General features: G+C 41.8%; 1 protein-coding gene and 1 long non-coding RNA gene across 7 annotated transcripts; both read left to right on the top strand.

Moving 5' to 3' along the window:
• The first annotated feature begins 10,685 nt into the window (after positions 1–10,685).
• LOC148041196 (binding protein) lies at positions 10,686–203,064 on the top strand. 5 transcript variants are annotated; one of them, XM_087677825.1, is made up of 42 exons: positions 10,686–10,858; positions 11,146–11,608; positions 69,925–69,988; positions 72,735–72,960; positions 74,351–74,512; positions 75,078–75,392; positions 75,769–75,976; positions 83,698–83,757; positions 97,491–97,599; positions 97,701–97,969; positions 98,167–98,437; positions 99,646–100,098; positions 100,254–100,415; positions 100,590–100,739; positions 104,079–104,234; positions 104,375–104,416; positions 104,590–104,937; positions 105,034–105,219; positions 105,456–105,616; positions 106,173–106,491; positions 125,258–125,705; positions 125,928–126,276; positions 126,449–126,637; positions 127,743–128,004; positions 128,096–128,314; positions 128,466–128,678; positions 128,761–128,937; positions 131,272–131,384; positions 131,474–131,911; positions 132,008–132,203; positions 134,337–134,558; positions 134,649–135,179; positions 135,280–135,639; positions 135,720–136,172; positions 136,265–136,311; positions 136,395–136,488; positions 175,279–175,485; positions 175,653–175,778; positions 198,791–199,183; positions 199,723–199,954; positions 200,059–200,765; positions 202,574–203,064. In XM_087677825.1, the coding sequence occupies exons 2-41, from the start codon at positions 11,475–11,477 to the stop codon at positions 200,760–200,762; spliced, it is 9,768 nt and encodes a 3,255-aa protein (XP_087533951.1). In that variant the 5' UTR covers positions 10,686–10,858; positions 11,146–11,474; the 3' UTR covers positions 200,763–200,765; positions 202,574–203,064. The 5 variants fall into 5 exon arrangements, with proteins under 5 accessions (XP_087533951.1, XP_087533976.1, XP_087533960.1 ...); XM_087677850.1 differs by having other exon boundaries at positions 134,649–135,146; XM_087677834.1 differs by having other exon boundaries at positions 125,931–126,276.
• Positions 203,065–219,932: 16,868 nt separating this feature from the next.
• LOC148041197 (uncharacterized) lies at positions 219,933–225,293 on the top strand. Of its 2 annotated transcripts, none has more exons than XR_015690875.1 (2): positions 219,933–220,192; positions 224,612–225,293. It is a non-coding gene; the product is annotated as an uncharacterized LOC148041197 (long non-coding RNA). The 2 variants fall into 2 exon arrangements; XR_015690874.1 differs by lacking the exon at positions 224,612–225,293 and adding an exon at positions 223,653–224,593.
• Positions 225,294–288,358: the final 63,065 nt, after the last annotated feature.

A 288,358-nucleotide genomic window follows, 5' to 3' on the forward strand; every position in this document is an offset into this window, starting at 1 on the left:
CCATATATGATCACAAGAGGACGAGCCAACTGTAATATGCTAAGAGGATTTGGTACATCATTAGCCAAAGAGAGTTGGCCCGTGTTTGACATAATTGGAGGATGCTAACATGTTCGGTATTCACATGAGGTGGAATAGCTTAATGGGGGTGAGAGCATTAATAGAGATAAAATGTCGATTGGTGACTCGTATAAGGGGTGAGCAGCATTGACATGACTGGAATACATGCACCAAAGACATGGAACAACTCCTTTGAGGCTTGTAGGATGGAGAATCTGCATGCAATGACCTCTAACTATCTCTCCATAGCTGCACATGATGATGCATGAGGCCTTTACCACCAAAAAGCCACAATAATGGATTCCAGGCATGGGGCAATAGGGAGCAAGTTCTAGATATGGCAATGGGATGGTGATGGGCTTTACTATTGTGTGTCAAAAAGGTGATGGGATGTTTTGAAAGCTGTGATGACCATTTACATGTTGATCATGTAGTATCCAACATGCATGCATATCAAATCATCTCGATGGCAACTAAAATGATAATCCAAAACTGTGCAAGCCAAAGCTTAACAATGTAGCATCAACAACAAACATGCTGGTCCTATATTTGAGGAAAATCAAGGTGGCAACTTTGTCACAAATTCAAACCGTAGGAATGGTTGAGTTCTTGTATAATAGGAACAAGGTTTACCTATCATATCATCGACATGGAAGAGGCTAAAGGAAGATGGCAATACAATATTTTTCGAAAAGCCTTAAGGCTTTTATTAAAAGCACCTTTAAAAAATAATAATGTGTTTGATAAGATCACAAAAAGAAAAGCCCGATAGATATGTTTATAATGCATGAGAAACCTATATATAGGAGAGAGAACAAAGAGTCAGGGGACCTTCTCAGGATTTGTATTCTTGCCTCTTATGTGAGAAGAGAGGAGGGTCACATCCAAAAATTTTGGAGCAAGAACTATACATTTCAAACATCTTTAGGCTAGATGCCAATTGTTCAATGTATCACTTCAAATTGAAGTTGGAGGTACAAAGATTTTAAGAGGTTGTGTTTTTTTCACACTCAAGTCTTTTTGCTTTGTTGTTTGAAGATGCTCTACATTGTGTGTGTTTTTGGTGTGATTGAAGCTACAAGAGGTATAGTTGTTGTATATTTTGGATTGTGTGTGTTTTTGGTGTGATCGAAGCTACAAGAGGTATAGTTGTTGTATATTTTGGATTGGTTTTAGTGTTTTTGGTTATCAATTTTCAAATTTTATTGTTTAGTGTAGTATTTAGACAAAGTTAATCAAATAACCGGCACTCCTTGTCATATTGTTTCCAAGTTGTGTGAGATGCTTGTCTCTGACCATCGCTCACGAAACATCTTTTTTGGTGCCCCTATTGAGGAGTGCCAAAAATTGACATTGCTTGTGGTTTGTGAATTGTTTTGCTTGAGACTGTGTTTTCAATGGTGGCCAATTCTTTTTTGGAATCTCATGGTACAAAAGGAGAGAATCCTCAGTGATTCCTCAAAAGATTGTGCTTGGATGCATCATCCAACAAATAACTTACTCAACCTTGAAACTCCAATTTTTAAAATTTCAATTGTTGGATGAATGTCAAAATTGGTTTGAGGATTATGAAAAAGGTCTCAAATTGAGAAATTCTCCTATTCCTATGGAATATGAAGCTATTAGATAGGTGTTTCTTGACCCATTTGAAGAAACCAAAACTTCCTAGGACCTTTGGCGGAAAATAGAAACTTGTCAGAAAAAAAAAGACCAAACCATAGAAACTTTTACCCTAGAATATACTCAACTTTGGGATCATCTAGCATTATATGCTAGCTTGGGGCATCTAGGGGTACTCTTAAACTTATACACCCACTTGCATGGCAATGCATGTTTTCCACTGGGCAAAGGAAAAAAATTCCATGTATGATTTTTCTACAGTGAATCAAACTCAAATTGAATGGCCCTCTCCTAAGAATGACTATCACTTCTATGCATGGCTTCCTCACAAGTAAGAGACTCATCGAATTTTGTCACCATAACATAGTCCATGGAGGGTGCAAACTAACTAAGTTGATGTCTATCTCTGGTAGATTGTCTCAAAATAGATTCTGGGGCTTGTCTGTCCTATCCAACATCATGATCATGGGCCATTGATCATCAACTCTAGGCTATCTAGTGGGCTATACAATAATATGAGGGAGTGGCTCTAACTCCCTCATCCCACAGTGTCGAGTCGTGTTGGGCATGCATTGATAGCTCCACCCTCATCCATGACATGGTCCCTTGTTGTGCCTCCGACTTGCCTTGTAAATACTTTCTTGCTAAAGAATATGAGCTTTTGCCCTCAAGATGGGTCATTTTGTAAACTCGTGCATTTCTTTGAGTTCTCCTATGTGTGTCATTTTGTGTTGAGTTTGTGCCATATTGTGTTGAGTTGGTGATGTCACGATGCAGTGTGGTGGGTCTAGTGCTCGTTGGGAGCTTGGATGGGGTCGCGGGAGTGCCTCGCATGGGATTCCAAGGGCCACGCCATCACACTTGGTATCAGAGCCACCCTCACGAGTGGCATGCACAAACCCTTGTGTTGCCGAGCCTAGGCTGAGATGTATTGAGAAAGCTTCAAGGATGACTGTTTCTACTTTGAGAGTTGATGCAGTAAAGAATTTGTACAAAAAAGAAAGAAGCATTTTGGATGACTTTTTCACTTTGGAATACGATGTGCGAGGTTTGAAGGATATGATAGAGTGTGTGTGGAAATGGGGCAAGTGCCCCACCCCGAATGAAAATTGAGTGTGAGAAAAAGGTGAAGTTGATTGAAGGAAAATAATATGAGTTCAAGATGAAGTTAAGAGGAAATGAATAAGGAGATTGAAGAATGGGTTAGTGAGACATTGAGTATGGGCAAGTGGGATGCCCTTGACGTGGAAAGTGAGTTGATGAGAAAAATAGCTTTGGATTTTGATGTGTTTGTTTTTGCTACTAGTGGAATGTCGAGGGTGAAGAAAGAAGTGGATGTTGTGAAGAGAAAGGTGTCTAGCATTGATGTGAGAGGAAATGAGACGGAGAAGAGGAGAAGTGACTCTGAAGTGAAGGTGTTGCCGAGACGGCCTATGCCTAGTGTGAATGGACCATAGAGTCAGCTTGTGCCAAGCAAAGTGATGATGCCACACAAATAGCATGTGCCAACCAAGTGGAGAGAGCCAAGTTTGAGCTCTAGTTTTGATGATGAGCCTAGTGATGAAGAGTCAAGTGATGATGAGAATGATGAAGAGGGGTCAAGTGAAGAGGAGTGTAGTGATGAAGAGTACCAAGGCCAAGAGTGCCTCCATGCTAATATGGCTAAGAAGAACTCATGCACCTAGGGTGAGTCCAAACAAACCGGGCCATGTGCTTCCAAGAATGTAAGTGGCCGAGTGCCAAGTGAAAAACTAAGTTCGGTGAGAGTGTGACAAAATGATGCTATGCATGATGTGGCTAAGATGTCAAGTACAAATCGAGTTCATGTTGAGGCTAAGAGAGCTAAAATGAAGCTGAATATAGATATTGTGTTGAAGTCAAAGAAAAACCTTGTGCTTAAGGTGGCATGTGGGCCAAAATGTATGTTTGATGGGGTTGTCATAGAAGATGTGGATGAGGTGAGTGAGGCCAAGTCCCATTTTATTTATTTGAGTGCATCATTGTGGGGTTATATGCCCCATGTGTTGGAGAGGATAGAAGTAGAGTGTGCTCGAGTGGAAGCAGGGAAAAGCTCGTTCGACCCAACGAGCCTAAATGAATTGGGAGCGTGTGTTCTGCCTTGTGCTGATGAGGCCAATGGACCAAATGCTGAAGTGGAGAGGAATGAAGTAATGAAGCGAGTTGGAGTGGAAGTGGAGAAGAGCTTGTTCGACCCATGAGCCTAAATGAACTGGGACCACTTGAAGATTCTTGTGCTAAAAAGGACAATGAGCTAGATGCTGAGTTGGAAAAGAATGAAGAGTTGTCGTGTGTTGATGTAGATGTGTTGGAGTGCTCATCCGGCCTAGAGAGCTTAAATGAACTGGGACCATTCATGCCTTGTGTTGATACTATGCTCGATGAGAATGAAGTAAGCTGAGACGTGTGCATGGATGACTCCTTGCGCCGAGAGGATAAAGGAATGGCCAAGTATTCAGATGTTGAGTATTGGTCAATAGAAGCAGACGAAGATGAGTATGTGTCAATAGAAAAAGCAAATGTGTGTGTTGAAGACTCCTTGAGTAGTCGAGAGTATAAAAGGATGGTCGTGTGTGTTAAAGAGATGTGTAGAGATGTGTGTGTGGAGGACTCCTTGTGCCGAGAGGATAAAAGAATAGGCAACCTTATTGTTGAAGACTCATGTAGCTGTGAGTATAAACGAACGACGAAGTGTGTTGATGAAGAGCGTGATGGAGAGGAAGATATAGATGAGAAGATGGGAGCTAGTGAGGGCTGCCCGAAGAGAATGAAAATTTGCTTTGACTTGGACCATAGAGTTTGAACTGGACACTAAGGGCCTAAAAGTTCAAGTGGGAGTGGCATGTACAAATACATCTAAAGCCTGCCTTCTTTTCTTGCGCATGACAAGGATAGATCTGGGCAACAAAGGCCTGAAGGTAATTGTTGCAAGGAAATGGCCCTTACAAGCACAACAATTTGATGCATCCCATCAAGTCATCATGTGTTGTCCAGGTGCTCCAACCCGCCAATCCTCTCATCCTATCTTTCCACAGTTGTGCAACTCAAAGAGGTGAGGGTACTTGATGCGCAAGACATGGATCTCACATAGCGAGCCAAACAGCATGCATCTTCCAGGCATGTCATGCGGTTCGCTCCTGCCTCACGTGCTCCTCGTGCAACTCAGTCTAGGAGAAGATTCCCCTATATCTCTTCAAAGTTAAGTGGTGCAAAGCAAGGGAGGATTCTTGATGCGAGTGAAATGGATCTTGCCAGAATGGCCGAGCAACATGTTGCAATCCAGCAGGTTGAGTGGTCGCAACCTCAAAGAGCTTCAAGTCAGATCTGTGCGTCGAAGGGCACTAAGAGAAAAGCTAAGAAGGGTGTGCCAACAAAGATCCAAGCCGCAAAGGGCAAGAAGAGAAAGAGGCATGCTTCAAAGAATATTCAGGCAACTAAGGCCCAATTCTTTTCAAGGGGAGGTGCATCACATGCAAAGTGCACCTCTTACACTACACAGCATGCAACTACCCCATAGTGGTTGCATGTTGTTTTCTTCATCGGCAGGCAAATTGAGAGATGTGGCCAAGGTGGGCCTTCTCTTGCAAGGTGTGATTGCCTGGACCCTTGCATTTTAGGCTTGGCATTCAAAGTGAAAGCTTGGTGCCAGGTCCTTGTCTGCAAGGAGTTCAACGCACTCAAACTGTCTTGCCCTAAGTTGGATCATGGGTGCACAACGTGCTCTAACCAGATTACCCTCTACTATGTGCTCCTAAATATGGTCATTAGGTGGATGATTGAGCTGCGACAATAAAATCAAAGTCAGTTCTAGCTTGGTTAGAGTCCAGTCTCCATTCCATGTTTGTAAATTGAGTCAGTGGATGGGATGCAATTATAGTTTTGAAAAGTCCATGTTCCACATTTGTATAGAGTCAGTGGGCATGGCGCCTAGCGGGTAGACACTAATCGTCTTGATAGCGAGGCATGCTAAGACCCCCGACACTAAGTATGAATCTGAGTCAAAGCTGATTTTTGAGATGGTACTGAGTTGTGTCTCCCTACTCGATGTGGACATTGAGTTTTTTCAAGGGGAGGTGTGTATGAGGGAGTACCTCTAGCTCCCTCATCCCATGATGTCAAGTCGTGTTGGACATGCATTGATAGCTCCACCCTCACCCGTGACATGGTCCCTTGCCGTGCCTTTGGCTTGCCTTGTAAATACTTTATTGCTATGAATATGAGCTTTTGCTCTCAAGATGGCCCATTCCGCAAACTTGTGTGCTTTCTTTGAGTTCTCTTGTACATGCTGTGTCTTATTGAGTTCATGTTGTGTCGTGTTAAAAACATGTGCCCAAGGTGGTGATGCCATAAAGATACATGTGGTATGTTAGCCATAGCCAAAACATGGGCAAGAAATCCATATACAAATAAAGGATAAAGATTTCCAACCTTGGCATCTCGAGCAAAAACAAGATTCCCACGGGTAATCTTCCATGTAGAATCACCAAAAGATACATAATAGCTTGCATCATTTAGATGTCCATAGCAAATAGAAGGATTTGAATCAAAGTTGATACATGATGTACATTAAGCATAATAAAAGAGCTACATGAAGGAAATTACAGCCATAGATCCCCAATGCCAAGTCATTTCTCAGTCTCACAAAACCTATCATGCTACGATAGGATTGAAACCAATCCCTATGTGGGGTAACATAAAAGGAAGCTCCCAAATCAAGCACCTAATATTGAGAATATGTAAACAAAGCATTGATAAACTAAAAAAGCATCAAGAGAGAAATTTGCTAATATGTACTCATCATCTAACTCAGGTTGCACTACATTTATCTCTTCAATCTTTACATTGGACTTACTAGGAATAATATTGTGATCATTAAACTTTTCCTACACTTTACGCTTGCCTTTCTCATTGCCCTTATGGCCCATCTTATGGCATTGCAACTAAATATGACCTTGCTTCCCACAATAATAACATATTGGAGAGGCCGTATGACCACGAGACTGCTCGCAAGATTAAGACCTCTACGAGTCTCTACCATAGTAGTCATTATCACTCTTACCATCATGTCTGCCCCTAATAGTCAATATATGAGAAGTACGGGCTACATCTACATTCTTTCTATTTAACTTCTGTATGATTAAAGAACCCTCAAGATCTTGGAGTTTCAAGCCATCCTTGGACATATTAGCACACATGGCAGTACTGAATGTCCCATGACTCAAGAGGTGTCACAAGCAAGAACAAGGGAGGTAGATTATTGTTGAACTCAATGCCCTGCAAAAGTCAGCAAATTGAACATCAAATGAAATGTATTCAAATGCATGGAGACGCTAGTCCCTTCCTTCATGGAAAGGTCCATAAGTTATTTCAACAAATACATTTGTGGTGTAGGACTTTGCTTGTCATAAAGATTGCATTTCTTTTCCCATAATTATCAAGCATTGTCCTTAGCTATCGCAACATTAAAATAAAATTGTTTAGACAATGATAGTATAAGGGTGGACTTGCATAGCTCATCCAACTCATCCCAATCATCCTAAGCCATGTGTTTAGGCTTTACACCCTTGATTTTCAATGCCCTAACCTACTTATTTTGGACCAATACTTGCCATACTTGTGTTTTGCAATAAGTGAATTTAGTGCCATCAAGCTTTTCAATATTGAAAATAGCACTATTGAGGCACTATTGTTTGAAGAACTAGCCATATGACAATATATCATTGCAAAATCCAAGAGAATGGGGTGCTATAAATGTTTGCTAATCAACCCCAAAACTCAACCAAACCAAGGGCAAAACAGGAGTGAATACCAAAGTAGAGAGATATCCACCAACTATAAGCAATAGATTGCTAAAGTACAATGTCTGCTCTCTAAGACAACGTTGAAAACTGTAATTACAACACTATTGTAATAAATACACTTGTATGACCAAGACCACTGTGGGTAAATAGTCAAAAAATACTAAGCTCCTATTGCCAAGAAAATTCGGGTAACAATTGGAATATGTAGAAGCAACTAGCAGTGAATAGGCATACAACCAATACTAAAAATTGTCATAAACTCAAGGGAGTCACTAACCAATACATACCATAGGCATAGACATCTCGTATGTAACAGATCTTAAGATCAAGTGTAGAGATCGATCACACACACACAACTAATTGAACAGAGTGTAATAAAGCTCAATATATAACCAAAAAGAATGTATACATTGTTGAATCCTACTAACTAAGGTAAGTGTTGGTGTTCAAAGCATGTAAATAAAATCAATCCACTAGTAGGTGTAATTGCATCCAAGAATATCCAAGAGAGCATGTATGTAAAGTAAGAGTCCCACTATCTTAGTAAACCAAGCTCAATTTGCATAAAAGGTCTAAAGCTCTAATGCAAAATATCTAAGTGAATGCAAATATCTCAAAAAGCACATCCATTGAAGTGTATCTAGAATGTGAAAGAGAAATGCAAGCCTCAATTCATCAAGTACATAACATCTAGGTGCCCATAGACATTAGCGGATACATCTAGGAGTATGAAACCCAAGTAAGCCTTCAAACGCATAATGTTAATGGCGTTGAAGCAACTGAATCATAATGTCATTGAAAGAATAAAGAACAAAGTGACAGTGATGGGCACCCGCCACCTATAGTGTATAGGTGTGTGGAGTAAATATAGGGCAGCATATGCACAAGCACCTTTACCCCCAACAAATAGTGCTCTTTGAGACTTTCTAAACTCCATATTTTACCTTGAGGGTCAGTTTTTATATGAATTAGGGTTTATCTAAGGATTATAAAGCCTAATAATAAGTTAAAGGAAAATGGAGTGCTTAAGGGGAAGGACCACAAGTGTAGCAGATGACACTTTTCTCAAAAGATCTTGTGGATGAAGGAAAAATGCAAGTAGAAAATGATCAACAAGTCAAAGCACACCCTAAATGTATTTTTCTTTGAGAATGTTTCTAGTCTTCTAGTCAAGTTCTTAGGTGAGTCCAAGTCAATGAGCCACAATAAGCTTATTGGGAGGTTTGCCTTAAAAGCTAGAATTAGTGCTTGTTCGTTAAGAAGCAAGAGAGTGGACTTGGAGACTTGGAAGCAAGAATGGGGAGTAAGTAGCCACTTGCAGGACTAAGTGCACCTTAGCAAGGTAGTTGATGCCAAAAGTTTCATTTGAATGTTTGACATAAGCTTGCACATATACCCCCTTGGAAGATGTAGGAAATGCTTGAACACAACCTTGAGGTATTTTACATTGAGGGTGCATTTTGGGTACTAAGGTGAGCTTTGGGCAAGGCTTTGGAAGGGAAGGTGAGGTTTTGATTCACGAGGAGCAACATAATTTTAAGGAATCAAGCCTTTACAAGGGTATATTTGAAGCTAATGTGAGTTCTTTGGAGAGATTTGAGCAAGGAGCCAAGGCTTTATGCCTAGATCAAGTGAAATAGCCTTGTTACCAGCTTACAAGAGTATTTGCTCTTAGAACAAGTTGGGATACCTTGATGACATGCATCCATAAATTCTCTTGACGATAAAAGTTACCCTCAACCTAAAAGGACTAGAGGGAAAATTTTGGTGCCTAAGTTGATTTCTAAGGTAGCAAACCAAGGTACTAATGAGCAGCCAAGGTACTAGAGGGTAACTTTCGATGCCTAAATGGGTTTCTAAGTAGCAAATCAAGGTACTAATGAGCAACATAAGCCAAGCATAAACCTACTTTGGAAAGTTAGACGGGTTGCTTGGTAGATGTTGAGGCCCAAAGATTCCCATGATTTTTCAACCTACTGTTGAGATGAAATACCTAGAGGGTGTTTTTGAGGCAAAAATGAGCCTTTTGCAAAATGTGAGTAGGCAACTTTAAGCACGCTAGTTAATCTTCCTATAAGTAGTCCTTTGGAGCTATGATCCAATGCTATGAGGTTTGATTTGCTTGGGAAGTGTGCTGAACCTGGAATGTATTGAAACACTCTCTCTAAGCAAAATACCCTGAGGGTATGCTTTAGTTGAAGATGAGTTATTTGGCTTGGAAATTAAGAATAAAATCCCTAGCAAGGAGAGCCTATGCCCATGAACCTACTTATGAGATGATGCATTTGTACAAGGGCTTAAAAACTCATAGTTTTTGCTTTCAAACTCAAAGAGTGGTCTCAAGGCCTCATGTAAAAGGCAAAAGCTTGAACTAAACTTGATCTATTGTAAATAACAATCCACATGAGACTCAACTAGGAAGCCACTTCTAAGATGCTTATGTAAGATTTAAGCTTAGATGTTGATGCATCATTGGCAAACATAGCTTCCAAATTAATCTTGCCCCTCTTTTGACTTGATTGTACCTACTATTCGTATTTGACTATTAAGCTCAACAATCTACAAATCCAACTCTTCTAAGTCAGATGCCTGCAAATTCTTAATTGCTTGTTTAGCTAGTAAAACATCACACTCCAAAGTACTTAAATCATTATATATCTTCTCCTTCTCAAAATCTGCAAAACCAAAGCATCATCTAACACACCAACCATGTCTCTTGAACTTGTAGCCAATGGAATGTCCCCCTTTTTGGACAAAAAATGATACAGTGATATCACTTTGTTCCACATGTTCACGCAAGGCAATATCAACAGGTTGAAGCAATGCCAACAGCTAATCACAATCATGATCAAAACAAATTTGTTAGCGGTTACAATTATCATGGTGCTAGTGGTCATGATCATCATGGGTAATCACAATTAGAGTCATCAATTGCCTGCTGCAAACGTTCCAGCTAAATTATAGTTTCAGCGAAAGCAAAGCAAAAAAAGCATAAAATTTAAACCTTAAAAAAAAACAAAGAAGAAAGGATTAAGCACAAAGTGATGATAAGCTGCAGAAGTAAAACTTAACTTTGCGAAAATACTATTGCACTGGAATATCAATTCTCCACTAAATTAAGGGACTGCGGTAGCTAAATATTATTGTGAACCTACTCATGGTAATAAACATGAGACGTATCTCTCTTACATTTACGGTGTGAAAATTGTCTGAGTAAAGGTAAAGCGCCTTCTTGCGACTGGCATCGCTTCTTCTTCTCCATTTTCTTTCTCTCTCTTCATCTTCTTCATCTTCCAGCAGCTCCTCCACGCTTCCGCGCGACCTAACTGTTGTCCGAGTTCAGCGATCGTGCTGCTGCAGTAGGTTTTCATCATTTTTCCTATTGTTTTGTTCTCTTTCTTCCAATGTTTTTGATAAACGCACAATGAAGAGCGAAGGTTTCCTTTTGATCTTGCACCATTCAGTACATTGATGTTATCCAGCATTCTGATTCAAAGGAAGGAAGAAACATTTTTCATTCAATGTGTGATATTGATCAGTGTACTGATTCAAAGGAAGAAAGGAAAGACTGGAACAGTTCTCATTGAATGTGCGATATTGCGATCAGTATGTTGGATATAAGATCATCCTTGTTCTTGCTTTACAGCGGTTCTATATCGCATAATGTTAGTGGAGCTGAAATTCGTTTAGTTCAAGGACGCCATCGCAAGCACAACAATTTGTCCCACGCGTTATATTTTTTCATACAAGCCATCCCAAATTGCAGTTCTGGCAGTTCAGTAGTTGCGTCCTTCCTTTCAGAACCTTATTTACAAGCACACAGCTAGTCTTGCTTTGCACTACGATGCTACGTGCCCTTTTAGTGATCAGAGAACGAGCAGCCCTCACATTCTGGCTTTGGATTACCATCCTCAATGAATCATCAATGATTGATTCGATTCCTATTGCTGCAAATTGTCACCCTGTATAAAAACCATGAATCTTGTTAGAGGAGTTGCAGGACTTCTTCGGAGAAGTTCAGTTAGTCAGGAAGGAGATGCTCCACAGAGACAGAACAGGGGGTCTTCATCAACAGCACCTGCAACTTCTTGGCCAGAAATTCAGTTCAGGTACACTTCTGATAATTTTTTCTTGTGAAATACCAGCATTGATTGTAAAATTCACATGATACTTGATAGAAAACTTATTTCTTTATGTTTTTAAGATGAAGGGGACTGTTTCAAGTCATAACGATTAGCAAGCACTCGCTTTTGGAATTACACAAATTCACAAATGATCACAACAAAGATTGCACCATGTTCAGTAGCAATCTTCTTCAAGAAACAGTAACTTAACTTCAGAGAAAAGAAGCCACCAGATGAGTGTGTTATCTTGATGGTGATTGTTTTTGTTTTTCCAATGTTACTAAGAACACTCTAAAAACTTAATGAGATGCAAGCTCACAAATCTCAACTCAAGCATGCAAAGGACAACATTCTATTGAAACTTTGTTAGAGATCAAGGAAGAGGGGGGTGAAAATGAATGTGAAAACAAACTTCAGTTATAAAACCAATGCCAATGATGACATTCTGTTGAAACTTTGTTAGAGATCAAGGAACACAGGTTGAAAATGAATGTGAGAACAAGCTCCACTTATAAAACCAAAATTTCCTTCAGATTATTGGAACATTTTTTGTTGACAACGAGGATATAATTGACTAGATCAGGTTACTCTTTAGCTCTAAGCTTCTAAGGGTCCATGTCTATACTTTGCTAGTGAAGCCAAAGCCACACTCAGTTTAATATTGAATTGGGTGCCCTTGTATATCAAATTGGTCATTGGACAATCAACAGACCAAGTATGGGCTGCCTATCGCACACATGTATGTGATCACCTCCTAGATTTGGCCATGACGGTGGACATGGGCATTAGCATTCCACAATCTCCTTGGCTAATCCAAAGCCCCTTGCTGGTCCAACAATGAACAAACAAATTGGGCCAAATGCCCCTTGAATTTCGTCTAGGACTTACTCTAAATTGGACCCCACCAAATGCTGCCCCAAATTTAGGATGGCTAGGCATCTGAAATCCTTGACAATCAACAAATATTAGGTGCTGATTTTAGTGAACAATGCCTTCTTTTGATGGCATGGGTCCCGAGGTGTTTGCTAAACCCTAATTTCTATAGAAATTTAGAGTTTACAGCTGAGATCCTTTTGTTGTCCACCAAATATGGCTGAATTCTTTTGAGAATGACTGGAAAATGCTGAGATTCTTGAGAATGGGTTGGAGATGGTGAAAGAAAGCCAAGATGAGAGAGAAATCTGATTTTGTTCTCGAGAAAACCCTAAAATCTACTTGCTGCCTACTCTAGATGCAGTCACCTATTGCCAAGCACCTCCAAAACGCCGTCACCTGATCATCAATGTTGTTACCAGCTTCTCGAAGGTGTCTCCCTATTATCCCATGCTTACTAAGGTCCCTAGATAGTTGTCTTCTACAGCAAATTGCTATTCTCTAATAAAAAAATGGACTAGCAGCTCCCTCTCTCTTCCAAGCTGTAAACTAAGTGAATTGCTCAGGCCCAGCCCCCTAAAAACGTTTTCTTAGTTCGCATGGGCATTTTTGCCAAGTAGCAGCCTTCTAAATCCATTTTTCAATATTATCCAACCATTTAATTACTTTTTAGAATTAAATAATTTTGAAAATTAATTTCAACCCTTTTGACTTGCCCAAAATTAAATGTGCCATTCATAGTTAAATTGGCTAGGCCATTTGCAACCTGGAGTAGTCCCCAATCTCTTTTGACCCTTAGATTGACATTAATTAATTAATTAATGCTAGTCCCTAGTACTACTACTAACACGTATTGGTTGAACAATTGTTCTAGGATCAAAACTAACACCAGCTTGTTAGCAGTCTAGTTAGCTCATGTGTGAGTTTGGGCTATACTTGACATTATTGGATATTTTAGCCATTTTATGGTGGTCATATTAGTGATTATTTAGGCATTTATTATTGGCCGACTAACTGTCATATTTGGCATAATTTAGGCCTATTTATTCAGTGGTTCCTTCTTCTTCTCTCATTTAGTTATCATCATTCTTCAGGTGGTCTTTCTTTTGGAGAGAGGAGCCAGTGCTAGTGCCATGTAGCCAGTGACTCACTATTGTACGCATCATTCTCGTGTTTGGTATATGGATTCCATTTCCCGAGTACATCTCTGAGTTCTCTTCCTTTGCAGTGTTGTTTTGTTCTTTTGTCTTGTGTTAAGCAGTTTATTTTAGCACTTGTCTGTGCTTCCATTGCTACACCACTTCTGACATGGTATCAGATTGTAGGATCTCGGTTCTTGTTGTGATTTTTTTGCAGATTATAGGTTTTTCTTCCCCTTGTTGATCAGGCCTGAGTTTTTCAAACTAGCAACTTGTGTTTTCAGCTTGTGCTTGGATTTCAGCTGGCAATTGTCAGTTTGCTGCATTCAATGCTCCACAATCTGCGTTTTTGGTTTTTTTCCCCTTAATTGTTGCTGGGTAATTGCTTGTACAAGCCGTTTTTGCTGTTTTTGGCAATTTTTGACTAGTTTTTCTTCATTTTGCAGCAGTTGGCCCTTGTTTTTGATTAATTTTTTGGTTACATTGCATGTGAACTCTCATTTTGTGAATTCTTTGTTGTTGGTTTGGCTGTATTTCCTCTCCGTATACCCTCTATCCTCTATCTTCTCTTCTTCTCCTCTCCAGATGGCCCCTCCATGCACTTCAATCTTCTACCAATGATAAGTTACATGGGCGTGACTATCTTACATGGTATATTGTGATGAAAGCTTGGTTTGTGCAGAAGCGGATTTGGTATATTTTATGTGGAGCTTTTCCTCGGCTTTAGTGTCCTTTTCCTCTTCCTGAAGATTTTGATGAGGACAACCGTTAGAAAGCGGTGCTAACTGTGAAGGGAACTGCTAGGGTTTGCACTGAGGATACACAGTGTACAACCACGACAGAAACACGAAGAGACAGACACAGACACAGAGGGCAAAACTCAAACCCTAAACACAAAACTTAAAAACTCAAACCCTAAACGCAAAACTCAAAACTCAAACACAAACAGAAGAAGGGAGAGAGAGCACAACTTTGAAGTGAATGAATGCTGTAAATGAATGTAAGAGTGTACAGTGTGCTCAAGGGCAGAGCAATGTTGGAGTGTGACGTCCACCGAAGACGGATCCCAAGTCTGTGGCCACCAGTCGGAGTGTAGGAGTGCTGAATAGTGAATGGCAGCAGGCTGGCCACTAAAATGCAGCAGTTTGGAGGTTGAAAACTGGTAAACACAGCAGTGTACCACCACCCAATGGATAGGTTGAAGATAATGTGGCTGCAGTCGATGATGGCTGGACAGCATATGGAGGTGGGTTGCAGATTGAAAACTGGGCGCCAACAGCAGCAGAGAGTGTGTGGACTGGTGTAACCTGCAAAACAAGGATAATGGCTGAATGGCGGCAGCCTGCCTATTTATTGATGTGAAAGGGCGCCCAAAAAATTAGGGTATTCACTAAACTCTCTCGAACCGCTTCCTCTTTTAGGGTTGTACTCTAAAAGAGCATTTTTAGTGTGTTTTGGGGTTGTTTAAGAGGCTAATTAGCAAGTAATATATGTTTTAGCTCAACACCCCCTCTCAGGCCCAAAACTGAGCTGAAAGGTTAGGCCAGCCATTGCGATGTTTATGTACCCTAAGGCATCCCACCCCAAAGCAGCCAAGGCATCGGACAGAGTGCACGTCGGTTGCCCAGTGGTCTACCAAGACTATATAGGCGATGATTATCGTACCAAGGGAATCCAAGTAGTCACCCTAGAGAGGACAGGGCATCGGACAAAGAGTGCATGTCGGCTGCCCAATGGCCTATGAAACCAGCCTTCCTTCTCGGATAGGGTGATTTAACCTGATTAAGCACTTAATTACAGCAATAAATAAATGCACATAAAATGAAATACGCACTTTACCATAACATTCTTGGACAGTAGACTCCCTGTTGGCCCCAAAATTGGCGCCCCTTGCGGTATTTCTTTAGCTTTTATTCAATTGGAATGAGTACAACTTGAGATTCTTCAATCTTCTCCTCCTAACTAGTTGCTCTTGCCGTCATAAATGACCAGCAAGCCTTTTGGGTCATTATGCCCCTTGATTCACCTAGGACTTTTTCTCCAATTTGACCCTTGGCTGGCCAAATGCTGCCCCAAATCAATTTGGGATGGGCTGGCTCCTGAAATCCCTTGATAATCTTCAATTATCAGTTGTCGATTTCAGTCTCTTGAGCCTTCAATCTCTGGCACGGATCCCAAGGTGATTGCTAAACCCTAATTTCTGCTGTAAATTAGGGTTTACTGCAGAAATTACAGATCAGCCCACCAAAAATGGCTGAAATCTTCTCCAAATGGTTGAGAATTGCTGAGAATGGCTGAGCATAGGCTGAAGGAGATGAGAGAATGCTGTAGAGAGAAAATTCTGAGATTTGTCGCGAAGAATTGATCAAAATCAGCTGTTGCCCTGCTGTACCAGCCCCAAACGGATGCACCAATAAGAATAGGAGCATGAGAGACTATGATCTTCGGGAAAGGGTGGATCAGTAGCCATTGTTAGCTTCCCAAGGTCAAGAATATGCAATCTCCATCACCAAAATGGTCTCCAATGGTTGGGAAATGGCCCCAAAAGCTGGCAGCCACAGTCCAACACCTCTTCCCAACAGCTCCAAAATGAAAAAACGAGATTTCCCTCTCCCTTCAGCCCTATTTAGCCTTTCCCCCACTTGCATGGGAAAGCTTTGCCAAATGGCAGCTTTCTTAATCCATTTTCAACAATTTCTAGTCTTTTAATTAATTTTCAGAATTAATTAATTCTGAAAATTAATTCAGCCCTTAATCCATGATCAGAAAATTGACCTTGCCCATCCAAAAATTAATTGGCTAGGCCATTTGCAACCCAAAGTGGTCCCATGCATTAGTTTACCCTTGGATAAGCATTAATCCATTAATTAATGCCTAGTCCCTAGTGTCACCATTGACATTTAATGGCCAATTAATGGTCCTAGGGGCAAACTAAGACCAAAATCCACCTAGAATCTAACAAGTGTAACTTGTTACAACTTTTGCCTTTGACACCCATATTTTTCACAGGGTCTTTTGGCCTTCAATTGTGAAAATGTAGCTTGCACCTCACATGTGCATCTTTTAATTGCACATTTGATTAATCCTTTAATCAAATGTCAATTAAACATAAGCAAAGTATCAAATTTTCACGTCCTTGTGACAGCCTACCAAGCCCTACAAAGGCGGATGGAACTACATGGAATGTTTTTTTTTTTTTTGAATAAGTGAAGTAAATTGGATGGGATGCTGCCGATTGAGTAAAAGTGACCTAGAAGATGGGAGTAGGGAGGGTACACCCAACACATCACAAAACAGTACAAGCTAATCCATCCACTCAGGGTATCGATGACGAGGAAAAATAGGTGATGAGGCATTTATGTGATGAAGAAGGAGGGTGGTGTGGTAACAACAGCCGCCGGTTGAAATAGCTTAGGATCGGCGCAAGTGCTGCTCTGCACAATGAGATGTAAAGTATGCTACATGTTGAAGAATGCTCATGCAGCAGGTGTCACTTGGACAGTGTCCCTTGTGGAAAAATTGTTTACTTGTCCAAGCGCCCTAGTATAAGGATGATGTAATCATGCAATGCAAAGGGTAAGGTACAACAGGAGGAAGAAGCCAATGTCGAAGACAAAGTGCTCAAGCTTGTAGAATACCAAGAAGGGTAGGAACCCCCTCTCAACCTGGATGTAGATGCCGAAGAAGGAAGAGGAGCCTGATGTCGGCCTTCATATGGTGCCGAGAACCATAAGGAATGAAAGAAGATGAAATGGATGAAGCACCCCGCTAGAAGAGCAAGGTAGAAGTCACCGCCATGATAGCATCGAGAGAGATGCTGCACGGTCCGCCTCGGGAGGGGAAACTGCCATGTTGGAAGAAGAGCAAGCATACCTAGGATGATGAAACCATGAAAGGAACAATGCACATTTCCACGTCTCTAGCCCAAGGAGGACCAAAGCAATCTGCAAGGTAGCCCTACATTGAAAGACAAAACCTTGCAAAAGAGATGAGAATTTGCAAACACAGAGGTTAGTGGTGAGATGCTCCAAAGCAAAACAGAACAGAAAGAAAATCTAATGCAAAATAAATGCAATGAATGTGCATGTAGCAATCTGCAAGTTAGCTCTACACTGAAAGACAAAACCTTGCAAAAAAGATGAGAATCTGCAAACACAGAGGTTAGTGGTGAGATGCTCCAAAGCAAAACAGAACAGAAAGAAAATCTAACGCAAAATAAATGTAATGAATGTGTATGTGTGTGAGAAAATGCAGCGGAAGACAAAAAAATGGAAAAACTAAGGATAATGAATCCTATGGGCCCGACTTTAAGAGTGCAAAAAATGAATGCTAGACTGACCTAGGGTATCCGAAGGGACCTAGAGGCATGCGAGTCGAAGAAGGTGGCTACCATCATGTATGTCCAGTTGCAGGGCTTTGCCAAGGGAACGCTTGATGAGGTGGAGAGGAAGGCGAGATGGATGCATGAAGTGCAACGGGATTGGAACTGGTAGGCCAATCAGCCAATCCCTCAGGGGTAGTGAAAGAGAGGGGCTGTTGAGGCTGTACTCGAGCCACATGTCCAACAGGAACAACAACGGGTGTTGAAGGAGTAGATGAAGCAAGAGCGGAGGACGTAGCCCCACTAGACTGTGCAGCTGCAACGGTTTGCGGAGGCTTTTTAGGTGCAAGACCTTGGGTCTTGGAGCGACACTCCTTGTCCACATGGCCTGCTCTCTGGCAATGTGTGCAAAAACGGTTTTTCTTAGGGAGTTGTTGCCAGATAGGTCTAGGCTCTTTGGTTCCATTTGAGGAAGAGGAGTCACCCTTTGATTGGCGTGCCTTCGCATCTAGCGAGTTCTTGCCACTAGTGGTTGTCCCTCTGGAAGAAGAGGCAACCAACCCCCTCTGCTCTGAATAAGGCTGTGATGAGGATTTTTTATGGACTTGATCATACAGCCTCACGTAACGCAAGAACTGGCACTCAAACTCGTAGAAGGTTGGCAATCTAGGTTGGGAGATGATGTGTTGAATGAAATTGAAGTACTTGTTGGGCAACTTATTCAAGAAGAATGTAACCTGATCGTCATGTGACTTTGGAGAGCCAGTAGTGGCGAACTCGGCAAGTAACTGCCTATATTCAGCCAGCTTGACTTTCAGATCATCCCCTTCCTTAATTGAGAACTCTTGAAGCTCAAAGTCGAGATTGATGCGTCGTGTACGTTCACGAGCTGCATAGCGGTCGAGAAGGTAACTCCAACGCTTTGACGCGAGCGGGAAGTGCTGCAACTGAGAGTGAAACTCAGGAAGCAATCCCTGCATTAGCTCAACATTGGCTGTGGCATTGCGGGCTCTCCATTGACGGATGTAATTAGGGTGAGCTAGTCGAGGGTCCGTCATAGGCTCTAGACCAATGACGAGGTCCCAAAGACCCTGAAACTCAAGCACTTGTTGCATGAAATTAGACCAAGTGGTGAAATTTGACCCGTTAAAACGTGTCTTATTCGTGAAGGCATTCTTGGCCGTTGCAACAAGAGTGGTAGTGCTCGGAGATGGATAGTGTGAAAAAGTGTAGTGTGCGTAGGATGGGGGAGTGGAGTACACTTGGGAATGGGTCCCAGAGTGCCCACCATGCATGCGTATAGTGTGCAAGGTGGATCCATAGGTAGGGATGGGTTGACTAGGAATGGGCATGGTAGCCATATGAGAAACCCAAGGAGGTGGGATGGGAACATGGTGAGCAGAAGATGGGAATCCCTATGTAGGTGTAACCCAAGGAGAGTGTGAAGATACACCATAAGCTGAGGATAGAAACCCGTGCGTATGAGTGGTCATGGGAGATGTGAAGTTGGGGATAGTGAGGGGGATGCCCGTCACAGTCGTCCCAGGAGTTATGGGTGTGCTCATGTGTTGAAAGGTGAGAGGCATTGTGCTAAAGGGTAGCATTCCCCTAACGAAGTACCATGGTGCAAAGAGAGAGAGAATGGAGTGGAGAAGGAAAAGGTGCTAGGAGCGGAGATGGAAGATCCAACCACTAGGGTGTGTGATGCACATATGGAGTATAATCCAAGGTTTTGGAAAGACGATGAGAGGTGTGATATAGAAGAGGGTGGGATGGGAGGGAAGTGAGAAGTGTGTGTGATATGCTCAAATGAAACAAAAGCTGTAGATGTACATGAATTTCGTCTGCTTCGTGAGCCCCCTCTATTGAAGTTCACATACGCAAAGCCATCCGGATCCTGTACCTCAAAAGAAGAAACAAGCGAGGGTTTTGATTCATGCAAAACAAAAGAATTGTACAAACCTGACATTGGAGATGGCTGAGATGATGATGGATCGCTAGATGTTTTGAATGCCGTATGTCCTCCATGATCGGAGAGGTGGCCAGCCTCACCAACCGGTCCGGATGTGGTGGCAAAACTGGTAGGAGGGGTGTAAACTGTTAGCAGAGTATTTGTCAGCTCATGTGTGAGTCTGAGCTTGATCTGGGCTGGGCATTTTTATTAGGTATTTTAGGTATTTTTCTGGTGTGGCATTTTATGCCAGTGGAGCATTTTATGCACCAGTCGGCCAGCTTTAATGCTGTCCGACCAGCATTATTGCTCCCCACTTTTTCAGCCTATTTATACTCAGTGGCTCCTCCTCAGTCAGTCACTTCATCTTCACCATCTGCAGACTCTGTGGAGAGAGGAGCCAGTGCCAGTGCCCACGCAGCCAGTGACTCACTGTTGTATGCGACTGTCTTGTGTTCAGATATATGGATTCCATTTGCCGTGCATACATCTGAGTTCTCATCTATATCGTGTTCTTTCTTTTCTCTTTTTGTCTTGTGTTTCAGCAGTTTATTTCAGCACATGTTTATGCTTCCACCGCTGCTCCACTTCTAACATGGTATCAGTTTTCAGGATTTGTGTTTCTGCTGTGTTTTATTGCTGATTTCAGGATTGTTTTGTACCCCTGTTGATCAGACGACTACTGTCGCAGCCAGGCGACTTGTTTTGGGGCTGTTTTCAGCCTGCGTTTTTTGCAGTTTTGCCATCGCCTGCTGCCTCCGCACCCTTTGCTGCCTACGCACCCTTTGCTGCCTGCGTTTTTCATCTGCAGCTGCTGGCGACAGTTTTCTACCTGTTTTCTCCAGTTTACAGCCTGCGTTTTGCTGATTCAGCATCTCTCGTGGCTGAGTGGCTGTTCTTTCAGGCCGTTTTTGCTGTTTTTGGCAGTTTTTGACTGATTTTTTGACTTTCTGCAGCAGATTTTGTCTTCTATTGATCAGATTTTGGGTTATCTTGCATGTGAACTCTCATTTTCTGTAGTCTGTGCTTGTGTTTTGGCTGTGTTTCCTCTCTCAATTCCATCTCTTCTCTACTTCTCTTCTTATCCTCTCCATATGGCTCCTCCGTGCACTTCCACTGATGATAAGTTACATGGACCTGATTATCTCACATGGAGTGCTGTCATGAAAGCTTGGTTTGTGCAGAAGCGACTATGGTACATCGTCTGTGGAGCTATTGCTCGACCTCTCCATTCTTTTCCTCTTCCTGAAGACTTTGATGAGGACAACCATGAGGAAGCGGTGCTCACATGGGACTCGGACGATGCCCGTGCTTACTCGGCGTTGCTTCGGTGTATTTCTAAAGTGGTCTTACCAGCGGTTACCTCCTGTAGGACATCTCCTGAAGTATGGCAGAAGTTGCAGCAGATGTATGAGGCACCTTCCACCATGCGGGTCGTCACACTTTATGGCCAGCTCCAGCAGATGAAGTTTGAGCCGAAAGATACTATTCAGTCTTTTCTTCTTCGTGCTACGCAAGTACAGGACCAGCTTCGGCACATGCAATCTGCTCTTCCCGAGGTGCATCTTGTCGGGACGGTCCTCTACAAGCTCCCCTCGGAGTTTGATGGAGTGGCCAATGCTTTGCGGGCGCAGACATCATCGACTCCTGTCAGCTTTACACATATGACCTCGATGCTTCTTGAGCATGAGGCATCCTTGAGATTACAGGGGCGGCTTCCGGTTCATTATGGAGGCGAGGCTTATGTAGCTTCAGAGAGGGGTAACGGGAAGAAGAAGTCGACGGCCCAGTGTTACCACTGTGGCAAGAAGGGACATTTGCGGAAGGACTGCAAGAAGTTAGCGGCTTCCAGGAAGAAGGAGCAGAAGATGAAGCGGGATGTTGACTCTACTGATGAGTCCTCTCCTTCATCCGACTCCGACTCCGATCCTCCGACCAAGGTGAAGTCCAAGGCGCGGAAGGGATCCTCTTCTTCGGATCGCGGGAAGGGCTTGGTGGCCCCTTCCTCGGCTGCTTTCTAGTGGTGGTGATGAGGTCATCCCTCACGACTCTCTTGTGCCAGAGAGGGAGTGTGAGCGCGTGTTCAGATGGGGCAGCCGCGCCTCATCTATATTTTTATACAGGTGCACAGGTTCCAGAGAGGGACGTCCCTGACGCATCGACTTCAGTCTGGCGGAATCAAATCCTGGAGCTGGGATTGACATCCAGGTTCATGCCGAGCTGGTCATCTGACAGAGAGCGGGAGGCTTTCGTCTGGAGCTCACATGAGGGGACACTTTGGCGGTCTGGCCAAAGGCGGGGACTCCATGGTCACATATGTTCAGGGGCATTTTTGACAGGATGATCTTGTATGCTCCTGCGAGACATTGGTGATGGACACAGAGACATGCTATGATCTTCTCTATTTTCAGGTGTTTGGTACGATCGACATCGACATCAGGTTCTCTCCGAGGCACCTTGGTGGTGGCTTGATCACCCACTGCTTACCCATCCATGGTTCTACTTGGTGGTTCTATGTTGTATAGTTTCTGATCCCTTTTCATTGTACTATTCTATTGTATCAGATCACTCATGATCTGAGAGAGGGTGTTAGCAGAGTATTTGTCAGCTCATGTGTGAGTCTGAGCTTGATCTGGGCTGGGCATTTTTATTAGGTATTTTAGGTATTTTTCTGGTGTGGCATTTTATGCCAGTGGAGCATTTTATGCACCAGTCGGCCAGCTTTAATGCTGTCCGACCAGCATTATTGCTTCCCACTTTTTCAGCCTATTTATACTCAGTGGCTCCTCCTCAGTCAGTCACTTCATCTTCACCATCTGCAGACTCTGTGGAGAGAGGAGCCAGTGCCAGTGCCCACGCAGCCAGTGACTCACTGTTGTATGCGACTGTCTTGTGTTCAGATATATGGATTCCATTTGCCGTGCATACATCTGAGTTCTCATCTATATCGTGTTCTTTCTTTTCTCTTTTTGTCTTGTGTTTCAGCAGTTTATTTCAGCACATGTTTATGCTTCCACCGCTGCTCCACTTCTGACATAAACATCACTATACTTGTTGTGAAAGTACTCCTCAAAGTCCTCCTTTGTCATGTTAGTGAAATCTGGTGAAGGTGGAGTGTTGTCCTTCTCACCAAGTCCATAATGCCGTCTCAGGGCGTCCAATGATGGAGAAGCCTGATAAGACATCATAGGAACTGGAGAAGAAGGTGTCTGGGACATTGTGATTCGGTTAGAGTCGTATTGTGTGCATGGCACAAAGACTAGCTCTCCACAATATCCGCAGGATACTCTTTACAAGAGCATTGGCTCTGATACCATGTGAAGGAAACTGCTAGGGTTTGCATGGAGGACACACAGAGTGTACAACCACGATAGAAACACAAAGAGACAGACACAGACACAGAGGGCAAAACTCAAATCCTAAATGCAAAACTCAAAAACTCAAACCCTAAACGCAAAACTCAAAACTCAAACACAGAAACTCAAACACAAATAGAAGGGAGAGAGAGAACACAACTCTGAAGTGAATGAATGCTGTAAATGAATGTAAGAGTGTACAGTGTGCTCAAGGGCAAAGCAATACCGGAGTGTGACGTCCACTGAAGACGGATCCCAAGTCTGTGACCACCAGTTGGAGTGTAGGAGTGCTGAATAGTGAATGGTAGTAGGCTGATCACCAAAACACAGCAGTTTGGAGGCTGGAAACTGGTAAACGCAGCAATGTACCACTGATCGGAGGCTGGAAATTGTGCACAGGCTGCTGTAAATAGCAGGCTTGAACAGTGTTTGAGAGTGCCTGCAATGCTGAAAATGCAGGCTGGCTGACCTTGGAGATGATGGATAGCAGGCTGAACAGCAGTCTGGAGCAGTTGCCAGCAGCTGAGAGCTGTCACCTATAGCAATGGACAGTTTGAAGATAATGTGGCTGCAGTCGATGATGGCTGAACAGCAGATGGAGGCGTGCTGCAAACTAGAAATTGGGCGCCAATAGCAGCAGAGGGTGTGTGGATTGGTGTAACCTGCAAAACAAGGATAATGGCTGAATGGGGGTAGCCTGTCTATTTATAGATGTGGAAGGGCGCCCCAAAAAGTAGGGTTTCCACTAAACTCTCTCGAACCGCTCCCCGTTTTAGGGTTTTACTCTAAAAGAGCATTTTTAGTGTGTTTTGGTGCTGTTTACGAGGCTAATCAGCAAGTAATGCATATTTTAGCTCAACACTTACATGGGATTGTGACAATGTTTATGCGTATTTGGCACTGCTTTGGTGTATTTCTAAAGAAGTTCTAACGGCGGTTACCTCTTGTAGGACATCACTAGAAATATGGTTGACGCTTCAGCTATTGTACGAGGTAGTTTTCTCCATGTGTTTTGTGACCCTTTATGGACAGCTTCGGTAGATGAAGTTTGAGTCCAAGTACACCATTCAGCCATTTTTACTCCGTGTTACATAGGTATAGGATCAGCTTTGACACATGTAGTCTGCCCTTCCAAAGGCACATCTAGTGGGCACGGTACTCTACAAGCTCCCCCTAGGGCCTAGAGTTTAATGGAGTGGCGAATGCTTAGCGGACGCAAACATTCTCTACACATGTGAGCTTTATACATATGTCCTCGATGCTACTTGAGCATGGGACATCTTTGCAATTACAGGGGAGGCTCTCATCTCATTATGGAGGTTCCAGTGAGGCCTTTACAGCTTGAGAGAGGGGTGACAGGAAGAAGAAGTTGAAGGCCTAGTGTTATCACTGTGGTCAGAAGGGTCACTTTAGAAGAATTGCAAGGTGTTAGCAGCCTCATAGAAAAAGCAGGAGCGGGATGTGGACTCCTCTGACGTGTTCTTTTCCTTACTCCGACTTTGATCCCCCAGCGGAGGAGAAGTCTACGACGTGGAAGGGATCCACTTCTTTAGAGTGTGAGAAGGGCTTGATTGCCCCTTTCTTAGTTGCTTTCTAGTCTAGGTGATGCGGTCATCCCTCACAACTTTCCAGTGCCAGAGAGGGAGCGTGAGAGGGTGGTGAGATGGGGTAGTCGCGCCTCATTTATACATATATACAGGTGTGCAGGTTCCAAAGAGGGATGTTCTTGACGCATCGATTGAAGTTTGACAGATTCAAATCTTGGAGGTGGGATTAATATCTAGGTTCATGATGAGCTATTTCTTTCACAGCAAGCGGGATTAGCTCCTAGTCTTGAGCTCACATGAGGGGACACTTAGGTGGTCTTGGCCAAAGGCAGGGAATTCATGGTCATATATATTCCGAGGCATTTTTGACATGATGGTCTTGTATGCTATTGCGAGACATTGTTGACAGACACTGAGATATGTTATGGCTCTTCTCTATTTTCAGGAGTTGATATGATCGACATTGACCTTAGTTTCTCTTCGAGGCACCTTGGTGGGGGACTTGATCACCCACTACTTGGGTATCCATGGTTCTACTGTGGTGGTTCTTTGTTGTATATGATTATCATTGTATCATTGTATTGTATTAGATCACCCATGATCTGAGAGAGGGTGTTAGCGGTCTAGTCGCTTGTGTGAGTTTGGGCTATGCTTGACATTACTGGGTATTTTAGGCATTTTATGGTGATCATATTAGTGATTATTTAGGCATTTATTGCTGGCCAACCAGTTGCCATATTTGGTATATTTTGGGCCTATTTATTCAATGGCTCTTCCTCTCTCATTTAGTCATAATCATTCTTTAGGTGGTCTTCCTTTTGGAGAGAGGAGCCGCTGCCAATGATCATGTAGCTAGTGACTCACTGTTGTACGTGTTATTCTCGTGTTTGGTATATGGATTCCATTTCTTGAGCACATCTCTGAGTTCTCTTCCTTTGTAGTATTCTTTTGTTCTTTTGTTCTTTTGTCCTGTGTTTAGCAATTTATTTCAGCACTTGTCTATGCTTCCATTGCTTTACCACTTTTGATATAGCTGACCACTAAAACCTAGTTGGCATAATTTATCACAACTTTTGCCTTTGACACCCATTCCATCCTCAGGGTCCTTGGCTTGTTACCCTGAAATAACTGCCATGTACATCACGTGCTAAACAACCTTGCTCATTTGATCATTAACTTAGTCAAATGTTATCAGTAGCAACATTAAAGCATCTTAAAATTTCACGTCCTTGTGACATACTTTCCCTTGAAATCCTTGCAATCGTCCTCGATTGCACTACATTGTGCCAAAGGAAAAGCATACTGCTTTGGAATTTCCTCAAGGCATCACAGTCACAACATTGACCATTGTTGTCTAACCATGCCACATGCTCCAAACTTGCCGAAAATTTCCAACTAAAGTATATTCTCAGCATAAACCATGGTTGAAAGTGTTAATGCCATTCACTAAATGTTGCTATCCATGGAACCAAATATAAACCATTGAAAATTGAGCATAAACTGATCGTAAACAAATCACTTGTTGATTTGAGAAGTGATCACAAACTGCTGCAAATGTGTAGAGCTGCCGTGGTAACAACCATACTCATCTGCATACATCTCACAGTGACTAGTGCACTAAGTAGTGATCCATGGCAGACATATTGCTAGCATAGTACCTTGGATACATACTGAATACATCTGAGGTTCACTGCATCCGAGAGTTGTCCACAACTAAAGGAGTAGAAGTGCCACCTCCTCCTTGAGCATCTAGCAATGCTTTGGACCCTTGCTTTGTTGAACCTGATTGAGCCCAAACTGAAGTCGGTTCTAACTGAAAGGCATCTAGGTAAAGCTGTAACAACTGAGGATGGTTTACCACATAGTGTGGGGGAGTTTCGGAAACGAGGGAAACAAAAACAAGAAAAATTGGATTTTTGGAGTTTTGACCAAATTTTGAAAATGGAAAAATAGTCTTTTAGATTGTACACTAAAATAAATAAGATATTATGTGGATATGTAAATATATCAATGCCTACAATACCATGTACCCAAATTTCATGCAAAACTTTGAGTCTTCATGTCATATGATTGAAATCATGATCCATTACACATGTCATGGCTCATGAGTGAAGAGTTAAGATGCAATGGTTAAAACTTAAGACAACTCAACACAATTAAGACTCAGTTTTCAAAACTTAAGACAATAAAAAGAATTATAGTTAATGACTCATGAATCATCTATCATTGAAGACTAATATCAAGAACAGTGGAACCAAGGTGGATTATAAGTAAAATTAACATACAATGATACATGTAACTATATTATGTGAATAATTTGACCAAACTTCAAAGTTTAGTGAGCACTGAGCACTGGTTACTAGTAACTATTGAGTAGTAAGTATCAACATCAATGAACAATTGGCAATTGTAGTTTGCAATGCTAAACTACTTGAGTATCATGAGTCATGACTCATTCGGACTTCGAGGAGCTATACACTATCTCCTCATTTGACTTTGAGAACCTTGATCGAGAAGATGATGAAGTAGCCTTAGCCTTAGACTCAGACTCAGGCTTTGACTTTTCTTGTGATGCATGACTATGTGTGGCCCTTGCTCTAGTGGCTATAGCCCTCCTCTGTGCATGAGTCTCATGCACTGGTGTCAATAGCTCCTCATAGAGCATGGAGTGGATATTCCACTCCTATGGTATCTCTGAAATGTCATGCATCTTCTCTATATGAGTCTTGTCGGCATTCACTTGTAAAGGTGAACGAGACAAAGATTTTATGCTCAATGTTTATATATATCGCAATTTACAATTCAACTTCAAAGCGGTGATAAGTATCAAGGTTAAAAAGTTAATTATACATAATATTATTCATTACCAATTTACCTGTGAAGGCTCGGGGGATAGAGCAGTCCTCTCAAGAAGCTAGAGATTGCAATGGCAAGACACTAAATGCTTTGATTGGGCAGTCGTGAGCTTGTTTCTCTTTTTGATGTGGAAGAGGACCCATGTGCTCGAGTTTCTCTCTGCAAGCTCTGAACTATAATCTTACGAGAGGACATAAATGACAATGCATTTCTATTCAAATTTAAGAGATTGAAGTTAGGTTATTGCTAATAGGCAAGTTGCAAAATCAACATTTAAGTAGGTAATAGATTATAGAACTTGTTACCCAGGTTGCATAATGCATTAGATTATCAAGATTCAAAACATAAAAGCCACCAGTCACATACCAAAATAGAAGCACAATTGCCACATTTCTTCCACCAAGAGACATGTAGAAGCTCTCTCTCTCGAAGCTTAGCTGTGGGTTGGCCGAAATGAAGAGAATGATTGTGGAATGCTAGCAAATCATCCTCTACTCTCCTCATCATATCTAGATCATCGCTTGTGAGGCGCCTCATGTACTCCATGAAGCCCCCCTCCAACTCTTTGCTAGTGTATTGCTTCTCATTGCACCATAGGGAATGCAAGATATGCGTGATAGCATGGATTGGTTTATGGAACCAATTTCATCTTGCATTCCACGTTGCACAAATCTCATCAACCCTTGAGAGCGAAGGATGATGAATCATAGGTAAAATAAGTTAGAAACTTAGAAGTTGGAACAATCATCAATGAGTCGTTATACTAAATAATTATATATGTAAAAGTTAAACAATAAATGTTAGAGTGCAATGAATGTGGAAGCGTATGGACAAGATTGAAAGACAATGAACATGAGAGAAAGGGAGAGAGAAAAGAGACAGAAGAAAGCAGAAATCTACAGTTAATGAATGCTGAAATGAAGAGGGGAGACATATAAGGGCTATAGATATATCTCCTCGAGTCGAATCTCTCCCACTAGCACTTGGAAACAAGTGTGTGGGTCAAGCTGCCAAGTGGACTAAATAGGAGAAAAGAATGTAATAAAATAATGTAGTCGGGCAGCAAAAAATTGGCTAACTTGATAAAAAATTGGCAACTATAATATAAATGAATAAAATAATCAGCAATCAGTTCGCCAACTGCCATGCGGCACCATCGCCTGCCTGACAAATTGCCCGCACATTGTGTCTGCTGAAAATGCTCACTGAGTGACATGAATAATGAAATAATGCCCTCCGAGAGAATCGACTGCACCAATAGTAACCTGAGAAATGCTAGTCTGGGGGATGAATAATCTCTAACAGTAACTTGTTTTTGGGCAAAAAGCTGTTGCGACGCAAGGCCTCGCTAATTTTATCCATATATTTGTATAAAAGGCCCAAAGTACTCCCCTCCATGTCAGTGATGCGCAAAAGAGTGTAAATAGGAGTGAGACTTTTCATCAATATCTCTGTCTCAACCCATCAACTCTCATTTAAAATATTGCGTTTTAAAGCAAGAGCTTTTGGAGACTCTCTCTCACTCCATGTGAGCCACTCTTTGCATGCAATGGTTTATATCAAATTTGGACAAACTTGTATCAACCTCTCCAATACAATAAACATATAAGCAAATCTAGTGGTAGAGAGCTTTAATAGCTCAAGTGTTCTAATGGCTCGAAATATGCTTGTGACAGATGGCTTCTTCTTCACAAATCTTACCATGCTTGTTGCCGTTTTGAAAGTGTCATCCACCCAAGATATTTGCCCAATATCTTCAATAAGCAAGTCAAGGCAATGGGATGCACACGGAGTTCATACTATGCTACGGAACTCCTCCTCAAGCATATGTCCCATAGAAATATAGTTGCTTCCATTATCTGTCATCACTTGCATCACATATTTTGGACTTCTATGTCCATGATGACTTGTTGCATGTGCTCCCAAATGAAAGATCCTGTGATGATAATGCTTGAGACAGAGGCATCGAAAGCCTTAATGAACATGGTGCCTTTGTGTGAAGACACCATAACATTGTATACATTTCTTTAGTGCATATTCGATCGTTCATCGCATAATATTATGCATCCGTATTTCACTCATGTCTCCTTTAAGAGCTCCAATTAAGCCTCTATGGATGCTCTTTCCTTTCTAAGCTCTCGTACATTCATTAGCTTAATGTGGTGTTGGATGAGAGGATTCATCTTCTTGTAGCTCAACACCCATAGGCTTTTGGCGCCAAGATGGAGACTCACCATTACTTCTGCTGACACATTTGCGCGAGGCTTGATGTCTTTGTTGGGAATACACGCCAAGTGGTCTTTCACGCGTGTTACATTCCCCGGTTTCTCCAATCCACAATAGTTGCACTACCACCTCTTAAATCCATAAGAGCCCTCGTATCCCTTGTTGGAGTGACGCGCCTCTAAAATGGATTTGACACCATGATTAGGTATTGGGAATTTGGAAAGAGGTCAAGTAATTACCAATAAGAACTTAGAAGAAGATTGGAAGAAGAAAAAGAAGCTTGGCTTTGAAAAAGAATACATGTATTCTCCATCAAAGAAAAATTGCATGTGTAAATGTGGGCTGATTTGATTCGACTTTGTACAAAATATGGTGTGTTATATATGTATGTGTTACAAAAGGGGAAGTCCTTGGAAGAAGTCCCACAAAAAACCCCACCAAAAAACTACCCTCCCAAAAGACATCCACTCCAAAAAAAGAAAAAGTCCCCTAAAAGGGGACGTGGTAGGGGATGGCCGAGATGGGGGGATGGCTATTGGAGACAGAATAGGGGCGCCCCTCGTTCCATTTTGGCGTCCCATTTTGGCACATTTGTTCGAGATGGTATTCCCATGTTTTGGGGCCTCGGGATAGCCGTTCCCTATAACTATATCCGAAGGTGTAGAAGATGACTTCTTCTTCTTGCTGTTGTTGTCCTTCTTTAGAGTATTTAAAACTTGGGTAAACTGAGGATCCTTTGCCAATTCAGCAAAGAGATTGGTTGCTTTCCTCATTCGATTCTTGAACTGGTAATCAAATTCCTCTTCACTTTGCTGGTTATCAGCCTCATTATGCCTTGAAGACCTTGGATCTTGCCCAACAGCAACATTTTCAGCTTGCTCTCCATGATTTGAGCCTTGTCCAAGATTAGGCATTGCATTTCCTTCTTCCCCATACGAGTGTCCATATAGAGAGTCATCATCACTCCTTGATTCCATCTCACTGTATGAAGACATTGCTATAATTTCTCAACTAAGAGTAAAAATCAGTACTTTCACAAAGCTTTGGCTTGCAATTAGGCGCCTCAGGCCCACCAAATCAAGGGATTGAGTGGTATCTTGCCAATGGAACCATGAAACTAGCCTTCCCTCTTGGAAATGGTGGTAATTCCTTGATCAAGCACTAAATTACAACAATCAACAAATAAACATAAATTAAAATGCATAATTTACCTTATTAATCTTGGACAATAGACACCATGTTGGCCCCAAAACTGGCACCCCTTTCGGTATTTCTTTAACTTCAATTGCCAATGGATGTATAACAAGCTGAGATTCCATGATCTCCTTGGCTAATCCAAAGCCTCTTGTTGGTCCAACAATCAGCAAACAAATTGGACCAAATGCCCCTTGAATTTCACCTAGGACTTGCTTTGAATTGGACCCCAATTGGCCAAATGCCACCCAAATTTACAATGGATGGCTAGGCAGTTGAAATCCTTGACAATTCACAAATTTCGGGTGTTGATTTCAGTGTACAATGCCTTCTTTTGATGGCATGGGTCCTGAGGTGGTTGGTAAACCCTGATTTCTACAAAAATTTAGAGTTTACAGCTGAAATCCCGTTGCTATCCAACAAATATGGCTTAGTTCTTTTGAGAATGGCTGAAAAATACTGAGATATCTTGAGAATGGGTTGGAGAAGTGAGAGTGTTGAGAAACCACTTCTTCAATTTACACACTTCATTTAGGGTTTTGCAATGATATCCCAAAAAAGTATAGATGTCCACATTTTGGCCACTTTTTCAATGGGCACCCACACAATGGTGCGCCACCCTAGACAACTTATGCCTATGAATAGACAGTCACTTCAGTCATTCTACACTCCAACTACCCCACTACTCTCCAGTCATTCTTCACCACCTTCTTCGGTCACCACTACCACTTCCCTTCTCTCACCAGTCCCTTCCACTGCCCTCACATCCCTTTAGGACATTGTGGTTCGTGGCTTGTGATTGCCTTTACCCTCCCTCTTTTGCTTTAGGCGTTGTGTTTAAGCATCATGCCTTGCGTTTGGAGCATCTTTCACCTGGTGTCACCATCATCTACTTTGGCATTAGCACCCTTCTTCTTCAAGCTCCACCTTCACTTGCGTTTTTCAATTGGGAGGTCTTCTTCTTGCTTAGAGTCATAATCTCCAGCTTGGCGTCAGCATCCTTACCTCTGGCGACACCCTACATCATCGAGCGTCAGTGATTTCATCAGTCATCTATCACAGGGGCTGCTAGGACCTGCGTCCTCCCATCCTCCATCATGTGGCATCATCATTATCCACCTGGTGTCAACATCTAGGCTGCTCTCCTTGCGTTTGAGAGCTCCAACACTCTGAGATTTGCATTTTGTTGCCCTAGTCACTCCCCAGTATCAGAGGACTGCAGTTTACTTCCTTTAAATAATCCTGAAAATTAATTTCAGCCTTTTTGATCTTGCCCAAAATTAAATGTTCCCATCCATAGTTAATTGGCTAGGCCATTTGCAACGTGGAGTGGTCGCCAATCTTTGTTGACCCTTATTGGCCAAACAGCTATCCTAGGAAAAGCCAAGAGATTGCTTAATATAGATTTTCTTTTTCAAATTTCCATTAAGGAAAGAAGATTTTACATCAAGTTGATAAACCGACCATCTCCTATGGCTGCCTAAGATAAGAATGGTCCTAATGGTAGCCGTCCAAGCTATAGGTGCAAAGGTGTCATGGAAATCCACCCTTGGTTGTTGTGTGAAGCCCTTCGCCAATGAGCCTCGCCTTGTGCTTATCTAGAGTGCCATCACTATGGTACTTGGTCTTAAAGACCCATTTGACTCCAATCACCTTCCTATGAGCTGGTCAATGCACAAGATTCCAAGTGCCATGCTACTCAATCGCATTCAACTCTTGCTCCATAGCCTTCTTCCAATGCTGTGACTGTAAAGTCTCCTTCACACAGGTGGACTCTCTATCTTGCATTGCGTGAGACATTAAATAGTAGTTAGTACAAATAAGCTCAGTGGAGTGTGCTTGGTTCTTGTGAGATCATTGCGGGACGTCTTGCAGTTGCCACTCCTCAGGGACTCCCACAATCCTTGCATCGTGAAATGTATTACGTTCTCAACTAGGAGGAGGCCGATATTGCCCTCACCGCTTTGCCTTTGCCATGTTGGGAATAAAGGCCTCGTGTTTTAAATGTGCTCGGGTGTGAATACACCCTTAGCACTTGTACTTACACATATATATCTATCTAAAAACCTAAAGGTACTCTCTCGTCATTGTACCTAAAAATGTGCATTCTCTCTACTCTGCTCTCTCTCTCTCTCTCTCTCTCTCTCTCTCTCTTTGTCTCTCAGCGTGCAACGAACACGTCTCTCGATCTTCGTGCCTCTCCCATTACTACAAATTGGTATCAGAGCTGGCAAGAGATAGCTCAGGTGTTGTAGGAGTTCGAGGTGGACTCGACAAGCAAGAGTTGTCACAGTTGAGCAATCGGTTGAGGTAGGTAGGATCATGGTAGGTCCAATAGGCGACAACAGGTCCAGTGTGGACTAGTGGGCGTGACAGGCAGCAGCGGGGCTCAATGACGGGACCAGCGGGCAGCACAAGCGACGTCTGCAAGTGACGTCTGCAGGGAGTAGCAACCAGGCGCTAGCGTGTTGGGCAGCAGTTGCGACGAAGAGCTCATGGCAGGTTGGCGCAGGCGATGTCCAGTCAGCGACGTGCACGGGGTCAACGGACCCCGTCACACCTTTTTTTTCAAAATCTTTTTTTTAAAAGAAAAAAAAATTCAACTTCCACACCCCTTTCTTGACCAGGGTTTCGTGCACCAGGCACAAAAGGACAGATTTGTGCAACTATGGTCAAGAAAATTTGGGGCTTTTTCCAAATTTGGGGAATGTGATGCAGGACAAACAAATTTGTCTCAGAAATTGCAGGAATTTGTGACATTTTGTCCCCGACATTTGGGGCTTTTGATGTACATGCAGAAATTGGGCTGAAATTTACCCAATTTTTCAACATTGATGCACATTGGACCTCGTGCAATTTGGGGCTTGTGCAGTTTGGGCAAAATTTGTGCAACATTTTGTCATTTTATGTACATGCAGGTTGAATTCCATGCAATTTGGACATCAACACTTGGTAACATTTGGGGGTTTTGCTGAAATTGCTCTATTTTGGCAAAATTGACCTGTTCTATGCATGACAGAGAAAATGCAGATGTGTGGTTGATGCTTTGAGCACAAAAATTTTGTGGCTTTTGATCATTTGTGTCAAATTTTATGCCTGTGGGTACATGTACAACAGAAATTGCATCTAAAATTTGGGATTTCTCATGTAATGTGATGCATATGCCCTTGGAAAAACTGTAATTAGTTGGATAATGCTGTAGCACATGGTTTGGTGTTTCTGAAAATTTAATTACAGATCTGAAATCTGTGCTTCTACGTGGTTATTTATTGCTGGTTGGTACTTGTTTGTACCTTGGTCACTTGGGTGACAATTTTAGGCTTGCATTTGCTGGTTTTTTGGTCACATTTGGGCTGAAAATCATGGCTGGCAGCAATGACAGCAGTAATCTAATGCACATAAAGAAGCTTAAAGGAGCACATAACTTTGCAGTTTGGCAAAACAATGCTACAATATCTTGTTGCAAAAGAAGCAGGCAAAGCCGATTAAAACCAAAGGGGCAAAGCCCACAAACATTGAACAGGAAGATTGGGATGAATTAAATGAGCTTGCACGCTCAACTATCGAGCTATTGATTTCTGATGCCTTGCTGTTTAACATTTAAGGTTTGGATTTTGCATATGCTATATGGACTCGACTGGAAGATTTGTATGCACAGAAGAGTGTTGCATGCAAAGTGTATTGGCTGAAAAAGCTTATGGATTTGCATATGAAAGAGGGTACAGCAATGTCTACTCACTTTAGTGAGTTTAACTCCATTTTCTACCAGTTGGTTGCCTTGAACTTCATGATTGATGAGGAATTTAAGGCTACTTTCTTGTTTTGCACTCTACCAGAGAGTTGGGATACATTCAGAACAGCTATGAGCAATTCTAAAGCGATCCTTTTGTATATTGATGTAGAGAGTGTTCTACTCATGGAAGAAATGATTCGGTAGAACAATGCATCCAGTAAGTCTTCCAATGCTTTGCATACTAGGAGCACATCATAGCAGAAAGGCAAATATGATAGCAAGGGACGCAGTAAATCACGTGGCAAAGATGTTGAATGCCATCATTGTGGCAAGAAGGGTCACTTTAAATGTGATTGCTACAAATGGAAGAAAGAGAAAGGAAAAGGCAAGAAGATAGATGATAGCAAGGAAGATAAGAAGGACAGTCAACCTAAGAAGAGCAGGGTGAAAATTGAAGAGGTGAATGTAGTCACTCATGACAGTGATAGTGGGAGTGACGTACTCTTTGTCTCTTCACACTTTGGTGCACATGCTTTACTTGCAGATATAGATGATGACATGCATACCTGGATTTTCAATTCAGGTGCTTCCTTTCATATCACCCCTCATTGTAAGTGGTTCTCTGTCTATATAGGGGGTCGACATGATGTTGTCTATCTTGGGGACAACTATGCATGTGACATTGCAGGTATTGTCAGTGTGCAATTGGAGTTTCAGCATGGCTTTGTCTTCACACTTCAGTATGTACGGGCATGTATCTTAGCTCAAGAAGAGCTTGATTATCATAGGGCAGTTAGATGATGTGGTTTTCATACCACCTTTGGTGAGATGGAAAATGGAAGATCTGTAATAAGGGATCTAGGATTATTGCCAGAGGTTGCAAGAGTGATACTTTGTATCCACTTCATGTATCTAGTGTGCGTGACCATGTTGTTGCCGTGACCGAGCAACCAAGCGTTTCTTTGTGGCATGGCCGGTTGGGACACATGAGTCAAACAGGAATGAAAGTTCTTTCTCGATTGGGTTACTTGCCTTGTCTTCGTTATGCTGATTTTGAGCATTGTGATCATTGTGTTTATGGTAAACATGCACAGACGTCTCATAAAAAGTCTCTTTGAAATCTTCTCCTCTAGAGTTAGTATATTCAGATGTATGTCAGATGCCAGGATTATCTTTAGCGGGAAAGAAATATTTTGTTACCTTTGTCGACAATGCTACATGAAAGGTATGGGTTTATCCTATTTGTAGCAAGGATGAAGTGCTTGACAAGTTCAAAAAATTCTTGGCATTGGTTGAAAATCAGATTGATAAGACACTTAAGTGTTTTCGCTTTGACAATGGTGGGGAATATGTGTCCAAGACCTTTTAGGCATTTTGCGACAGCAAAGTGATAAAGAGGGAGCTCATTGCCCCTCATAATCTGCTCCATAATGGAGTTGCACAGCGTATGAATCGGACCATATAGAATAAGGTCCGTATGATGCTGTCTCATGCTGCATTACCATGGTGATCTGCATGAAGACATATATATGTAGCAACGTGAAGGGTTTGTGGAAAAGGGGAAAGAGAAGATGGTATGTAAACTCAAAAGGAGTTTGTATGGGCTGAAACAAGCATAAAGAGAATGGTATCACAAGTTTGATACATTCATGCAATATCTTGGTTTTGTATGTTGATGACATGCTAATTGCCGGCAGGGATACTCATGCCTTGGATTCACTGAAGCGCAAAGTTTTCATGGGAGCTTTGACATGAAGAATCTTGGTGATGCAAATCACATTCTTGGCATGCGAATACTTAGAGATAGGTCAACAAGCTTACTCTATCTATCTTAGCAGGAGTATATCTCTAAGGTTTTGCAACGTTTCAATATGGAGGGGGGGAAAACAATTAGGGTTCCATTGCCTCCATATATGAAACTTAGTGCAGATGACAATTGAGATCTGATGATGAGAAGGTTGAAATGGCCAAGATACCATATGCTTCAGTTGTTGGCAGTTTGATGTATGCTATGGTTGCTACATGTCCTGACATTGCCTTTGCAGTGGGAGTAGTTAGTAGATACATGGCAACTCTTGGCAAGAAGCATTGGGATGCAGTGAAAGATATTGAGCCACCACTCTTCCAGCAGAGCGGTTTGCTCATTGCCGACAGATGATGGGAGTTGGATAGATATATGCTTTTCAGCTTTGTACATACTAGACTTAGTTGATTCTTTTCTTCTCTTAATGCACATTGCCTTTAGGTGGGAGGTTGTTGGGAATAAAGGCCTCGTGCCTTTAAATGTGCTCGGGTGTGAATACACCCTTAGCACTTGTACTTACACATATATATCTATTTAAAAACCTAAAGGTACTCTCTCATCATTGTACCTAAAAATGTGCGCACTCTCTACTCTGCTCTCTCTCACTCTCTCTCTCTGCGCGCGCAACGAACACCTGCTGTCTTGATCTTCGTGCCTCTCCTGTCACTACATGCCAAAGTCTTTGAAATATCCATTAAGGTTGGCTCAAGGAGTGAACTTGGTGGTGAAGCAATTTCCTCCTCCATTGATGATGGAGCCGCAATAGGCCTTGGATCATGTGTCCAATGTGACCTGGATCTCCAAGTAGAGGATGCTCAACACCCCCTTTGCAACTGGAAACTCCACAAATTGAATATCTCAACTCGTGTATACCTTTCATGAAATGGAATCATAAAGTCTATATCCCTGGGATTGTGAGCTATAACCCATGAAGACTTGTCTTTTGAAAGCTGGCTCAAACTTGTTCCTTAGTTTCTTCAGGATGTGAACATAAGCATCACACCAGAATATCTTGAAATAAGGTACATCCGGCTTTTGACCAAAGTAAGCCTCAAAAGGTGTCATACCTACCATGGCTGATGTAGAGGATGGATTAAGGATGTGGACAGTGGTGGCCACTACTCGAACCATAGACACTAAGGTTTTTGTTGATGCTCCATCATAGTTCATGCCATCTCGATCACATTGCAATTCTTCTAGTCCAACATGCCATTCTCCTAAGGTGTGATTGTGTTGGCAAACTCCTAGTGTATGCCACGATTTGCACAAAACTTGGCTAGCTCTTTGGAGATAAACTTTCCTTCCTTATTGAAACGCAAGGACTTGGGTTTCTTGCTAGATCCGTTCTCCTCGAAGATCAACCAATTCTTAAAGTGCGAGAATGCTTCAAACTTCAGCTTCAAGAAATATGTCCAAGTCATCTTGCTAAAGTTATCAACAATTAGCATAAACTTTAAAGTGTAAACTCCCCTTGAGGGACTTTGTTCTCATCGGTCCACATAAGTCCATGAAAACAAGCTCCAAGGGCTCCTTAGCCCTCCATGAAGCCTTGTTGGGAATTGCATCTCTATGCTACTTGCCATGAATGTAAGACACACATGGTGGGTGGCTCACCCCAATCTCTAGCAATCCACGCACAAGCTGACCACAAGCAGCCTTCCGAAGGTACTCCTATTTGAGTGGCCAAACCGAGCACGCCATAGCTTAGTTTGAGTCTGAAGAGAGAAGAGTAGTAAAGGCTGATGAAGTCTGTATGTGGTAGACTCCATTCTCCTCATGTCCATCCTCATTGGTCAACATAAGTCCGTCAAAACAAGATCCAAGGGCTACTTAGCCCTCCATGAAGCCTTGTTGGAAATCACATCTCTATGGTACTTGCCATGAATACAAGACACATGGGGGGTGGCTCACCCCAATCTCTGGCAATGCACACAAGGTAGCCAAGAGCAGCCTTTTGAAGGTACTTGTAGTTGAGGTGGCCAAATTGATCATGCCATAGCTCAGTTTGAGTCTATGAAGAGAGAAGAAGAGAAGTAAAGGCTGATGAAGTTCGCACCTGGTAGACTCCATTCTCCTCGTGTCCTGTACAAAGAACTTGTCGAGAGGGTGGATCGAGATTCTAAGAGATGGACCACTCTACCTAGATATCACACACACACACACACACACACACACACATAGTCTTCAGTTTTTAGATTCGTTTTCATTTTAGTAGATCTCAATCTCATATTAAGAGGGGTAAGTCTCTTGTGTCTCGCAATAATGGCCTTGATCTGATTATGGTATGGGCCGCTTAGATGTTGGCGAGGTGGTGGGGGCCATTGTGATTTGCAAAGTGCAATGGCCTAGTCTAATGTGACTCTGCGGCATGATGTAGATATCATCTGAATAGATGGGGTTGGATCTGCTAAGCTATTGGTACTTGTGGAATTTGATTTGTGAAAGAAGTTTGTCACTAGCCTCTACCTAGGTCCTTCTGGGTGGGGTGGTCTCCTATCTTGTAACAATGCTGTGCAGCACCTCTGGAGCTGTAGGAGCAAAAGCCCTAACCATATCTGGTCCTTGTACTCCATGACACGCCGAAGAGGTCCAAAGCCATCACGGAAAAGATAGTGGTATCTCCCTCGTATATCATAGTAGACTGTGTATCTATTGTCATGAGGACTTGTATCTTTGAAACCTCTCTTAACATGTGGATTGATTTTTAATCACATGGTTAAGTAAATGTTGCACATGTGAGGTGTAACTGAGGCTAGAATAAATTTACGAGCCTAGGACTGGAGGAAATCATGAGACGTCAAAGGCAAAAGTTGTGGTCAAAATTGCACACTATGCTTGGGCATGTAAAGACCCATCATTGGGAAGGGGAGAAATGGTAGAAAGCAATTAAAAAAAAGACGAAAAATCTATTGAATTGTAGTGCAGTGTTGACCTGCTGCATGTCGTGTGCCGCCAATTCAGTTGCAGCCCGTCACCGCTTATGCTGGCCTGTCGCCCGCTACACCCCCAACCATCGATTGATCCGTCTGATGTGCCACCTGATTGTTCAGTCCTCTAGCGTCGCCTAGACTTGTGTGTCGATTGCTTGCATCAGGCAGTTGTCTACCAGACCTGTGTTGTCTGTCAATGGCGTGATCGATCATGTTGACCTGCTCCGCTAGCTATCCGCTTGATAGTCGCCTGTCTCTCTCGCCTCATTTCGACCAGTCGTTGCCTATCCAGCTCATGCTCTGATACTAGTTTGTTGTCGAGAGTGTGCGAGGATTGAGACAACTACAACAGTTTCTCGGCGAAAGTAGAGAGAGAGAGAGTGAGTGTAGAGTAGAGAGTGAGGAAGAGAGCACGACACTCAATGTGTGGATACAATGACGAAGTGTACCACTTTAGGTTTTTGATAATATATATAAAGTACAAGTGTAAGCATGTGTGCACACCCGAACACCGTAAAATGCATGGTGACCGTTCGATGACCCTTTATTCCCAACAACAAGAGGAGACTATGAAGTAGGTGAATGACCTTTTGGAGAAGGGTCTGATAAGACCTAGTTTCTCACCTTTTTGCTCTCCAATCCTCTTAGTATAGAAGAAAGATGGTGCTAGAGATCATCATCCCCTGGACTAGCATTTCTCAGGTTACCATTGGTGTAGTTAGTTCTCTTGGAGGTGCTCTTGGAGGGCATTATTTCATTATTCCTGTCAATTAGTGGGCATTTTCAGCAAACATGGTGTACCGACAGTTTGTCAGGTAGGCAATGATGCCATGTGGCAGCTAGAGGACGGATCATTGATTATTTTATTCCTTTGTGCAGTATTTGACTGGTTTTGATCAGGTCGGCCACTTTCTTGCTGGCTGACTACATTATTTTATTGCATTCTTTTCTCCTATTTAGGCTCAGTTGGCAGCTTGCCCCACTCACTTGTTTTCCATGTGCTGGTGGGAGAGATCCGGCTCGAGAAGATACATCTACAGCCCTCATACATCTACCCTCTTTATTTCAGCATTCATTGACTATAGATTTCTATGTTTTTCTGTCTCTTTTCTTTTTCCCTTTCTCTCATGTTCATTTTCTTTCAGTCTTGTCCATACACTTCCACATTTGCTGCACTCTAACATGGTATCAAAGCAATGTAGAAGGGCAGATTGATCGTGGGCAGCGAAGTTGCTGTTTCTTGCAAGTCCTTGTTGTTTGTGAAGGAGGAAAGGTTGTGTTTTTAGCCTTTTGTTGCAAATTTTGAGTTTTCATTGCCTCAGGCAAGTGAAACTCTTTGAGGACGAGTAGAGGAAGCCGTAGCAAGCACCGACACATTGCGCGGAGTTAAAAGGGAGCTGCCCTTGTTTTTGTGCAGGTCATTCTATTTACAATGTCGTTGGAAATTGACGCGGAGTTTAAGGCGATTATGGAGTGTAAGATCCCCATGTTGCCAACTTTGCCTTTAGATCAAAAGCTTGATGGTATTACCGCATTTGGCGTGTAATAATGCTTGCAATCTTGGAGTCTTATGATTTGGTGGAGCTTGTGATCAAGGCTATCCAAGGTTTCTTTAGATGCGAACACTGAGTTGATGAAGGTACAAGTGCATTGGGACAAATTGAATGCCCGTATTTGTTCTTTCCTCCTCCTCTCCTATGCTCGAGTTGTCATTGCTCATATCAAGCACTTGATTGTGGCTTGAGACATATGGCTAGAGCTTGGTTAGTTGTACAGTTGGATGATCTTGAAGAAGCGGGTATCCCTGGATGTTTAGGTGAGGACTTTGAGTCGTAACAAGTCTTTTTCTATGTGGGAGTATGCTAATAAGCTTCGGCAATTGTAGATGCAGATCCAAAATGCAGGGAAGGTGATTACCTCTGAGGACATGGTGATAACTTTTCTTTCTCAATTACTGCTCGATTTAGCGCATTTTATTCCGCTTTGATTGCTTTAGGGCATATAGAGACTCTTTGTTGGGAAGAGTTGGTTCCTATGGTTTTGGACCAGGAGAAGCAATTGAAAGGACATAATGCTACCAAAATGGAGGCATTGATAGGTCATGTGAGAGTGCGCAGCGAAAGAAGAACACGAACACAGAGGAGAGGAGAGAGGAAGCAGAGAATGAAGGAAGAAAATCTGCACTGACTGAGATGAATGCTGAATACACTGGAATGGACAGAACAGTCCCTGCACGCAGCCCGGAGCGTCAGTGAGGGAACCAGGACAGACTGGAAGCAGAGGCAGCACCAATGCCGTAGACGGAGACGGAGGGAGGAGTGCTGAACCTGCAGAGCATGAATGAGATGAATGCTGGACTGACTGGGGGGGCAGCTATAAATAGCCCCCAGCCAGCAAACTGGCCGACCAGCTAAACTGGCCGACCTGGCCAGATCTGGCCGACTATGGCCAGATCTGGTCCGACTGGCCAGTTCTGGTCCGACTGACCAGAACTGGTCCGACTGCCCAAAATAATGGGCAGTCACCCCAAAAACAGCCCAGATCTGGGCTGTAAAATGTCTAGGGCTGCATACAGACTAAGGCAGCCTGAAAACACACTGACAGAGCTCCTCTGTCTCCTGTCAGACTCTGACAGGAGCTCACAACCAGGAGATGACAGACCGAGACTAAATAAGAGCAGGCTAACACCCCCTCTCAACTCCTGGGAGAGTCTGAAGACCCAAGAACCGCATGTGATGAAGCAAAGAAGCCTGAGGCAAAGGCTTCGTAAAGAGATCAGCTGCATTGGCCGCCGTAGGACAATAGACCACCACCAGCTCCGAATCCACGATCCGCTCTCGAACATAGTGATACTGAACCTCAATGTGCTTCGTACGAGTATGAAACACCGGGTTCTTGGCCGGAGCAAGAGCACTCTGGTTATCCACGCGCAGCTCCGTAGGTCCGATCTGGGAAAAGCCAATCTCCGCGAGTAAGCGACGGAGCCAAACTGCCTCCATAGCGGTCGAACATAGGGCCCGATACTCAGCCTCTGTAGAAGAAAGTGCCACAGTAGGCTGCTTCTTGCTGCTCCAAGAGACAGCACCAGATCCAAGGGTGAAAGCATAACCTGTAGTGGATCGTCGCGAATCCACATCACCTGCCCAATCAGAATCACTCCATCCAGAAAGGGTAATCCCATCTCCATACATGATCCCAAAGGATCGAGTCCCCTGCAAATAGCGAAGAACCCGAAAGGCTGCCTGCCAGTGATCCTGGGTAGGAGTCTGCATAAAGGAAGACAATAAAGCCACCACAAAGGAGATATCCGGCCGAGTGTGAAGCAGCCAGATAAGAGAACCGACAAGGCACCTGTAACGGGTGGGATCGGTAAGAGGAACTCCAGCTGTCAAAAGCTTGGACTCAGGGTCCATAGGGCATGAGATAGGCCGACACTTAGCCATATCAAACTCCGAAAGAAGCTCGGTGATGTACCTGTGCTGCGAGATAAAAATGCCCTGTGCCATCTGATAGATCTCCAGACCTAGAAAGAAGTGAAGGATCCCTAGATCCGTCATGTCAAACTCCTGCTGTAGAATGGACCGAGAATGCTCCACCTGCTGAGTGTCGCTCCCTGTAATAATAAGATCATCCACATACAAGATGAGAAACACCGAAAGAGAATCCACAACCCGTAAGTAGAGGTTGGGATCATAAGCGGAGCGCGCAAAGCCACTCTGTAGAAAGAAGCGGTCAATCCGCTGGTACCAAGCACGAGGAGCCTGCTTTAGGCCATAAAGAGCCTTCCGCAGCCTGTAGACATGATCCTCCTTCCCCTGCACAAGAAAACCAGGAGGCTGTGAAACATAAATCTCCTCCTCAAGAACGCCATTCAGAAAAGCAGACTTGACGTCCATCTGATAGACAGGCCAACGGTGGTGAGCAGCAAGAGCCAAAAGCACTCGGATGGTGGACAACCTAGCTGTAGGAGCAAAAGTCTCAAAGTAATCCAACCCTGCACGCTGGGCAAAACCCTTGGCAACAAGCCTAGCTTTATGCTTGTCCAAGGAGCCATCTGCAAGATATTTGGTCTTAAAGACCCATTTCACACCAATCACCTTCCGTTTCGCGGGACGTGGAACAAGCTCCCACGTATGGTTTCGCTCGATGGAGTCGAGCTCGGCCTGCATAGCCTGTCTCCAAATATCCTGTGTAAGAGCCTCCTCCACAGTGGAAGGCTCGGAATCCTGAAGAATCTGTGACATAAGAGCATAGTTCACACATAGTGAACTGTCCCGCTGGGCCTGTAAACGGGCTGATCGACGAGGACCTGTAGAAGAAGCAGGAAAGTGAGTAACACCTGAATCCTGCATGAGCCGGCGATACCATAAAGGAATCTTGAGAGACTCCTTCTGTGAGGGAGACCGGGGGGTCTCCGGAACCTGTAAAGCACCCAAATCGGAGAGGGACTCCCCCTCACAAAGTGAAGGTAAATCCTCCGCATCTGAAGAAGGCTGTATATCCCGTGAAGATCCCGAAGAGGCGGTAGAAGAGCTCGTAGAAGACGAAGGCACATCCACCAAAGGGGAAAGGGAAGCCGAAGGAGGAGGAGGAGGAATAGGGGGGGTGCTAAGGGTGATCCTGGAAGGAAGGAAAGGGAGAGAAGGTGGGGGGGGGGGTCCGTCGATGATGAAGAAACATCGGAAATAGAACCATCAATAGGATCCTCAGAGGCCGAAGCCTCATCAAAGATCACATCCCTGCTCACCTCAACCTGCCGCGTCGTCGGGTCGTAGAGCCGATATCCCTTCGTGGTCGTACTATAACCAACGAAGATAAGCTTTCTCGACTTAGAGTCGAACTTCGTCTTCCTCTTCTTCTTGTCCACATGGACAAAAGCATCGCACCCAAAGATGCGAAAATGGGACACGGAAGGCTTCTTTCCAAAGAAAGCCTCATATGGAGTCATGTCCTGTAACACCGAAGTCGGAGAGCGGTTGCGTATATGCACCGCTGTAGCCACCGCCTCACCCCAAAGGAAATGAGGAAGACTCCTATGCTCCAACATAGATCGGGCCATCTCAATCATGGTCCGATTCGCACGCTCCACCACACTATTCTCTGATGGTGTGTTCGGATGGGAATACTCCACCCGAATACCATGATCCCTGCAAAACTGAGAGAAAAGGTGAGAAGTGAACTCTCCACCGTGATCAGCTCAAACACCACGGACTTTGGAAGTTGTTTGGGTCTCCACAAGCACCTGCCACTCACAGAAACGGGAGTACGCCTCGCTCTTGTACTCCAAGAAATAAGGCCAAACATAACGACTAAAGTCGTCCACAATCAGCATCAAATACTTGGCCTTCCCAAGGGAGGCCGTGCCCATAGGTCCGCAAAGGTCGGTATGTACCAACTCAAGCGGTGAAGTAGCCCTCCTAGAAGCAACCTGCGGGTGAGGCTGCCTGTGCTGCTTGCCCCTCAAGCAGCTAAGGCACAAAGTGTGAAGAGGAGGGAAATCAGGAAGTCCCTCCACCATCTTCCTCCTAGAAGCCCGGCGAAGAGAATCAAGGTTCAAATGACCATACCGAGCATGCCAGAGCAGCCCAAGCTCATGGGAAGTCCGCGCAGCCAAGGCTGTGAGCGTATAAAGCCCACCCTCCTGTGTACTTGTCCAAAGGGCATCACCTGTAGAAGCATCCTCCACTGTGACTGCATCCTGAGTAAAAATGACTCGGGTACCTAACTGAGTAAGACCATGCACAGATAATAGGTTAAAACCCAAATCAGGCACATAGAGCACTTTGGCGGAGGAAGACCGCCTGTCAGAAAACATAGGTAAAGTCCCCACTCCATGAACAGGAACTGTAGAATTGTCACCAATGGTGACTGTACCCCCTCTGGAACGAAGATCCTGAAGCCAATCCTGACGGAAGGTCATATGTGAAGATGCTCCACTGTCGACGAGCCAAGGCTTCCCCTGTGTGGTAGAAGCTAGGGCAGTGTCTTCCTCAACAAAGAGATGCACAAACGCAGATTCTGTTGTGGCTGGGGCCGCCTTCGAGTCCTTCTCCTTAGGCTTCAAATAGGGATACTTCTGCCAACACTTCTCCTCGGGATGAGTGCCCTTCCCACAATGGGGACACTTGGGCTTCTTCTCCTTCGCATCCTTCTTATCTTCCTCCTTCTTGTCCTTGGACTTCTCCTTCTTTTGTTTCTTCTTCTTGCCACCACCTGTGGCAGCCGTAAATGCCTTGGTGGAGCCACTGGCTCCCACCTCTTTGAGTCGCTCGTCATGCTCCAAGACAAGCGGGGAAAGCTCCTCCCATAGGAGAGTCGCACGGGTTCTCGTAGTGATGAGGCTGGTGTAGAAGACATCATATCGGGGTGATGGCAGCTGAGTCAACAGAATCATCGCCATATCCTCAGACGATATCAGACGACCAAGAGAGGCTAGCTCGCCTCGCATATCCTCCATCTTCGTGATGTGCTCCTTCATGGAAGAAGAATCATCAAGACTGAGCATCCGCAACTTCTTCTCCAGGGAAATCTTGTGGCCAAATGTCTTGTGTTGATACAAAGACGCAAGCTTTGTCCATACTTCTGCCGCGGTCTTTAACCTGTGAACATGTACAAGAACTGAATCATGGAGACTCATAAAAAGAAAGGAACGGGCTCGCGAGTTGAGCCTATCCCATAAGGCTGCACGGTTCATAGAGGTGCCATCGGACGAATCCACGGGGGGTCGGTCGATGGGCGAAGAAACAAGATCCCATAGATCAAAGGTATCAAGAATGCAAGCCACCTTGCATGACCATAGGGAATAGTTGGAACCATCCAACTTGTCTTCCTTCGGAAAGGAAGGGAGAATCGGCACCTGTATAGAGGGGATCAGGGAAGGCATCCGCACAGTTGATGCAGTCTTCACTGAAGAAACCTTCGCAGTAGATGGAACCCTCTGAGATGCATGGACTGAAGAAGGACGAGTGCGAGGAGGGTCCTCCCGATGACGAACTTCACGATAGTCCCGCCTCCGCTCAGAGGAATGATGAGAAAGAATCTCATCCTCTGAGTCTTCAAAGCCTGAGAACTGGTAAGACATCTTCCAATCTGCAAAATACCAAGAAAGGTGTGCCGCTGACGAAATAGGACCAACAGTGTGGTCACCAACCACCAAGATGCAGGCAGAGAGTGCCTACAACCACCTAGATCTGCAAAACGCAAATAGATCTGATGCAGAACACCAGAATCGAGACCACCAGCACCGGAAACTTGCCCAGACAGAGGTCGCCTGCAGGATAAGAGCAGCCGGGGTAGGAGCGACCTGCAAAACAGCAAAACGCAAGCTGGAGGAGGGTCGCCCTGCAGCAGAAGAGGTCGCCTGGCAGCAAACGCAGGGTTGCTGCATCACTGGATGACGTGGCAGCCCCTGTGTACAGCAAACGCAGGCTGTACAGCCTTCTGATGCAGTCGCCTGGCTGGAATAGACCTGTTGGCAGCCGTCTGAGGGAATCGCCTGGCTGTTGTGGAACTGTGGGCAGCAGCAGTAAGGTATTTCTCGCGTCCTCCGTGCTCTCAATCAGGCGATGATACCATGTGAGAGTGCGCAGCGAAATAAGAACACGAACACAGAGGAGAGGAGAGAGGAAGCAGAGAATGAAGGAAGAAAATCGGCACTGACTGAGATGAATGCTGAATACACTGGAATGGACAGAACAGTCCCTGCACGCAGCCCGGAGCGTCAGTGAGGGAACCAGGACAGACTAGAAGCAAAGGCAGCACCAATGCCGTAGACGGAGACGGAGGGAGGAGTGCTGAACCTGCAGAGCATGAATGAGATGAATGCTGGACTGACTGGGGGGGCAGCTATAAATAGCCCCCAGCCAGCAAACTGGCCGACCAGCTAAACTGGCCGACCTGGCCAGATCTGGCCGACTATGGCCAGATCTGGTCCGACTGGCCAGTTCTGGTCCGACTGACCAGAACTGGTCCGACTGCCCAAAATAATGGGCAGTCACCCCAAAAACAGCCCAGATCTGGGCTGTAAAATGTCTAGGGCTGCATACAGACTAAGGCAGCCTGAAAACACACTGACAGAGCTCCTCTGTCTCTTGTCAGACTCTGACAGGAGCTCACAACCAGGAGATGACAGACTGAGACTAAATAAGAGCAGGCTAACAGGTCAGCCCTCTTAGAAGAAGGGGAAGGACCAAAAGAAGAAGGAGGGCAAATCGAAGAAGGGCAAAGAGAAGGATTGTAGTTATCACATCTATGGCAAGATAGGTCATTGGAAGAAGGATTGCCGCGACAAGGAGAAGAAGGAGAAGTCTTCAAAGGATTTAGGAGCAGTGATTGCTCTCTCATCAGCTGTCTTCCTCCACTTGGAGGTGATTGAGGCATTTATCACTAGGGCTTTTGATACTGCATTGACGGTTCCACACCCTCGTGAGTGGATTGTTGATAGCGGTGCCTATCGGCACATGACTCCTGCAACAGGTATTGCACATTTGCAGTCTTCGCATGGATACATTCTTATCTCCAATAGCTCTTTTGTCCCTATTCACGGGAGGGGTAATATGTAGTTTATTCCAGATGGGTAGGGCGGTGCTCAGACTTTAGGGGTGCTGTATGTGCTAGGCTTGAATTACCATTTGCTTTTGGTACACAAGATTTGTACCCTTAGTCTCTTGGTTAAGTTTGACGAGGATTCCTTTTGGATTCTTGATCGTGGATCGAGATAGGTGCTTGCTTACGGTTATGAGGAGAATGGAGCCTACAAGTTTTTATCTCCTTCTGCCTTAACCTCTCTTCTTCTTACCTCTTAGACATAGTCCGAGCTTTGGCATGCTCGGTTTGGCACACCTAAATTATGATTATCTTCGGAAGGCTTCTAGGGGAGAGCTTGTTCAAGGTATGTCGGACATTGTGGTGAGCCAGTAGCCGTAAGTGTCTTGCATTTGTGGAAAACAACATTATGATACCATTTCTAGCAAGGCTTCAAGGTGGTCTTTAGCACCCTTGGAGCTTGTATCTACAGATTTGTGTGGACCTATGAGGACGGAGTCCCTTAAGGGGAGCTTGTATTTCATTTTGATTGTGGATGATTTTAGGAGGATGACATGGGTGTATTTTTTGTAGTTGAAGTTAGAGGCGTTCTCCCACTTCAAGGATTGGTTGCTCTTTGAGGAGAATGGATTAGGTCGGAAACTAAAGACCTTAGGATCGGAGAAGGGTGGAGAATTTATTTCTAATGAGCTTGCTAGGTTTTGTGCAGATTATGATATCCACAAGGAGTTTGCAAACACCAACACTTAAGAGAATGGCATATTGGAGCCGAAGGATCACGGTGTGATTGAGATGGCTCGCACCACGATGGAGCGTAGATAGACCTCTTAGTGTCTTTGGGCCGAGGTTGTTGCCATAGTAGTCCTGATCCTTAATCGATCCCCCACTTCAGCTGTTGTTGGTATGACACCCTATGAGGCATATTTTGGATCTAAGCTTGATGTTTCTTATTTCAGGGTTTTTGGGTGTGACACCTATGTTCACATTTCGAAGACATAGCGTGTGATAAATTAAAGCAGCTTCTCGAAGACAGGTGTTTATGGGCCGCAACTCGCAATCCTTGGGTTACTGTTTGTATGATTTCGTTAAGCAAAATGTCTATATGAGTTGAGATGTTCAGTTCGTGGAAGTTTGGGCCTTAGAGGGCGGTGAGGAGTACCCTGTGCTTGGAGATCCAGGAGATAGTTGGGCGCCAACGATTGTACCTTTGGAGCCCGTGCCTCATGGAGATGCTTCATCTTCGGATGAGGATATTACTTTCCCACTGGCTTCCTCGGTTGAGCCACTACTCGTGGATGCTCTAGAGACTTCAACAGATAGTGCATGTTGAGGAGAAATCTGGTCTCCTTCTCGTTGGGCAAGAGACACTCTCCGTGATTTAGGGATTGAGGGAGTCCTTGAGAAGTGGCAGCCCGCAGGATGGTCCATGGCGGTCTCGGTGGAACCATGCACATGCTATCGAGCTTGTTTGTACTAACTATTGTTTAATGACCCGTGCCATAGAGGATAGGAAGCCCACCTCCATGCCTTGGCCCGTTCATATGAAGGCAATTGGTGTAAAATGGGTATTCAAGACCAAATATCATAGTGATGGTACTTTAGATAAGCACAAGGCGCGGCTCGTTGCAAAGGGCTTCACATAGCGGCCATGGGTGGATTTTCATGGCACCTTTGCACCTATAGCTTGCATGGCTACCATTAGAGCCATTCTTGCCTTAGCCAACTGTAGGTGATGGCCGGTTTATGAGCTTGATGTGAAGTCTGCCTTCCTAAATAGTCATTTGAAGGAGGAGATCTATGTTGAGCAGCCTCCTGGCTTATCCTCATCAGATGGATAGGTATATAGGTTGAAGAAGGCCCTTTACGACCTCAAATAGGCTCCACGTGCTTGGAATGAGAAGATAGCCTTGTTCCTCCAAGGAAAGTTGGGGTATTGACGTTCCTCTTCTGATCCCTAGTTATATGTCCACCTCACATGGCGAGCACATTTTTGTGCTTTATGTGGATGATTTTATTTTGATAGGTGACCATGCCTTGAAGATCAACGACTAAGCCGACACTACACGAGGTGTTCGAGATGATGGATATGGGTCTTCTTTATTTCTTTTAAGGCCATGAGATTTACTAAATTCGGAGGGGGGTTTTCATCTTCCAATAGCGGTATGTGCAGGAGCTTTTGGCTACATTTGAGATGGAGGGATGTAAGGCCATTTCTACTGCTATGGATCCAAACTGGAAGGCTATAGCTTGCTGCAAATTCTTTGGCAGCAGATGCTACCCACTACAGATAGTTGATTGGGTCCTTGATTTGGCTTCTTAACACTCCAGTTGATTTGTGCTTTCTTGTAGGTTTGTTGACTGGATTCATGAGTGAATGCGAGATGGTACATTGGCAGGCTGCTATGAAGATTTTGGTGTTCTTGAGGGGAACCCCCAATCTTGGTATTCATTATCCAACAAGTACTCGAGATTCCCCTTTGGTTGTTACACACTGGACGGATTTAGATTGGGTTGGGGATATTGACCACCGGAGGTCAACAACATGATATTGTTTTATTGTGGATGTAGGTGTTATCTCGTGGAGTAGCAAGAAGTAGCCTAGTGTTGCCATTTCTTCCACAAAGACGGAGTATAGAGTGGCGTCTTTTGCCACATGTGAGACAGTATGGCTTTAGAGGTTACTCTGGGAGCTTGGCTGTTTCTCAGCCAAGTCCTACGACACTTCATTGCGACAATGAGAGTTGCATTGCTTTGGCACGGAACCTAGTGTTTCATGCTAGGTCGAAGTGCATTGAGATTTAGTACCATTTCATTTGGGAGAAGATCTTGGATGAGACCATTGATGTGGTTTACTGCAAGACGGAGCATAATCTTTTAGATTTGTTTACGAAGGCGCTTCCTCAGCTTCTTCTACAACAACACTCCAGATCCTTGAGCCTTATGTTGCGTCCAGGATCTGAGAGGGGGCGTTAGAGATTATTCATCCCTTGGACTAGCATTTCCTAGGTTACCATTGGTCCAATTAATTCTCGCCTCTTGATGGAATGACACATGTATTTACTATTGGTTGTTCTCAGTTTACAGCAAATAGTTCATGTTGGTTTAAGCCTATGGAAGCTATGTGCAAGGTTGAACGCATATCTGTGAAACGGGCTACTAAGGAACTGAGAGCATTGGGACTATTAGTTGAAAATGAAGGCATTTCAGGCATCTTTTATTGGCTGAATATTAATGACACTATGACTGAAATTTCAGCAACTATACGTGTAGAAAATGAGGCTGAAAACAGAGTGTTGTCAGTATGTTCTTTGGACATGTATGATGTTATAGCATTGTTTGCTTAACAGGAAGGATTACAATGGGCTGAAGCACTTGTGGAGACAAAGTATAAGATAGTTGACAAAAAGGTGAAACCAATTGCTTTGCCGCTTCCACTAGAAAATGAGGGTCTGTATGAAAAAGTGTCAAGGCAGCCAAGCTTACGGGATCCTAAAGATATAGGTCATCAGTTTGCATCTAAAACATTACTGGAATTGAAAGTTGGTGCAGAAGGGTTTCTTTTGCATGCTGAAAGAGATTGTTTTATGCAGATGTTGGCTAGGCATGGAAAAGCATTTGCATTTCAGCCAACTGAAAATGGAGGGCATTATTTCATTATTCTTGTCCGTCAATGGGTTATTTCTGATTAGGTTGGTCATTTTTTTGTTGGCCGATTGCAGTATTTTATTGCTTTCTTTTTTCCTATGTAGGCTGAGTTGGCAGCTTGTCCCACTCATTTGTTTTCCAGGTGCTGGTGGGAGAGATCCAGCTCGAGGAGATACGTCTACAACCCTTGTATATCTGCCCTCTTCATTTTTGCGCGAGATTTAGGGTCTTGAATATTTCGTAGCGGAAATATCACACAAGGAATAGATGGAAAAAAAAAAACACACTCTTAGGGATTCCCACTTGGGAAATGGCCCATGTCCATAATCCATTAGACACTTTTCAACCTTCAAAACCTCCTTTCCTCTTATTTCAACCCCCATTTTCCTCACAATCGTTTAGGGTCCTCAAGGGCAGGACATCCCAAGAAATTGGTAGAGACCTAAACCTCTCACTGGTTGGGTCCTCCAGTGTGGGATAGACATAGGGAATCTTGGTTCACCTGGCATAGACCCATCTCCCAATCACACATCAACCTACTTACACCCCGCTCATCACACACAACTTTTCCTTGCAAGTATTTTGAAGGGCAAGGGAAGCCACCAACAACCACTCCTTCCTTCATTAGCACATGACCTCTTGCCTTCCCTTTGACCATTCCATGCAAGTCTCAAGTGCCTTTCACCAGTGCCAAGGGAATTTTGCGTTCGTTTGTCTCTTTTCTTTCTCCCTTTCTCATGCTCATTTTCTTTCAGTCTTGTCCATATACTTCCGCATTCTCTGCACTTTGACAGACGGGTCTTGGCGCATGTATGTGGAGTATGGGACCTTAATAATATTACTATTCGGAACAAGTTTCCCATACCAAGAATTGATGGTATCTTGGATAGGTTGGATGGATCTGAAATATTTAGCCGGATTGACTTGAAGAGTGGCTACTATCAAATATGTTTTTCCTTTGAAGATATACATAAAACAATATAGGAAAACCTTTGGTTTATATGAGTCTCTTATGTTGCCACTTGATCTTACCAATGCTTTTGCAACCTTTAATAGAATGATGGAAATAATCTTTAGAGCACACATAAAGTTTATAGGTACTTTCTTTGATGATATTTTAGTTTATCCAAAAGATGAAGAAGAGCATAAACAACACTTGAAAATAGTATTTCAAGAACTCCGAAAAGACAAACTCTATATAAATATCCGAATAAACCAGTGTTTATGAAGTTATAAGTTTCTTGGGGTTATTCTCTTACCACAGGGGATTCATCAAATGGTTTGTGGTGGTTGTTGGACCATTGTATGATTTGACCCAGAAAGTGGTGGCATTTCGGTGGACCAAATTGAAAAAGGAAGCTCTTGAAGCTCTGAAATTTTATATTAGCAAAGGGTCTATTTTGATTTTATCAAATTTTTTAGAATCTTTCTTTGTGGAATGTGATGCTTCAGGAGATTGCATTAATGCAGTCTTAAACTAGGAAGGGCATGTACTTGCTAATGCAAGTAGATATGCAAAAGGAAATGCTACTACATCTGGAAAGGAGTTTATGGCCATCACATTGGTGTAGTCTTAGACTAGGAAGGGCAACCAATTGCTTATACAAATAGAAGGTTACAAAATGCAAAAAAAGAATGCTACTACCTATTCAAAGGAGTTAATTGCCATCATTCAAGCTAGGGGATTCATCAAATGGTTTGTGGTGGTTGTTGGACCATTGCATGATTTGACCAAGAAAGCGATGGCATTTCGGTGGACCAAATCAGAAAAAGAAGCTCTTAAAGCTTTGAAATTTTATGTTAGCAAAAGGTCTGTTTTGATTTTATCAAATTTGTCAAAACGTTTCTTTGTGGGATGTGATGCCTTAGGAGATTGCATTAATGCAATCTTAAACCAAGAAGGGCATGTAGTTGCTAATGCAAGTAGAAATGCAAAAAGAAATGCTACTACGTATGGATAGGAGTTGATGGCCATCATATTGGTGTAGTCTTAGACTAGGCAGGGCATGCAGTTACTTATGCAAAAAAAGAACGCTATTTACCTATGAAAAGGAGGTGATCGCCATCATTCAAGCTTCAAAAGATTGGAGGACTATCTATTAGGTGGAGAATCTCTCATCAAGGTAACTCAACAAGATCCCATGTATGATTAATCCAATTCTTCTTGCATGGTCTATATTAGATGTACATCTTGTTGGGCTTCTTCAAAGCAAGTAGGCTCATCATCATCTAACAATGAGCTCATATAAGCATGTTCGTCACAAGAATCATGTACTTTTGGAAAATCAGCCAAATGAGCCCCCCTTGCATGATGTGCTGCATGTCTAGCAGCCCTTTTAGTGTGTTGAGGTAAGGGAGTATCCATTTTACTATCTTGGAGAGAGTTTGTAATAGCCATCTTGGGATTGTTTTTGCTGTATTTACAGCAGCCCTTTCTTGTTGTACTGTATGTTCCATTGCTGGAGGCAAAGGAGGCCTTCAAATACATCATCCAAGTTATAGGTAGTTGGCGTTTCAAACTGATCATGCGAAAAGGCTGTATTTTCAGAAAAGATCACATCCCTGCTTATATACACTTTCTTTGTGCATGGATCATATAAATGATAGCCTTTGCTTTCCTAACTATAGCCAATAAAAATGCATTTTATGGCCTTGTCATAGAGCTTGTTATGAAGCTCCTTCGGTACATGCCCATAGGCTATACATCCAAATACTTGAAAGTAATCAACCTTCGATTTCTTGCCATGCCAAGCCTCAAACAATATGATAGTCTTTAGTGCCTTTGTAGTTGCACAATTCAAAACATGATTTGCACATTGAAGACCCTCTAATCAGAACTTGTGTGGAAGCCCTTTGCTCTTAAGCATGCATTTGGTCATCTCCACGAGTGTGCGATTTTTTCTTTCAGCCACTCCATTTTGTTGAGGTGTCATCCTTATAGTGGCTTGATGCGTAATGCCATGCTCAAGCAAAAATATCTCAAATGCACTCCTCCCTGTATCCGTTGTGAGATGGAAGGATCGAGGTGCAGCTGGGATTCAGTAGACAGTGTGAGAGTGAGAGACAGAGTGAAGCACGACACCGAAGAGAATTGACTGAAAGAGTGTAACCAGAAAGTACAAAGTACAACCCTTAAACCTTAGGGTTGTAGGGGGTGTTCACACCCGACACACACTAAGTGCCCATAAGTGTGTAACATAAGCACATAAGTACATACGACAATAAGACCATAAGTCTGGGGGGAAAAACCTCTCCTACCGAGAGTAAAAAGTGCCCCAGTGTCCTACTGATCACCGACACTCCCATATGAGCGTAGGCGTAAGTGAGGCGTGAGTCAAATACCCAACAAACCCCCCTGGAGTGAAGAGTAATCAAGAGTACAAGGATCATCCGCTACCAAAGGATATCAAATTTAAAGCATCGCGAAATGCTTCAAATTTGTCACGAGGAAGAGCTTTGGTGAAGATGTCTGCCACATTACTGGTGGTAGGACAATAGACAAGGCTGATATCACCTGCATGTAGCCTCTCTCTGACAAAGTGATAATGGATCTCAATGTGTTTTGTGCGGGCATGAAACACTGGGTTCCGTGCCACTGCAATGGCACTCTGACTGTCAGTGAACAAAGGAGTAGGCTCCGTAACAGATACATCCAGATCAGCTAGCAAGCATCTAAGCCATACGCATTCAACTGTGGTAGTGAAAGCTGCCTTGTATTCAGCTTCACATGACGATGTGGCAATAGTGGATTGTTTCTTGCTAAGCCAAGAAATGCAAGAAGAGCCAAGAAAGAAACAATTGCCACTAGTGGAGTGACGTGTATCGTAATCACCAGCCCAATCAGAATCGCTGTAAGCATGTAACTGCAGTGGTCCCCCCTTGGCATAAAGCAACCCAAGAGATCGAGTACCCTGCAAGTAGCGAAAAACACGCTTGATAGCTTGCCAATGTGACATACGTGGCTGATGCATATACCTGCTCAAAGCTGAAACTGCAAACTGTATGTCCGGCCTAGTGTTGCAGAGATAGATAAGATATCCAACTGCAGGAGCATATGTATGTATATCAAACAAATCACTATCATCATGTAATGATAGTTTCAGTCCAGGTTCCATGGGAGTACAAACTGGCTTGCAATCCTGTAAGCCAAACTTCTCAAGAAGCTGCCCAATATACCTTGACTGTGATAGCCCAATACCTCGAGCATTATGTATGAACTGGATGCCCAAGTAGTAATGCAAAACTCCCAAGTCAGACATGTCAAAAGTTTGCTGCAAATTTTGTTTGAATGCTGAAATCTGATCAGCATGTGTTCCAATGAGCAAAAGGTCATCAACATAAAGACATATAATCAGCATAGATCCCCCTTCTTTACATACGTAAAGGGTAGACCTAGATGAGCTGTTTAGAAACCCCTGACCAAGCAAGAAAGCATCTATTTTTGCATACCAAGCTCTAGGAGCTTGTTTCAAACCATATAGTGCCTTTTTGAGCTTGCATACCAAATGTTCTGAGCCTTCAACTGCAAAACCAATGGGCTGCTGTACATAAACTTCCTCCTGAAGTTCCCCATGTAAAAATGCAGTCTTGATATCTAGCTGATGCACTGTCCAACCATAATGTGCAGCCAAAGCAATCATAGACCTGATGGTCGTCATACGGGAAGTAGGAGCAAATGTCTCCTCATAATCAATGCCCTTTTTCTGTGCGTAGCCTTTAGCTACAAGCCGTGCCTTGTATTTATCAATGGATCCATCTGCTTTCCTTTTCAGTTTGTAGACCCATTTCGTTCCAATGGCTTTCTTCCCAAATGGCAAGGACACCAAATCCCAAGTTTGATTCTTAGTAATAGAATCTAATTCAGCTTGCATAGCTGCCATCCAATGCACACTGTGTTGTGCATCCTCATAACATTCAGGCTCTTCATTATCAAAAGTACTTGCTGCCATAATAAACTCCATGGTATGTGCTGAATCATGCAAACGAGTTTGCCTTCTAGTACCACTAGCCATGAGTGCATCCAAAGGACTATCTTGCATAGTCTGCAAATACCATCTAGGTAGCTGTCTAGCATCCTGACTGTGTGCAAGCTCTTGCTGAATTTCAGTTTCAGCATTATGCTGAATATTCCGATCAGCCAATGGCTGAATTTCTGCACTTTCCATAGGAGCAGCTGGCTGAACATTAGGTTCATTTTCTAAAGCTCCAGCTGAATCACCAAAAGTAATGGGCAGCAGCCCTTCAAAAACATCACGGGCAGCCTGATATGTGTCCAAACCAGCCAAGGATAATTCTGATTTTTCATCAAAAACAACATCCCTGCTGACAAAAACCTTCTTAGTAACGGGATCATAGAGTCTGTAGCCTTTGCTCTCATTGCTATATCCCATAAAAATGCACTTAACAGCCTTGTTGTCCAATTTTCTTCTAAGTACCTGTGGAATATGGGCATAGGCAAGACACCCAAAGGTACGAAAGTGACCAACAGAAGGTTTGCGGCTGTTCCAAGCCTCAAATGGTGTGATGGTCTTCAAGGCTTTGGTAGGGCATCTGTTCAAAATATGGCAAGCACACATGACTGCTTCCATCCAAAAACTATGAGGCAAGCTCTTTGCCTTCGGCATACATCTGGCCATCTCCATGAGTGACCGATTTTTCCTCTCTGCTACCCCATTCTGCTGTGGAGTATAAGCTGTAGTATACTGATGTACTATGCCCTTCTGCTGCAAAAAGGAATTCAGTATAGAGGACATGTATTCCCCCCCTCGATCCGAACGGAGAGTCTTAATCTTGCATCCAGATTGATTTTCAACAAGTGCACTGAAAGCCAAAAATGCATCATACACTTTTGACTTCTTTTTCAAACAGTAGACCCAGCAAAAACGTGTAAAGTCATCTATGAATGTCACAAAATAATAACAACCGCCCAATGACATTGATAACATAGGCCCACAAACATCTGAATGCACCAACTGCAATTTGGTTGTTGCTCTGAAAGCAACATCACGGGGAAATGAGAAACGATGCATTTTTCCCAAAATGCATCCCTTGCATAAGTGCTCAGGAGGTCTCTCCAAGAGAGGTAAGCCATCCAGCATCTGAGTACGCTGCAAAAGCATCAAGCTGCCAAAGTTTACATGCCCTAAACGAGCATGCCATAACTCTGCCTGTATCATAGCAGGAGTAAGAGTGGATGTCAAGTATGCCGACTGATCTACTGAAAGAGCATCCAACTCATATAAACCATGACACAAAGATCCTGTCAAGACCAAAGTCATGCGTTCTTTATCTCTAACCATGCAACGGTCATCATCAAATGTGACCTGCAAACCACAACGTGCCAAAGAAGAAATAGAAAGCAAATTCTTCTTGATTCCAGGCACAAACAAAGCATCCTGCAGGCGGAGAATAGAGCCATCAATGGCTATGAGCTGAATCTCCCCAATACCACGAACATGGTATGATGCATTATTGGCACACTGTACCGATTTCCCAACGAGAGGTGCACTAACTGAAGCAAACAAATCTCTGCGAGATGTAATATGTCTAGAAGCACCACTGTCAAAGAACCAAGTGTCAGCATCCTCTGTAGAGCTAAGTGCTCTATCGGCCCAAGAGATGTCATAACTGCAAGTGTAAAAACAATAGTCCCTGTCCACAACAAAGGACGCGGACTCACTAGCAGTGGAAGGAGTAGTAGAAACAGACATTCCTGACTCCTTCTTCTTCTCTTTGGCAATACGCTTCCTGCACTCAATGATATAGTGACCGGGCTTCTTACAATAATGACATTTTCCTTTTTTTGCTTGCGTCCCCCCTTGTGTCTGATTCTGGGATGTGCCAGAAGTGCCAGAACTCTGCGGAGCATTTTACCTTGCTGTTTTTGCCTTTTTGTCTTGCCACAAAAGCCTGCTCAGAGACTATAGCATCCACACCACTATTTTCAGTGTTTGCTCCTCCTCTAGAAGCAAACTAACCAGGTGAATAAAAGTGAGTGGGTGCTCAGCAATCCTCATGGTGAGGTTCAATGCAGTATGAAAAGACAAGTACGAAGGAGGTAAAGAATTCAAGGTGGTGGATATCAACTGTGCATCCAAAAAATACTCATCTACATTCATGAGCTGCTCTTTTAAGTCCTGAATCTTATTTAAGTGATCCTGCATAGAATCACCCTCATGCATCTTCAAAGTTTTCAACTCTTTCTTCAAGAAAGAGATTCGAGTCTCATTCTTTCCTGCAAACATATGCTCCAAAGTCAACCATGCATCTCGTGAAGAAGATGCCGAACGGATGTGAGGTATGATGGACTGCTGAACTGCCAGAGCAATCAGCGACAAGGCCTATGCATCACGTGTATCCCAAGCTTTTTGAGTTGCAGTTCTTGAAGGAAGTGGCTGAGGTGGAGCGGGTTGAGGTCCCCGTTGTCCACGTGCGCCATGGGGAGGAGGAGTAACGGGAGCTACAACTCCCGGTCGAGTTTCCTCTCCACTGACATAATCCCATAAATTCTTGGCCACTAATACATTCTTCATCATGAATGACCATAGCGAATAATTGTTTCCGTCCAATCTGTCTTCCTTGGATACATACGTAAAGACATCACCTCCTTGATTTGCCATTATGACAAATTTCCAAAGACAAATGAGCAATGTCGCTTCTGCAATTAATGTGCAAGGGCGTACTCTGTCAAAATTTGTCTTTTTATGCACGCTTCCCAAGGTGCAAACAGTGCTCAGCAACACTGTTATATCAAAATCCCCAAAATTTTTGCCAAAATTTCTGTCAAAACAGTCTTTTTGTGATTGTACCAGCAGTTCATACGCAACTGTCCTCAAAATACACAAAAGGCCCAAAATTTCTGATGATCCAGTCCAGAAATTTGCATCAAATTTGTCGCATGTATTCGTGCTGTGTCTGCCGCGTATGAACCTCCTCTTCCACTCTTCCAGAGCTTTGTTCTGGGCTAAAATTAAAATTTTTTGTTTAAAATGTACCTGACGTGGACTGGCAGACGAACAGGACGACAGGCGGCTTAGGCAGCGCCGTGGTTGAAGTGGACTGCGCTGACGAACAAAACGATAGGCGAACAGGACGATAGGCGGCGTCGTGGCTGACGTGGACTGCGCTGACGAACAGGACGACAGGCGGCTTAGGCGGCGCTGCACACGCAGACGCGAGTAGGAGACGGGCTGACGTCCCTGGTGAGCGCGCTACAGGTGAGACGCAGGTTCATCACTCGTAGGTAGGGATAGGTGGCGCAGGTACAGGCACAAGCAGTGCTGCTGACGGGTGTGCTACAAGGGAGGCACAGGCAGAAAGGCAACGCTCCCAGGCGAGCTGGCTGACTGGTCGTTTGTAATGCTGACTGGTCGACTAGGCAGAGCTGGCGGGGGCTGCAGACAGCAGATTGAAGACTGCTTTGATACCAAATGTGAGATGGAAGGATCGAGGTGCAGCTGGGATTCAGTAGATAGTGTGAGAGTGAGAGACAGAGTGAAGCACGACACCCAAGAGAATTGACTGAAAGAGTGTAACCAGAAAGTACAAAGTACAACGCTTAAACCTTAGGGTTGTAGGGGGTGTTCACACCCGACACACACTAAGTGCCCATAAGTGTGTAACATAAGCACATAAGTACATACGACAATAAGACCATAAGTTTGGGGGAAAAAACCTCTCCTACCGAGAGTAGAAAGTGCCCCAGTGTCCTATTGATCACCGACACTCCCATATGAGCGTAGGCATAAGTGAGGCGTGAGTCAAATACCCAACATCCGTGTGTAGAATCTGCATCTTTAGAGTTGTTTCTGCTTCCAATTCTGCCACTAAGTGTTTGAAGTGCATAAATACATCTGATTTTGCCTTCAAACCATAGATCCCAAGTGTACCTAGAGTAGTCATTGACAAATGTAGCAAAATACAAATGACCACCAAGTGCTCTAGTCCTTGTAGGACCACACACATCAGAGTGTATGAGCTGCAATTTCTGGACAGCATGCATTGCACTATCCTTCTTGAATTCAAATTTGTGCATTTTCCCAAGTATGCAACCCTCATAAGTATGGGGAGGTGGAGTATCCAAAGTAGGCAAAGGATTTACCATTCGACACCTTTGGAGAGTCATGATAGTGCTAAAGCTTATGTGACCATAGTGAGTGTGCCAAAGCGCCACATTTTGCATTTGTGGACGTAAGAGTGCTAATTACTAGAGCGTCACGAGAAGTCCTCTCATAAGCGTCCAACAAAAATAGGCCCTTATACAAGGTACCTGGCAATGGAAGAGCATAGTTCATCTCTTTGTGTCTGACAATATACTTGTCATCCTCAAAGATGAGCTGAGATGAGTACTTATTAAAAGTTGAAATGGACAATAAATTCTTTGTGATACCAGGCACAAACAAAACATCAAGAAGCATGAAATCTGAACCATCTGCAATTGTGATCAACCTTAAACCAATGCCACATACTTCACAACTATTGTTATTAGCACACACAACATGCTTCCTTGTAGGGGCTGAATACAAGGATGTGAACAAACACTTCTGGAAGTGATGTGTCTGGATGCCCTAGTGATGTGAACAAACACTTATGGAAGTGATGTGTTTGGATGCCCTAGTGTCAAAATACCAAGTATGCTGTATTTGAGCAGCATTAAATGCACTATCAGCCATGGATGTGTCATAACTATATGCCAAGAAAGCATAGTCCTCTACAAAGCTGACTATAGGATCGCCATCCAAAGACTGAGTGGCAGATATCTCCTGAATAGCTAGATTGGAGTCCTTTTTCTTCTCCTTGGCCAACCTTTTCTTGCATTTATCAATGTAATGCCTTGAATTCTTGTAGTATTGGCAATTCCCAATTTTCTTGGTCTTCTCAGACTCTTGGGCAGCCTTGTTTGATTATTGTCTTGAATCAGCCTTTTCCTGATCTTTAACAAACTGCTTCGCTTTGGCCTTGCCCTTATCAATGTAATGCCTTGAAATTTTGTAGTAGTGGCAATTCCCCATTTTCTTGGTCTTCTCAAACTCTTGGGCAGCCTTGTTTGGTTACTGTCGTGAATCAGCCTTATGATTTTTAACAAACGGCTTCTCTTTATTCTTGCCCTTATATTTAGAGAGCACGGTAACATGCCTTGACTTCATAGCAACATTCCGTTCAATTTGTTCCTCTCGTAACAAGAGGCTTTCCAACTCCACAAAAGTAAGAGGCTGCTGCCCCCACCCGATGATAAATTCAGCAAGGTGTGGAAACCAAGATAAGACTCATGGAGTGAGTTCAGAGAGATATTCACTATTTTTGCATCCAAAACAACCTCATCAAATTTCAACTACTCACAAATATCCTACAAGTTTGTGAGGTGATCAGCCATATTGTCACCCTTATCCATATGTGCATTAACCGATTCTCTCTGTAGGTAGAAGATTTTGGCTTCATTATGAGTTGCAAACATGCGCTTCAAAATATCCCATATTGCTTTAGAGGTCTTGCATGACCGTATGTGAGATATGATGGCTCTCTTAATTGACAAGCCAATTAGTGACAAAGTCAGTGCATCTTTTCAGTCCCATCTTTTTGATTTGCTGTAGGGGGAGTAGTGGCAAAAATAGGAGCAACAGTAGGAGTAGTGGGCTGTCCTCTAGCACCATGCTGAGGTGTCTAAGGAGTAAGCTCACCTAGTCTCGGTAAATCACTTGTAACATAATCCTAACGATTCTTTACAACAAGAAGATTGTACACCATAAAACTCTATAGAGGATAGTTGGTGCCATCTAGCTTGTCCTCCCAAGTGAGGACTCCCAAAATGTTGCTTTGATCTAAGGTTTCATGATTTGACATTGTTGCAATTCATGCACAAACTGAGCAGTCAAACACTTCCAAAACTAAAGTGTGAAATGTACACGATTGAGTACCAAAATCTCAAAACAAGACACTAGAAATGTCAAAATTGTCTCTTGTTTTGAAAAACATGCCCAAACTGCATAAAAAGCACCTAAACTGCAATTCACAGCAATTTAGTGCTCTACAACTGCATAGGTCTCGATACGAGTGCTCACCATTAAATGCAGCAACTTAATGCTAAAAATCCCCAAATTTCAATGCAATTTTTTGATTTACTGAAAATTTTGTTGTCCATTGCAAACACGGTATGGAATGATGAATACCAAACCTCAAACTCCAATGTCTTAGGGACCGGGGTAGAGATATTGAGTTGGAGAGCGTGACGTACTTTTGATGGATCCCGAAACACAGCAGGCGGCCTCTATAAGTGTTTGGCCTTAGCAAGTAGAGCTCAAGTGTGGCTGGATTAGTGATAGATGGGCTGAATTAGGGTAGAATTAGCAAAGTGTAGATGTGGTGATGATGTGGCAGCACTAATGGTATTAGAAACAGCAAAATGCTGAGCTGGCAGCTGGCATCAACATCAAATGCAGGCTATTCTGTAGTAAATGCAGGCTGCACAGGGGCAAATAGTAGTGAACACAGGCCTCTAGAGCCAATTGATGAACAACAATGGTGGGCAGCTTGAGCTGAGATCTCCTTTGTGAATAGGGTGTTGGCATCAATATGCAATTCGCAAAAAGGGGATTGGGCTGAACGGGGAGGGCAGCTTGTCTATTTATATATACTTTGGGGCCTCCCAAGTTAGGGTTTGCATGTGGGACACACATACTCTCTAGAACGGTATTTCTTTTTAATAAAGGTTTTAATTTGTTAATCAATTTGAGTTTTGGGGCTGTTTAAATAAAGCTAATGTAAAATGTGATGCAATTGTGCAAGTTGGACATTGCCCTCATTGGGGAATTGCTCACTTGCCCAAGTGTCCTTTTACAATCATGGTTATCTTGATGATGTGGATGATGAACATAATAATATATAATGTCTGAATCAAATTATAACCAAAATCCTATCACCAGCAAGAGTAGAAAGCTGCCTCCTCTCAAAATGGAAGGGAAAGCTAAAGTATCGCCTCCTCTTAGCATCGGATGGTGGAAGGAGAAGTAAACACCTCCTCTCTCCCCAAGATGTCGATGTCGATGGGGGGAGGAGCACTTAAAGAAGAAGAGTGAGATGCATGTCTAGTTGAAAACTTGTGAAATGAATGGCCTCCATCGTGACCTTAGGGAAGGCTTCAACTCGCCCTCGGGAGAAGACGCGGCTCCTTGCTTGAATGGAGTGGGAAGCTCCACCAAAGAAGTGTGACCAATGGAAGGACTGCCAAATGATCCAAGTCTTTGCTCCGATCAAAGTGGTAGGTCCTGTAGAAGGTAATGTCAACTTGCAAAAGAGAAGAAAAAACAACATAAGTCTATAAAACATGTATATCTCAAATTCAATGAATGTGCAAGTGGATGATGTGTGTCAAATGTGAAGGGATTTCCACTACCAAAAGGTAGACACACTAAAGATGTAGAAAAATAAGAATAGGAATGTGCAATGGGAGAGAGAAGACAAATTAGAGCGTCCTTGCAAGGATCAATAAATGTGTAGGTGGGAAGTGTCGTGAGACATCAGTTAGTTTCATTGATATTTAAATTGGAGAAAGGCTGGACAATCTGTTGGGTCAGAGGGTCTTGAGAGAAAGAGGGCTCAAGTACATTTGGTGTGCACTCGATGGATAGGGCAACTTAGAAAGAGAAGTGGACTCATCAAGACTATCCTCAAGGGAGATGAGGAGAGCCTGAGGACTAAAGTCCAAAACAATAGGATGGGAAGACATTTCTGACAACTCCTTAGGGGAAGAGGAAGTAGAAGGTCTAGTTGCCATTTGAGTAGCGGGTCTGCCCTACTGTCTTGGTTGTGGAGGTGGGGCTGAAGGGTCCTCACTTGATGCGCTTGAGACATGAGTTTTGGGTGGACTGCCCTTGGCCTTTGATCAATACTCATCGTCAAAGTGGTTAGCCTTTTGACAGTGTTCGTAATACTTGTTTTTCTTTGGTACATTCTACGACTTGAATTTGAGAGAAGACTGGGAAGCTTCTTGTGACTCACTAGCTTGATTCGGTTTTGGATTTTGATTTGAAATTTGAATTTTATTTTCCTTCCCTTGCTACCCCTTTTGAGAAGATGTAACAAAAGCCCCCTCTAAAGAGAATGGACTATGAAGTAGATTGAACAGCCAAACATAACGTAGTAGTTGGCATTCAAATTCATAGAAGGTGGGCATGGTAGATTGTGAGACCACATTCTACACAAAATGGAACTATTTCTTTGGCAGCTTATTCAGAAACAATGTGACCTGGTCATCAGAGGACTTAGGAGCCCCCACAAAGGAGAACTCGGCAAGAAGACGCCAATATTCATTCAACTTGATCGTAAGGTCATCTTGGTCAGAAATTTTGAGGTTTTGAAGGTCACAATCAAGTGTGATATGGCGTGTTCGATCTTGAACCACAAAGTGGTCTATGAGATGAGTCCAATGCTCAGAGGCAAGGTCAAAATGTTGGAGTTGTGATTGGAATTCAAGGAGAAGACTTTGTATCAACTCGACTATGACTATGGCACTTTAGCTCTTTCAAGAGTGAACAACCTCATATGGAAACCAACGGGGGGTTTTGGTTGGGGTTCTTGTCCTTAGACAAGTTCCCACATTTTTTGTGAATCCAAGACGTGCCTCATCAAGTTAGAGCAAGTAGTAAAGTTTGACCCATTAAAATGAGTCTTATCCGTAAATGTATACTTAGTTGATGGGGATGAATGGATCGTCGGAGGAGGTGGATGAGAGGGAAAAGGATAGGGATGGGAATAGGGTTGGTAAGCAGAAATAGGCTGAGAGTGACCCACAGTTGCCTGTGAGGGCAAGAGGACTTTGAAGGCTTGCCCAATTTTCGGCTGAGGTATTGAAACATAACTGGAAGGTTCACTAGGCATAGCTAAGCTAGCAAAGTGTGGTACCAAATGATTGACACTTGGGACAGCTGGGGAGGCTAGCGTGTATCCCACACGTGTGTGTGATGGAAATCGAGCCTTACCCATTAGTGCATGAGCACCACTTGGAAATGTAGGTGTAGAGGTTCTAAAGGCTATGCCTGTATGTGAAGAACCTCCCAGTGTGGTGTGAGGTGCAACATGAGGTGTTTGATAGGGGAAGGTGAATGGTGTAAATGGAAATGGTGATGCAACGGAAGAAGAGGGTGGGATGGGTGGGTTTTGAAATTGTGATTTGACAGATTAAGATGCATTTTGTTTCGATGATGGAAAATGAAAAGATGAAGATGTACCATGCAATGAAGAAGAAGGAACACCAAATTTAGTTTGATTTTGAAAAGAAAACTAAAAAGAAGGAAGGGTGAAAGAATAGGTACTTGAATTTTTCTTATAATCACCTTGGCGTGTGTTAACATATAGGAATTTTTTCTCAAGGACAAGTCTAGTGTACATTGCACCAGAGTGGATGAAATAGAATGGAAATAGGGTATATGCTTCAGATCTCCTTCTCCAAGAGGGGGGCCCATTCTTGATAGAGGTCACTTATGCACGATATCTGAAGAGAGGAAATCATGTATACCTTTATTAAGTAGCTGTTGTCAAAGGGCAATCCTTTTATTGAGCTCCTCAATCTTCATTTGTATGTAAGCCATGATTACTTGATACACCTCGTGAGTGAGCTGTTATGGCTTAGTCTCTTCCATGTAGCTAGAGGTATCTCTACCCATGTTGAAATCTACAGGGGCAAGCTACTCAATCCACTCCCACTCTGTTCTCAGCACAAATGGTTCTGGAGATTGAATCGGGGTGTTGATGCGTTCGAAGTCATCTTTCCTCTGTGATTCCTGTTTTTGAAGAAGAGCTCTCCGATTTAGGGCCTAGGTTTCTTCAATGAGTACCTAGCTTTGATCTGATGTAAAGAAATACTTGTGATAACAAAAAATAAACACAATGGTGCAACAAACACAAAGATTGATACAGAAACATAGTTAAGGTTAGGGTAACTCAGAGACAATGAACACAACCAATAATGAAATGAAGGAAACTGAGTAGAATACGATGCTTAATGCAACAAACACACTATGCCGTGATGAATATTTGAACCTTGAACTCCAGTGTTTGAAGGACCAAGGTAGAGATAATGAGCTGGAGAATGTGTCATACTCTTGACGGATCCCAAAACGCAGCAAGTAGCCTCCGAAGGTGTTTGGCAGCAGCAACCGCAACTCAAGTGTGGCTGGATCAGTGACAAACGGGCCAAATCAGCAAAATGCAGATGTGGTGATGATGTAGCAGCACTAACGGTGTCAAAAATAGCAAAACACTGAGCTAGCAAGTGATGTCACCATTGAATGCAGGCTGCTTTGCAGTAAATGCATGCTGGACAGGGGAAAACAACAGTAAATGCATCCTTTTAGGGCTGGAGGTAGTAGGTAGTAGCTGATACAGCAGTAGACATCAGTCGCCCCGGTGTACAACAGTGAGAGAATTGCTGGAAAGAGAGGCATGGTGAGAGAAGGCTGAACAGTAGGCACCATTTGATGGACAGCAATGGTGGGCAGCTTTGGTTGAGATCTCCTCTATGAATGGGTTGTGGACAGCAAAGCTCTAGCACTTGCAATATGCAAAAATAAGATTGGTTTGAATGGAGGGTAGCCTATTTGTTTATAGAAAGTTTGGGGCCTCCCGAATTAGGGTGTGCATGTGGGACACAAAAACTGATTTTAATTAAAGATCGTAATATGTTAATTAATATGAGTTTTGGTGCTGTTTAAATAAAGCTAATGCATTTTTAGCTAAACATATCTGTGGTTGGTATGACACCTTTTCGGTCATCTGCTTCTGCATTCCCTACACTTTGACAACGAACAAGCAAATTGGTTGACTAGCTGTTAGTTAATGCAAAAATGCTGGCCAATGTGTCAATAGGTAAATGTTGGCCGATTAGCCGGTCAAATTGCTCACCAACTTGCCATGTGTTAGAAATGAAACACACTCAGCCCTGGAGGTTTGAACATGGCTACAAAGTGGCTAACAAAGCTGGAAACTAAAATGCAAACACTCTGAAGGGTGTGAGAGCTCCTCTATCTTTGTTAGACTCTAATGAAGCTTACAACTAGGAGATAACCTTGAATATAATAAATGTTAATAGGTAGATGGCCCACTAGGTGTTGGCTTTCGTGCGAATTGTGTGGCCATTTGAGTGAAGGGGATTGATACGTGTGGGACCCTTGTGTGTGAGTTCTACAGGGTGCTTGATTTGGGAGTGGAACTCCCATCACCAATGTGTCACTGCCACTCAGATGAGGAATAGGAATAGAACTTATGTGGTAATGGGTATATGCCTAAACGAATAGAACACCTCAGTGTGGTGCGATTAGGGAAGATTGGATGAGTGAATGAGTCAATGGAAGCTGGAACGATTAGTGAAAAGTGTCGGATGGGTGGGTTTTAAGTGTGTGAAGGTGATGTAGCTGAAGGAAAATCATCAAAATAACCATTTGTTTGAGAAGACATACTTGCCCTTCTATCTTTAGAACTACCTCTTCTTATATTCACATACTAGCAGAACATAAAACAGAACATACCTTTCACCAATTTTGATGGAAGAACTGTTGGATAAGCCATTGTGTCCATGTTGGATGTTCCCTTTCAGGTAGGAATTCTAGATCTTCACTAGCATGTAGCTCGGACTGTTGTGCACCTTGCTCTAGGTTGTAGATTGGGTCATTAGGAGTATTACAATATCAAATTTGAGGCAGAGGATTACATAGAGTGTGCTGGCCAAAATGCAGTTCAACAAGCAGCAGGTGATGGTGAAGATTGTGCTATCAGCTGTCCAGCCATGATAGCAGCAAAACACAGGTTGTAGGTGTGAAAATGTAGGATGCTGCAGTCCCGAGCAGATGATGATGTGGCAGGACAGCAAGGTGGCAGGCTGTGAGAGAGCAAGTGATGGTCCTTCAGTATAGGGTGGCAGCTCCAACAGATAGTGACATTTTCTAATGGCACCAAACAGGCTAGATGGCACCTCCAACAGCAGGGTGGCAGCTTTTGGTAGCAGGCGATAGCTCCCAGAGAGGGCCTAGCTTGTTGGAGAGAGTTAGATGGCTAATGGATGATGATTGAGGAAAAATGAAGGTAATGATGAGGGATGGAAATGGATGCCCATTTTTTGGGCATTTGTCATGGTGTCCCAAATAAATACATTTTTTCTTAGATAATTCTTTTTGGGCCTTTTTTGTTGGAGTTAAGTTAGCCCAAAATAAATGATAATTTTGTGCTAATTGAGGGCTTTAATTTACTTGCTCAACATACCACCTTTCCAGACAGACTCCAAAATTTTCAACTTTTTAATTTCAAAAATGCAGATTTCTTTTGGTATTGTTCTTGCCTTGTTCTGTTACAACTTTTAGATAGACTCAGATGTGCTGCAACTTGCTCTGATTGCTCCAAAACTCTCAAGCTTGCATAAAGGGCTACTTGTTGAGAATCTTCTTAAAGAATATTTGCTGGATTTAATTAGGACAGGACAAATGATATAAACTTCTAGACTAAATGGATGACAATAACTGGATGGCCCTTGTTTGCATTTTTTAAAATCATGCTCATAATGTTGGCCACATAGTCATAAGTCACATATGCCATTAGTCTTACTGTTTTAGAAGTGGCCTTAGTCACATTACTCATGTTAGTCATGAAGCATGTAAGCCTACTAAGTCATTGATTTGATAATTCACATTGGTTTGAAATGATTTGATTGACTTGTAAAAACTTGGAAGATTTATGGATCAAATGAAATTGCGAAGGAGGGGTGATCTAGAAACAAAATGTGTTTTGCAAAAATCTGCTGATTATTCTAGCACATGCACCTATGCACCTCTTCCTATTCTTTGTCATGCTATGTGTGTGCATCTAGGCAGGTCTAAACTTTGCTGTGGCTCATTGCACCTATATTTGTTCACATTTGGCTTGGACACAACCGTGTTGTTTGGCTTCCTGCTGCCGATCATAGTGTCATTGCCCTCAGTCCTCAGCTCAAGGCTTTAACCTAAAGTGCTCTTTCTTTCTTATTTTGAACTATTCTTAATCAGATATCCACCATCAAACAAATTTTCTTCTTGTTCTTTGGGAAAACAATGCATTTTTCCACGATAGGTTTTTAATGTTCTAGTGAAAATGAAGTATGCAATTGTTTAATAAAGGTTACACTGGAGTTAATGAAAGTACTTGTGTTTGCATTAACCACACAGTGATGATGGGGATGAGAAAGTGCTGCATGCGTTATGGGAGGGCTACAAAGCATCTTCATCCAAGGTATAAGCTTATGATGATTGATCAAATACTTTTTAATTAGTGAATTGTAAGTCCTATCAAATATTTTGTGGCAGTGACTCTAAGTCATGCCAATGTCTACAAAGTTAATATTGTTGTACTTACTCATGTCAATGTTTACAAGACCCATTGAGTTTATTGTTGTGCTTTCTCAAAGGAAAACTCAAAACTTTCGACTCTCTTTTCTTTTGAGTCATGTCTAGCCATATGGAAGTGATCTGTCCCTGTACTTTAGCTTTCCAAGTTCATATTGGCATGTGTAATGTCAATTTTCTTTCAAATTACATGTTGGCATGTGTAATGTCAATTTTCATTTTTGTTTGATGTGGTGCTGCTTTTATGGTCTTATAGGAATGAATGTACCATCACTCATGACAATCAATGGTTGTACATTCATTATATTTGCATTATCACTTGTTGCTTTTACCTCCAGTGAGTCGTGAGTTTTGTCTTTGTGCTTGAGGGAGAGAGTTCGAGAGTTCTTTTTTCTATATTCTGTTGCTTTCTGAGCCTAGCTTTTTGGTTGGTATACAAGTGCCATTATATGTTCCCAATGCTACGGGCATAGTTTGGGAATGCTAAAAACCTAGTCTCTCGATTGCATGGAGCCCTTGGCAACCAAACACCAAACTCGAGATAGAGATCATATGCACCGCCTGACCAGGCAAGCCAAAAATCTATGACGAGATCTCCTCAGGTGTGGTACAAAAGAAAAAGGAGCCATTGTAATGATTGCATCTCGAGAGGGCAACAACAAGTGGGAGACCATCCACCAACATAAACACTTCACTTTGTGTTTAGAAAGGGTTATATTAAGCCAACACATCATCACTGTAGATTTCCGTCAAGCTCCCCTTGTGGAGACCCCACAGAAAATCACCCTGATCCTTTAACCATGAATTTTCCTTGGTAAGCAAATGATAAATATTTGTAGATGCTCCCTCTAAGATCAGCTTATTGTTAATTTTCCAATCATACCAGGGGCTTTTCAAGTCCAAGGTGGGAAAGGGTTGCCAAGCAAACAAAAAGTCCTAAATCACTATGCATAAGTCATGATACCTTCTAGACCCATGAAAAATCCTTCGCACTAAGCAAAATGACCCCAAAGTACTGCTTGCAGGCTCCAGCATATCAGCAATACAGACTGGGCTGATTCTGGCCATTCTATTCAACTTGGGGTGAGCTTCCAAAATTGATTCTACAAGCAGCCAAAATTTCAGCCACGAGGGGATCATCGAATGGTCTTTGTGAGTACCAAGTTCTAGGAGTGGGCAAGATGAGACAACATCACTTGTGATTTAGCAGTATGGGCTGATAAGTGTTCTCAAAGTTGCCAAAGTATTTCTGATGTCCTATAAAGGAAATAAACAGGATCTTGCAATACCTGGAATGGTGCTCGGTGAGAATCAGAGCACGTATGTATATAAAAGTACGTGTGAAAATGAAGTCGTCAAGTTTATCAGGTCTGTAAACTCCATCCAGTATGCATCTGGGTTCTTTGTTTCCATCTCATGTGATTAGGCTTTTAGTGTCTTGTGCCAAACAAATATCATATATTATACAGACCTCGGTTCAAACCATAATGAAGATTGGAAGGCTTCCACCATGCAATAATTGGTTACTTTTGCCAAACAACAGCTGGTGCTAAAGTTCATGCAATCCAATCTAAGGAATTGAGAAGAAAACTCAATCCGATCTAAGGGATTGCATTCATTAGTGTCTGGGTTGACTAAAAGTGTCCTGCCACAACATAATTAGCCACAATTGACAAAAATGACCAAATCAACCACAAACAGACATTAAGTATTAGATATCTAAGATATCCCTAACTGACTCAGGGATAGGGCTCTCAACTAGGAGAGGATGTACTGTGAAGGATACCCTTATGCACAGGATTATAGAGGATTAGCATGCACTTTTGTTGAGGAGACTTTGACATGGGAAAAGTGATAACTACTAGCACACTATCAATCATGACGTGGTCTTATTTACAAGGAGACCAATGTTTAATGTCTTAAGATTGGAGGATCAGTTCTATCGCTTATGGAAGGCCCTTTATGGCCTGAAGTAGGCACCTAGACCCTAGTTGATCACTTCTTTTTGTGGCATGGCTTCTAAAGGTTGGAATGTGACCCCAACCTCTACTTTAGATACTACTGTGTTGGACTTCTGGCTCTTGCCTTCTGAACTGGACTTTGCCTGCACTTGTGTCCTTGGCTGGGGCTTCTTAGACTGCTCTGACATAAATGTTTTGTACATGATGTGCTAACGATACACTATACAAACAATGCAGAACAGTCATATGATTTAGTGCAATTTGCAAATAGTGGGTATATTATAATGAGATGCTGCTTTAGACATAAATGGGAAGAGAGCCCATGAAAAGTCCAAATGACATACATATATGTGGACAAAATAAAGGTGTCGTAGTATTTATAATAACTACTAAATCTATTTCAAGGGTGAATACCAAATGTATTTCGAGAGTTGAATGCCTTTTTAGTGTAACAAGTTGCACAAAAGGGGGCATGTTGTTTTAAGTTTATTTCTGTTACCCTAGTATTGTGATGATTTTTCAAATACAATGTTTAGATATTTTACTCATGTCCATTTAATTGTGTGAGTAATCCACATTGTGTGTTGTTCTGTTGGATAAAATGTTTATCTTTCAAGTTGTAAACCATGTCCTTATTTCAGCAGTGCAGACTAATAAAGTTACTTCTTGCAGGCAGAGAGAGAAAAATCTTTGGAAGTGTTTCTTGCATATTTCTCACGCGTTTATCAGAGTTGGGCACCTGTAGATTCTGATAATGGAGAGGTGCGAAAGGGACCTGGTTCAGGGCAACCTAGCTCTGAAAGTGGTGGAGTTGTGGGCTGTAGACAGGGCCATCCAACACGTATAACTGTGGATTTGAGCCAAGAGCTGCAGAATCTGACCAGAGCTCTTACAGAACGTATGTTTAGTATATCTTGCATTGCATCCATGGCAAATGCCTACAGTCATGTTTCTGATTCAAGACTTGTTGCCTATTTCGCGGCGCTTATGTAAAGATGAATATCTGTTTGTTTGATTAAACATAAGAAGAAGGTTGCTAACCAAGGTAACTTCATATTCCAAGATGAATGTACAGCAAAGTAATGACTGCCATTTAAAAAGGGTACCTTCTTCTACACGTTGAATTCTCATAAAGCACCCCCAACTTTATAAACAAAAATCGCTAAATAGACTAAATTGTGTCTTCCCAATGAATACGATGTTTCTATTGCAGTTTTGGTTAATCTTGGGAGTTTAGACCTCATGTGGTGCCTTCGTATCCTTAATCTGCTGTTGTTTCTTTGGATGATTGAGGTGGTAGTGCTTGCATATGCAGTTGAAGAAAGCAAGTTTCTGGTTTTAGTCTAATGAGGATAATTTATCATAAATCAGATGCGCTTAAGTCTTTTCTTGAGGTTGATGCAGGATGACGTAAGTTTTCCAGGCATTAATACTGGTGTATACCATAGACAAACTATTCGGATGCTGTAAACCTGCTCTTTTCTGCAGCATACACTGCATTTCAGCCTCACTTTACATTTGTCTAACACTGCCCTCCCCAGCCTTGCCCTACAGGGGTGACTTGATCTGCCATCAAAACTGCAGTGTTTTGTTGCTATCAGCCTGCAACAGCCTGTTGTTTTTGGCTGCCAAAGCTGTGTTTTGACCAGGTGCAAATACCTTCAGTTTCACCTCCACAATTCAAGGGTTCTTGCTGGTGACTTTGACCAGTTTCCTGCTGTCCGGAAGACCTGTGTTTTCACGCCTGATAAAGTTGTAGCAGTTGTGTTTCAGATCCGGATGACCACTATTTAACAGTCTTAAGTATTCTGTGTAGGCAGTAAAAGCTTAGATCCTGTTTTATGTTTTAAAGGGTGTTTAAATAGATGAGTAATTAAAGAAAGTATCTATTTGTAGACATGATGGAAGTGGGAGGGGTCTGTATTTGAAACTCTCAGGGTGAATTATCTTTTGGCTGAAGGGTAGCTTGTAATTTCCCACCAATTTGATTATGGACTGGTTGAGCCTTTTTTGTGCTATATAAAAATGTACCCGTGAACTCAATCGAATGGAATGATATACTATGATTCATGGATTGTATGTTATTTTAAGGCTTAGAAACTCCTTGTTTCCACATTATTACAATGAATCATGCTAGGCTTTAACAGCAAAGCATTTGTACATGTCTGTGAATTTGGAAGCCCTGGTTACTGCTTTTACATTTGTCATTAATTGCAGGGAAGATTAGAATGCACACTATATGTTTAATGCTCTATTTCTCATTTGTGGATCCTTACAATTGGTAGCAGTTCCTTTGGCATCAGATGTTAACGAGGCATGCGTGAAGCCCCATGTACTTGAAGGAGGCTCACGTCTTCTCCATGTTTTGGAAATTCTGACCCGCTCAAGCCATAACCGTCATATATTCCGGGTATCTGGAGGCTTGCATTCCCTAATGGCTCTCATGAAAGGTATGGCCGTGGTTGCAGTCATTTTATTCAGTTAGCCATAATGTAGTCTAATATCAATTTACATTTCTCTTTCTGTCATGTTTTGCAAATGGGAGGCCTGGAAAGATTATTCTGTGCGACTCTTAGTAGGTTTGATGTTCTTATGCCACATTTCACATGTAAATCCAACTATTCTATTAGTATACCGTATGTTTTGTGGGTTTTTGAACAAGCCATATATGTCCTTCCTCTTCATTTGATGGAACACCAAATGAACTGATAAAAATGCCTATACTGTAGGTTCTGTCTGCTCCATCTGTCGTATGCTCTGTGCATGTAGTAGGTCTGGTTTAAATGGGCTAGTTATGTAACCGTTTTTTGCAAACAGATTGAATTCATTAAGGGTTTATTGGCAAACTGCTTCGATCTTCCTTTCCTAGATACTGAAACTCAGGCTTTCCACCTTAAAAAATATTTTGTGAAGTCATCCATGATAATTCTTTGAATGGCTATGCCATTTCCTGGTTCCTGTACGAGTATGGATGGAATGAACTTCAAGAAGTAAAAAGTGACCCTTTTTCTGCAGCTGCTGTTGTACAGTACAAATATGTAGCCAGTGCCCTTACAACAAAAGTTGTTCCCACTTCACCTGTTGGAATCATGTCAAGTCTTTTTCAAAATCTTTTTCACGACATCATCACAATTGTTTCCCATTTCATCAATGTGGATGCTGTATATATTGTGGAGCATGGCATAGCCCAATCAAATGCATCAGGGCTGACCGGTGTTGGAAACATTTCTGAGCAGTCAGTTGGCTCCAGGAGGGTCTCGCTTGACAGGCTGGGATCTGATAGCAATTCTGTACCCTTGATGGAGACAGGGGGCTTAAACTGGTTTGTAGGTGAGTTATCAGAGTCTTCTTTCCCATCCACATTCTGACAGAAGAAAGTTTGTTGTGCCCCCCATATGATATTTGTGTGATGTGTTTTGGTAGCCTTTTGGCTTCACTTATGATGCTGTGATTTTCTTTTGCTGGCCAGATGGCCTGATGTAAATATTCTCATTCTCATTTAATTTAAGAAGCTTCTTGAAAAAAAAGGAAAAAAGTTAAAGGATTTCATTACAGGGGGTGCTACCTATTTCCCTCTGTGTCAGAGGTAGATGTTTTTGATGTACTAATCCATGTGTTAATATAATCATCATATCTGGCTTGGATAAAGAAAATCGTGATTCTAATGTTCTTTTGTATGCATGCAAATAATGGACGAAAATGACAGAGCTGTTGAGAATTGTGAGAAAATTGCGGAAGTCAAGTGTGCTACAAGATTCTATTTTGGAGCAGTTAATTCTCAAGACATTGAAGGCTGCGTTGTTGACAAACCCGCGTGCTCAAAATCATTTTAGGAGCATTGGAGGGATTGATGCTGTGCTGGATGGTCTAGGAGGGCCTTCAAAGGTGGAAATTGAAATTCAGCCAGAAGAATGGTAAATGTCTGAAAGCTTGAGTTCAACCTTGCTTTTTGTAAGGTATTTTGACTAGTTTTGCACAACATAGGTTTTCTGATGCTTTATTGGTGGAATGGAATTTGAATTCTGAGGTGTTTAAATTCCGTTACTGGTCTGGTATTTTAGGTCTGCATGAGGAGTGTTTAGATGATTGGATTCCAACTAGATGCTCTCTTCCCATGGATTTGAAAATGTGAAGTTTCTCACCTTCTAAAACATCCAGCCACTGCTTTGTCATGTTGACCTGTGGCCGAAAGTTTTGAGTTCTACAATTTTATGTGAAAATGATGCCTGTGCAGTGCGTACTGTGAATTGGTGGATATGCATGATCCATTGTGTAGCTAAAAGTAAGGTCAAAGTTATCCTTATTGGTGCTCTTGTGCTTGTTTTTCTAATTGAACAACCACCTTTGGAGTAAAAAGAAAACTCTGAAATGGCACTGTCATCACTGATATCCCTCCCAGATACATTTTCCCTCAAGAATTTGAACATGGTTTGATCTTTAACCCTAATACTGTGCTTCTTTATCTTTGACAGAGCCACATAGTGAAATGGCAATCACCCGCAATGTACATCTTCTTTCTTATGTTTATAGGTGTGCGAGGCAATTGCCAGTGTTTCACAATGCCTGTGAAGTGCATCTCTCTTTTGCTTACACAGCATGGCCTGTGATACCCAATGTAAATGTGGGAAATATGCTTTGAGCCACAATTTCTAATGTATGCCTTTTAGCTTTGCATATACACGAATATCTAGCGATAAATTCTTATTATGTTTTTTCCGAATAGGTTGTTAAGAAGTTGTCAGGGAGTGATCTTGTTGAACTTGAAGTTTTGTGAACTTAAGTTACCGAAATGAGAGAGTTGTTAAAAGATACTTCATCTCTCAGAGGCTTGTAGTTTTCTTTGTCAACTGTTTTAAGACAAAGACTTGAGCTGGGTGTTTCAGACAAAACCGATAAAGGTGTGTTGCATGACCTTGAGCTGGGTGAGGCAGGTTGTGATCTTAGTATTTGCAATGTTTCTGATTTCCAAGTGTGCAAAAGAGTTTGTTTCATCTCGATGGGACCTAGTGTATCCAAGGGCTATTAAGTTGTTTTGTTGTTTTTGTATAACCTCCCACCCACTCGGCAGAGTTGGCAAATCCAAAAGAGTGTATTAATGGAACACATGCTAGACAGGAAAACACCAAGGCAAAAGTCTAAAGGTGCTCTGAGATAGACTTGTGTACTGAAGTACTGAAGGTCCAGACTAACAATACAAAGTTTTGCAACTGAGTATGGGGGGTTTGAGTGATAAGTGGCTGATTGGCCCAACCATAGTGTTTGTCTTGGAGGAAATCATAAGTAATGCTTAGCTAATATAAAGTAACTGCTTGATAAAAAGCAAGCAATGCTTGAAAGGATACATAGTCTTGGGAACATAGGAAATTCATGCCAAATCATTGAAATGCCACCCTTTGTGAGAGTGTGCAACAAGTGAGAACAGGAACACAAACAGAGAAGGAAGAGAGCGACTGAAATGAATGCAGAGAAGAGAAGGAATAGACTGCACTGATCTAAAAATGAAAGCTGAATACACAATGGACTGATCAGTTCCTGCACAAAGGCCAAGGCATCAGTGAGGGCATTGGATCAGGCTGATGATGGAGAGATGACAGGCTGAATGGAGAGAGTGGTTGGCTGCACCAAAAAGAATGATGAGCAACTGAGGGGGGGGGGGGGGGGAGGGGACTGCTATTTATCGCGGCAGCTCCTAAATCTGGCAGACAATAGCAGCCCCCCATAAATCCAGCGGACCTGATGCAAGTGGTTGTATTTAAGGCAGCTGACTTTGTAAATCGGGTTGCCAATACCAAATATAGCTGCTAGGTGTGAACGCAGGCCAGGATGATTGAAACTGAAATGCAGTGGAACTAGTTTCTTGATTGATAGCGTGAACGCACTAAAACAAACCAGAACTGAAATGCACTGAAATACAATGGCTGGAAACTGCAATGCATGGGCTGTTAGAGCTCTTATGTCTCTGTGAGAGTTTGACGAAGCTCACAACCAAGAGATGACCAGCATGAAATACACAAGAATGCTAACACTCCCTCTCAAATCTTGGGGAGTGTTTGAGGACCCAACAATCTTCATGTGATGCAGCATAGAAGCCTGAGATGAAGCCTTTCTGAAAAGATCCATTGCATCGTCCGCCATAGGACAATAGACCACTACTAGCTCGAACTCCATGATCCGTTCTTCAACATATGGTATTGACCTTGATGTGTTTTGCATAGGCATGAAACATGGGGTTCTTTGTGAGAGCAATAGCACTCAGTTTATCCATGTGTAGCATTGTAGGTTCTGTTTGTGGAAAGCCAATCTCTGCCAACATGTGATGGAGCCATACCATGTTCTATGTTGTAGAGCAAAGGGCATGATACTCAGCCTTTGTTGAAGATAAGGCCATGGCAGGCTGCTTTTGGCTGCTCCAGAAGATAGCTCCTGATCCAAGGGAGAAAGCAAAACTTGTAGTGGAGCATTGAGTGTCGACATCTCTAGCCTAATCAGAGTCATTCCATCTTGTAAAAGTGGCTCCCTCTCATACCTGATCATGTAGGATTGAGTCCCCTGTAAATAGCACAAAACACGTAATGCGGCTCTTCAGTGAGCCTTCAATGGAGTCTTTATGAAAGAAGATAAGAGTGCATGCCACCACATAAGAAATATTTGGTCTTGTATGAAGGAGCCAAGTAAGGGAGTTGTGTAGGCACTTGTAATGGGTAGCATTTGATAGGGGACTACTCAACAAATACTTTTCACTCGCATAAGATGATAAAGGCCTTGGATTTGTACTCTAAGAACTAGGGCCACATGTACTTGCCAAAATCATCAACAACAAGCTTCAGCTATTTGGCCTTCCCTAAGAAGGCTGTCCTCAGAGATCACACAAATTGGTATGCACCAACTAAAATGGTGTAGTCTAGTAGCCACTTTTGGAAAAGGCTGATGATACTATTTGCCCTTCAAATACCTAAGGCACAAAGTAGTGATGGAAGGGAAATTCGGAAGACCCAAAACAAGTCCCTTGCATGATGCGTGTCGAATGGAATCAAAGTTCAGGTGCCCATAGCAAGTGGGCCAAAGGAGCCCAAGAGCCGAAGAAGATGAGCGGCAAGGGTTGTGAGCTTGTAGAGCCCATCCTCTTGAGCACCTATCAGAACATAGGTCTAGTGGTTGCATCTTTAACAGTAACAACCTTTTAGGTGAAGATCACACGTGTCCTCAGGTGTGCCAAACTGCCACGGGGATGTGAAATTTTTTGATACTTTGCTTAGCATTTGATTAAGTTGTTAATCAAATGTGTGAATGGGTCTGCAAGTTAGTTACATCACAATGATGGGCCAAGGACCTTGAGAAGTTGGGGGGTGTCAAAGGCAAAAGTTGTAATAAGTTATCCTTGATAGGTACTAGGTGATACTTGGTGTCAAACTCTCTTCATAAATCTGAAATTTCCAACAAGTGGTGTTAGAGGATGTATCTATTGTGATTCTGGGTAGAGAAGGGCTGTGAAAAGAAGAAGAAGAAGAAGAAGAAGAAGAAGAAGAAGAAGAACAACAGTTTGTCATAAACAAATGAAGTCGAAGAATCAATTCAGTCTTGACTGTTGCCCATGATAGTAGTGATGCAAAAGAAGATGATTGGTCAGGATCTTCAAGGGCGCAGTAACCAGTTAATTTAGCAATCATCTTGACCAAAACTGAAAAAGACAGATTATTTTGTTGGACATTTTTTATGAGGAAAGGTTACATTCAAACACCATCAAAAGACCCTGTTGAAGGACACAACAAGAGCACCTTTAGATTCATAGAGACACAGGATACTTACAGACTTCCTGATTGCAACTAACACCTTAGATGGCTATCCCTTCAGACACTAGGCAGATTGTCTTGACAAGGAGTTGCCCTGCTGTGAGCCACACCTTGTGCCAAAGCAAGACATTTTTGACCCTCAGGGTGAGCCCACTGCTCTCATTATCTACAAATCCATGCCATTATTGCCTAGACACTTGCCAGAAGGTGAGGCTAGGTGATCCCTCCAAGAGATGTGGATAGTTAAAAGTGACAATATTACAGAATGTATAAAAAAAAAAAGTCAAGAAGACAGTCAGAAAACAGAATGTATAAAATAAAGTCAGAAAAAGTCAAACACTAGATGGTATGATCGATTGGGTAGGCTACGCATTACCCATGCATCAGAGGCAAGTGCAAATTACATATTGCAGACATGCAAGTCATTTGCTTTGAATACAATGACTGTGTAACCGTGGATTCATAGAACCTGTGAAACAAAAGTGTGAAATCAGAGGAGATGGGATGCTTAAAGGAAATGACAATCATAATGCTACCACGAACAGGAGTTGGGGTGATGTTGTGGCATCAAGCACATAGTGGGGGTTGAGTTTTGTAGATTGCATGGCGAGGTAATGCATTCTTTTGAGGAAAATTTAACATCATGATGACATTAGTCCACCATCACAAATGAAGTCTGGGCATTGCCATAAGAAGATTTGTCTTTTCCGATGGCTTGGAGCTCATAAGAGTTTGGCAGTTGGTACATGGTTCTGTTATGGCAATGCCATGGTGGCTCTGCAAGAGGCAGAGAGTTAGAGGAGACCTAGGGGCACTGTGTATGGGATTGACACAAGGCTTAGGAGGTCTGGACAAGAGCCCTCAAAGATGGTCTTTTATGGCACAACTGAGACTATGACAATGACTTGGGGAGCAGTAGCTTGGCCCTTGGGCTATAGACAGAGGCCTAGCGTGTGCATATGAGGATTTTCAAGGGATACATTATTTTCTCTTCATTGGCCAGCATTTGAGCAGGATCGCTCCTCTAGACAGGTCATAGGCACAATGAACTTGGGAGCATCAAATGTGTGGAAAGGTTTGTGGTTTGCAGATTGCTTATGTCAGTGACTGGATGCATTTGATGTGCCATGTTAATATCATGGCAGCATTAGTTGGTGGCAGTTGGGCTCGATTCTTTCCCAGATAGCAACGTAAGGTCAAAGGCACTGATTGCATGGTGGTAGGTGAACCCCAAATGCTAACTTAGGCAGGCATTGCCTCACAGGATTGCATGGCTATAGGTGCAACTAATGAAGGCTCAAAAGTCATGGTGTGATGTAGCTGATACGGATAGAAGGCATGAATTCATCTTTTCTGCTCGTCATATTAGCTCAAAATGTGAGGTTTGGTTTCATTTCAAACGAAAAAGTTCTTTGATATTCCTTCTATCCCTTGCCTACTTTGGAGGTCAAATTTCATCCTGCTTACAAGTCAAGTTTGACTTCTGGTTTGCTTCTCAGACCAAGTCCGGTCTAGATTTAATGCAATCAATGATCAGCATGATCAGTTTGTTCAGCAAATTTATCAGCCTTAGTTGACTTATATGATTTTTCATCCAACTGGACTTCTCAGATTTATATTACTGATCGAACTTATGTTCACAAGTTTTATAGGTGATTTTGAGTTTTTACTGTTTATCTGGCTGGAAATCCAAAATACCAAATTATTTTGTAGGACACTTTGTATGAGAGAATATTGTGCTTAAAAACCATATGAAGACCTTATTGAAGGACAGGAGAGTAGCACCTTTAGATTCATAGTGACATACACCACATGGCTATCCCTTCAGACTCTAAGCAGATTATCTTGACAAGGAGTCGCCCTGTAGGGAGGCATAACCCTGTGCCGAGCAAGACATCCTTGATCCCCTGGGTGAGCCGACTGCTCTCATTACCTACAACTCCGAGCCACTATTTCCTGCCATAGGAGACAATTTCCAAGACAGTTCAGTTGGAGCAAGTTGATCCAACTGTGACCCATTGCACATGTGACATGTGATTACTTTACAGAGGGACATCATTCATGATGAGCACATGCAAGACATTCAAACACAAGGGAAAAACCTCTGAAAGTGCCGAAAGAGAGACTGAAGGGAAAAGGAAATGACATCGGATCTCCTGAAATAATGAAGACGTTATGAGATTTGGGGGAGCCAATATCAGAAACATTGGGACTATAAGTACATGATAGATGGTTGAATGGTCTGACCATAAATGCTAATAAGCTACTATAAACTAATTTGTGGACATCAATAAATCAAATTATGCCTGGAAAAATACAGTATAATCGTGAAAAACAGGAAGGTTGCCATACCATTGACATGTTACACTAGGTCCAAGCAGTTGAGTTAATGTTCATAATTGTCTGCTATTTGTGGGAAATAGAATTGAGATGTGAAAGAAAAACGTTTGCAAAACAACATTATAAAGGATGTGCAGGAGCCAATTGCCCATCAGGAAGTGCACAAAAATGGGTTCTATGCACCAATTATTGTGCTATATTCCACCCTCTATGTGACATGAACTAAGGGATCAAGAATGGAGGGCAACTCCATTTGCGCATTGGGTGTTCAATTATCACTGTTGAGGTCGTCCTCTTGCTATAGGAAACGATAGGTTTCAGTTCTCCTCATGTAACCTCACAGAAGGCAGCAGGAGATGGAAGGCAGTTCCATTGTGCATTGTGTATTTGAGTATTGGTATCATGGTCCTTCTCTTGCTGCAGGAAACTATAAATTTCATATCCATCTACAATGAAAGGCTTTTCTTTATCATAACAATTGTAAATGTGAGTGAACATTGCATGTGCATTGTTGTGCTTAATTTCATAGATTAAACCAACTGTCAGCCTGGAAGTACTGAGGAAAACCAAGCATTCAAGTGCCTTGAGTTTTTAGTTTAGCTAGGGACCCCTGATGAAACTTTTGTAAGAAGATAGCAGCAAGTTTCCAATTTCCTTCTATTTGCATGCCTTGGTTGTTGTGGTCATCAAAAGTTTTGGTAACAAAGGTCACTATTTTTTGGAAACTGCTAGCAAGAAAGGTGCTTGTCAAATCTTTCACTCTCATGTTGCATGCTAGTGGTTGTGTAACACATGTTAGAACTGGCTCCTCATTTTATTCTTGTCCTATGTGACAGAAGTCACACTTTGTTAGAAAGATTTATTTTACAGTATCATTCTTCCAGCTATGTTTGGTTGGACACAAAAGCTTTCTTCTGGACTATATGTAGTCTTGACATTAAGAAGTCTATTTGACATTGCTATAACATCTTGTGTCAGCTACAATATCCAAATACGCACTTTCTTTACCCTTGTAATGTCATGCTATATCTTACCGTTTGTATGAAGCTAGGTTGTGTGCATGCATGGTGAACGTTCTTGCATCAGCATCACAATTGTCTTCATTGTAGAACGTGTTTTGTACTTCCAAGGACAGGATTGCAATGAATTTAGTCCGTAAAGTACAGAACACTGTGCCAAATGCTTTGTGCTTGCAAGAACATGATGACTGCAATGGCCTTGTGTGAGGAAGCAAGTCAATGTCCACAGGTTCTCATCTTGTTGCTTTTAATAAATCATGGGACCAAAGGGGTGTGCAGGCACTGTTGGTGTTGGACATAGAGCAAACAATATGCGTAATGATGTACATTCTGATGAACATTGTGATGATAACCTCTGTCATGTCTTGCATGGCTTGCTTCTCTACGTTTGACAAGCAATCTATTTAAGCTGCATTCATAACAATGTGGAAATATATTGCGACTTCAACTTTGTTACTTATGCTCTGTCTTTTCTTTAATGCTCAGGTACACTTGTGGAGAATTTGAGATGCAAGTTCTTTCTCTTCAGGTTTTGAGAGAAGCCGTGTATCCTGTTGATGTTGTAACCTTTAAGGGCAGACTTCAGGGATTCACATCTAATTGTGCTATTTTTCATGACATCCATTTGTTTTCTGATTTGGTTATCATATTCAGACAATTTTGATTTTAAACGGAGTCCTCCCCCCATGTTAGTCTTAAGGGAATGCCTTTGCTAGATTCTTTGTTTGAGATATAATTAAATGATCAACCTTGCAGAAAATTTCAAATTGATTTTTGAACCCCTCCAAGGAACAATTTTGTAGCTAAGGAATGTGGGGAAGAGAATGGTACTGAAGTTAATTTCAAAAACTATTGCAGAATACCATGTACATCAAGTGGGAACATTCTAGGCATATAATAATGGGGAGATTACAATGCACATTGGCTGGAACAGCTAGCTTATTCAGTTGAAGAAAAGTTGTACATTAACCAGGTTAAAGTAACTTCTGTGGGTACAGCAAATATTTTTTCAACTGCAGAGGCTGCAATCAACGAAGGAAAATACAAAGGTTGCTTTTAGTCCAAGATAAAGTGTATATGCTTTTAGGCCAAGATAAAGTGTATACACTGTGCATTGCTTAACATAAAAAGCATCCTGAGAAATTGGAATGATAGAATGTAATACAGACTCCAGAGGGCCATCTTCTTGATGCTTAGATGCATTGAGCCTTGTTGTTCAGGACGAGCATCTATGCCCTTGTGCATCTTGGCATTTCCTTGTATATTTTTGTTTTTCTTTGTTTTGTTGTTCTTGGGGGGTGGGGGAAGCTTTTGCAACATACGAAATGCTTATTATATTAACATAAAAAGCATCATGAGAAATTGGAATGATAGAATGTAATACAGACTCCAGAGGGCCATCTTGTTGATGCTTAGATGCATTGAGCCTTTGTCGTTCAGGATGAGCATCTATGCCCTTGTGCATCTTGGCATTTCCTTGTATATTTTTGTTTTTCCTTGTTTTGTTGTTCTTCGGAGGCGGGGGAAGCTTTTTTAACATACGAAATGCTTATTATATTACTCAATAAATGAACCAATACAAATTCTTCCAACAATATGGCGGGAGTGGAGGGTTTTACCTGTTGGTCATCTTAACAATACAAGGTCTCTCAAGGCAGTCTAAGGGAGTTGGGGGAGAGAAGCCAGAGTCCTGCAAGGGTATCATCCCTGAGCATGAAGAACAGGCTGCAATTCCTCTAGGCATACATAAGGAGCTGGCAGGGGTCTGAGATCCTGATGGTGCTGAGTCAGCTTGTGGCTGAGACATGCTTTTGATGGTGCTCTCTGCAAAAAGGTCCATCGGCAATGAGCCTTTTGGATATGCCATGGTGTGAGGCTCCTGATAATCTCCTAAATGTTTGATTGACAAAGTAGTGGGGACTAGACCTTTTCTGCTCGGGGATGTATCTAAGCCCAACCATTGTGCAGAAATCGTGCTAGAGGATGAGATGCTGTCATGAATTGTGCAAGAAGAGTGCTATAGGATGAAGATGCTGTCATAAATCTTGGCTTCATAGAAAGAAATTATGGAGGGTTGATATCAATGTCCTTGGGATACAAATCTTTTGGAACGCTTTTGATGTGTGTAACAGCATTGAGAAAAAATACATTCTTAATCATGAAAACTTGGTATGTATTATGATCTCGTGTGGCTAGGGGAAGTCCTTGGGATGGAGAAAGTTGATGCCTTTGTTGATGATGAGGTATTCAATGAAAAGTGTGCGACTGTTTGTTACTTGATGAGGATCCATCAAAAAAGGCATCATGTGACTTTGAAGAAGAGGGTGGGCTTTGGTGAGATCCTCTTTTGTTCTAGAGAGAGAGAGAGAGAGAGAGAGAGAGAGTGTGTGTGTGAGAGAGAGAGAGAGAGATTTACGAAAAAAAAAAAGAGAGAGAGAGAGAGAGATGAAGAAATGATGATGGTGCCCTGCCGCGACTGTCCTGCACCAACCTGAACCATTGCGCGCAGTCTGCATAAGGTCCGCAGGTCCCTGTCTCTGAGCATCCGAGTGAGAGAGAGAGTGAGAGAGAGGTGACCAGTCATCCTGGTCTGAGAATCGACCTGTGACCTGCGTTTGTGAGAAAGGGCGGAACCAGGAGACCTGTGTTCTCTCCTCTGCCCAACCTTTCGCCTGCATCCCCTGCTGCTAAGTTGTCCTTTGTCTGGTGCTGGATACCTGTGTCTGTGGCACAGGGAGCTTCGCCTGTGACCCTGCGACTGTTGGCTGGCTGAAAGGTCCGCAGTCTGCTGATCGTGGTTCCCCTTTCGACCTGCACAGATTGGGTTTGTGACTTCCTGCTCTACTCCCGGGTAAGACAAAGAGTGAGTGAGAGAGATTGTGTGAAGGCTTGAACAAACAGTGTGCAGGGTATAGACTTGTGCAGAGGACTTGAAGTACATCGGCTTGTAGAGGGTGACAACTTCAATTCTGATCTGTGACAGACAGTCAGGGTTGGAATAAAGTGTGTAATAAGCATAAAGCTCAGATATGGCAAATTTGCAGATGTCTAATGGTATCGATATGGCCTTTCTAGACCAGCATATTGGGAATGGTGATGATAAAGATTTGGCAGAATCAGATGGTGATTCGTCAGCTGAAGATTCTGGGCAGTTAATGGATGGGGACGAGATGGGTAAACGTCGCAAGATGTCAGTTGATGAACTGGCTTTGTGTGCCTCAGCAAAATGTTCATGCTTCATGTTCTCAGACTGATGAGTCTCTTCAGTTTATGTGGGCCGCTGCCAATATTCTTGTCGGAATATGCTCATGCCAATGAGGGTAAAGTGAGTTCTTTACTGGAAGGGGAACATGTGGTCGCTGTTATGGGAACAACAGATTGCTGCCTTTCATGAGAGGGCAGCCATCTTTTACTTTACAGGAAGGACTCCTTTGATCACTAGAATTCGTGCTTGGTTGCAGTCTATGCTTGTCAGTGTGGAGGTGTGTCAGGATGATGCTTCAGGGCAAGTGCAGGCCCCTCTAGTGGAAGAGATTTATGATGGACCAAGGGGTTTTTTTGAGGTCCTTTTTCGCTCTGAGGAAGTGGGTGCTCATATTATGCAACACATCCCTTTGTTCATGGATGGTCAGTTAATACACATGGTTCCATGGAGGCCTATGGCAGAGTTTTAGGAGGTACTTAGGCAGGCATACCCAATTTGGGTCGAGGTGGTTGATTTTCCGGCACATCTTTGGAGACTTCTACCTTTGGTTTTGAGATCTCTTGGTGAGGTGTTGGTGGAGGCTCGGTTGGCCTCGCGTAATAGGAACAGGGCATGTATGCTTTGGGATATAGGGAAACCTGGCCCGGCTAAAGTTCGTTTTGAGGTTTTGGGTTGCAAACTCTTGTCTATGAGCTGAAATGGGGCACATTTGCTGGACACTGTTTCAGATGTGGTCAATTGGGACATTTCATTTCAGAATGTGATAGAAGCCATGAGGTATTGTAGCATTCTATGGATCGTGACATGGACATGCAAGACCATCATTCCTAGCAGATGGTTCAGCAGCTAGAAGTTGATCCTGAGCCGATTGTCCAGTAGGGACAAGATGATGGAAAGAAGGTTGCTTCTCAATCTGGTCTTGAGCATGTATCACTTTCAGTGGGTCGGAACTTGCGCCCCCAGGAAAATTCTTGGGTCACGGTCGTTCGACGTAATGCTAGACAGGAGTAGTGGTCAACTCATGTTCACCCATCTCCACAGCCTATCACTCAGACTTTTCAACGCAGAGGTAGGGGGTTCTATGAAACCTCAACCTTCACATGTTCTTGCAGTTGGTGTGGATGAAAAAAGGGCTTCTAATTTTGCTCTGCACTTTGACTCGCGTGGGAGGCTGGTGCCTCCTCTCTTGGGATATTTTCCGTTCCCAACAACAATAGCTTCCTTCTTGTGATTCGATTGCTACTTTGCAAAGGACAGACTTGGTAGATGTGATCCGAAGCAAGATGGAGAGATTTCAGGCTGCCAAAGCAGTTGATGTAAAAGGGAAAGGGAAAGTGGTGGTTCAATAGTTTCCTTTTCTGTGCTTCATCATGAGAACTGCTTTATGGAATGTTAAAGGTATTTCTTCGGGTAGTAAGCAGTATCAGTTGTGGAAAGTGGTGCTAGCCAGTAATTGGGATGTATTTTGTGCTGTGGAGCATAAACATCATGCCTTGGCAGGATCATCTTATGTATAGAAGGATTATTCAAATTTTTTTAGTGGTCATGTTCCACATAAAACTGGAGTTATGTTGGCCGTCAAATCTTCATTGCAACCATCTTTGGTTTCTCAGGATCATCACGGCAGATTTATGATTTTGGAAATCCTATACGAGGGAGAGATTTTATGGCTAGTGGGTGTGTATGCTCCTTTCACTGTTCGTGAACGTCGTCAACTTTGGGATGACTTGCATTGCCTTGCCATGGCTCGTCAAGGCTTAGTTATGGGTGATTTTAATGCTTGTACATCTGTGGATTAGATGGCTTCACAACACTCGGTTATGGATGGTCCTCAGTGACATGCTTGGGATGCTCTAGTAGCTGTGTCTTTGAAACAAGACATGTGGTCTTGGATGCATCCCTTTGCGTCAGGATATACTTATCATTCTCTCAGCATCCAAACACATGGGCCAAACTGGACAAGATCTATATTTGTCAGAGTGATTCTTTCCTTCCTGCAGTCATTGATATTTGGGTGGAGCGACAGCATGTTTTGTCTGACCACTACCCTTTGATCCTGGAAATGACACACTGTCGTGTTCATGCCTATAAGGCTCTCCTAGCTCGTTTGCCTCTTCGTTTTAATCAATCCTTTCTGCTGCAAAATCAGTTTTTGGAATGTACTCAACAATTAATTGATTCATTTTGCTCCAGGGTTCTATTTAAAGGGATGGAAGCATGGGCTGTTTTTAGAGATAATGCGTGTGCGTTATTCTGATAGTATGCTATTCAGCATGGTTTCTCTTTACGCGCTAAATTGCAGCATGCACAATCTTTGTTGGCCCATTCGTTGTCCCTGTGTTAGTCGGGGGATATTACTGATGACTTGCTTACATGCATTGAATGGTTGAAAGGCAGAGTTCAAACTTTGCAAGAAGAGGAATATGCTAAATACAAATTGCTGTCTAGAGCAGAAGCTTTACACAACAATAATTGTCAATCTCATCAATTCTTTGCTCGCTTGCATAAGAGATACGCTCAGGAAAATATTGTGCGTTTGAAGAATGAGCAAGGTGTTATGGTGACATATCCTGCATCCATCATTCAGATGTGTGTTGATTTTTATAAATCATTGTGGGGCCCGTAAGAGATTCTTTCTGATGTTGTTCACTCTGCCCGTAGATACATTTGTGATTTGATTAGTAACTAGGTTTTACCAGAATGGGTTGATTTAACGGAGGCTGATATTTCGGAGGATGAAGTGGAAGAGGTGCTGTCCCATTTGCCTCAAAGGAAAAGCCTTGGTTGGGGTGGGCTTCCTAATGAGTTGTTTTTAGCCCATGTTGAATAGCTTAAGGATCTGTTGACTCGCCTCTGCAAGCAAGTGTGGAATTCTGGTGACATGCCTTTAGATTGGAAGATTGTAGTCATTCGGTTATTGCCTAAGGTTCCTTGTCCAACCTCTTTGAAACAATGGAGACCCATCTTTGTTATGGGTTCTTTATATAAAATCTTCTCCAAAATCATTGTGAACAGATTGCAGAAAGTATTTCCTCATTTGGTTCATCAACGTCAATACGGTCTTATCAAGGGCCGGAATATAATGCATAACATTTCGAATGTTCAACTGGGAATTGACTATGCAAAAGCTTTAGGCCAGCAGGTTGTTATGCTTCAACTTGATATTGAAATGCATTTGATCATGTAAGCTGGTCTTTTTTGAGGCAGCTAGTGTTCACAATGGGTTTTGGGCCACGTACGGTTTCTCTTGTGGATACTATCAGTAAGGGGGCAGTGGCTCGTATTGCACTTAATGGAGGGATCATTGATGAAATTGCCTTATCTCAGTCTCTTCAGCAAGGCTGCTCTCTCAGCTCTTTGTTGTTTGCTTTAGTCACTCCCCCGATGCTTTCATTGTTGGACATGCTGGCCGATCAAGGTGAGATTGTTGGTTTGTCTCTGCCCATTGGGGCCCAAATTGTGGGACAATTTTTGACAAATGATTCCTTTATGTTTCTTAAGACTGATTGCACGAATGTTAATCGGGCAATGGTTTCGTGGTTTTTGCTATGGCTTTGAGACTTCATATTAATGCTCAGAAATCTTCACTACTTTCTTGTACGGAAAATGATTTGCAGGCTTTGGGCTGGCATGGTATAGTGATTCCTAAGGGAAATATAACTAGACACTTGGGTTATCCTATTGGTGTGGAGGTAGCTCCCCGTACCTTGTTGGATTGGTTGTCATCGTGTATTCATAATCGGTTTATGTACTAGAAATCTCAAGGCTCGCCTCTACATGTGAGACTTTTCCTGCCATTGCTTTCTTGGACGAAGAAGTCTCTTTTGGAATTGGTTCAGCCTATCTGATTCATGTTATGGAAAAAGAAAGGAAATCTCTTGGACTGGGTGTGGATTTTGTGGCAACATGTGACTACACCTAAAAGGATGGAGGAAGTAGTTCTTTCGTATGTTAATTTTCATATGGTTACTTTGAGATAGCTCTTCTGCAGGCATCATGTGTAGAGAGTTATCTTAGACAGATATTGCAAAATTTTTTATAGAAAGGATTGGCATTTCTCATGGTAGCACGGTTATTCATGCTTCTTGGTGGCATGTGCTTAACTCCACAAGATCTATTAAGGTCTCCTAGTCTTTTCTCCTTTGTCATATAGTCGCATCTTGGCAGGCAATGCTGAGTTTTGCAGTTTGGTGCCCTCTTGATTTTTGTAATGAGAAGAATTCCTTGCAAGGTGAAGTACTGGCTACTTCCAGGTTGTTGGATTGGCCTGATAAAGATTTGCATCGAGACAAGTTCAATCGGATGGCTCATTTGGGGTTACAGATAGTCCGTGATGGTGTCATTTGTGGGCAGGCCCGTCTTTATTCTTTTCGGCATATTCGTAGGCATATTCGGGTGCCTAGAGGATATCATGATATTTGGTCGGCCATATAGGATAGACTTTCGAGGTTCTATCCTTTGCCTGCGTTACAACCACTGTCTCCCTGGTGTGATTGGATGTTTGTGATTCCTGATGATTTTGAGAAAAGGTCAGCTAATCAGGTATATCATCAGATGGTGGAGGCCAAGAGATGGGTCAGAGGTAAGGCTAATAAGTATGGCATATTCAGGATAGCAAAAATAAGTGGCACGATAGATTCCTCTAGCTTTGGAAATCTAAGGTTCCGTATTAGGGTAAAGTGTTCATGTGGAGGTTGCTCATTGGGGCTCTTCCTACTCGGGATGTGCTGCATGCTCACAAGATCTCTGTTGGTCGATGTGTATTTTGCACTACATGTGATGAGACAGTGCTTCATCTCTGTCTCTTGCCTTGTTGCGAGACAGATGTGGAATTTTGTTTCCCATGTGTGGTTCTCGGCGACTCAACACTGGATATGAACTTGTTGGTGGATTATGGGAAAGATGACTTCTATGACCTCTTTGCGCTCAGATTATTCCTGCCTTTTTCATTTCGTTAAGGAGAGCCCTCAAGGGTGAGAAGATTTAATTAGATGAGGACCTTGCCCCAACAAAAATAGTGCATCGAAGAGAACATATGCCCAAGGTATTGGAGGCTCGCAAAGAGGGAAAGTGGGCTGTTTATAGGGATGGACGAATTATCATCACTAACAAAAGGAATTCATGATGGTACGAGGCCTATGAGACACTTCGGATGTCAATATAGAATTGTATTGGAGCCCTACGCTTGGATGCTGGTTACTAAGTGTTGTGTGCTAAGCCGATTGCGTATCGTCATGTGAATGAGAGAATAGGCACTCCAATTTCTCTCACATGCACTCGAAGAGCAATCCTAAGCAAGGAATCTTATGGCTGAGGGCTGAAGAGTTTGCAGCACATATCCAAAATTCCACTCTCCGAAAGAGAGGCTTCACAAGTGGCTCTCTTCTCCAACAAGTGGGAGAAGCAAAGCCACACACCCTCTCTGATCTGCATAGCATCCAAGCTTTTCTAGAACTTTGTTGTGGTCATCCAGGGGGACTGCATGATGAGATATGCAAGGTGGTCAGAACGGAGCTCTCTATCATCCATGACTACTAGAGACTTGTAGGCCGGATGTAATAGTGCTGCAAGTCCATGGATAGGCTTATGCATCCATGCCCATCTCTTCTCTGCTATGTCAATGATGTGTGCACACTATGACTCCATGATCATTGTGCAAGCTCGTGCCTCCACCAATGCTACTGTAAAGAAGTGAATGAGAAGGCCCATGGTGGACCCCTCGCAACCACTCATACGTAACACCCTATAAAAAGGAGTCACGGAAATCACAATCCCATGGACTCTCTACCAAAATTGCTCATTGAGGCACAAGTGTTGTATGGCTTTCGCCTCCTTTGTCTTATGATCATCCTACCTATTCCATGGAGTGGACCCCATTGTTTGGCGTAGGGTGGATCACACCTCATAAAGGCGCTCCAATAGCAACCATATATAAGTAAAGCGAGTTGAAGAAGGCTTCTTCAACTCAAGCATGCCATGCTTACGATACATCGCAAAGTAGTGTGATCAGCCCATAAGGCATAAGGCAATAACCTAGGCCACTCTCGAACCCGTTCACCACATGCTTTGGCCAAGGCTTTCAAAATCGGTAGATGGCCTCTTTCGCACTTCCCGTTGCCTTCTAGATTATATGCCGAAGTCAAAGCAAGTTTAACGAGAGAAAAACTCTCTAGCCTCATCAATCTTGGAAAGATGTTGAAGAAGGCGGGTCGCACTACTTGTGTAGTGCTTCCCACAATGCTTGTATCTCCAATGGTGGGAGTCGGAACTTCTTTGTGTCCTCCACATGGATGGCATGCAAGTTGAGGGCCTCATGCTTCTCGTGTGTCATGATGACTTCTAAAGTGTCAAGGCAAGGTACGACAGAGAGAAGAGAGTCGAGGCTCGTCATTGCGATCGGTGATCACGATGATGCTCGAAGAGGGAGGGTATGGGAGGAAGAGAAGAGAGTGAGAGCTTTAGAGGCTTGAAGACCCAAGAGGGAGAACTTTAGAGGCTTGAAGTCCCAAGAGGGATGGGGTGGGGAGATGATGCTTCAAGAGGGAGGGGATAGGGGAAACTTGGAAGAATAATGAAGAGGAAGGGGATGGGGGGAAGAGGAAATGATGCTTGAATAGCGAGGGTGGTAGGTTGATGCTTGAAGACAAGAGGACGGCGATGAGTCTTGAGGAGAAAGTGAGACTTGAGAGAGCTTAGAGTGTGCAAATGAGCCCCAAGTCCACAACCTGTCTCTTTTTGCCAAACGCTACCTTGGGCCCCTGCAAAAATGCTCCAAAATCGTGCAGCATAACTGGTTTTTTTCTGTAGGATGGGTGGCAAAAAAGCACCAAAAATATGGTATGAATTCATACGGTACCATATGTACGAACCGTACGGTACGAACCTGTGCATACGTCGTACAAAGGCAACCATGCTCCCAAGGATGTGGACAGAGACTGCTGTCCTTACTTCTTTGTGGGAGATGGGAGAGTATACAGGGCAGCTTCAAGATAATGAGGAGGAGAGATGCTTTTCTCAACATTTAGGATTTTGGCACCTTCTTTGAATTTCAGCCACATATGGTTTTACACTTCAGACCTGCTGGTTGGTTTTTTATTTGGGCCTTTGTAAATCCGTTACAGGGCTGTTCGTATACTATACTTTGGCTTGGGATACATTATCTAGAGGAGACTTATCAATAGAATTTTCTTTTATCGGGAAAAAATTAGTGAGGGTGTTGCTGAGAGAGAGAGGGTGATCCAAACACACCATGTGGTATTTGGGGCTAAAATGAGAAAAAGAGAGGCACACTAGGTTGTATATTTAGAGAGAGAAAAAGATGTGCAGACTCGTCACTCCAGACTAAAGGACAAAAGTGTTAGAGATCTCTAATGCCCCTCTGTTGAGAAACCCTTCACCCTTCATCCGCAGTTTGTGTTTTTGTATTTTGCGTTTTGGGTTTGCAGCCCCAAAAAGGGGCGCCATCCTAGACTGACTCTGCCTATTTATAGGCCTCTCTCTCATTCATTCCTTACGGCTGATTCATTCCGTCCGTCACCTCTTCTCTCCAGCCTCTCCAGTGCCCTCACACCCTTTAATGAGGACATTGTGGTTCGTGGTTTGTGGCTGTCTTTATTGTCTTCCTTGTGCTACGGCACCCTTGTTCCCTTGTATCACATTTACTCCATGATTCAGATCTTCATCATTCCATTCATCAGAGTTTCTTCTCTCTTCTCTTCTCTTCTCCATGTTTGCCAAGTTCACTCTGTGTTCCTTCCCACAAACCCTACTGTCTTGTTGGTACGTCATCTTTTGACAAGGTATCAGAGTTGGATGTGCTTAAATAGCGCAAAGATCCTCCACTCCAGTGATGGCAAAGACTGGTGGTGGGTTCCAACATCCACTTCTCTTCTTCTTCCGCTGCATCAAAATCTCGTTGTTGTAGGTTTCATGTGTTTTCAGCTTGTTGTGCCCATATCCCTTTTGTGGAGGACATCGTAGTCTCAGCTGTCCCTTGTTGTCATCTACGGTCTGGTGCTTGTTTCCAGCCTTTCACCCATAGTTCGCAGCTGTTTACAGTAGAGCGGCTGTTGCTGGTCACTCTTCATTCAGAAAACAATCTCGTTTTTGCAGATTTCAGGTATTTCAGCTTGTTGCCTACACCCCGGACATGGAGGACATCGCAGTCCAAGCTGGCCATTGCCGTCTACAATAGTCTCGTGCCCGTTTCCAGGCTACCACACATTGTTCGGAGCTGATTTCAGCATACTGATTGGTGTTGCTGGTTTTTCGTGCGTTTTTAGTTTTTTCCTCTTGCAGCCTGTGTTTGCTGTTTTCTCTCTCTTGCAACCTGCGGTTTTAGTATTTCTCTCTCCTCGCTTGCGTTTTTCTACCAGTTGTAACCTCTTACTGTTGGTAGCATCCTCCTCCCACTGGCAGCTCACTTCCAGCCCTTCCACCCCCTTGCGGTGGACATTGTGGTTCGTGTTTCACACTGCCCTCACTCCCCTTGAGGCGGACATTGCGGTTTGTGGTTCGTGGCTGACCTCTTCCGCCTCTTCCTTCTTGAGCAAGGCATGCTGGTACCCATGGCTTCTTTATCAACATATGGCCAGACTACTGGGTGCTTCTACTGTGGCATCACCAGACACACCACCGATGCCTACCGACTTTGACATTTGCTCCCCACCCTCCCGGAGTATATACGTCTTCCACCAGGCACTCCTTGTGCCACCTCTCCTTTTGGGACACAGAGATCATTCTGCATCGTCTATCAGAGTACTATGCTCAAGGCAATAAGATACATCCAATGCGCACTAAGTCCTTTCAAGCACATGGAGGATCAATTGGCACTATGACCTCTTGAAGAGACAGTGGCTACTACGGCCCGCGGTTTTGCAGTCCAGTCCATCAAGAGATAGTGATTGTTTGATACCGTCTTCTCGTCACTCCGCTCCTTCGAGAGACATTGGTTGCTCGACTCCTTCCTCTTCTTCGGCTTCCCGCTCTGCTCCATTGAGAAGCAACGACTGCTACCCACTCATTGCTTAGTTTGAGCCCCACCCTTCACCCTTGCCTACTCAGTTCGAGAGGCCACCTTTGGGAGTTCTTCACCACCCCACATACCTTCTTCCGCACGACCAATGACACTTCCTTCATCCTGAGACATTTGGGAGTCCGTGATCCATGAGTTTTTGGATTCCCTATCTACCTGAGAGGAGAATTCAGAGGGGGCTGATCTTTCTTTGCCCTCCTAGGGGACATCTATATCTACTGCGACTTCAAAGGGGGCTCCTATTTCTCCAGTTTCAAAGGGGATCCCCACCCACTGCTCAATCCTTTGCACACCCTGGCAGAGGCCATTTACCTTCTTCTTCTACCCTTATATGGGGTGGCTTCCTTCTAGTGGTCATCTCACCTATTGATACCCAGGATCTCAAGGATCTACCTAGATCGGGGCCTTGGAGGTTTAGCGACGACTTGCTGACAAGGCCTTTGTATTCCTCCTTGCATGCATGCATGGAGCTAGTGGCTTCTCTCCCGAGGTTGAGTTTCGGGTTCTCCAGTTCACTCTGTGTACTGTTCTTTACTACAAGTTACATTTCAGGTGGAAATCTTGGATCTTAGGGATCCTTTACATCTTCTTCCTCCTCTTCTTCTTGCCTTGGTCACTTGGTTAGTATGGAGCCAACTCCCGAAATCGAGTATGGGCATATCCTTGTGGTTCTCAGCATCACACAAAGTCCGACATTCCTCCTATGCATTGCATGATATTGTCATCTTTGTACTAGGTTGCTTGGGCAAGTGAACAATTTCCCCAAGAGGGACACTGTCCAAGTGGCACTTGCTACATGAACATTCTTCTGCATGTAGCATTCCGTCTCCACCTCACTCTTCTCTTCTTCCCCTTTTTGGGCTTGAGAGGGGGTGTTGAGAAACCCTTCACCCTTCACCTGTAGTTTGCGTTTCTGCGTTTTTGCGTTTTGCGTTCAGGGTTTGCAGCCCCAAAAAGTGGTGCCATCCTAGACTGACTCTGTCTATTTATAGGCCGCTTTCTCATTCATTCCTTACGGTTGATTCATTCAGTCCATCACCACTTCTCTCCAGCCTCTCCACTGTCCTCACACCCCTTTAGGAGGACATTGTGGTTCGTGGTTCGTGGCTGTCTTCATTGTCTTCCTTGTGCTACGGCACCCTTGTTCCCTTGTATCACATTCACTCCATGATTCAGATCTTCATCATTCCATTCATTAGAGTTTCTTCTCTCTTCCCTTCTCTTCTCCATGTTTGCTGAGTTCACTCTGTGTTCCTCCCCGCAAACCCTACTGTTTGGCTGATACATCATCTTTTGACACCCTCGATTGACTCAGTGATAGGGCTGAAAACTAGCAGATGAGATAAGCATGTAAACTGTACAGATAACAGTGTAGCGCTTATAGAATCTACTACAACTGAACTAACAACCCTGCACCAAGTGACAATTGTATTAAATGATGATTGCAGTTTCTAAGGTACTGGTTATTGGCCATAGGTCCATAGGGTTTAGAGAATCTACTGCAACTGAATTAGAAGCTCTCAACGTTTCAAATTTATGCTATTCCATTTTTGAATGTGCTGTGAATCCTTGGGGCTTTTGAGTTTCTGAAAATGCAGGGGGTGTTAAACAGGTTATTTGACAGCTACATATTCATTTGACTGCAGGTGGTAAGTTGCAATTATCATCTATGATCTACTTATTTAGTTGTATTCACATCTGATCCCAGTTAGTTGCACTTGAATAAGCATTCTATGCAGGCTTTGTTGAGATGAACTGCTTCATACATAGTTTAGGCACACGAGAGTAGGCTTTATGGACTCTGCATGTAGTTCAGATGTTTGCAAATGACCATTTGTGGTGCCAATCAGATTGGCGTTTGTTTTTAGATGTTTGCAAATGACTATTTGTGGTGCAAATGACCATTTGTGGTGCCAATCCGATTGGCGTTTGTTTTTAGCTAATCAACCTTCAGATTAATGTTTAATCACTTGAAACTTGTCTGTTTTCTGATGTGATTGCCGAGCTTGAAGTTTTGGGACCTTAATTTGATACTTTCAGCTATCGAAATTTTAACAGTTTACAGTATCTTCTTGACAAGGGATCAGCTGAAACTTTTGCAGAGACAATATTTTATGCAGCTTTTGTTTCACCATCAAAGGATTCGCAAGTAAGTTGATGTCTGCACGTTTTGGGGTTGTTGCATTAACCTTGAAAAATAGCTGTCTATTGATGTTTTACAGTCTTTAATTCAACTTTGTTCATTCTCAGGTAGAACAGACTTTTGTAGTTGATTATGATGATAACCTTCAAGGTTGGAATTCAGGAGTTGCACAGCTATGCAGAGTTCTCTGCTCATTTGTTGCTCCTACTGGTGACATACATAGCTTTGCTGGCAGTTTAGTTGGTAGTTATGATGGTATGAGTTCAACAGGTTCCTATTGGGAACTCGCTATGAGATGGATAACGAAGGTTTTACTTGGAATATTTCAAACACACGGGTCTGTTTCTTTCTTCAGTGAAAGCTCACCAGCTTACAGGTAGAGTGCATATCTGTTACATATGATTGTGCTTGTTTCCTTTGTGAAAGCTTGTTCTCTGCTAGATCTAACATAAATAAGGAATAGTTCTTCAGGATATTTAACGTCACAGAGGAACTAGCTGTCTGACAGTTAATGCTTATATACTTATTCTTGCTGACAAGCCACCATGGGCCTTTATGGATTTTGACAAACAGATTGCACTCCACAACATTGCAGCACTATATGCTTTTTGTTTTCAAGAAAATGCTGGACTTTTTCCCAGCGGTGCTTTCCATATTTCGTGAAGAGGGACTTTGGGAGGTTATGTTTTCCAAACATTTCTTTTACTTTGAAATGAGGTTTGGAAAATCCTCTACACAACATATTGTCCAGAATCAAGAAGATTTTGATTCTGAGCCTCTTCGTATTGAAGTGATCTCCTTTGTGGAGCTTGTTGCAACAAGCAGTAACAGTCATGACAATGTGGTAATTCATTTCGTCAAATTGCTATTTTGTTACTCCCCACTGCTCCATATGATTTGATTAATTTAGTCTGCACATTGAATGAACAGAATTTTTCACTAGGCATATATGCTGATCTCGTCTACTACTGCATGTGATTTGATAAATATAGTCTGAAAAAAATAAAAACGATCGCCGATGAAGGCTTCTGGGAGGATCAAGGGAACACGTTTGCTCTTCACAGCTCATTCCATAGTGCCATAGCGCATAGCATGGGATACTGGATTAGGCATGTGCCATGTGGAAATTCTACTGTTTCTTCATCAAGCATGAGTTGCCCCTTTTTATCTATGTAACCAAAATAATTCATGCAGGAGAGGTGATTTGGAATTTGTACTGCAAAACTACCACTACATTCTTGTACTTTTTTGTTTGTTGCGTGGCCATTAATTGGGTTATTTATAGAGGGCATCTGTTCGGGAGCTGCATCAGTCATTGCATTTTGCATGACTGATCACTTTATGCATGCTGATAGTTTGCATGCGTCATCTAATGTTGACAGTCTGCTTGCCAGTCAGACTAGATTTTCATTTCATGTCTACTTAGATTCCATGTGCATCTATGGTTCTGTCTTATAATATGCACAGTCCAGAAGTATGGGTATTCTGCTTGAAGGGGCTGCGTGAAGTGCTTGGTTATCACAAGTTATGGCTTCACTTAGTCCAACAGAACTATTTTCCAGATATACTGTACATTCAAGGAGTGTCTGTGGTGTTAAGTGAAGGATTGCTAGTTTGTAATTTGATTCCTTTTGTCAATGAATCAAGTAGCAGTTTTTATTTTTGGGAGGGGGTGATATGTCCTTTAGGGTTGGTTGGGACGTCCTCTCTGTGTATTGGTTGGGACCAGGTTGGGTTTTATTCTATTGCTCTCATAGACAGGTTGAGGCAATGCTCACTTGTAGGTTGCTTGCTTGTAGTAATTGATACAAAAACACTTCTGCATGTAATGTGGAAGCTGATTTGAGCAGCAGCATTTAGTATGCTGAATGTGCTGGAACTCTTACAGTAAGGCTTTAGAACTAGTGATGACTGAGCCATGGTGAAGGTCCCAGGGACCAACCAAACTTCGAATGTTGTTTGTGAATTTGTTGCCTATGGATTTTTTACATTGATTTAATGTGTAAAGAGGGCTCTGCCTAATCAATGTGTCTGTCTTGTTTTTATAAATAGCCAGAATGCCAGGTTTTAATAGAAGCCCTTGAGCAATGTGCTCGCATTCCAACAGTAGCAACAATGATTGTGAAGAGTTTGCACCGGATTCTACAACTGTCCACAGATCAAACTGTTCATTCTTTTGAGAAGCTGAATGCAATGACTCTTCTGTCCCAAGTCATGGATGTGCAGCTGCAGGAGTTCACTAAAATGCTTAAGATAAGTGAGAACCAGTCAAATGAACTTGACTTGATAGATGGAAGTAATAGTTCCCACCTTCCTTCTATCAGAGAAACATGGAAACAATCCAGAGAAGCTGTTTTTGATCTTTTTGCTGAATATCTGCTGGCCTCAGAGGAAGCAAGGATTGTTTCATTACATAACACAAAGATATTACAAGTCTTATTTGACTTGTTATGGGAGGGAGAATCTCGGAAGTTTGCTTTACGACACATTCTGGAGCTAATGAAGGTTCATACATCTCTTTAGGGCATTTCTCCCCTGCATTATTTTTATTTGCATAAGATCTTTCATGTTTTATACAAATCTTCTTTTCACAATGATAAGAGCAGTGTGATTGTCTAAGATCCATAATATTGATTCTCTTCTGCCTGCTGACCACCTAGTTACCACCAATATCTGAAAGTGATCAAGAGGCTAAGTTGGAGCTTTGCATTAAGTACTTGGAAACACTTTCTCAATCTGGCATCAATGGACAAACCAAGGATATGAATGTCGTCATGGACTTACTGAATGGTATTCAGGAGATTCTTCAAATTGATGCTGAGGTGATGGTCCAATTTGTCTCACTGAAGATTCTATTTACATAACAGTTTTGAGTTTACTTTTATGCATATTTTCCAAATGATTGGAAAATCTACTAAAATCTTTTGGTCAGTTAAATTAGAGTGGTGACTTTTTGGTGAAACTGAGCAGTCTTATGCTTGTTGGCTTTTTCACAGTACTACCAAAGACTCTTCCGGGAAGGAGAGTGTTTTGTGCATATAGTTTCTCTTCTCAATGAAAACCTCTCAGTCGAAGATGGGAAATTGCTATCACTAAGTGTCCTCGAGACTTTAAGGCATCTTCTTGCTGGTAATCAGATATCCAAGGTGTGTGTAAAAATACAACTCTACAAGTTACTGAAAACTTTTTGGACTCTCAGTATCTACAATTGTCAATTCTTCATTGCAAAAAGGTTCACATCTTCTGTTAGATACTGCACATTTTATGTTCAGAGTTAATTATTGGCCTTCTCCATGCTATTTGTAGCTTCTCATTCAACATTGTGCTGCAAACAGTCTAATGTGAATACACAAGAGGTAGCTTACGTACATACTTGTTCTGAGTAGAGAATGCTTGGAAGACTGGATTATTGGGCCCTACCTTGAAGAAGTGACAATACTGGAGCTATATGGGGACTAAGAAAATAAAATCTGTTACAAGACAGTTCAATGATAATCGTCACCAAGATAATAATAGAGTACGATAGAAGAAATGAGCATGAGCATTTGACAGAATAAGCAGTCTGGTGGTCTGTTCAAAAGAAATAGGATGGAAATGGTGTGAAGTTCTGCACTTTGAAACCATCAAAATGTTACAAGTCCTTGGTATATCCCATAAGATCCTCTTGATATCACTACAAGTAACAATATGCTCTTCTTGATGTCCAGCTTTGATTTTTTTGTTTGGGTCTAATGGATGGTCACATAGGGCATAGATCAAGTCATATAGCAGAGAGAATGATTATAGGAAAGCTGAATGGTCTGGTGAATGGGGGTGGGTTTATTCGATACTCTCTCCAAATTTGGAGTTAATTTGGTTTTGGCTGAGAGCAAGAACGTTGTATAAGTGCTTGGCCTCATTAATGCCCAGTTATTGGTGACCTGTATGGTACAAATCAGAAAACATAGAGTAAAACATGCAAAATGCTAGCACTCCGGAAATGTAGTAGGCCCCAGTCAATAAGGAAAATAGCATCCAATGTGCTGGAATAGGTAAACAAATGATTCCCTCCCTATTGAACTCCATTTGCAGTCCTTTAGATGTGGGATTGGGATAGATCTTCAGAAATTAACTCCAAATTTGGAGCTAATTTTGTGTCGGTGGCTGAGAGCAAGAACGTTGCATAAGTGCATAACCTCATTAATGGCCCTTTACTGGCGATGTGTATAGTACAACCAAGAAAACATACAATAGAACATGTGAAATTCTAGTACTCCAGAAATGTGGTAACCTCCAGTCAATATAAAGGAAAAATATGATCCAACTGCTGGAGTAGGTGAGCAAAGGAATCCCTCTCTATCGACCTCCATTCACAGTCCTTTGGATGTGGGATTGGGATAGCTCTTCAGGGATTAGGTTTGGATAGTCCCTTTGGAAATATTTAGAACGTTCTGAAGGATTATACTCCATGAATCTGGCAGGCCCATGTGAGACTGGGATAGCCCCTATAGCGAGCAGCTTAGTGCCCTCAAGGACTTGAATTGCTCTCACAAGACTTGGAGGGCCATAAGACTTCTATGAACACTCGGATGTGGCTTGGGCTATTTGGGATTAGAGTCTCTCCTTGCGAGAGGAGAATCTCCATTGTAATGTCCACTGGATTTTCCTCTGTAGACTTCTAGAAACATATAGTGTTCTGTAAGGTATCCTCCTTCGAAAGTCTAGATCTTGTGAATTTACCTTTTAAATGGTAAATTCTTCCCTCTTTGCCCATGGAAACAAAATTCTTTCATCTTTGAAATCCCTCAACCAAGGAATACATCCTCCAAATCATTTAAAACATCAGTGAGTAGATGGCATCAGAGTCAAAAAAGAAGAAGGTTCTTTAACCCATGACCTGCAAATGTAATGCGATTCTTCCTTCAAGATGAATGTTGCCTGAAAACATGTCTCAGCAGAATCCACTGCTGTGTAACTGGATTCAGTCTCTCCTAGTTTGAAGCTAACCCTATTATGATATTAATTTGTGGAAGTAGGGTCACAAGTGGTCAAACTTGTCAGTGGTCCTCTACTCTACTCATATCACAAAGTTTCCATATGTGCTGATGTAGATGGACACTCATTGGAGCTTAGATATCTATCTCTCTTAAAAAAAAGCAGAGCTTTCTGCTTCAATCACCCTTTCCTCAATCTAAGGGCTTCTTGGACATCTTAAATGGCTCTATTGGTTAAACTCAAGCCGTCTTCCTCTGTGGCTGCCCAAAGGTGTGAAAAGCAGCTCCATTGGCTGCTGCACTGTTTGGACAGACCCAATACTCTTTCTCAAAGGTGCAGCTTTTCTGGTTGCCATTGCTTCCGTTTTTGTGGCTGCCTCAACATGTGGACAGGTTCAAGTTGTTTCAGAAATGCAGCAGGCTCTGGCTGGTGCAGTTTTCTTTGGTTGCTGTAACTCTCTACTACTGACAGATCTGTCCAGTTGCTCCAATTTGGCTAATGTTGATAACTCACAAATTTGCCAACACAAACCGTCACCTGGAGTTTTATCAGGGCCACGTAAGTCAATGATCACACAACGGGTCTGCCGCGAGGTGGTGTTAGTCATGCTGGTCACATATTGCTGAATGCACAATTGACACTAATCATATTATTCAACAGTCTTAATGGTATGAAATTGACTGGACTTGAATATGTGAAGCTTGTTGGTCTTAAACCAACATTTACGTGAATAGTGAGGTTAAGGACAGAGGATGAAGGATATTTCTGTTTAAAAGACTTTGTATTAAACTCAAGAAATACTTGCAGTTTCAGAAAAGGAAAAATGACAGTCATGTTGTCCATGTCATGTGTTGGTTGTCCTTGCCACCTTTTCTGAGACATCTAATGTTGCCTTGTCTTTAGTCTCTCCTCTTCTTGAATTTTCCCTACTTATGTCTTATAAATGTGGGCTGTGCTTGACTTCATGGCTTGGTTGTCCTTCTTCATGCTAGCGTGCTGCAATGCACATCTGCTTCTTCAGGTTTTGTTGTGTGTTCCAAATCCACCATGGAAATGATATCATGAAAGAACTCTGTAAACAAGAAGCAGTCTCTCATTCTCACTTCAAAATATTGGATGGAATACTAACTACACAGTAAAGAATACTTCTAATGTAACACACAGAAAAATAGATGGGCATACCCAAAGTTGGACACTATTTGAACATTTGTCACAATTGTTACATGAGACATTTTGAGGCGATGATGGTCTAGCCAAGGTCCTGTAAAATTGTAGCTGTCAAAAAAGAAGTCTGATATGTACCATTTCTTGGCCACTTTTGACAAAGGACCAGAGCTATTACTTTTCTCAATGTTGCTTGTGGTAAATATGACTTGATACCAGTGGTCCTGCAACTGTAAATTGAATTTAGCAGTTTTAATCACTATTTGAAGTTGCTCTTCTTGTTGTCAAACAGCTTGCTAGTTACATCCAATGCCTCTAAAAGTTTTGCTTGCATGCATTTTGAACAGAGTTCTTTTCGTGGACTTGTTGGTGATGGGTATAATACGCTACAGACTTTACTTGTTAATATTCACCAAAAATGCCCCAAAGAGGATCTATTAAATGCCCTTCTTGATATGCTAGTGGATGGCTGCTTCGACATTTCTGCAAATATGATTATACAAGTACAATCATGAGCATTCCCAACTTGGAAAGATTTGATAGGATCTAGTTTACATGGCTAATGGATATCTTTGCATGTTTTGTACTACCATATGCCCAGAATGTTCTTACTTTCTTCTAACATTGGGCATATGCTATGCAGAATGAAGAGGTCATTACTCTATTTTTTAACGTACTTCATCAGGTACTGACTTCAGTTACTGGACTTTTGACTTTCTGTATCCATAATGTTTTGTCTTGGAAAATTTGCTCTTGTTGTTTCATTGAGGTTCTATGATAATCACCATATCAAGAAAAAGGAAAAAGCAAATAAAAAACAAAACAATCAATATGACTATTTTGCTGTGTGGTTAGCAGTGTTCTGATGAGGCTCTGCAGCTATTTGAGCTAAGCAGCTTCCATCGGATCTTGGAGGATTCAACAGCAAACAAAACTGCATGTGTTAAAGCTGGTTTGCTGAGCCTGCTCTTGGATTGGTTTGGCAAGGAGTCAAGGGAGAACTTGGTGTCAAAGCTAGCCATATTAATAGAGACTCTAGGGCGCCACAGTATTTCTGGCAAAGACATGCACATGATTTTTTCTCTTTTAGGAAGTCCTAATCAAGCTTTAAAGTTTAAGCACCAAAAAGTCTTGCTAGGTGTGTTGCAAGGGGTGCTGAGAGAGGAGGGCCCTACTGTTTTCTTCGAGTTCAGTGGCAAAGACTCGGTATAGATGTTTGTATAAATTCTTTTTTATACTAACCAAGTATGCATTTTGATTGTTAAACCATTGTGCTCATTCGTGCATCTGACCATCGTGCAGGGGATAATGGTAACATCATCTATACGCTGGTCTAGTATGAAAGGATTCACTTTCTCTTGCTGGATGCGTGTAGATACATTCGAGGATGCAGATAATATTGAAAGGCTCATGAGCCTTTTCTCTTTCTCTACAGACAGTGGCAAGGGCTATGTTGCTGCAATTGGAAAGGAAAAATTAGTTATAGAGGTGTGTTACTTTGCTACTTCTACTTCTTCCAAATATCATCATCATTTTACTGTAGGGTTGTGCTATATTGCTCAAGAAGATTAGTTTTGCAAATGTGTTACTTTGGTCACCTTATACCAGTCTAAATCACCTGATTGTGTTTCAAAGTTCTTGATCTACATGTGTCCGTGTGTTGTACACATCTTTTTGTTTGCTTCCTTGAGCAATGCTGTGACAGTTTAAATGTTAATTGGCAGTGTGCAAGTCAGAAAAGGCAACTTCTTGTTGTAAAGCTTCACCTTCAGCCCAAGCGTTGGTATTTTATTTGTATTGCGCATTCAAGTGGAAGAGCACTATCTGGGGGAGGCACCTTGAAGGTGTATTTGGATGGCTGTCTTACAAGTACTGAAACATTACGGTTTGTTTTGCCTTCACAAGCACCCCATTAAATGTGAAATCTTGATCCTGGAGTGTGTGTGAATGTCAGTTTTGCTAAGTTTTGACTTTCACGAGTGAACTATGTATTTTACACACCATAGAGCCTTTGAGAATGAGTAGTAAGTGATGCATAATGGTTTTAATTTTATTCCATAGCTAATGATGTTATCTTACCGCAATTTCTGTGAGAACACAGATGCAGATAAAATAATTGAACCTTGTTTAAGGAGCTTTTAACGTGATTTTGTATTTGAGCTTTAGTTGGTAGTTTCTTGTCTATTCATTTTGTAGTATAGAAAGTCACTTGGCCATTAGAAGTCAGCATCAACAGTGACAATAACTAAGTGTTATGGATTTAAGCTTTTTTCGTTTCACACATTTAAGGAGAGGGGTCTCACGACACGTCTGAGCTCTTCTACATGCAAGTTATCAATTGTATTCAAAAGGACTATTGTCAAATCAAAGAGTTTAAAAAATATGGTGCCAACTGTATGGTATTGTTTGATATGGTTTGGTTGTTGGTTATGGTTGCTCAGATATCCAAAATTTCAAGAGGCATTGACAAGAAACACTCTTGGTGGGAAGTTACCTCTTCAAACTTCAGGATCGGCTCCTTTTGAGGGCTTGCCAGGAATTTACCATTCACCTTTTCGTGGGCAGTTTGGTCCAGTCTATGTTTTTGATGATTCTCTTTCTTATGATCAAATAAAGGCCCTTTTTTCAGCTGGCCCTGGTTATATGTATTCTTTTCTTCCTATGGAAATTGGCTTTTTGCCAGACGAATTATCAACTAATCATATGCTTGATTCTAAGGATGGACTAGCATCAAAGTTGGTTTTTGGCTTCAATGCTCAGGTAACCATAATCCATTTCCTTTATTTTGAAAGATGGGTTAGAAGTAAGAACTTGGACTGTTTGATGACATAGACATGGATAGGAACAGGTTGAAAAACTTCAAAGAATTAGTGATATTTTAGTTGATACCTTCTTTGATAATGAGCATATGTTTCCTGAGAAGAGAAGCTTCTTCCAAAACCCTTTCAGCTCTAAACATTGCTAGCACAATACAAACAGAAGGAACCAAAAAAATGGTTGAAATAATAATATGGAATCAACGTCTGCCAGACTGTGTCCTCCTTGGGCAGAGTGACTGGTACAAAGGATATAAAAACAACAATTATTGTGCCTATAATACGAAGGATTTCCTTGATAATGGAAGGTGCCTGAATCCTGAATGGCTAGCATGCCTCTTGCCTCCTCATATGTTCTGAGTCACATTATATTCTTCCATCTGCCTGTGGCATGGATAATCTCTGCCCATATACCTCTGAATGTCTTAAATCTTGTGGTAGGCAGTTGTTCTATGTCTCATTGTATCTTCCTCTTTAGATGAGAAGCAATTTTAAAGTTATTGGACTTTTCCCACCACACTGCTTTGAGCTTGAGTCTTGAGCAAGTATTGAATTCCTTTTGCTGTGTACCCTTTCTTGTTTATAAATTGGTAATGATTGATACTTATTTTCAATATTTCTTTTCTTTGTAGATGTTGGGGTGTAAAGGTCCTTTTATTCACCTCTGTCATGTATTATTTAGTTGTACATGTGAATGCACCCTTACGTGCCCTAAATATAAATACATTTTATTCTGTGTACCAACACATTGTTGGTACGCCCAAAAAATTTGTCACTCTCACTCACCTGCTCACTCCTCGAGCTGCACACTTTCACAACATGTAGATTCTGCACCTTTGAGTCCTTGAGCTTTTTGGTAGAAGTTCCAGTTACAATTAAGTATTTTACTTTTATATATCTCCTACGGCATCGATGAGCGTGAGATATTGTAGGCCACTAATTGTTGAGCACATGAAGTAGGAGATACAATTAACATTTTTACTTTTATATATCTCCTACCACATCGATGAGCCTAAGATCCTGTAGGCCACTAATTGTTGAGCACATGAAGTAGGAGATGGGCTCTGCAACAAAGAGTAGAAAGAGGTAAGGGACTAGTGGGCAGCACTCATGGACAGATTGCTCCAACTGAAACTTTGTTTCTCCGCCTCCCAATGGTCACCCTACTAGTGGTTGACATATTTAGTGTAGACACCCTAGTAATCCATTGCTAAGGGAAGCCTAGCCATGCCGTGGTGTTCTCTAGGAAGTCGTGGTCAATCCTTTTGTAGGTGTTCTTGAGTTTAGAAGGAGCTTGCTATCCGTTGACCACTATGCTGAGCTCACTATCTTCAAAAAAGTGAATACATTGTCCAATCCTAGATGAAGCTTGTCTGTGTCTTGAATGATATTAAGAGAATGGGGCGGAGTTGGATGCCAATCATCCTGGCCAACACCATATAAGCAATTGATAGCAAGGTGATGGGCTACCATTGAGGCAACTCCAGGCATTCTTTCCCTTGGGGAGGTGTCACTACAATTGAGAAACAGACTCTAATTTTGGTATCCCTAGCTTTTAGAATGGTGATCATTGTACTAGCAGTGAAAGATTTAAGATCTAGGCATATAGTGGACAAGTGTATATGCTATGTGGTACAAGGATAGAGCAAAAGAAACAAGATGGATAGTGAATCTTTCAATAAATTGAAATTCTGCACCTTGTAATTGATTACATTGAAAGTTTTGCACGGTAAGTAGCTCACTTAAGTTATAAAGCAAGCCCTGAGCTTAAGTTTGTCTAATGAGCTGCTCACTTATGATTAATGACCAAGTAATTAATTAGCCCTTAATAAAATGGTGATCATTGCACTAGCAGTGTAGGATTTAACATTGGGACATACAATGGAATTATACATTGTATGTGATACAAGGATAGGGCAAAAGAGACAAGATGAATAGTAACTCTTTTAGTAAATTGAAATTCTGCACCTTAGAATTGATTACATTGAAAGTTTTGCCTAGTAAGTAGCTAACTTAAGTTATAAAGCATGCTCTGAGCTTAAATTTGGTCTAGTGTGTGAATGACCAAGTAATTAATTACCCCTCAATAAAAAATGAGATTGGATTAAGAACTAGCTGGTTACTCATGTAGAAAGCTGATCTTGGTAATTTGGATCCCTTTTTGTCTTATTTGAGAAGCATCAGTTTGAAGACAACCATTCTTCTCTTCTTTGTTGCAGAAATTGTAGTTTTTAGCCATGGAATATGAGTTGATAGTACTTATGGTTCGAGATCTCAAGCCTAGTGCACTTTTTGGACAACTTTCTTGTGAAGATAGTGATTTTCTCATAGTTTCGTAGGGAGAAACCCCTTCATATACGAGAGGAATAGTGTGAGATTGCATTGAAACTATGTAAGACATTTGTCTAGGCAAATGCTCTATGAAATTGGGCTTAAATGCTAGCTGTCATTTTTAAGGGTTTGGTATGTCAAAGTGTTTAAGTGCATTATTGAATACTGTACAATTGGTAGGATTCAATGTTGAAAGTGACAAGTTCATTGTGCGCGTATGGATTAGTTGTACTATGTGAAGTGGCTTAAATACAACCATCCTATTACTGAAAATGCATGGAGAAATTCAGAGACTTCAAGATAGTACCTAATGGAATGCATATTGTAGGGATTAGAGCAATTGCCCTTTGTTTTCAAGCATGAATTAAATGGTGGTTTTCTATGGCAACAATACAGATCTAAAGTGCATGCATGAATTTACTGAGTTTGATAGTGAATCAGGTGTGCAAAGACTAAAGGTAAGGGCAAAGCATTGGGATGTAAAGAAACATTCGTCTACAAATAACAAACACAATTATACGACAAAGCACATGCTTATAAAGAAATTGAGTAGGATTAGGGCATAGTTGTCAGGTACGTTATGGTACGGTGCGATAAAATACAGTACTAATTGGTATCTTATGATTTTATAAGGTACGGTACGATATTAGTACGAAAAAAAATTAAGATGATTTTTTAAATAACAAAACCATAAATCATTAAATGATAGATCATAGAATACATGTTTAAAGTAGAAATAGCCATTTCATTACAGAATAAGATGAATACATGAGGGTGACCATTGCGATTGCATGGGCTACGCAAAACATGCGATACAACTACAGCCTAGTATATCTGATACAAAAAAAAAAGAGAGACCTATGTTATATGAATGGTGAATCTATGATGAAGCATTACTATTATCATCATCATCATCAGAACCATCTGAGTGCTCATCAAGAGAGTATGAAGATGACTCCTCGGCATGTGATGATGAGACACACTTATACTCATCCTCACTGATGAGGTTACCATCATCATCAAATGATGGCTCCCTAGGTGGCGGCTGTGTAGGCAAGGGGGGGATGTCATCATGAGGCACAGGATGTGAGCTACTAGAGCCTCGCCTTACGTATGTTTGCAAGCCACTCGAACCACCCCTCCTCGATGATGGAGGACGTCGAATGACCATGCCCCCTGCTACCACGTACTCGAACTCCTTGCCCATGAGCACCCTGATTGCGAGTGTCACGAATATTTGCTGCTATAAGCTCTTTATAGAGCTCTGCAAAAATCGTCTCCCCCTCCTCGTCCACCTCCTTATGTACACTCAGAAGAGTGTCGCCCGTCAGCTTGAATGTATCAATATTCACCTACACAATGCAGCGATGCATGTAAGATTGATCATTGTAAATGCTAAAGTCTAAATTGCAAAGTATAAAGTTTAAACTTCAAAGTTCAAAGTTTAAAAGTTAAAACAACAAATTTTAAATGTTATGGTTAAGTGTTTAAACTTTACTTGCTTCGGACTACCCATGCTCATCATAGCCCTCATCATGTGTAAGTTAGTGTGGCAATAGACTAGCCGCTCTAACTGTCGTGTGCTAAGCCGATGGCGAATCTTTGTGTGAATAAGAGAATAGGCACTTGAGTTTCTCTCACATGCACATGAAGAGCAATCGTGGGCAAGGACCCTCATGGCTAAGTGATGAAGGGTCTCCAATGCGTATCCAAAGTTTTGCCACCAAAATAAAGGCTTCACAAGTGACTCTCTCCTCCAACAAGTGGGAGAAGTAAAAGCCACATGGCCTCTCTGATTTGTATAGGATCCTAGCTCCTCTAGCACTCCATTGTGGTCATCAACAGGGACGATATGAGTCAAATAAGCAAGCTAGTCTGAACGGAACTCTGTATCATCCATGACCACTGGTGACTTGTAGGCCGGATGTACCAATGCCGCAAAACTATGGATGGGCTTATGCATCCACGCCCATCTCCTCTCTGCTATCTCTAAAACATGTGCACGCTGTGTCTCTATGATCACTGTACAAGCATGTGCCTCCTTCAATGCTGCTCTAAAGAAGTGAACGAGAAGGCCCATGGTGGACCCCTCGCAATCACTCATATGTAACACCCTATAAAAGGACTCACGACAATGACAACGGTACGGACTTTTTGCCAAAATTGCTCATTAAGCCACAAGCGCTGCATGGCTTTGGCCTCTTTTGTCTCATGCTCATCTCATTCATTGCATAGAGTGGATACCACTGTTTGGTGCAAGGGAGTCCGCACCTCATAAAGGCGCTCCAACAATAACCACATGTAAGCAAAGCGAGTTGAAGAAGGCTTCTTCAATTCAAGTGTGCTATGCTTACGATACATCACAAGCGCCTTTACCTTTACCATGAAGAATGTGACAATTGATGTAGCTTTGCGGACCACCCTCTTCACCCACTTGAGCTTCCCAATGTCCTCCAAGAGCAAGTCCAAACAATGACTTGCACATGGAGTCCACACAATTGTAGGAAACTTGGCCTCAAGCAAACGGCCCATGCGCTGACAATTCGATGCATTCTCGGTAACAACTTGCACCACATTTGAGGGATCCACCTATAACCACAATTTACAAATTGCAAGTTATGTATAAATTAAATTTCAATTATGAATCATGATATTATCATAATGAAAGAGAGTGAAACAAATTTAAAACACAAATTACAATGTATACCTCAATGATAGCTTGTCGAATGTGGCGGTAGATGAATCCGCTCATTGTTTTTCTCTCCCTCTTGCTGGTATCTATGCTCACAAAAAGTACGTGCTGAGTGGACATGAGATGAGTATGTTGATGATGCCGCGTTTCTTACGATCCCTCGATCCGTTGGTGAGAATGGAGCAACCATATTTTATCCATGCGGCCTGAACAGGATTAAGGGCTCTATTAATCCTCTCCTTCTCTTTATCAATCTTTCTCGTCCTCATATCATTGTATGCGACACCGGTCCATGCTTCACATGGACCCACATTGGCAATGGCTTTTACCATCTTCTTCCATTGCTGTTGCTTTAGGACATTGAATGCAAGATTGCACTCAATCACCGTGCGTGCAATTTCAATGTCTGCAAGTTGTTGCATTTCTCTAAGAAAGGCAACCGATCCACGCACATGACCAGGAGCTCGAGAGAGAGATGCTTGTCTCTCCGGCACCGTATGAGCCTCCACTCTTTGTCTTTTACTAGAGCCGGATGCGGATGCGGAGCCCCCATCACCAAAGGTAGAGACCTCTCCCGCATCGGTTGAAGGTACGCCCGCATTGGATGCTTCCTCGTTAGTAGGTATAGGAGTTGGTGCTGATAAGCCACTTCCTCCTCCTCTTGTGGATCCCCCTCTCGTCTTGGCAAGAATATCCTCCGCAATGTTTTGAGGGATCTCCTTGCATGGAGCATCTTGCCCCCCCGTCTTGGAAAGATGTTGGAGAAGCCGATTTGCACCACTTGTATAGCGCTTCTTGCAATACTTGCATGTCCAATGGTGGGAGTTGGACTTCCTTGTGTCCCTCTCCACATGTATCAGATGCAAATAAAAGGCCTCATGCTTCTCACGAGTCATGGTGCTGATGACGAATAAAGAGACCACAGAGAGAGAGAGAGAGAGAGAGAGAGAGAGAGAGAGAGAGAGAGAGAGAGAGAGTTATATTAACGTCTACAACAGGCCAAGTTGGCCTATGAGACCAAAATGTTGCATACAAATGTCTGGGAGGTTTCAAAAGTCCCAGTGAAGCTAACATTTATGCTATGTTGAACTAAATTGAGTAGGTACAAAATGATATCTGGACTAGATACAATCTAGAGGTACTCCGAGTGCGGTGTGGAACTGCTCCTGGGGTGTTTATCCTAAGATGTCCCGCACGGGTCAGTCTAGCATGGAGAGGCTAAAGCGGCGAGGCAGGGCCCTCCGGTGGCGGCGTAGTATCCCTTGTATCTTCGACCAGTGTCTTCTGCGGGGACGGGGGCCAGCGGGGCGTGGGCGCCGGGCTTTACCTCTCGCTGTGGCTATTTCTAAGGTGGCCCCTGGGGGTTGGGAGGCTGGTTGGGCTGGTGGGGGCTCGGTGGTGGGGAGGGTAGCTGGTGTTTGGTAGAAGTCGTTGAGTATGCGTTGGTTGGTGGGTCCTTGTCTTTGCTCCATGGTTCGTAGGAGGTGGTCTCTGTGGCGTCGTATTTCCAGTAGAAAGAGCCCCAGGCATCTCTGGTCTTTGAATTCCATTACCTTGGAGAGTGGTCCGAATCCTTCGCTGAATAGGCAGTGGAAGCGTCCTCGGATTTCGTAGTACACTGGGCATCTATAGATATAGTGTTCCTCTGTCTGTGGCTCGAGATGGCAAAGTTGACAGATTCGGTCTTTTGGGGGGAGGGGGTTGGCCCTGTATCTACCCGTTTTGACCCGTAGTTGGTGTGAGGACGTGCGGATCTGTCCGATGGCACTTTTGACCCCGTGAGACAGGTGTGTGTCCATGTAGCTTGGGCGGGTGATGAGCCGTCCGGGGAGATATGTAGGAAGTGTTCTCGGTAGAAAGCCTTCTTGGTTCCTAGTTCCGACGTGGGGGGAGGTGGTCCATGTGCAGGCCATGGAGCCGTAGCCAGGTCTCTGTTCGGGCATACCAGCACTCAGTGTCCCCTTGTGTTGCTAGCTGTTTGGATGACTTCAGGGCGAGTTTGGGGTATCGGTGCCGAGGCAGGTCCCATATTAGGCGCAAGAAGGTCACGGTTTGGAAGAGGGCCTCAGCCACGAGGGGCGGTGCCCCCAGCTCTGCGCGGATGATCTCGTGTGGTACGGAGGGCTTGCTTCGGATCATCCGTGAGATTATAAGTATTAAGGGTCTCTCCATCTGCTCCCATCTCTCATAGGTGGCCTCCTCCTTAGGCAGTGGCTGATCCTGTGGGGCCCTCTGCGTGTGGTAGAGATTGGACCCCCATATGGGAGCCCCGTACAGGAGGGCTGGTGTGACCAAGGTGTCAAAAAGCCAGAGCTTTGTCCGGGGTTCCTTGAACTGTATGCGGACACATTGGTTCTCCATTGACCCGAGGGCTGCATAGCCTCGGGTTAGTCTATCTTCCGCGGCTTTTCTCAGGGTAAATTTCGGTCCAGAGAATGTAATCCCCAGATAGACGTATCTTTGGACCACGTCCACGGTTTCTCTGCCGTATGTGAAGGGGGGTACCAACCGTCGGAGCCATTGGGTTGACGTGTTGAACACCATGACCTTGGTTTTCCCCAGGTTCATAGTTAGGTCTTTGTCTTGGCAGAAGGCCTGTAGTGCGTCCAGTTGGCGCTGTAGCCCTTCGGGTGTGCTGGAGATGAGGACTATGTCGTCCGCATATAGTAAGATAGGTATCAGTGTCCCTCCTAGGCTCGATCCCTCCTCGCCCAATCTATCTATGTACTCTAAGATCTCATCAATGTAGAGGCCAAATAGGGTGGGCGAGAGTGGGTATCCCTGCTTGACTCCGATGGTGCTAGTGATCTCCTTTGACAGCCCTCCCGGTGCCCGAACTCGGCCCGTTACCGATTCGTATAATGCCAGTATCCCCCATCGTATTTCGGTTGGTACCTCCAGTTCTTGTAGTCTCTGCGTGAGCCTCGCTCATGGGACTGTGTGAAAGGCTTTGCGGAAGTCCACAAAGCAGCAGTACACCCGTCTTCCATGTGCTCTGCCCTCCTCTATGATGGCTCTCAGTGTGAGGATATGGTCAAGGGTGCAGAACCCCCTCCTAAACCCTGCTTGTCCCACTGCTCGGTGTTGGTGTTGCTCTGCCCACTTGCTCAGCTCGTGGTCCAGTATGGATCCATAGAGCTTGGCCAGTACGTGGCCAACCATGACTGTTCGGTAGTTCGTGGGAACCATGGGGTCTCCGGCCTTCAGGATAGGTATTATGGTGTTGGCTGACCAACTGGCTGGGAAGCCTTCGCATAGGGCTCTGTTGAACATGTGTGCTAGGAGAGGTGCCAGTATGTCTCTAGCATGGGTCAAATGCTTTGCTACCAAGCCTTCGTGGTCTTGGGCACGGCCATTTTGGAGTCTATCAATGGCGTCTCGAACCCGCCCCGTGCTGAAGAATGTGGATGATCCGGGCCTGCTCCCTGGGGGCCGGGGTAGCTGGGGCTGCTTGGGTACTTGGTATAGTGAGGTTGCATATGCGTGCCAAGTGTCCGGACAGGTGATGGGCGTCTGGGCTCGGGGTTCCTGAAACGCCTTCCATGCCTCTTTGCTGTCCTGTCCTAAGAATAGCTGGTAGAATTAGTGTTCCACTTTGGAGAGGTAGGCTCGTTTCTTTCGTCGCACTAGGCGACGGAAGATCAAGCGTGCTTGTTTATGCGTGTGTACTCCCCGTGCTTCGTCCTGTTGAAGACGGAGCCGGGTTTCCCTGCACTCTGCGTCGTACCAGCTATTCTGTCGGACATTCTTGTTCGGAGGGGTGGGGTAGGGGGAGGGGGATGTGTGGGGGAAGTATTTGGCAGCCGAGGTGTGTAGTGTGCCCACCAACTGTGCTGTGACCTCCTCCAGGGGTGCGTGGGGGGTTCATTTCTTGCAGGCTCCAATAGAGATGGTCGGAGTATGCGCTCGCAATTAGCCTGGTAAAGTGGTACCTGGGGAATCTTGGGGGGTTGCTTGCTGGGGGGGTTAGGTCATACCTGCAGTTATTTCAAATTGCAGGTATGCATGGTCGGCAGCCACTGTGAGTGGGCGGGGTGATATTTTAAAGGACTGGACGTCGGGGATAAGTGATAGAGGGCCGAGGATATAGTCCACTGTGCTTGCTCCCAGTTTCTGTGTGGGTGCTCCATGTGCCCCCCGTCCGATGCAATTGGCCGCGCGCTTGTGTGGGAAGCATGTGAGGGCATCCGACCCGGGCCATCTGTCGAGACCGCTGAGGATGGCCAGTTCGTGTGCCCCCCCTAACGCCAGTAGGTGTTCGCCATATTCGGTGCATTCAGCTGTGTCCTGTGATGCCCGGTTGAGTCCTATCTCCTCCGGTGCAATCTCTTTGTACATGTGGTCTTCGCTCTCGAAGAAGGGGGTCTGCCTTTGTGCTGTGCGTGCGTTGAAGTCTCCAGCCAACATGACATCCCCCAAGCTGGAGTAGTGCATGATATCTTCGTACAGTGGTAGGTATGGTCACTGGCCCTTCTGTGGTGCATATGGGGAGTGTGCTGGTGGGAAATAGCACATTGCCATGTATATGTCTCAGGGGCGATCCGTGTGTATCCGGATCCACATGAACCGGGCTTCCTCATCTTTCCGCATGACTTGCACCATGGGCTGTAGCTCCTCCCTGTACAACAGAGCCACCCCTCCGGACCCTCAGGTCCCTCCTTTTGTTCGGGCTCTAGGGCGGCATGCCGTCTCCCATCTATATCCCCTCACTTTTGGTAAGTAGGTGCCTGGGCTTTGGTGGGTTTCTGTGTAGAGGACGATGTCCTTGCTGGTGAAGGTCTCTTGGAATAATCTTGCATCTGTTTTCATAGCTCCGTTGCAGTTCCACACTGCAAAACTCAGGTGGGTCTCATAGGCTGCGCCCCGTCATTGGCGCTTATCTGTGATGATGACCCGACCATCTTTGTATATTGCCCATTTTCCCGCTTTGCGAGCCTCCAGGATCTGTGACATGCATTCTTTACGGTGTGCCACCTGTGCGGGTGTGAGGTCATCCTCCAGGTAGACTTTTTCCCCTTTTAGAGCTGTCCTTTTAGAGAGAGAGAGAGAGAGAGAGAGAGAGAGAGAGAGAGAGAGAGAGAGAGAGAGAGAGAGAGAGAGAGAGAGAGAGAGAGAGAGAGTTGTTAAAGTGGTGATAAACATGGCTGGTCTGGACATGGACTGTATTGACCAAACGGTGGGAGCCCTTGGTTCGGATTCTGAAACAGAGGAACCAGAGGATATGGTTCCTTACACAGAGGAGATGCCCCTTGGACCTGACTTCCAGCCTGCGGGCAAACACACCAAGCATACTTCGGAAGATACAATGGATCATTAGGATCATCAGGAACGTTCTTATGCTCAAGTTGCCTCTGATTCTGTGGATTCTCAGGCTGTTGACTGGGAGCATTTGTTGGAGTTTGCCAACACTCTACTTGGTGATTATGTTCAACATAATCATTGAAGCATTTTCTGACTTTGAAACTGAAGATGTTCTGGAAGTCACTGTGGATCCTAAAAATGTTTTGCGTTCATTCTCAGTGTTTTATGAACGTGCTATTATACTCTTCTTCACTGGTAGGATCCCAGTGCTTTCCTATATCCGCTAGTGGCTGCAAAGTCTACTACAAGGGGAGTGTGTTGAAGAGATTTTTGTTGGGTCCCGAGACTTTTATGAGGTGCTGTTGAAATCCGAGAAGCATTGTGCCGATCTGCTGACTAAATTGCCATTGTTCTTTGATCGCCGTTTGGTCCATGTTGTGCCATGGCGCCCAATGGCAGATTTTTAGCGCTTGCTTTAACATGAATGCCCGGTGTGGGTTGAAGTGGAAAACTGTCCGCTGTCTATTGGCCACTGTTAAAGGATGCCATGGTTGTTGTGGGCACTGTTTTGGTTCCCCTGAGCCTAAGGGCCACGAATCGTAACCGTTTGTGTATGTTATGGGACACTGCTCGGAAAAGGCCTGCTTGGTTACGTCTTAATTGCTTTGGCATGTATCCTTTGCACTTTCATTTGAAATGGGGTAACTTTGCAGGGCATTGTTTTTTGTATGGAAAATTGGGGCATTTTATGGCCGAATGTCGAGTGAAGCAACCGACTTCAGATGTTGAGCATGTTTTGCCTCCCATGGAAGATATGGTGCTTGATGCTCCGTCGCAGGATGCGACCCAGCCACCTAAAGTTTTGGATAAAGGCAAACATGTTCCGGATTTGGATTGCCGTGACAATGACTGGGTAGATGTACGTGCCAAAAAAGGTAAAAGGTTTGATGCTGGCATGCCGGATACTGTGCCTAATGCTTCACAAGATTCCTTGCGTACTTATATGCGCAAGAAAGACATGTTGTCTTCAGAGCACACTACTCATGCTATGGTTTCTTCTGCTCCTCGCAATCAGCCTACTAGGAAAGTATATACGGATGGTCCGAAGGGCCCACCTGCTAAGTTGGCTTTTGATGCTAGAGGTAACGTGATTACCCCATGGGATCGTCGTTATCCCTGTTCCATTCCCAAGACAGTGGATACACCGTCTACCTCTAAATTTGGCCGTCAAAACTCTTTTACCGTGTTAGCTGATTTTTTGGATGAGGGAGTCCTTGACATTCTAGTAGAAAAGGTTAAATCGAGGCAAGCTTTGCCTCGTTCCTGATTTTTTTTTTCTTTTTTTTTAATACACGTGAAGATAGCCACGTGGAATGTGAGAGGCATTTGTTCTCGCAATAAGCAACATGCCATGTGGAGTTTATTGCATGAGAATCAGTGGGCTATCTTGTGTGCTGTTGAGCACAAGAGTCACGGTGAAGCAGAAAAAGTTGTGGATTGCCATGGGTTTCGCTTGTTTTATGTAGGGACACATGCCATACATTATTCTGGTGTGCTTATGATTGTACATGAGAAATATCAACCTGTTCTTATTAAAAATGATGTATATGGTCGTTTTGTGGTGATTGAAGTTTTATTTGAAGGAGAGATCTTATGGTTACTTGGGCTCTATGCTCCAAATGACCCTTTATCCCGCCGGGATCTTTGGAATACTTTGTAGACCTCCTTGTCACTTGGCAGACGGGGTTTTTTGATGGGGGATTTTAATGTGTGTGTTGATCCTTCATAGTCCATATCGGAGCATTCGGTGATGGACGCTTTGGAAAGCCGTGTGTGGAATGCGTTTGCTCTTGCCGTACTTAAGCAAGATCTTTGGTCATGGCTACACTCTTCTTCTACAAGGTTTACTTTTCATTCTGCGCAGTATATAACTACATGGTCGTGGTTGGACCGCATGTACATCATGCAGGATGATGCTTTTCTTCTTGAGATGCTGGAAATGAAAGTGTTGCAGCAATATGCCTTGTTGGACCATTTTCCTCTACAGCTTGAGATGCTTGTTCACCCCATTCACCTTTTAAGTGATTTCTGGATAGACTCCCTTTGCGTTTCAACTCGTCTTATTTGAAGCATTCAATCTTTCAGGGTTATATGCAGCAATTGATTGATAGGTTTTTATTGGACTTTTCCTCTGAGGGCAATGCTTCTTTTGAACGATTGTGCTCTAATGTGCAGCGGGTTGTTCGGCAGTATGGGATCCATCATGCCTCTCTTTGTCGGCAATGTCGACAAGCAGCGGAGGAATTACTAGCTTTGATTCGTTCTCTACTGGTGGAGACTCCAGATGATGTATTTCTGCTGTCATTGGCTATGCATTTGGCTGATCTTATTAAAGAGTTTCAGTTGAAATCTTATCAGCAGGCCAAATTGCAAAATTTGACTGAGAATTTGCAAGATAGTGCTTGTCAGACTCATAAGTTCTTTCGAGCTCTCCATGCATCTCCTGCTCGAGAGAATATGACTAGATTCCAGGATGCAGAAGGTCAAATGGTCATTGATCCTCAGACTATTGTGAATATGTGTAGGAATTATTTTCTAAACCTTCTTGGTTCTACTCCTTCACCTTCTGACCAAATTACCCATGCCCGCCTAGTTTTCTATGATTTGGTCCGCAATCAGGTTCCACATGACATGCAAACTACTCTGGAGATAGATATTCGTGAGGCGGAGGTTATGGATGTTTTGTTACACTTTCCCAAGGATAAAAGTCCCGGTTGGGATGGTCTCACCAATGAATTGTTTCAGGTTTTTGCTACCCGACTGGTGAAACCATTGACAGCTATGTTTCAGCAGGTTTGGGAAACGAGGTTCGTGCCTTCTTCATGGAAATGACTTATCAAATTGCTTCCAAAAGTTCCTTCGGCGTCTATGTTGAAACATTGGTGACCAATTTCTTTGATGGGTTCTATGTATAAAATCTTTTCCAAAGTAATGGCGAATCGGCTCCATAAGCATCTTCCTGCCATTGTGCATCCTCTTCAATATGGTTTCATTAAGGGCCGAAACATTTTGCATAATGTCTTAAATGTGCAAATGGCCATTGACTATGCAAGGCACTCTAATCAGGAGGTGGTATTGATTCAATTGGACCTAGAAAAGGCTTTTGATTATTTAGACTGGTCTTTCATTGCAGAACTTATGTCTACTGTGGGCTTTGGTACTCGGATGTCTCGTTTGATCTACACCATTAGTGTTGCGGCTTCTTCGCGAGTTATGCTGAATGGTGGTATTACAGAGCCATTTGTCCTTGCACGCTCTGTGAGACAGGGTTGCCCTTTGAGTCCTCTCTTTTTTGCCCTTGTGACTCATCCGGTTCTTTCGATGTTATCTCATATGGTAGCTTCTACTCAGTTGGCTGGATTGTCTCTTCCTTTTGGACAGCACTTCATTAGTCAATCCTTGGCTGATGACAGCTTTATGATTTTGCGTGCGGACAAGGATAATCTTCGCAAAGCATTAGATGTTTGGACTCTCTTTGGTCATGCTTCTGGTCTTCATATCAATGCTTTGAAATCAGCCATTCTCAGTTGCACGGAGTCAAATTTGCAGTCATTGGATTGGCAGGGAATGGTTGTTCCCTGTGGTTCCATTGTCAGGCATCTTGGATACCCTTTGGGTGTTGATGTTCAGCCGAAGCAACTACTAGAGTGGATTTCATAGAAACTGGCAGCTAAGTTTCTGAATTGGAAGTCACAGGCTTGGCCCTTCCATGTTTGCCTCAAAGTGGCTCAGACAATTATGTTGCCAATGCTCATATATTTCTTGCCATTGCTGCCTTGGACTACTACTACATTGAATGCTCTTACTCAGTACATTCGTTTCATGTTATGGAAGAAGGACTCCTTGCACGCAGGCATTTCATGGATTTCTTGGTTGCATGCATGTACCCCCAAACACATGGGTGGTGGGGCTATTTTGGATGCCGAAACTCATATGCTGGCACTCCATTGGTCTTTTTTCGTGCCATGTGCTTGGATCATCACCTGTGGGTCTTTATAGCCCGTTATTTTCTTGAGGATCACGGGCTTGTGCATGGTAATACCCAATTTCGGAGCTCTTGGTGGCATATACTCAATGCACACTCTTGGTTTTCTAGTCCATCATTATCCCTGCTTGCTCATTTGGTATGTTCTTGGAAATTGGTTCTCCAGAAGGCTCAGTGGCATCCAACGAAGGACCGCTTAGCTACTAACTCTTTTCAACTGGAATTGTTGGCAGCCTTGCGATTACTTTCTTGGGAAGGCAAACATGAGCTCAGACCAAAATTTAACCGCATGGCACGTTTGGGCTTGACTTCAGTTGCAGATGCCACCCTTGCCAGTCGCAATGTGTTGATATCGTTTCGACGGCCAGGAGGCTTTTTAGGATCCCTTGTGTATACCATGATTTATGGGGACAGCTTTTGATGGTGCTCCAGAGCAGACAACCCTTTCCTGCCCTTGCTTCAGATCGTCCTTGGCAGGACTGGGACCTTGCAGGCCGGTTGAATTTGGAAAAGGCCTCAGCTAACCAGGTGTATCATCTTTTGATTAAAGATCATCAATGGCTGGTTACTAAAGCTAATACTGTATGGGGATTGCGTAAATCTCAGTCATGGTGAAAGGTAACTGTGATGGAGGGCTGGTTAAACAAGACACCTTTCAAATGCAAGGTCTTTCTTTGGAGGGTGATGATTGGTGGTCTTCCTCTTGCTTCAGCCCTTTCCAAGCGTCGAATCTCCAATGGCAATTGTTTCTTTTGCACCACCAGTGTGGAATCGGCCCGTCATCGATTTATTTCTTGCTCTCTCGCTAAGAAATTCTGGTCACTCTTGTCAGCGGTTTGGTGAGCGGTGGTTGGTTTCTCGCTAAGCCCTTTTGATTGGGTTTTTGTGCGGCCCAAATACCCCACACCGGCATAGTTGCATATGAAGATCTTGTTTCACTTTCTTAGATACTAGGGCTGTTGGCACAATTGGACCATTCGGAATGCTTTTCTTTTTGATTCAGCCTCTAATGTTCAGGGATATATTGCTAGGCTTAAAGGTCTCTTGCATTGGTAGATAGATCTCATTTGGCACTCTAACTTACTCCCTTGGAAGGACTTACTTCCTTGGCATATGGCAATTTCCTCTGCGTCTTTGCCATGACTTTTGTGATTCTTTTGTCGTTTAGTACTTTATAATATAACATCCATTACGAAAAGAGAGAGAGAGAGAGAGAGAGAGAGAGAGAGAGAGAGAGAGAGATGCTTGAGTCTTGACTCTTGAAACTTGAGTCTTGAAAGGGAGGAAGACTCGAGAGGCCCGAGGGTTGGGATAAAGTTGAAATTGTAAGAGTGAGAGAGAGGGAATGGGAGATGAGAATGGCAAATGCTTTGATAGGATGTGGGATAGAGGGGATGGGAGATGAGATTTGAGAATGGCAAATGCTTCGATAGGGTGCGGGAAAGAGGGATGGGAGGTGAGATTCGAGAATGACAAATCACAAGTCCATTCAAGAATCAAGATCCAAGAGAGGAGGATGAGAATGGTAACTTTTAAGTGCTTGCTGAATTGGTGTGGAAGCATGGAGGAGAGGAGCACTTTTTGTAGATGAGAGGGGGGTCAACGGTCAAAGAGAGGGCTGCAAGTTAGAAGGAATCCAAACAGAAGGCTGCAGGCTGGAAGGAATCCAAAGAGGAGCACCTTTTGCATGGCTGGAATTTGCAAAAGGGGGTGGGATGAGGTATCCACGGCTTCCCACCCCCTAAAAAGTGCAATAGTGCAAGAATCGCGGGAAACGTGGGGGCGTAGGACATGCGGAATGAGGATGTGCAGGCTAAGTGGCCCAAATAGGCCTGTTTTAACGTATGAATTCGTACCATACGGACTGTTCCGTACGTCATACGGAGGCAACTATGGGTTAGGGTAATTCACAAACAATGAATATTGAAGATGAATGAATGAATAATGAATAAATATAATGCTCAACGCAGCAAAACACACTCTTCAAAGTGAATATTGACCCTCGAACTTTGGTGTCTCTAGGACCAAGGTAGAGAGTATGAGCTAGAGAGAGTGTTGTACTTTCAAGGATCCCGGAATGTATCAGACGCCCTCCAAATGTGGTCCAACAGCAACAAACACAGATTAGGAAGTGACTAGATAGTGCTAGATGAAGCTTGACAGCTTGAGTAGTGGGCAACAGGCTGGAAAAGTGTCAAAGGATGGAAGTGACAACAACGGAATGGAAATGCAGGAGATCTGATGATGTGGTAGACTATACGACATGGCTGGATAATAAGCACAGCTGTTGATGATGACGTTAGCACTCAGTGAGGGTTGCATATGGATCCTCCAAAATTAGGGTTTAGCTTATGGGAGATAGACACTCGTTGGGAAAGTGTACGGTTTAATGAAAATTTGGTAGTAATTGAGTTTTTGGGCTGTAATAAAGAGCTAATCAAGTTATAATGCCCAAATTGGAACCAAGAAGGGACTATCAAGTTAGCTCAAACCCATAATTTCCCCAAGGTGTCCCACTCCAAAGTAGGGAAGTGTAATTGAAAAATACAACAAACATACCTTTAAAGGACTGTGAAGGGAGGCCGATAGATGAAGAAAGTGTAGAATTATTTGCTAACACACCCATGCATGCAATCCAATGTGACATCTTTGGTGCATTGAAATTCTAAGCAAGTATAGAATTATTTGCTAACACAACATGGCGTGGGATATGGTTGGAGATGTAAACTGCAGCATGGGACAGGCCAAAAGGAAGGAACTCAAAGTCAAATAGTTACCAACACTATGTTCTAATTGTCCTCTGGAATAGTCCATAGTCGGTGATAGCCAAGCTTCGAATTTTCCCATGAGCCCATTCAAGCACTATAGTGCCAAGGTTTAAGGGGTTCATGAGGACCTCCTCAGCCTCCCAGCACTTGTTAACTCACTGTTGGATAACACCTTCCTTGGATGGTGAAAACTTTGTCAAAGCATTTGCTAGACACTTGAAGAGTGTTTAATTAGTGTGAAAGGTGATTTGATGGGTGACGAATCAGTAACCAAAGGAATACACCTCTAAGTACTTCATCGTTTAGAAGGACCTCTGTCTCCAAGAAGAACTGTGGTGTCTGGGTTTGGACTGACTGATAGAAAGTTTGGATCAAGTGTTGGATGAGTGGTTGCCCCTTTGAATGTTGCTACTTTGTATGAAAGGAAGAAGTAAGACATTTAGTGGAGGAAGGACGTTGCTCGAGATTCTTTGCTAGAGTTGGCATTGGTAGAGCATAGATGGAACCTGTACAGGGCCAAGGCTAGGAATAGTTTACTATTGTGGATGGTCAACGGGTACACACAGAAGTGAGCTTGGAAGTTGAATAGGGATGAGGCATGAGTGACACGAGAAATTCAAGTGGGAAGGAGAAGGGGGAAGGCTAATCTCGTTGAGGGGCGAGGCTGAAGGGTTGGGTGGCATGATTAGGGAGAGCTCAGAGAAGGGGGAATGCGAATTAAATATTGGGAGGAAGCTGGAGGAGTGGCCGAGGAGGGAGGTTAGAGGGGTAGGTAAGTTGGTAGGGAGGTTGAACCCAACAAAAGGAGAGGAGGAGAGGAACAGGAGGGTAGCAGGGGGAGGTACGAGTTGCCTCACGGGGGACTGCAAGCAGGACAGTGGGCGGCTGCAGTCTCAGCAGAGAGCTGATGGCCAAGCCGGCACAAGACTAGAGAGGTAGTAGCACCTGCTTCTTATTGGTAGCAGGCAGGAGAGTGGTTGAGTGCAGGCTCAGCATAGATGGGAGGGGCAGGCTTAGATAAGGCTAATAAGCTGGGCGGCAGGTTTGCCACAGCATCTCTGGCTAGGCTAGATGCCAATTTAGGTAGATTGATATCCATATTGATCATGGCAATGGAACAGAATAAATGCTAGTCATCCATACTTAATTTTGAATCAACAAGTGTTTTTATGATTATGACGATCAAGTGGACAAAAGCTGTACGTATATATAGTTAATTAAACTCTTTTTCAAAACCATATTTGATTTTTGTACAGGTTGAGAGTTGAGAAGAAGCAAGTTCTTACTTCTTTCTTACTTCAATGGCAAGTTTGTGTTTTCTTTGATATGAAAATCATTTTGGTTTTTAATTTCTAGGTTGGTAGAATAAAGTGGCTCTGTTTGTCCTTGAAGTTGAAACATTTTCTCTTCTTGCTTGGTATCAGAGACCGATTTTAGTATCTTCCATCTTGTGATCCACTTTTAGGAATTCATCACACTCATGGGTGCATGGTTTTGGTTGAAATTGTTCTGCTAAATGTTATGTAACGTAGTTGTGTGGTGATTTATAGTTTGCGGGATGTCAACATTGCAGGCAAGCGCTGGTTCTATGTTGTTTGATGTTGCTTCCAATGTCGAGGCAGCCTCTGAAAAGGTGACTCATGAGGCACAGATCATGCCAGGCACTCAGCTATGTTACAGATGTTTGGGAAGGGATAACATTGATTGTGTGGGGGGCGTTGGAGCTTTGTTCCCTTTGTTGGCTCGTCTTGACCAAGCTCAAGGTATCAAGGATTTGATTGATAAGGACTTTTGTTCTACTGCTCAGAGCTTCAGTAGCTCAAATGACTATACTGCAGCAGAAGTTATTGATCTAGTCACTTCACTTTTGGACAACAACTTTGCACATCAAGAGTACATGCACGAGAACAAAGGGATGGCAATCATTGGATTCCTACTGCAGTCTGTTCCACTCAAACATCTCAAAACAGAAACAATTTCAACAGTTATGCATTTGTTAAGGGTTGTATCTAGAACTAGTGGTACGATCTTTATGACCTTTTCTTTTGAAACTCTTGGGACCTTTGTTTCTTATTCACTCTGGCACTGCCACCTTTTCACTTTATCAAGGTGAAATTTGCACTGTTTCACACTTGGTTTATTTTCTTTTAGGCCAGATTGACAATATCATTATGCACAGAATAAGTTCTCTGGATCAGATTGTTAGATTGCACATATATCTGATTCTTCTTCATTTTCTGTAGCAGGCATAGCCCTTTCAAAATATATTGTGAACGAAGCCCTTTTAAATATTCTGTTGAACTTCAGCATCTGGATTCATACAACCTTTTCTGTTCAACGTTGTCTTTTAGAGGAACTGTTACGTTATGGTAATGAGGAAACTGCCCTAGTTCAAAGTGTTATAGGCCTTCCTCTAATCTTGGACCTAGTTCAGCTGTTCTACTGGGATCAGCCAAAACACCGTACGATCTTTGGCACAAAGGGACAATATTATCCTGTGACAACAAACGAGGTTGTTGGTGAGAGGCCTTCTGGTGAAGAAGTGAAAAAGCTAAGAATTTTACTTTTGAGTTTTGCAGAATTGATTATGAGGTAAGAAAGTGATTCACTGACCTTTTTTTTTCAAACTTTTGTCCTGAATCATTAAACTGATCAGAAATTTGTATCGTCAGTTTTTTTGAGTTAATGGAGACATTCTGATACATTATTTTGGCATGACCTGTCTTACCTGTATGCTACAACCATATCTGAATTTTACATCCAGGAATGGCATTTCTATTTTGGATGTGAAAGTTCTTGTGGCGTATATGGAAAGAAGCGAGGATCCTATTTGCCTGGAAGATGTATTGAATTGTCTTCTTAGGCAACTAGGGAGGCAGGAATTTTCTGCAACCTTTGTGGAACATATTCAAGCTCTTGGTGGATGCCAACTCTTTCTCGGCCTGTTAAAACGGTAAACTGGATGCTGTAGTGTAATTAGGGAAACTGGATTTGTCCTGTTTCTGAGCTGAATATGAAAGCACATTGCAAAAAAGCAACCCATTATATATCACCTCATCTTGAAGCTGGAATGGATCCTTTTGAATCAGGATGATGTAGTTTAGAGGCAGGAATTTATATAGGCATTTGTAGGAGACATGCTTAGTACAGTTGTTTGATAGGCCATCTCAATGCTCATGACAGTTTGTTCTAAGTAAATGAGCATTGGAAGTAGATGACAGTTTGTTTGATAGGCCCTCTCTGGAGATGTATTGGAAGTAGATGAAAGGGATTATTGACTTGCACACTCCACACATTCTGTCCACTTTTCCTGAACTCTCCTATTACACATTGTCAATTAGTGGGATGGTACTCCTACAAGAAATTTGAAGGGACTATGAGAGCATTGAGCCCTCTTTGGAGATGCATTGGAAGTAGATGAAAGGGATTATTGACTTGCACATTCCACACATTCTGCCCACTTTTCTGGAACTCTCCTAGTACACATTGTCAATTAGTGGGATAGAAATTTGAAGGGACTATGAGATTTACAATGAAATCTCCTGCACATTGTCAATTAGTGGGATGGTGGTCCTAGAATAAACTTCGAGGGACTATGAATTTTTTCTGAAAACAATTTTTCAGAAGTGCCACTAAATTATGGGTCTCTTGCCCTGCTCTCCTCTGCTTGATGCATGCCTCACAGTGTAATTTATGGGTGCAGGAGGTGCCAGTTTCTCTGATGTAGGTCTGTAATACTGCTGATGCTCTGGACTTCTAGGTCTCAGTTATCTTTTTGTTATAGGTTATTCTATATTGACGACTTAAGAGGCTAGGTCCTTTGACGTATGAAACAATTTAGGTCACACTTAAGGTGCCAATTAGTGCTGATGGGGGCATGGTTTTGGAGGAGGGGGGTCAACATTTTGCCTCAATAAGTTTGACATGCAGGTAGGTCATCATTTTAACAGCTTGCTGTTGACTCCACGTCTTATTTGTTTAATTAAATGAACATCTTTTCTAGCTCTTACTCTTCTTGCTCTTTGTCCTTGATGAAATTTTCATGAATTGCTTTACAGGAAGGAGGAAAGGTTGAGGCTATTGGGACTGCAGATTGTTGGTTCATTGATTATGTTGATCCCATATGAGAAGAAAGGATCATGGCTTATCACAATTGCTAGTGGAGCTACTCGAGCTGCATTCGAGCAGCAACGCGCTGAAAGAGGAAAACTTGATCCTCTTGTTAAAGCCATCCAGAGCAGGCTTCTCCCTTTCAAATTTACAGACACACTTTGTGCTACTTTGTTTGATGTTCTTTTGGGAGGGGCTAGCCCAAAACAGGTATAGATACAGGAACTGTGCATGTATATAACTGTTGCGAGTCATCTTCTGCTTGGTTGTTCTAACTATGTGATTGCTTATGCGGGACAAGGTTTTACAACGAGGGCCCAGTACAGGAGCACAACATGCAGGCTCTTATCTCATGAAGCAAGTTGTATCAAGAGGATCACTGTTTGCTTTGCCTCAGTTACTGGGTGTACTTCTTAAGTTTCTACTGGTTTGTGAGGATGCACAGCAAAGACTTGAAGTTCTGAGGGACCTCCTTCGTCTATTAGAAGCAGATCCTGCAAGCAGTAATGCTGTGGTGCTGGTAGGTATCATTGCTTGGAGATCCTGTGTGAATGAGCTTCCTTGTAATTCGTGTGCACAGGTCTGGCTAACTTCCAGATGGTATATGTAGTGGCTGTAATCATACAATGTTCTGATTGCCTATCCTCATGTATATTTTTACTGGATTTTAGGAACCAACCTGGCAGATTTGGTTCTTTGACTTATGGTCACATATGCACAATAGAAAACAGCAGGAAAGTGAGAAAAGTGAGATTCTAGAGGCTGAGGTCCTTGAGATCCGTAGCATCTTTGCCATTATTCATTGTTATTGCATCTTTAATTTAAGAGGGGGATGGAGACATTTAGAAAGGACTGTGAACTTTATACATCGCTATGCCAATCAGGTATAATTGATTCTATTCTGCCCTTTTATTTTGGTTTGTATAATGAATGCTTTATGATGCTGGCAGATATGTTATCATGCAGAACATGCTTCCGAGATTTGAGATTTTACGCTATGTGTTGGAAGATCTACTAGACTCACTCGTTCAAGCATATACAGCAGAAAATGGACATATTTCTCAACCATGCCGTGACAATACATTATATTTGATGACTCTCATTGATGAGCTGCTGCTTCGCAATGTGGTTCATTTTCTACCAGTGAGTTTTCTTGTGGCCTTATTTGTGCTTAAAATGTGTCAGTGCATTTTTTTTTCTGGGCTGGAGTAAAAGAGAGAAAGGTTGGCCCACCTGGGTGACTTGGGGGGTTTGATGTTAGAATGCAGAACTTCCATTAGCAATACCATGGGTGTCTCCCACAAACTAGGCAGGTCAGTCAATTGTGATTGTTGAGACGCATGTCTCTGTGACTAAAGAGCCGTGCAAAGGAAAGATCTCTGTGAAAATCGTCACCAAGGTTAAAGCAAAGTACCAGATCCAACCACACAAGGTAAAAAAAAAAAGGTTGTTTGGGCGGGGGGGATACAGAGAACATCAAGCTCTTGGCTATCTGCTGAAAAGAGGAGATGACAAGTACAAGGCTACTGAAATAACCACATTTGTGGCCTATAATACTAAGTCATGTTCATTAAAGGGTTTTGCACTTGAAATAAAAATGCTGTATATAGAAAGGGTGCTCAAAAGTAAAGTAATGAATACAACCTTAGCTGGCAAAGCAATATATTTTGAAAGTTCAGTTTTCAGATGGATTTCTTTTTAGTCCAAGCATGCCAGATTATGTTAGTAGTTGAGGAAGTGAGTTCGCAGTTTTAAGCATTCAGGTATCTTAGGAGGGGCTGGGCTTTTTAGATTTAAGCATCTGACTTTTGTGGACGATTTCTAATATTCCAGAAGAAGGATTGTTTTGTTCTTGGATACTTGAGTATCCTGAGAAGTACTGATGCTTGTGAATTACTGTCGGATTGTCCAAGGACTGTTTTGCAATTAACTATTTATCCCATATGCCTTAAAAGTTGTTGAACTCTCAATTTTCTTTACCATGGCAATTGTTGTTTTCAGGCATCCATACTATTGTATGCGTCTTTGTCTTCATGATATCTACACAATATAGAGTTCTGTCACTTGTAAAGCTGAATGCTGAATCTAAAATGATCCTATGAAGTATCCCATATGCCTTATAGGTTGAAGAACTCTCAATTTTCTTTACAATGACAAGTGTTGTTTTGTTGCATCCAAACTATTATCTTCATGAGATCTACATTACGTTGAGTTTCTATCACCTGTAAAGCTGAACCCCCAATCTAAAATGACCCTCTGAAGTATGGTGATAAACCGTGGATGACCAAAAGTGTCCCATTGTTTCCCCCCTTATGTTTGAATTTTCTGTATCACCGGGAGGTGAAAGGCCCTCTTATGTACTTAAGTGTCTGGCACCTTCTTTCTTGTAGGGATTCCCCACATTTTTTGGCAGTGTGGATTGGCAAACTCGTTTTTCTACTAGCCTTAGGTTAGATAGCTGCCTTGAGCAATGAGTAGAGACCCAAGTAGTGTCTCTGTATTGCTGTCTGTCTGATGTATGGGGTTTTCTACTTTGTAGTTTCACCATAAGGGCGATTATCATTGAGGTGTTACTTAATACAACTTGTCTTCTTGGAAAAAGATGTTTTGTGTGCTAAATGTTTTTTCAATCCACCATGTTATACAGTATATGTGATGAATTTGATCATATGTGGTGAATCAAAAATTTTAAAGAAACCCTGAAAACAACATAGAAGTAAGTTCTATACCCTCAATCTGGTTGTCCATCACCAACTTTTCTTGGGGTTCCTGCATGGCCACCGCCACTGGGAGAGTGTGTTGCTCATAAATGTGTGCCCACCCATACTGAGAGTCTGCTAAGGCGTCTTCCCTTCCCTCTGTTTTTAGAGCCTTTCATGCATCCTGTGTGCAGTCAGTACTGGTTCATCCTCTTGCCCTTTTGATCTCTTCCTTCATCCTTGGTCTCTTCTAATGAGTCCTTCGCTTGTGGCTTTGGATTCTTCTAATATAAATCATTTTAATGTTTTCATCCAAAGAAAGTGTGCATGCACATTCTTTTTGAGCTCTTATTTTCTTTACTCCTATCTTACATGTTGCAAAAAGAAAGAAAAAGAAAATGGGAAAAATGGGGGTTCGACATTACAGCCAGTGGACTGGCTGTTTACAAAGCCCTTGTATTAGAGTCCTTATTTTTTTAATGTAATATTGTAGTGCAATACAGAGATTGTTTTCTATTGTTACCTCCAGAAAGTTTTTGTTGAGGAGGTTATTAATAGTTTTCTTTCTTCTTGGGGAAAAAGGGAAAAGGATGTGGATAAATTGCAGCTAGAAACAATTGTCAATGATAAGTGAGATGGAGCAGAAGGGAAGAGGATATGGATAAATTGCAACTAAAATCAATTGTCAATGATAAGTGACATGGAGCATAACAAATCTGCTAATGACTCACTTCCTACTCAAAATCTGGCTAAAATAATGTCATTAACATCCTTACAGTTCTCGAATGAAGATATTTTAGAGGATAACAACCCATCTACATCCAACACGGGCCCAGAATCAGATGTGAACAAGGTTGCAGAGGCAGCACAGCCAGCTAACAATAGCTGGAGGTGAGGCCAAATCATACTACAGTTTCTTTTTTGCATTTTTTCCCTGTGGGCTTCAGTATCCAGGATCAATTTTTTTATAATTTGTGTAGAGCATTCTGCCAATCCCCATCGAGTGAAAAGGAAGAAATTGTAGAAGACCATTGGCATATATGTGACAAGGTATGGATTCTTCTAGGATATTTAAATGGAAAGAGTAAAGGAGATGGAAGCCTTAGTGCAACACTTGGACAGCGGGCGCGAGGCCTGGTGGAATCTATAAACATACCAGCATCTGAAATAGCAGCAGCTGTTGTTACTGGGGGCCTTGGTGCTGTTGTCAACATAAATCCAAGCAAACTTATTGACAAAGCTGTCAAGCTGCGTGGTGACAAGTTTCCAAGAGTGGCATTTCATCTTGTGCTTCTATATGTATATAGATCTGGTTTGGAATCTGCATCACACTGTATCCAACACTTCGTGTCCCTTTTACCTCTATTTCTGGAGGCAGAGAGTGAGCAGATAAAAAATAGGCTACAGCTTTTTTTATGGTAACTTACTGGCAAATTGTTAAAGCAGTTCTACATGGTGGTGTGTTTTGCTTTATAATATTATTTAATGAAAGCATCCCTGTTTATCATGTACAGGTGTTTGGTTGAAGCACGTGAACAGGTGGGTTCTATGGATAATGGCGCTAGGTTCCATTTAATCTCCCAGCTTATCAGAGAAACTGTTGATACTGGAAAGAACCTCTTGGCTGCAAGCATGATAGACAAAGATGATAGTTCTAATGACTCTGCATCAGTTCAAGGTCTGCTACAGCAGGATCGGGTTCTTAATGCGGTATACTTTTCTTATTTTATGATGACTATTTGGCTGTTGTGGCACCTTAATTTCTCTGGTGAAATTAGACTTGTTTTTTGTGCAATGGTGATAAAATTTTAAAATTTTCTAGACCAAATTTGTGCAATGGGGATGGAAGTTTTCTGAAGATAAGTAATATTGAAAGCCTCAAAGGATAAACATTGGATAGCTTATTTTGTAAGATCCACCCACTAGCTGACCCACTTTGGATAGAAGAACAGTTCATGTTCTTGCAACCCTTAAATTTAAATCTACTGAAATTCCAGCATTTTATTTCAGTCAACAATCCAATTACCTTGATCTAATGAAATAGATTTCATCTCATGGAATTGAAGGTTCTGATTGGATTGTGAAACAACACTGTCTTGATTTTGGATTATCATGGACTTACAGAAATTACTGTGGACATCTCTTTTTGCTTCTGTTGCAGGAAGCTTAATTCTTAAAAATATATGACATTCTTGAGTTTCTGTCAAGAAATAGCTTTTCACAAATATTGAAGTGAAAACATTGTGAATACTTAGGATTTTACTTTGGCTTTTTGAGTCCGTATTATAGGATGGATCTTCTGGCTAGTTGGAGATCTTCCTCCAAACTGTACATATGGTTTTCATTGAATGCAATTTTCCATACGGTTGAAGTTTTCCATATGATTGAATGCAGTTTTCCATATGATTGAACTGAACAAATCAAAGTAATTTTGCAGTTACCTCAAAAAGTATGTTTACTCGTTAGGCATCCGTTGTCTTGCTTCGTTTTCCTTCTTCCAAGAATATTTACACATTATTTCTCTAGGAATAGGGAAATGCTAGAGTCTAGAAATAGAAAAGAGAAAATATTGTGAATAATGAAAGATCAGAGTCTAGAAATAGAAAAGAGAAAATCTTGCATTTCATTCATTTGAATCAAAATTAGAAAATACTGATGGACTCTTTGAGGAATCTTTGTAATGGTAGTCTGATCCCATTCTAAAAGAGAGAATATGTGAAGATCCTCGTGGTGGGAGTCTAGGTGAGATTTAACCTACTACAGAGAGATCTTGGACACCAAATTTTTTGCATTCCAATCTAGGCCCCTTCATTGCAACCATCTCTGTTTTAGCAACCTGCTTGGTTTCAGCCATCTATCTGCAGCATGGGCATCTCCTCTCTTGCTTCTCAACCATTGCCAATGATGCACTTGCAGTCCTCTTCCTCTCAAGAAGGCCTCATCTCCTCAAAGCTCCCTCTCCAGTGATCGAGCTGATCTCTTGGAGAGACTCATCCAAAACTCTGTGTTCTGGGCCATGCGATAATAGTATAGTCCCCGAAATCTGTGCAATGTCCTCTCTAAGATCATCATTGTAATAAAAGTGGTTGGGGATCCTGACACTAGGAGTCCGTTTGATTGTCTCAAGCACAAGCAACTGAACGAGAGAATGATCAAAGAGAGTAGTGCCAGGCTTATTTGTCAACTGAAGCACCCATTTCAATAGCCCAGTAATTCACATAAAATTGTGAATGTTGGAGAAGATCCAACTTGTTTTGTCTTTTTAAGGAAAATAGAGATCTGCTAATGAATGCCTCAGCAAAAACTTCCTGATGTCACATTGCATAGGTAACCCTAGCATACGTGAAACAGTTCTTGACATTCCTTGAATGATTGAAAATCATTTCTAAATCTTGTGGGCTAGACTATCAAGGGCCACACAAAAAGGGAGGGGGTGGTGAAATTTTCAGTGTGATAGGAGGAATTGACAGTATCAAATGTATAGATGGTATGCACTTTTCCTTTACCATATCCAGTTTTTAATGATAGTTGTCAGGATACTTGAAGTCTGTGTGCACCATATGGGCAATATCGTGCGCTATCTCATGGCACAGTGTACACTGTGTTACAATATTGCTAGACATATCTTATCATGGTGGATTATGTACACCCCAGATCCCAAGAATGTTTTTGCTCCTTTTAGGTGTGATATGAGTTTGCTTTTTGTCAAAAACTAAATTATGCTTGATGTTGTTCAGTGTAGTTTGGTCTGTAAGCAAAATTTTTGGAATACTATTCGGGTATTGGAAAGTAAAAGGTGAAGCACTATGGTTTTTCTTTGTGAACTCATGTATTGCTGAGCAGGTAAAGGAAGAAAGGAACTTTCTCAAGTCTGTAGGTGCACAAAGGAACCAGGAATTGGAATCATTGAATGCAGAGCTTGAGGAGGCGTCATCAGTGGAGATATCACAAGTGAAGCTGCTGGAAAATAATCTTCAACAATCCCTGGTTTCCATATGTGCAGATGAAAATTCAAGATGTGCAGCATTGCAAATAGCCAATGAAGAGAATCAGCAAGCTATCTGTGTAATGTTGAGAAAATTTTCTGAATACAGGTAGGTCTTTGTGGAGTAATGAAGTCACTTATTCTAATTTACTGTTTAACATTCTCTGCAGACACAATGGTGTCATCTGTTTCGCTCATTGACCGATGAAAGAGGGTCATGGTCCAGACTTCCATTTCCAAATGATCTTCAGGTGTCTTGGAAGCTGGATAAGACAGAGGATCCATGGCGGCGAAGGTTCAAACTGAAGCGGAGTTACAAGCACGTTGAACCATCCTGTAATTTGGAAACTTCTTCTAAGCTTGGAGAGGACTCATCAGTTATCACTGAAGCAGGGGCATGCTCTGACACCGCAGATCAAGTAGCAAGGTTCTTTATAAAGGGTTTGCGAAATGTAAGTAAAGAAGGGGTCCCTGTGATTCTGGAGGATGCCATTGAGGAACACCATACAGCAGTAGATGAGCAATCGGATGATCTTGAGGATATAGGGGCTGTGTTAGCAGGAGAAAAAGCTGCAGAAGAAATGGTTGGAGGTCAAAATGAGAGGGTTCCGAGCACTTCAGCAGAAGGAGAAGCTGCGGAAGAAATCTCTGGAAGTTATACTGACCAGGTTCCAAGCACTTCAGTCATGGAGTCAAATGTGGTTTGGATCATGACTACATGTCAAATATGCTATTTTATGAGCTTCCAATTTTGCAGCCATGGTAGATTCATTTTTCCTTTTTGTTGTTGATCTGAAGCAGATCCTTCACTCAAGTGTGTGTGTGCTGGTCACCAGTAAAAGGAAACTGGCAGGTCGCTTAGAGATTGTCGGAGACTGCTTGCATTTTTCCAGTGAATTTGCAGTTGAAGGGACAGGAGGCTCATCTGTTTTCAATTCATCTGGGCTATTAAATTATCCCGCGGATAGGACCCTTGATGTGCATGAAAGGAAAAGTGTTGGAGGCTTTAGGGCTGATGTAGAAAGCAAGGATGAACTTGGTGGCCCAAAATCAGACAACGAGAAAGAGGTCAAATACAGAAGATTGGATAATGACCAGTGCAGGGCAGTACGCAGAAGGCTGAAAGGCATTAAACGCCATTGGCGATGGGATGTGATGAAGGTGTTGACAGAGTTAGTTGAAAGTTTAGCTTTTTTATGTATATGACTGTTCTACTTAGAGTTGGTTTTTGTATCTTACAGGTGAAAGCTGTCCATGGAATTAGATATCTCCTACAATACACTGCTTTGGAGATATTTTTCTCATCCTCAATTCCACCAGTGTTTTTCAACTTTCCTTCACAGAAACATGCCAAAGCATTTGGGATGAAGATTGTTTCAGCACGAAATGAACTCTCTAGAGGGAAAGGGAATTCTAAGGAGAAAGCTGGAACTGTATATTTTGTTGACAGAAAGCTGTCATTGGAACTTGCTGAAAGGTACAGGGAACAGTGGCGGAGGCATGAAATAAATAACTTTGAGTATTTAATGCATTTAAATACTCTTGCGGGAAGGTCCTATAATGATCTGACACAATATCCGGTATTCCCCTGGATTCTTGCTGACTATACATCAGAAAGTTTGGATCTTAAGTCACAAACTTCTTTCCGTGACCTTTCCAAACCTATTGGTGCATTGGATGCAAAACGGTTTGAGGTCAGGCTCAATAAATACTTGCGGCTCAAAAGTTTTCAGGGTTATCTCATGTTTGAGTTGTATTTGATTAAAATTTTCTCTTCTTCATGAAGGTTTTTGAAGAGCGATATCACAACTTTAGTGATCCAGAGATTCCCAGGTACAACTGCAAGAACAGTATCACTTTTACGCTGTAACATGTGTGTTTGGCTCAACTTTAACCTGTTATTTTCTACATGCCAGCTTCTATTATGGATCGCATTATTCTAGTTTGGGTATTGTGCTTTTCTATCTTTTGCGATTAGAACCTTTCACATCTCTCCATCGAAATTTACAGGTAAGCTTAACAGGATTGTGCTGTTTTGAAGACATGCTTGTAACTCTTTGAATGGCCTAGGTGTTTTTCTTGAAGGTTAAATAGAATAATACCTTTTGTTAAGAGTTTCAAATTACATCTGTAGCACAGCAACATGTTTTTTTTGTTTTTGTCTTTGTTTTTTTTTGCGCAAGAAAGTGCGGCTGATTATATGACTCAGAAGAATTTTACACAGGAGTACATATGCTCAACAGTCTCACTGGAACTGTCTGAAAATCAGAAAACAATCATATGCCCTCACATGGTGGGAGAGGTTGAGTTTCAAATTACATCTGTAGCACAGCAACATGTTTTTTTTGGTTTTTTTTTTTTGCGCAAGAAAGTGTGGCTGATTATATCACTCAGAATAATTTTACACAGGAGTACATATGCTCAACAGTCTTGCTGGAACTGTCTGAAAATCAGAAAACAATCATATGCACTCACATGGTGGGAGAGCTTGCTGCCGTGGGTGTTAAGGCTGTGTAAGCTGGTCTTGGCCCCTACCTCGGCATTGATGGACTCTAACAAATCCATCATCCTCCATCTGTGCAGTTGCCTGTTGCATGGCCTTAGCCTGAAAGTGCGTGCACTCGGAAGCATGGTGCTCGAAATCATGGCAATGAATGCATTGCCAGAGCTGTCTTGTCACTATGATCTGTTGCTTGAACTGATGCCTTCCTGCCTCGGGTTTCTTTTTTTTATTTTCAAAATTTTTTTGGTGTCCATCACTGTCACCTGAAGCTTCAGTACCCCCACTGAAGCTGTTCCTCGGTGAGGCTGCATGCAAGGCTTTTGATTGCGGGGCACTTGTAGAGTGTGGCGACGTTGGACCAGATGTTGCCATTGCCTGTGATCTCCGAGGACCCACCCGAGTGAGCTACTGGTCATCCGAAGGTGAATGCTGCTGCAAAGGAGGGTGCAGCTGTTATTATCGGGAGAATCCCATTGTAAATCAACATATTATTCAATAAAGCTAAAGAAATACTGAAAGGGGCGCCAATTTTGGGGCCAATCGGGTGTGCATTGTCCAAGATCAATAGGTAAATTTGTATTTTCAGCTTTGCATTAATTGTTTGTTGCTGTAACAAAGTTGTAATCAAGGATTTACCACCCATCCATGGAAGGGTGGTTACATGGTTCCATTTCCGGGATACCATCAAATCCTTTGAATTGGTGGGCCCATGGTACTTGATTGCAACTTGAGACTATTGCATTATTGCTGAATTTTTTTTCAGCAATTACAACAAGCATGTCTTCACATGGTGATACGGGATCAAGTGGAGAGGTTGCATCACTCCTTGGTCAATCACGTGGTAAAGGGAAAAATACAATGACTGATGTTTCGCATGATTCTCAGCACTGACAGCATGCTGAAAATGTTCCAAATGTTGGCACTTCAATGCATAAAGAGACTGATGATCAGCAAGGGACTGAAGAATTTGATGATAGCTTCAAGGATTGAATGTGTACAGCAGCAAATCTTTTTGCTGAATTGGCAAAGGATCCCCAGTTTACTCGATTTTTGAATGCCCCAAAGAAGGACATCAAAGGCAAAGAGAAGAAGACACCTTCTACAGCTTCGGGATAGCCACAAGAACCAAAGGAAATGCGTAAGCCTTCTTTAGAAGAACCCAAAATGCTTGATGAGCACAAATAGTTGATATCTGTGGGGTAGCAAGTGCAAATGCATGGCCAACTTGGTAGTGCGAGTCCATGGGAACATGGGCAACAAGGCAATTATGCACATGTAAGCATGTGACAGCTAGGATACTTTGGTGGTGGTACTATTTTTCATGCTATGGTTGGACAAGCATCGCATATGGGAATGTATGGCATAAATCCCTATGGTATGCATCAGCCAATGCATAACTCACAACACCCAATGTATCCGGGTAATGCAAGTGGAATGCCTAATCCCATGTATGGCAGCATAGGCATGATGCTTAGGGCACAAAGGGAGCCATATGGATATGTATCGGCACCCCCAGGGACTGTTGGAGCGCAAGAATTTCGTACTGGTCATGTAAGTGCTTCAGAGAGTGCTGGTTTTTATGCAAATACAACCATTGCACCCTTTTTACAGCAGCCCATTTATGATAACTTGACTCCCACAAGTCTGTCAAAGGACTATGATGAAGGTGGCAAAAGCGTGAAGTTTGAGCCTTTCAGTGGTGCACAAGATAGGCCGAAAGCACTTGTTTTTATTCAGTACTTTGATGCGGCCTGTTCTGGAGGCGACTTTACAGAGGCATATAAGATACGCAGGGCAGCGACATTTTTGAAGGGAAATGCATTGCAGTGGTGGACTACACTTCTTATTCAAGGGAAGTCACCTACCAGTTGGATCCAGTTCAAGCAAATGTTTGCTTCAAATTGGTTGACAAGTACCTTTGAAGTAAACATTATGACAACTTAGAACCAATTGAATTCCAAAGACTAGAAAAACTTGGATCAGTATAATAAGACGTTTTGGGATGTATTGCTGCCAGTTACTTATTATTGCAAAGTACCCCTCCATGAGGAGATGGAGAAGTATATTTGTGGCTTGTCAAAGGGTATTTGGGATTTTTGCATTAAGTCCATTGTTTCCAGTATGTCTCAGCTTATAGAAACTGCTATTACAACCAACACATTGCTGCGTGGAAAGGATGCAGGATTCCATGATGATGATACCAAGTCACATGTCAAAGAGTCAAAGAGTGAGAAAAAGGGTAAATCTGAAAATAAAGCTGAAAATGAGGTCAAATCTGAAAAATAGGACTGGAAAGAGGAACAAATTCCAGAGAAAGAGTGGGAAAAGTGATGCATTGTCACGTAAACCTGCTGTCAATATGGTTTATCACATTGAGTTGGATGCCATGAAAGAGCAATATGTTGCTGATTCGAACTTTGCTAATGTTTATGATCAGCTTTGCAATGGCCAAAGGCATGGACACTTTGTGTAAGAGATGGATTTTTGATGATGCATGGATGAGTGTGTGTCACAAAGCAGTTAAAGCCTAGAGTTATCCTTGAAAGTCATGCTCCTCCATATGCATGACATAGAGGTATTGATACCACGGTCAAGGTAGTGGAGCATTTCCTTTATTAGCCAAACTTTGAGGTATGATGTAGAATAGTTTGTTAAGACATGCATCATATGCGAGAAGGTAAAGCATGATAGGCAAAAGATGTTGCGTTTGTTGCAGGCCTTGCCTATTCCAGATAGGCCTTGGCAGAGCATTGCAATAGACTTTATTTTTGAGCTTCCTAAGACACTTTCAAGGAATGATGGGAGACGGACTATCATTTGTAGGTTTAGCAAACAAGCCCATTTCATTCTGGCGAGGAAGAAAATAAAGGCTGATCATATGGCACGATTGTTTTTACAACACATCTTTAAGTATCAAGGTATGCCAGAGTCCATTATTAGTGATTGAGACCCTCAGATGACGAGTTTATTTTGGAAGGGCTTGTTTGAGAATATGGGTACCACACTGAAATTCTCATAATCCTTCCATCTTTAAAAAAATGGTCAGTGTCTGAGGAAGAAAATTCCATAGTGTTAGATCTTTTGAGGGGCTATGTTTCAGACCAGAAGACACAGTGGTAGCAGTATTTGCCCTTGGTTGAGTATGAAGGGCAAAGAGCGATTGTATCCAAAGTTGTCTATGAGATACTATGGGCCATGTAAAGTGTTGGAGAGGACACTGGATGCATGTTGTAGGCTGAAATTGCCTCCACATTGGCGGATACATAATGCTTTTTTTGTGAGCTTGCTTAGATCTTTTCATGGACATGTGCCAGAGGATGTATCTGTTGAAATTCAGTCGGAGGTTGAAGAGCTCCATGAAATACTAGTACCAGAGCAAATTTTGGCACACAAAGAGAGGAAGATCAAGGGTAAGATTTCGAGAAGGTACTTGGTGAAGTTTCAGAATTATTCACCAATGGATGCCAAATGGATGGAGAAGGATGACTTGGCAAATCATCCTCTGTTGGTGTAGCTTTACCTTGATGCTTTCCAGTTAGAGCCGACTTTAGTTCGGGCTCAATCAGGTTTAGCAGAGCAGAGGTCCAGAGTATTACCTGATGCTTGTGAGGGAGCTAGCACTTCCGCTCCTTAGTAATGGATAGCTCTAGAAGTAGTGAATCTTGAATGTATTCAGTATACATTTAGGGTACTGTAGCTGAACAGTATGTTTGCCGGGGGATTAATATTCAGTGTACTGGTCACTATGTTTGGTATGTAGATCGGTATTATTTTCACTGCAGCTCTGAAATTGTACATTTGCATTCATTACGCTCGGTGTGTAATCAGTTATGCTTGGTATGGCATTGGTTATGCTTGGTGTAGCATCAGTTAATGGTCATTAGGAGAGCTGATTATTGAATGTTGGTTTTCAGCATATGATCATTAATATTCAGTGGTATTCAGCTCAGTTTTTGATCAGCTTGAGAACCATTTATGGTCAATTTTTCGATCAATTTTGCATTGATTGCTAGTTAGTTTTTGCAATGAGTATGTGATCAGTTTGGGGTCACATTTGCAGCAGCTTGCTATCAGTTCTTAGATCAGCAAGTGATCAGTTTATGATCAGATTATGCTCAGTTTCAATGGTTTACATCTGGTTCCATGGACAACAGCGTATGTTATGATGCCATTGATGTTTTAGCCATGGTTTATGCTTGGTTATGCTATGCTATGGTTTGGATTTGCCAGATAAGTTGAGCTCATGAGAAATGGTCATGTCACATGATGATTTAGCAATGTTTTTGAGATTCTTTGTGAGTTTTATGTTATGCTATGTTGGCTGATAATTTTCAGCACATGTTGGGCATATGGAATGGTTGAACAACAGTGCGCAATGTTGTGTTGAATATGATGCCCTATGGAAATTCTAGTGTAGTACTTTGCTTTTGATGCATTTGGCGGTGCAATCGAGGACGATTGCAAGGATTTCAAGGGGGAGGACTATTATGACGACATGTATTTTTGAAACGTCACTTAATATGTCGATTAATTTTTAATCACATGATTAAGTAAATGTTGCACATGTGAGGTGCAACTAAGGTTAAAGTGAATTTACGAGCTCGTGACCCAAGGAAATCGCGAGATATCAATGGCAAAAGTTAATATAAGTTATGCTGCATTGGTAATTGGTGGTATCTGGTGCTAGTTGTTGGCATAGATGTTCATTTGGCCATAGGTGTTAGTTGGTGAAACTAGAGACGTAGCATTTAATAGCGCCTAAGGTCAATTTGATGGTCAAAGATGGTGCAGAGACACTCGAGAATGGAAGTTGCCTAGCCAATTCAATTATTGTCTAGTCAGATTATTTTTCAAGGCACCAAAATAATTATTAGATTAATTTTCAGTATTTAAAAACTGAAAATTAATATTTAATTATGGATAATGATGGAAAAACCGTTTGGGAAGACTGTCACTTGTAAAAAATTCCCATGCAAGATTGGAAAACGTCTTTAGAGGTTGGAGAGAGGCATTTTTAGCATATTCAGCTTGCAAAAGAGAAGGAGGAGATGTTGCTTGTCTGATTTGCAGCCATTGGAGGATCTTCTGAGGTAGCTAACGGTAGGAGATGACTTATCAACAGCAGGTGATAGCATCTACAAGCTATTGAGACATGGCAACAGTAATAAATGACTGATTTTCTTCAGTTCTTTGCATCTACAAGCTGTTGTGGGAAGGCAACAGTTGCATTTGCCTCATTTTTAGTCATTCTTCCCGACAAAACTTTGAAATTTCTCTCTCTACAGCATTCTCTCTCATCTCCTAGCCATGTCATAGTCTTTTTTTTTCTCCAAGAAAAGAGAATTCTATTAATAACACCTCGGAGAAAGTCCCCCTAAGGTAAATACAAAGTACAGTAAACTCTGTGAAGAGTGACTAAGTACATCAAATGTATAATGGTTGTGTAAACAATCAATTTGGTGGGCTAAAGTGCTAGACCATCGGAGGGGTATTGCGAAAGAAGGTGTTTGAATCCCAAATTCTCAGGAAAGCCTCTCTTTTCTTTCTCATCCTCTCAGAGCTGCCCTCTTGCAATCTCTTCCATCTCCCACGGGGAGTATGTACTATCTCTGTCCAAATCCTCGATAAAGACTTCCCAATGGTTATATCCTGAGGATCAATGACCTGGCTACATCTCGCAGTCCAAATATACCAAGCTATCATGTGACAATGTCCGTAAGTCCACTGTGTCTGTGAGTAGTCTGGGGTAGGGATCTTGCTCAGATGCTGTCCAATGATGAGAAAAGAAATACTCCCCTACGTGTCCTCATAGCCGCATGCTGGATCTCTGTCTGCGACCCAAGCTGCAGCCCCCCATGTCGCCACCATGGACTCTGTTGTACCATTGAATACTATCCTAAGAGCTCTCCTTCAAATCTCTTGGGCTCTAGGACAGTCCCATAAGCAATGTCTTTATGTCTCCTCTGGTCACCGCATCGCGCGCAAGCCACTGGGTCCCTGCCATATTCAAGCCAAGTACCAACCGCTAAACTCCTATGGGCTAGAAGCTATCATGTAGCCGCCTCCAAAAGTCGTATAGGAACTCATCTAAGACTTTCTCTTTATGCCAATGAGGGATGACTGCAGGCTGTGCTCTAATCTTGCTCATCTGTATCCTCCATCCCAATCTAGTAGTGTAGCCAAAGAAGGGGATGTCGGATGGCCTATCAAGGAAGGGATCCCTCCACACCCACTCTCCTGGATCCCAGTGAAGTCTCTGTAGAGGCCTCCTCTGGTATGCCCAATATCTCCATCCAACTATAAGCTAAGTGGTTGGGTTTGGGTCTATGTGCCATTTTCTTTGAAAGTGTGCCACTACTCTGATTCTCTGCCTGGAGCACCCATCGAGTGCTGTAAGGTCAAGGTCCTCTCGTTGGAGACAGCCATCCTCCTCAACTGTGAAAGTGAATGTCATGTCTTTGTTAGATGCAATGATTGCTAGAAGGATATCCCTCTAGAGAAAAGATCAATCCAAGTCTAAGAGGAAGCTGTTTCAGTTTGCCAATCTGGAGGAACCCCTTCCATCACAGCCTCAATCATAGCTGTGGCTCCCCTAAGACCATGTAATCTCTGCCTTTGGCCCTCGTGTGGTAACTCTTGAAATGCAAAACACTCCCCCATTGATGTAGCGACATGTAAAGGGAATCTTCCCCATGATAAGTGTGTCTGTTGCCCAATGATGTGGCATGACTCTGATCTCAAATAATGATTAAAAGGAAGAGGCTGTCTCCTCTTCTCTTCAATAGTAGTCGGGAGGAGCTGGTGGAGCCCTGGAGATACAGATTTCCAAGCTCTAATAATGGCAGCTGCAAATCTGACCTTGAAGCTCCTCCCTAAATTTCTGGTGCTGATCTTCTCGTTGGTAGGAATAGTAGTGGTTGCCAAACAAGTTCTTCTTGCGACCATGTGGTACATCACTTCTTGTTGGGCATTCTCTAGGTCGTGTATTGGCCAGGTGAAATGCCTCATCAGGAATTTCATTTGGTCATGAGGGGATCGAAGACCAGCCACAGCAAAGGTGGCTTGGGATATCATCATACAGCCTAGATCCAAAGGAGGGTTGGGGATCATAGACAAGTTAGAGCAAAGCCTTATTGGTCAAGCTCATTGTTAGGGGTCTGCTTCCAGGTGAGGAGCCCTAGAAGAAACTTCTGATGGGGAGGCTAGAGGACTTGACACCTATACATGGAGAACCATGGCAGCCCAGCATTCACTGCATATTTCAGAGTCTCGCCGAGCTCCAATACAAAAGCTTTTTTTTGATGCTCAAAAGTAGGGGTGCTAGTTGCTGCTCTGAGGTAATGTCAATCCCCCCATGGCATCTGAGATATCTCATAGCGGTTCCCCAGGGAACCCATGTGAAATCCTCATGTGGTCGCCACTCTGGTTGTCTAGTGTCGCATATCCAAAATTCAAAGGATTTGTGCCAATTAATTAGTGCTCCTGATGCTCTGCAAAATGTCTCCATGGCTGTTACAAAGGCTCTAAAGTTGCCCTCGTTTTCATCCAAGTAAACTGTTGTATCATCAGCAAACTTCACATTAAGAATTTCCTCAAATTCAAGGATGGGTAGCGTGATGTCTCTGATACCTGTAGATCTGTCTCTCAAGAAGGAATTCATAGCCTCTGCTACAAATAGAAACAAGAACGGAGCAAATGGGTATCCCTATCTAACTGATCTATGGATGTTGAATCTATTTCATAGCCTTGTTTTGAAGATCTCAAGATTTGGACCCTTGGAGGTTGAGCAATTGCAAATTTCTTTGATGTAAACCCTAATTTACAGCAGAAATTACGGTTTACCAGTAGCCTTGGGAAGCATGCTAGAAATTGGAAGCTCCAAGACTTGGATTCAACAAGGCTGAAGATGAATTTCAGCTAAATTCAGGTGGAGTACTAGCCAGCCATTGAATTTGGGGCATTTCCATTGTCTATGAAGTGGGTGAAGGCCAATGAAGTGCTCGAATCAAGGGGCAAAATAGATTGAAGACTTGCTGGTCACTTTGGACAGCAAGGGGAGTTTGGATTGTGAAGGGGATCAGGAGAATCCCATTGTAAATCAACTTTTTCTTCAATAAAGCTAAAGAAATACCGAAAGGGGCGCCAAATTTTGGGGCCTATCGGGTGTGCATTGTTCAAGATCAGTAGTAGGTAAATTTGTATTTTCAGCTTTGCATTAATTGTTTGCTGCTGTAATTAAGTTGTTATCAGGGATTTACCACCCATCCACAGTAGGAAGGGTGGTTACAATATATATCTACAAAATCTTACGCTGGTCATGGCCATGCCCTTAAGTACTTCTCATGCTGTTTCTCTAAAGCCACAACTCACTTAGAATGCAAACTAGTGGAGGTACACATAGGGCGAAATTCCATGGTGTAGTTTTCACCATAATGCATGCACTGCATGCACAAGAAAATGCAGTCCTAGCTATAATGGATAGACTATTATTAAGCTAACAGTGTAATATATTATGAAGTGTCTCAAGCATGCTTAACACAATCCCAACATATAGGGACAGCTCAGTTATTGTGTAGTTATGAATGGATTGGTATAGAAAATACCTTTTTCTGGAAACAACCGCCTCTAGATTGACTGCAAACAGAATGCCAGATATTGATTTGCAGAATAAGAGTTTACACTAGTGGAGTTTAAAAATCTTGTCGGGTCTCTGACTTGGGCTATGGTTGTGAGGTGGTAAGCAGATAAATTAGGGATCTTTTGCGTAGAGACAAGGACCATGTGACAGTGACTGCAGATGAGGTAGGATTGACTCTTTGGACAGTTGAGCAGGATTTGTTTGAAGGAGGCACTCTATGTGAGGCAGCAGTGCTGGGAGGACATGGCACTGTGTTGAGATGTGGCAGCCATTCAACAATTGGTATAGGAATTGCTTGGAGACTGTAGCTAAGATAGAGGATAGGTGGAGATTGTTTTGTTTTTGCACCTGTAGAGGCCTCCTACTTCACATGTTGTAAAACAAAAGCAGCCCTATAAGGGACTTTCATATTAGAAGATATGTAACAAGGGGAAGTCTATTATAGCTTGAATGAATAGCTAGTGGGGATGTCTATAATGCTAGACCATGTGGATTTGGAAGAGAAAGGTGTAAGAATCCCAAGTCTTGAGAAAAGCGTCTCTCTTCCTCACCGTCTTTGTCTAGATCTTGGAGAGGGTCTCAATAGTAGACATGTCCAAAACATCAATAGCTTGGCTACATTTTGCTGTCCATACGATCAATTAGTAACGCTAGCTATGAGCTCCCATCTGTGAAAATGCCCTTGAGTCCACACTGTTTGTGAGAAATGTGGCATGTTAATCCTAACTAATAGGCATAGCACCCTTAACATCCTCATATCTAGAAGCTAGGCCTCCGTGTGCGACCCTAGTCCTACATTTACCATAGATTTCCTTACAACCACGGACCGCATCTCATAAAGACACTCGAGCAACAACCACGTGTAAGCAAAGTGAGTTGAAGAAGGCTTCTTTAACTCCAGTGTGCTATGCTCCATGATACATTACAAGCACCTTCACTTTTACCTTGAAGAAGGTGACAACTGATGTAGTCTTGTGGACCACCCTCTTCACCTACTTGAGCTTCTAAACGGCTCATGCATTGAAAATTCAATGCATTATCGGTAACAATTCGCACCACATTTGAGGGGCCCATGTACAACCACAAATTACAGTACTTATAGAGAGAAAGGGAGAGTTGAAATTTGAGCCTCAAATGATTCAACTTTCAAGAGGAGAGAGAGAGAGAGAGAGAGAGAGAGAGAGAGAGAGAGAGAGAGAGAGAGAGAGAGAGAGAGAGAGAGAGAGAGAGAGAGAGAGTTATATTAATGAGACGCCCTGTCCACGGCCGCTGAGTCCCTTGCCCTGCGTTCGGACGGCCCATCGCCTGCATCCCTCACCCGCCTGAGCTGCGACCTCTACGCCTACTTCTCGCCCCCTTTGCCCTGTCAGTCAGGGTTTCGGCTGACGACGACCCCTGCCCTGCGCCCCAGACTGTCCCGCTCTGCCGTCGACTGCCAGGCCTTTGTTTCGCCCTTCTGCCCTTGCACTTTTAGGATTGTGCCTTGCTATAAGGGTTCTTGGGATAGGCCGTGACTGAGGTTGACAGGTAAAGCTCTGCTTTCATTGGCTGTCCTTGCAGAGTACGCCCCTGGACAGCGCCTCTGTACAGAAACGAGGGAGAGAGAGAGAGAGAGGGAGAGAGAGAGGGAGAGGCCTGCTTGTCTTTGCCTCCCGCGAGTTTTTTACTCGGCCTCTGACCGATATACGTACTGATACAATATGGCTGGCCTGGATCTGGATTTCATAGACCAAACGGTGGCAGCGCTTGGTCCGGATTCTGACATTGAGGAACTAGAGGACATGGTTCCGTGCACAGAGGAGATGCCCCCTGCTCCTGAGCTCCAGCCAGTGGGCAAACGCACCAAGCATACTTCGGCAGGGACAATGGATCACTAGGATCGTTCCTATGCGCAGGTTGCTTCTGATTCTGTGGACTCCCAGGAGGTTGATTGGGAGCACTTGCTGGAGTTTGCCAACACTTTGCTGGGCGATCATGTTCAACATAATCAGGAAGTCTTTTCGGACTCTGCAACGGAAGATGTTTTGGAAGCCACTGTGGATCCGAAACATGTCTTGCGCTTCTTTTCAGTGTTTTATGAACGTGCTGTGATACTTTTCTTCACTGGTAGGATCCCACTGCTTTCCCATATTCGCCAGTGGTTGCACAGTCTGCTACAAGAGGAATGTGTTGAAGAGATTTTTGTTGGCCCCCGGGGTTTTTTTAAGGTGCTGTTGAAATCAGAGACACACCGTGCTGCTCTCCTGTCTAAACTGCCATTGTTCGTGGATCGCCGTCTGGTCCATGTGGTGCCATGGCGCCCAATGGCAGATTTTCTGCGTTTGCTGCAACGTGAATGCCCTGTGTGGGTTGAAGTGGAAAACTGTCCGGCTGTTTATTGGCCAATGTTAAAAGATGCCATGGCCGCCGTGGGCACTGTTTTGGTCCCCCCAAGCCTAAGGGCCATGAATCGCAACCGCCTGTGTATGTTATGGGACACTGCTCGGAAAAGGCCTGCTTGGTTACGTATTAACTGCTTTGGCATGCATCCTTTACATTTTCGTTTAAAATGGGGCAACTTTGCAGGACATTACTTTTCGTGTGGAAAATTGGGGCATTTTATGGCTGAATGCCTAGAGAAGCAACACACTTCAGATGCCGAGCATGTTGCGCAGCCCATGGAAGATATGGTGTGCGATGCGCCGTTGCAAGATGCCACCCAGTCACCCAAAGTTTTGAATAAAGGTAAACAACAGGTCTCGGGTTTGGATTCTAGTGGCAACGATTGGGTAGATGTACGTGCGAAAAAAGGCAACAGGCTTGTTGCTGGCATGATGGATACTGGGTCAACTGCCCCACCAGATTTTATGCGTACGTATATGCGCAGGAAATAAATGATGTCTTTAGAGTACTCTGCTCCTGCTATGGTTTCCCCTACTCCCCGTCAACAGCCAGCTAGGAGAGTATCTTCGAATGGTCCAAATGGTCCACCTGCTAAGCTGGCTTTTGATACTTGAGGTAACGTCATTACCCCATGGGATCGTCGTTATCCCCGTTCCATCCCCAAGACAACGGATATGCCATCTACTTCCAAATCTGGTTGTCAGAACTCCTTTGCCGTGTTAGCTGATTTCTTGGATGAGGGTGTCCTAGACATTCTCGCAGAAAAGGTCGCATCGAGGCAAGCTGTGCCTCGTACTTGATTTTCTTTTGAATCCACATGAAGATAGCCACGTGGAATGTGCGAGGAATTTGTTCTCGCCACAAGCAACATGCCATGTGGACAATATTGCATGAGAATCGGTGGGATGTCTTGTGTGCTATTGAGCACAAGAGTCATGGTGAAGCAGGTAAAGTTGTGGATTGCCATGGCTTTCGTTTGTTCTATGTAGGGACACATGCCAGACAGTATTCTGGTGTACTTATGATTGTACATAAAAAATATCAGCCGGTTCTTATCAAGAATGATGTACATGGCCGCTTTGTGGTAATTGAAATTTTATTCGAAGGAGAGATCTTATGGTTACTTGGCCTCTATGCTCCGAATGATCCCTTATCTCACTGGGAGCTTTGGCATACCTTGCAGACTTCCTTGTCCCTTGGCAGACAGGGTTTTTTGATGGGGGATTTTAATATGTGTGTTGATTCTTCACAGTCCACATCAGAGCATTCGGTAATGGATGCACTGGAAAGACGTATGTGGCAGGAGTTGGCTTTTGCCGTTCTTAAGCAAGATCTCTGGTCTTGGCTGCATCGTTCTTCTACAGGGTTTACCTTCCATTCTGCCCAGTATGGCACAACATGGTCGCGGTTAGACCGCATATACATCATGCAGGATGATGATTTCCTTCCTGAGATGCTCAAAATGAAAGTGTTACAACAATATGCCTTCTCGGATCATTTCCCTCTGCAGCTTGAGCTCCTTGCACAACCCATTGCACCTTTCAAGCACTTTCTGGATAGACTGCCTTTGCGGTTCAACTCGTCTTATTTGAAGCATACACTCTTTCAGGGCTATATGCAGGAATTGATTGATCGATTCTTATTGGATTTCTCATCTCAGGGCACTGCTTCATTTGAACGATTGCTCTCTAATGTGCAGCGGGTTGCTCGGCAGTATGGGATCCATCATGCCTCTCTTTGTCGGCGGCGCCGACAAGCAGCGAAGGAATTGCTGGCGCTAGTTCGCTCTTTGCTAGTGGACACTCCAGATGATGCATTTTTGCTGTCACTGGCAACACGTCTGGTTGATCTTGTTAAAGAGTTTCAGTTGAAATCTTATCAGCAGGTCAAATTGCAACATCTGACGGAGACTTTGCAAGATAGTGCGTGTCAGGCCCATAAGTTCTTTCGAGCTCTCCATGCCTCTCCTGCTCGAGAGAATATGACTAGGCTCCAGGATGTAGAAGGTCAAATGGTTCTTGATCCGCAGACGATTGTGAATATGTGTAGAAATTATTTCCTCGACCTTCTTGGTTCTACTTCTCCTCCTTCAGGCCAAATTGCTCATGCTTGTTCAGTTTTTTATGATCTAGTCCGCAATCAGGTTCCTCGGGACATGCAAGCTACTCTGGAGGCAGATATTTCTGAGTCGGAGGTTATGGATGTTCTGTTACATTTGCCCAAGGATAAAAGTCCTGGCTGGGATGGTCTCACCAATGAGTTCTTTTGAGTTTTTTGCCACCCAGCTCGCGAAACCTTTGACGGCTTTGTTTCAGCGGGTATGGGAAACGGGGATCATGCCTTCCTCTTGGAAAGAAGGTCTTATTAAACTGCTTCCAAAAGTTCCTTCACCATCCATGTTGAAGCAGTGGCGCCCAATTTCTTTGATGGGTTCTATGTATAAAATCTTTTCCAAAGTTATGGCGAATCGCCTCCATAAGCATCTTCCTGCCATTGTGCATCCTCTCCAATATGTCTTCATTAAGGGCAGAAACATTTTGCACAATGTATTAAATGCGCAACTGGCGATTTATTATGCAAGGCATTCAAATCAGGAGGTCGTACTGGTTCAATTGGACCTGGAAAAGGCTTTTGATTATCTGGACTGGTCTTTCATTGCAGAACTTATGTCTGCTATGGGCTTTGGTGCCCGGATGTCTCGTCTGATCTTCAATATTAATGTTGCAGCGTCTTCGCGAGTCATGTTGAATGGAGGCGTTACCAAGCCAATTGTCCTTGCCCGGTCTGTCAGACAGGGGTGCCCTTTGAGTCCTCTCTTCTTTGCCATTGGGACTCATCCGGTTCTTTCGATGTTATCTCATATGGTAGCCTCTTCTTAGTTGGTTGGATTGTTGCTTCCCTCTGGACAGCACTTCATTGGTCAATCCTTGGCTGATGACAGTTTTATGATTCTGCGTGCGGACAAAGATAACCTTCACAAAGCATTAGATGTTTGGGCTCGCTTTGGTCAGGCTTCTGGTCTTCGCATCAACGCTTTGAAATTGGCTATTCTCAGCTGCACGGAGTCGGATTTGCAGTCACTGGATTGGCAAGGAATGGTTGTCCCCCGTGGCTCTATTGTCAGGCATCTTGGGTACCCTTTGGGTGTTTATGTTCCCCCAAAGCAGCTACTACAGTGGATCTCACAGAAACTGGCTGCTAAGTTTCTGTATTGGAAGTCTCAAGCTTGGCCCTTCCATGTTCGCCTAAAAGTAGCCCAGACAATTATGTTGCCAATGCTTACATATTTCTTGCCATTGCTACCCTGGACTACTACTACACTGAATGATCTTACCAAGTCTATTCGTTTCATGTTATGGAAGGAGGATTCCTTGCATGCAGGTATTTCTTGGGTTTCTTAGTCGCATGCGTGCACCCCAAAACGCATGGGTGGAGGGGCTATTTTAGATGCCCAGACTCATATGCTGGCACTCCACTGGTCTCTTTTTCGCGCCATGTGCTCGGATTATCATCCTTGGGTCATCATAGCCCGTTATTTTCTTGAGGATCATGTGCTTCTACATGGTAATACCCAAATCCGCAGTTCTTGGTGGCATGTTCTTAATGCCGATTCTCGGTTCTCCAATTCTTCCTCATCTCTGCTTGCCCATTTGGTGTGTTTCTAGAGACTGGTCCTCCAGAAATCTCAGTGGCATCTAGCGGAGGATCGGTTAGCTACTTATTCTTTTCAATTGGAACTGTTGGCAGTCTCGCAGTTAATTTCGTGGGACGGTAAACTTGAGCTTCGACCACAATTCAACCGCATGGCACGTTTGGGCTTAACCTTGGTTGCGGATGCCACCCTTGCCAGTCGCAATGTGTTGATGTTGTTTCGTACAGCCAGGAGGCTTTTTAGGATCCCTCGTGGATACAGGTATTTATGGGAACAGCTTTTGATGGTGCTTCAGAGCAGACAACCCTTTCCTGCCCTTGCTACGGATCGTCCCTGGCAGGACTGGGACTTTGCAGGCAGACTGAATTTAGAAAAGGCTTCAGCTAACCAGGTGTATCATCTTGTGATTCAGGATTATCGATGGCTGGTTACTAAAGCTAATACTCTATGGGGATTGCATAAATCCCGGTCATGGTGGAGGGTAATTGTAATGGAGGGCTGGTTAAATAAGACACCATTCAAATATAAGGTCTTTCTTTGGAGGGTGATGATTGGTGGTCTTCCGCTTGCTTCAGCTCTTTCCAAGCGCCGAATCTCCAACAGCAACTGTTTCTTTTGCACCACCACTGTGGAATCCGCCCGTCATCGTTTTATTTCTTGCCCCCTTGCTCAGAAAATTTGGTCATTCTTGTCAGCCATCTGGCGAGCGGTGGTTGGCTTCTCGCTACGCCCGTTTGATTGGGTTTTTGCGCAGCCCAAATATCACACACCGACACAGCCACATATGAAGATCTTGTTTCACTTTCTTCGATATTGGGGCTGTTGGCACAACTGGACCATTCGGAATGCTTTCCTTTTTGATTCCGCTTATAATGTTGAGCGGTATATTGCTAGGCTTAAAGGTCTCTTGTATTGGCAGATAGATCTTCTCCGGCACTCTGACATACTTTCTCGGGAGGACTTACGTCCCTGGCATATGGCAATTTCCTCAGCGCCGTTGCCATGATTTTGTAACCCCTTGGCCGTCTGGTTCTTGTAAAGAGTCAATGTGTACACACGATGGGGTAGAGCCATTGTGTATCTCGTAATCATGTAAACTTTTTCGTAAATAATACAATTACCTTTTACAAAAAAGAAGAAGAAGAGAGAGTTATATTAATGTCTACAAAAGGCCAAGTTGGCCTATGAGACCAAAAGGTCATATATAAAATGTTTGGGAAGTTTTTCAAGTCCCAGTAAAGCTATTATTTGGTGTTATGGTAAACTAGGTGAGTAGGTACAAAATGGTATATAGACTCCATACAATCTAGATGCACTTCAAGTGCAGTGTCGAATTGCTCATGGAGCGGGTTATCTTACGATGTCCCTGATGGGCCTGTCTAGCATGGAGAGAATGAAGCGGCGGGGTATGGTTCCCCAGTGGCGCTGTAGTATCCGGTGTATCTGTAGGTGGTGTCTCTTGTGTGGGCGTGGGCGTAAGAGAGAGAGTTCAAAGTTTACGAATCCTGAACATTAAATTATAATTTATAATGCTAAACTCAAAATTATGAATAATGAAAGAAACAAATTTAAAAGACAACGTATATCTCAATGATAGCTTAACGAATGTTGCGATAGATGAGTGCACCCATCGTTTTCCTTCCCCTCTTGCATCCGTCAGTGAGAATGGAGCAACAGTATTTTGTCCATGCGGCCCAAGAGGATCAAGGGCTCTATCAATCCTTTGCTTCTTCATCAATCTTTTTCAGCCTCATGTCATTGTATGTGACAGTGGTTCACCATCCTTCACATGGACCCACATTGGCAATGGCTTTTACCATTTTCTCCGATTGCTCTTGCTTTAGGACATTGAATGCAAAATTGCACTCAATCACCGTGGATGCAATTTCAATGTACGCAAGTTGTTGCCTTTCTCTAAGAAAGGCAACCGGTCCACGCCCATGATTGGCAGCTTGAGAGAGAGACGATTGCCTTTGTGGTGCCACCTGAGTCTCCACTCTCTATTTTTTGCCGGATGCGGATGCGGATGCGGAGCCTCCACCATTGGTGCTGGAGGCCTCTGTAACTAATCGCTGATTAAGGAGCAAACAATTAATATAAATCTGAAAATACAAATTTACCTATTGATCGTGGACAATGCACACCCGATTGGCTCCACAATTGGCGCCTTTTTCGGTATTTCTTTAGCTTTATTGAAGAAGAAGTTAATTTACAATGGGATTCTCCCGATTCCCTTCACAATCCAACCTCCCCTTGTTGTCCAAAGTGACTAGCAAGTCTTCATTCTATTTTGCCCCTTGATTCGGGCACTTAATTGGCCTTCACCCACTTCATAGACGATGGAAATGCCTCAAATTCAATGGCTGGCTAGTCCTCCACTTTAATTTAGCCGAAAATTATTTTCAGCCTTGTTGAATCCAAGTCTTGGAGCTTTCAATTTTTGGCACGCTTGCCAAGGCTGCTGCTAAACCCTAATTTCTGCCTTAAATTAAGGTTTACAGCAAAGAAATTTGCAATTTCTCAACCTCCAAGGGTCCAAATACTGAGATCTTCAAAGCAAGGCTGTGAAATGGCTGGGAGATGAGAGAGAAAGCTGTAGAGAGAGAAAATCCAAAGTTTTGTTGCGAAGAATTATTGAAAATGAGGCAAATGCAGCTGTTGTCTTGCCACAACAGGTTGTACCATTAAACACCACTTCTCTAGTGTCACCAACTGACACCAGATACCACCAAGTAATTGTGCGGCATAACTTATAGCAACTTTTACCTTTGATATCTTGTGATTTCTTCAAGTTCCTTGCTCGTAAATTTACTCTAATCGTAGTTACACCTCACATGTGTAACATTTACTTAACCATGTGATTAAAAATTGATTACATGTTAAGTGAGGTTTCAAAAATACATGTCCTCATGACAGCTCTCCCCCTTGAAATCCTTGCACTTGTCCTCGATTGCACTGCCAAATGCATCAAAAGCAAAGTACTATATTGGAATTTTCATAGGGCATCATAGTCAACACAAGATTGCGCACTATTGTTCAACCATATGCCCAACATATGTTGAAAATTACCAGCCAACATAACACAATATAGGACTCACAAGGAATCTCAAAAACATTGCTAGATTATCATGTGACATGTCTATTTCTCATGAAAAAACAATAGCATAGCATAACCAAGCATAAACCATGGGTAAAATATCAATGGCATCATAACATATGTTGTTGTCCATGGAACCAGATGTAAACCATTGAAAACTTAGCATAATCTGATCATAAACTATTGGCTTGCTGATCTGAAAACTGATCACAAACTGCTGCAAATGTGACCCCAAGCTGATCACAAACTCATTGCAAAAAACTGACCAGCAATCAGTGCAAAAACTGATGCACAACTGATCGAAAAAGTGACCATAAACGGTTCTCAAGCTGAAAAAAAAAGAGAGTTGAAATTGATCTGAATTTTTGTCTCAAAATTCAGGCAAAATTCATGCCAAATTGATCATAAGTTGATGCAAAAGTATAGTTCTAGTGCCCGGGTGAAACTCATACTCATATGCATACATCTCAGAGTGACTAGTACACTAAGTAGTGATCTTATGATTCCCACGAATTGACCAATATGTTATTTCTTTGCAAATCGATTTTTTCCAAGGTTTTTTGCCGAAAGGTTCTGAGAGATACAATTGATTATTGGCAAACATAGTGTCAGCACAGTACCTTGAATGCATGCTGAATACATCCAAGATCCACTACATACCAGAGCTATCCATAATTGGAGGAGGGGAAGTGCTACCTCCCCCTTGAGCATCAAGCAATACTCCGGACCCCTGCTCTGTTAAACGTGAGGGAGCCCGAACTAAAGTTGACTCTAACTAAAAGGCATCTAGGTAAAGTTGCAACAACTGAGGATGGTCGGGCTAGTTATCCTGTTCCATCCATTTGGGATCCATTGGTGAATAATTCTAAAACTTCACGAAGTACCTTATAGAATCCTTATCCTTAATCTTCCTTAGTGAAAACTAAGCTTGCTGAAAGATGATTTTTCATTACTTTGGAAATAGCAAAGCAGATACAACAGGGACAAATTCCCCTTTCAACTTTACATCAAGTGTGAGTACCTTTCCCTTACGCTGAATAGTGATCTTTTTTGCATGAGAATCAATCACTGCATATATACAGTGATACTATGGCATACCAAGCAATACATCACAACCCTGAAGTGAAGCAATGAAGAACTCTTCGTTGTCCACATATCCTTGTATATCCAATCAAAGCTTTCCAATGAGCGGTGTGACGGGCTCTGTATGGCCTTTACATGCCATTCCAACTTTCCCCATGGGTCCCATCTCATCCTTTCTGATGCCTAGATGGACAGCCATGTCAACAGAGATGAAGTTGTCTCGTACACCATAATTGCGCTGATCACTAACAATATCGGGCACCAATCCCATTGATGTTTTGGGCTTTTTTCCTTTAGAATCTCCTTGATTTTTTGATTTTCCAGCTTGCTATCTATTGGGACAGTCCCTTGCAATGTGACCCTCTTGTTCACAAATAAAACATTTATTTCCAGCCATCAATTCTGTATGTTTTGTTGTGCTAAGAAATGCACTTCACCACTTAAACAACCCCAAAACATGCTTATTTTAGGCTTATTTTAGCCAAAACCCTAAAATGGGAAGCGGATCGAGAAAGTTAAGTGGGAGAGAATCTAAAACCCTAATTTTCTACAAATCGACAGTCAACCCTCCACTCTTTTACAATCTCGTTTTTGCAGGTTTCAGGTGTTACCAGCTTGTTGCCCACACCTCGGTTGCGGACGACATCTCATGCCTTATTATCCATCACTATTCTCTACAGTTTGGCGCCTGTTTCCAGCCCTCCACACGTTGATTGCTGCTGTTTAGCCTGGTGGACTGACTGCTGTTCATTTGCACTGCTATCGTACAGCTTGCCACGCCAGCAAACTGCTGCGTTTGCAAGCTCCAGCTGCCACCCTGACAGTTTCTCTCTCCTGCTGCAGTTTTTCTCTCACCTGTCTGCAGCTGTTTTTAGTCTTTTTCTCTCTTGTAGGTTGTCATACTCGCGTTTTCAGTATTTCTCTCTCCTGTGGGCTGCGTTTTTAGTCTTTCTCTCTCCTGTAGGTTGTCCTGCCTTCGGTTTCAGTCTTTCTCTCTCCTCACTGTTATCTGCATTAGATCTAGCTTCTCACTGCTGTGGTTGCTGGTGTTCGACATCCAGAGATTGCCTTGCTGCGATTCGGGATCCGTTCAAAGTACGACATACTCTCCAGCTCATTACTCTTGCCCTCATCCTAGGGATACAGGAGTTCGAGGTTCAGTATTCATTCACTGCATAGTGTGTTTGCTGCATGAGCATCGTATTATTAGTAGTCATATCATTTCATTTATTCATTGTGTTCATTGTCTGTGAGTTACTCTAAACCTAACCCTAACTGTGTTCTTTTTATTAGTCTGTGCTTTGTTGTACGGTTGTTGTTTATGCTTTTGTGTTAGGATATTTTTCTTTACATGGTATTAGAGCCTGATACTCTCTGAGAAACCTAGGTCTTTGATCTGAAAGCTCTTCGTAAGAAGCAAGAACAATAGTAGGTTCAAATGACTTCGAACACATCAATACCGATTCAGTCTCTTGATCAGCCTATGCCGAGAACCGAGTGAGAGTGGGCCGATCAGCTTGCTCCACAAAGTTTCGATATGGTGGGAGAAACATCTGAGTGTATGGAAGAAAAGATAGGCAAGCTAACCTTTGAGGAATATAAACTGATCATAGCCTATCAACAAAAGAAGATTGAGGAGCTCGACCGAAGGATTGCCCTTCAAGAAAAGCTTCTTAATGAAGGTATGCATGGATTTCACTCTTCAGATGTTGCATCTAAGTTTGATGATGTTGCAGGGCCGTCAAGACCTCCATTAGGGATGGGCCTCCCCCTTGGAGTGCAAGATCCGGAGTATGTTGAATTTTTTCAAACTCTTCTGTCCTCTGTGGTGCAAGGTACTTTTGATTCGTCTTTTGTGCCTTCTTCTTTTACCTCTTCTGTTTTGCAATATACTGGTAGAGATCATGTGAAAGAAAGAGTCCAGTCTGTTGACTACGGAAAAGGTCCTCTAGAGGACCAATTCTTGTATGTTAATACACGTCGCGGGGATTATAAGAAAAAGCCAGGTAACTCTTTTTGTATCCGTTCTTCTTTTTCGTCTACTTCACATAATGAGAATGAATTTGGTGTTCCTTTCACTTCATTATATGGTGTATCATCATCTTCACAGTTTCATTTTTAGTCTTTAAATGATAAAAATGAACAAAAAGAATCTGCACCTCACTTTCAAAACCCATCCATCCCACCACATTCTTCCATTGCTTCACCACTTTCATTTATACCATCTACATTTCCATTTTAGATACCTCATGTTGCACCACACATCACTCCGGGGGATATGGAATCATAAGCATATCCTTTAGGACCTCATCCTTCCCTCAGCCGATTGGTGTTCCACCTACCTCATACACACTTTCGGGATCATTGCAGCTTGGGTATCCCACTCAGTCTCTCCTGAGTGTGGATCAGTTGCATCCACAGTTTGCCTCCATGGCATTGTCTAGTGGACCTTCTGGTCATAATACTGTGTCCCAACCTTACTTTGGACATGGCTACTGTGTCCCAGTGCCTCCACCTACACCGACACCTTATAGAAACATTCATGTTCTAGTGTCTCGACATCAATCGGCACTCATTGGACACTCACAGCCTACTTCCGTCTACCCACCTCTTCCCCTCCTTTTTACTCTTATCAGACACTCTCACCTCCACTATATTTTCCATCCACTCGACACCTAATTTTTCTAGCTCATCTTCTGCCAAGAATGCATTTAATGACAAGACTCGTTTTAACGGGTCAAACTTTACTACTTGGTCGAATTTGATGAGACATGTCCTTGATTCACAGAATCTATGGGATCTAGTGCAGGGGTTGGCACCTCAACCCGATCCCGCATTTGTTCCATATGAGGTCGTCCGCTCATGGAAGGTTAGGAATGCCTCTGCTATTGTCGAGCTGATGCAAGGCTTATTGCCAGAGTTTCATTCTCAGCTTTAGTATTTTGACTTAGTGTCAGAGCGATGGCGACTCTTGACTGACCACTATGCGGCTCGAGATAGGACCCGTCGTATTAATCTTAACCATGAGCTTCAGCTTTTCAAAATCACTGATCGGGATGACTTGAAAGTCAAGTTGGCTGAGTATCGGCGTCTCCTCGTTGAATTCTCCACCACGGGGACTTCCAAGTCCTTTGACGATCAGGTCACATTGTTCTTAAATAAACTCTCTAAGAAATACTTCAATTTTGTGGAAGGAATAGTTTCAAAGCCTACCATTCTACATTCTATGAATTTGAGTGTCAGCTGTTGCGTTACGCATGGTTGTTCGATCAGTTTCATATGAATTTCTCTTTAGAGGGGGCTCTTCTTGCTCATTCTTAGAAAGGGCAAGAAGGGAAGGGCAAAGCAAAGCAAACTAAACCTCCACTCAAAATTAAAATCAAACTCAAAAGCTAAATCAATCTAGGGATTCTCAAGGAAACTCCCAGTCACAACTCAAACCTGGGTGGTAGAATGTACCTAAAAAGAATAGGTATTGTCAACATTGTCAAAAGGCTAGCGTCAAAAGGCTAGCCATTTTGACAACGAGTGTCGATCAAAGGCACAAGGCACAGCACCAAAACCTAAGTCTCAGACCCCCGCCCCTGAGTCGGGCAACCCCCAGTAGGGGAGCCAGGGTGATAGCAAGGGGCAGTTTAAAGGTTAGACTCACATTGCCACTGCACAGTCATCTCAGTCGACGACATTCTCAACTCTAGAGGGCTTGTCTGATTGGTCTGCAAAGGCCTATATCGTCTCCATAGAGACATCAAATGCGAGTCTCGTCCACATTTGTGAGTTGTCTCCCAACGAGATTACTGCAGAGGCCCACACGTCACAGCAGAGCACTTCAGCTCCAGTTTGGATTGTGGACAATGGAGCTACATATCACATGACTGCTGTAGAGGACATTTTCCGTATCGGAGTCCCTGCAGAGCCGGACTGGTCTGTGTAGGAAACAATTTCTCAGTCAAGATTCAGGCTCAAGGTTGCGTCAGTTTTGCCACTGATAAGGGTCCGGATCTGGCTTCGTTGGACAATGTACATCATGTCCCTCAACTTGGGTGTACTTGTTATTTGTTCAGCAGCTTTGCCGATCGGGGCGAGCGGTTTTCTTTACAGCGAACACAGTCGAGGTCCTTGACTCTCTGACTGGTTTAGTGATTGCTCGCGGTGAGGCACAGCCTAATGGCCTATACCACATGACACACTTTTCTGACCGAGCCGACCGCCGAAGGCTTCGTGTTCCATAACTTTCAGGCCTTAGCCACATCTCGGGAGCCTACGCACAATGAGCGTCTTTGGCATTTTCGCTTAGGGCATCTTGGTTATGACTCACTTTATGAGTTGTCACGCTGTGAGCTAGTTGAGGGCCTTCCTTGCCTCAAGCTAGCTCGAGATGTCTGTAAAGCTTGTTAGCTCGGGAAGCAACACCGTACCCCATTTCCTTAGCAGCGTACACATAGAGCTGAGGAGCCTCTTAGATTGATTCACGTTGATCTTGGTGGACCAAGATCCACTGCTGCTTTGAACGGCGTGCTGTACTTCTTTTTGATAGTGGATGATCATTCTCGATACATGTGGGTGTACTTCCTCAAGCATAAGTGAAATGCTTTCACATATTTTTCTGCTTGGGTGCTATTGGTTCATAACCGGACTGATTGTCGTGTTGGGTGCATGAGGAGTGATAGCGGTGGTAAGTTTATCTCCCATGAGTTTTCCGAGTTTCTACAGAAGCATGGCATTTCTCGCCAGCTCACCTCTACCAACTCCCCTTCTCAGAATGGAGTCGTAGAGTGTAGTAACTGCATAGTCATGGAAATGGCACACTCTATGCTGTTCGCAGTAGAGCTTTGTGAGCATATTTGGATCGAGCATGTTAACACTTCGGTGTATATTCTCAACCGGTACCCGACTGCAGCTCTTCTTGAAAAGACCTCATATGAGGCATTTTTTGGCTCTCGACGTGTTATTTCGCATTTCAGAGTCTTCGGGTGTCGTGCATACATACACACGCGTGATGACAAGATAGATAAGCCGACGTGCAACTTTTGTCCGATGCCCTGGCTGCTTTGGGGTGGGACGCATTAGGGTAAATCAAAATTTAGGCTGGCCTACTTTTCTCTCCCTATTTTGGGCTTGAGAGGGGGTGTTGTGCTAAGAAATGCACTTAGCCACTTAAACAACCCTAAGGCATATTTATTTTAGGCTTATTTTAGGCTTATTTTAGCAAAAACCCTAAAACGGGGAGTGGATCTAGAAAGTTAAGTGGGAGAGAATCTAGAACCCTAATTTTCTATAAATTGGCAGCCAGCCCTCCACTCTTTCACAATCTCGTTTTTGCAAGTTTCGGGTGTTACCAGCTTGCTGCCCACACCCCGGTCAGGGAGAACATCTCAGCCCTTGCTGTCCATCATTGTTCCCTATAGTCTGGCGCCTGTTTCCAGCCCTCCACATGTTGATTTTTGCTAATTCTGCCTGGCGACTGACTGCTGTTCATCTGCACTGCTCTCATGCAGTTTGCCATGCCAGCAAACTGTTGCGTTTGCAGGCTCAAGCTGCTGCCCTGACAGTTTTCTCTCTCTTGTCTGCAGTCGCTGTAGTCTTTTCCTCTCTTGCAGGCTGTCCTACCTGCGTTTTCAGTCTTTCTCTCCCCTGCAGGCTCTATTTTTAGTCATTCTCTCTCCTGTAGGCATTTTGCCTGCGTTTTTAGTCTTTCTCTCTCCTACAAGCTCCATTTTTAGTCTTTCTCTCTCCTACAAGTTGTCTTACCTGTGTTTTTATTTTTTCTCTCTTGTGCAGGCTTCTTTTTTAGTCTTTCTCTCTCCTCACTGTTGTCTATATCAGATCTAGCTTCTCACTGTTGTGGTTGCTGGTGTTCGACATCCGGAGGTTGCCTTGCTACGATTCGGGATCCGTTCGAAGTGCGACACACTCTCCAGCTCATTATCCCTACCCTGATCTTAGAGATACAGGAGTTCGAGGTTCAGTATTTATTCACTGCATAGTGTGTTTGCTGCATGAGCATCGTATTATTAGTAGTCATATCATTCCATTTATTCACTGTGCTCATTGTCTCTGAGTTACTCTAACCCTAACCCTAAGTGTGTTCTTTTTATCAGTTTGTGCTTTGTCGTACGATTTTTGTTTATGTTTCTGTGTTAGGGTATTTTTCTTTAGAGATGTCTACCACATTGTTGTTGGTAGGACAATAGACAAGACTGATATGCCATACATGTAGCCTCTCATTGACAAAGTGATAATGTATCTCAATGTGTTTCATGCGTGCATAAAACACCGGTTTCCATGCCACTACAACGGCACTTTGACAGTTAGTAAGCAAAAGAGTAGGCTCCGTGAGACAGATACATCAAGATTAGCCAATAAACGTCTCAGCCATACACATTCAACTCTAGTAGTGAAAGCTGTCTTGTATTCAGCTTGACAAGATGATGTGGCAACAATGGATTGTTTCTTGCTCAGCCAAGAAAACAAATACATCAAGATCAGCCAACAAACATGTCAATCATATACATTCAACTGTAGTAGTGAAAGTTGCCTTGTATTCAGCTTCACAATACGATGTGGCAATAATGGATTGCTTCTTGCTTAGCCAAGAAATGCAAGAAGAGCCAAGAAAGAAACAATTTCCACTTATAGAGTGATGAGAATCAAAATCTCCAGCCCAATTAGAATCACTATAAGCATGTAACTGCAGTGGCTCTCCCTTGGCATAAAGCAATCCAAGAGTCCTGGTGCCCTATAAGTAACGGAAAACATGCTTCACAACTTGCCACTATGACATGCATGGGCTATGCATGTATATACTCAAGGCTGAGACTGCAAACTGAATATCTGGCCTTGTGTTGCATAAGTAAATAAGGTATCCAATTGTTGGAGCATATGTATGAATGTCATGTCATGATGCAAATTCAAGTCCAATTTCCATCGGTGTGCTTATTCGCTTGCAATCTTGGAAGCCAAATCTCTCAAGGAGTTTACCAATATATTTGGACCATGACAATCCAATGCCTCTAGTATCATGAATAAACTAAATGTCCCAATAGTAATGCAAAGGTCCCAAATCTGACGTATCAAAAATTTGCTGCAAATTTTTCTCGAATGCTGAAATTTGACCAACATGTAGCCCTGTGAGCAGAAGATTATCCACATAAAGAGAAATGACTAGCAAGGATCTCCCCTCTTTGCATATGTAAAGAGTAGACTTTGATGGGCTGTTAACGAACCCTTGGCTGAGTAAAAAGACATCAATTTTGGCATACCAAGCTCGTGGAGCTTGTTTCAAACCATACAAAATCTTCTTCAGCTTGCGCACTAAGTGTTCGGATCCTTCAATTGCAAAACTCATGGGTTGTTGAACATACACTTCTTCTTAAAGTTCCATATGTAAAAATGCAGTTTTAATGTCAAGTTGATGCACAACCAACCAGAATTGGCAACCAATGCAACCATACATCTGATCGTCATACGGAATGTAGGAGCACATATCTCCTTATAATCAATACCTTTCTTTTGTGCATAGTATTTTGCCACAAGCATGACCTTGTACTTATCAATGGATCCATCCACTTTTCGTTTCAGCTTATAGACCCATTTAGTACCAATGGCTTTCTTTCCAATAGGCAATGTAACTAAATCCGATATTTGATTCTTCATGATATAATCATATTCAACTTGCATTGCTACCATCCAACGCACACTCTGTTGTGCATCTTGAAAAGAATTAGGCTCATCATGATCAAGTGTGTTTGTTGCCATAGCAAATTCCATAGCATTAGCATGATCATGCAGACGTTTGTCTTTGAGTATGACCAACAAGAGGAGCATCCAATTGACTATCTTGTAGAGTCTGCAAGTACCACCTAGGTATGTGTCTAGCCTCTTGATTATGTACATGCTCTTGATGAACTTGTTTTTCAACATCTTGCTGAATATTCAGATCAGCCATAGGCTGAATTTGTGCATTATTTAATGGAGCAGCTGGCTGAATATTTTGTTCATTTAATGAAGCTCCAGCTATATCACCAAAAGAAATAGGCAGCAGCTCTTGAAATACATCTTTTACCGTTTGATATGTGCCATAACCAACAAGAGATAATTCTGCTTTTTTATCAAAAATCATATCTGTATTGACGAAAACTTTCTTGAAAACAAGATCGTACAAGTTGTATCCTTTGCTTTCACTAGTGTGCCCCACAAATATGCATTCGACCACCTTGTTGTGAAACTTTTTTCTCAATGCTTTGGGAATATAAGCATATGTAAGACCCCCAAAAGTACAAAAGTGACCAATTGAAGGCCTATGGCTGTTCTAAGTCTCAAAAGGTGTTATATTTTTCAATGCTTTAGTAGGGCATCTATTCAAAATGTGACAATCACACATAACTACTTTTATTCAAAATACATGTGGCAATTTCTTAGCCTTTAGTATATATCTAGCCATCTTCATGAGTGACTGATTCTTTTTTTTTGCAACCCCATTTTGTTGTGGAGTATTTGTAGTAGTAAATTTATGTGCAATGCCCTTTTGCTTCAAAAAAGTATCCAGCAAGGAAGACATATATTTCCCCCTCGGTCTGAATGGAGAGTCTTGATCTGACAGCGAGATTGATTTTGCACAAGTGCAATAAAAGCCAAAAATGCATCATACACTTTTGACTTTTTAACCAATGAATAAATGCAACAAAAACATGTAAAGTTATCAATGAAGGAGACAAAGTAATAACATCCACTCAATGACCTTATTTGCATGGGCCCACATACATATGAATACACAATGTGCAACTTGGCTGTAGCTCTAAAAGCAACATCACGAGGAAAAAAAAAACCGATGCATTTTTTTCAAAATGCATCTCTCACAAACATGCTCAAGAGGTCTCTCCAAGAGAGGTAAGCCTTCCAGCATCTGACTACATTGCATAAGCATCAAATTGCCATAATTCACATGCCCCAGATGAGCATGTCATAACTTTACTTGTGACATAGGAAGAGTAAGAGTAGATGCCAAATAAACTGGCTGATCAATCGAGTGAGCATCTAAGTCATAAAGTCCATGACATAATGTGCCAATGAATACCAATGTCAAGAATTCCTTATCCCTAACCATGTAATTATCATCATCAAAAGTGACTTGCATTCCACATTTTGCAAAAGAAGAAATGGATAGCAAATTCTTCTTTATCCTTGGCACATATAAAGCATCTTGCAAATGGAGAGTAGAGCCATTAATGGCTTTCAAAATAATCTCTCCAACACCTCTAATAGGATAAGATGCATCGTTGGCACATTGCATTGATTAGCCAACAGGAGCTGCAATAACAGAAGTAAACAAATCCTTGTGGGATGTAATGTGCTAGCATTCTCTGTAGAGCTGAATGCTCTATCTGCCTAAGAAGAATCTTAATTGCGAGTATAAAAACAATAGTCTCGGACCTCGGTCAATGATGAATGATGTAGTCTCTATAGTTGTAGCAGTAGAAGGTGCATTTGAAACTAACATTTGAGATTCCCTTTTCTCCTTGGCAATGGGTTTCTTGCATTCTGTGATATAATGACTTGGCTTTTTACAGTAATAGCACTTGCCCTTCTTGGCTTGTGTGACCCCTATTTCTTGTCGTTTTGTGAAGTTCTAAAACTTCCAAAACTTTGCGGAGCATTCTTGGACTAATTGCCCTTCTCTTTTTATTTTGCCATAAAAGCTTGTTTAGAAGCTATAATATCCACTCCACTATTCTTTCTTGTTTGTTCTTCTTCCAGCAATAAGCTAACCAAGTGAAGAATGTAAGTGCCTGCATAGAAACCCGCATTGTAATATTCAATGCCATATGAAAGGCCAAATAAGAAGGTGGTAGAGAGTTCAAAGTAGTAGAAATCATCTGAGCATCAAAATAATACTTATCTAAATTCATCAACTACTCATGCAAGTCTTGAATTTTATTAAGGTGATCTTTCATCGCCTTCTTCTTTCTTCACATTTTCAAGCTCCTTGTTCAAAAAAGGGATGCAATAATCATTTTTTCCAGCAAACATATGCTCAAGTGTAAGCCATGCTACTTGTGAAGTAGCAATAGAACGGATATGTGGGATTATCGACCGTTGAAGTGACAATGGAGTAAGTGACCACCAGGACATACTTCTTCCCCACTTACATAATCCCAAAGATTTTTTGCAACAAGCACATTGTTCATCATGAAGGACCATAGAGAATAGTTGTTGCCATCCAATCCATCCTCTTTTGATACATAAGTGACGACATCGCTTTGTCCTTGAGCTGTCATGATAGATGTCACTCAATCAAATGTATGAGCAATAACAAAAGCTGGCTTACCTGGAAATCTTCAAATTTCGAGAAATTACAGCAAATACCAGGCTGTAACCAAGTAAATCATGTCACACTTGACCACTACAACCTCAATATGTTGAAAATTTTCAAATTTCAACAAGCAACACGCTGCCCAATGCAATAAATGTGCTCAGCAACACTAAAAACACAAGAGCCCCAAAATTGCACTGTCCAACATGCGTAATTTCAATCAATTTCAGACTGAAACCACAAGACATGTGCCAATGTTTACCAAAGATCCAAAAGCTCCAAATTTGCTGATCCAAATGCTTACAAATTTTTGCAATTTGTGCATCAAAACACTTTTTGAAGCAAAAATTAACATGTCCCTACAAAAGCTCTTTACTTTGGCTCTCAATTTTCGAATAAAATAATGAAACATACATGTGGCGTTTGCTGATGTGGCAGCCTAGGGTTTTTTATTATTGTTTTTGGCAAGTAAAATGTGGCTAATTATATTACTCAAACGATTGATTACAACGGAATGCTCATGCTCAATAGACTAGTTGGAGCTGATGCAAATCACAAATACATCATGTATACAAGCCTCTCAAGGCGATCTGGGGGGGATGGGGGCAAGAAGCCATGGAGGGGGGGTGCAACGCCATATGGGGCTGCTTGCTTGCCTGCATCATAAAGAACAGGTCTTGGCGGCCCATGTGCAGAAAAAGTGAAAATAGAGCTCTTGATGAGCTCTAGACTCACACTGCACCTAGTTCTACGGGCCGCGGAGGGAGTGGATGACGAAAGTCCAAAGCTCTGCCAAAGCCGCTTGTACTGAAAGACACTCCCCGTGAAAAACCTCCTAACAACGTGCCTTTTCAGATGCGACATCTCGTAAGACTCCCTACGATCTCCCATATCTCTGAGTGGTCTGCTGTGGACTCCAGTACTTGGTGCCTAGGTAATGCCTTCAAGCCAACCACTACGCAAGACCCAGCCTTAATTATGAAAATGGTGTCGTGCATCCCGACCTCATACAAAAGGTGATGGTCTTGGTTGACTGCCTGCCAGCCAGGGCAGCAAAAGCTCCCCACAAGATACATCCAAGGTTGGGCGCTACACAGTAGAGAATGTAGCAGGCTCCTCTCCATACGAATTGTACCGCCTTGCAAGCCAAAGCCAGTGCTTTGGAGTTTTCCAAAGTTGTTGTGGGTAGCGTTTACACCCTCCATCATGTTGCATCTGGGCTAGTTAACTCCCAACTGCTAGACCTCCATGTGCTAAAAGCCATAGGAAATACGACACCCTCCTTGGCCTCTAGTTGTCCCATAGGGGACACTAGAAAGTCCGACGGAAAGCATCCGTGATATTGTGCTCTGGCTAGTATCTGCTATGCAAAGGTGCTTAGTCCATGTCCTCCTGCATCAGTACATGTCTATCAATCTTGGCTATGCACTCCAAGAATCCTAATGGCTTCTTGGCGACCGCAATGGCCGGTCATAGCCACTCTCTTGGGTCCCACTCCAGCTCATCAAGTGGCCTGCACTCCCATATCCAGAGGCACCACTCCCGGAACTTCTCCCAAAACATAGAAGGGTCCAGACGCCAGGTCTCCCCTTGAAGACCAACCACACGAATCCTCCTTGGAGGAAGGACAATGATCTCCTCATCCTGCTGCCCTCTATCAAGGACGAAACGCCCCCCAACTTGCACAATGAAGAAAATCCCATAGGGGGCACCGCCCACTCTACCTGTCACATGTAGGGGGATACTTGCCGGTGAGAATCTAGCGGCCCACACCTCGCCAGGCTCCACCGCCTCTCGGATCGGGGGGTCAAGCCACTCTTGAGGAATTGTTGAATCAATCTCCCTTCTCCTCAACTTAGCTTCTCGCTAGCAACCTGATGCTTGCTAGAACACCTCGTGATCCACTATCCTGTACACCTTCCACTATGTCCTGATAGTACAAGCAGGGCCAGCCTCTGATCCAGCCCACTGGATGTGGGGCCGCTCGCCAATTTGTATCCTGTCCCGATCTTTGACTTGGGGGTTCCAGACCACTGGCTAGTAGTCTATCTCCTCTTGGCATCTTGGCGGCCTCTAAATTAGGGCCTTGCAAAGGCTCTTCCATACACGAAGTAGGCTGCGGAGGAAGGAGAATCTGCGTGGCGTGATCTAGGTAGTCGTGAAGATCCATCTCAGGGATGGCCTCCAATCACCACCAGGCCTTGGTTTTCACTCTTGGAGATCCTCTTTCAGAAGGACCTTCCGGGTCTACCCTCCTGGTGTGAGCCCACGGACTACTAGCTTGCCCAAAAGGGCCACGCTTTGGAACTCTGGGTCTATGATTCCAAGCCCTCTGTCAGATAGATGGCGGATGATGGTGGCCTATGCCACCTTGGCCCGAGAGTCCTTAGAACTGTTTGAGCCGACCCATAGGAAGTTCCGCACTAGGCGGCGAAGCTAAACCACATAAAACGAGGAAAAGTACCAACATGAGGCAATGTACCATGCCATAGCTAGGAGGACCTGCTTGACCACCACGGCTCGGCCCACTAAGGAGAGGCGGACAATACTCCAATAGGTCAGCTTTCACCTGATAGAGTCAAGAATTGGGAGAAACTGCTGGGCAGGAGTGATGTCGAGTCCCACATGGAACCCTATGTATCGAATGGTCTGTCCACTGCACGCCCATCATAGTTGTCAGGTACGAAAAGTACGACACGGTACGGTACGATAAAATATGGTACTAAATGGTACCTTAAGATTTTATAAGGTACAGTACGATATTAGTACGAAAAAAAAAATTAACTTCATTATTTTGAACTATAGATGATAAAACAGATGTTTAAAGTCTAAATAGCAATGCTATTGGAGTATATAAGATGAATACTTGAGGGTAACACGCCAAAACCTCTATGGCATATGCTGCATGCGCAACACGCGCTACAACTTACAAGTACATTCATAGGAGTGGATACATCATACATGAATGATCATACAAATAAGAGGCATGTATGCTTGAGAGAGAGAGAGAGAGAGAGAGAGAGAGAGAGAGAGAGAGTATTAACGTCTCTAAAAGGCCAATGTGGCCTATGAGACCAAAGCAGTACATACAATGATGGTGTGTTTCTCATTTGGAATGAGAAAAAAGATGAAAAACATGCCTATAAGACTAAAAAAGAAATGAAGTAGTGTCCTATAAAAGGGGAAACATGTTAGTGATCTGAAAGTGAGAGTAGAGAAAGGAAAACTCTCCATCAATGATATGTTTGTTCTCTAGGGAGGTGTATCTCTGCATGGCTGAGGCGTCTCGGCATCTGTCTCCTGTGGCGCTCAATGATGGCTTTAATTTGTCTATGGTGTGAATGTCTAGGCCTTGGTCCGGGTGGACGTGGACCGCCTAGACCGCCTAGAGAGAGAGAGAGAGAGAGAGAGAGAGATGAAATGACATGAGATGCTTTATTAACATCTACAAGAGGCCAAAATGACTTGTGAGACCAACAGTTACCAAACAAACCACCGAAGGTTTTGGTAAAAGATTTATGAATTTTGTTATGGTTTTGTTTGGCATTGCTAAGGCTAAAGTAGCTACCGATGGTATATTCACTAATTCGTGCTCTTAGAAGGTACATTAGGCCAAGCTATCCTCTGGCCTAGTTTTATTAGCGATGTGTACTAATGTTTTGGGTTGGGTGGCAAAAAATGAGGTGTGAACAAAGGTAAAATCAATAGAATTAAGCTACTTGATGATTCTCAAATGGTGCTGAATTTATTTATTGATGACACTAACATATTGTGAAAGATGATGGGATATCAATTTAGAAACGTTTGGAACTGCTTGAATACCTTATGTATGGCCTTTGGCTCTAGGATAAATCGTAGCAAAACATGTATGAGGAGTCTAATTAAGCTTCCACCCCCTTTCTTGGTTGATCGATCAAGGCTACAAAATCACCACCACCACCACCACCACCACCACCACCAAAACAACAACAGTCAACAACCCAAACCACCACCAACAACAACAACCACCACCACCAAAAGAAGAAGAAGAAGAAGAAGAGAAAAAGTGCTTGTTTTTTGGTACGAATTCGTACGGTACGCTACGGTACGAGCCGTATAGTACGAACCAGTTCGTACTACGTACGAGTGCAACTATGACACCCATCTAAACGCCAAGTGGACGCCCCACTCCGTACTAGCGTCCCTGTCTGTAAGAAAACCAACCAACTTTCGCCAGTTGATTTTCGCTCTCGCTATAGTGTAAACACCTCCAAAGCTAGTGTCACTTTCTTGAGCATCATCACATCATCCTCCATAGCTATGGCACATGTGAATGCACTTTGCCATAGGCCTGGAAGGTGAACTCCATTCCCCCATGGTGGCTCTTGGACCATGGGGATAATAGATGCTTCAGGCGGTACCACCAGGGCATCTATCAGCCAGCAGGCTGAAAGGCATGACTCTGTATACTGGTAGAAGCGGGCCTCGGAAGGGGAACTGTGGGATGGGGTCGGGGGGATCCCTGAGGAGGGGGTGGGTGTATGGGTTGTGGGATCTCTGGTGGGGGTGCTCGTGACGCCTCCGTGGGTGGTTGGGATGGAGGTCCGTGATCTTGTTGGTGGGACGAGTTGGAGGGTGCTCTGCTGGGGGGCCATTGCATGCTCTCCTGCTCTCTATTGGTGACTAAGTGTGATGGATTGACTAAGGCCCCCCTTGCCGTCTCCTTCTTTGTCGCTGCTGCGTGATGCCCAAAGTCATGGCATCGCAGGCACTGCCTTGGCTGCCCAGTCACTATAACCTGCTGTCTAAAGCAATATCTACATGTCTCAATCTTCAGAAACTTTGGTATATTCTTTGTATCTTTCACTACGACTCATATCTTTGGGACTCTTGCGGTTGTCACTACATCTGCGAAGGAGGCAGGCATCACTGTGCCAAAGAGCCGTTAAAAGTCCTCCACTAACTGGCGATACTCTTTGGTGATCATGTGGTAGGTTGGAGGGGGGGGGGGGGGTGCTGGTGAGGAGGGGTAGATACTGTTTTTTGGTGGTGGAGAGGTGTTGGACGCCATGGATGACTGTGTCAGACTAGAGCCGTGCGGGTGGAGGAGGACTTGCAGGCTGGTGGCCGCAGGGTGAAGGAGGCGGGTGAGGTACGAGGGCGACCGGGGGGTGGGGGTTGGGGGTGGTTTAACTAGGCGTGGGAGGCCGTGGTGGGGGGGGGGGTGGGGGCAGTGTGATGGAAAGGGTGTCTGGCGGGAGAGAGAGGTGCAGTGCGCCGCGGGGGGGGGGGGGGGGGGGGGTTAGTGGGGGGCATGATGGCAGTTCAGCGGCGTGATGGACAGGAATCGCTTGTCAGATCTCTTCGAACATTAGGGTTATTGATAGTGACTGCAGAGCTGAAAACGTGTTGACGTAGCAATTGGCTTCAAGTTGAGGAAGCTGCACAAGAACCAGGGCTGAGCTGGTGTTGAGCTAGCAGATCAGTTGGTGGCGTCAGAAACAAGGGGCCATTGCTGACGTAGCACAAGGCAGATGAGAAACTGAGCAGGCGAGCTGACGCCCGTTTCTCAGCTGACGAGACTGTGCAAGCTGAAGTTGGCAGCAGATTCACAGGTCACAAGACAGGTGACGGGACTTCTCTAATACAAATTGTTGAAGTCAGAACAGCAGTATAGCTTCAGTGTGAACATGATTGTAGAGAGAGTGTGGTCACAGCTTGACACTTGATAGATTGAAAAGTAAGATACCAAGTACAAAGTACAACCCTTGGACTTTAGGGTTGTGCAAGTAACTTAAAGTGCGTTTACACAAATGTGTGTAATGCGCGGTAAGTGACCAAAATGTGTAACATAAATACATAGATGAAAAATAATGTGACTGGGGGGAACAAAACCTCTCTTATGGAGAGTAAAAAGTGCCCTAGTGTCTTACATGCGGATCACTGAGACTCCTATGTGAGTGTAGGCATGAGTAAAACCCAACAATACTGTGTTTTTGCCAATGTTGAGTAGTAGTTTCAATAATTTGCAACACTCGAGAGCAAACAGAGGTTGCATCTAAGGTGCCATTGGCAAAGCAAATGAAGACAATTGCAGTGGTTTGCAACACTTGAGCAAAGAGAGGTTGAAGAGAAATTTTGGAGAGTCCATGAGAGTGCTAAACCAAATTCAAATGCCCAAGAGGTTCCTATATTGTTATGTGCTCTGATTCTGCTCATTTGTATTCTCCTCCTAACCTAGAATTGTAGGCAAAGAAGGCCATCTTGCAAAATTTGTGGGCTTCTCCAAAGCAACTTCCTTGATTCCCATTGTCGTCTTTGTTGGGGCCTCCATTGCTAGGCTGTATGTCTCCAATAGTTGGGCCGTGGTCAAAGGGCCATGGTCAATGTGTCATCTTTTATAATAGTGTGCCGCTACTCTAATGCTGCATTGAGAACAGTCTATAAACTGTACCTAATCCAAGTCTTCGTAGATAGGTTAGCCACCAGTCTTGGAAGTTGCAATCACTTGAGTATGATTTCCCTTCTAAGAAGAGATCTTCACAACTCTTAGTGGTGTTTGTGTTTTTGCTACTCTTGGGAGTCACACTGTGAGTAGTGCGATCAGCCCATAAGGCATAAGGCAACAGCCTAGGCCATTCTCGAACCCGTCCATTGCATGCTTTGGCCAAGGCTTTCACAATCGGCGGATTGCCTCTTTCGCTCTTTTTGTTGCCTTCTGGATTATATGCTGAAGTCAAAGCAAGTTTAATGCCAAGGCGAGAGAAAAACTCCCTAGCCTCATCAACATCCAACTCACCTCTATTTGTAAATACTCTTCTATATACTAAGTCTCATCAAAACTGTCCAAAGTAGACATATGACAAATATGATCAGTATGCATGGCTGAAAGATCACCCCCATCATCACCATCATCAACGCAAGGAAAATCCATATCATCATACCTCGCTCATGAAAGCATATCAGCTACGGGGTTCTTCCGTTATTATCTCTATCATAGCTTTGGTGCTTTAAGGCCTTGGAGTCTCTATCTTTGAGTCTCCTGCTGTGAATCTTGAAATGCAAACCACTTTCTCTGAGAAGACAACCTGCATGGAGAATCTCCCCCAAGAAAGATAGGTCCTCTACTGAAGGGTGTGACTGGACATTGCTAAGTGTTACTACCTAAAGGTATCAATGACTGTGGTTGAGCATTTATGAAAAGCACTCATGGTGTCTTCTTTTGGACTATTGCCACCATAAAAGATTCTATATTGTATCATGCCCCTGAATAAATGTTCATACAAGATCTAAGATGACTAACCTGTGTCCAATATGGCCAATTATAAGCTGCAAATAATTATGATACTACCACTAGCTAGAGAAAGCTCTCTGAGGATGGATAGTTTTCATGAATGAGAAGTGTCTCAGTCATGGTAGTAGCAGGGAATTATGGGGGCCAGAGTCATAATGGAAAGCATCATGGAGGTGGTACCCTTGAATGGAGAAATGACACAGTGATAGATCAGACATGGATAGGGCTCTTTACCAGAGGAGAGATCCTTCTTGTAGTGATAGCCACTTGTGGAGAGTGTGTTTAGTTTTTCAGTAGAGATGGATGGCAGATTTAGGCAAGAGGATCTGGATCAGTTAGAGGTCATAGGATGCTCTGGATAACGAATTAGATTTGTGACTCATTGTGATAGGACTAGGTACTTAGACCTAGACCCTCAAACTTGTATGGAAGATGGATGGAGACATTGGGCAGGAGGCTGCTACAAAGGCTTCAGTGGGATCCTAGGGAGTGGGTATGGAGAGATCCACTTGCAAAAACACCTTAGGATGTCCCCTTCTTTGGCTATACCACTAGGTTAGGAGGAGAATACAGATGAGGACTAGAGTGGTGCCAGCTGCAGCTGAGCACTGGACTGTTCCAAGGTATATCACAGCCTTTCCTAGGAGTTTAGCAGTTGGTACATAGCTTCGCTATGGTAGAGAAACTACTTGCGCTAGATGTGGGGAGCATGAGGAGACTCAAAGGTATTGCTTATGGGATTGCCCACGGGCTTAGGAGGTTTGGCAGAGAGCCCTGAGGATGGTGTTTCAGGGCACTATAGATTCTATGATTTCTACGTGGGGGACAGTTGCATGGGTCACTGACAGAGGCCCAGCTTAAATATGATGTCAAGATACTCATTTTCTAAGAAGCTTAAATATTCTATGTGAAAACACTTTACTTTTTAGGGATATGATGGCCATACCTCACTAAAGGTCCGGATTGTAGGACTGAACCATCATTAGAGATATGGTGGGAACACACATTCTACCAGAACCTTGAAAGTGGAATCAACAGATGCATGTGCAGATTGTTTTAGCATAAAATTTGGTTCAGATGCAGCTTATTGTCCAAGGTCCAAGTGCCTATTAGAGACCAGCAAGATGTATACCATGCCCATATATGTCTTACAACTGCAGAAAGTTACATGACATAGATGGTCACAGGTTTATTTGTTGTGTGGGTTTTTGCTTCACAGAACAGAAAATTCTATTTATGAATCCCCTGAGGGTAAAATATTCTGATGTGAAGTACAAAAATAGCCTTGTAAGGAAATTTCAGAACAAAAAATATACAGCAAAGTGAAAGTCTATTACAGGGCCCGAATAAATAGCCAATTGGTGCGGTTTTGTTCTATGTTACATTAATGATGTTTGTATAGAAATGTGCATGAGGAATCTCCTAGTTGGGAAAGTATTTTTTGATCGGGAAATCGGCTTTGTCAGATGGAAAATGCGATGCATTTATTCATTATTTAGATCATTGTAGAATATTCTATGTCACATTAATGATTTAGTTGTCTTTTATTAGTGTTTTCACGAAGCCCGATTGTAGTTAGTGAGGTGGAGGATCAATCATTACTAGAATTTCTTTATGGGTGCTTCACAAGCGCTACAGCATGTGGACTAACATGATTGATGTGATAAGTTATTTGATAAATTTGCAGGACAGTTTATGATGTATGGTTAGAAGCTGTCCTTGCTTCATGCCATGCACAAAGTGATGTCTACAAACAGTTGATTTATGAATTACTTCTTCTTTACAAAACATTGTGTATTCAAGTATTTATATTATGACCTTTTGAAAGTGAACATATGATAAAAGCTATGACTTGAGCAGGGAGGAAAGTTTGATCATGCGGATCGTCTCTTTCATAGCATTGAAGGTGCCTTTAAAAATTGTTTGGCCAACACAAGCGATGTGAAGGAATTGATTCCTGAATTCTTCTACATGCCTGAATTTCTTGTAAATACAAATAAATATTATATGGGAGTAAAGCAAGATGGAGAAAAATTGGGGGATGTAATGCTGCCTGGCTGGGCCAAGGTATTCAACCTGTTATAGCACCTCTAGGGAGGTAAAATAGTTAATAAAAAAACATCATTTTCAATTAGCAAAATTTTCAATTATGACAAGGTATAACCCATCTTCTTTTGATATTCTAATGTCAGTGGTTTAAAATCACTAACTGCTTCTGATCGGGTTACATAAAGGGTTCTCCAGAAGAGTTTGTATCAAAGAATCGAGAAGCTCTTGAGAGCGAGTATGTTAGTCAACATCTCCATCAGTGGATTGACCTGATATTTGGGTATAAACAACGTGGTCGACCAGCTGTTGAGGTATTTAAGCATGGATTGCACTTTAGTAGGGACTTTAGCACACCAACAGTTTGACCAAGAGAGTTTTGTTTGAGTAAATTTCTGTTTATATGATGCGATTCAAGCAAAGTTTACATTATCTAAGCTGCTTATGTTCTTCATGAATGCACACGTGTACAAACATGTTAATGTTAACTCAGGACTTACTCATTTGAGGTCATGGTTTTGTGCATTGACCTAACAAGTAATGCTTCTCTGAGATGTTACCTTTTGGGTTGAAATTCAGCAACTGCATGTGTTTGTGCGTTGACTTAACAACCAAAGTTGCTGAGAGAGTTTCTGAGATTTTACATTTTGGGTTGAAAAACAGCAATCTGCCAACGCCCTTGAGAAAAGCTTAAAGAGTGACAGAAGTTTCCCTTTGTTGTCTATCAAAGTGATCCTGCCACCCTGCTCCTCAATGCCAGGCTGCTCTTGGCATTCATTAGAGGCCAGTTTCACCCAGGTCTGCTCGTCAGCCACCCTGCTACTGGCCACCACACAGCAACTGCCAGCCAACTTCACCAAATTTTCTGCCTTCAGCCTCTCCTTCTTTGCCTACTGTCCTGCTCTGCCTGGCCCCTTCTCTGCCTCTCCTGCTTTTCCCTGCCTTCTGCCTGACAGCCCCTGCCCTCCTCTTCCTGCGTGCCCAGCCATCTCCTGCCAGGTGCTTGCCAGGGTCCTGCACCATCCATGGCTTCCACTCCCCTTGCTTTAGTAGCACTTTTTGAAGCAATGGCCTTTGCTCTCTCCTCCTCACTCCTCTCTGCCACACAAGCAATGGCACAAGGCCAGAAGAGGCGAAATTCAGCAACACAGGACCCACACAGCACCAGGGAGAAAACTTAGAATCGTGAGATAGTAGCTGGTCTCCCTTGAGTGGTGGATGAGGTTCGCAACCTCCCTTATCGTGGATTGAGTCTCGTGCTGGCACATCATCTCTAGGCATTCCGCTGCTAGATGGCGAATGTCTTGTAGGGGATTGTCCTAGATGTTCTATATACAACTAACTGGAATAGGTGTCCTCCATGGACTTTGGGGAATCCTAATGGCTGGAGGGAGAGTCTACGGAGGAATTAGGGGTGATGATCCTAACTGATGGATGCTAGAGGGGACACCCTCAAACTGTGTCTGCAAAGGTCCTATCCTTCTAAATAACATAACCAAAGACTGCCTATCTCAGCAATGTGAGAGGGGGAATACTTGCTGGGACATGGACTGAACCACGATCTGAGTGCTACTATTTGGATGCTGTCTCCTGGGGGGACCAGAAGATCGAGAACAAAATGGATTAGACTGAGCAAAGGGGATTGAAACAGCTGCAAAAGGGGAGTAAGAGGAGGCCATAAGAAGGAATAAGGGTCTGTGAATTGAGTGAGCAGGAAGAGGGGGGGACTGTGACGGGCAGGAAGATGGGGTGGGAGAAGGCTAGCTGCAGCACTGGCAAAGGGCAGAATGTGGGTAGTAGTGACCACAAAGGAGAAGGCTGCACTGAGAAGGGAAGGAACAGGAGCATGCCGAAGCAAGAAAGGGAGGAGCAGGTGAGGGCTCCTGGCAGTGTAGGAGGGAGAAACCAGGCTTTCCAGGCACAGAGGAGGGGAGGGCAGTGAGCAGAGCTTTTTTTTTTTGTGGGTGGAAGGGGGGGCATTGCCGGCACAGTGACAGCAGCAAACCCAAAGGGCAGTGTGTTCAGTTCATTATTCATCTTGATTTCCAAAGCAAAGCCTTATTGGTGAAGTTTATTGTTGTTCAATATCTCCTAGGTGAGATCCTTTGGAAAATGCTCATTTTACCTGAGCTACAGGAGATGACATTGCAGTTGTAAGGGTGGCAAAAGCTCAGCATGAGATAGGTTCTTTATGAGATTGATGCTGCAGGCTATGGTGGAGCCTTTGAGGACAGCTTTGTAACAGGCATCAGTGCTTGGGCGGCAGTATGTTTTGCCCTCTTTCAGACTTTCGTGCAGCTTATTGAAGAGAAGAGAAGAGAAGGCACCTATTTCTTTTTTAACTGTGAACTCAATGACAGGAATTACCACCTATTTGGGAAAATACCATCTATCTTGGGGCGGATTTTGTTTAGAGATCTCAGACACTAGGGGTGTGTGGAGAACTTTCACCAAGGGATTAGCTCACTCATGATGAGACTGATGGACACTAGAAGTACTTGAGCTTGTGCTAATAAGATCCTAGTAGCTCAAAAAGGACTTATTAGTCCATCTTGTCTTGGACACTTAGGCACTGCTAGAAATGCCTCCTCCAACTCCTCCTTTGTAAAATGGGCTATTTGATTTCTGCTCATCCTATTCATGACCCTCTTCTTCATGCTCTGCTATACTTTCTCTCTATCCATCTCTGGCACGTTTTGGGGGGTAGGGGGAGAGGGCCAAGTGCTCTAGTTGTGAATCTTAGCAAAACTATGTCCACTTGCAGCAAAGATGAGGTACTTCAATGAATGGTGGTCAGTCTAATAAATATACAGGACACTGAACAAACAATGATGCGCAATTTTAAGCACATGGATGGCCATGAACAAGTTTTTGGATCTCAAATGCGACAGATTGGATGCCTTGATAAAGAACAACACGTATCATAATTACTCACATCAATATGAATCTCAAAAGGTTTGTTTGGATTGATAAACTGCCATATTGATGCCATAGTAACTAGTCGTTTCAATGTTTGGAACATGTCCCAAAGACTATTCCAAATGTACGAATAGTCGTTAATACTATCCATTGTAGATCCCAAAGACATCGATGCCATAGTATCCATATTCGATGTGATGCCCTAGTATTCAACGTTAATACACTATCCATACTAGATTCCAAAGACATTGATGCCATAGTAAGATAGTCGTTTCAATGTTCTCAGTGAAAGCATTATGAAGATAAGGTAGGGTTTGCACTAAGAAAACATAGAATACACAAATAGAGGAAGAAAGAGAACAATGAAGTGAATGAATCAATGTTGTAAATGACCGAAAGGGTGTACAAAATGCTCAAAGTCAAAGCAATGAATGTAGTCGGAGTATGAAGTCCATAGAAGATGGATCCTGAGTGTTGTAACCACCAGTCGGAGCTATGGGAGTGCTGAATGTGGAAGGCAGTAGGCTGGTCACCAAATTGTAGTAGTTTAGAGGCTGAAAACTGGTCACAAGAAGTGTAGACAGTTGGGCAATAGATGGAGTGATGTGTGCTGTAGAGTGGCCTGCAGAACAGCAAAACGCATGCTGTTGACTAATGCTTGAATGCTGATGTGGCAGTACGGACAGGCCTGCAGCAAAACACAGATGTCTAGGTCCTCCTAGTAGTGGGGTGGCAGCAGTAGAATGGACAGCAAATGTTGTAGATGATGTGGCTGCAGTTGACGATGGCTGGACAGCAGATGGGCGATGGTTGAAGGCTGAAAACTGGGTGTCAAAAACAGAGGATGTGTGGAATGATGTAACTTGCCAAAAAAGATGGGCCGAACGGTGGGCAGCTTTTCTATTCAAAATTATAGAAGGATCCTCCGAAATTAGGGTTTTGCTTATGGGAGACATAAACTCTCTTGGTCCACTGCAATCTTGTGTGCTGCCAACCAGTCCTTCAGCTCGCCCATTCGGTGCAACCAGCCAGGCACCACAAGCAGTCCGGCAACTCAGCTTGGTTCTGGAGCAACCCCTCCATCTCAGCCACCTGCGTCTGCCACCTCAGTTCCTCCTCTGCCAGGTCCACTAGCCTGGTCTAGTTTTGCTCAGTAAGAATCATAGGTAAAAAGGAAAAACAAATTCACTCTTTCAATTTTTTAATTCAGATTTGATCTACTAGAAGGGGCTTGTGCCCACGTAGCATATCTTTTTTTGTGCAAGTGTCGGGAACATATTTATTGCAGAGATTTTGTGAATTTCAGGTCAGAAATTTGGAGCTTTTGATGTGAGCTCAGAGATTGGCAAATGTGCATTAGTGATAGTCTATAAATAGACTGACTTTATGCATTTTGGGACAACAAATTTAGGGGCTTTTGCATTTTTTGTGTTGCTGAGCGCTGTTTGTACCTTGGACAGCATATACATCAGACAGATTTTGACAGTGTGATTAGATTTGCTAATTACAGCAGGGTGCTTGCTGTAAATTTTGAAAATTCTCAGATTTTCAGGTTGGTCCAGCTCAAAGTATTTCTCTTGTGCTCTTTGATTAGTGATATTTACCATGCCCAATCAAGGACAAGCTAATGTATTCACATGTGTCCAAAGAGGATAGTTTGGATAGCAACAACTATTCTTATGGTCTTTTATGGTGAAAAATGTGTTGATTGCAAATAATCTTTGGGATTATGTCAGTGGTGAATAAGTTCGCGCTCAACAACTTCCCCAAAGACCAACAACACAAAAGGCTTGGGCCACACGGGATGCTCAGGCATTGTCACTGATTACATTGGCAGTTCAAGGGTCTATCATCCCCCACATTCGGTCTGCATGAGAAGCATGGTTGACCCTTGAGCAAATGTTTGTCGGAAAAAATGAGGCACGCATCTCTTTCTTGAAGAAAGAGCTTAAGACTATGAAGATGAATGAAGGTGATTCTATGTAGGATTATCTCAATAAAATTTAAGACTTGCGTGAGCAGCTTATGAATGTAGATAAGTACTTTTCGGATGCGCAATTGATCTCTACTACTATGAATTCGTTGCTGTCCTCTTATTTGGCCTTTTATACAGGCTTGAATCTCACTACGAGGATATTCCCACAGCCACTTTCTTTTTTTCAATTGGTTAGTTTTCTCTTAGAGGGAGAGTAAACAAGAAAGAACAGTGGTGTGGATATTATATCCTCTGAGAAGGCTTTTATGGCAAGGTAGAAGGGCAAGGGCAGCCAAGCTAAAAATGCTCCACTGAGCTCTGGGACTTTAGATACTTCACAAAGCAGCAAGAAATAGGGGGGGCGCACAAGCCAAGAAGAGCAAGTGCCACTATTGCAAGAAGCCAGGTCACTACATCACATAATGTAGGAAGTGCATAGCCAAGGAGGAGTCAAGGATGTTTGTTTCTAATGCACCTTCTACTGCTACTGAGGCCGTGTCTTTTATTGCAAACTGTGACTATTATTTCTACACTTGCAATTATGACTCGTCTTGGACTAATAGAGCATTTAGCTCTACTGAGGATGCGAGTACATGGTTCTTTGACAGTGGTGCTTCTAGGTATATCACATTCTATAGGGATTTGTTTTCCTTTGTTATTGCAGCTGCTGTTGGCAAGTGTGTATAGTGGGCCAAGAATGCATCATACCCTATTAGAGGTATTGGAGAGATTATGTTGATAGCCATTGATGGCTCTATTCTCCGTTCAGTAGATTCATTATTTATGCTAGGCATAAAGAAGAATTTGTTGTCTATTTCTTCTTTTGCAAAGTGTGGTCTGTAAGTCACATTTAATGATGACAGATATATAGTGGGGAATGGAAGTTGCCCAACTAATTTTATTATTGGCTAGTCAGATTATTTTCGAGACCACATAAATAATTACTAGATTAATTTTCAATGTTTAAACACTAAAAATTAATATTTAATTATGGATAATGTTGAAAAACCATTTGGCAAGGTTGCAACTTGTCACAAATGCCTGTGCAAGATTGAGAAACATCTTTAGAGGTTGGAGAGAGGCATTTTAGTGCATTCGGCTTGCAAGAGAGGGAGAGGAGATGTTGCTGGTTTGACCTACAGCCATTGGAGGACCTTCTAAGGCAAACAGAGGTAGGAGAAGACCAATCAACAACAGGTGACAATATCTATAGGTTGCTGAGACAAGGCAGCAGCAATAAATGGCTTATTTTCTTTAGTTCTTCACGAAGAAAGTTTGAATATTCTCTCTCCTCAACATTCTCTCTCATTGCCCAGCCTTTCTACAACCTTGCTCCGAAGATTATAGCACTCAGATGAGTAGAGGTTGAGAAATTTCAAATTTCTCTATTGTAAACGGTAATCTCTAGAGCAAAAATTAGGATTTAGCAACAGCTTTGGGAAGTGTGCCAGAAATTGGAAGCTCCAAGACTTGGATTCAATAGGACCGAAGCTATTTTTAGCCAAATTCAAGTGGAGGAACCGGCAAATCAATGAATTTGGGGCATTTTTCATTTTCATCAAAGCGAGTGAAGGCCAATCGAATGTCCGAATCAAGGGATAGATCGAATTGAAGACTTATTGGTGGTTTTAGACAGCAAGGGGAGTTGGATTACCGAAAAGGATTGGGAAAACTGCATTGTGCATCAACTTCTTTTTCAATTAAGTTGAAGAAATACCGAAAGGGGTAGCAGTTTTGGGGCCAAAAGGGTGTCCATTGTCCGTTGTCCAAGATTATAAGTTAATTTACATTTCTTAGTTTTGTAATAAATGTTGATGTTGTAACTAGATTGTAATTAAGGAATTATCATCCATCCACGGAAGGAAGGCTAGTTTCATGGTTCCATTGTCCGGACACTACTCAATCCCTTGATTTGGTGGGTCCAAGGCATCTAATTGCAAGCCAAACCTTTGTACTAGTGCTGATTTTTACTCTCAACTGAGAAATAACAGCAATATGTCTTCATACAGTGAGATGGACTCAAGCAATGATGATGCTTCTCGATATGAACATTTACATGGAAATGAAGGAAATGCAAAGCCTAACCTTGGACAAGGCTCAGACCATGGACAGCAAGCTAAAAATGTTGCTATTGGGCCAAATGCACGGCCTTCAAGGTATAATGAGGCTAATGACTAGCAAAGTGAAGAGGAATTTGATAACCAATTCAAGAATAGGATGAGGACAGCAACAAATCTCTTTGTTGAATTAGCAAAGGATCCTCTATTTACCCAACTTTTGAATGCATTGAAGAAAAACAACAAACGCAAGAAAAAGAAGACATCTTCTATACCTTCGAGACAGCTAGGTGCACCGAAGATAATGTCAAATCCTTCATTTGAAGCTCCCAAAGATGCTAATGAAATAAGATTATTGGTACCTACGGGGCAAGGAATGCAAATGCAACACTATTAGGGAACTGCCAATCCAATGGATTTTGGATAGTTGGGCATGCACAATATGATGGGCCAGGCAGGATATTTTGGTGGAAGCACGATTTTTCATGCTATGGTTGGACAGGGACTGCATATGGAAAGTGTATGGCACAAATCCCTGTGGTATGTAGCAATCAATGCATGGTGTGCAAGGCCCAATGTATTCAAATATGGTTGGAAATATGTAAAACCCTATGTATGGCAGCATTGTTTTGATGCCTATGGCACAAAGTCGTATGTTTGGTACTGCATCTGCACCTCCGAATGCTTATGGGGCTCAAGGAATGAATGTTGCTTATGCAAATGCTCCATTTGCGTTGATTTTTATGTAAATTCAACAAATGCACCCTTTTTGCAGCAGCCAGTGTATGCTTGATACCCAAAGGGATAGCAAAAGACTATGATGAGGATGAAAAAGCAGTGAAGTTTGAGTCCTTTAGTGATACACAAGATAGGTTGAAAGTTTTGACTTTCATTCAGCAGTTTGATGCAGCCTATTCAAGGGGGGGTGCTTCAACGAGTCCTCAAACATTCAAAAGGTGGCCACTTTCTTAAAAGGGAATGCATTACAGTGGTGGTGCACTCTTTTGATGCAAGGTAGAGCACCATCAACGTGAGTACAATTCAAGCAAAATGTTTGCATTGAATTGGTTGACAAGTACCTTTGAGGCGGACATCATGATAGCCTAGAACAAGCTAATTGGTAAGGAATGTAAGAATTTGGAGCAATATAATAAGATGTTTTGGGATGCATTGCTACCTATTACTTATTGCCCCATAACCCTTAATAAGCAAGTGGGAAAATATGTTTGTGGACTGCCCAAAGGAACCAGGGATTTTTGCATTAAATCTATTGTGTCTAGCATGTATTAGCTCATAGAGACTATTGCTACAACTGATGCTTTTGTGCATGGGAAGGATTCAGGCTTCTTAGAGTGGGGAGATGTTGAATAAAAAGTTATTTAGGAATTAGAAAAGGGAAAGATCTGAAAATCGCCCTAAAAAGAGGCCAAAACAGCAAAGAAAGGGCTCAAAAACATTGGCACAACGTAGGGAATTCGTTAGCTGCAAATAAATGTTTTATTTCTAAACAAGAGGGTCACATTGCAAGGGACTGTCCCAATAGGCAGCAAGAAGGTTCTATTACTTTTGTAAATGGATAATACTTTCTTGGGTGGTCCTGCCCTCTTTTCAATTCGAGTACATAAAGTTCGCACCAAAAGCTTTCAAAATCTATTGAAGATTGGTCATCCACTAAGCTATAGGCCCCGCCTATCATTCGCAAGCAGATTGAGAAGTACTCCCCCTCTTGTTTCAGAAAATTAATGAGGCACTTTATTGACTGGGCAGAAAAGCGGCGAGATTCTAAAGGAAAGAAGGCCAAAACATTAGTGGGATTGGTGCCCAATGTTGTTAGTGATCAGTCCAATGATGATGCTATTAAGTCATGTAGAGCATGAGAATGGAGTAAAATTGGGGATCAACATGTATTGATTTTCTTTGATAATTGTGCATAAGCCAACTTCATCTTTGTTGACATGGCAGTCCGTCTTGGCATTAGAGAGGATGAGATGGCACCCATGGGAAAGTTGAAATGGCATGTAAAGGCAATGGAAAGCCCATCACACCACTCATTGGAAAGCTTAGGTTGCATATACAGGGATATGTGGACAACGAAGAGTTCTTCATTACTCCACCTGAGGGTTATGATGTATTGCTTGGTATGCCGTGGTATCACCATATGCATGCAGTGATTGATTCTTGTGCCAAAGAGATCACTATTCAATATAAGTAAAAGGCACTCACACTTAATGTAAAGTTAAAAGGTGAATTTGTTATTGTTGTATCTACAGTTGCTAATTCTAAAGTAATAAAAAATCATCTTTTCGCAAAATGTTGGGAATATGTCTAAGTTAGAGAAGGATCACATGTCATTTCTGAAGATGTATGCTAATTTATTCTCTCAATCACTTCTAAGGGAAGCTACCGCCTAAAAGGCCAGAAGATCATGGTATAGATCTTATCTTGGAAGTAGCCCACCTAACAAGCGACCATACTGTTGGGTTTTAGTCACGCCTACGCTCACACAGGTGTATCGGTGATCGGCAGGACACTGGGCCACTTTTTACTCTCGGTACGAGAGGTTTTTTCCCCCAGACTTATTGACTTCTTTCGTATGTGCTTATGTTACACACTTAGGGGCACTTATCATGTTCGGATGTGAATACCCCCCACAACCCTAAGGTTTAAGGGTTATACTTTGTACTTTGAGTTCACACTCTTTTAGGCTATTACATTGGGTGTCGTGCTTCACTTTCCATACTGTCTACTGTACTCTCAGCTGAGCTTTAATCCTCTCACCCTCTTACATTTGGTATCAGAGCAGGATTCAGCTCTACTCAGCCTTTGGGAGTTTCCGCTCAGTCCAATTCTGCCTCTGGTGGAAGACCGCCAGTGCTGCTTGTCTCCTGCAGTAGCTCGTAAGAAATAACCTTTGCCGCCACTGTCGAGGTCCGCCACCACTGCGCCAAGTCCACCAATACTTGCTCCACCTACCCATGCTGCTTGTCAGTTTGCGTGGGGACGTCACCTACCTGCAACGCCTCAACCTTGTCAGCGCAACCCAGTCTACGCCCTCTTGCCTGGACTCTGCCACCCGCCTGCGGCAGCACTCGCCACACCTGCCTCCAGCTGGCCATTGCCACCCTTGTCGCTTCCTACTCTGTGCCACACCCGCCTCCAGTGCTGCCTCTGCAGCTTCCTGCGTTTGTGCCAACGCCGTCCTATAGCTTGATCTCCTACATTGGGCCTCCAGCATGCCACGAGCCTCTTTGGACAAAGGTAAAAGTTATTATTATTATTTTATTGCAGATTCATCTCTGGACAAGGGCAAGCACAAAAATCAGAATACGTGTCTGGGACACGATTGATGCAAATTTCTTGGCAAATAAGTCAAGAATTTTGGGGCTTTTGGGGTTTTTGAAGACATTGGCACATGTATTGTAGTCTTAGTCAGAGATAGACTGTTTTGGATAATTTTAAGCAAGAAAATTTGGGGTTTTTGCTCATACAATGTTGCTGAACATTGAATGCACCTTGGATTGCATGCATTCCAGACAATTTTGAAAGAGTGTACCTGAGTGTACTAATTGCAACAAGCTATTTATTGTAATTTCTAAAACTTTTCGAGATTTTCAAGTTGGTCGAGCTTGGACATTGCTCTTTTGCCTTCTCTTGGTGTTTATTATCATGGCAAAGCGAGGAGATGTATTTAGCTATGTATCCAAGGAGGACAGATTGGATGGTAACAACTACTCACTTTGGTCCTTCATGATGAAGAATGTGCTTGGTGTGAAAAATCTTTGGGACTATGTCAGTGGAGAAGAAGTTAGGCCCGGAGTTGTGGCTCATGCTGCTACTTTTCCAAGAGGACGTGGACAACGGGCACCTCAGTCTGTTCAGCCTACTCCACTTCAGCCACTTCCCCAAAGATCAAGAGCTCAAAAAGCATGGGATACACGGGATGCAAAGGCTTTGTTGCTGATTACATTGGTAGTTCAGCAGTACATCACCCCTCACATTCAGTCTTCAGCTTCTTCACGAGAAGCTTGGCTAACTTTGGTGCAAATGTTTACTTGTAACAATGAGACCCGCATCTCTTTCTTAAAGAAAGAGCTTGAGACATTGAAGATAGATGAGGGTGATTCTGTGCAGGATCATTGAATAAAATTCAGGACTTGCGAGAGCAACTTATAAATGTCGATGAGTACTATTTAGATGCACAGCTAATATCTACTATATTCAAGTCACTACCTCCTTCGTACTTGGCTTATCATACGGCCCTAAACCTCACCATGAGGATTTCCCCATAGCCAATTACTTTTCTTCAGTTAGTCAGTTTGCTTCTATACGAGGAGCAAACAACAAGAAATAGTGGTGTGGATGTCATAGCCCCTGAGCAAGCTTTTATGTTAAGACAGAAGGGCAAAGGCAGCCAAGTAAAGAATGCTTTGTAGAGCTCTGGGACTTCAAGCACTTCATAGGGTAATTAAAAACAAGTGGGCATGCAAGCCAAGAAGGAAAAATGCCACTATTGCAAGATGCCAAGCCACTACATCATTGAGTGTAGAAAGCACATCGTCAAGGAGAAGATAAAAAAGCCATGGATGTCTGTTTTTTATGCTCTTTCCACTGCTAGTGAGTCAATATCCTTTGTTGTAGACAAGGACTATTGCTTTTAGACATGTAGTTATGGCTCTTCTTGGACTAATAGAGCATTTAGCTATACTGAGGATGCAAGCACTTTTTTTTTTATAGTGATGCTTTTAGGCACATCACATCTCGCATAGATTGATTTGCTTCTGTTGGTGCAGCTCTAGGTTGCAAGTCTGTACAGTGTGCCAACAATGCATCATACCTTGTTTGAGGTATTGGGGAGATTGTGCACAAAGCCATTAATGGTTATTTTGTCCGCCTAGAGGATGCTTTGTTTGTGCCAGGTATAAAGAAGAATTTGCTCTCTATTTCTTCTTTGGCATGTAGTGGATTGCAAGTCATGTCTGATGATGACAGATGCACGGTAAGAGATAAGGAACACATGACTTTGGTCTTGACTGGCACTTTATGTCATGGGTAATATGAGTTGGATGCTCTTTCAATTGATCAATCAGCGTACTTGGCATCCACTCTTACTCTTGCTATGATACAGGAAAAGTTATGGCATGTTCACATGGGACATGTGAACTATGGTAGCTTGATGCTCTTACGGCGCATAGAGATGCTAGATGCTCTAACGGCGCATCTATTTTTGTCTCCCCGTGATGTTTTTTTTAGAGCCACAACTAGGTTAGAGTTAGTGCATTCAGATGTATGTGGGCCTATGCAGACAAAGTCATTGGGTGGATGTTTCTATTTTGTGACTTTTAATGATGACTTTACTTGCTTCTATTGGGTCTATTCTTTGGTGAAAAATTCAGAAGTGTATGATGCATTCTTGGCTCTTGTAGCGCTTGTTGAGAACCATCTGGTTGTAAAATAAAGACTCTCCATTCGGACCCAGGGGGGAATATATGTCCTCTACACTGAATTCTTTTTTGAAACAAAAGGGCATTGTTCATCAGTTCACTACTCCTTATACTCCACAACAGAATGGGGTTGCAGAGAGGAAGAATCGGTCACTCATGGAGATAGCCAGATGTATGTTGAAAGTAAAGAGCTTGCCACACAGTTTTTTGATGGAAGCCGTAATGTGTGCTTGCCATGTTTTAAACAAATGCCCCACCAAAGCATTAAAGAATGTTACATCTTTTGAGGCTTGGAACAGCCGAAAACCTATGTTGGATTCGTACCTTTGGGTGTCTCGCATATGCCCACATTCCCCAGGTACGCAGAAAAAAGTTGGATAACAAGGCTGTTAAATGCATTTTTGTGGAATATAGTAGTGAGAGCAAAGGCTACAGACTCTATGATTCAGTCTCTAAAAAGGTGTTTGCCAGTAGGGATGTAATGTTTGATGAAAAATCAGAATTGTCCCTTGCTAGTTTTGACACATATCAGGCTGCCCGTGATGTATTTGAAGGGCTGTTGCCCATTTCACTTAGTGATTCAACTGGAGTTTCAGCAAGTGACCTTAATTTTCAACTAGTCGCTCCATTGGAAAATGCAAAAAATCAACCATTGGTTGATCTAAATATTCATGAAAGTTCTGAAATTGAAATTCAGCAAGAGCTTATGCATAGTGACGAGGCAATTCATACATGATGCTAGAGGTATTGGTTTATCATAGTCAAGATACATTGGTAAACTTCTTGAGAAGTTTGTCTTACAGGATTGCAAGCCAGTCTGTACACCAATGAAACCTGGACTAAAGCTGTCATTACATGATGACAGTGATTTGTTTGATATACACACATATGCTCCAGTAGTTGGATGTCTTATTTACCTATGTAGCACTAGGCGAGACATACAATTTGCAGTTCCAGTCCTGAGCAAATATATGCATCAGCCACACATGTCATATTGGCAAGCTGTCAAGCGTGTCTTTCATTACTTGCAAGGGTAATAGATATCTTGGATTGCTTTATATCAAGGGGGGACCAGTGCAGTCACATGCTTACATTGATTCTGATTGGGTTGGTGATTATGATTCACGTCACTCCACTAGTGGCAATTGTTTCTTTCTTGGCTCATCTTGCATATCATGGCTTAGCAAGAAACAATCCACTGTTGCCACATCGTCATGTGAAGCTAAATACAAGGCATCTTTCACTACCACAATTGAATGTGTATGGATTAGACACTTGCTAGTTAATTTGAATGTATCTGTTACGGAGCCTACTGCTTTGTTCATTGACAGTCAGAGTATCATTATAGTGGCACGGAACCCAATGTTTCTACACTCACGCAACACATTGAGATACATCATCACTTTGTGAAAGAGAGGCTACATGCAGGTGATATCAGCCTTGTCTATTGTCCTACCACCAGTAATGTGGCAGACATCTTCACCAAAGCTCTTCCTCGTGACAAATTTGAAGCATTTTGCAATGTTTTAAATTTGATCACCTTTGGTGGCCGATGATCCTCGTACTTTTGATCACTCTTCACTCCAGGGGGGTTTGTTGGATTTCACTCACGCCTACGCTCATAGAGGAGTGTCAGTGATCGGTAGGACATTGGGGCACTTTTTACTCTCGGTACGAGAGGTGTTTTTCTCGAGACTTGTTGACATCTTTCCTATATGCTTATGTTACACACTTACAAGCACTTATTATATTCGTGTAAACATGTGCTACAACCCTAAGGTGAAAGGGTTGTACTTTGTACTTTCAGTTTATACTCTTTCGAGCTATTACATTGGGTGTCATGCTTCACTCTCCACATTGTCTACTACACTGTCCTTCTACATTAATACATGCCTACTAATCCATGTTGTATAGGCCAAGCAGCGTTGGGGCTTCCTAGCAATCACATTGGCTGGCTAAAGCCACTCTCTAGGGCCCCACTCCATCTCATTAAGGAGCAAGCTCTCCCACATCCATAGGCGTTGTTCCCGGAAGTCACTCCAAGGTACATAGGGGTCTAGCAGCCACGACTTCCCCTAGAGTTTGATGATGCCGATCTACATGTAAGGTATAGCTAGTAGCTCCTCTTGATCTCAACTCCACACTGGCGGCCAAATGCCTGCAGTAAGATTGCTTGGTCAGGTAGCTTGTATGCCTCTTTGCACACTCTTAATAGTAGGAGCAAGGCTAGTCTCCCACTCGGTCCACTAGATCTGAGGGCGCTTGCCAACCTGGATCCTGTCACGATCTCGAACATGGGGATTCTACACCACTGATGATTGGCGATCTATCTCCTGTTGATAAGATGGAGGCCTCTGAATCAGAGCCTTATGCAAGCCCTACCACACTCGTAGTAGATTACGTAAGAAGGATCTGGGTGGCGTGATTTCTGCTGACATGAAGATCTATCTCAAGATGACCTCTACTCCCCGTTGAGTTGTGGCTTGCACTCTTGAAGGCTAGTCGCCCATGCCACCTTGGCTCAGGAGTCCTTGGACCCATCCAAACAAGCCCAAACAAAACTCCCTATGAGGCAGCGAAGCTGAGCCACACATGAGGAAGAGAAACACCAACAAAAAGCAATGTACCGTACTAGGCTGTCTCACCAAGAGTACCTGGCTGACAACTAGGGCCTTGTCTGCTAGGGAGAGCTTGGTGATGCTCCAATATGTAAGCTTCCTTCGAATGGAGTCAAGTACTGGGAGAAACTGCTAGTTGGGGTAATGTCGAGGCCCACTTGGTAACCAAGTTAACCCATCTGAAACCCAAGTAGATGCCCCACTCAACGCTAGACTCTAGATTTGTGGAAAACCCAACTGACTTCCGTAAGTTGATCCTCGAGACCATAGCAATCTCCATCACCTCCTGTGGACAAGAGTGGACCCTCTCATCCTAGTCATGAAGTCTCTCGATCTGCTCTCCGGAGGTTCGTGACCGATGCATCTGGAAGAACTCTCTGCACGTCGTGCCCCCCTTCTACACCCAAAATGCTGTTGAGGTGTGGAAGGAGAACTCTGAGCACCTATTCTGGTGGCTTGCGAGGTCTAGTTGGGACCACCCTCTCAGATCACTACATTGGACACTTGCTCTTGCCACATCCCAAATTCCACCTATGGGCGGGGGGAGGTGAGAAGCTAGATTGAGCATCTCTGGACTAGGGATTGGGCGATGAGTAACCAGATTGCAGAGGAGGCGGCAAAAGATCTAGGGGAGTCGAGTAGGATTAGCCAAGAGATAGCGCTGTAGACTCAATAGTAGTGCTGAGAGGAGGAGAGGGCACTTCGGCCCAAAATTCTCTACCTAGTGTCCGGGAAAAGGTAGGTTGACCATATAACGAGGGAGTTTTGTTGTGGAGCTCAAAGCTCTCTGCAGTGAAGCTATTGTACCAGAACACCATGTGAATGACTCCGTTCGTGGAGGAGATGGGGGAGTTGCTAACAAGGTCCAAAGCTACTTGCGTCGAAGCCTATGGACGGGGGGAGGTGAGAAGGCAGATTGAGCATCTCTGGACTAGGAATTGGGCGATGGGTAACCAAATTGCAGAGGAGGTGGCAGAGGGTCTAGGGGAGTCGAGTGGGATTAGCCAAGAGATAGCACTGTTGACTCAAGAGTAGTGCTGGGAGGAGGAGAGGGCACTTCGGCCCAAAATTCTCTACGAAGTGTCTGGGAAAAGGTAGGGTGACCATATAACAAGGGAGTTTTGTTGTGGAGCTCAAAGCTCTCAACAATGAAGCTATTGTACCATGGGACCATGTGAATGACTCCCTTTGTGGAGGAGATGGGGGAGTTGCCAACAAGGTCCAAAAATACTTGCGCTGAAGCCTATGGATAGGGGGAGGTGAGAAGGCAGATTGAGCATGTTTGGACTAGGGATTGGGTGATGGGTAACCAGATTGTAGAGGAGGTGGCAAAGGGTCTAGGGGAGTCTAGTAGGATTAGCCAAGAGATAGCGTTGTAGACTCAACAGCAGTGTTGGGAGGAGGAGAGGGCATTTTGGCCCAAAATTCTCTACCAAGTGTCCGGGAAAAGATAGGGTGACCATATAACGAGGGAGTTTTGTTGTGGAGCTCAAAGCTCTCAACAATGAAGCTATTGTACCACAGGACCATGTGAATGACTCCCTTCATGGAGGAGATGGGGGAATTGCCAACAAGGTCCAAAGCTACCTGCACTGAAGTGACACATACCATAAAGATACCCTGACCAATTAGTATTGCTTCTGCAATTTGTGCAGTACCAATGTGTAGGGTAGAAAGGAACCAATCGTGTAGTTAAGTCCTAGATGGAAAGTGCCCAACAACCTTACTGACATAGCAGCCAAAAACATCAGAAACGTTTAGAAACAAAATGTCAAAAACTTATTTTGTAAGTTTCTTTCAGGAGGGGGTAAAAAAAGAAACACGGGGTTTTTTTATATAGGGATTTTTAATAGTTTTAACTAGGGAAAGAGGTTTTAAATCTCTATGGAATTCTCTCTTAAACAAGGAATGGCCAATTGAGCTTGAGTGATAATAGAGTCAATTGAGAATAATACATTACATATCCATGATCCATTAGACTTGTCACTTCTATCAAAGTTAGTCTTTAGACAAGCTACACTATGGTTTAGAACTCCATATTATAATTCATACATATCATACAAAGAAAATTGAAATTAACATGTAAATAGCCTATCTAATCAGTCTCTCGTCCAAAATCTTGAGCCCTCACGAGTCATTACACATCATCATCATCATGTTTAACATTACCCAATAGTTTTTGTCAAAAAAAACCATGTTTTGGGTTCCAACTCAAAAAAAAAAAAAAAACGCCCACGTTTTTTACTCTTAGAAACGTTTCGTACTTTAAGAGACGTTTCGTAAGTTTCAAATTCAAAGAAACGCGTTTCTTAGCTGCTATGCTTACTAAAAAGCACGGTCTACTCTAGTTCCCTTTCCGTTGCATGAACAGACAAGAGTTGCTTCGCTATGAGGGTGATGCACAAGGTGTGTGATTGGGGGGCACTCACAAAGTGCTCTAGCATTAGACCAAGGATTTCCACTGCAAGTCTTCATGGGGGACCTTTGGAGAGTACTACCGAATGCCCAAGGGGGAAGGTTGCCTCGAAGGGAGGGGGTAGCAATAGTTGCAATTGAGCATTGGGCATTGTCTAGGTCATGCTCGAGGTGAAAACCCTTATTGAAAACTTTATTCCATTAGGAGGAGAGAGGAGCCCGATCTAGGCATAGTTGCCTTTGTACGTGGAATGAAACAGTCCGTACGGTACAATCTGTACGGTACGATTTCGTACGTTAAAACATGCATGTTTCGGCCACCTGGCCTGCGCATCCTCATTCCGCGTTTCCTACGCCCCTGCGTCCCGGGTTTCCTACACTTTCACTTTTTGGGGGGGATGGGAAGACTTGGATACCTCACCCCACCCCCCTTTTTCAAATTCTGGCCATGCAAAAGGTGCTCCTCTTTGGATTCCTTCTAGCTTGCAGCCCTCTCTTTGGATTCCTTCTCTCTTTGACTGCTTGAACTTTGAACTTTGCTCTTCTTTCATCTACAAAAGGTACTACTCTCCTCCATGCTTCCACACCAATTCAGCAAGCACTTACAAGTTACCATTCTCATCTTCCTCTTTCCCGCACCCTATCGAAGCATTTGCCATTCTCAAATCTCATCTCCCAACCCCTCTATCCCGCACCCTATCAAAGCATTTGCCATTCTCATCTCCCATTCCCTCTCTCTCACTCTTGCTCTTTCAACTTTACCCCAACCCTCGGGCCTCTGGAGTCTCCCTCCCTTTCAATTTTCAAGACTCAAGTTTCAAGAGTCGAGACTCAAGCATCTCTTTTTTTCGTGAAGATAATTGAATTATATAGTGAATATTTACATCAGACCATCAGGTCAACATTCTGTCTGTAGCAGTTATTTTCTATTACATTAGACCAAGAGGTCAGCATACTGTGTCTCTCTTACTCTGTGTGTAACTAATCATAGTTGTTTTTAGACTCGTCTGAAATGAATTTCAGACGTCTGTAAACGTCTGAAAAACAGACGTCTAAAAAACCCATATCAGACTTGACGTTTTCTTTAATTTAAAAATGTTGACGACTTTACACAAAAGCATACAGAATGTGGTCGCCTTTATCTGCCAACTCTTTCCCTGGATCCAGGCAGTCTGAAACGCACACTCCTGAGGAATCGTGACTAAAAACGACTGAACTCAGCCTGAGGAACTCCACAAACTGTGGGAAACACAGCTCTCTACTTGGAAATACTGCTGCCTGACGTACTTAGTTGATGAGTAAATTTAATGAATGATGAAGATAATGAGTAGATTAGTTGATGACAGATGAATCATGAATCATGAATCATGAATCATGATATATGATGTGACTCTATTATGCAGTTTTCAGTTTTGCTTTTGGTTGTGTATTTTTCTCATATTTTGTTAAGAATATGTTAAAAATTTAGGGTCACATATGATTCAAGTCTAGGGTCTGAATCATACTCGTTTCATACTTTCATACGCGTTTGCGTTTGACGTTTGATTCACGTATGGAAAAACTATGTAACTAATATTTACATGAGGCCTACAGGCTATCACAACAACCTATTGCATGAACAGTACTATCAAATCACACAGAAGGGGCAGCTGGAGTAGAGCAAACAATCGCCATCCAAGGAGCAGCAATATCCGGAAGAGCCAGGTCCGTTGACATCATAAAGAAGATTTGCCATAACACTATTCCTCGCACACGGGCCACATGCCCATGGATGCCCGATGCTGAATCAAAAATAAAGGCTTTGCGAGTACGCCATATATGCCACAGGGCTGTCCATCTAAGGAAATGAAATAGGCAAGAACAATCTAAACTTAAAGAGGGCATAGAGGACATATCTCCCATAATCCACGAATGAACTCATAAGCGATGCTGAGTCACCGAGGACCAAACACAGGAAATGAAATTCCAGATTTGTCGTGCAACAAGACAGGAGACAAAGAGGTGAAGCAATGTCTCATCACACATAATGCAGAAAACACAACACCTAGCAAAGATCTTTAGGGCATGGAGCACTTCACCCGTTGGAAGACCCCCAATGAGCAGCCGCCACATCACTTTTCCCTGATACGGGACCTTAGACTTCCAAAGCTGGATAAATCTTTCCCGCCAAATCTTTTTACTTAACCATAGCATTTAAAATTTGTTGTTTTAACTTTTAAACTTTGAACTTTGAAGTTTAAACTTTATACTTTACAATTTAGACTTTAGCATTTACAATTATCAATCTTACGTGCATCGCTGTATTGTGTAGGTGAATGTTGATACATTCAAGTTGATGGGCGACATAAGGAGGTGGACGAGAAGGAGGAGATGATTTTTGCAGAGCTCTATAGAGAGCTTAAAGCAGCAGATACTCGTGACACTCACAGTCAACGTGCTCGTGGGCGAGGAGTTCAAGTAGGTGGTAGTAGGGGCATGGTCATTCGACGCCCTCCATCATCGAGGAGGGGTGGTTTAAGTGGCTTGCAAACATATGTAAGGCGGGGCTCTAGTAGCTCACATTCTGTGCCTCATGATGACATCCCCCCCTTGCCTACACAGCCACCACCTAGGGAGCCATCATTTGATGATGATGGTAACCTCATCAGTGAGGATGAGTATGAGTCTGTCTCATCATCCGATGCCGAGGAGTCATATTCACACTCTCTTGATGAGCACTCAGATGGTTCTGATGATGATGATAATGATAGTGATGCCTCATCGTAGATTCATCATTCATATGACATAGCCTATAGGTCTCTCTTTTTTTTTGTATCAGGTATACTAGACTGTAGTTGTATCGCATGTTTTGCATAACCCATGCAACCGCGATGGTCACCCTCATGTATTCATCTTATTCTGTAATGAAATGGCTATTTCCACTTTAAACATGTATTCTATGATCTATCATTTAATGATTTATAGTTTTTGTTATTTAAAAAATCATCTTAATTTTTTTTCGTACTAATATTGTACGGTACCGTATAAAATCATAAGGTACCAATTAGTATCGTATTTTATCGTACTGTACCGTATCGTACCTTTCATACCTGACAACTATGGATCCAGGTAAAGATGGCTTGTGATGTTATTATTCAACCTAGGTCTAGAGGTAGCTTGGGGATCATAGACCAGATCTCTAGGGTAGTCTTATTGGTAAACTCATTTTTAGAGGTTTTTCTTCTAGGCGAGAAGCCTTGGAAGCAATTTTTGGTATGGAGGTTGTTGGGTTTCACGCACACCTACGCTCATAGAGGAGTGTCGGTGATCAGTAGGACACTGCGGCACTTTTTACTTACGGGCACTTATCATGTTCGGATCTGAACACCCCCTACAACCCTAAGGTTTAAGGGTTGTACTTTGTACTTTCAGTGCACACTCTTTCAGTCTATTGCATTGGGTGTCGTGCTTCTCTCCACACTATCTACTACACTCTCAGCTAAGCTTTGATCCTCTAAGCCTCTCACATTTGGTATCAGAGCTGAGTTCAGCTCTGCTCAGCCTTCAGGAGTTAATCAGATTTCAGCATGCTAATCATTTGTCTATATGTTGATGACCTTTTGCTTACAGGGACACATGCTAATCAGATTTCAGCATTTAAACAAAATTTGCAACAGACTTTTGAGATGTTAGACTAGGGGTCTTTGCATTGTTACCTTGGCATTCAATTGATACATGATGCTAGAGGTATTAGTTTATCATAGTCAAGATACATTGGTAAACTTCTTGAGAGGTTTGGCTTATAGGATTGCAAGTCAGTCTGTACACCAATGGAACTTGGACTAAAGCTGTCATTACATGATAATAGTGATTTGTTTGATATACACACATATGCTCCAGCAGTTAGATGCCTTATTTACCTATGCACCAGTAGGCCGGACATACAGTTTCCAGTTTCAACCTTGAGCAGATATATACATTAGTCATGCATGTCACATTGGCAAGCTGTTAAGCGTGTCTTTCGTTACTTGCAGGGTACGAGACCTCTTGGATTGCTTTATGCCAAGGGGGGACCAGTGCAGTTATATGCTTATAGTGATTCTGATTGGGCCGGTGATTATGATTCACGTCACTTCACTAGTGGCAATTGTTTCTTTCTTGGCTCATCTTGCATATCTTGGCTTAGCAAGAAAAAATCCATTGTTACCACATCGTCATGTGACGCTGAATACAAGGCAGCTTTCACTACCACAGTTGAATGTGTATGGATTAGATGCTTGCTAGCTGATCTAGATGTATCTGTTATGAAGCCTACTTTTTTCTTCATTGACAGTCAAAGTGCCATTGCAGTGGCATGGAACCCTATCACTTTGTCAAAGAGAGGTTAGCTGGAGGCGATATCAGCCTTGTCTATTGTCCTACCATTAGTAATGTGGCAGACATCTTCACCAAAGCTCTTCCTCGTGACAAATTTGAAGCATTTCGCAATGCTTTAAATTTGATCTCTTTTGGTGGCGGATGATACTTGTACTTTTGATCACTCTTCACTCCAGGGGGGTTTGTTGGGTTTCACTCACGCTTACGCTCACAAAGGAGTGTCGGTGATTAGTAGGACAGTAGGGCACTTTTTACTCTTGGTACGAGAGGTTTTTTCCTCCAAACTTATTTTCTTTTGTATGTGCCTATGTTACACACTTACGGGCACTTATCATGTTCGGGTGTGAACACCCCCTACAACCCTAAGATTTAAGGGTTGTACTTTGTACTTTCAGTACACTCTTGTAGTCTATTGCATTGGGTGTCGTGCTTCACTCTCCACACTGTCTACTGCACTCTCAGCTGAGTTTTGATCCTCAGCCTCTCACAGAGGTTGCAATCTCCTACACAATTGAAGGACCATGGCAGCCTAACATTCACTAGATTTTTCAGCAGTAGGACTAGACACTTGGGGAGGAGATTCGATTCTAGATTTGGAGTTGCTATCATTAGAGTCTAGAGATTTGTTTCACCTGGGTTTCATTAGTTACCACCAACTACAATTGAAGAGAAGAGGGGGACAGCCTCTTCTCTTTAACCTAGGCCCTCATATGGTCTGCCATTGTAGCCATCCAGATTGATTGTTCGCACAACCATTGTGTAATGATTTATCCAGTTGCTCCTTATTGGGCCTTCTTTGCACTTCATTATTACCTTGCCTATTTTCTTGAAGTATTATTAAAAGAACTTTATTTTTTCAAAAACAAGAAAAAGAAAAAGACAACATTAGAATAAGTAAGCTGATTGCAATCAACAGAATATGTTACTGAGGGCTTCCTCAAAGCTGGAGCAGTAGATAACTAGTAGTAAAATTGTTTCTCTGAAGTCTTTTCATTAATTTGTGGGACAGTAGACCTGGTTGAGATAGTTGCTTTCGTCAATGGTAATAAGGCCTTGTTTTGATTTAAGGCTTAGATATGCGAAGTTGTAACATCTCATCTCTGAACAATTTTCACCACTGTGCTGTACTCAAAGAGCACAATGTCACATCTCTTTAGAGTTACCAAGGTGAAAATTTACTCTGAAAGCAAGAGTGTTGTCACAAACAATGTCCATCTTCTCTATTTTCTACATTTTGTGCCTTGAATTTGCTTTGTTCTTGTTCCTTCCCACTTCCTGAAGAAAATGGACTCTCAGACTATGTATAAAGTTGTTGCAGCAGAGATAGATTAGATCTAGGATTTTCTCATTGTTATTGGAAACTTTTTAAGTTGTGGAATCTGTTGTAGAGGCGACTTAAATGTTGTAGCCTTTTACCTATGTTTTGTTCTTCCTCTATGTGAGAAATAAAAATGATGTATCATTTTATCTCTGTTTTCTTTTTCCTTATTGTGAGAGTCATGAAGTCCAGGTCATTGTCTCACCATGGGTTGTGCTTATAAACAGGCTGCAAATGTTTTCTATCATTTGACATATGAAGGGGCAGTGGATCTTGAAGCCTTAGAGGATAGGCTGCAGCGTGCTGCTGTTGAGGATCAAATTGCCAATTTTGGACAGACGCCTATGCAACTTTTTCGAAAAAAGCACCCGCGCCGGAGTCCACCAAGACCAATCCAAAGGCCCTTGTACTATGCCCCTGCATCAATAACGCTGACAACTTCTATACCAGGAAGTGTATTATCTCATGGCACAGTTTCTAGTGAAAAAGATGCTTCGTTGATTTTCTTAGGGATGGTGGACACTATGGTTGTTATAGTTACAAGTGATTTAAAAATCATCCTGAGGAATTGGCTCAATCCTTCACAGGCAGGAGGCAATTTCACATTTTCATCATCACAGGTACTAAGTTTAAAGTCAACTCTCAAATTATACATTCTGTTTTCTGGCTTATGGATGATGAATAGAGCTTGCAAACTTGTACTTCTTTAGCTAAGCTTTCCTCCCAATAATGGCATGCATACCCAAAAAGGAAAAAAAAAACTACTGTCTGAGTAAACCAGTCTGTACAAACATCGGTGCTGCAAGACCAAGCTGGAATTTGCAAAATACAAGGAATGACAACCAAATGACAGTACGAGATGTTCATCGATTTAGAATGTGAAAATAAAGGGCATTATGAGTTTTATGAATCTTGTAATTTAGAAGAGAGTAGGCTCAAAATAGTTTCAATGAGATGAGAGCTAGATAGAGAAATCCCACTTTTCATTGTGCATGCCTCAGACAACTGTCATTCGGCAGTCTTTTGGATACAAGAGACATATTGTAGCACTGTACTGTTGTCCTTTGAAATTTTGTTTTTATGTTCCAGAAGTGTTTATATTTGCTAAAAGTAATGTTACAAGGCAACATATTGAAAATTTAATTACGTCGTCATGCAGGAGCCTTTCTTTGGCATAGGTGCAGAGCTCTCATCACCTCACAAAATAAGAGGCCTGTTCGCAGAAAATATAGAGTTCAGTTACATGCTTTTTCATACACTACAGGCTCGATCATCGAGTTATTTGCTGACTTGTGGGCATTGGGACAACAGTTTTAGAGTATTGGCTTTAAGTGATGGATCAGTTCTACAGAGTAACAGGCAACACAAGGATATTGTAAGCTGTCTTTCAGGTAGGTTATTCGTTTTCACAACTTGTATGGTTTCCTGGGGCTATGAGGTCCAGATAATAGTGATGGTTAAATAATTCTCTCTTCTGGTTGATGAATGTATGCAGTTTCCAGTGATAACAATTTTTTGGTAACTGGTAGCCATGACACAACTGTGATGGTATGGAGTATCGAAGCTTTGTCTTTGAGCAAGAAACTGTGGCAAAAAGATACTTCAGCCTCCATTGACAGGTCTAGTAAAGGGGAAGGTATGCTATTTGACAAACCTCGCCATGTTCTCTGTGGACATGACGATGCAGTGACATGTGTTGCTGTCAGTGTAGAACTTGACCTTGTTGTGAGTGGGTCAAAAGATTGTTCATGCATCCTTCACACATTGCGTGAAGGAAGGTATGTGCGTTCTATACAGAACCCATTACGAACCTCAATTTCCAAAATTGTGGTATCCCAACATGGGTTAATGGTTATTTACTCAAAGGACGACCTTGTCTTCCTTCTATACTCCATCAATGGCAAACACCTAGCAAGTTCTGAGTCAAGTGGACGTATACATTGTGTGGAAATCAGCAACTGTGGGGAATTTCTGGTATGTGGGGGTGACCTCGGTCAAGTAATTGTGCGATCTATATATACACTTGAAATTATCAGACGGTATGATGGGGTGTCAACACCCATCCTGTCCTTGACTGTGACTCCAGAAGACTGCATCCTGGCTGGAACACAAGATGGCAGTCTTCTGATATATTCAGTTGAAATGCCTCAGCAGAAGAAAGTGAACATTTTGCAGAGCTTGAGAGGGCGCCAAAGTTGACATGTAAGATTTTTATCATCTTTTTCCTACACCAAATCTTTTGTGCAACAATAATCCTAGTGTGTGCAAATAATGGACACTCAGGGTTCACTCTTGCCTTGTTCATGAAGAATATAGTTTGTGACAACAACACAACTCAACTTTACAATTTCCAAATGTGCTATTATAGGTGCTTTATCTCCTGTATACTTGGATTGCTGTTTCAAAACATTGTGCAGTTCTCTTTTCTATTTGCAAGGAATTCCTTGCAATGCATGTCAAGGGCTGATCTCTTGCTATAGGTTGTGGCTCTCTCTATGATTCTTTGGCTTGCAAAGGGGACTCATCCAAACCAAAAGGGGAGAACAAAAAGGCATCAACCACGGATGCAAAAGATCCCACACGGACAAGCCTAGCAGACAAAAGCATGACACACAAACTTATAAAACCAACCTCGAAAGAGGAAAGATAGAACATGAGAAGTAAATGCTTCTCGTTGGCTGGGGGAGGTAATGAAGTAGGCACCTCAAACAAATCCCTATACTCCTCAAGAAGAGCTGTCAAGGCTGGATGACTTGCTAGAGTGACAAAGAGCATTGTCTTCTCCATCTATATAGAGAGAACATGCATTTGGTAATCCCTCATCCCCCCCCCCTTTCGCCTCCCGATTCATTAATCTCAAGCTAACATTAGTCCAGCAGAGTCATGAGACCAAGCTTCTTGAAGGAGACTACAGCTTGGGGGCAGGATTTAAAGTGCAAGGAACCATTGTACTTATAATGACCACAGAGCATTGGATGAGAATGGGGTTTAGCAGTTAGTTTCAAAGAAAATTGTAAAGATTCTACTAACCTTCTGAACCCTGGCTTTGAAATTTTGAAAACATGGACAATAACCATGAAAATTGTCCCCATTGTGCATCAGCTCAAACGTGGCATTGTGTTGTCAGGAGTTCTCTATGAAAGTCACTAAGCAAAAGGGGGGTGGTTCTATTTAGGCAATGTTAGCAAAACACAAGGACAACAAAAAGTATTGAGATGAAACATTCTCCTCACAAAGAACAGAAGTACCTTGACAAATTCAAACCTGTATCAAGTAGAATAGTGTGGGCCCATGTGAGTGATGGCATGTTCATCATTCTAAAACAAAAATGTGTAAATTGTATTACACATCCAATCTAAACCCCTCAAACTCTAAGGTCCAGAGAATTTCCAACTTCTTATCACAATCCCTGCAAAAATGTGTTCATCCACATCAACACTAGGCATAGGATAAAGGATCTGTAGTATGAAGCCTCCATGCCCCTCATCATGTCCCTCCTGGTCTCAAAAATCCCAGAATTCTCTTGATCTAGACTTTCACATTATTCCGGCGATGCTCAAAGGATAAAAATGAAAGCAGAGGAGGTTATTTGAGGCAATGAGTTCGCAAAGTTCCTTTCATCAATGGATTGTGTCTGTCATATAACCAGGTCAAACCTGTTCCAGAACAGGGGCGATGTGTATTTTGGTACGGAGGTCATCAGGTTATTGTCCTCCTCACTCTTTAAGTGCTTGCTTCGACTATCCAAAATATAAAAAATGTCCCTGGTTTCTTTAATACTTGCATCTCTCTCGTCTCTTTTTGTCTCCATAGCCATAGTCTTAACAGAAGTAGAACATACATATGCTAAAGATTGCTGTATTGCATTTTAGGCTTGAAACACCTTTCTGGGTAAGGATTTGGGAAACCACATTTTTATGATCGGCATAATCCTATGATTTTTGAAATACCTTGTCTTGATAAAGACTTGAAAGTGACTCGTTCTTATGATCGTTTGTGTTGGACAACAGGTCATACAGCTTGGCAGTTTATTGAACGGGGGACCTTCACAATATGATATACCCTTCTTGTTTGCTCCTCAACGAGGTTGCCAAACCTTCAAATTTTCCCTAGCTGAGTAAATATCTCCTATTTAAATGTCAATATCCAAACCAAGCACATGGATGTACATAAACCCAGCTTGGAATCCAAAGGTTTCTCAAGTCATAGAATGTACAATAGCAACATATCCAATGGAATATCCTAATGCCATTCTTTGTGCTCCTTGGAACAATAGTAAAGGAGTACCGATTAAATAAATGTTACCATTTGTCTTGGGCAAACATTTTTTGGCAATAAGAGTTGATTTACATGCCTATGCATATGCATACACATAGATGTATTGAGGTCCCTATAGAGTAAACCCATGTATATTTTAGATGGTTGAAGACCCAAGAGTTCTTGTTCACATGTATGACTCTTAATTTCTTGTTTATTATGTCAGCATTGTCTATGAGGGCATGTTTAGCTAATGGTTTGCGTTGCTTGTGCAAGGTTTCAAAGATTACTCCAAGTACCCATAGTCATATGGATTGGTGGCACAAGTAAAATGTTACCGTTTTACTCGGATGTGAAATAATAATTGCAAGTGAATTCTATGTGTGTGTGTGTTTGTGTGTCTCAAGGCCGTGAGCCGGTTTTTCCCCCTAGGTGAAGGATTTTGAATCAATGAATGTAACTATTTACAAAAGCCCTTTTGGTCAATGAAACAAACTCAAGATGGGTAGAAAAAAACGTGAGAAGCTAGGAAGCTATAGAAAACACGGCTAAAATTATAAAAGAAGGGAATCAGAAGTAGGCACACTGTGTGGTGGTCATGTAGGCACGTTTGATGATAGATAGTGGCAAGTCAATTCCATGGTTTTTGTTGGTGTGATCCTCAAAAAAGAGGTGGTCACTCCATGGACTCTCTCTCTCTCTCTCTCTCTCTCTCTCTCTCTCTCTCTATATATATATATATATATATATATATATATATATTGGCATTAAGAGGATTTTATCCACACAAAGCTAGGTATCCCAACCACCACAAGTCTTGGCTCCCATATCAAATAGAGATTGCTTATTTCTAGCTATAACACAATTGAGGTGTAGATGAATAACTTGATATTATGACAAGGAGTAGATATAAGAGGATCCTCACCCTTATTATGTATTGTATTTTAAACCTCATCATATGCAATAAATGAAGTTGGGGATAGTTTACTCATTGCACATCATGAGTTTGGTGTTCTAGGTAGGAACTAGACATGGGGGTACATCACACCTAAATAGCATGGAGAGAGGGTGAATCTAGGGCTTTATAGATTACACTAGCTTTATCGAAAACTACATATCCCCTTTAATGGTGGTGAATGCAAAATGGGCCATCTTCATGAAAAACAGTAATGCACCATCTAAGGGCTTTCTTGGGCGCAATTTTGGGCCCTCTAGAAAGTGTTATGCCGTTGACGCCTTGGGGAGTGATGCTTGAGATCGTTGATGCACTCAATCATTTATATATATTCAACACGATCATGTTATAGTGATAGTTATAGTTGATTATAAAGTAGCACATTTTTGTTCATCTTTAGCATGTGGTTGTGGAAAAGGTTTCTTTCTCTAGTCTTGTGTGTGTGTGTGTGTGTCTCATGGAAATCCTTTCAAAAAACACAAGCTATTGGGTGTACATTGTGTGTGTGTGTGTGTGTGTGATTGTTGCTCCTTGGTTGGATATTGTTCAATCCACTTTGTTTGTTCTTTTTGTGTGATATTTGTGTGTTATGGTCTTAGAGACCTTTAGGCTTGATTTGTGTTTGTTCTTTTTTTCTTAGCTGACTCGATGGTCTGATATAGATATGTCATTTAATTCAATTATCTTCACCAGAGAGAGAGAGAGAGAGAGAGAGAGAGAGAGAATTAACTTTTGTTAGATGTAAAAATGACCATTGATACCAAGCTAATGAGTACAACTAGTCTAATGAAATATCTTGAGGAAGAAAGAAGGTAATGAAAAAATAACTATCATGGAGTTGCTAGCTCTCCCACCATCCTATAAGATCCATTTGTATGTACAAAGAGGCCAAATTTTGATTGCTACATTAAAGATCTAAAATGGATTGTGGTGGAGATGCCTCCACGTATATATCTCATCAATTGTCATTTTGGGGCTTTTTGGGAGAAATGACAAATGACATGGGTCCTTGTGTGAGTTTAAATGATTTTGGAGGTTAACTTCCTACCTCTTAGTATTCACTTATGTTCAAAGTGCCTAACATTTTAAGGTCCTCAAATTAGGAGAAGCCATGATTGGCATTGGTCACTATTAGAATGCCTAGTTAACATTGGGAGGAATCTAGTCTTGTAGATTGTTGGATATGAGATTGCTTATGTGGCTCAACCATTGGGTCAACTTCAGATGAGTTAAAGAAGATAGTGGAGTATACATTGCATTGGAGGCATATTGCATTGGGTGGTCGATTACGAAGGGTCGATATATTGGGGTTTGAGTCATAGAGAACTCAAAATAGGTGGGTGGTGGTTGGAAGGTTGGTGATACCATGTGGATTGTAAGTCTATTTGGACTACTTGTATTTATTGACTAGCTAATGACCAACATTTTATAGAGGCATATATTGCAGCTCTCCATGATAAAGCTATTAATATCATTTAGACCTTCTATATACATTGTAATGCATCCACTACTATAGTGATATCAAAGCACATTATGAGCACATAGGTGGGGTCTTAGCAATCAATTGTATCCATTTGGTACAAGGGAGTTCTTGTGGCTGTTGGAGTTCTTACATACAATCTCTCTCTCGCTTACTCTCTTACTCTATTCACCATAGCTCTTGCTTTTGCATATGTGCTTCCACTTGGGCTCTATCTTTCAATTGGTATCAAAGTGGGCATTCGAGGAGCTTCTTCATCCTTTACTTTAACCTAGATTCAAAGCTTCAACTCAAAGTTTCATAGCAACCATTTTTTCTTCCTCCTAAGGTATACGTTGAGTCTTCTCTTCTTTTCACTTATTCCACCTTGCTTTGAACTTATCAAGGAGCTTTCGAAGACTTAGTTAAGCCTTGTTGAGTACTTATTGAGTTAAGAAATAGCCATTCCATCCATTTTAAGTAGATACAAAGCATGCTATAAAAGTCATGGGTAGCTATGAAAACTTAATAGTATTTTCGTGTTTTGGTCATAACTTTTGCATACAATATCAAATTCAAAGTGTTCTATATCTAGAAACAAAGAGCACAATGAAAGCTACATATTTAAGTAGTCATAGAGATGATTCTGTGCAATTGTTTATTCTCTATTTTACACAATAAAAGAGTTTAGGTTTGGATAGTAAACAATAAATTTCATAGTGCATGTTTAATGCTTCAAAGATACTATTTTGGTGCTCAAATGGTATAGTTATACTTTGGGATGCTATTTGGATTGTTTGTAGCTTAAGTAGCTCAGCTTTGGAGAGGTTTATTGCTATTAAAACAATTTGTACAGCAAGTGTATAACGAGTTTTATGATTTGAATGTCTATTTTGCCTACATGGTATTTCGGGTATGCTACATGTCTACGATGATGTTTAGCATTTGGTATATGAGTCCCGATATGGTTATGATATGCTTTGATACTTGGATTCACACTTGGATTTAGAAGTGTGTGAATAATCTACTAGACATCTGAAAATGTGTGGTATGAAAACGTATGATATGTCATTTCATACTTAATGTTTTTTTGCCCATTTAAAAAAAGGCTACTATTGCTCCACTTTGACAATTTTATTTTGGTGACTTCTTTGTAGTAATTTTTGCCTCAATCTCTGTATTTTTCCTACGTGTACAACCTACATTGTCAGCTCTCAGCCTACACGTGTGCAACCAATAATATTCAAACTTCAGTAATCAATGTGTGTAGAAATTTCACTTCACGAGTGTACTCAGCCTGTGTGAAAACATGGCAATATGTGCTCACTACAATGTGCTTACTGCTTAGTACTCGGCCCATCCTCTCTCTCTCTAATCTTAGTTTTCCATGTCAGTATGGTTCAAAAGCAAGCAAAGGAGTAGCAATTTGTCATTGAATTGCAGAAATTGAAGAATGGACAGTATATTATGAAGTGGAAATATTGTCCCCACACATGGAATGGTGGCTCTACTCATATTCGTATGCACATATTGGGGTTGAAGGGATTCCGGGTTGATAAACCTCTAGTGCACCCCAAGATGTAAAAGATGCAATTCGTAGATTCCATATAAGTGCTCCCATGAGTTCACAAGATGCATTGGATGCAAAGGTTTCTGATTTGGAGATGCATTGGGAAGTGTAGTGCCAATGTGGTTGTTGCTTCCTCTAAATCTAGTGATGAATAATGGAATGATACCTAAAAAGCGTAAAGCTAATGCTAGGCTTAAAGTTGGGATATACAAGCAAGGAAAGAGACATCAATTGTCCTTCGTCAATTCTTTTATGTAGAGGACATTCCTCATTAGAAGGTAAGGAGTTCTTACTTTCTTGACATAGTCAAGACAATTAGAAATGTTTGCCTAAGCTTCAAGGCCCCTTCATACCATCACTTGTGTACTAAAGAATTAGATAATGAGGTCAAATGTGTGCAAAGAAATTTGCTTGATCTTAGAGAGAAATGGAAAAGATATAGTTGTAGCATTGTTTGTGATGGATGGTTTGATGCTCATCATAGACCTATTATCAATGTAATGGTTTTATGCATGTTTGGTTCCACATTCTTGTGATCAGTTGATACAAGTGACTCAAGTCAAGAGAGTACATCTTTGAAATTCTTAAGAGTGCCATTCTTCAAATGGGACCTCAAAATGTAGTCCAAGTGTGCATGGATAATGCAACTAATTGTGTTTATGTTGGCCACTTGGTTGCGCAAGAGTGGCCAACCATTTTTTACACCCATTGCACATTACATTGCCTTGATTTGCTATTTGAGGATATTGGAAAACTTTCGTGGGTAAAACCTGTTTTGGAAGAAGTTGTGGGGGTGGTGACATTTGTCACACAAAAAATAAAACTATTACTTTGTATAGAAAGTTCAGCTCAAAAGAATTGCTTAAATCATCACAAACTCAGTTTGCATGTATGTTTATCATTTTAACAAACATGTTGGATGAGAGATTCTTCAATGGATTGTGTTGCATGGTTGTTAAGTGATGAGTATTACAAAAAAAAAAAAAGAGCAAAAGTGCCAAGGCTTTGCAGGTTTCATCTATTGTCTTGGGTTCTTCATTTTGAACCAATAGCAAGATGATTGTGAAGCTATGTTCTCCAATTTCAAAGTCTTGCTAATAGAGAGGGTGCCACCATGGGGTTGGCGTATGAGCTCACTGATCGCATGATAGAAAATACTGAAATCCTTAAGGTTTTGTATGCTTCCAAGCTACAATAAGTCAAGGCACTTTGTGTAGACCGATGCAACATGATGCACTCTCCATTGCACCTTGCTCCTTTTGTGCTCCATCCTATTTGGAGATCAAAGAATCCTAACAATGAACAGGGTCGTGAGGGTTGGATGGATGTGGTTGAATGTGTTTCAAACTATGATGTAAGTACTCAAGGGGAGTTATTTGATAAACTGGATAAGTATAAGTTTGAGTCAAGTGCATTTGTGTGTCCTATTACAAAGGATGAGAAGAGGATGCATCAAGGTGTGACATGGTGGGAAACTTTTGGGGCAGAGACACCAGATTTGCAACACTTAGCACTTAGTATATTGTCTCAAGGTACTTCTACTTCACCATGTGAGAGAAATTGGAGCACTTTCTCTCTCATTCATACAAAGAAAAGGAACAAGCTTAAGCCAAAGAATATAGAGAAGCTTGTTTTTATACACACCAATTTGTATCTCATAAGCAAGTTTTAAAAAAAGAGGATTTGAGAAGACAGAAGTTATCTTGGAAATGCTAAACAAAGAAAAGGATGATGAAAGGTTGCTTGTTTGTAGGAAATGAGAGAGAAAGATGATGAGAATTTAGCTCCTGTGCCAATGGGTGCATCGAGTGTTAGTACCTCTAATGTGCCTCTGGATGAGGTGGAGGATGAGGATCATGATGAGGGTGAGGATGAAGAGGATAATGTTGGAGATGAAAATGACTCATGAGTCAACTTAAGTAGCACATGCCACAACAAGTCTACAATTTGGAGTCTTGACCCTTGTCTCTTCAGTCTCTTGTGATGTATTATGAGTCATGACAATTTGTGATCTTAGTGAGCTGATTATAATTTTGAGTCAATGAGTTGTCACATTTTGTGATCTTTGCGGGTTGATTATAATCTTAAAATTCAGATAGTCCCCTTGTCAAATTTCAATGTCGTTTATGCTTGTTTTTCAAAGTGTAAGATTTGTTGAAATGTCTACAATTGATTTTAAGAAAAAAATTAGGATGACATATGATTCACCCCGAGGGTCTAAATCATACTTCAATCATACTTTTATACCCATACATGTATGGAAGTATGTGATACATGTTATTAATTTTTCTTGGATTTGAGCTACATTTCATGTTTTTGGGCTTTCGACAGTTGCTTTGAGCTTCCATACTTACAAGTATTGAAGCGTCATGGGACACTTATAATGATGGATGTATTTATGATGTGCCTGGGCTCCACAGATGCTTTGATGTATATGTCTTGAGCTTTGCTCTTTGTTGACTTTGCATTTTGGATTCACCTCTAGTGGGAGACCCTTGTACTTACTTGGTAGACATTGGTTCTTTGATACCATGGGACTCTTGGTTCATGTATATGCTCTATTGTATGTTATTGGATACACTTACCTCTGCTTGTGGGTTGATTTGATTCCATATGCTTTGGACATCGGCACACTAACCTCTATCAATAGTTTGTCATTGATGTATATGCTTATGGGATGCATGGTTTACGGATACTTTGAGTTTGTGGTAGCTTTTGGTACCGATGGTCTATGCTTAGTCATTGCTAGTTGCATTCTTTGTATCCTGATTGCCACTTGAATATCCCTAGCAATGGGAGCTTACTTTCTTGGCTATTTTCCCATAGTTGGATTGACATATAGTGCTATCTTTATTTCAGCATTTTTGTAATTATAGTTTTTAGCATTTTCCTGGAGAGCTAACATTGTACTTTGGCAATCTATTGCTGGCAGTTGGTAGACAGCTCTACACTTTGATATATATTCCCTCCTATTTTGCCCTTTTTTTGGTTTAAGTTTTGGAGAACTGATTTGCAGCCATTTACAGCAGCCTATTCTCTTGGATTTTACATTGGTATATTGTTATTGTGGTTGGTTCTTCAAATGATAAGTACTATTTTCAATATTCAAAAGCTTAGTGGCTCGAATTTTACCTATTGAAAGACATGGATATGGCGTGTACTAAAGAAGTAGATTAGAAAACAAGTTTATTTCAATGTTGTTGCACTTGAGAATAATGCTTGGTAGTTATGGGAAAAGATATACAATCTTTAAGACAAGCAAAGTCATGCTTCACAAATGTATTGGTTGAAATAGCTCATGGCCCTTTGCATGAAGAAAGGGACTACTATATCGGCACATTTGAATGAATTTCATTCTATTTTCAATCAATTGACTTAATAGGGTATTGAGTTCAAGGATAATCTCCTTCCTTTGCTCTTGCTTATGACACTTCTTGAGTCATGGGATATTTTTCGTACTGCTATGTGTGCTAATATGCCTAAGAATGGTTTGAAACTCCAAGATGTTGAGGGTGCCTTACTCGCAGAGGAGATAAATAGAAAATAGGGTATTGAGTTCAAGGATAATCACCCTCCTTTGCTCTTTCTTATGACACTTCTTGAGTCATGGGATATTTTTTGTACTGCTATGTGTGCTAATATGCCTAAGGATGGTTTGAAACTCCAAGATGTTGAGGGTGCCTTACTCGCATAGGAGATAAATAGAAAGAATGTGGATGCAACTCTTACTTCTCATGCATTGACTATTAGGGGCATACATGATGGAAAGAGCAATGATTGCCAATGTGGTAGAAACTCACAGAGGTCTTAATCTCATTGGAAGTCTCGTAGTAAGTCCCATGATCGTAAGGCCTCTCTCTCTTACATGCCATTACCATGGAAAGCAAGGTTATATTTGACCATAGTGCCATAAGATGCGTGATGATAAGCGCAAAAAGAATGACAAGGGCAAAGTGTAGGAAAAGTCTATTGATCACAGCATTATCCCTATTAAGTTTAATATAAAGATTAAAAAGATGAATATGACATAGCTTGAGTCAAATGATAAGTACATCTCAGTAGCTTCCTCTCTTGATGCTTCTTGGTTGACAAATGCTTAGTCTACATATTCTCAATGTTGGTCGCTTGATTCGGGGGCTTGCTTTTATGTTACCTGCATAGGATTGGTTTCAATCCTATTGTAGCATGATAGGTTTCGTGAGATTGGAAAATGACTTAGCATTGGATATTATCAACGTTGGGTATATAGGACTACAATTTCCTTAATGTAGCTCTTTACTCTACATAATGCACATCATCATGTACTGGCTTTGATTAAAAGCATTTTATCTACTGGGCAATGGATCTATCCTTGGGAATCTTGTCTTTTCTCTCGGTGCTAAGGCTAGTAGCCTCTATCCCTTGCTTGTATTTAGATCTATTGGCCATATTTTGATTGTGGCTGATATACTACATGTATCTTTATAACATCATCGCCTTGGACACATCTCCTTAAAAGGAATGAAATTGCTTTCTCATTTGCAATATCTTCTATCCCTTTGGATCTTACTCATTCTAATATATGCGATCCCATGCCATGTTAGTCATTAGGCGGCATGAAGTATTTTTTCACTTTCATTTATGATTATTTGCATAAGGTCCAAGTGGCATATCCCATAAAGCAAAAATCAGATGTATTAGCTACCTTTTAGCATTGGCTTAATCTTATCAAGAACTAGTCTGAATATAGACTAAAATACCTAAGGTTAGATAATGGGGATGAATATGTCTCTAAAGCCTTTGAGTAGTTTTGCGATGAGCAAGATATTAAGCATTACTTGACCACCCCTTACACCCATGTTAGATATGTTCAATGCCCCATCCTCATAAGGTGCCACCAATGATCCATGGTGCTCTAAGTTATCAAGCCTCCATTATGAGGAAAAGCCATGTGTGAGCATGGACATTGGTTGAGTCCTAACTTATATGTCACATGAGGTCTATGTGATCAGATGACAAAAAGGTGACCTTTGTTGATCTACCCTTTGGGTTAGTAGAGTAGTTATACTAGTCGCAACTCAAGGCACAATGCATCGAGTTGCAAGGTATAGAAGTTATCAATGATCCTTATTTTCCCGATAGTAAAGAGAATATTTCTTGGAATATTTCCTAGCCTACTAGGGAAGGTTTATAATATGGTAGGATAAGTCGACTAGACTACCTTCTTGGGCTATAAAAGGAAAGCCCCTACAAAGCCATCCTCGATCTATCTTTCACCCAGTCAAGATTTCTTCCAAATAGCCTTAAGCTCTTCGCCTATCATTTGTCTAGATCACCATCTAAGCTTCATAGTGGAAGCACACGGGTGGACAAAGCCACCTTTGTATTAGTCCATTTGAAATTAAAGCAATTTCTATTTTTCTTATATTTGTTGTATATTCTCTACTCCTTGCTTAGATTCTATCCATTGCACCATGTAATTTCTACACCCCATCCCAAAATGATATTGCAAAGTGCATAAACAGGACGATGCAAGAGAGAGTCCATAGTATCTTATAGCCAAAGCGGCTTGCCGTAATACTTTTAGACTGATGAAGTTAGTATTTGCATGTCTTTGAATGTGAGGCTTTTTGTCATCTTCCCAAGGACAAGCACAATAAGTTGGATCCTAAATCAATTAAATGTATTTTTCTTGGTTATGGGGATGCATGTGCAATGGGCTATGGCCTATGGGATCTGCAGGCTAGAAAGATCATCTATAGCCATGATGTTGTTTTTCATGAGGAGAATATGCATAAGCAACTTGAGTAGGTAGTTGAGATATGTAGGATGACATTTCAGGAGGAGCCTCCTAATACAGTATAGCCAACTAGACATCCAACAAAAACTGATATTCCAATGGCCCATGATCATGATGTTGGATAGGATATATATGCCCCATAGCCGGGTCCACTAGAGATAGACATCAGCCTTATTAGTTTGAGCCTTCCATGGACTATGTTATGGTGACAAATTCTAGTGAACCCCTTACTTATGAGGAGGCCATACACAGAGTTGATACTCACTCTTGGGAGAGAGCCATGCAATCTGAGTACGAATCATTATGGAAAAACCATACATGGGATTTGGTTAATTTGCCTAATGAAAAACATGCATTGCCATGTAAGTGGGCATACAAGTTGAAGAGTACCCTTGAACACCCCAAGCCAACATATAAGGCTAGATTGTTGCTAAGGATTTGAACTAGGAGTATGGTGTTGATTTTGATGAAATTTTTTCTCCTATAGTTAAGATGACTATCTTATGATTGATTTTGGCCTTGGTTGCTCAGTTAGATATCTGGACCTCTATCAGATGGATGTTAAGATGGCTTTTTTACATGGAGACTTACATGATGAGATTTATATGCAGCATCCTAAGGGTTTTCAGGAAAAGGTCAGTGAACACCTAGTGTGCAAGTTTAGAAAGAGGCTTTATGGTCTTAAGCAGTAACCTAAGAAATGATGTCATAAGTTTAATGCATTTCCATAGTCACAATCTTTCTCCTATAATGATGTGGATCCGTGTCTCTACATGAAGAAGGCTCATGATAGCAACCTTATTATCATTGTACTTTATGTGGATGATATTTTGACTGCTAGAAGAGCTCATGATGAACTAGATACTTTGAAAAGTTAGCTCAAGAAGAGCTTCAAGATGAAGGACATGGGACATGCCTTACATACTCTTGGAATGTGCATCACACATGATCACTCTAAGGGGCTTTTTTACTTGTTGTAGAAGGAGTACATATAGAAGGTCCTAGAGCATTTCCATATGCATGATATTAAGTCTATTGGCTATCCTTTACCTTCCCATGTGAAGGTTAGTCAGGCAGATTTGTCCCCAATCAAATGAGCAGAAGGCTAAAATGGCCAAGATCCCTTACGAATGTGTAGTGGGCAATTTGATGTATGCCATGATTACCACTCACCCTGACATAGGATTTGCAATGGAATTGTGGCACGCTATATGGCTACACCTAGCCAACAACATTGGGATACCATGAAGGGTATCATGAGGTAATTAAAAGGCACTATAGATATTAGCATTTGCTATGGAGGTCAGGATACTACAGTCGTGGGTTACATTGACTCCGACTATGTAGGATATGTAGACAGTAGAAAGCCCACATCTTGGTATGTCTTTTTTTTTTACTAGAAGTGTTCTTTCTCGAATGTCCAGGATACAGAAATTCATGGCCTTATCTACTACTGAGGTAGAGTATGTTGCAGCCATTAAGGCTTACAAGGAGGCCCTATGGTGGCCATTTGTTAGGGCAGGCCTTGGTATTTACTCCTATAGTACATTCGAATTCTGTGAGTGCTATTCAATTGGCCACGAATTCAATCTTCCATATAAAGACAAAGCACATTGAGGTGCACTATCATTGCATTAGGGAGGTGTTAAAGGACAAGTCTATTGAGCTTATCAAGATCTTGACTAATGAGATGACATATATTCCTCATCTTGTTTTATTTTATGTACATTTGTACTTTGTTGTCTCTTTTTCTTGTTCTCTCCTCACTAATGAAGGTGGAGATATGTTTTGAAACTAGGATTGAGCAAATGGAAGATTACTTCTATGCTACTAGAATTAGGCTAGCAAATCAAGCAATGATTGCATAGCTAAGGTTTACAAGAGAAGCAGGGCTTTGGTATTATCCCTGTTTTATTACACTAAAAAAGTAAGCACTCCACATATCCATTATACTCAAGTAGCTTGACCTATTTGAGTAGAAATTTTCTCTCTTTCTCATCAGATAGGTTAGTGATAGCTAAAAGAGTTGTTGAGGGAGTTCCCTTCGAAGGAACTTGAAGAAAATCGATACATTTTACCTCGATATCATTTTCGATTCTATCCATCATTAGTAATGTATTTCAATAACTTAATTATTGGCAAGATTGTATGCTAGAAATCACTTCATAAGCAAGAGCTTCATTATATGTATCTACTATTTCAATTTATTTTAGCCTAACACCATATTGCCATCATGATAGAATTTGTTCCCAAAAAAAAAAAAGAGTTGCATATTCACATAACCTTACACCATTGGTTGTACACAGTTTTACAAGGATATCTCATACAATGCCAAAGAGGAATCTTCCAAAAGATTACTGCTTTTTCTACAAGGGATTCTTATGGACAAGCATATAACTTAGTCATAGATCCAGGTTGATGTTCAAGTATAGTAAGTAGGAGGTTTTTTGTATGTGTCTAGGGCTAATAATTGTTAGGAAGGTTGGGGAGTCCATCAATATCATAATTATTTACACAAGATTGATGAGCCACAATGGCTAGATAATTATTAGGAAGGTTGGGGAGTTCATCAATATCATAATTATTTACACAAGACTGATGAGCCACAATGGCTTGATTTGGTCGGATGATCTTGTTGATGCTACGATAAACCCATTGGTTTAGGGTCATCGTTTCATCATCAATATGAACTGGAGAGTTTTGGATGCTCCTATAAAACATGTAAAGTTGAATTAAATTGAGCCTCTCAGTCTAGCATAGCCTCCATAGATTGTAATCTAGGCCGCTTATATGATCAACACAAGTGGAGAAATAAGTTGATGACCATCCCCAACCTTGATATAAGGTCTATTGCTCAGGGTCCAATTGATAAGATTAAGGGATAAAATACCTTTTAATATCACTTTGATCTTGAGTACAAAACCTTGTATCAAGGTTGGGGGTGGTCACCAACTTATTTCTCCATTTGTGTTGATCGTACAAGCGGCCTTAAATGCAATATATGGAGGTTACGGTGGGTAGAGAGGCTCAATTTAGTTCGACTTTACATGTTTAACAAGGACAACCAAAACCCTCCGGTTCATACTTGAAGGGGGAGAGTGTTGTGTTTCACTCATAAATATGTAAGTATATCATGTGGACTCAAAAGAAGAGATTATTTAAATACCCTTTTTACATTATTTTTACACATAAAAGGGCCCCATATAGAGGGGTTATTCATAGATTGAATGAAAAGGGGTGTGTTTTATTTAGAGAAAATTTTGAGATAAAGTACTTTTAAATAGGCCTTGGATACTCGTGATATAGAGGGTTTACACATAGTGAACCCCTCCAGCGTTTATAGAGACGGTGAAACGATGACCCTAAACCATCATAGCGTCACCAAGGTCATCTAGCTAAATCAAGTCATTGTGGCTTGTTGATCTCATGTGTCTTATGAGATTGATGAATTCCCCAACCTTCTAATTAGCAGGCCCTAGAAACATACAAGGGACCTCCTACTTACTACACCTAAACATTAACCTAGATCCACAACTAAGTCATGTGCATATCCATGATAATCCCTTGTAGGAAAAGCTATAATCTTCTGCAAGCTTCCTCTTTTGCATTGTATAAGACGCCCTTGTAAAACTTTGTATGGATAATGGTGCAAGATTATGTGAGTATACAACACTCTTTTTTTTGTAACAAATTCTACCACAATGGTAGTATGGTCTAATGCTTGGTAGTAATCTAGGGTCTATCCTAGCTACTATCATCTGCACTCCCTAAGAATAATTAGTGGTCTGACTTGGTGGTCCTAGGTCTACCTCGCAATGAAATGCTTGGCCTCGACTCACAAGGATTGACTTAAATTTAGTGAATGCGAGATTGTGCAAAGTATAGGGCAACATAATAGCAATTTAATTAAAAAACAAATATTACTCTGTCTCTTTCTCTATCATGCATACCATACTCTATTTGGTTATTTTTAAAAGGAGAAAATTGACACTTATCCCATTTCCCCCTCCCCCAGATTTTGGGAATAAAAATCTTTTGGAAAAAAATCAAACATATCTTCTCCCCTCTTCAATAAAGCAATTATCCAAAAATATCATATATATTTTTGTACTTTCCCTTCCTCATTCAACTGACATATCAACCCCTCTCTATAATTTTGAATTTAAAAAGTGGAAAAGTCCAACGACTCTTCTTGTTTCTCTTGGATTTAAAAATCTACCAAAATTCCATTTGTCAATGCACCCTGCACCCCTCCTAAAAATATCATGATATTTTGATTACACTTGGCAAATTCTAATTTAACATAAAATTAGGAAAGTTCTAATCACATGACACATCAAACCTCCCCCCAAAAAATCACCTCTTCCCTTGTTACCATGTGACACCTTAATATTTCCTTGAGACACCCAGGTGATCCCCCCCTCCCCCTTCACCTATAAATACAATGAAGTTTGTGAAGAGATGGCATGAGAGGCTAACAATGGCAAACCCACACCAAGGGCAAGAGGAGTTGATAAAAAAATAAAGAGTGTGAGAGTATGAAGTGAGAGGACGAAGACTTAGCTTCTAGCACATCCCAATGTATGATAGTGACACGCATTTGTGAGGCGATCAATTGCAACTTCCTTAATCCATTTTCTTCTTTTATCCACCCATTTCTATTCCCAATTTGCGATGCCCTGCATAAGAGACTTCACATGACAAGACCATTTGTTGATGTAGGACACTCAAACACATCAAGCCATCGCACAAAGTAGGACTTTTCCACATGATAGGCCCTTTGAAACCTCTTAGTCCATAAATCGTAACTTTATGGTTGTGATAAGTCCACACTACACCTAAGGCCATAGGATCATGGATTGCCGATAAAAATCTAGTAAACTCATGCCAACAGGTGAATGCATGGTTTTGACCACTACTGGCTAAATAACCTAAGGCCTAATTAGCTTACAATTATTGTCCAACTCGTATACTCGATAGAACCAATGAAAAGTTGGGATTACTCACACACGACAAAGTGCGCACATTGGTAAAAGCATAAAATTCCAGCTAGTGGTGCGTTGAAATTCTTATCAAAAAGTGAATAATGAAAATTATGCTTGTTGGCTTAATGCAACCACTAAAACTAGAAAAGCATGGTCATATAAAAAGTATAAATCTATTTTTTCTTTAAGACAACAAGATACACTTTTGAGAAGGACTGATTGGTTACTACCTTGGATATGCAATTCAATTGCAAAATACAACAAGAAATTTATTAAAAACTTTTTATTATACCTAGATGATGGTAGGAGATTGAGCTCTTTGCGCTCCGCCAAGGGCAATTGTTGGGGCTTAATTTGAGTCAGTTTTGTTTCACCTATAGGGGCCTAACCACCAACGTTTAGGCAAGAAGAGTTCCCATATGGAAAGCTCCCTCCTATGGCAACACATAACCAAGAAGCTCTAGTAAAAAAGGATAATTGCATAATTGGTCCTATGATGGAGAAGAAATCCATATGAATATGATGTTTTGAGCATTGAGAGCCTGAAAATTATGAGTCGATTATCACTTTGAAGAAGAGAGGAAACTTTTGTATCTAGCTCTATGAGCAAGAATCCAATGTAAAAAATATTAATTAAGAATACAAATGTTTTTAAAGGACCATCTTCATTGGTTTCGTGTTGTGCTTAATGAAGACATAAAACAAATCCAGTGTTAAGGAATAATTAAGGAAGTTGCTTTTGAATGTCAAACAACATGTTAACGTATTATGTTTAGAAAACCACCCCCTCGAGATCTCTCTTGAGGTGCCCTAGGACCTCGAATCCTGGGGAGTCCTCTAAATCATCCTAATGGATGTTAACCAAAATTGAAAATTCCAAATCGAGCATTAGATTTTCAGATGAGGATGGATCATCCACCTCCCTTGGGGTCACAGAGAGTGGACTAAGGTCCATTGGCCTAAGGGTGAGGTGGTAAATGCTCTAGGTCCCAAATCCATTCCTTACTATATTGAGGTTCAAATCAATCTTTCTTGACGCATGGAGATCATGATTGTTTAGATCTCCATGAATCAAAAGACTCTTCACGTATCATTGATAAGATCCTAAATCCTAGTTATGCAAATGTTATCTAATATCTTACTTATCACTAATGAGAGAAAGGGGCAGCGGGAAATTAGCTTTTCCTGATGGAAAACCATCAATGGTTGGGTGGACCTGATAAGTTAGGATGCTAACTTTTCCTAGAGAATGGTTTTAGATCTTAATCACGCATTGTTTTAAAGAAATGGAGATGAGATTTTGCCTTACGGATAGAGGGGTAGAGTTCAACTTCCCCTCATCTCTCACTCATTATGTATCAAGTGCGATGATTGACTTGCTCTTAGTCTCAAAGGATTATAATGCGATCATCTTGATTGAGCGCTAGAATGCTACTAGAGATTGTTAAGTCTTTAGAAACCTTTAGGTCAATCCTCATGGATTAAAGCTAAGCACTTCGTTTTGCAAGATAGACCCATAGCCACCCAGTCATACCAAAGTTTGATTATTCCTATGGAGTGCGAATGGAAACAACTACGATAGACCTTGGATGACTACCAAAGCATTACATTCTGCAACAACTAAGCAGTGGGTACATGACAAAATATATGTCCTCCAACTACAAGCACCTAAAGCTCCATGTACAAAGAGACTGCCACTATGCTACGTGTACTTAAATAGCTATTGATCGCAACCTTTTACAATGTGAGGATGTGTAGGGGGGGTTGGGGGGAGAGAGAGAGAGGGGGGGAGGGGAGCCTTTGGGTGTCTCTTTGTGTCCCCCTCAAATCAAATTATTATAATGTAAGGAAAAGTCAAGCAACACATTTTGTGGCTTAACTAGTGTTTATAAGAAACTTTTTATTGTGTCACTTGAGCAATAATACACCTAACATAAGCCATACAAAAGGATGTTAATGTAGCACATAAACAATGACTTATATTTAGCATGTCACTTGAGCAACAATACAATTGACATAAGCCATACAAAAGGATGTTGCTAACATAAATAATGACTCTTTGTTGCTAATCCATCCATCCCATCCCCCCCCCCCCCCCCCCCTCCCCCACCCAAAAAAAAAAAAGTACATGTGACTCCAAATATTAGTATTGCAATTAGACATGCGATATGGTGTCCTAAAATTTCTAGGCAATTCCCAATTAACAATGAATTTGCACATGCCTTCAACATAGAGCTCATCACAACATACTTGCTTGGCAATGGTCTTGGGGTAAGAAGTTTGCACAAAGATGTAGCAAAGCAAATTGCATAGTTCCCTTGGTACTTCACCATATTTTCGTTATGGTATGCGAGGAGAGGGACAAGCAATCGTATTAAAGCGCATTCAATCTCATTGATTAGCTCGGACATGTCACGTGAGCCCCTTGCAAGGGTTCGAACGCCTCCTGATGGCTTTGGCGAGGATGTGCAAGCGGTGAAGCAACAAAAGCATGCATGAAGAAAGCATGGATATGAATTACGTTTCAGTTATTGCGGTTGGCGATGGCGTAGTGGAAATCGAGAAGCAAATGCGAGAAGACCAGAAGCTTCACAATCAGAAGAGGAAGGATTCCTTTGAGGCCGGTAAGAATGTGATGCGAGCTCCTGTATCTTTTTCTATTGATCGGATTCGTCTCGATGATATGTAGAATATGCACTGTATGGGATTTATTTGTATTTCATGGATAAAGCACCCATGGAAGACAAGCTTACAAGGTGGTTTTGGTCCACCTTTGACTCTAGGGTGGCTCTTATGCAATACAGATTTGTTGGGCAGGGTTTTTTTTCTTGCCACTGTCTCTTGAAAGGCAGGGAGGGAGTTCATATTTGGGATCTGCAGTCAGTTTCAACTTTCAAGGGAAACTCCGTCTATTTGATGCCATGGAAGGCAAATTTCAATCCTGACAAGGTTTTCCACTGGAAATGCCTAGTATGGGTTAGCTTCCTCGACCTTCCTGCATGGCTCGATGGTGAGATTACCGCTCTGGCAGGCACGCTTGGCAAGACACTTTATGTTCCATCTATTGCATCTAGTAATGGAGCTATCAAGGCTGAGAAGTGTGCCTACATTCTTTGGGATAAGCGAAAGGAAATCCCTAACATGCTGGAGGTTGTTGACCGTAGTGGCTTGGAACTGGTTGTTGAGGTCAAATTTGCTTCTTTTCCAAATACCTGTTTTATTTGCAAAGGCCTGGCGCACTTTGCAAAAGATTGCCCAGGCAAGGTTGCGCCTGAAGAGAATAAGACTGAGGCTATTGACACTTATTTGTCTGGTGAGAAGACAACTCTACTCACGACAGGGCAAGGTAAGATGCAGGGTGCCATGATTAACACTGAAAGGAATGGCCAAGTTAATTCTGATGCTCTGGAGATCTTGAGAGAATCTTAGGGGCTTCTTGACGCTAAGGGGAAATTCAAACTAGATAGTGTTGAGATCCAGAAAACCCAGTATGCTAAGTCCTTCATCTGCACCTCAAGCCTCAGTAAGGATGTGGTTCTTGATAAAGAAAATATCCTTCCTACAGGGTCTAAGGGGGCTAAGCCCAAGAAGAAGAGAGAATCGCTTAAGAACTTGGCCAAGTCAGCCACTTGTTGATAATAACTTTTATGTTGTTTTGCATAAGGTTGGTGAAGATGGGATGGTTGCTACTACTCCTAATTGATTTAGTGATGCTGAAATTGACATTGATCACATGGAATGTATGCGGACTCGGTGACCTAATTAAAAAGGAAGCATGGAGGTCATTGCTGAGAAAGAGAAAGCCTGATGCACTTGCACTTCAAGAAGTTAAGCTTGGAGTAGAAGAGGCCAGTGGTTTCAAGTGCAAAGGATATATATCCTTTGGTGATTACTGTAGGCAAGGTAGGAGAGGAACCGTGTTGGTGGTTAAAGAAACATTGAATCATTCTTTGTTTTTTTGCAAGGGTGATGGCAATCTTATTGTAGTCACCGTTGAGATTGGCAGTGATAAATTCTTCTTGGTCTCATTTTATGGTCCAAATGCTTCAGCAGACAGAGCAAGACTGCGGGTTGATATGCAAAAACTGATGTTGGAGGACAACACTGTATATATGGGTGATTGGAATATGACTCTTTGTGATTCTGACAGATTGCATGGCTCCACTTCAATGTTATGCATGGAAAGAGACAATTGGCATGACTTTGAATTGTCTCAGGAGTTGGTTGATTTGGCAATAGCATTTAATGGTGGAAATCCCTCAGACTTCACTTGGCATAGTAAGCAATGTAAAGAGAGGATTGCTATGATTGATGATGGTAAAGGACAAATGTTGAGAGATGACATGGACATTGCAACAACATTCATCACAAACATTTTTCTGTCATTGTTGGTGTAGAGCCTGAGCAGCCTGAGAATTATTAAAGCAAACTAAGAGCATTCTCGAGGGAAAGCAATAGCTTAATCGGCAATGCTGACATGCCAAGGCTCTTGCTAACAGGATCAAGTTTAGTGTTGGTAGAAGATTTCATCTATGGGATTTGGGCCAGGATTCATTAAAATGGTTAAAGCTATGTTTGCAAATGCTTCTGCTATTTTGCAGGTGAATGGGGTCTGCTCAAATCCCTTTGTGATAAGAAGATCTGTCAAGCAAGTTTGCCCCTTGACCCCCTTGTTATTGGCAATTATTATGGACCCTGTGTTAAGGAATTTGGACTTGAAGGTTAGACAAGGGCTAATCGAGGGCCTCCCTATCCCTGGGGGGAATCAATTCTTTACAGATGACAATTCTAATCTGGTGAAAGCAGAAGAAAAGTCTACGAAGGAACTACTAGAAGTGTATTTGGGTCTGTTATTAGCGCTAGCAAAACAGAATTGGTGCTTTTAAGCTTTGAAGAGCCTGGGAGGTGGTTGATAGATCTTGGCTGCTTCAAGATAATCAAGCAGCAATAGCTATTTAGGTATCTTGGCTACCCTTTGGGGGTTGGTATCTCTATGAACCAAAGGGCAGATTGGATAATCACAAAGGTCAAGAGCAAGATTGATGCTTGGAGAAGGAAACCTCTGTCCTTAGGTAAATTAGTGGTTATAAAGGTCATGTTGGCCTCTGCCACCACCTTCCTTGCAATGCTATTGAACTTTAGTCAAAATGCATGGTCTCAGGTTGAGAGGTTGCTTGCTAGCTTTCTTTGGAATAAGGAGGGATAGAGAGGATGGAGGACAAGAGGGTGGATTAGGGGTCCCCAAACTGAGTGCTAAAGCTTCTTCACTACTCTTTGGCACGCTTAAGAGGTTTGATGCTCCTCAACCCTAGACATTAATTCTAAGGCATGGCTGGAGGAGTTTGGTGGAAAGAATCTCAACCTCCCTGGCTACAATTAGTATTAGAAGAAGCCTCTTGGAGAGGTTTACAGGACAGAAGACGAGACTCATCTCTAAAGCAAGCCATATAAATCTTCAAGCATGCTTTCAATTCTCTAGTTAGGCCTGGGTTGTAGCAATTTAGGCTAGCTAAAAAGGTAATGAAGAAAGGTATATGTATGTGGGAGAATATCTGGGACCATTCTAGTATATCCTTCAGAACAGTTTCGGTGATTCAGGAGTAATTTGGTTTATTTAATAAAGAAGCTGACTTTATCAAGAGCACTCTTGATAAACTAAAAGAAGATTGGCCTTCTTCTAGAGTCATTTCTGAATTCAAATTTATCAAAGTTCTTGACAGCGCAATCTGGTGAGCCTTTGTGGAAGTGCAAGAGACAGAAAGATTTATTTCCTAAAAGACAAGAAATTCCTATTGGGAGCTGTTGAATACTGGAAGAGGTGGTTTCCACGGTCTAAGAAACATACCTAGCTCAAAAAGTTTAATAGGATTTTGAAGTCCACACCTACAAAAAAGCTCAATTTTATGCTTTGAAAAGTATGCATGAATAAGCTAGCCATTAGGGAGATATTAAGTAAAATGTTTCCTGTATCCCTGTACCATGTTTTTCGCAAAAGAGAAATAGAAACTGTAAGACATTTGTTTTGGGAATGCAAGGAGGTGAAGCCTTTGTGGAAGCAGCTCTAATAGTGGGTGATGAAAGCAGGTTTTAATGAGACTATGGATTGCAAGCTTTTTTTATTTGGGGAGAAGGGTAAGCTTGATGCACAAACTCTGGGTCTCTGGAATGTTCTCAAAGCAGTTTCTATGTAGGAAATCTAGAAGCGAGGAATGACAGGCTATTCAGACGAATTCAATATCCATTAGTTCCTAAAGATAGGTGGTTCAAGGTTAAAGCTGAAATTTTGGTGGTGCTGAAGAGCCTCAAGAAGTCTAATAGCTCCTTTTAAGATTTTTTGTAAAGTGCTTACTAAGTTTTGAAGCTCTATGCTTGCCATTAGCCTTTGTAAATATCTTTTTCTCTGTGTATAATATATATGACTTTCAACGCATTTGTTTTAAAAAATCTATATAATAAATGTAGGAGTAATGGTATTATTCTAAGCATAAGCCATTGTACATTTAATTAATGAGACTCACCCTCTCAAGCTTGTGTTCCTTCAAATTTGACATTAGTTAGTCAAGTTTTACAATAAATTCAAGATTAAAATAGAATCTAAAATTATTATTTGAATAGATTCATTATGAGATGTAGTATATACTTTATTTTAAAGAAACCTTTTCTCCATTGCACCTTGAGGAACCAAGCTATGGAACATTGCAATTTAATAAGGCAACGAAATGTTGAATTTATTATACTATAGTATAGCCTTGGTTCTTGTCTCTATGATCGAGCAATGGTAAGTGCAAAGCCTCTATACAACTAGGTTGACATGTGTAGCTTAGTAAAGGAGTTTGAAGTTCTATATGCAGTTCTTGCATGTTTGTTATGTAGCAGTTTTATTGATGGTGTTCGGATGTGTCGTGTTTTTTAGCGAAGTACGTTTGTAGATAAGTTTTTGCGTTGTTTAAATATGTGGAGGATGTCGAAAGGAGAATATGTATGCATATGTAGTTTGAGTCACTAATCGTGATTTTGAATGTTCACATTTCATTTGGTCATAGGTGCCATGGCCAAGTGGGAATAAGAATGGAGACACTGCATTTTCCAAGGTGATATGTAAGCAGGGTGAGGTTCTTGCAGGCAAGCCGTCCATCTTAAACGCTGTTGTTCTTTCAACGAGATAGTTATTATTCCGTAATATGATACATGTGAACTTGTGTTGATCGGCTCTTTGAAATACTTGACGTTGGCTTGGCTTGATTACATTTTCGAGCAAATTGTAACATCTTTCATTCTTGTGATATGCTTGGAGCATTGGATCGAATGGTAAGCTTTCACAATGGAGCTCTATAATTCTTTTGATGGATTTTTTGTTGAGGATGCAAAGCCTTGTCCTTGAATGTGGATGTTTTGCTATAGCCATGTACTGGTGGATCAGTGGATTATGTAGCATGTTGAAAGCAAACGCATCCGCAATATCAGATGTAGTCCAGTTAATTCTAGTAGATGGCTAGAAAGCAATCCATCATTCTAAGAGACTAGAGGATTATCGAGAGTAGATTGACGCTCCAAGGTTCCGTTTGCAATCGTCCTTGTCGTTTTGCACACCGAGATGGATGTATCCACGATGCTCAATAGTTGAAGTTGTAACAAGTTTGCGTTATCATCATGTTGACTTCGTGTTGTTGGCATGCAAGGATGAGAATAGTGCTTGACAAAGCCATTGTAACTTGTATAACTTCTATAGATGGATCGTTTTTTTGTGAGTTGACAGCATGAAATTGCATTGTGACTATACTATAAGATGCGCACATTTTTAGTCTTTCAATGATGCTTTCACATTCTGTCGCTCAAGATGATTCGAATTTTTCTGTCGTACTAAGTTGCAACAAACAGTTTTAGTGATGTTTTTCTAAAAGCCATAGCTTTCCTTTTGCTAGAACTAGAAGTCTTGAAAGATGCCTTGTGACTTTGTTTCTTTGTAGCATTTATTGATGCTATGAGAATAATATGTTTTTATCATAAAATTATAGTACACGAAAAAACATGTTTTTATCATAAAATTCTTAATAGCAATTTTAATAAAATAAATAAATGAAATCAATAAATAATAACAATACTTTAAAAAATTAAAAAATAAATAAAATGAGAAAACATGATATATAGCATGACAAAGAGTTGGTATCTTTTCATAATTAAATAATTATAAGAGGTGTCATTTCCTTGTCCATTCAAAATATCCGGTTTGTTGAAGTTTTACATTTTCAATTTTTTTAGTACATTCAAAAGGTCGTTACGCTTTCGTTTTTGTAATACGTTCAAAAGATCGTTTTCTTTCATTTCCGTTTCACTACTATTTACTAATCCTAAAAAGAATGAATGACGAAGATTTGAATCTAATCTAAATAAACTAAAAAGACGAAATGATAAAATTGCTTAAACTAATCCTAAAAAGAACGAATGACAAAGATTTGAATCTAACCTGTTAGCTTGCAAATGTGATGACCAAGAAATTGGCGTATACATGTTCACACACTTATGTATGACCTTCCTCTCTCCTCAAATAAGAGATTTTGTAATTTGCAAACTTGAAAAGCCTAAAAGCTTTCAAATGTTTAAGCTTTTCTTCAATTTTGGGTGTACGCATATGTTATCCTTCTTTAACCCAAAAAAAAAACAAAAAATATAATTGCAAAATGTCGCATAGCTACACTTATGATAATGAAGTAAAGAGATGCTTGCTTGCTATATCTTGCACTTTTTTAAGCTTATTAGGCCTTTAAACTTTTGACCCATCTTCGCACTTCATTGGTGTCGTGTTGAAAATAAGGAAGATTCAAGTATAGTGTAAAAAGACCTAAAGCTTCAATATGAATAAACAAGTCAAATCAACAAATGGTGACTCTCTTTGTCCATTCTCCCTAAATGGTCTAACTTATTGGAAATATATCAGGAAAACTGGTGAAAAATCCAAAGATAGAGCCATTTATATCAGTCCCATTGCAACTCTCCTTATGTACATTTAATAAGGCTTTTGTCATTTAAAAGAGGCTACAAGTAAAATACATGCAATTGTTCTAATCCAAACCAAAATTTGGTTACTTCCACTCTTGAATGGAAATCTTTTCCCATTGAATCCAAAATGGAAGTGTTTCATACTTTGCTTAATACTCTTAAGCCAATATGGATGAGGTAAGATCATAGCTTTTATGTTGTTGTGGGCTAGCATATTGATTGTCATATAGTAAGTCTCTCAAAATATGTATAAGGTGCTCACACATTAGGAAATCCTTCAAACCTTTGAATTTTTGGCCCACGCCTTGCTCACCAACATTGTTAAAAGAAAGTCTCTAAACACATGTATCTCGATTTTAGGCCTACTTCTAAGCTAAGATATAATTTAGAAGTAGGAGAAAAGATGACCTTAATGCTTACACAAGTCACTTTTGTGTTGCACCATCCATCAATATGGACATCATTGGAGGATATCAACATTTCATTTCTTTATAGCTGAGGAGGCAATTTGCTTGTGTTGCTATGAGTTCCCCCCACGATAGTCTTGGGGAGTTCATTATATGTAACTCTCTATATCACATGTATTCAAGTTCTATTTAAAAATATCCTTATCTGGGACATTTTCAAACATTAAACATTTTCCCTTTTTATTCAATATGTAATAATCCCTTTGTATGGCATCCTTATATATGTAAAAAAGGGTAAAAACCATATATAAAAAATCGCTTCTATAGAATTTAGTGACATGCACATATATTGATGAGTGAGACCCTCTCCCCCCTAAACTCCTCAGTATGACACACATGGTAGTCTTGTTTTCCTCCATTTTTCATATACAAGTTCCTTTGTGTTTCTTAAAGCATTGTGTTCCTTTTGTACTGGAGATTATCTTTACTTTCTTTAATTCATCTTCTAACTCAAGTACTCTATCTAAGTCATCTTGAAAATGTATTCCAATATCAATTTAAAGAACATCATGAAGTAAATTATTATTATTATTATACAATAATGATTGATAATATCACTCTGTAAAAACATTGGTATGTAATCATTAACAACCTACTAGGCTCTATCATAAGTTAGAAATAAGCTAACAAGATAAAAATGAAATTATGCCTACTAATAAGATCACTTGGATACAAGGGATAGTCAACCCATAAATTAATGTTTCTCTTTCCTTCCAATGATATGAGGAAGCCAATGTAGCATCTAAGCCATGTTTTTGTGTATGGTTTTGGTTTGAAGGTACTCCTTGAGAATATGAACTTGTCCACTTTCCTCTTATGATTGGTTATATGTAGAAGTGATTGAATTGAGCAAACCCTAAGAAGAGAATGTCATTAGAGTTGTTTATATGGGAGAAACTAATAACACAATTTGAATTGAGATCAAATGAGTAAACTTTAGTTTGGAGATCCCATAGATGAAAATAGAGGATGGAAGATAAATCCTTCACCATAGAATATGGTTGGATATCTTTTGGTATAAAGGAAGCTTCTTTTTAGGAGAGAAAAAAGTCATATTTGGGATTAAAAAATTCTCACCCTTTTGATTTGGCATTTTTGGTAGAGGTATACAAGTGTAATAATGTGGTTGTGTAGCTTTTCTCATGGAGTTGAGGTCCCCACAAGTTTGTAAGGTGAAAAAATGTTGTAAAGAATGAGAGACCCCTCCCCCTCACTTTCTTTATGTTCCATCAAAAAGGAATGTAGGGGGCTAGAGGCTAGGGCCTTTGTTTCCTCACCTTAGCTACATTATTTGTCCTTAGTCAACCTTTCTTGCTCTTGTGCTATGTAGTGTTGTTGGACTTAGGGGTCTTTCCATGCTTTGTAAAAATGTTAATTACAGGATATGGGTAGTTTCTCAATAATGACTATCCTATGTCTAGACCACAATGGAGGCATGGAACATATAGTTGAGTAGGATTCCTCAAGCTTGTCAATTTTGGGACATCCACCAACAAGAAACATAAGTGCCAATAAAACATGTCCATTAAGCCAAAGTAACCTAAGGATCTCTAAGGGATTTCTTAGTCACTCCCATGTGCTACATGAGCTATATTGGTCAAAGTGCATTTGCACATTTACGAGGCTAAAATAATGAGCTAAATATTTTATTTCTCATGCCTTAGATGTTTATCTAATAGGTATAGCTCTTAAGATCAAAAGGGTTCTTCAAATAAATTTTATTGGCATATTCCCTCTTTATGCCTATATTTTTGGTGAAAGTAACATACACTCTTTTACATGAGATACCTTTCACCCTAGCAAGATTTTGAGGAAACATTTATAAAATGGTTGAAATGTCATCATGAGTGCCATAACTTGGAATAACTTCATGAAAAGTAATTCTATCTTAGGTACTTTCACTAGCTTGGGATTACATTACAAAAGTTTTGTAACTTTCACATCTAAGATTCAAAGAGGCTCATTCAATCTGTTAAATCTTAATTTTGAACATCCTAATCATTATACCTTTTGGTAGTATAAGTAGTGAGACTACTCACTTAGTCGTTTGAGGCTCATACCACGCCTTTGTTTTAGCTTCTTAAAATTACTTTTTGAGAAGTCTCTTAAAAGGTTCCCTATTATAAACATAACTTCTCTATGAGTTTAAACTGGTCCATTTCCTTGATGTTACACTATTGAGTTGTGCTTACATTAGTCCCTTTCCCTTGGATCCTTGAATAACAAAATATAAGTGTATTTTTAGAATGTAGACATGATAATATTTAAATATTTATCTCTACTTCTCATAGAGACATGTGTAAGACGTTTAAATGTTTGGAAAAAGTAACTCATGTCTACTTTTTGGAGATATGTTAGCTCAAAAATTCATGTACTTTAGCTCAAAAAATGGCAGATCCCTATTAAGGATATCATAGTCAATTGCAAAGAGGCTAGAACTTCCCCATAGAATTGTTTGGATGATGTCACTTAGAATATAAAAAGGCTAGGAATACTAGTTTCCCAGAGATGCCACAATCTTTTCAACCTAATAATTAAGACTAATAATCATGGAGCAAGCCAATTAATGCAATTTAGCATTATATGTGCACTAAAATAAAAAGCCACAGTAAACATACATTTTAGATATGCTTTTATGGGTGCATTGTACGCATTTTTATTACCATGTTTATTTGCACTTTCAAACTAAAAATTATGCAGACCTATAAACACACCTATAGACATGTACCTATTTTAAAATTTCAACTACTTTCAAGTCTAGGATTGTTTATAAACATACATTTTAGATACACTTTTATGGGTGTATTGTACGCATTTTTATTACCATGTTTATTTGCACTTCCAAACTAAAAATTGTGCAGACCTATAAACACACCTATAGACATGTTCCTAGTTTAAAATTTCAACTACTTTCAAGTCTAGGACTTTTTTTCAGAAAAACAAAGCAAGAGCAACAAAGCAAACAAATGACAAAACTCTACAATATGTGTGTGTGTGTGAGAGAGAGAGAGAGAGAGAGAGAGAGAGAGAGAGAGAGAGAGAGAGAGAGAGAGAGAGAGAGAGAGAGAGAGAGAGAGAGAGAGAGAGAGAGAGAGAGAGAGAGAGAGAGAGAGCTCATGTAGTACTCAAGAAAAATCCCTCCTAAACCATTATGGGGTTTGCATTGTTTTGGGGAAAATTTGTGAATACGTATATAGCCACTATAGATAGGTATTAGTTTACCATCTGATACACTTGCATTGCACTTTAAAGCACATCTTATCTTCGACCCACTCTAACTTAGGACATTTAACCACCCGACTAGGTCCCTTATAAGGCCATACACTTAAGTCACACAGAGTCAACCTCTTAAGCTAGTCACACTACATACTTCTAACATCACTCTAAGTACTCCTTAGGTGTTGCAAACAAGCTAAGTTTGGGATCTAGGTCTAATGGTATTCAAAAAAGTTGTATCCTTAAATAGTTACAACCCTTTATGTCTCCATGCCCTCAAATGTATAGGAACCTCAGAGATCCCATGTCCATATGTCGTAAGGTCAATGAACATAGGCACTTAGTCTAATTCCACACACACATGCACTAGTTTTAGTCTAGGATCTAATATAGGTGCATCACACTTTTGATATATATGTTGCATCCCTAGACACCTTGTTTTCACCTCTTAGGCACTTGACCTTGAGCCCAAACTCCATCAACCTTTGGATAGTCCATTAGCACTTCTCCCTTATACTAAGCCGTACCATGCTAGCATACACATGCACTACCACATGGGATAACTCATTCTCACATCTACCATTAGGCATCAACTAGTGAACCTCATAGGTGTTCCTAAGTTAGCCATATTTCGCACACTTAGAGAACTTGCATTACATGTAGGCTCCATGTAGGATGGGTTAGGACTACTAATCAATGATACAAATGATGAACCATACACCACTCCCAACTCTAAGATATAATCCATAGTAGCACCTAGTCTCACCCACTAACCTAGGGTTACAATTCAAACCACCATCTAGGCACTTGACACACGGCAACTAGATTTAAGCAAATGCTATTGCTGAATAGGCCACCAAAAGATTGCGAGATAACTACTAAGAACATTATGCCGATTTGGTCACATCTAAGGAAGATTTAGGTGAAAGGTAGATCTTGAGTGAAAGCACACAAGTGAAAGCAAGAGCTATGGTAGATGGAGCTAGAGAGAGAGAGAGAGAGAGAGAGAGAGAGAGAGAGAGAGAGAGAGAGAGAGAGAGAGAGAGAGAGAGAGAGAGAGAGAGAGAGAGAGAGAGAGAGAGAGAGAGAGAGAGAGATCATATATGAAACGCCAACTGTCACAATGTGTGACTAGCCTTTTCTTATTTACTAGTTACTTAAATAATAAAGTACAAAATGATAGTGATGGGCACCCGCCATCTACAATGTATAGGTATGTGATCATAGTGTGTGAAGATATAGGGTGGCATAGGCACAGATGTATTTATCCCAACAATCTCTCAGTTAAGGCAAATATGCCTCTAGTGACTAGATAACAACAAAAAATTGACAATATAAATGTACATAAAGTACAACAGGATGAGAAATACATGTCATCTCATCCTATGTCCATCATCTTCCTAACATTAGGGGAGATTTAGACTCAAGTTTGGGTCTTTTAGTTTTAGAGAGAGAAAGTCTCTCAACGAATAGGAGGAGAGTTAATGTTACGGTAAAATAGGGTTTTTTCAATTTTGAAGTCTTTTATCTTGTTTTTTATAGATTTTTAAAAAGAAGCAATTTTAGGTATCTTTGGAGTATAATTCTTGGGGGCACAAGAAACAAGAGGAATTGGCACAATTAAAGACAATAGATGGAGACATTTCTTGTTAAGTAATGCACAACCTTGCAGTATCCTAGTCATTTTCTTAAAATTCTTGAATAATACACAAACGTTTTTCCTCTAGTGTAGTATCCCTCACTTTTTTCCAAAAAACTCAAACAGTTCAACAAAGTGCATGTTATCCCTTTATTTTTGCACAAGATTTTCTATTCTATTCTCTCTTTTCACTCAAGTCTTCTTGTGCTTCATCTTCTCTGTCAGTGGAAGTCTCACATCCTCAAAGTTCCTTTTCTATCAAAGCAATTACAATCTACAACAATTTTGATCTTAACAACAATAGTTGGATTCTTACTACCATCTCTATTGGTAGTTGGGTTATGTTGTAGACAAGGAAGAAAAGAGACATGGAAATGAATTCATTGACACCTACAAGGGTCGAGTTAAGGATTTCAAGGATAAAGGATTAGGGAGAAAAATCAAGGAGGTGCTTATAGAACATGCATATATGCACTCAGATTGCATTTACAGAACTAGTCTATTAACGTGCCATGCCATAGACTAGACTATAAGTTCAAAAAATTTCAGTAGGCTTGAAACCAAGTTTTTATGTTTCAGGAATTTAGTGGTATGTTTAGGGTTGTAGATATATATCCATCAAACCTTAAAGACTAGCAACTTATCAAAAGCATACTTGGAATCTTTAATGCCATTCACGGCTTTATTGGCAAGCAATTATACAAAGCGACCTTTAATAGGTCATTGGCCAAGAATGGGATTTTTTTAAATGATAAGTTTTACAATGCACCATTAAGCATAACAAGATTTGGATCTCTAAGTCCTCTTCTACTCCCAACTTTGGATAGTACATAGTGGCTAATCTCGGAAGGGAAAACATGTGAATTTTATAGATTAAAGATTTATGCAAATGTTCAAAGATATATACCACCTAATGTAGCTAGTAGATAGGTGAAGATCACAATCTTCATGCCATTACATATTTTTGTGGATTTTTTAATGATGAGGAAGTTCAAAAAACATCAATGTTCATATGCAAATTGAAGAAATGTATGGACTTCCCATGTCAAAGCTAGGATATAAAAGAAGTGTATGGGATTATGTCTAAAGTGACACATAAATCTATTGTTTGCAAATATATGATTACATCATATTTTATTCTGACTTTATATTATATGAGATGGCATTATTTGAATGAAAAGATCATGGCAATTGATCAAGACTTACAAGATGATGTTGATAATCATGTGATGATGTTGGAGGTTTGGTTGGAGGATGAGCTCTTAATGATGCTTAACATAAGGGCAAAACTCTCTTTACATCAAGTGCAAATGGACCTAACGAATGGAGACCTAAATATCTATGCTGCTTATTTGTTCAAGTGTAATGGTTTTACATGATAAATAGAATATGTCATCCAAAAGTGTAGTACATTCTCTAAGATACATTTTTTAAGTTTACAAATGATGCGAATCACAGTGAACCTTATGTGCAAGTGTCCTAGAGAAAAGAGAGAAATATTTTATTTAATGGCATTCACACTACACAAGTTTTCCTCTTGCCTCAATCTATCCAATAGTACAAATGGAAATACAAATACAAAATTGTAAGAAGGACAAAATGTGATACAAAAACTATTTGAATTTCATTTTCAATTATGGAAATTTGATTACAAAAGCTCTAGATGATGTACAACATGGTATTTTTTTATTTGAATACTATAATTTTGATATATTTATAATCTTTACATCCTCTCTACATTAAAAGTGTCCAAATAGTCGGTGTCATCAGTCTAGTGTAGATCATCTAAATCAATGGCATTGGAATGGGGATATAGCATTTCGACTCCGGGTTTTGGGCATGGAGTTGGAGGGTCATATGTAGGTGGTATTGAGAGATTTCGATGAGAAGCGCATTTGATTAGATTTTCAACAATCTTGCTCTAAACAAAATGTTATCATCTGTATAAGCTGTTAAGTGCTCACCCTGCTTAAAATCGCAGAAATGAGACTAAGTATAAAATTATTGAGGCTATGTGGGATTAAATTAACAAAGAGTAAACTTACATGGCTTGTTTGTTGCCCAAGTAGATGTTCGAGGAGCAGTTTTGCATTGTAGCAAACTGTCCATCCACAGCTATGGTTGTCACCTTGCTTCGGTACTCTACAAAGAATAATTCTTGTGTTATCCAACATTTCGTGGTCTCTTGAACCACTACCTCGAAGCCCTTTACAAGCTTTTCCAAAGAACTGATTTAGTAAAGGAAAACACAGTTAGTGCTTTTCTTTCTCCCCCTCTCCCTCTCCCTCTCCATTTTCCTCTCATGGAACTTATTGCTTCACATTGTCATGGTATCCTTTAGTTGAGTTGGCTAGAAAGCATCGGCATGTGGGAATATCATAAACAATTATGCTCCAATGAGATCTATAAGAGGCAAGGAGGACAATACAGTTTGGAAACTAAGAAAAGATTTGAGATAACTTAAAAGAAACATACCAAAAAGGCCTTACTTTTTATGGTATGCCATAACCAGATGTACGAGATCCAAATTGCAATATCGGTACCACATGCACACGTCCAGATATGATGTTTTCTCCTGGGTCAAAACTGTCAATAGGACAGAAATTATGACAAAAACCTTCTCTTGAACATCACAGGGATGGTTTACAATAATTAAAATGCAAAAGCAAATAAATAGTAAGATTTAGACCATATGCATACAAGGAAAACATGTAAAATTTTCAGAGTTTCATAATACCTTAACACTCGGTCATTACATGATCATTGACCTCCTTTTGAAGGTTTGAGAGGACTCGAATATCCTCCTCATTAAAGCTGATGGCATTGAGCTGCTGCTAGTGTGGCCTTCTTATAGACAGGACAATATAAAAAAAGGGACCCAGCATCTCAAGCGTATCACAATTGTCCTCATGTATGCTAGCATGCCTCTCTCTTTTCTATGTAGCCTCTCTCTCAACCTCTATCTCCCTGGGCTTTGTCTCACGAGCCTCCCTTTCTTCCTAAGCAACCTTCTAGGCATTTAGCCTTGTGTTGTGGGAATGTGAGGGTGTGACATCAGTCATCCTCACCTCCTTCCTCTTTTTGAGGAGAGGGATCTCTAAAATTCCCTTAATCTTCCTATCCATAGTGCCTTGTGGGACCAAAAACTTGTCATATTTGAACCTAAGTAACTTGAAGGATGTGAATTCCCTAGGCATCACTATCACCCTATGTGCATGAGCTACCAAAATGCATGAGTCCTGAAAAATTCTACCGTAAAGTCCTCGGTAGCTTCATGCAAGGAATCCAGTGTTGAGACATGCCATTGGAAGTCCAGGTTGTTTGCTTCACATACATATTTAACAATCTTGGTAAATGACATCTTCACAATTGTAGGCTCATGGCAGTTCATGATCCTCGTTAACTCTTTAAGGACTGAGGTATGTTGTTGGTATCACTTACACGATGAGCTTTGGTTTGCAAGGGGGTCATCCTCTTTCCAGAACGGGATCCCTACCTGCGAGCTTGGGCTAGGGGCCGATGAATCATCCTACACATTATGCTTAGAGGATGCTCCGTGTTGTGAAATGTGTGGGTATTTGGATGATACTACCCTCATGGTCTGCTTTGTTCTAGCCATGTCTATATGAAAAAGTACAAACACAGTGTTAGAACTCTCAATGAGGAAAGTGCAAAAAACTAAAGAAATGGGATAAAAGAGACCAAACCTGCACAACACGAGGGAGGGGATTCCAAAATTAGGAGTCCCCCTCTTGCATTGTGCGGGGCGAGGGGAACTGCAAAATGTGAGGGGTGGGGGGTCCCAAAATCAGGAGGCCTCTCTATGCATTGTGTGGTCTCGGGGACTTCAGAATGCAGGGGGGTCGCAAAATTAGGAGCTCCTCCCTCGCGTTTTGCGGGGCTAGAGGAAACCACACAATGTGAGGTGGGGGGCACTATATTAGGCCTCCGCCCTTGCATTGTGTGTAGCTGTTGGCCATCGGAGAGAACTGCATAACATGAGGGTGGGGTCACAACATAGGAGACCTCCCCCTTGCATTGTGCGGCTCCTGATGAGGTGGGGGAGGACCAAACAATGTGAGGATGGGGGGTTGTAAGATTGAGAGGCCCCCCCTCACGTTGTGTAGAATATGGCTGGCACAATGTGAGGGCAAGATGCTTTTTCAACTCGTTATGGCCATATCACATTATGCGAGCTTCGCATGGGGGAGAGACTCACCATCGTAGATGAGCACCGAGAGGTATGGAGGTTTGATAGGCTTGCAACATGCAAAGTGAAAAATTAATCAACTATTAAATTTTGTGCTATATGACGCTTACATATGTTGACATCACTTGATGCCACGTTATCAAGAACATGTGCCCACACATGTGAGAAATAAAAGCGCATGCCACATGTTTGCCACCATGGTCCCTTTGCATGTAAAGAAATAAGAGGCATTACGTGTCCACCAACAAGGATCCTCACATGTGCCATAGTGAATACACATGTAGTCACCACATGTGCAATACTTGAGGCTATAAAGAGCAGAGCCAAGAGCAGATTCATCACCCCCTACTTTTACCTCACTCACTTCCCCTCTATCACTCTACTCTCTCTCTCTCCGGCCCTCCCCCTGGCTCATGTTGCTTGATCAAAGGTCCATTCTCGCTCTCTATCCTAAGATGCAACCCTCATTGTACTCTCTTTTGGACTTCTATTGTTTTGCTGTAGTAGCTTGCACCCCCCGATCCCCCTCCCCCCAACCCCACATTGTGCGGTTACCCCTCTTCCAAAATAACCACTGGTTACCCCTCTTCCAAAATAACCACTAAGGACCAACACAAAAATGTGAGAGGAGGGTCTCGAGATTTTGAAACCCCCTCCCCTCATGTTGTGCAGTCCCCTTGTCCCAAAACAACCATCAAGGACCAACACAATGTGAGAGGAGGGCCTCGATATTTTTAATCCACCCCCTTGCATTGTGCAATCCCCCCATCCCAAAACAATCACCAAGGACCAACACTATGGGAGAGGGGACCTCGAGATTTGAACCCCCCCTCGCCTTGTATTTTTTTCTCATCCCCACCCCAAAACACCAAGGACTTGCACAACACAAGGTGGGGAGCCTCGAGATTTTGAAATTCCCCCTCTGTGTTGTGCTAGTTTGCCCTGCCCCAAACCACTAAGTATTCGCACAATGCAAGGGGGAGGCCTCGAGATTTTGGACTCCACCTACCTCACATTGTGTGGATTCACCGCACCCCAAACCGCCAAGGATCCCCACAACATGAGGGGGGGTCTCAAGGTTTTGAAAAACCCCTCCTTACCTTGTCTGGGTCCTTCCTTTGTCAATTGGTGTTTCTCATATAGTTATGTTTGCATATATGGATGCTGCACAGGTGCAGTGTATGGAGGGGACTCCTGAGCCTATGAGAATGAAGCCAACCCTAACCCTCTAGCACAAGAGCCTAATAGTATTGAAGACACTCCTAGTACTCTGACACAAGAGCCTAGGAGGAGTGGATGCAGTCCTAAGGAGATGCTTGTAGATTTCCTTGGTCCAGTGGGACCCTTCCTTTGTCAATTGGTGTTTCTCATATAGTTATGTTTGCATATATGGATGCTGCACAGGTGCAGTGTATGGAGGGGACTCCTGAGCCTATGAGAATGAAGCCAACCCTAACCCTCTAGCACAAGAGCCTGATAGTATTGAAGACACTCCTAGCACTCTTACACAAGAGCCTAGGAGGAGTGGATGCAGTCCTAAGGAGATGCTTGTAGATTTCCTTGGTCGAGTGGGACAAGAGCATCTGCTATCGTAAGTATCCCGTGTGTTTTCTATCCCAGCCCCTACGGATGAATGGATCAAGGCCTTGTGAGTCTACCTCAAGGAACATGAGGCCACTTTTTTGAAGTGAATGTCTATTGGAGAGATTCCTATTGAGGGCGTACAATATGTTCACATGAATATGTTCACATGAATGATGCCTTTGTTGATAAGCCCCCAAAGAAAAAGGTTCTATAGGGTAGTCCTAAGTGTTCCTAAGGACATGAGAAAAGTAAATCTGCAATGCCCTACACATAATCAAAAGTGTCATCTTGTCGAGTACTTTCATGGGTTTGTATACTTTCTACATGTATTCCTAGGGGATGAAGGGAAAGAGCTTGTCCAAGACCTAGAAAATACACAACAACCCTATGAAGTGGAGACAGAGGGAGTGCAAGAGGTTTCACAACTAGTTGATGTTGCCAATGAGAGGGCGCAAAGTGCTCAACTCGATGTTGAAGGTTTAAGAATGGAGAACATAGAGGTGGTGGGTTCTATTGTTGAGCAAGAGATTGAGAAGGATGTTGGTGAAGTTTCCATAGCTCTACTTCCTTCCTTCCCTATTGGCTAAAGGCAGTATGTTCTCATGTCCAATATCCACTCCTTTTTTAACATCAGGGAGGACTACTGCCTAGCCATTCTTGCACAAAATCTAGAAACAAATTCTAATCTTATTGTGTCGGCTTGGAATAAGTATCTGGTTGTGGATTTAAATGTCAAGGAAATGGAATACCTCTCCATAGTAGAGACTTTGACTATGATAGACAAGGATGCACTTCAATATGAGTCATTCATTCCTTCAAAGGAAGAGTTTGAGGCAACACAAAGAAAATAGAATTTTCTCACTTAGGTTGATCAAACAAGGACTTGACTCCTAAGTCCTTGCAAATCGACCAATCATCCATTCAAATGTGGAGTGTGAGGAGTTGCTTGTTTTAGATGAAAATCAAAAGGTTTGTTTCACAAACTATGTTCATTTGGATACCATGTTGATTTCCATTAAAATTTTCCTAAAATTCACTAGGTATGTTTGCTATTTTTCAGCTTGTCATGTACGAAGATGGTTTCATTGGCCATGCAGGTGACAAACAGAAGGGAGGTTTAGGCAAGGACTCTGTATTGGGCCATTACATCAAAGACCTCACATTTCCAAATTTCGTTGCATTCCACCACAAGTTCACAAGGGACAATGCAAAGTTCCCTCTTTTTGCATTGAAGACCCTATCAAGATATCTTGGGGGTATCCTATTAGGTGGAATGCAGACAAGATAATGTTTTTGGAGAAATAGGAAGCTATGATAATTTTTTGTCAAGGTCCTAGCTTTCAAAAACTACATGCCAAATATCACTTAGCTTACGTATCATTCGGGCTGATGAGTGGGAGAATCCCAATATGCTTGCAAAATATGGAAAAATGTGCTTGCTTAGAATTAGATCAATTCCAAAAATTGATCAATAGCCTTTAAATGAACTAGAGAAACAATTACAAGATGAAGCTGGGCCATCTAAAAAGGGTCCAAGAACAGAGGAGTGAGCTTCATTATTGTATACTCAAGAATAGTGGTTTTCCAGAAAAAGTGAGTTGTATATTTATTATGTAAAATGTTTCTTCAAAAAATAGATAATTGATTTAAGTATTCCTTTGTGTTAAAATTTCTACGAACACCTCAAGTATTTACAAGGAATTGTTGATTATGGGTATCCAATTATTTTCTTGCCTTTGTCTAGTTCGTTGCCACATAGTATGTAGGATTGATGCATCTAAATTTTCCCACGATTATTTTCTTCTTTGTCTCTCCAAATGTTGCATTGCTTTGTTGATTTCAGATGTTCTTAGTGTTGCTTTTCTATTAGCTCTATGGACAAGATTTCAATATGCCCATTGGTGTAATTTTTCTAAACTGTTGGCTTTCTCTACTCCTCCACCATGTCTTGTATGGCTGAAATAGCCAGTACGTGCTTGATAATGGGTTTTGTCCATACCATGAGTTGACCACACTCGATAAACTGCCATATTCCTTGGCAAACCAAGGGGTGTAGTTATATATAATGTGCTACCAAATCATAAGAAAGGATGCCAGATTAGTGCTTCATGCAAATGCGATTAAGCAATTATACTTTATCAGATATTATGAAGATAACGTACCATGTAGTGTGTAATTGTTGATCTGTCCATGCACCCAACCATTAACTTTTTAAATTTTTACAATGTTGTTTCAAAGGTATAGTAGTCATTTGAGTTCCATGCGTGCATGTCACAAAACTTAATGATTGTATCTACAGACTTCCAAATGTTGGCCTTGCATGATCGTGCTTCCCTATTGTCAGCATGGTTCACAATTGCATTGTGGATGCACTTTCACTTATTGAATTGAATTCTTTGAGTGGAATGTTTTACTTGACTAGGATTATTGAAGGGTGGTGGAGATAAAAATCTCAGTACTTTCACACCCCCAACGGAGAGTTTATTTGGCATGTCTCGACCATCCTTTGACATTTTCTTGTGCCTTTCAATCTTCACATTTCCACCAAGCAAACCAATGTCGATAATGCCTTCTCAAGTGCTACAATTGCCTTGACCTACATAGACCTAGGTCATATTGTCTAAGCAAAACATATATACAAGAAAAGTAATTCCTCAATGATCCTGCATAGACCATGCATTGTGCAGATATGAACTCGAGACAAGGGAATATCTAAAACTGCTCTCAAACTTGGATCTTTGAGGTGCCTATTGGATGCCTTTTTCCAATTCCTTTTGTCAAGTTCCTTTGCAGCATGCATGCAATATATGCATGGGCTCTTCAAATTGACCCCTTTTGAGACATTGTATATACAATTTAGGGTCTTCAAATCACTTGCTAGATACCACTCTACTTTGAATCTTCCAAATCCAATATTCTCATGTTCCTTTTATCACTAATGATTTGGAGTATATTTATCTTGTGAAAAATCCAATGCAAGGTTTCAAAATTCTCAAACATAACTTGGAATACACATATTATAAGCATGTGACACAATGACAATATTAGCATAAGTAAACTTCCAATTTAAAATATATTGCTTCATCTCAAAGGACCCCAAAGAGAATATATTGTTCTCAAATTGGACACTAAACCATTTTGGATTGTGCTTTGCAATTGTTGGAATGAGTGCCCTATTCATCAAGATAATGGTGACCCATTCTAGCTATTTATCCTTCACAATTTGGCACTCATTGAGTTTGAGTACAAATTTCAGGACCATCACATTCATCAAGAGTCACCTCAAATATTTGAACAAAGTATGATTGTAGGGCGTGCAAGTTGTAAAATATATTATTGTATTTGTTGTAAACCATTGCCTCCCTCGTGCCAAATGATACGTATCTTCGATATGAAATGAAGCTCCCAGGAGTTGTAGAGCTTGATCATTCACTTATTTTCACATTCTTTTCAGTGATGTTGGGTTTGGCAATTCTTTTCACATTCTTTTCAGTGATGCAATCTTCATGTAAAGAGATTTATAAATAGTTGTGTATCCCCTACTAGATATACCTGCCTCATCCAACAAAGATTGCATATCACTTGAGCTAAGTTGACTCCCTCTCAAGAAAATCTAAATCTCCTATTTGCAAGATTTCGATACTTTGGATCCTTCAAGATTGCTTTGATAGCTTTCTTATTTAATTGATGTCTCCATGCTTGAAGTCATTTCTTCATTGGATTGTAGGATATCTCTATATTCACAATAAAAATATTCAGTTATCATAAATTATTTTACAAATACTTTATGAGATGGTGAAAAAAGTAACAAAGAGCTTACTTACTTCACTGTGTGTATTATTTTCTTAATACCACCGCTTCGTAGCTTCATGTCTTGAATATTTCGAAGTTTATTGCATCGTTTGCGAACCCTCAATATTGTTTCTTTAAGCCTCGATTGATCTCTCTGTTTCTACAGCTCTAAAATATTCTTCTTGTTCTGCAATAATTTGTTCTTACATTTCTCTAATGTTTGCCTCAAAGAGGCATTCTTTTTCTCTAACAAATCTCTTTTTAACTTGTGTGAATTGCTAATGGCATCCAAATGTTACCTAATGATAGCATCCAATGTCATGAAGACAATCCCAATCAATCTTTGATGAGCCAAAGCAAGACCAAAATAAGCTCTAGAATATCCAAAGTCAAGCCCAAATGAAGTTCCAATAGCATTCTAGTCCAAACAATGTAACTAGCATGTGTAGGAAACATAAGCAGCATGTACCAATAGATCATACATAGACCATAGGTATAACCTTTGTCACAAAGCATGCTAGTGTAGACCAATGTCAAGTAAATGCCAACCAATATGGAGCTCAAACAAGGCTCAAAATACATTCTAGAACCATCCAAAGCATTTTCCAACCTTCATTTGCATCCCAATAGTCATATGAAACACCCGAGAAGCACCCGTAAAAACCAATAGGCAAAGCATGAATTGACTAAATAAGCTTCGGCCCAGGAGTATACAATAGTGATTTATTGTGTAAAATTGAGTATTTTCGGCCACTAAATCAACTCCAAATGATGGCCAATCAATAGGCATACATTCCCCTAACGTTCGGGGACCATTCGGGACCACAATCGAGCATCAAATGTCAATGCTATCCAAGCATAAACATAAAGTGCTCATGTAACACTGTTTGTGGCTGCATGTGGACTGTGGAAAATAGTCTTGGACTGAGGTAAATCAATCCACAAATCAATGCCAATGATAAACCACCAATGCCGAAGCATCAAGGGGGTGTTCTCAAGTGCCAAATGAAGTGTTTTCAAACTGCCAATGAGTGCCAAGGGAGGGTTAAATTAAAAAATGAAATTTTTTTTCAGGTCTTCAAGTCGGCGTAAATAGGGCTGATGTTGTTGGTCCACGTGGCATTAATGGGGTGGAAGGGGGGCTCAAGTAGGGCCTAAAGAAGACCTACACAAAGCCTTGTCAAGCCTATTCAGGTAAGAGCCAAGATATGAAATGGGGGGGTCCAATGGTTGGAGCTATGGCTACCCCTTCCTATTGTACCTTGCAAACTAAAGTAAACACTCAAAATAGTGCTTCAGTTTTGAAGGAATGCCTTGAGGATGCCCAAATGGGCCAAGTAGGTGCTCGGGAAGTTGGGAAGTGATCGGAGCTCGAAGGAGTCAGATATGGCTGCTAGGAGTGAGAACCAATGGTGTAGGGATTTGAATGAATGTTGAAGGAGTCACGAACCAAGCTTGAATGTTTAATCAACCATGCTCTGATACCAATTGAAAGGTGAGAAAGATCAAAGCTTGCATGGGAGAGCTATGGCGGGAGAGTAAGAGCAAGAGAGAGAGAAACTCACAATGTGGAAACTCCAACAGTCACAATGTGTGATCGGCCTTCCCTTTATTCATCTATCACTAAAAGAATAAAGAATAAAGTGACGGTGATAGATGCCCGCTGCCTGCAGTGTGCAAGCGTGGGTACTGTTAGTGTAGTAATACACATGTGGCTAGGTGGAGGTGCCTTTACCCCCAACATCTAACAACACATTAGTAGTTCTCTCTCCTTAATTACTTCACATCACTACATTATGCTTATGTGATTATTTTTTACAATATTATCACAATGTTAGTGGTTGAATTACACATGCACAAGCGGTACCACATTCTTTATGCATTCACATCTCTCCTTTCTCAATTATTTGCATATATATTATAATTACATCGTGATGTATTAATACTTCTATTGTGCACATATGACAAAATCATATATATTTACATTTACACTTACACATTCCTCTCTCTCTTTCTCTCACTCACTCTCTCTCTCTCTCTCTCTCTCTCTCTCTCTCTCTCTCTCTCTCTCTCTCATATGTTAGGGATCAAGCATCAACATGTCACTCCTCGCAAAAATATCACACACACACACACACACACACACACATATTGGGGATCCACGATATCCATTTCCCTCTCCTCCTTCTGAAAAACAACCTCTCTCTCTCTCTCTCTCTCTCTCTCTCTCTCTCTCTCTCTACACCTTTTTCACCTCCAACTTTGTCATTTGTCATATTCTCTCTCTTTAATAATGAATTAGAAGTTCTCTCTCCTTAACTTATTTACATCACTAGATTAAGCCTATGTGCTTATCTTTGATAATATTATCACAATGTTAATAGTTCAATTACGCATACATGTGAGATATGACACTACATATACATTCACATCCCCTCTCTCTCTCCCTTCTTTGCTCATATTTTATAATTACATCTTGATATGTTAGTACTTTAGTTATGCACACACGATCAAACTATAGACACATCCACTTATACTTGCACATTGCTCTCTTTGTTCCTCATTTAATTAGGCTTACATATAGATTGAAGTTATGCATTAGTTTACAATAGACCCTTACAAGCAATTGCTTTTTATAATCTCCATAAGATATAGCTCAATATTTCTTTATTACTTGTGGCTATTATTCCTTTTTTTTTAAATTCATTTTAAACTCCAAACTTCAACAATCAAATATTTTAACATACTGATATATTTCACATTATACTGCATGAACTTACCATAAAAACTACAAAAAAATACTAAATCCACAAATGCGTTTACAAAAAAATTACCAAATCCACAAATGTAAAGCAAATGAGCATATTTATTGTGAATATTAAATATCAATCCAACTCCATTGTTGGAGGTTGAAATGGGTATTTCTCTAACAAACTCCTAGACTCCCCGTGCAAACTTGCTAGCTTAGTCAAACATGGAAGCATGAATTTCAAGAGGATGGTATTCAAGGGATTTTCCTTAGTCAAATAGGGAAGCATGTGTTTGAAGAGGATGGTATCCATGGGATTTCCTTAAAATGTAAATGGATATGTAAAGGAGTTAGGTGGGTTATATTGCATCTTTTTTATGCTATCATCCACAAATAGTATCATTGTAGGGCTAAAGTGTGGCCAATTAATATCATCAAAACATTTTAGAAATTGTGGCTTCTCCCTGACTCCTTACCGAAGAATGAGTTATGAGAACAAATGTACTATAGGTATCACTTTCCCATGATAAGCCATATTCTCTTTTGAAAATACATAAAAGTGTGACATGTTCTAAAGAATATATGTGGAATTACTTACCAAGAATTTGGATCCTTATATCTCTTGCACCTTTTTTTCTTCGAATATTTTTTGGTATAATTCCTTCTCGTTCTAAGGAAATTCACCTTTAGGTAGTCGAGGAAGATATGACATCTCCGATACACCTCCTCATTCCATTGCTGCTCAATTTGGTAATCCTTATATATGAGCTACTTCTCCTTCAAATGCACCTAATCGATGTATTTTTCTAGTAAAGTTTGCAATATCCCCTTCTCCAATTGCCCATATATGAACCTACCATTCATAGTTCTATTATATATAGAGAACACATCGACAAGATACCATTGCAAATATACTTCTATAGAAGGATACCAAGTTATGTTGGTAGACTATGTTGCTAGCTTGCATGACTTCTAAGACTCAATATCATCTAGTTTGAAATTCTCTTTATCTCCTACGTGAACTAGAAGAACAAATATTTATCCACTTGAATGTTGTAGTAGTTTCCTCAATGTGTGTGTGTGTGTGTGTGATTATGTGACTTTATTATCATCTCTCTCAGGGGGCGTGATTTTTTTTTGCCGAACAAGGGTTCTTAGCAACCCCTTTGGGGAGAGAGAGAGAGAGAGAGAGAGAGAGAGAGAGAGAGAGAGAGAGAGAGAGAGAGAGCTTTGAATCACAACTCCCCTCCATCATCTCTCTAAGGGGACATGAAATTTTTTATCGCTAGATAGGGGTTGCTGACAATCCCTTCTCGATGAAAAAAATTCACAAGTTGCCTCCATCTCTCTAAGAGGACTTATGAATTTTTTTTGGCTAGGAAAGGGTTTATGACAGCTCCATGTTTAGTGAAAAAAATTTAGAGAGGACTTATTAAAAAAAATCGTAAGAAGGGGTTGCTGGCAACCCCCTATTTGGCGGAAAAATATTTCACAAGTCCCTTCAAAGAAATGATAGAGGAGACTTGTGGGAAAAAATTTCATCTCAAAAAGGAGTTGCTAGCAACCCCCTTCTCGACCAAAAAAAAGTCAAAGCAAGTCATATAATCTCTCTCTCTCTCTCATTCGTCTTTGTCTCTCTCTCCTCTTTATATTTCTATTTAGTAATTAACTAAAAAATAATTAGTAATTCAATTATTAACTAAGAAATAAATTAAGTAATGCATGTGTGTCTGTGCCTCTCTCTCTATGTGTATGTGTATATATTTGTGTATGGCCCATATCTTCATTTCTCATTATGTGTATCTCTTGCAACTCTGTGTTTCTATCTCTCTCTCTCTCTCTCTCTCTCTCTCAAAAGTCATTAAAACTCAAAAGAGTTGAGAGAGAAGAGAACACACACACACACACGCATACATATATGATGAGAGAGAAGAGGAGAGAAAAGTTTTAAGATAATTTTTTATGAAAGAGAATAGATAAAAAATAATCACTAGCTAGAAAGATTAAATTATGTGTATATTTATTATATGTTTTAATGTGAGACATAGTAGATTGAGACTTTTTGAATGAACTATATTGAAAAGTTTGGACCTTGTGAACAAAAAGCAGTCCTCTCTTTTGGAAAAAAGTTTCTCCTAACATAGAAAACTAATAATTAACATAACCTTCAATGGCTATTGTCTTTTGCATTGTGTATTTGGAAAAATAAAGACCTTATCAAAGATTTTAAAAAGTTTTATACTATTGAGATTATAATTAAAATGTGACTTTTTACTCTAATTATACTTGGGCCAAAAACTTTTAAATAGAGGAATTTGATGTGTATATGTGTGTTTTAATGAAGGTCCAAAGTTATTAAAATAAGAGAATTCCAAATGTAGTGTTATAGTATTATAGGAGAGCGTTGCTATAAGTGTTTTATGCCTTATACATACATACATACATACATACATACATACATACATACATACATACATATATATATATATATATATATATATATATATATATATATATATATATATATATATAGAGAGAGAGAGAGGGGGGGTGTGTGTGTGTATGTGTGTGTGTGTTTTTTTTTTAAATAAAGATCCAAATCTATTAATATATAGGAAAGGCCCAAATGCAGTATTGTAAGAGAAAGTTAAATTAAAATTTTAAAGCCACACACATACACACACACATAGAGAGAGAAAGAGAGTGAGAGAGTATATGTGTATGTGTGTTTTGATAAAAGTCCAAAGCTATTAATATAGGAGAAGTCCAAAGGTAGTATTGTGGTGTTATAGGAGAGAGTTGCTAGAATTTTTTAAAGCTACATGAGAGAGAGAGAGAGAGAGAGAGAGAGAGAGAGAGAGAGAGAGAGAGAGAGAGAGAGAGAGAGAGAGAGAGAGAGAGAGAGAGAGAGAGAGAGAGAGAGTGTGTGTGTGTGTGTGTGTGTGTGTGTGTGCATGCGCATGTGCGTACGCATGCGTGCATGCGTGTATCCGTATTTTGATAAAAATCCAAGCTGTTAATATGTAAGAAAAACCCAAATATAATATTGTAGTATTGAGAGAAAGAGAGAGTGTGTGTGTGTAAAGATCCAAGGCTATTAATGTAGGAGAGGGTCTAAGATAGTATTATAGGAGAGACTACAATACTACCTTTGGGCCTCTCCTACATTAATTTGAAAAAGGTACCTTTCTATCCAAACTACATTTCACATTTCTTTCTCTTCTATCTTATCAATGATTTTTAAAAAGACGTCTTTTTTGTCTCTCATCAATAATTGTTTTTATCTCTCTCCCTCTCTTTCATTCAAAAGTTATTTTTATCTTCTCGATTGAGCCTTAAAACCCTTCCAATTGAAATTCCATACATTCAAAGTATCTATAATATATTTTTAATTTTAAAGACTAGCCAAACCATTGATGAATTACTTAGTTAAGGTAGATTAAAGTTTGTATGAGCAATAATCTTTAAAGCTATGTTTTTAGTTATGTTATATATACTAGAAAAACCTACCTTGATTGTTCTCTCTATGTGTATGTGTGTGTGCATGCATGTGTGTGTCTCATTAAGAACTTGTTTCTATTTCTCTCTCTCTTATTCAAAAACTATTGTCACTAAAAATCTCTCTTTCTCTCATATTGAAAGTCTTAACATGTGCACACACACACACACACATGTACACACATATGATTAGTTCAAAGAAGTATAACTATATTTTATAGCCTGTGAATATTAATATTTCAACAACATGATGTCAAGTTAGCAAAGATATGCATAATGAGAGACCAAGATGATGGTCTCTCTCTCTCTCTCTCTCTCTCTCTCTCTCTCTCTCTCTCTCTCTCTCTCTCTCATATTAAGCATATTGATTGAGCATCAAATTTATACTTGCTTTCACCAATCAATATCCTTTCTTGCCACCATCACAAATAATCCACAAATGTGCAAGCTTTAATAATGAGTTTTTATCTTTTAACCAATGTTTAATGAGGTTTAGTAAGTATTTGAACCAATGTTTAGTAAGTATTTGAAATGGATACAAATGTAGACATGTTTACACACCAACCCCCATGCTTACTAAAGAGAACTTACATCTCATATTTGAAAAAAGAAGACCTTTTCCAATATCGCCCATAGTGTGACCAGCAAAGCAAAGACTTTGCTAATTCTTAGAGCAAATGTATTTTATTTTCTTGAGAAAATACAAACATACCTCGCTTTAGTTAGTTATGATCAAATTTATGATAATCTTTAACTATCATTGTCTATTAGTTTGTGAAACAATAGTACACTTGCCAAAGGTCAACATAATACGAATCTAGATCCGAATTGCTTATAGAAATTACTTTGTATTGTAAATATGAGAGAGAGAGAGAGAGAGAGAGAGAGAGAGAGAGAGAGAGAGAGAGAGAGAACTATTTATAAGTAAAGAGCAAATAATTTGTTGTGTTACATTATAATCCAATGTAAAACAAGTTCTATCAAACCTAGAGTACTCACACAAATACTTTTGTATTGCGAGAGAGAGAGAGAGAGAGAGAGAGAGAGAGAGAGAGAGAGAGAGAGAGAGAGAGAGAGAATGTGTGTTGTGTGAGAGGAGAGCAAGAGAGAGAGAGAAAGAAAGAAAGAGAATGAACTAATGTGGAGAGAGAGAGAGAGAGAGAGAGAGAGAGGTGGTGGCAAAGGTAGTGATGGTGACGATGGTGGTAGAGCTATCGGCAAGCGGTGGCGGTGGCAGTGGTGGTGGCGGTGGAAGTGGTGGTGGTGATGGATACATCTAAGGCTGAAATAAGTGAACTATGTGGATGCCAAAAAAAGCTCTCTCAAAAAACTCACTTCTTGCCCTTCCTCTCACAACTTTAATTATTGGAAAACCTAGATTTAACAACTTTTGATTCAAAAGGAGCAAATTAGACCACTGGAATAAGGCATAAAGCCCAAAGAGTTTGATGTAGAGGCTTGGGCTGATCTTGATGAGTTATGAAACTCCACCATTATATTATCTTTGTCAAAGCAATTTTATTTTAATATCATTGAGATAGAGGGTGCTACTTTGGAGCCATGGGAGAAGATATGTGGTCTCTATGATAGGCAAAGCCTTGCTTTTTAGTTGTATTGGCTTAAGAAACTCATGGATCTCCATATGAAAAAAGACACTGCTATGACTGCTCATTTGAATGAGTTTCATTCCATTTCTAGCTAGCTTGATTTATAGGAGATTACCTTTGAAAAAAATGTTAGGGCTATGTTCTTCATTGTCACTCTCCCCTAGTCTTGGAATAGTTTTCCCATTGCCATAAGTATTAATTCTCCTATAGATGGTTTTATGCTTAAAAATGTAGAGGGTGCCTTGCTGTTGACCCTCAGACGAACAAGGTGGAAAATCTAGAAAATCTAAAGTAGAAGACAAGGCCAAGGCAAAAGCGGAATGGAGGACGAAGGTATGCCAAGAAAAATTCGGAAACACGAGAAGTGTGAAAAAGTCCTAAATCAAGGAGAGGTGCACAAGAAAAAGTGCAAGTCAATACTTTTGTAAAAGAGCGCAAGACGCACCATGATTTATTTTAAGAGCTCCAGGCTTTGACCCGTGAAAATTGTAAAGGTAGATGGGCGGTAGAAAGGAAGCTAAGAAGATAGGAGAACAATGGAAAAAAGGGCCTAGGCTATGGCCAGCCATGTAAAAAGGGGATGACCGCCCAAGGAAAAGAGGGTTTTGTATATAAAGTTCAAAAAGTGAATGAGAGCTTATTCTTTGGTGTGTGGCAAAGTGGACTCTTCTTTTTTTTCTTCTCTTCCTCTCTTCTCTTTCTTGCGAGTGCTTGAGGGAGGAAGTGTGAGTGAGTGAGAGAGTGAGTGTGAGAGTGAGAGATCTTGGAGGTGAAGATCTCCACCATCTCCTCTCTTCTTCTTCTCTTCTCTTCTCTCGTCTCACATATGGCTATGGAGTATGGAGCTTGGAGGAAGAGGCTTGAGGATGCTTGAGCTTGCATCATGAATCGTGGAGCTATCTAAGTACTTGAGGGAGGAAGCAACTCAATCGAGCATCAAGGTAACCTCACTACACTCGTAGAGAGGGATAGCGCATCAGCTATGTGAGAGGTAGCCACTAGTGCTCGCTTTGAACTAAGTGGTCTGTGGATCTTGGTGGTTGAGCTTGTGCTCGCCTCTACATTTTGGTTCCGTTGCTAGGACCATGGATTCAAGATTGAGCACTTGCGCATTTTAAATCAAGCATCGAAGTAAGGGTTTCATCCCCGAACCAGAGCTTAAGATAGATAGGAGGTTTTGAGTCTTTAATCCATGCTAGAAGTAAGTATTTTTTTATTTTGGACAGTTAGTTGAGTAGGAGAACTCTGTTCAGTGCTTTACTTTTGATTCTTGTTGCATTTAGAGTAGGCTAAGGTTAGGAAATCAGTTGAAAAACTGTAGTGTTTGCTGTTGTAAAATAGGCAAAATAGGGCACAAATCTGTGAAGAAACAGAAAGGAGTGCTGAAGGGGGTTGAGATCAACAAGCGAAGGGGCAGGGATGGCAAGAACCTTGTGAAACAATGGTTTAATATCCAGGAGACCAACAGGGAACTCATTTGAAACCCTCGTTGTTTGAGAGAGAGTGTGAGTGAGTGAGTGAGCTCCATTGCTTGGATCTGCTTCAATCGCACCGTCGATGAGTTTGTTGCCCACTACAGGTATACTCACACCTTCTTCTTCAAGCATAGGTAGGATCTGGAGGTGCTCAGCTAGTGTGGAGGCCACAATCGCTTGATGCGATGAATTTATCATTGACTTGGAAACAAAATGTGTCACGTTCGGCCCATCCGAATTACGTCGACCCTCGGCCCTTTCGATTCGAACTCTCTGAAACTCGGCCCTCGGGCCACTCCCATTTGGCCATTTGGCCAAATTTACTCGGACTCATGGAAATTCGGCCCTCAACCGTCTCAACTCAAATGCCCACTGCTCAGCCCATCCGAATCAGTCACTCGATCCAACTTGTACTCGGCCCATCTTGTACTCAGTCCAACTTGTACTCGGCCCATCCGAATCGGTCACTCAGCCCCTACAATTCAGACCTATTGGATCAAGTCTAATTTTCTAGAATATTTTGAAAATTGGACCAAACCACCTAGACACCGACTGTCTGAAGATCCGAAGAGCATACAAATGCTTGAGAAGCCTTTCTGGCACAAGGAACAAAGGGATCACTGAGACTTAGACATAGGGGCGACATTAGTCGACCATCTAACGATCTAACGATCCCGCCTGGCAACAACATCGATTGGAGTCTTAAAGCACTAAGAAATCATGACTGAGCGGAGGGAATAGCAGAGAACCCTATAAACCAACAGGGACAACCAAAAACCAAGCATACAAGCCTATCAGGATAAACCCACGACGAGAGTGCTAGAGTCGTCTAGTAACTTGTCTTCTCACTCACTTTGAATTCCAGTCCTCAAAGTAGAATTGAGAAAAGCTAAAAACATGATTTTGCATAGTGCATAGAAAAGAGCACACACACGCAAACACGCATAGAGTGAGGGTAAGTTGAGGACTAGTTTGTTGTAATTAACAAGGAGCACACCCGGACTTAAGAACTTGAAGGAACCCACCAATAAGAGAAGATCCAAAGATATAGAAGGGAGATCAAATCACCAAAAGCACTACATACGAGAGCTGTCCATAATTGGAGAAGTGGACAACACTTGGAAGGGTCCATAGTATCTCATACTCAACTTTGGATATAGTCTTTCTCTTCCTTTCATCTTTTTGAGCCTTGCCTTTTCAAAACACAACAATACATAATCACCCTCTGCAAATTGCAAAGTACGTCTATGAGGATTAGCTGTCCTCTTTTGCTTTTCGTATGATCTCCGAAGTGTATACTTTATCTTTGCATAGGCTACATCTATGGGACAAGACTGGTCACTCACCCCACCCTCTGTCTCACACTTGTTTGATAGTTACAGAGGGCAGCCCATACTCACTTCCCCATCCGGTTAGGATGAAAGCAACAAGGATACACAATATCATGGAAGTGGATCTGCCCAGGCTTATCAACTTGATTGACAACTTGGCAGAACTGGAGCCTTGGACATGGAAGAGGGTAGCTCATGCTCTAGGAGCAACGAGGAGCTTGACCTAGGAGTCTTTCTTGAGGCTGTCCAATAGTTAGTGAATAAATACTTTGATCAAACCCGACTAAAGTATGGCGGTAGACTTATAGAGGACATCAAAGCAGATCTCGAGGAGGAGAGGAAGCTGACATGTAGGGCTCTGCAAGGCCTAGCTAGATGCAACTAGGATCAGCAAACTAGGAACTTGTGCCAGAGCTTAGAAATGTGAGAGATCCAGAGAGTGCTAGCCCTAGCAAGCAGAAATCAGTCAGAGAGCGAGAGAGCACTAGAAGGAGACCTCACCCTAAGCGAGCCCCTGACGAAGCGGCTGTTAGATAACACGGCCCAAAGCACTGCAGCATTGGCAACATTGCTACTGACAAGATTGGGAGTTAACCAAGGCTTTAAGAGCCAATAAAAAATCCCCGTGGTTGCAAAGCAACTGAATAAATACCAAGCAACCGACGACCCATACAGCTTTCTAGAGTAGTTTGAGCAGGTCTCCGAGGCCAACGGCCTCATTGATCCTACTCAACGCTCCCAAGCCTTTGGATTGTACTTAGGCGACAAGGGTCAGACATGGTACACAAGTCTAGATGTTGCGGAGCATGCCAATTTCAATGGCTTGAAAAATCTCTTCATTAAGAGATTTTTCGAACCCGGGTACTCTGATAACTTGCTGGTGCAACTCATGAACATCAAGCAGAGAGAGAGAAAGAGGACATTCGAGATTATGTAACCCATGTGAGGAGCCTCTTCAAGAGAATCACAATGGGCAAGAGACCAATTGAAAGAGTGGTATTCATAGTATTCATCAACGGTATACAAAGTGAAGAGCTCTACAAAGCCTTGGCCATCAACTCGAGCTGCAGCGAGACGCACTGGTAAGGTTCTTTGAGAAAGCTATTAAAGTGGACGGCTAGCTCAAGGAAAGAAGCTCTAGAGGCTTGAATCAAGAAGAGTTCAATACAAGGGATTCTGAAAGGGCCTCAACGCCAAGTGAGAGAGCAAGCCCAAGCACGCAGGACAAAGGGAAGGGCACTGACTTAGGACAAGAGTAGCAGAGATTAGGATAGACATAGCCAAATTACAAGAGATGATGAGAGGAACAATGGGCCCACATGTCCAATGTGTACATTGTGGTGAAAAAAACTTGCGAGCTGAGTGTCAAGACCCTAGGTCATGACCTTGCATTAATTGTGGTAGGTTCAGCCATGACACCATGCACTGTCGATTACCTCGAAGACTCCCATACCCACTGCCTTACAGTCAACCCTACCTTGCGAATAGACCACCAAACTTCTTTGAAAGGGGAGTCCCATTGGCCCTCCCGACACCACCTAATGATGCTAAGCCACCTACCCCTGGGATGGAAATAAATCCTACAAGTATGCCTAGACCACCAAGACCCTATGTGACCCACCCACTGAGTGATACTCCAGTCCACTATGTGAATGAGCCTAGCGGCAACGAGCCTTATGTAAACCCATACATGTTGTATGATGAGGAAGGCAGCGTAGTCCTTATGGACTACTGACCAGTGCCTATGATGGCATTAGGGAGGGGAAGAGACAGAGGCCTAGGAGCACAAACCAAAGAGCTAATTGTCTGTTGGAATTACGGTCACCCAGGACACACTTCTTCACGCTACCCCAAGAGGGAGCAAGCAAATAGAGATAAGGCTGACTTGAGATGCACTGAGTGTGGAATCACTCATCTCTTTGTCGATTGCCCTAGGTGGAGACCATCCTCTAGTTTGGGAAACGAACCATGAGTTTTGTTGGGGTTGTTCGGTGTTGAGACACTCGATGGGGAGGCCACTCCTATCCCGTTGCATGTTATGACCTACGCATAGACGAAGAAGGTCGGCATATCATTGCCAGGGCCTAGCAACCTTGACACAACCTCATTTGGAAAGAAGAGTCAGAGATGAAGGAAGAAAATACCAAATGCTAAGGTCACCCTCAAGACCAGAAGTGTCACAACACTACTTGTGGGAAGGAAGGTCATTGACGTAGAAGAAGAAACGTCGGCTCCAGGGACGGCTGAAAGGGGAATGCTAAGGTTGGGGAGTACCCCAATCCAAAGCGCCAACTCAAAGCCATCGAGAAGGTGAAAGAATGGGTGAAGGAGGCTTAGGAGCACCTAAAAGATGCCGAGCCCATACTAGAAGATGAGATCAATGATCTCTCAAGCATGAGTGCGCTAATCTCTCTACCATGACCAAAATCAAGGGAGGCAATAACACCACAAGCAGAGCCACCTAGACAAAGGCTAAAAGCTTCAAGCCAGCAAAATAGTCGAGGCCATTGGCCAAGAATTGTAGACTTAGGAGAGAGGCAAGTGACTAGCAACCTCCTCAATACACTGGTGACCACCCTTGTAACTCTAAGCTTGGGCTACCTACTTAGGCAACATCCAATGCTATGGCTAGAGTTGAAATAGTGGGTCGAAGAACCAAACGAGCCAATTACCACAAACTTGCCTGGGCACGACACAGAAACTCAAATACCGAGTCTGACACTACATTCCATGCCTAAATCCTTGCATTTGAATGCTTTTTGGGAAGGCACGAAAATACATGTGGTACTCCTAGTCCTAGCTCTGGGGGATGTAACAAGAAAGGGGATTCTAGACACAAGGGGGCAAGGGAGAGTGTGCTAAGCCATGTAGTACTTTAGACTTGGGGTAGCCCATTGGTTGAGACTACTAGGTTCAAGGCCACATTGGCTAACGGAATGAAGGTAAAACCATTCGGAGAGTTGAAAATTTGACCAGTGAAAATGGCAGAAATCTAATTCTCTGTTGACTTCATATTCATGAAGAGAGTGGACTATGACATCCTACTAGGTCAACCCTGGATGCGCAATGCGAGAGTCGTAGAAGACTGGGGCAACAATCTCATCTTCTTAAGCAATCGAACAGAGGCTGTAAGAGTAGAGATGGACACTTGGAAGACTACGCCAGGCAACCTAGATGCCATCTCCACCATGCTGAAGGGTGATGGACAACAGACTCCTAAGAGATCCTATGGGACCCTAACCAAGTATATCCCATGCCCTGAGGATGACCAAGACTGGATGCATGTTCTTGCTACCATCGATCTGCCATTCTCAGACATTGAGGAGTACGAACACACCATCAAGGAAACTGGTAAGCTCAAGGATACACCTTCAGTGCCAATCTACTGAGAGCCTACGTGGAAGACCCAATCATGTTGCATTCCAAGTTCCAAACAATAGACGAGAGCTCTTGGATATTCTAGGGTACTTGACCGACAAGTCGGCTGGCAATCCAACAACGAATCTTAAGCCACTCCAAGACCTCTTGGACGAGCCTGAATGGTGATGGTCCAAGATAGACGATTTAAACTTGAGATACAATTGGGCTCTGATCCTTGACGAGTAAGAAGACATGTGTCAAAACCTGGAAAACGATGAGCAATTGGACAAAGATAGCTTTGATGACCAATATGAGGACTGTTGTTCCTTCAATGACGAGAGCAAAAGGGAAATCGATACTCTCAAGTACGACATTGGGGGGTGTATAATTGAACAAATACGAGTAAATCCCAAACCATGCAAGCAGAGTGTACTTAGAGTAGAGAAACGAGTCAGACGCAAGGACTTCGATCGAACTTGGTTGGAGCACACAGGCACAATCGACTACGAACAGGCATGCCTAGCCCAGTCGAGTGACACACCACTACTGCGAACGGACTCACCTTTTGAGCTACGGCCACCAGAAGAGAGCCCCTCTTCTAGTGAAGATGGAGAATTTGATTCCAAATCGGAAGTCAACTCACATAGCGACCTTGAAATACCTTGGCCTCCCAAGGCTAGACGCACTAAGGGGGACCTACCTGTCCACCTACAAAGCTGACAATTAAGGAATGACAGATGTTGAGCAAAGTAATGCAAACAAAAGAACAACAAAACTCACAAGACCTGCCAAAACGATTCACGACATTTAAAAAGTGAGATAGGGTGGTGATCTTGCTGGGAGCCAAATGACAGGGGAAGCAAGTGAACCAATCAAGGGACCCGCCAAGGTCAAGGAGGTCAATTTAGCCATGGAGGGGGAGACCCCACAACCTGTCTTTATAGTCGATGACTTGGCTGAGCAAGATGAAGCAAATCTCATTACTCTCTTACAAGAGTATGTAGCATCTTTGGTTGGTCCCTAGAAGAGCTCAAAGGAGTAGATCCGAGTGTGGTAACTCACAATATACCCATGACACCTGATGCAACATTGGTCAAACAGCGACCGTATCCCATGAATCCAAAGCACACCCATGCTATCAAGGAAGAAATCAACAAGCTAATGAGAGCAGGATTCATCTATCAAATTGAACACACGAACTGGGTTTCCCCCATAGTTATCATATTAAAGAAGAATGGAAAGATTAGAGTGTCAATTACAAGAAGGTAAATGCATCTACAAAGAGAGATAATTACCCACTGCCGTACACCAAGCACATGCTCAAGAAAGGGGCTGGCAAAGAGGCCTACATTTTTTTGGACAGTTTCTCTAGATACAATCAGGTGCTAGTGCATCCTAATGATAGGCATAAGACCACATTCGCCACTTAATGGGGATTCTTTGCCTACATAGTCATGCCTTTTGGAGTGACTAACACGCGAGCCACTTTCCAACGACTAATATGTACAATATTCAAAGACATGCTAAGGAAGGAGTTAGAGGTCTTCATGGATGACTTGTGTGTTCACTCTACTTGATGAGAACACTTAAACAGGCTCCGAGTGGTCTTTGAATGATGTCGGCTATACCGCCTCTCATTGAACCCCTTGAAGTGCCAGTTCTCTCGATGAAGCATGGATGTATCCTAGGACACATGGTGTCAAAGAATGGCATTGCCACAGATTCCTCGAAGATTAAGGTCATTGTCAATCTTCCACCCCCAACTGATTACAAGGGTGTTCAGTACTTTTTAGGACATACAGGGTATTATCGATAATTTGTGTTAAACTATGAATTGTTTGCTAGACCTCTATACAAGCTGTTGATCATATTCAAATGGACCCACAAATGCCAACGCACGTATGAGGAACTAAAAAAGGCTCTAACCACAGCACCAATACTATGAGCCCCAGATTGGACACTCATGTTTCACGTACACATCGATGCTTTGAAATTCGTCGTAGGAGCTATGTTGCGCTAACTTGGTGAACACAACCTGGACTATCCAGTGAGCTTTGCTAACAGACAACTCACTGAGACTGAAATGAATTACTCGACAATAGAGAGAGAGGGATTTTGGCCATGGTGTTTGCCGTAAAGAAATTTCAACATTATCTTCTGGCTACGCCTTTTACTTTCTTTGTTGACAATCAAGCCTTGTTGTATCTGGATAACAAACCATGCGCTACATGACACATTGCTAGATGACTTCTTCTGCTTTTGGAGTTTGATTTCTCCGTGATGGTGTGTAAAGGGAAACAACATTACATGGCTGACCATCTGTCTCATGTCTCCACAACGGGAGAAGCGACTAAACAAGGCATTGTGGAAGAACTACTAGACATGCATCTATTCCACTTATCCAGTGAAAAATATTTGTTTAGAGCAGACATGATGCCATATTGGGCAAATGACATAGTTCAAGTGCTTGAACATGGACTTCCAGAATGAGCAATAGAAAAGGCCCAACTCAAGCAACTCATCCTGAAAATCCAACCCTATCAGTTGATAGTAGCTGGCCAACTTTACAAAGTGGGACAAGACATGTTACTATGTAGATGCGTGTGCGAGCACGAGATGCACGATGTGCTGACAAATGCACACATCGGATTTGCAGGAGGACATTTCAACATAGATGCGACAGCCGGTAAGGTGTTACAATCCTAGCTGTGGTGGCCCACCCTCTTCCGAGATGCGCCACTATTTGTGAAGCATCATGACAAGTGCCAAAGGACTAAAGTTCTGATTCATAAAGATCACATGGAGCTAACCCCAATTATCGCATGACAACCCTTTGAGAAATGGGGGATTGACTTCATCAGACCCATTAGTCCTGCAACACAGTATTCACAAGTCAAATACATCATTGTGGCTACCGATTATCTAACAAAATAGGCAGAAGCATGAGCTACAACAAATAATGATACTTGAACCACTTCTAAGTTCCTATGGGAGCAAGTGATCTCACAATTCGGCTACCCTGTCGAACTAGTTAGCGACCAAGGCACACACTTCACCAATGAAGTGATAGCTCACCTCCTATTCTCCTTCCTAGTCATCCATTGGAAATCCTTGCCTTATTACCCACAGACAAATGGTCAAGCCGAATCAACAAATAAAATCCTAGTAAACGTCTGACCAAAGTCATATTTGCTTCATGCAGGGATTGGGATAACAAGCTGATGGCGGCCTTGTGGGCCTACCGCATGGCTTACAAGAAGGCTGTAAGACAAAACCCCTTTAGATTGACATATGGTACAGAGGCAATCCTTCCCTTGGAATTCTTCGTACCAAGCCTAAGGATAGCTCTTCAAGAAAGATGGGATGGGAAGGGGGCATGGACGGAGCGCTTGATTGAACTCGAATGCTTAACGAAAACACAGCTTCTAGCCACCCATGTGCTCATATGCAAGAAGGCAATACACAAAAGCTAGTTTGACAAGCATGTTAAGCAATGCAGCTTTGAGCAGGGTGACTTAGTACTGTTATACTTAGTCAAAGGACATAAGCAAAAGCTGAAGTTTCGGGGGCTAGGACCTTTTAAGGTTCGAACCATCAATCAAATTGGCAACGTAGAATTAGAAACCCTAGAGGGTGAGGGCATAGGCTTCTTCAATGGTAGCCACATAAAGAAGTATTTCCCTCCCATGCACCCATTGCATGAGCCGTCAATGCTAGTACCTCCTGTCCACGTACAAGTAGCCATTATCACTGAGGTGGACGGTGAGGATGAGGAAGTAGTACCACTAGCTTACCTACGCATGACGGTCATTACTAAACACACATGCACCATCAACGCATTGATCGATGAAGGAGCTGATTTTAATATCTTGACTCATAACCATTTGACCCAAATTGGCAAACCGGAGTTGCAGCCCACTAATGCTAATCTCACCCCTTATGCAAGCCAACCCTACACAGTGTTAAGAAAGTGCAAGGCTGCAGTTTTTGTCGAGTCTGAAAGTGTGCCGATAATCTTCTATGTGTTGCCCAACACTAAGAATGCAGGCATGGAATGGTTGTTAGGATAAACTTTCAAGAAGTAACCTCGTTGCAATGTCGACTATCAGTTGCAATGTATCCATCTAGCCATGGGCCTAACCATGGGCCTAGCCATGGGCAGCGTTCGCATCGTTACAGCTTTAAGCAAGGGTGGCGCAACTCTTTCCAAGACCGCGAAGCCATCGATAGAGAAACCCAATATCAAAAGTGAGGGGGGTCATGGCTCGTCAACCTACCAAGCCTCAACACCAGCAACCCACTCCAACACCGAAGCCCATGAACCCCACTTCAAATGGGTACCTAAAAATGGAGCATCGTCTAGGAATAGCAACCCATGGCCTCGCAAGGCTAATGATCTACTTCTGAAACCTAAGATGCCAAGACGACACTAGAAACACCGACATATGGTCAAGCCGTGATGGGTCCCCAAGGCCTTATTGCAAGTGCAAGGCTACTATGCAGGTAGCACCTAGATTTGGCTGCCCAAAACCAAAGCAAATAAAGGCCCTACACAAACACCACCCTCAAGCTTGACCACACGAAACATCATGCTAGAGACACTCACAACACGAGAATTAGGCCACTAAGTCCATAGAACCTCCAAAGCCTAGCTCAGTAGGGCCTAAACCAATCTATTGCCCAAAATCGCAGCTTGCTACTAAAGAAATGCCCAGTTCTAGCGTTGATGATACCCCTCAGATCTCAAATGCATCTAGTAGCATAACAACCGCAACTACCACCAAACCCATTGAGCATGAGGCCAAGATCCAACCTAAAGAGCAAACCAAGTTGCGACCATTAGCTGCTGAACTCTCTAGTCCTGTCAAGCCTCAACCACCCACTGTCCTTCCATCCTCTTATGAGTGATGATCAATTCTAACCTTGGCCGTAGACTTAGTTGAAAATACGAGGGACTACTTGGTTGCTTGCCTCCGATACTTGGACGCTACTTTCATGACCCTGGCTAAAAGCTACAATCGACTAGACTTAAGACTCTTGGAAGAACATATAGCAATGAAAATACAAACACTCCCTTACTCTTGGGAGGAGCCGGAATTTGTATTTGTTAAGGATTCTAAAGCAGCTCAGAAGTTAATTGCAACTGAGATATCCCAAGAGCAAGCAATCAAGCAACGTCTCATTTCATTGTATAGAAAGAATACAATCATGGCCACAAACCAAGAAATCAAGAAGTTGAAACAGCTTACCGACCACGACTCCTCCTTCTTGTGGAAATGGTACGCTTTACGCCTGCAATGGAAGCTAGAGGGATGCCAAATAATGACCAACATTGAATAGCAATGCGCAATCAAGGCATCTGAATATAACCCAACCTATGTTGCTCCGACTTCCTATAGGGTGTTGACTTCCATTCGTAACCGACCCCTAGAAGGACACATTAAGGGACATCCTTATTTAGATCACACCCTCACTGAGGAGGAGTTTCATATCGCTAGTTGAGTAGGCTCCATTGACTTCTTGCTTGACGTCCTCACTTACATTACTTGCATAGGCATCTGCCCTTTCGATGTGGATAGCTATGCTAATTTCGAGTATAATCTGAATTTCTACACTTGGCTAATGTGAGGGTAAAGCACTAAGATTATGTGATGAACACACTTCATCCTCTAACCTTTTAATCCTAGAAAGGATTCTTCTCAATTCAAAGAGGGGGGAGGTAAGGTGAATCAAACCAAACACATAAGAAAAACCATAAAGGAAGATCACACATAAGGGACCTCAATGGTAGGACGAAGCAACTTGTGAGTAAGTAATTGACAATAAAATTTGAAAGTAATAGACTTAGACTACTTGGAGGAAAAAGCCTAATTCTGTACTAAAAACAATTTAATCTACCAAGCATGAGGTCTTTTCTTTCAATGGGTAACTATTTGCACTAATGGCAAACCATGGCTTATGACAGGAGCTAAAGATGTTGCAACAAGATCAAGCCCATCGTCTACCCTTCATGGAAGAGGAAAGAGCAAAGTACGGCCTCTCCCTTGAAAACCAGGTGTACAACCAGCTCAGGTTTAGGAGCATCCACAACATCGAAGGGGTAGTGACCAGCGAAGAAGCCGTCAGGAGGATTGTGGATCAATACAACCTCGCCACGTATATCAAAAAGTTTTACCACACTAGGTGTGTGGAATTCTTGAGGATGTATATACATCTCGATAAGGAGAGTGGGACAGTGTCCTTGGCAAGCAAAGAAGGAATCAAGCAAGTGCAGGTTCCGTCAGCAAGGCCTTAGTGGAGAAGGCATTGGGGTTGGAACCAAAGGTGGAGAAGAGGCATAAAAGAGATGTCTCTGCCATGTTGGGGATAAAGAAGAAAAGTGTTTTAACAAATGATGGCATAAGTATCCAGGACATTCTCGACGTGGAGGTCAAATCCCAAGCCAAGGTAATCCACTCCCTCTTCTCCAGCCTAAGATACAATTCGCTCATGCATAGGATTAGCATGCCCGGTGCTAGAGAGCGTGGCGGCTCATTCATTGCATGAAGTGGATTGGTATGGCTATGTTAGGAAAACCATATAACAATTATCCAAGACACTCGACCTTGGAAGCAAATCGACAGGTGGAGAATCCCCAGCATCAAAGGGAACTTATATGAAGAAGCCCTCAGCCAAGGCCTCATTCATAGGGGATGGAGAAGTCTTGACCACCCTTCTCCGAGAGGTGATAACAAAGGTGCAAGATGGAGAAGAGGGATCAGATGAAATGCCTAAGAGGTCACCTCCTCTTCACGACAAAGAAAAATCAAGTGAGAGGACGATTAGTGAAGAAGAGGGAGAGCAAGAAGCTCAATCCAACAAGAGGAAGGCGAAGATGCCTAAAAAGAAGACGACAAAGAAGTAGGAGGAAGAGAGGAAGAAAAAAGAGGAAGTGGACCTACTAAAAGCCAAGGCTAATTCAAAAAGAGCCAAGGAAGAGAGGAGGAGAAAAGCTACTAAACAGGAGGAGGAGTTGAGAAGGAAAGAAGAGGAGGACTTAGCACAAGTTGTGCACATGTCCATAGAACAGCAGTGCAGGCAGGAGGAACTAGCAGCAATGAGCCCGCCTAGGCAGGATAGGCCGGGAACCAATGCCCAAGCGTCAAAAGACTCTGTCCCAGAAGGAAAGGGCAAGGCCACACTCCACCTGACACCATCTACCCTCTTGCCCGATACCCCGACCATCACAGCAACGCCAGGTATCCCAACCACAGTGGATGAGAGCAACCTCATGGCATGGGTGCAGTTCTTGGTCAATAAGGCACATACCCCAATGCCCACCTCAAGTGTGAGAACCCCAACAATAGGATTGAAAAGGCTGGTAGCTACTGCAGACGTCGAATCTCAACAGGGGCCCAAGTGGCCAAGAATAGATACTACCACCATGGAGCCACAGCACACTGACCAGGACGAGCATGTCAGGGAGCTCTATGCTCAATTGGAAAGGACAAAGGAGGAGAAGAGAGAGGAAAATTCCTCCCAACTAGAAAAGACCCACCAAGTGGCCGTGCAACAAAAAGAAATCCATGCGCTGAAAGCAAAGGTAAGGGCCAAGGAAGACAACAAAGAACAGTGGCGAAAAAGACTAGAGAGAAAGAGAACCAGGAGCTGGTCACAATGCAAAGGGAATACAAACTCCTAGTTCTATAGCAGGCAGAGCTCGAAGCACAAGTGAGAAAATTCTAAGAGGGCATGGAAGAGCTCACGACCCTGTCACAAAGGTAAAGGGAGGTTCTAGAAGAAATGAAAAAGAAGGCAAGGGAATGGGAAGCCAAGAGCAAGAAGCAAGTGAAGGATCTAGTGAGCTACTTGGCCCTTGCAAAGGGAGACTGAATATTAGCAAAAGGCAGGGCAGGCGGCGCTCAAGCTAGTCTTGAAGTCCAACAACATGCCTTCCTCATAGCAAATCTTAGACGTCACACTCTCTAAGGAGGAGGAATGTAACGTGCCCGCTCCTCAAATCGCGAGACATGTCTTAGCAATCCATCGAGAGATGTATCTAGAAGATGCCGTCCGGCACTCCCAAGGAATGACATGGGGTTGCCAACTAGGGTCTCTTGAGTCTGGGATCGACCTGAAGTTCCATTGCGGGGCCGACGCCAAGATCTGGATTGAGTCCATGGATGACTATTTTGAGGCAACATGAACTACACCTGCTAACCAAGCCATATGCTTGCCAAACTTAAGCTTACAGGCAAAGCGAGACTTTGGTGGAAACACTGGTGTAGAGACCAAGTGATCTCGGAGGGGACAGTCACTTGGGATAAGCTTAAGGAAGCTGTGTGAGGGAGATATCTGCCGCTTGCCTACCGCACACAAAAGATGAATGAATTGTATGAATTGAAGCAGCTACAATTATCCCTTGAAGCATATTATTCAAAGTTTGTTTCACTCCTAAAGTATGCACCCCCAATGGATATGACACAACAAGTGTCAAAATTCTGTGTTGGGTTGAATCCACCCATAAACACTCGATTGGAATCAATGCGCCCAACGGACTTGTAAGACGCATTACTCTGAGCAAATCCAATCGTCCAAGAGCTTAAATCAGGAACTATGATAAAGATGACTCACGAGATCAAGACAAGAGGTGCCACAAGTGCAGAGAGGTAAGACACATCCGTAAGAGATGCCCCAACCGCCGATGTTTCCACTTCAATGAACTAGGACACATCCAAACATATTGTCCTGAGTTGGACCCTGAGAATCAGGAATGTGCAGTCAAACAAAGCCGTCTAAACTCTAATTTTGGGTCATATTATGAACCATATGATGATGAAGGCTTGGAGCCTATTGTAACCTTTGAGGATGACTAGATATCCTAGGAAGATCTTCTTGAAGTAATAAGTCTTGTACTTGGAATAAATCCTATTGAATCCTATGAGTTGTGACAAGTTGTTATTTTAAGTTGAGAATTTGAGTAATCAAAGTAGCGCAGTGAAAGCGTGATGGGCCCTAACCCACAGGCTCTAAGGTCTAGTAGTGCTTGTCTTTCCCAATTTCTTCTCGAGATGAGGACATCTCGATTCCTCTAAGGGGGAGAGGATGTAACATCCCCCCCCCCTGTGCCCTCCCCATGAGAACCCCCCTCTCCCCTAAGAAATTTTTTTATATTTTTTTTCCCTCCCTCTCTCTTCCCCTACCGTGTGCATGGCGGGGAGAGAGAGAGAGAGAGAGTAGTGAGAGTAGGGGGCATACAGCCCCCTAGATGGCGGGTGGCACCGCCTCTTCGCCCCCCCATACCTCCCTCCCTCCTTATAAGAGGGACAATGGCAGCCTCCCCCTGGTCCAAACAACACGGCGCGCCCCCAAGCAGTGATGTCAGCTCCCCCCTTCCTGCGGACAAACAGCGCTCCTTCCCATCATTCTAAGAACCAGCACGCCCTCCCCACCTCCAGCTCGGCCATCAACGACAGGCGGCCCCTCCATCAACGCCAAGCCACAGCCCCTCCTCCCTGGCCTGCAATTCCCCCCCCCCCCCCCCCCCGCCTCGTCATCCTCAACAGGCGCGCTTTCCCCCCTAGCCATGGACAAAGAAACTTTCCCCCCGTGTGCTCAGCAAGGAGACAAGAGAAGAAGAGAAGAAGAGAGAGAAGAGGAAGAGAAGAGGAAGAGGAGAGGGAGAGAAGAAGAGAAGGAGAGGAAAGAAGAGAAGGAGAGAGAGAAGAGAGAAGGGGAAGAGGAAAAGAAGGAGAAGAAGAAGAGAAGAAGAAGAAGAAGGGGAAGAAGAAGAGAGAAGAGAGAGAGAGGAGAGGAGAGGGAGAGAAGGAGAGAAGGAGAGAGAGAAGAGGAAGAGAAGAGGAAGAGGAGAGGGAGAGAAGAAGAGAAGGAGAGAGAGAAGAGAGAAGGGGAAGAGGAAGAGAAGAAGGAGAAGAAGAGAAAAAGAAGTAGAAGAGGAAGAGGAGATAGGGAGAGAAGAAGAGAAGAGAGTGAGTGAGAGAGAAGAGGGGGAAAGAGAGAGAGAAGAAGGAGGAGGAGGAGGAGGAGGAGGAGAAGAGAGAGAGAGAGAAGAGGGTGAGAAAAGAGAGAAGGAGAAGAAGAAGGAGAAGAAGAGAGAAGAGAGAGAGGAGGGAGAGAAGAGAGAGAAGGAGAAGAAGAGAAGAAGAAGAAGAGAGAGAGAGAGAAGGAGATGAAGAGAGAAAGCTTGAGAGTCATGAGAGATGCGGGAGCTACGAAAGCCGACAGAAGCTCAAGTGGGAATTAACACCCCAATCTCATGGCACTAAACTAGGTTCTTTTATAAAATTATGATGGATTTTGCATGGTTTTTTGCACACATAAAATAATAGGTTTTACTCACGAGGTAATCACGAAGTATTGTGGATGTCTTGCATTCAAAGGAGATATGCTGGAATCATGACATCTAGATAAAACTAAAATGAAGGAAAGGTTTCATTACCTCACATTGCATATAGCTTAATCTTAAATTGTGTTAAGTTAAACACCAATAATCTTGTAGATAAAGGTATTGGGACCTAATGTCCTCGTTGATTCTCAAAAGTAGAGTGATGTCTCTTCTTGCAACAAAGGAATAAACATTGATTGGATCTATTGCAATTAGTAACAAGAAGCTTAGAGAAACTGCCATGCATCATTGAAAATCGTACCTAGGGAGCCAAGTCATGAAATCAATCTACCTCCTAGCTAGCGTATGTTAAAGGTTGCTAAGTATGGAATACCAAGGTACTCAATCTAACTAGACTTCACCTTGTGAGGTGCATAGGTAAATAAACTTGTCAAGACCCTAGACCATGAGAGGAGGCACTACTTCCAATCCAAAACAAGGACAATTGAATTATCGTATGGGTAGCTACAATGTATTCTGGGAAAAATACAAACTTGTCTTGCATTGACAAGTTGAGCGGAGGCAAAGCCTCTAGGTCCTAGAGAAATCTAACCCGAATACCTACCAAAGGAGGAAAGTTCCCAAGGGGGAGAGTAAACAAGAGTGTTCACTCATCATAGACTCTTATGGTGCGTCTCAAGGAGGAGTAAGTGGTATTCTCAAAAGGAATACAATGACTGTTGGTTCCAATACTTGGATGATAGCCTTTGGATGCTTGAAGTAATGTTCTAGATGTAAGTAAAGAGAATAAATTGCATCTTGGGAAGAGTACAGTGGTTGTTACCTCAATTGCTGGGTTTCTGCCTTTGCGATGCCTTGAAGCAAAAGGTTGTGCATTCAACTGTTTGTTAATGTGGTTTTGGATCATACAATGGGATTGCAATGCCTTGAAGCAAGAGGTTGTGCATTCAACTGTTTGTTAATGTGGTTTTGGATCATGCAATGGGATTGTGATGCCTTGAAGCAAGAGGTTGTGCATTCAACTATTTGTTGATGTGGTTTTGGATCATGCAATGGGATTGCGATGCCTTGAAGCAAGAGGTTGTGCATTCAACTGTTTGTTAATGTGGTTTTGGATGTTAATCCAAGTGGGGTGTGATTGATGATGTCATGGCCGGGTCTGTGATGAGATTGATTGCCATGAGAACAAAAGGGATGTTTTCCCTAGTAAATGTTATTAGGCTGGTTGTTTCAGCTGTGGATGATTTCCTAAAGGGATAATTAAGGAAGGATGGCACTATCTACCCCGCACAAACCGCCAAACCCTAACCAAGGGGGTTATGAATCCGCACTGGGAATGTGGACTGAACCCGCCACAAGAGGTCTCTCCGTGGAAATTACTTGGCATAGGAGGACGCTTGGGTGCCAGTGGGGGCTCCGGCCGTAAATCCCAATGCCTTCAGACCCTACACAAGTATTCTACGTGACTTGAGATGGGATCTCAAGGCCTTGATACTAGTTACAAGGCGGAATCTTGGTAGGATAAACCTTCGAGGTTTGTTGCTGAGAGACGGAAGGATTTCTCTGTGGAGGTAGAAAGGAACACTTAATTCTCCTGTATGGGCGGGAGACAAACATTAATCTGAAGATAAGTTAAGGAAGTGTTTGATCTTGTTTTATCTTTTCTTTGTGTCAATGCCCTAAATTACATAAAGGAACTTGTGATTAACAGGTTAATTAAGGAAGCTTCTTTTATGTGTCAAACATAATGTGGTAGGTAATTAGATAACTAAAACAACCCCCAAGGGAAGAGTGGTGGATGTGACCAATGGGTCTATTCTACGGAAGGGTGGTATCGGTTAGCCGAGAGCTTTCCTCAAAGGAAATGTTAACGAGGATATTAGGAAAAGTCGAACGATGACCTTAGACAATGTTGGTTAGAACCCTGATTCATACCGTTTTAGGGGACCGGAATGGGACTATGCCCTATGGGAAGAGAGGTCGAGCAATGCATCCCTCTCGTTTCCCATTCTCTTTGAACCAAGTGCGGTATGAGTTTGCTTGGGTCCAGTTGTTGTAACTACGCAAAGTAGAGCAGTTGTCGACCGATGCTAGAAGGCTGTTATTAGGAAGACCCAATTACAAGGAGCCCGGACTTCAAATCGATCCTAATGGGAATGGCCGGATAAGTTCCGTTGCGGGGCAGACTCGAGAGACCCTAGTTGGCAACCCGTGTCATTCCTTGGGAGTGCCGGGCGGCATCTTCTAGATACATCTCTCAATGGACTACTAAGATGTGTCCCGCGATTTGAGGAGCGGGCATGCTACAAGGAGGCAGTTGATGTGCTTAAAAGGAAACTAGAAATAGCCTACAAGGCAATCAAAGAAGGGTTGTGCTCCCAGGTTCAAGATGCAAGCCTCAATCCGATTGATCAAGATCAGCAAGAGAATCAATTGGGAGCAGGCTTGACACCGGAAGAGATTGACGCCTTGGAACTTCAAGAACGACAACCTCAGGAGGGGCAGGGGAAGGGTCAAGCCGACGTAACAAGATGAGGAGTGGATCCCACCCCTCCTCATCACAACTAGAGCCCCCTCAAGAACAAGATGCCACAATGGAAAGGAAGACAAAAGCGAAAAAGAAGAGGGCCAGAATGTTAGATCAAGCACACAAAAGAGCGCAAGCATAATCGCTTGTAGTTCCATAGCCTCCTATCCCACTAGAAAGGGACTACTTACCCATGAATTGGAATACAAAGATGTCAGTGTGGGAGCAATGGGAAAATCACCGCCAACCCTTCGACTTCACTTTCTGATATCCAGCAGGCTTGAGCAAAGTACTATCCACCAAGGCAGTAATGGAAGTAATGACCATGGGAAGAAGGCTTGGCTCACTGAAAGAGAGAAAAATCCAACGGCTTGGGGGATAGAATCCCTAGATTACTAGGAAAACAAGGTTGAGGAGGTACCCCACACGTTGAAAGACTATAAATCCCAACCTAAGTGGAGGAGGAGAAACTGGAATGGCAATGTGGATGGGTGGATGTTGTTTTCTGGCTCCCTGCCCTTTGAACGGAAAGACTTGACCTATCTACCATATCCTTGGAGGGTGGGAGTAGATTTTGACCCCGACTTTTTGAAGATCTACAACGTCAATGCCACAAAACCAAAGGAGACACTCGCCTTCTCACAACATCTATGGGACTCCATGGCCCATTTCTTAATGGAATTATCCTCTTGCCCAAAACTCGCCTTTGTAACAACATGTAATTATATTAGATTACTTAGGACTCTCCTCAAGCAACCCCCCACACCAGCAGAGTACCATCTTCCACCGCTCTTTTTTAACATTAATGCGGGAAGGAATAGATGGGTGCGCCATGACTCCGCTAATGTTGTGTGCTACTTTACTCCCATCCTTTTTCATGGCCCTCCTTGAGGACATGAACGATAGGCAATTCACCAAATGTAGCCATCCATTGTTGTCCACCACACCTCTCCATGTTAGAATAGGCCAAAAAGGGTATATTCTAAGTAGGCACTTCCTTAGTAAATCATTAAAACCCCCAACCTCCCCATCTGTTATCATATGCTACTTCACCAAATTCAAGAAATTGTTTATTCCAAAATAAGAAGAAAAGAAGAAGAAGAAGAAGAAAGAAAGAAAGAAAAGACAAGGAAAAAAAAAGCACACGTAGCCATCGCAAGTTACACATCGATCATCACAGTCACTACATCTAGGGGTTCTCAAGTTAGGTGCATCTGGTGGCCTTGGTCGGCCGGCTCCGTCCCTAACCCCCTAGCCTCATTTTAATTCCCCCCTTCAGACTTAGGACACATCAAGGGCAGGACACACCTAGGGAGGTAACACTCGCCTATAGTTAGACCTGTCACCCTAAGCCCCCTACACTGCACCTCATGCACCAACTATGCCCTCAAGTGTGGGGTACCACCGAGGGCTTGCCCAAGGTAGAACCATCTCCCACTTCCGCAAGCACCAGCACTACACACTCCATGGTGAGGCACAAACATCCCCAAGTAGTGCACCTTCTTTTCTTCCCAAATACAAACAAAGGCTCTCACTACCAACTCCAGAGACCCCGCCATCCATGCAATGTACTCCCCGATATGCTCATTCTTTGGTGTGTGGTAAAGTGGACTCTTCTTTTTTTTCTTCTCTCCCTCTCTTCTCTTGCTTGCTTGTGAGTGCTTGAGGGAGGGAGTGTGAGTGAGTGTGTGTGTGTGAGTGAGAGATCTTGGAGGTGAAGCTCTCCACCATCTCCTCTCTTCTTCTTCTCTTCTCTTCTCTCATCTCGCACATGGCTATGGAGGATGGAGCTTGGAGGAAGAGGATTGAGGATGCTTGAGCTTGCATCACAAATCGTGGAGCTATTTGAGTGCTTGACAAAGGAAGCAACTCAATAGGGCATCAAGGTAAGCTCACTACACTCGTAGAGAGGGATAGCGCATCAACTATGTGAGAGGTAGCCACTAGTGCTCACTCGAAACACTTGAACAATAAGCGGTCCGTGGGTCTTGGCAGTTCACCTCTACACTTGCTTATTAAGGAAGTAAATAGGAAGAATATTGATGTAGCCCATGTCTCTCATGCACTCACTATTAGAGGCCACAATAATGGAAGATATGGTAATGACCACCATGGTAGAGATGGATAGCATGGCAAGTCAAAGTCTAAATGTCGTGGGTAGGACCGTGGCCTTGAGTCATCTCATCCATGTCATTATTGCAGGCAACAAGGTCACATTTAGCCACAGTGCCATAAAATGCACCAAGATAGCCGAGATAAAGGTAAGGGAAAAATGCATTGGAGTACAATTTTGATGGGTACATCTTGGTTGGTTCCTCTTCTCATATCTAGTTAATTGATACTTAATCATCTTTTTTTAGTATCGATTGCTTGATTCAGGGGACTTCCTTTCATGTGACCCTGCATTATGCTTGGTCCTATACCTATTGTCATATGACTAGTTATGTGAGATTGAGAGATAATCATGTTTGTGATATTGTTGGCATTGGGGATGCTCATTTGTAGTTTTCTACTAGTATATTTGTTTTGTATTATATATGCATATGCTAGCTTTGATTAAAAGTCTTGTCTCTACTAAACAATGGGTGGATGATGTCGCATGTTTCCTTTGATGATTCTACATGGAAAATCACTCATGGAAACCTCATTTTGGATAGAGGTGCCAAGACTAGCAAGCTTTATCCCTTACTTGTGTCTAGCTATACTAATCATGTGTTGGCTGTGATTGATCTTCCATATGTATCTCTTTGGCATCACTATCTTGGACATGTGTCCCTAAGAGAAATGAAAGTCTTGGCTCATTTAAAATATATTCCACTCATGGCATTTTCATATTTTGATTTATATGATCATATTTTATATGGCAAGCACACACATAACATGTATAAAAAGTTTGGCACTACGTGCACAAATGAGCCTTTGGCTCTAGTTTATGCAAGTATTTGTGGTCACATGCACTGTCAGTTCTTGGGTGGTGCAAAGTATTTCATTATATTCATTGATGATTATTGGTATAAAGTCTGGGTTTATTCCATAAAGTAGAAGTCAAAAGTTTTGTCTACTTTTTAGTACTTTCTTGCCATGGTTGAGAACCATTTTGGGGATGGTGGGCTGAAATGCCTACAATCTAATAATAAGGGTGAATATGTCTCTAAGACATTTGAGCAATTCTATGATGAGAGGGCTATTAAGAGTCAATTAACTACCCCTTCAACCCACCCCAAAATGTTGTTATAGAGTGCATGAATATGACTATTTAGGAAAGAGTCCATAGTATGCTTAGTTAGGTAGTCTTACCACACACTTTTTGGGTTGAGGATATTACTACTGCCCTTCACTGGATTAACAGATCCCTATGCATTACTCTTGGTGGTAGAGTTGTGGAGGAGGTATGGTCTAGAAAACCTCCCTCATATGTCTATTTGCAAGTCTTTAGATGTGAGGCATTGTGCCATATTCCCAAAGACAAACACAACAAGCTAGATCCAAAGTCTATCAAATGTATAGCTCTTGGTTATGGTGATATAAGTGAGATGGGCTATCACTTTTGGAATCTATAGCTCATAAGGTTCTATAGCCATGATGTTGTCTTTCATGAGGGCAATATGCATAAGAAACTAGATCCAATGATTGGGATGCACAGATTGATCTTTTAGGAGGAGCCTCTTGTTACCATATAGCTCACCCTAGCTAAATAGCCTACAGAGCTGCCCATGATGTAGTGACCTAGGATCCATCTATAGTGTAGGACTATGATGTTGGACAAAGAGAACAAGATATACAAGTCCCCCAACCAATTTTGAGATACTCTACTAGAGTCTCATGTCCTCTTGATCATTATGAGGCCTCTATATATTATGTCATGGTGGCAGATTCTAGTGAGCCTCTTATTACTAATGAGGAATCTATGCACAAAGATGATAGTCACTCTTGGGAGAGTACCATAGAGACTTGAGTTCAATTCAATGTAAGTGTGGGTGTATAAGTTGAAAAGCATCCCTACTCGCCCTAAGCTAGCAACAAGGCATGTTTGGTTGCTAAGGGTTTTAAATAGGAAAAGGAGTAAACTTTGATGAGATATTCTCCCTTGTGGTCAAGATGATAACCCTTTTCTTGGTTTTGGCCTTGGTTGTATAGATGGATATAGATTTGTACTAGATGGATGTTAATATGGCCTTCTTATATGGGGACCTACATGGAGATATCTATATGCAATAGGCTAAGGGCTTTGTGGAAATGGGTAGGGAACACCTAGTGTGCAAGTTAAGGAAGAGTCTTTATGGACTTAAGTGGGCACCTAGGGAATGCTATCATATGTTTGATGGTTTTATGCATTTTATTTACATAGTGATATGGATCTATGTATTTCCACAAAGAAAGCTCACGATGGTATCCTTATCATTTTGGTACTACATCTTGAAGACATGTTAATTGAAGGGAGTGCTCATGCTAAGTTGGATGCTTTGAAGACTCAGCTCAAGAAGAGCTTTGAGATGAAAGATAGGGGGCATTCCTCTCACATCCTTAGTATGCACAATTCTCAAAGTACTTGAATAGTTCCATATGCAAAGTCATAAGCCAATTGGTACCCCTTTACCTTCCCATGAGGAAAGGCAGAGATGGCCAAGAGCTTGTATGTATCCATAGGGGGCAACTTTATATATGCCATAATAGCTACTAGACTTAACATCACATTTGCAATGGGAGTTATGGCTACTTATATGGTGACACTTGGTAGGGGTGACATTGGGATGCTATGATCATGAGATTCATTAAGGCACTACAGACTTATACCCAACCAGGACATTGGAGTCATGGGTTACACAAAATCTGATTACTCAAGACATGTAGATAGTAGGAAGCCCACCACTGACTATGTCTTCATCTTTGTTGTTGGTGGTATTGTTTCTTGAAAATTTAGGGTACAAAAATGTACTATCATGTCTACTACCGAGGTTGAGTATATTACAGCCCATTGAGGCTAAGCAAGGAGGCCTTATGGTTAGGCCACTTGGTTACAGACCTTAGTATCATAGATATGACTCCTACATTGCATTTGAACTCCATGAGTGCTATCTAAGTGGCACATAATCCATGCTTTTATGTGAAGACCAAGCATATTGAGGTCCATTATCACTTTAACAAAGAGGTGGTTGAGGACAAGAAGATAGAGCTTGTCAAGATCTCTACAAATGACAATCTTGTTGATTTGCTCATTAAAAGTATCTTAGTGGAACATTATACCTTTCTTAGGAAGATGATGGGCATAGAACGAGATGATGCCTATTTCTCATCTAGTTTTACATATATGTACATATTGTACTTTGTCACTTCTTTCTTTCTTTTTCTCCACACTCAAGCACATTCACCTTTAATTGGGAGGTTCTTAGGGGTTAAAGGTTGCTTATGCCTAGCCACCCACATTTACTCTATACTTATTGCTTGCACACTTATACTTTGCAATGGCGACTTCCCATGATTATCATTTTATTCTTTATCCTTTGTATGATAATAAAATAAGGGAAGGCAGGTCAAACATTGTGACCATTGCTTGCTCCAACCTCAATAGCTCTTACTTTTGCTTGTGGTCACACTATTATTTAGCCCTTCCATCTTTCACATACATTCTTTACCTTCAAGCAATCCATGTCTTTTCAGTTCTCTTGTGTCTTGCAATTATACTATTTTTCAACCTTATGCATGCTTTTATACTTTTGGAAACATGTTATATTGTCTATTGAAAATGCAATAAAATTTGTAGAAAAAGCACCAAAATCTACTATATGAGCTAAGGAGGAGCTAAGAGCCTTTTCCATCTTGTACCAACATAGTCTTGCTTTAAATAGTACATACTTATTGCAAAAAACCCATTATCTCACAAGAATCCTTGAATTCTTTGATGGAGACAAAGGATAGTCTCCCATATTGTTATGATTTCTTTATTGATTCATACAAATAGTAAGAAATTGCAAAGATCACTTTCCATTGCAACTTCTAATTCGTGTATATGCTGAGCCATTATCCAAAACTTTGGTTCCCATGTGTACTACTATAGTATACAAATGGCCAAGTATCACATGATATGAAGAAGAATGCTATACAAAGAAGTGTTTTTCATCCTAAACATCCCTAATAGTAACTTTCACATTAAGTTATGCTATATACAAGTGCTCAAGAGCATTATTAGTAGCCTACATTCTCCATATCCATTAGTCATCTACTACTTTTATATAGACTCCTAACCATAACATTTATTTCAAATCCATGATCCACCAAAGTAATAGAAGGCACCTCAAGGTCTCCTACTTTTAATAGTGTCTCAATGGTTGCTCTAGCCCAGTGATTCTATTTATATTGGCTTTTAGGTATAACAATTGCAACCTCTTCTTCACTGTAAAGCAATTCATGTACTCATCTTGAGGTATGGTTGCAAACCACTACATATTCAACACCTGTAATTTCTTTTTTATCATGCTACATTTATAGTATCAACAATTATATTTTCGGCATCCTCATCATCTTCTCGCATTGCTTGTATGCCTTACAAGCCTAACTCTTCTTCTCCATAAACAATAGCATGTGTCAAATCCCCAACAAACTACCATTTTCTCTTTATAATATCACTACTTTCCTTGTAAAATTCCCACTTAGCAATGCCCAGACTCTTAGCCAAGGTGAGTTCCACTTTATTATTCAAAATCTGCTCTTCTAAAACCTTCTTTAAATCAATGGTAGTCTCAATATTAGATTGCAATTTGTAACGTAGCTACTATCTAGTATGATCTTGCTTAATTCTTTTGATATATCATCCATAGAATGTTCAGCCAAAGGCCTAATAGGAGTTGAAAGTTGATTAGACTCATACCTATCGCTCCTCTTTGCTATTCTCTTTGATGTCCTTGAATTCCCATCATCCTACTTCCTTTTTCTTCTACAATAACCTCACCATTCCGAGCTTTGGCAATATATGCATAAATAGAGAAAGAATCCATTGGAGTATCCCATCTAGTTTTTTTTCGAATACAATTATTTGCCTTGTGTTCAATTCTTCTCTAGGAATTTCCCCTCTCTTTACAATATGCATTATATGGTCTAATGTATATATCTTTAGCACACTCCATGCATAGTGAGTGTCTAATACTGAACTTGTGTGATGCAGGACATTATCTATATAGATGAATTTTCATCTATGCAAGGTGGCCTATCTGGTAGCCAAGGAAGGGTGCAGGACTTGGCATAGAAGGAGTACATTGGGAAACTTGTAAGTGACACTATTGTATTTCATAAGACATGCTCTCCTACTTTTGTTGAGAACTTCTTGAAGTTGAGGGTATTAACGAAGGCTGGGCCCCTCAAGACCATCCCGACCAATTCCAACTTGGAGAAAGTAGTGTTGCTTCGACGTTCAAAGCTACTATACTTATTCACAAGTGCTAGGTCTGGCCCACTTTTCTCCATGGTGGCCCATGGCATGATTGTCAGTGTTGAAGACCCCACCATCATTAGGCAAAAACTACTAGGGCAAATTGTATTGTTGCCTATGATCAAAAATATCTATGACCATGGGGAGCCTAGCTTGAAGAAGCCTAGGCGAGAGTAGATGTATGTATTGCCTAATGATATCTCATCACCAATATAATGCACTTTGTAATCTTCTCTTGAAGTAATGAAAACTGATGTTTGTTGGATTTGCGCGTATTGTAGTTTGTGATATGTGTCGTTTATTATTGTTTTTACTTAAATGTTACGTTTATTTGTCAGATCTATACACAACATGATTCATACCCTAAATTTAATACATAGTGCTTAATCAAATTCGTGTGCAACATGTATTTGTTCAAACGCATGTAATGATAACTCAAAGACATAAATAAAACAAATAACAAACGAGTAAACAAAAATAAGATGCACCAAAAAGTTTGTATTCATATTCATAACAATTTACATGGGATCCATTACAACCAGGGTTTTACAAAATCTCTTCAAAAGCTACATTCCATATATGTTTAAGTAGTACACCCCTATCATTGTTGATCTCCGCGAGGACTATCCTTCCTTCATCAAAAGAACCTCACTATCCGCGGATCCATGTCGATGATAATGACCCTCCTTGCATGCATCGCTACATAGATCGAGTCTCCAAACAAGTCATTGAGGTAGGCTTCAGCAGCTTCTTGTAGTGCAAGGAGGGCTTGGGCAGTCCAATGATCGGGTTGTTGCACGTGTGATCCATCTAGGAAGTGTCTCATGATATTCCTAATTAATATGCCATCCATAATCTCTCGCACTAGCTTTTGGAATGGAGCCTTCAGTATTATCAGGAGGTGCCTGGTTTTCTAGTAATGGCGGATCTCACAAAGAGCCACTATGATTGGCCTCCATTGATGCTTGTGATGCTGGTGTTGTGGTGGAGGTATGGGAGATGGCCTCTGTATGGGATTTCTAGTGCTTGCTTGGTACATGCATGTCTTTTAGGAGAGAAAACTCAAAACTCAAAAGTGAAATGTGTAAAATGAGGTGAAACTTTAAACTTATAGCCAAACTTTTTAAAAACCCATCAATCACCCAAAAAAAATTTGGCCCCATCAAAAGCCTCTGGGACACCTCACATCTGGGGCTCATCAAAAGCCTTTGGGATAGGTATCCTAAAGGCTTTTAATGGGGGCTAATTTTTAAATATCCATGATTTTTTATGATGCTCGACATGTGATTCCGATTAATAAATTGATGGTTCAATCTTTTTTTGAAAATGCATTAATTGGATTATACTTGCCGATAATTAAAAAACTCACCAATGAGTGTGTACAACTGCATATTAAATGTATTGTCAACCAAACTAGGTGGAAGATATAGTGCATCGGCCCATGTACAATTGATCACCGACGTGTGCATGATTGTGCATTGAATTTATCCTCAATGAAACTACTTACAAAATTGGAAGCTTGAAAATTCGCACAATGCAAATCATGGTCAAAATAGAATATCACATATCGGATTTAGCATTATGAAACCATGAAATACACGGTAGATAGTGCATCACACCAAGTACAACTAGAGCTTGGCAAAATGTAGTTCCATTTTGCAATCCATTGATATCAGATACTTAAAGGTCTACTGGAAAGATAACCCAAAACTAAGCTCCTTACAATCTATAACCAAACTTGAGCTAAAAACATAGATCCAATTACAAGGTAGCTTCTCAAAGCATATTGTTGACATTAAGATTAAATGCATCCTTGTTGTTGTAGATCCTATGAACAAGAACCAGATCTGTGGGCTTAATAGTGATACTTCGGGCATGAATGGCTAAAAGTTGACCATCACTCATTAGATCAATCGGGTAGCTTTTAGCTACTTCTTAGAGAGCAAGCAAGGCTTGGCTTGACCATCACCCCACATTCCTTGCATGTTTCCTTGAGAAAACTTGTGATGATGCCCTGGGATTGTAGATCTTGCAGTATTTCTTGCACCAACCTAGAGAATGATGCCTTGGGAATAATCAAGTTAGCACTCTTCTGGAATTTCCTTATCTCGCGTAGCGCAGCTATGCCTGGTCTCCATTTTCACTTCTTATGTATTGGAGGATGCGTATTACCAGCTTGAGCAATAGTGGGAGGTGGAGTAATTAGAGCATGTGGACCACCATTTTTGGAAAATGGCAAACCATCATTATTGACCACACTAGGGCCACCATTATTGGCCACAGTAGTGCCACATTATTAGCTACAGTAGGGCCATGATTATCAGACCAAGGGACCTTTGTCACTCACAGTAAGCTCATTAGATTCGGAAAAGTGTTCAACTCTTGCTCTTGCAGGTGCCTTCTTGATAGGAAGCTTGGAATGTGCCATGGTTGTGATGATGAGGATAGAAAGGTGGAGGGTAGAGTGAAGAGTAATGGGAAAAAATGAAAGGAGAGACTTGATTTAAATACAAATCTTTTAAACTTACTGTGGTGTAAATAAACTTTAACATTATCATTTCATTTCATTTCTCCACCACATCCCTACCTCCATGTATCTCCTGCCACCCCCTCATGCCTCTCTCTCTCTAGGCCAATGAATGTTCCAAGGTTTGGAATTTTCATATCTTTGTCTTAGGATTTTGAAATTGACTTTTCATCATTTAAAAACATAATTCAAAATCGACTTTGAAAAACATAGTGACAAACCTTAGAAATTTTAAACAAAATTTGTAAGACATCTCATGTTAAAGATAGGAGTATTGATGTGTTATATCCTTAGTACCTATACTCTCTTGTAGACTTTAAATGCATCAAAATTGTTATCTTTATCTAGGTCTCCATTTCTTGCCATCTCTCTCTTGGATTGCCAACCATTTTGTGTGGCGTTGTCTAGCTGTTCTATTTTCATATATTGCCTTTCTCACTTCATATATTATCCTACTTATAAATTCTAATCGAGAGGTTTTGGACTTCTTTTCTTTTTCCTTGTATCATATCTCTAATCTCCTATACCACCATTGGAATAATTGCCTCATAGAATTGGAATCATTGATGCCACCTCCATGATTAGTTGCCTTTTGAAAAGCACAGCGAGCTTGCCAATGAGATCATTCCATGCCTTGAGTTGACCATACTACCAAACTTCCTTGATCTACAAAGTATGGACCATGTGCTTCAAGTATATGCTGCATAAGAAGAGAGATTAGACACACAAACTAATTTGAAATGATGATATTTTTTTGTAATGGTGATAATACTTACCATGTAGTGTATTATGCTTTTGTAGTCCATGCCTCCACCATGGACTTATGAAATTTAGCAATTGTCTCTTTAAATGTATTGGTATCACCTTCCCTAAACCTCAACTTTTATAAGAGACCTGCTAATCTATCTAGGTGTATCCACACTTTTGCCTTCGCAATCCTCATTCGTCCTGCATTGTTCCAATCCAGAACAACAAGGTGTAACTTTTTCCATACTTCATACTTCTTTGGTTGTTTTACAAGTATATTGCCTTTCTCATCTCGAGGTGGAGATATAAACTTCCTAGGCTTGGGTTTTACAAGGGATATTTCCACTCTTGTCCTATTTTTTCTCGTCCTTTTTTATTTCTACTTGGCGGGTAACCTATGCAATCCAACTTCAGAGAGGACTTGTTCTACCTTCTTCCATGTAGCATCAGCTTCTGACACGGGCTGCATCTTGTATGCAAAGCATATATATTCATATAGTAGCTTCTCAATTATTCTAACCAAACAATGCAATGTGGAAAAGTGAACCATTGTTAGTGGTATTTCCGAAATAGGGCACTAGTTTGGATCCACTAGAACTAGCATTCCATTTCTCATGAATTTTTGATCATGTATTGGAGCACCTTGTAGTCTTGCCTTGGCAAGCCATTATTTCTTTCCATCTTTCCCTTTCTTCCTAGTTTGCATGCAATATATGCACAAAAAATTTTCATTTGCTACATTTGATAAACCAAACATACACTTCAATGTTTTTAAATCACATGCAAGATGCCATTCAACTTGATAGTCCCCAAACCCCTCGACATGTAAAATTGCTCCATTATTTTATTGTTGAATAACATTGGGTGTATTAGTGAGGTTAAAAAAAGCTTTAAGTACTTCATGGTCCTCCTTTGGTACTTCAAATGCTACAAATCACCATAATTCATTCTTTGATTACACACTGAAGTATAAAGGATGGTTTTCATTGATGTTGGGATCCAAATCTCGATTCATAAGTGTTATACTCACATGTTCAAGTTTTTGCCCCTTGATAATCTCACTCTCATCATTCTTCCATAGACATATTGTAGAACTTGACCATAGCAATCTAAACCCTACATATATCCAATACAAAGTTGTTGGATGCATTCAATACAAAGGCAACTTCTTTGGAACCATACTTCAATATGTGTGTGTATTCCAGATGCTTAGGCTAACCAATTAGTTCTAAAAATTTCTCATTTAGTTGTTTTCGAGCCTTCTTCACGTGAAATGGTTTTGGCAAAGGCATTACTCGCTTAGTTTTGAAGACGTTTAAAACTTGTATCCAATTGTTGATAAGGCATACTATATGACTCAGAACTCATTCCCACCTTGTCACATAATCCCTTAGCATATTGCAGTAAACAAGTTGCTCACATCCCTAAGATGTTCACTTGCGACACCATCTACAATATCCTTGAATTACGATTTCTCTAATGCATTTTTGACCATATTGAAAGACTCGGCTTCTAAGCTAAAATTTGTTTTAGAGCAACTTAAGGAAGCACAAAAACTCACCACAAGCTAAAATGTATTTCAAAGTAGCTCAAGGAGGCACATGAAGCTTTGATTTCTATCAAAGATAGTTGCTACAATAAATGCTTATGCTATAGAATGATGTGTATTATGGTGCTAGTCTAGAGGTATATATAGATAGCTCATGGGAAGATGTTGTTGCATTAATGCTAATGGAAACTAGATGTAAGAGAGATTTTGATGGATCCTTTCATTTGATTTGATAGAGACCATGATGCAATGGACTTGGATCCTCATCTACCAATCCCAAGCATCGTGATGAGTACCTCCTCACTCGAAGCTACATCTTTAGGTATCAACCCTTGAAGGATGATATTGTAGCATATTGTGCCTTTTGTGAAGCCCTTGGATATGATGTGGTTAATGTCTCTTGATGGTACAACCACATCTCAAAGAAGTGTCTACAAGGAACTCTTGGTGGCATCAACATTGCAGGTCTACCTACCATGCATACAAGGGAGCTGCCTAATGGCACTGCAACATTTCCACCTGATACTCCTGATGCGTTCGCTGAGGTTGGTGGTGAAGGTGATGATGACTTTGATCTCTTTGATCTCTCCTTATGCTCAAATAATTGCATTTTGGTAGACACAACATTACTGTTTTAGTGTGTTAAGACTAGTGTTAGCTTGTGAGGCTGTTGTAACGAGCTAGTTGTCCTACCTTTCATATGATTTTGAGAGTGATAAAATCCCAAAATCCAAAACAATAGGGCTCAAGAATGATTTATTCTATTATCCAAATGCTTGAAGAGGTGTTGAACATTGCCATTGGAGTGTCTACATGGTTAAATGCATCGAAGCTTACAAGAAAACTTAGAAGAGTTGAAGAGAAACCTATTATGTTGTTGATTCATTGCTTCAAACCCTAGCTCATGAGTATTGTATTAAGTGAGAATGATGTGAAGAATGCTCTGAATGGATTTCCACCATGAAATCTTGGAGAGAAGCTTAAAGAAAAAGAAAACAAACCTTGCCTTGAAAAGTAGAAAAAGTTCTAGCTGTATCGAAGCCCTATAGCATTCATTTTGTCCAAGATGTCCTTCAAAACGGCTAGAATTTGGTGATGAATTACATTTTGATTTTTGCCTCAATATTTGTCCAATGCTTCTATGTAAGCCTTCAAGAATACTGGTCTACTATTTGTGGAAGACTTCTAGTCATTGCAATAATTCATTTATGGCTAATGCTTGCTGTACCTGTGTTAGCATAAACTGTCTAAGAGAAAAAACAAGAAAAAAGGATATGAAAATGGATTGAAGACTAAAGCTCTGGTATCATTTGTTAAGATGGGATTTGAGAGAGAAAAAAGAGGAGAGAGAAGACTACAGAAGAAAGAGAATAGGAGAGTGAAAGACTAGAGAAAGAGAGAGAAAGACATGAAGAGGAGAGAGAAAGAGAAGACAACTATCACGCAAGAGAAGAAGAAGCTTACCATACACTTTTATGAAATAATAGCTTAAAAACCTAACAAAATGTAGCACATGTGGGGAACCCATGCCATCAAATTTTAAATAAAAGCAATTTATTTGGTTGTAGATCATCATGGAGCCAAAAATGACCAAGTCCTAGACTTGAAAAACTAGCCGTTAGTTTGGAAAATCCTAACTTTTGGGTTTAATGGGTTAGATGAAATTCTCAACTTAAAATTATTGGCCTAAATTATTTTTGGATAAATTCTAGCATTAGCCGTCAAAATATTTTAAAAATGTAACTTTGAAAATAAAAAGTTTATCCTTGCATCATTATTAGCCCATATGTAGATTCATTGTGTTCCTTATGTTATCATGATATCCTAGTTATAGTGGTTATTACTACAATAAAATAGGGTTGCAGGTTTTGGGCTAAGAATAAGAAATGCACATGCACATCTATATTCACATATGAAGACTTGCATCTATAAGTATGTTAAGTCTGTAATTTGCTTGCACTTATAGACATGGGTTTCCTTGGTACAAAAACTAAAAAAACAAAACCAAGGAGCAATTGGATGTAGAGGGATGCAATTCTACAACTGATAGCTCCATGTTTTTTCCCTTATAATATGCATTTTGAGTATTTTTTATTATAAGAAAAATATTACTACATTATAACGAGTTGATGTAATAGGACATTAAGGCATCATAACAAATGGAATTAGTATGCCTAATAGTCTTATATGTGTGCCATGATACTCAATAAGACACTATAAGAAACAACAAAAAATGTTGCAATAAATTGTATAATTTGAAAATTATCCAATAGCAAGATTCTATAAGCGGCAATAATGTATACATTTGGAAGTCAAAGTTTGGATTGAATCATAAAAACCTAATATGCATGTCGACAGCTAGATTCTTGATAGATTATAGCTCCTCTATGAAGCTGGGTTTTGCGGTTTTCACTCATACATATATGTGCATATCATGTGGATTCAACATAATGGGGGGGAGATGGGGGTCCAATATAAGGATTCTTTCAAGTATCATTTTTACACATTTTTTACATCTAGAACAATACCATATAAAGGGGTTATTTAATAGATTGAATAAAAAAGCATTGTCTGTGATGTTTTGCCATTGTTGCTTCATTTTTTTGGCCTCTTGGTAGAAGTGCATCCATGTATCTAGCATGTTGTGTCAATGTTTACATGTTCTCATGACTATTGGTCATAATAACCCATAATATCAAATTGCAAAATAGCAAGATCATGAGTATTAGTAAAAATGAATCACAATATGAAAAAAAAATACACTTCACAAAGAGATTAGATACTTACAAACTCAAAATCCCATGTTTTGATGCATCTTGATTCAAAGTGTGAGGAGTCATAATGCTCCATTTATATTCATTATTCCTCCTTGTTTTGTGGGTTGAAGACTTCACCACCCTTCTTTTTTCTTCCACCACTTGCACTTGAGTACTTGCAAGCATTTGTAGCGAAGACTATCCTTGCTCTACTTTTCTCTTATCTTCCAATGCTTTCTTCTTTAACAAGGACCTCTTGTTGCACAAAATCTTTGTGACCTTTACTTGCACCTAGCTACCAGTGAACCTTAGATACTTGGGACTAATAAACCTCCTATGCATAGCCTTGATGGTTTTCTTGAGCACACTTGTCGAGGAAACGGTCCTTATAATTTGTGAACACTATGGAATAAAGGTAGCCACAATCTCCTTGTATAGATCTTGCTTGATGCCATCCTCATTAACCAATGTAGAGTATATTGGTGGTGGTGAGGTGCTACATCCACCGCCAAAACAACCTCCCAACTCCTACAACATCCACAACTATTGCCAATCTTCTAACATGGCCCCAATGATGGAGACAATGGAGAGAATGCAATAGGAACCGAGGATGGTGGAGTGTCTACATAGGGCACATGAAGTCATATACATCTACTATAAATTGCTCACAGATTGTAGGAATTGGGGATGGTGGAGTGGATGCAATAGGACTGGGGGATGCTACAATGGATGGTGGCAATGGGCTCAATGGGAAGAACGTGAAAGGACTTGCCTATGGACTTTATGATGTAGAAAGGCTTGTTAGCAGAGTCTGTGTGACCATATGTATCTGAGAAGGCTGAGGAATGGTCATATACTCAAATAGATCATTTACATATAGGAGAACACCCAATGAAGGCATATATGTTTATCATAAATTACTCATAGCTTGCATTCCTCCCTTAAATATGGGGTTAGGGTTTTAAGATAAAGGATTTCAACCACATCAATATTTTCAATAATGTGAATAGAAACATTTAAGAAAACATAACACATCTAGATTGGTGATGTAGTGAACTACATACAACATTTCAAAATATACTAACATAAAAAATACAATAGTATATGCCTACATCTAGCCTAGCTTGTAATATCTAACTTAGGTTATGTCTACATAGGTGTGGCTATGCGTAGGCAACTTGATCGCATAGATTTAGATGTGTATATAGACTGTAGACTACATGTACACATAGGCTAGGCCAAACTAGGCATAGGCTAGGTGTGCCATAGGGGTGCATATAGGCCTACACCTACCCTTAGTCTAGCCTAGCATACATCTAGCAATACCTAAGCCTACACCTAGCTACCTATGCCTAGTTACATACATGCATAAGTAGGCTATGCATAGGTATAGGCATGGTGTAGATGTAGGCTAGGCATAGGCCTACACTTGCCCTTAGTATGTGCCATTCCTAGCCTAGTGTACACTAATGCCACACCTAGCATACACTTAGCATAGGCTAGCCACAAGTCAAACAAAGACTAGTTTAGTGTAGGCATAGGCTACACATAGGCCTATGACTATCCTTAGTCTACAGCTAGCCATGCGTAGCCTAGTTACTTTGTATCTAGCCTACAACTATGCTTGCACCTATAAGTATGCCAACTCATATGCTTAGTGCATGACTGTACTTATGCTTAGCCTACACTTAGCATACATTAGGTCAATGCCTACACATAAAACTAGTGGCATCTATCCTATCTATTTAGCTTACATCTAGTATAAATTTGGCCCACTCTTACACCATATATCACAACACATATCAATCTCTTCTATGATTATGGAATTGGCCCACTCCCATGCCATCTTAAGAGACACAAAATTTTTTCAAAAAAATCTTTCTCAACCTCTTAAAGCCCCAAAAGACAAACCCACTCCTAAGTCCAAGTCTTGGAAAAACTCACCACACTTGATCATGATGAATATAATCGCTATTTATAATCTTGTACTTTTATGTGATGTGTGCATGACAAAAAATTTCCAAATCATTGTGTATAAATAAGCATCCACAATAAACAAGCATATGCTAAAATACTACACTTTGTATACATGTTTTTTCCTTGTAGAACATATGCATTTATTAGTGCATTTATACACCTATTCTATATAGAGTGTGTATATGCATGCTGGTGCTTATGCTCAAAGATGGGATATTTCACAAATACCAACTATCTCAACTTGTAGTAGACTCACTATAAGGTGGGATAATTCACTCTCTGCTCACTATCCCAACTAAGCAAGAAAACTAATGACAAAGAACTTGTATTAGACTCACCTTCTCACCTTTGCACATTGTAGTCTAAGTGCCTTCAAAGGTTTTTCAATAACCTCATGATTTAAAAAATTCCCTTTAATTCACCCCTACTAAACCATTGATCCAATCTACAAGTCCTCCAATGAAGAAAGGAGAAGTAGTGAAGAAGGAGAAGTACCAACCTCTATCTCTCACACTTACCTCTCACCCTCCAAGCTGTGAAAGAAGAAGGAAAGAAGAGAAGAAAGGTAGGAAGAGAAAAGTGCTTCAATTTCTAAGTCCCTCACTCATGCTCTTACTCTCACATTCTCATTGTCCCTCATTCTCAACAAGGTGCACAAGAAGATAAGATGGAAGCAACGAGAAGGGTTACTCTCAAAGTTGCACACACAAGAATGAGCTCCTCTATTTTTTGGTTTGGCTTCTTCTATACATAAGGTTAGGTTTAGAGTTTCCCCTCATAAAGTAGGCATCCTATTCACTTTCTAGGCTCTTGGTTTGTCCTTTTTTAATTGGGTTTTTAATATATGCATACATCTTATGTTAACTGGACTATCTCCACCTTAAGTGAATAGAAGATTTGTACCCATCATCTCACATCCTTCTTTTGGGTCTTCCTAACTTTGGGATATTTTACAATTTTTACAAGAGCAATCTTGACTCTCACATAATGTTACATAATAATAGTTAAATCGAAATGGTTACATATTGCGGATGGTGAGGCCTAAAATAATATAATGAAATTATCAAGAAGAGGACTGAGAGGTGACAAAAATGAGAGAAGAAGAGGAGAGAGAATGAGTGATGAGGAGAGAGAAATACTAGAAAGATAGGAGGGAAGAGAGAGAAGCCATGAAAGCTATGAAAGAGCAAGGAGGTGAGATGAGAGACAATAATTCTCGCAAATACTCTTCAAGGAACCAAAACATCATACCACCCATACACAAGATGAAAACTACGCTACAACCAATTCAAGTTCAAGCACATCCTGAATTTAGAGAACATGGTCATGGAGGAGCAAGCCATAAGGCGAATCGTGAACCAATGCAAGTTTCAGAAAGAAGGAGTTAAAGAGGATAAAAGAGGAATCCAAGAGGGCTAAAGAGGAGAGAAAGAGGAAAGCAGGTGAAGAAGTCGAAGAGCTCAGACTGAGAGAAGAAGACATAGCCATGGCACAACCCTCTAGAGAGGAGGAGCTGGCTACCATGATCCCTCATGAAGAAGAATGCCTAGGGATAAGCTCCCAAGTACCCAAAAGCATCCCACCCCCAGTAGTAGAGGGAAAGGACAAGGGTTTAATTGACCCCATTCCACCTATCCTAGTGCTTACCACCCCAGTCTCTGCACACACCCAAGGCACTTCTACCACAGTAGATGCCAATAACCTTGTGGCCTGGGTATAGTTTCTAGTCCATAAGGAAATAACTCAAGGTGCAAGTGGAGGGACCCCAGTGATGACTAGAGCAAAAAAACCGGCAGCTACAAATGCGGAATTCAGACAAGATCCCAAGAGATAGAAGATAGAAGCATCCACAACAACTACTCACACAGCACTAGTGTCATTTGCCAATTATGATGATTATGTCAAAGAACTTATTTCACAGTTGGAAAGAGCATAGGAAAAGAAGGTGGCCGTTGCTGAGCTAGAAGCCAAAAAGGATATGTTAGCAACCTTCCAACTCAAGAAAACCCACCAAGTGGCCTTGTGTCAAAAAGAGATAAGTGAGCTTAAAGCCAAGCTCAAGGACAAGGAAGGAGAAGAAGACAGATGGCAAGCAAGGCTCGCCAAAGAGACACACAACCTCATGAGCCTACAACAACTTTATGACGAGCTAGTAGTGCTACATAAAGACCTGCAAGGAGGGATGGAAAAAATCCAGGATGATGTGAAGGAGTTAGCAGTAGAGCAAAAGAAGAGAGGGGCCAAAGATATCAAAAGTACATAGAAAATTTGGAGAAGAGGGTAGCCTTAGAGCTAGAAGAGTAGAAAAGATTAGAAAGAGAAATTGAGGAACAAGAGCGGAGACTAATGATCCTAGCTCAAAGGCAAGGTGAAATCTTGGAAGAAATGAGCAAGAGAGCAAATGAATGGGTGGGAAGAAGCCAAAGAAGAGTCAAAGATCTATAGCACCGTCTAGCTCGTGCAGAAGGGGACAAGGTGCTAGCAAAGAGCAGGGTAGAGGCTACCCAAGTAAGCTTAGAAGCCCAACAACATGCCTTCCTCAACACTATCATGGACGTCATCCAACCAGAGGAGGAGGAGGCCATTGACTCATTAAAAATAAAGCTAGGAGTCACCCGCAAGGCTCTAAGACAAGGGCTGCTTGTTCCACCACAAGCACCAAGAGTCAGTCTAAGCCTACAGGATCAAAGGATATATTTGCTAAGGGGGGCATGCTTGACTGTAAAAGATCTAGATGCCCTGGGATTCACCGAAGGAGCACCACGGGAACACAGAGAAGAGGAAGGAGCAGGACTGAGCTATGAGACGGGACAATAAGATGATGAGCTAGTCCAACCATCTCCCTCTCCACAACGTGAAGCACAACAAGAGGTGCACACCTCTGCTGAGAGGAAAGTCGAGCTAAAAATGAAGAGAACGAGAATGCTAGAACATGCACAAAAATCTTGCAAGCTCAACTGGCAATGGTTCCAGCAGCGCTAATCCCGCCAAGAGAAGACAGCTTCCTAATGAAC

This window comes from Lygodium microphyllum, chromosome 1, assembly GCF_053477565.2.
Source record: "Lygodium microphyllum isolate KBCC chromosome 1, Lygodium_microphyllum_v1.1.10, whole genome shotgun sequence".
Classification (NCBI taxonomy): Eukaryota; Viridiplantae; Streptophyta; class Polypodiopsida; order Schizaeales; family Lygodiaceae; genus Lygodium; species Lygodium microphyllum.

What these genes read in the sequence shown, in the direction of transcription:
- LOC148041196 (XM_087677825.1), top strand. Translation starts at nt 11,475, where the DNA reads ATGAATCTTGTTAGAGGAGTTGCAGGACTTCTTCGGAGAAGTTCAGTT. An exon ending in GTAACAGTCATGACAATGTG is followed by an intron (nt 98,438 to 99,645) that starts GTAATTCATTTC and finishes TTTTATAAATAG; the next exon opens with CCAGAATGCCAGGTTTTAAT. An exon ending in CTGCAAATATGATTATACAA is followed by an intron (nt 104,235 to 104,374) that starts GTACAATCATGA and finishes TATGCTATGCAG; the next exon opens with AATGAAGAGGTCATTACTCT.